Source organism: Canis aureus, chromosome 13, assembly GCF_053574225.1.
Source record: "Canis aureus isolate CA01 chromosome 13, VMU_Caureus_v.1.0, whole genome shotgun sequence".
In the NCBI taxonomy this organism is placed as follows: Eukaryota; Metazoa; Chordata; class Mammalia; order Carnivora; family Canidae; genus Canis; species Canis aureus.
In genome coordinates this window covers 24,435,145-24,712,213 of record NC_135623.1, presented here as the reverse complement: position 1 = coordinate 24,712,213, position 277,069 = coordinate 24,435,145, and the positions used below count along the sequence as shown (strand labels likewise).

The 277,069-nt window shown below is 48.6% G+C and overlaps 11 protein-coding genes, 6 long non-coding RNA genes, 11 other non-coding genes and 1 pseudogene across 59 annotated transcripts in view; 17 read left to right on the top strand and 12 right to left on the bottom strand.

Moving 5' to 3' along the window:
- NDRG2 (NDRG family member 2) overlaps window positions 1-7,100 on the top strand; it is a 9,241-nt gene extending 2,141 nt beyond the window's left edge. For 3 of the 4 annotated variants that reach the window (XM_077845468.1, XM_077845469.1, XM_077845471.1), the window contains exons 3-17: window positions 551-631; window positions 980-1,021; window positions 1,418-1,523; window positions 1,747-1,867; window positions 2,044-2,106; window positions 3,241-3,301; window positions 3,511-3,597; window positions 3,790-3,846; window positions 4,008-4,111; window positions 4,531-4,575; window positions 4,875-4,926; window positions 5,193-5,240; window positions 5,677-5,712; window positions 5,868-5,919; window positions 6,086-7,100. In XM_077845468.1, the coding sequence (XP_077701594.1) occupies window positions 557-631; window positions 980-1,021; window positions 1,418-1,523; window positions 1,747-1,867; window positions 2,044-2,106; window positions 3,241-3,301; window positions 3,511-3,597; window positions 3,790-3,846; window positions 4,008-4,111; window positions 4,531-4,575; window positions 4,875-4,926; window positions 5,193-5,240; window positions 5,677-5,712; window positions 5,868-5,919; window positions 6,086-6,252 (1,116 nt within the window). In that variant the 5' untranslated portion in view covers window positions 551-556 and the 3' untranslated portion in view covers window positions 6,253-7,100. The remainder of the gene's footprint in view (window positions 1-550; window positions 632-979; window positions 1,022-1,417; window positions 1,524-1,746; window positions 1,868-2,043; window positions 2,107-3,240; window positions 3,302-3,510; window positions 3,598-3,789; window positions 3,847-4,007; window positions 4,112-4,530; window positions 4,576-4,874; window positions 4,927-5,192; window positions 5,241-5,676; window positions 5,713-5,867; window positions 5,920-6,085) is intronic. The other variant, XM_077845472.1, reaches the window with a different exon arrangement.
- Window positions 7,101-10,868: 3,768 nt separating this feature from the next.
- Window positions 10,869-14,542, bottom strand: SLC39A2 (solute carrier family 39 member 2). Of its 2 annotated transcripts, none has more exons than XM_077845473.1 (4): window positions 12,848-14,447; window positions 12,541-12,671; window positions 12,273-12,323; window positions 10,869-11,777 (listed from the first exon to the last, which is right to left on the bottom strand). In XM_077845473.1, exons 1-4 carry the CDS (start codon window positions 12,960-12,962, stop codon window positions 11,145-11,147), a joined length of 930 nt encoding a protein of 309 aa, XP_077701599.1. In that variant the 5' UTR covers window positions 12,963-14,447; the 3' UTR covers window positions 10,869-11,144. The 2 variants fall into 2 exon arrangements, with proteins under 2 accessions (XP_077701599.1, XP_077701600.1); XM_077845474.1 differs by having other exon boundaries at window positions 11,640-11,777; window positions 12,273-12,318; window positions 12,848-14,542.
- Window positions 14,543-14,579: 37 nt separating this feature from the next.
- METTL17 (methyltransferase like 17) lies at window positions 14,580-20,442 on the bottom strand. Of its 2 annotated transcripts, none has more exons than XM_077845466.1 (14): window positions 20,342-20,442; window positions 20,082-20,235; window positions 19,852-19,986; window positions 18,718-18,799; window positions 18,393-18,474; window positions 17,962-18,035; window positions 17,410-17,504; window positions 16,987-17,057; window positions 16,684-16,791; window positions 16,346-16,414; window positions 15,656-15,706; window positions 15,324-15,416; window positions 14,904-15,091; window positions 14,580-14,829 (listed from the first exon to the last, which is right to left on the bottom strand). In XM_077845466.1, the coding sequence occupies exons 1-14, from the start codon at window positions 20,429-20,431 to the stop codon at window positions 14,706-14,708; spliced, it is 1,416 nt and encodes a 471-aa protein (XP_077701592.1). In that variant the 5' UTR covers window positions 20,432-20,442; the 3' UTR covers window positions 14,580-14,705. The 2 variants fall into 2 exon arrangements, with proteins under 2 accessions (XP_077701592.1, XP_077701593.1); XM_077845467.1 differs by having other exon boundaries at window positions 14,908-15,091.
- A 181-nt stretch (window positions 20,443-20,623) lies between these two features.
- Window positions 20,624-33,010, top strand: LOC144282174 (uncharacterized). 5 transcript variants are annotated; one of them, XR_013350507.1, is made up of 6 exons: window positions 20,649-20,696; window positions 21,518-22,107; window positions 25,358-25,635; window positions 28,680-28,799; window positions 29,374-29,561; window positions 32,274-33,010. It is a non-coding gene; the product is annotated as an uncharacterized LOC144282174 (long non-coding RNA). The 5 variants fall into 5 exon arrangements; XR_013350509.1 differs by lacking the exon at window positions 20,649-20,696 and adding an exon at window positions 30,994-31,141 and having other exon boundaries at window positions 21,277-22,107; XR_013350506.1 differs by lacking the exon at window positions 21,518-22,107 and having other exon boundaries at window positions 20,624-20,696.
- A 14,507-nt stretch (window positions 33,011-47,517) lies between these two features.
- RNASE1 (ribonuclease A family member 1, pancreatic) lies at window positions 47,518-92,364 on the top strand. 10 transcript variants are annotated; one of them, XR_013350503.1, is made up of 3 exons: window positions 47,522-47,867; window positions 90,574-90,986; window positions 91,043-92,364. XR_013350503.1 is itself a non-coding variant. In XM_077845456.1 (3 exons), the coding sequence occupies exons 1-3, from the start codon at window positions 47,795-47,797 to the stop codon at window positions 75,789-75,791; spliced, it is 669 nt and encodes a 222-aa protein (XP_077701582.1). In that variant the 5' UTR covers window positions 47,728-47,794; the 3' UTR covers window positions 75,792-76,008. The 10 variants fall into 10 exon arrangements, 5 of the variants coding, with proteins under 5 accessions (XP_077701582.1, XP_077701583.1, XP_077701586.1 ...); XM_077845456.1 differs by lacking the exons at window positions 90,574-90,986; window positions 91,043-92,364 and adding exons at window positions 74,007-74,122; window positions 75,312-76,008 and having other exon boundaries at window positions 47,728-47,867; XR_013350501.1 differs by lacking the exons at window positions 47,522-47,867; window positions 90,574-90,986; window positions 91,043-92,364 and adding exons at window positions 54,485-54,542; window positions 54,643-54,823; window positions 54,953-55,431.
- Window positions 87,492-88,380, bottom strand: RNASE6 (ribonuclease A family member 6). The gene has a single exon (XM_077845462.1). It carries the CDS (start codon window positions 88,363-88,365, stop codon window positions 87,793-87,795), a length of 573 nt encoding a protein of 190 aa, XP_077701588.1. The 5' UTR covers window positions 88,366-88,380; the 3' UTR covers window positions 87,492-87,792.
- Window positions 92,365-92,882: 518 nt separating the features above from the next.
- On the top strand, window positions 92,883-96,200 carry EDDM3B (epididymal protein 3B). 3 transcript variants are annotated; one of them, XM_077845465.1, is made up of 2 exons: window positions 92,883-93,047; window positions 95,249-96,200. In XM_077845465.1, the coding sequence occupies exon 2, from the start codon at window positions 95,274-95,276 to the stop codon at window positions 95,709-95,711; it is 438 nt and encodes a 145-aa protein (XP_077701591.1). In that variant the 5' UTR covers window positions 92,883-93,047; window positions 95,249-95,273; the 3' UTR covers window positions 95,712-96,200. The 3 variants fall into 3 exon arrangements, with proteins under 3 accessions (XP_077701591.1, XP_077701589.1, XP_077701590.1); XM_077845463.1 differs by having other exon boundaries at window positions 95,075-96,200; XM_077845464.1 differs by having other exon boundaries at window positions 92,890-93,047; window positions 95,256-96,200.
- A 7,928-nt stretch (window positions 96,201-104,128) lies between these two features.
- Window positions 104,129-105,011, bottom strand: LOC144282168 (ribonuclease K6-like; annotated as a pseudogene).
- A 6,808-nt stretch (window positions 105,012-111,819) lies between these two features.
- Window positions 111,820-132,775, bottom strand: LOC144282167 (ribonuclease 4). Of its 7 annotated transcripts, XM_077845450.1 has the most exons (4): window positions 128,448-128,582; window positions 122,448-122,901; window positions 116,800-117,057; window positions 111,820-113,041 (listed from the first exon to the last, which is right to left on the bottom strand). In XM_077845450.1, exons 2-4 carry the CDS (start codon window positions 122,584-122,586, stop codon window positions 112,581-112,583), a joined length of 858 nt encoding a protein of 285 aa, XP_077701576.1. In that variant the 5' UTR covers window positions 122,587-122,901; window positions 128,448-128,582; the 3' UTR covers window positions 111,820-112,580. The 7 variants fall into 7 exon arrangements, with proteins under 7 accessions (XP_077701576.1, XP_077701577.1, XP_077701578.1 ...); XM_077845451.1 differs by lacking the exon at window positions 116,800-117,057; XM_077845452.1 differs by lacking the exons at window positions 116,800-117,057; window positions 122,448-122,901 and adding an exon at window positions 128,079-128,178 and having other exon boundaries at window positions 128,448-128,579.
- Window positions 128,883-128,954, bottom strand: TRNAP-UGG (transfer RNA proline (anticodon UGG)). Its single transcript has one exon. It is a non-coding gene; the product is annotated as a tRNA-Pro (tRNA).
- On the bottom strand, window positions 130,993-131,065 carry TRNAT-UGU (transfer RNA threonine (anticodon UGU)). The gene has a single exon. It is a non-coding gene; the product is annotated as a tRNA-Thr (tRNA).
- On the top strand, window positions 132,585-140,075 carry LOC144282169 (uncharacterized). Its single transcript, XR_013350499.1, has 2 exons — window positions 132,585-135,639; window positions 138,576-140,075. It is a non-coding gene; the product is annotated as an uncharacterized LOC144282169 (long non-coding RNA).
- A 1,457-nt stretch (window positions 140,076-141,532) lies between these two features.
- Window positions 141,533-141,614, top strand: TRNAL-UAG (transfer RNA leucine (anticodon UAG)). The gene has a single exon. It is a non-coding gene; the product is annotated as a tRNA-Leu (tRNA).
- Window positions 141,615-144,439: 2,825 nt separating this feature from the next.
- LOC144281584 (uncharacterized) lies at window positions 144,440-149,653 on the top strand. Its single transcript, XR_013350029.1, has 3 exons — window positions 144,440-144,521; window positions 144,741-144,896; window positions 149,417-149,653. It is a non-coding gene; the product is annotated as an uncharacterized LOC144281584 (long non-coding RNA).
- On the top strand, window positions 146,493-146,574 carry TRNAL-AAG (transfer RNA leucine (anticodon AAG)). Its single transcript has one exon. It is a non-coding gene; the product is annotated as a tRNA-Leu (tRNA).
- An 18,591-nt stretch (window positions 149,654-168,244) lies between the features above and the next one.
- LOC144281583 (uncharacterized) lies at window positions 168,245-175,085 on the top strand. The gene is made up of 4 exons (XR_013350028.1): window positions 168,245-168,391; window positions 171,038-171,105; window positions 173,138-173,420; window positions 174,311-175,085. It is a non-coding gene; the product is annotated as an uncharacterized LOC144281583 (long non-coding RNA).
- Window positions 175,086-175,970: 885 nt separating this feature from the next.
- Window positions 175,971-177,515, top strand: OR6S1 (olfactory receptor family 6 subfamily S member 1). Its single transcript, XM_077844392.1, has one exon. It carries the CDS (start codon window positions 176,032-176,034, stop codon window positions 177,025-177,027), a length of 996 nt encoding a protein of 331 aa, XP_077700518.1. The 5' UTR covers window positions 175,971-176,031; the 3' UTR covers window positions 177,028-177,515.
- Window positions 177,516-183,435: 5,920 nt separating this feature from the next.
- Window positions 183,436-183,507, bottom strand: TRNAP-UGG (transfer RNA proline (anticodon UGG)). Its single transcript has one exon. It is a non-coding gene; the product is annotated as a tRNA-Pro (tRNA).
- A 1,112-nt stretch (window positions 183,508-184,619) lies between these two features.
- On the top strand, window positions 184,620-184,692 carry TRNAT-UGU (transfer RNA threonine (anticodon UGU)). Its single transcript has one exon. It is a non-coding gene; the product is annotated as a tRNA-Thr (tRNA).
- Window positions 184,693-185,132: 440 nt separating this feature from the next.
- Window positions 185,133-185,223, top strand: TRNAY-GUA (transfer RNA tyrosine (anticodon GUA)). The gene is given in 2 exon segments: window positions 185,133-185,169; window positions 185,188-185,223. It is a non-coding gene; the product is annotated as a tRNA-Tyr (tRNA).
- A 2,857-nt stretch (window positions 185,224-188,080) lies between these two features.
- Window positions 188,081-188,162, bottom strand: TRNAL-UAG (transfer RNA leucine (anticodon UAG)). The gene has a single exon. It is a non-coding gene; the product is annotated as a tRNA-Leu (tRNA).
- A 6,007-nt stretch (window positions 188,163-194,169) lies between these two features.
- TRNAT-UGU (transfer RNA threonine (anticodon UGU)) lies at window positions 194,170-194,242 on the top strand. Its single transcript has one exon. It is a non-coding gene; the product is annotated as a tRNA-Thr (tRNA).
- A 2,389-nt stretch (window positions 194,243-196,631) lies between these two features.
- TRNAL-AAG (transfer RNA leucine (anticodon AAG)) lies at window positions 196,632-196,713 on the bottom strand. Its single transcript has one exon. It is a non-coding gene; the product is annotated as a tRNA-Leu (tRNA).
- A 696-nt stretch (window positions 196,714-197,409) lies between these two features.
- TRNAP-AGG (transfer RNA proline (anticodon AGG)) lies at window positions 197,410-197,481 on the top strand. Its single transcript has one exon. It is a non-coding gene; the product is annotated as a tRNA-Pro (tRNA).
- A 7,363-nt stretch (window positions 197,482-204,844) lies between these two features.
- On the bottom strand, window positions 204,845-265,101 carry LOC144282166 (uncharacterized). Of its 4 annotated transcripts, none has more exons than XR_013350497.1 (5): window positions 264,657-265,101; window positions 241,395-241,447; window positions 240,928-241,017; window positions 205,589-207,557; window positions 204,845-205,225 (listed from the first exon to the last, which is right to left on the bottom strand). It is a non-coding gene; the product is annotated as an uncharacterized LOC144282166 (long non-coding RNA). The 4 variants fall into 4 exon arrangements; XR_013350496.1 differs by lacking the exon at window positions 264,657-265,101 and adding an exon at window positions 264,496-264,649; XR_013350495.1 differs by lacking the exon at window positions 264,657-265,101 and adding an exon at window positions 242,825-243,079.
- On the top strand, window positions 207,418-209,879 carry RNASE12 (ribonuclease A family member 12 (inactive)). The gene is made up of 2 exons (XM_077845447.1): window positions 207,418-207,575; window positions 209,108-209,879. Exons 1-2 carry the CDS (start codon window positions 207,542-207,544, stop codon window positions 209,581-209,583), a joined length of 510 nt encoding a protein of 169 aa, XP_077701573.1. The 5' UTR covers window positions 207,418-207,541; the 3' UTR covers window positions 209,584-209,879.
- On the top strand, window positions 234,485-237,359 carry RNASE9 (ribonuclease A family member 9 (inactive)). The gene is made up of 2 exons (XM_077845446.1): window positions 234,485-234,655; window positions 236,380-237,359. Exon 2 carries the CDS (start codon window positions 236,395-236,397, stop codon window positions 236,989-236,991), a length of 597 nt encoding a protein of 198 aa, XP_077701572.1. The 5' UTR covers window positions 234,485-234,655; window positions 236,380-236,394; the 3' UTR covers window positions 236,992-237,359.
- LOC144282161 (uncharacterized) lies at window positions 248,696-251,962 on the top strand. Its single transcript, XR_013350494.1, has 3 exons — window positions 248,696-248,942; window positions 249,765-249,846; window positions 250,311-251,962. It is a non-coding gene; the product is annotated as an uncharacterized LOC144282161 (long non-coding RNA).
- Window positions 265,102-267,767: 2,666 nt separating the features above from the next.
- On the bottom strand, window positions 267,768-276,640 carry RNASE10 (ribonuclease A family member 10 (inactive)). Of its 3 annotated transcripts, none has more exons than XM_077845445.1 (3): window positions 276,492-276,632; window positions 271,275-271,378; window positions 267,768-270,018 (listed from the first exon to the last, which is right to left on the bottom strand). In XM_077845445.1, exon 3 carries the CDS (start codon window positions 270,011-270,013, stop codon window positions 269,369-269,371), a length of 645 nt encoding a protein of 214 aa, XP_077701571.1. In that variant the 5' UTR covers window positions 270,014-270,018; window positions 271,275-271,378; window positions 276,492-276,632; the 3' UTR covers window positions 267,768-269,368. The 3 variants fall into 3 exon arrangements, with proteins under 3 accessions (XP_077701571.1, XP_077701569.1, XP_077701570.1); XM_077845443.1 differs by lacking the exon at window positions 276,492-276,632 and adding an exon at window positions 272,512-272,653; XM_077845444.1 differs by lacking the exon at window positions 271,275-271,378 and having other exon boundaries at window positions 276,492-276,640.
- Between the last annotated feature and the right edge of the window lie 429 nt (window positions 276,641-277,069).

The following is a 277,069-nucleotide window of genomic DNA, read 5'->3' as shown; positions in this document are numbered from 1 at the left end:
GGTCACTTGGGCACGGGTGCCCCTTGCCCTTTTCTTGTCTCCCCCCCCCCCTTTGTCAGGGTTCTCGGATCCTTTTTAGCCCCTTTCCCTTGGAGCTGCTGACCTTGAGGCTTAGTTGAAGGTCACAGTTAGTTATGAACTCTCACTAGTCCATCCCTCAGTGTCGTTGGAGTACCCGGTCACTAGCCGTTAGTTGCATCCTTACCTCGCTGGGGGCAGGGGTGGCCCCTAAATATAGCCTGGGAAACCAGCTGCTCCTGCCCTACCCCAGGGTTTCCTTCCAGGGCAGAGGTGGGTCCAGAGGTGTGGGTATTGAGGGGCAGCGATGCGGATGGCCTTTCTGAAAAGACACGGTGTCCTGAGTCCTCGGCCACCAGCGCTCCATCCCAGCAGCCTGGGCCTGGATGTGGGGCTGGGCGCCGGGGAGGCCCTGGCAGGTCGCGGCCCAGTCTTCGGCTCTGGGGCCCCTTGGCCCCTGCACCGGCCTGGGCTGAGAGAGGAAGCAGGCGTAGGCCACCTCCCCGACCCTGGTGTTTCGTCATCCTGCCAGGCCACCATGGCGGAGCTGCAGGAGGTGCAGATCACAGAGGAGAAGCCGCTGTTGCCAGGGCAGACGCCCGAGACGGCCAAGGTTATGAGACCCCCTGACCGACTCCCAGGCCCGAGTTCCAGACCTGCAGGCATCCCCTCGCCTCCTGCCGCCCCAAATCCATAATCTCATTCTAATCCGCACCCATGTTTTCTCCACCTGGACCCACGTCTCTCTCCCCGCCGCCGCCACGGGAGTCCAGGCCTGTGCCCCGTCACTGCACTAACCTTCATCCTCTTCATGTCTCTTTGTCATCTCTTTCTGTCTCTTGTCTTGGTCTTTTTGCCCACCTGTCATTGTCTGTGTCTGTCTCTCCATCTGTGACTACACGGCTGTGTGTCTCTGTGCATATCTGTTCTTGTGTGTGTGTGTGTGTGTGTGTCTCTCCAGGAGGCTGAGTTAGCTGCCCGAATCCTCCTGGACCGGGGACAGGTAACAGCTTGGGGGGGTCCCTGCTGTCCCAGGGCGGGAGGAGGGGTTCTCTTCTCCCCCAGTAAGGAGAGGGCCCCTACTCTCTGCTTTCTTCCCTTGCATTCCAGTCTCTTCCCGTCCCCATTTCTCCCTTTGCTTCCTTTCTCCTCCTCAGGGTTCCTTGGTGCTCTCTCCTCCTTCATGATTCTTTTCCACCCTCAGAATCATCTTCTGTTATTTTATTTACCCAAACCAAATTCCTGTCGGTCCTATTTCTAATTCTTTGCTCTGGACTCCTCTCTTTGCCCCCCCCCCACCTCAACTCCCCGACTCTGTGGGCCTTTTGTGGGTGTCCTACTCCTGCCTCTTTTTCTTCTCAGCCTAACTGCCTCCTGATGACAACCTGTTTTTCTGCAGACTCACTCTGTGGAGACACCGTATGGCTCTGTCACTTTTACTGTCTATGGGACCCCCAAGCCCAAACGCCCAGCAATACTCACCTACCATGATGTAGGACTCAACTGTAAGTACCTGCGCTTCTCCTCCCGCTCCTCCTCTGGAAGAGGCTGGTGGGAAGGGTCAAGACCCAAGGCAAGGGCTCGGTCAGTACGGGCAGGAAGGGAGCCATGTGGCGCATCCAGCAGGCATTCAGTCCTGGTCGGACTATGGCCAAGAGGGCGGGCTCTGACGCGGGGATGCTGTCCCCTGGCTGATTCTACTGTTGGGGCGGCGGGGATTCTCTTTAGATAAGTCTTGCTTCCAGCCGCTCTTTCAGTTCGGGGACATGCAGGAAATCATTCAGAACTTCGTGCGGGTTCATGTGGATGCCCCTGGAATGGAAGAGGGGGCTCCCGTGTTCCCTTTGGGGTGAGAATCAGCTCCTTCTCTCCTCACCGGGCTTCAGGGCACAGGACAGGGGCGGGGAAAGAGGACCAGGGGAGGAGGGAAGGGAGGACGGCGGAGACTCTGGGAGAGGGCGACCCCTGAAGGCTGGGGTGGCCGGGGCGGCCTGGCGTTTCCCTTCACGTTCTTCTCTTCCGCAGGTATCAGTACCCGTCTCTGGACCAGCTCGCGGACATGATCCCTTGCATTCTGCAGTACCTGAAGTGAGAGGCTGGGGAACCCCCAACGCGGAGCTCTCTGGCTGGCACAGGCGGCCCTCGGGACTGCTGTGTGGCCTGGGGTTTCTGGGCAAGCTGTGGTCTCTGGCCCAGCTAGATCCCCTTTCTGTGTCTCCACCTGACTGTTAAGAAGAAGTGGGGGGTTGGAAGTGGACTTGAATCCCCAGAGTGGTCCTGACAGATAGAGACAGGAAGACGGATAGAGACAGGAGAACAGATAGAGACAGGAGGACGGGCGTCCTGATCTGGAAGGTAGAGGAAGAGGAGGCGCAGTCCCAGGGAGCCAGATAGACTCGCCTCTGCCCTCCGGCGCCCTCCTGCAGGCGCACACCTGGGGCACACCTGGGGCCGCCCGGGGCGGGAGGGGCAGCAGGGGAGCCTGGGGGCCGTGCACTCAGTGCTGACACCTGGGGCCTGGCCCTGGCTCAGCTTTTCCTGGGCACCCGGGCCCTGCGCAGCCCCACGTTGTTGGCCATTTCCCCATTCTTCCTATTGTTTGCCGACGTGGTGTCTTTTTTTTTCCCCCATCCTGCTTCAAGCTCCTTTCTTCCCGGTTCTTCACAAGGAACCAGGAACTAAAACAGAACAAGTTGAACTAGCTCCGGAGAATTGAAAATGGACACAGAGCTCTGTAGGAAAACACTGTCTGGTTGCCGGATGGGTGTTTCTTTTTAAGATACCAGCTCCCCGGGGCGCATGGGTGGCTCAGGAGGCTAAGCGTCTGCTGCCTTCAGCTCAGGTCGGGGTCCCGGGGTCCTGGGATCAGAGCGCCCAGTCTCGGGCAGAGCAGGAGCCTGCTTTTCCCTCCCTCTCTCTGCACCCGCCCCCCCCGCCCCCATGCTCTGTCTCTGTCTTTCTCTCTTTCAAATAAATAAATACAATCTTAAAAAAAAAAAAAGATACTAGCTCCCCAAGAAAGGGCTGAAGTCGGGTTCAGGGTCCTGCACTGGCTGCCAGTATCAGCTGTTAGCTCCTTGGTGCCCCTCTTTTTTAGCAGCCCTCAAGGGGAGGGTGCGGTCCATGCTTTGTGCATGTGACCTTGGGAGGGAGGGTGAGGGGTTTGCAGGGCCAAAGGTTTTGGACACCAGGGCCTGTTGGCTATACATTTCTCTTTCCCAGTTTCTCCACAATAATTGGAGTTGGTGTTGGAGCTGGAGCCTACATCCTGTCACGATATGCTGTAAGAAATTTTAAAAAACCCAGACGGGGGAAGGCAGGTTTAAGGCCCATGGCCGACTGATTAGGAGACTCCTGTGTGCCCATGTGTGTACGGGGAGGACTTGGGTACAAGGGTGTGGGCCCCACGGGAGCGTAAGCGGCCAGAGCTCAGCGGGAAGGGGGTATGGCCCCGCCCTGCCTCTGATCGTCCTACTTTCTGCTCCTCCTCAGCTGACCCACCCGGATACAGTCGAGGGGCTTGTCCTCATCAACATTGATCCCAATGCCAAGGGTTGGATGGACTGGGCAGCCCACAAGGTTTGGAGGGACCTGCGTGTTGAGGTCGAGGGTGGGGGCCCCGTTGTGTGGGTCCAGTTAGGCTCCACCAGCATGCTGGTTGGCCTGTGAACTTGAGGGAGCGGGAGTGGAGCAGGAAAGATGTGTCCCTGTTAAGTCTGGCTCCCTCCTCTTCCTCGTGCCCTGAGCTTGTCCACCTGCCCTTCCTCATAGCTAACAGGTCTCACCTCTTCCATTCCGGAGATGATCCTCGGACATCTTTTCAGCCAGGTGGGTGCTTGTGGAAGAGGGAGCCGGTAAGAGGGGAACCGGCAGGGGCTTGAAGGCCTGGGGTGACTTCCTTAGAGGGGACGGGGTCCGGGGCAGGAAGAAGGCTCACCGTTTTTCTCTGGTAACTTGATTTGTCTGCTTCTTCCTTTTCTTTCCTTCAGGAGGAGCTGTCTGGAAACTCGGAGCTGATACAGAAGTACAGAAACATCATCACACATGCGCCCAACCTGGAGAACATTGAACTGTACTGGAACAGCTACAACAAGTGAGTGGGGGGCGCTCGTGTGGGACAGAGGCGATGCAGGCCCAGGGCCCGAGAGGGAGGCCGGGCCCCGTGGTGCCCCCAGGGCAGGATTTCGGGTCCCCTAGGGCAGCTGCAGGCCAGGTCCTCCCTTCCTGCTGTTTACTTCCCTTGGACTTTTGGATTCCCAGAAGTGAGGTCACCTCTGGTCCTGCTGCCCTCCTTGCCCCCTTCACTGCCCTCTGGCCAGGCACCTGGGGCACAAGCGACTGCAGGGCTTTTCGGCCTGCCAGCCATCTTCCCCTGTGGCTCCCACTTTTAACTGTTAGTATTCAACTGTGATTTGGGGAGGAAGACGGCTTCCTCAGGGAGGGGTTGGCTTCCATCCACATGGATAGCGCTGCCTGCCTGATGTTCCTGCTCTCCTTTGAACCCCTCCCTAGTCGCCGAGACCTGAACCTGGAGCGTGGTGGTGCCGTCACCCTCAGGTAAGACGTGAGGAGGGAGAGCTTTGCCCCTTTCCCCAGATCTTCCCCAGGTGCTCACGTTCCTTAGAAGACGGGGAATCTCTTAACAGGGGATTGTCTTGTCATCTCCCACCCCACCCTGTGGAGCAGATCCCACGCCCTCTAGGTCTGTCCTCCCCCTTTGGGTCGTCTGGGAAGGGTCAGTGGGGTGCAGAAGACTCTTCCCTCTTTGGGGCCAGACGTTTTCCAGCTGCTCTCCTGGGAGGTGGGTGAGGGAACGGCAGGGGCTCACCCCCTTATCCCTGACACTATGATTCTAGGTGCCCTGTGATGCTGGTGGTGGGAGACCAAGCACCCCATGAAGATGCAGTGGTCAGTAGAGAACTTTGAGGGGGGAGGTGAGGGAGGGCTGGAGTCCTTGGGTGGGGTCAGTGGGGTAGCTTGCCTCTTGGGAGGATTTGGTGTGGAATTGGGAGAACAGCTGTGGGACCTACGAGGTTGATTCTTGGTAAGAATGAAATGGGTACGGGGCTGCTAGGAAGGGAACCAGTATCTGGGTCCCTGGGTCCCCACGTCCTTTGGATGGGAGAGGCCACGGGGCATATGACCTCATTCATTCAGCCTCCTGCTTGCTCCAGGTGGAGTGTAACTCAAAGCTGGACCCCACCCAGACCTCTTTTCTCAAGGTCAGTAACCCTGCCCCAGGCCCTGCCTGACTCCTGACCCCCTGTCCGGAGCCATGGGTCCTCTCCACATTCAGCTTCTAGGCCCTCAAGTGGGGTAGATAAAGAAAATAAGCTCTCAAGATGCCTGGGTGGTCAGTGGTTTCAGGGGTTGAGCGTCTGCCTGCGGCTCAGGTCGTGGTCCCGGGGTCCTGGGGGCTCCCCGTGAGGAGCCCGCTTCTCCCTCGGCCTGTGTCTCTGCCTCTCTCTCTGTGTCTCTCATGAACAAATAAATAAAATCTTGAAAGAAAGAAAGAGAGAAAGAGCGAGCTCGCTCGCAGGGCCTGCAGGGAGGCTGGGAAGCTGGGGAGAGAACCCTTCCACCTCTTGGCCTGGCTCCTTTTGTCTCGGTCTGTGGCTCTTCCTCTTAACCGTGGTCCCCCCTCCCGCCCCCGCACAGATGGCCGACTCTGGAGGTCAGCCCCAGCTGACGCAGGTGAGCGCCCCTGCCCTCCGGGACGCGGCTGCGGCTGGCCCCGAGCCCTGTACACACGCCGCTGCCGCGCGCCCCTTGCCCAGCCCGCCCCGGCCCCGGCCCGGCCCCGGCTGGGCTCTGACCCCCCCGCCGCCCCCCCTCGTCCCCCTTCGCAGCCAGGCAAGCTGACCGAGGCCTTCAAGTACTTCCTGCAAGGCATGGGCTACAGTGAGTACCGGGGGCCCGGGGCTGTCGTGGAGGGCGTGGGCACCGAGGGCTAGTTCTGGGACTTAGCCTGGCTGTGAAACCATCGCCCCGCCATGCGTGACCCGGTTCCATCCCAGTGCCAGGCTCTCCTTCCCACCTCCCGTCTGCTCTGCTTCTGCCTCCACAGTGGCCTCGTCCTGCATGACTCGCCTGTCGCGATCGCGCACGGCCTCGCTGACCAGTGCGGCGTCCATTGATGGCAACCGGTCCCGCTCCCGCACCCTGTCGCAGGGCAGCGAGTCTGGGACTCTCCCTTCAGGGCCGCCGGGGCATACCATGGAGGTCTCCTGCTGAATGGCCTCGGTTGCCCTGCTCACCGGACCCAGCCCTCACCTCCGCCTGCACTAACCTGGGAGGTCCTAGGGCGCTGGGCCAGAGTAAGGGAGGACGGGTGGATCATGTGGGGAGATGACCTTGATCTTTGATTGCTACCCTAACCTTGACCTCTAACCTGTGATTCCCCTCAGCTCCTGAGAGATGCCCTAATATCTAGATATTAGGACAGATGTCCTAATATCTCTTAGGGACCCAGACCCCTAAATTATCCCTCTCCTTCATTCTGGTGTTAAGGTGGAGAGGGCACGTGTCCCCTCTCCCTAATCTAGGTCTCCATAGATAAGGGATAAGAGGTTGTGGTAGTCGTCCCATGGTGCCCCCACCAGACTCTCCCTGCTTACCCCACTGCAAGGGGAGGGGACTTGGGGCTGGGACTCCATTCACCAAAGCTGATATGGCTTCTCATTAACCCTTCAGATCTCTGAAGAGTATGGGCCTAAATGAATGTGTGTCAGAGAAGGCTTGCTGGTGGGTTAGTGGTCCTCAGGGTGGGGTAGAGACATCCAGTGTGTGAAACGGAAGTCGGAATGGTGGGCTGTGAACAAGTCTGAGGGAAGGATCAGAGCTGGGGCAATAGGAAGGGGCCTGGGGCCATTGGCTGCACTAACTTTGGTAGCTGTGTAGACAGTGTGTGTCTACAGTGGGAGGGGGAGGGAGCTCAGCTGGGACAGGGCTGCTTGGGGCTTGGCGTAGGGGTGGGAAGGGCTGCCTTGGGGCTCTGCCCACACTGTGTCGTGTGCGGAGGGTGCCCTCCTGTGTCCCACAACTTCTGCTGTAACAATAAACTGTAGAGGAACTGACCACCATTCCTTGCCTGAGTATGCCTGCATCACGCCCTTTCCCCAACTCCCCCCGCCCCCCGCCCTACTCCTGTGCTCGTCTCAGATGTGTCACGGGTACTTCACAGAATGCGACTGCAGAGTCGCTGGCCCCAATTCCAACAGGATGGTATCGTCCTAGATGGTGATAGTATCCCCAAGTCCTGGGGACAGGGGAGCCACGTGGGTGTTACAAGACTCCCTTATTAGTCACGGATCCTCTAGAAATGCCACAGGGTTTCAGAGATGTCACCAATATCACGGTCTTAAGAAGGAAGTATAGAATGCTGGCTGAGTGTCCAAGGACGTCTGTGATCACCTTCCTGCAGGATCCTCCTTAGCCGGTACCTCTATTCCATTTTGGATGGTTCAGTACAACGAGGAGACCAGGCCCCACTCGGTTACTGGAGAGGTTAGGTTGCTCATAGTTGGTCCCAATCTGAAGACTCCCTCGGGAGGATAACAGCCCGACAGAGGATTTCCTCTCAGGAGACCTCTTCCCCCATGAATCTGAGAATTCGGGGCATTAATTAGACTATGTTTGTGGTTCTCTGAGAAGCTTTTCAACGAGTGTGCACAATACTCATCAAGAGGACTTCGGATATTCCGTGGCTGTCGCAGGCCAACTCTCCGGCTCTCGGGAGCACAAGAAGTAAGAACCAAGAAGGCACCCTGTGGTCACCGATAAGAGTACTGTGGGGGGAATATTACAGGGTCATTTGCTGGATTGCTTTATGGAGTCTCCACAGACAATTACACGCATTGCTCAATGGAACTGAGCCGAGGACTGACGCAGTGTGTGGTCCGAGGCCCACACGGTGAGCGGAGGGAGGAAGGGATGTGTCCTGGACTCACTCATAGGACCCAGCGTTTTTTCAAGGAGCTGGGCCAGGATGAGAAGGGGCAGGGGTATCCGGTGACACGGGGAGTTCTCGCGCTGGTGCTGGCAAGGGCGACGGGCGGCCACTTGCAGGGCGGCAGGTGCTTAGGGGCCACTCGAGAGCACAGAACTACCATAGCTGGAGTCACTGGGCCTAGTGGCTCCAAGGCAAACAAAACGCGGGGAAAAGGCAACGAACTCAGCGGCCTCAGCCTTGACTGACAGGAGGCTGGCTCAGTCCACATAGCGAGCCGCCTTCCCCCTAGGGGGTGTGAGTTCGAGCCCCGTGCTGGGCGTGGAGCCCACTTAGAACAAAACCCGAGAGGGGTGCTGTGGTGCGCGATGGAGGGGACAACACCGTGGGCGAGGCCGCCTTCCGAGGAGGGGGACCTGATGCTCAGGTGTATACGTGCCAGGGCGTGTGGGGCTGAGGTGGTGGCCGTGTGGGTCCTGCAGCTGTGTGGCCGCGAGCACCCTGCGTCCTGCAGCTGTGGGCCACGAGTACCCTGCGTCCTGCGGCTGTGTGGGCCACGAGCACCTTCTCCTGCAGCTGTGTGGCCGTGAGCACACCCCGAGTGGGGGGAGAGCTGCCCTCTGTGGGGACAGGGAGGGGCCGCCGCCCTCAGCTGATCTCCTGGTTCCGCTGGCCCCCACCTTCCGGGCCAGCCCACGGTGGGGGGTGTGGGCGGCCACGGACTAGCTGGAGTAACTAAACCAAACCAGGCCCAGACTTGCGTCCCTCATTCATTCAAAAGGTGTGGCGGGAGCCTAAAGGGTGAATAGTTGGTTGACGCTTGAGAAAGGGCTTGAGCAATGGTTTTCAGAGCTCGCTTCTACATGATCGCCCACATAACACAATAGATACAATTTATTCTGGCCTGGCCATAAACTTAAATAGGGGTCTGTGCTGTCCTTGCTGGTCTGTTAACCATATACAATGTTCCTTCGAGGTATATACACCTGGAGCAACAAGCTTATCTATTAACCAAGACCCTAAATCTTCTGCGCCTTGGGTGTGTCTTGCATGCTGGTAGGGGGAAAGCTTGGAGGGATTCACAAATATGCTAAGAATGGACACTTCCTTATCTTTGTTTTGCTTATGCTATATAATGCTGTAGAACCTTGAATAAAGCTGGCACTGCTTGGACGTCATCCACTGTGTCCCTCCTGTCCCCATCTCTTTACTTTTATTTTCCTCATCCCCTTAGGACCCTGATCGTGTTGCCGCAGAGCACATAACGCAGCGGGGGGTGGGGTGCAGGGCCCTCCTGTGCTTGGCATGGCTCTTCCTCGCCTTCCCCGCCGCCCACGTCTCTCCCTAGTGACTCGGGCCCCGCTGCCTCAGTCTCCCCATTCCAGCCCCTGCTTGGCTCCCCGGCCCCGCGGCCTCTGCAGAGCTTGGGAAAACGCTGGATCCTGCCATTTGGGTGTAGGAGCCGCTCTGTAGCTTCTGGGCCATGACCCGGTTGGGCCTGAAGAAGGCTCCATGGGGCCCTCGGGTCCCAGGGAAGGGAGGGGAGTGGTGGACGGAAGGGGAGAGCACCGGGGCTGAAGGTGCCACGAGGGCCACAGGCCGGAGGAGGCCGCAAGGGGGCCGCAGCCACACGTCCTGGCACCTGCGGCCGCGGCGGCCCAGAAGCACCGGCAGGGCCCCGGCGCCCAGTGTGCTCTTCCTCAGGTCTCGGGCCTGTAGCCCCGCAAAGCCCTGTGCCCCGCCGCTGCTGTCTGTGCAGCTGGCCCCTCCCAGTCACCCCTCCACCCCCCAGGTCCAGGCAGGGCCCCCGCAGGTGAAGGCCGCAGGGCATCTGGGTGTATCCCTCCAGGCCTCCGGTGCCCCAGGAGGCTGAGCCACCTGCTGCGCATCGGCAGAGGTTTCTGTCCTCTGGCTTCAGGCTGGGCAAGGCCGACAGGGGCGGGAGGTGGCTGATGGAGGACAGCGGGGTGGCCTCCCCCCAACCCCGCCTCCTCTTGTGGAGCCCCTTGTCCCTGCCCCTGAGGCCGCAGCTCCTATCCAGGCCCTGTCCCTGCCCCTGAGGCCACAGTTCCCGTCCAGCACCCCACCCCACTGGTCCAGCCCCCTGCAGGCTGCAGCTCCAGTCCATGCCCTGTCCAGCCCCCACCCCCTCCGAGGCCGCAGCCCCGTCCAGACCCTGTCCTTGCCCCTGAGGCTGCAGTTCCCATCCAGCCCCCCGCCCCCCATCACCCCAGGCTGCAGCTCCCGTCCAGGCCCTGTCCACACACAGAGAGACAGATGGCCGAGCGGGGAGGGGCCGGGGGCCGAGGGCCAGGTAGAGAGGACGCGAGGAAAGCCGTTTGGTGGCAAAGCCCAGTAATCACCCTGGGAATCTATGTGGCGCCTTTCTCCCTCTGCAAACGCAGTGCTTCTTAATCCCTGAGCACAAGGCGGGGGGTGGGGGGGTGGTGGGGGCAGAGGCCCAAAGAAGAGCCACGGCCTCCCCGCGGCCACGCAGGCTCGGGGTGCACAGCGGGAACCAGGTGGAGGGAGGCTTTCCTTCGCCTGCTCTCTGGTCTGCTGGACACGCTGCAGTTGGCTGATAGCAGGTACTGGATGGTGGGTGTGGGGAGCGTAGGGAAAAATCTAGAGCCCATGGTTTGGTTTTACATCCCTTCTCTCTAAATGCTAAGAACTCTGGCTCAGTTTCTCAACACCTGTGGGTCAGGCAGGAACAGGCTGTTGGAATTTCGGCAATGCTCCCAGGTGTGGAGGGCATGGCCCTCAGCCCCCAGGATGGCTAGGGGCCCGGATTCCACAGGAGAGGATGACACCCAACATTCAGCCTCTCTACTCCCCACCCCGCCGCTGTGTGCAGCTCCTGGGCCCCCCGGAGGAATGAAGGGTAGTATGGCTCAAGGGGAAGGGTAAACCGGACATTTTATTATACACGGTCGCATAAGCGGGCAAGAGTTGCATCTGGAGCGATGCTCCTTGCATCAACTCTCCAATTTATAGGCACCCAGCCCTGACGTCCTTTTCCCGGGCCTGGAGGAGAAGTGGGTGCTCATGTAGGAAAAGGCCGTGGTCCGGTTCAGGAGGACGAGGCCTGGTGCGCCTCATAGTCTCAGTGGAGGAGGCCAAAGCCATTTGAAACACGGTGGCCATCCTGGTAGGTCCACCCGACGCCAGGAGTCTCTCAGGCCCACAAGGCGATGAAGGCCATGAAGGCGAACCCGGCAGCTACGCAGCCCCACTTGAGCAGAGGGGCCTCGGGGCTGGCCAGTTCCCGGGGCAGAACTTCGAGGAAGGTGACGTACAGAAAGGTGCCGGCAGCCACGCCTTCTAACACAGCCTGGGCCAAGCCTCGCCCCCCCTGAGGGTCCCCTTCAGTGGCAGCCAGCCCCAGGACGAGGCCCACGGGGGACATGAGAGCCAGCGACAGTATGGACAACGCGGCCCAGCGGGCTCCAGCGCCTCTGCGCACCAGCCGCAGGCCCACGCCAAACACCACGAGCCCCTTGTGAGCCAGGACGGCCAGACAGAGCTGCACCGTGGCCGCTACCGTCGGCTGCAGCCCCACGGCCAGGCCCTCGAACACCGAGTGAAAGGACAGTGAGAGCAAGAGGACAAGGGACCCAAGGGGCCCCTTCGAGGGAGAGGGTGGCGGTCCGTGGCTGTGCAGTCCCGGGACGTGAGTGCCACCCCACTCCTCCTCCTGCACCGTGGTTCCTCCAGCGGCCCCAGGACAGCACTGCAACGCCAGCGACTCCAAGAGGAAGACCAAGAAGAAGCCCAGGGAGATGAGGAGCTCTCCGTAGGGGTACCCCATCTGGGAACGCAAAGAGGGGCTGTGAGGCGGGAGGGGAAGAGCCCCAAGTATGCGGGGCGGCCACGGGGTGGGAGGCGAGGGACGACCGATCCATAGAAACTGGCCGCCTGCTTGCCCTGCTGGCTCTCACTCTGGCCTTAGCCCCTCTGCTTCAGATGCTTCCAGATGGATGCAGCATATTGGGCGGAAAGAAGGCCAGGGGAAGGAAGCCAAGAGCAGGGATGGGCAGCGACAAGAATCCCGGAGGGACCAAGGGACATGAGGTGTCGGGGTTAGAAATCTGGGGAGTGAGAGGCGTGGCAAAGGGGCCAGAGAAAGGCCGACGGTAAAGCAGAGCTCTTCCTGGGGTCCCACACATCCAAGGGGTGTGCAGGCTTCCCCTTCCCTCTGGGATGTCGGCTGAGGAGCAGAGGGGACGCCCGGTTTCCCGACACCGTCCTCCCAGGAGCCTCTGGGCCTGCTCCCCTCCAGCGCGGGGCCCACGGAGGTACTTGCCTGAGCGGAGTCGGAATCCTCAGAGGCGTTGCCCACCCTTTCCGTCCTGTTCTAGGGAGAGAAAGGCGGGGATCAGGTGCGGGCAGGGCAGCTCGGCTGCCTCCTGCCCCTTCAGCTGCTTGGCTCCCCTCCACGTCCCCTGCGACTGGCCTTCACGCCCCCGGAGCGGGCCTCTCGCTGGCTCCCACCCTCATCCTCTGCCGTCCCCACCACTCGTCTCCGCCACTCGTTTTGCTTATTGCTCCGGCCTCACCGCCCCGCCGCTCACCTGCATCATGAGCCCCTGGATCTCAGACTCGATTCCCTCCAGGGCTTCGGCGGTCATGTGCATGAGCCCCGCTCCCAGGAAGACCCCCGCGGAGGCGCAGCCCAGGAGGCTGAGGGCCCGGCGGTGACGGCCTAGGGAAAGGAGGAGTCACAATCCGGTGGCCGTGAGACGGCGCAGGTGCACAGGAGCCGGAGGCAACACCCCGGGTCCCCGGCTCGGGGACGGTGAGGGCCTCGGAGCAAGGGCTCGGGATGGGCAAGGGCTGCGGCCATGCCGCCGCTTCGGGGCTGGAGGCGGCCGGCGGTACCTGTAGCTGCATCAGTGTGGAACCACTTGAAGCAGATGGGAATAAGGCCGCAGCCCAGGGTGAGGAGCAGCAAGGCCAACAGGCAGCCAATTTTCGCTCCTAGCAGTGGCTCCATCCTGGGGGGGCAGGAGCAGCAGATGCCTCAGAGCGGCAGGTGGCAGTTGCGGGGTTTGGGGCGGGAGAGTGGAAGCAGGTGGTCAGTGCTGGTGTCTGCTCTCCCGAGTCCAGGAGGCTGCTGGGATCCTCCTCTGTTGCGCTGCCTCTGCTTGCACAGCCTGCATAGCTGCCTGGGGCCCTGCCCCAGATTCCCGCCCTCCCCCTACAGGGAGGCCCCTCCCCCGGCTTCCAGAAGGGAAACCAGAAACTCCGGACTCCCTGCCAGGCACAGCCCGAGCTGTGTCTTCTCTTCGGGGCCATGACTAATCCCAAGGCCATGGACACTCTTACTTCACGCCTGGGACTGCTCCAACGCCAGGTGGGAGTCTAGGGTGGGTCCTTCCCAGACCCCTGGGTGCGCCTCATTCAGGGCGTCAGATCTCAAGCCTCCGTGCCCCTTCCACCCCGCCCATGTCCGCAGGTCTCATGGGTCGTTGTGCTGATATCCGAACCCTACCTTTTCAGAGGGGATTTGAGGCCACCTTCAGGTAAGGAGGTGGGGCTGAAAGGTGCGGCCCGCCATGCTGTGCGGACTCTACGGAGGGGACTCCCCTCTCCTGTAACCTCAGAAACACAGCTCCAGGCATGGCAATTTCCAGGTGTGTGGGGGGAGTGGAATCTCCAGCATTACAGTATTAATGCTGTTCCAGCTTTTGACCGGGCCGGTTTTCAGATATACGTAGAGCTTCCCCGGCTCATGATGGGACGACATCCCGATGGACCCACTCTAAGCTGCAGTGCATTCAACGCACCGAAGCAGCCGATCCCAGCCGAGAGCAGCCTCCAGCGTGCTCATGACACCCGGATGCCAAGCCCGCAGTTGGGCAAGATCATCTAACCCAAGTCTATTCTGTAATAAAGTGCTGAAGTCCACGCACTTTGCCACACGCCGTACGGGACGTGAGAAGCAGAGTGGCTGTGTACCAGCCCTCCTGGCACTGCCGCCTGGGAGCCGTAGCTGCGCAGCATCACCAGAGACCACCGTACCCGACTGCCAAGCCGACAAAAGACTGGGTTCTACTGGATGCGCCTCACTTTCATCTCAAGGTTGAAAAGTTTGAAAATCAAGCCATGATAGGTCGGGACCGTGTCCTGGGGGAGAGAGGCTGAGATTTTAGGGCGAAGAAAACTGCTCTAGCCCTGAAACAGTGAGGCTGAGTGAAAAACTGAGAGACGACCCAAGCAAACCGAAGGGTCCTGCCTGGATCTATGGGGGTAGAGATGGAAAACTCAGGCTCCGTGGCGATCAGCTCTTGAGGAAACTGGGCTGGGGAGCTGACGAACCCTGAGAAAGATAGAAGGAAAAGGGAAGAAACCACAGGCTGGGCAGCCTGGCTCCCCTTCTTAGTGGCCCCCTAACAACCTGATGCCCACTGGGCCGGTGCCCGGAGACTGGGGGCAGCTTTCCCTACCAGCCCCACCACTTCCCCGGGAGTCCTGGTCTCTGGTAGAGGCAGCGGCACTCTTACTGGAGAAGGTGGGCTTGGGGTCCGTGTGGGAGCGTGGGCACTGAACACCTGTCATAGGATAGGCCGTGACGACTGGGCCCTGGACCTTTTAAGAATCATGAGATCCATTTCTACGCTTTGAAAACTTTATTATTATTAAAACCTCTAAAGCGAGAACACACAGGGCTACCAGCGCTCCCACCCTGGATGCCAGGTAGCTTCAGCCTTGGCAGGCCTAAGGAAGAAAACACTTGTTACGCATCCTTGTCGACCCTCAGGGGGTCTTCAGCAGGGGACGGGGGCAGCTCCGACTCTGACGGTGTGATCACGGGTAGAAGATCTCCCCAGGAGCTGACGCGAGCACAGCGATACAAATCCCTATAGGAAAGAGAGGTCAGTGTGGGCTGCAGGGTCCTGCCAGCTGTCCCCAACTTTGGTTACAGCCTTGGTACCTGCCATGCTGGCGGGCTGTGATCACAGCGTGCTGCATGTGCCCATCTGGACAGCACAGGTGACAGTGCACGTGGCGTGGCCGTTTAAGGACAGGCTGAGTGAGACGCGGCCATCGAGGAGCTTCCTCTGGACGCCCCCGGGCAAGAATTACCATCGAGAACTTCTCCTCTTTTTGCTTCTTCTTGTTCTGAGATAAAAATATAGAGACGATTTGAAGGGAAAAGAGATGGGAAATAAAATCATGACCCCCCCCTCCCCGAGTCGCTGCAGCCCTTTTCATACTCTGTAAGCCATGCACACCCAGGCCCCCAAACCTCCAGGCTCTTCGCTGACTTCCCCAGCTCTGCCTGCCTCGTACTCTTTATCATCTGCCCCCTCGGACTATTTTCTCTCTGCTGTAGGGTTCTCCGGATACATACCCAGCTGAAGGGGATGCAGTGGTAAGCCTGAGAAAAGCTACAGGCCAGAGGTTTAGAGGCTGCCAACTGGGGACAAGGAAGTTCATGTGGACACTGTGAACACGGAAAAGAACCAGAGAATCATACAACTGAAAACTCAGAGTGGCAGAGTTAAGCAGGGTGAGGGAGATGGGGGCACAGGAACCAGGGGCAGGGAGAGCGGGGAACAACCAAGACCGAGACTGGACGGGGACACAAGACAGCAGAGACTGGCTCAGCTTCACCCTCTCACTCTTCCTGGCCACAGCGGAGTTCAGGTCTTTGCGTGACGGAACGGCAGAGACAACACTCACCGGGGCAAAGACAAAGCCAGGTCGAGGGTCCAGAGGTGACTTCTCCTTCCCCTGAAATAAAAAAAATCAGGCTGGGTCTGAGGGGTGTATTCTTGTAACTCCGCGTCTGTACTCAGTAAACGGAGGCCTCCTTTAACGTTCAATTCTGATAATGACTAACTAGGCTCCTTGAGTTAAGCTGGCTGCTTCTCTAATACTCCAAACAAAGGACTTTTTCTTTGCAGGAGGAGTAAAGCAGGGACTTGGCACGTAACGTGGTGCTCTCCCTTGTCAGCAACCTCTACTTGCAGAAAGGTCCCATTGCAGGACAATTCAATTCACGATCATCCACTGGCTCACACCATCCCCAGAAGATAAGGTTCTTGGCTTAGCAATGCCCTGAGTCAGGGGTCCGTGCACTTTTTCTTTTTTTAAAGGCCCAGGGAGTAGACAAAATCAGTTTCTGTGCTGACTTGTCAACTCCACTCTTCGCAGGCCACATGGCACATACGAAGATGGGTGAGAGGCCAGATGTGCCCGCAGGCCCTGGTTGGCTAGTTACCCCCCTGCACCGTAAGGAGTGCGCGTGCTAACACCCTGAGCGTTACCCCACCACTGCAGGACTCTGAGCAGTGAGGCTCTTCGACTCGCAAGGGAGTAGGGCTAACTGGCGAGATGGTGGCGCAGGAGTGAAAGGAGAAAGAATCCTACCTTGAGGACCAGGTCCCTGGCATCCATGAGAAGGCAGTGGCCAGCTTTTGTTCCATTCTCTACCAATATCTGCTCACCAAAAAGGAGAATAAGCATAAGCCCTGAATTACACGAGGACACAAATGCTAGCAGCTCCGTGGGAACTTCGCCGAGGGAGTCGAGGGCCCTAAAGGAAAGGGCCATCCCCACAGCAGGTGGGGCTGCAGAGCCTAAAAGGGGGACGAACACACCTACGCTTGAGAACAACGGTCAAGTTCCAACGGAGACAAGAGAGAAGGAAACGCGTGAGATCCGTGAGGCTGCTTTACAACTTGAAGGGCAGAGGAATTTCAACTCACCAGAAAGTGACCTGTCTTGCGCCACAGGGTTTGGATGGTCTCAGTGCGGTCAGCCTTGCTGGGCAGTTCACTTAGGGAGAAGGCCGACACCACCACATCGAACTGGACCTGAGAACCCAGACGCGGCGCATGATGGACCTGACACTCCCCCGGCCTGGCCCTTCCGGGAGCGTCACAAACTTCCCTCCCCTCGTATTTGTTCTCTTCTATCTTCTAACACTCCAGGCTGGGTTGCAAAACTGAAATCACAGTTTTCCATCTGCCAAATTCCACATTTAAGATTCTCTGAAGGTCGTCACTTGCCTTGGGTGACACAGGGAGAAACTGCCTGAAGAAGACACCTGGAACGTGAGGCTCCCCGGACGCTGAGCCACCTGTGGAGTGAAGCAGAGGCGTGGCAGCGGTGAGTGCGTAGGTATAAAATGATGTCTCGGCAAGAAACACGCCCCCAAGGATGAAGGACGCCACTAGGGAAGGGCGAGATGCAAAAGGGTAAGCAAACTTGCAAAGGGCTGGGGAGACTGGGTCAGCTGTCCTTTCAATCCTACCCGACCCATCCACGGCCCAGCAAAGGCCTCCACCACCCTCTGCTCAGCTGTGAGCTCGCAGGAAATCAGACTCCTCTTCAGCTTTTAGCCCCCCTCCACTCCCCGGTAAAACACCCTTTCCAGTTTCTGCTCAACTCCTCCAACTTCACAAGAGCCCTTCCTTATCCTTTGTCCTCACCTCTCAGTAGCTTTTCTGCCAAATCCAACATAGCAGCTGAGCTGTCCACACACATATACTCACGGAGGCTCTGGCCCCAAGCACTGTGAGCGGCCCTGAGGTGGCAAAATGTGAATCACCATTTCTCGTGACAGTGTCAGCCCTAAGAGAGCCCTCTGCCCCCAACCCCACCCCTGGGAAACAGAGTGTTAGTTTAAAGCAGTTTTCTTATTTCATTTAGGACTCCTTAAAAAAAAAGGGGCAGACTCAAAAAACGATCTGTAGGCAAAAAAAAACAAACAAAAAACCAAACAAACAAAAAAACCATCTGGTGATATGCCCTGGACTAAATTCCATTTCTTTTTTATCTTCCTAAACATGGGTCTTTTGCTCATCAGAAGTTCCTTTAAGTTCTGGCCCTAATCCACATACCCTCTTACGTCTTACCCGATCCGAGGGACTAAACATTCTAGTTCCCTACTCTCTCCTATTCTCCCCGTCTGGTCTCCCAGTGTCTTGGGGTGTCGTACAAGGCTCTCTAGAGCTAGAAATGACAGACTGAAAGAGACTTACCAAGTGACAGAGCCGGTACCCGAGCCAAAGTCCATTAGGGTTTGGGGCTGGAACTCGGGAACTCGAGTCCGGATCTGCAGAAACACACAATACCCCACAGCAGAGTCAGCGGATGCCTCTCTAGGGCCCCTCTGCATCAGGGGAGCACGGCAGGCCAGATGAGATGTGAATGTTCGTGGAGAGTCAATGGAAACACTTAATACAATGGGAACCTCCTGAAACAGTGATTTTTAGACCTTTCTTGGGTCACAAAATCCTTTCAGAGGATAAACAGAGCTGCTTTAAAAAATAAATAAAAAAAAAAATAATAAAAATAAATAAATAAATAAATAAATAAAAGTGCATGCGTTGTCCCTAGAATCATACCCCAGGAGACCACTTTATGCATAAAGGAAGCGATGGTTAAGGGTTGGAAGCTGAGGGGCTTTCACCTCATGGAACGCCCTGGAGACCGCTGCAAAGCCGCCATCCAGTCTTGCCGCCATATATACCAGGCTCAGTCTCTCATTGTAGCTGCCAGAAAAACCAGAGAGTCACAGCCACCAGGGAATAACGCCCATCCCACAGGCATGAAATCTCTAGAGAGGGGAGAACTCTTACTCCCGGGGCTGAGTACTCTCACTCCTTGGAAGGGAGGGGTCCTGAGCTACACACCGGGCAGGCCTCCCAGACGTGGACTGTGTCTCTGTGCTACCCCAGTCTCCAGCTAAAGACAAGATTTCTTTCCCCTTCTGTAGCCTTTCTAGTCCACCTTACGTCAGTTCTTGCCAATGGTAGGTAGTTCTGCGCAGGGTTTGCAGCACGGCTTGGCGAAGCCTCTCCTCTGCCGGGGGGACGTCTAGGGTGAGAACAAGAATCCACGGTGGGGACCGGGGACGCACAGGGCTCAGATCCAACAGCTGAAGATCGGCCTGCCCACGTCCTCTGCAGCTCCCATCCTGGGCAAAACCTCAAAGCTCACGAGAAGCCCAACCTAGGGGGGAAAAAAATCTCAGGTAGGAGTCACCGCGAGCACCATCACCGCCACGGCGAATCAGACGGTAGCCTGCGTCTAACGGCAGCTCGTTCATCAATACCAACCCCACCCCACAGGTTTTGTGCTCTTTTATTTTTTATAGATTTTATTTATTTATTCATGACAGAGAGAGAGAGGCAGAGACACAGGCAGAGGGAGATGCAGGCTCCATGCAGGGAGCCTGACGCTGGACTCGATCCCAGAACTCCAGGATCACGCCCTGGACCAAAGACAGGTGCTAAACTGCTGGGCCACCCAGGGATCCCCGACTTTGCGCTATTTTAAAGGGAAGTGTTGGGGATCCCCGGGTGGCCCAGCAGTTTAGCACCTGTCTTTGGTCCAGGGCGTGATCCTGGAGTCCCGGGATCGAGTCCTGCATCCAGCTCCCTGCGTGGAGCCTGCTTCTCCCTCTGCCTATGTCTCTCATGAATAAATAAATAAAATCTTTAAAAAAATAAAGGGAAGCATCTCGAAGATTGAAGAGCATCGCGTAAGCACGGTATTCTGTGGATTTTCTCCGGGCTGTGGCGTCTCCGACGTTCCGAGAGGGAAGAAAGCGGGGCCTGGAAGTCTTGGGGCTCAGGATGGCGTGGGTCTGCGGGCCGTGTCCCCCCAGCGCCTACGCTGCACCGGGTGAGGGGAGAGCGGGGAGCACGGGATGCATAAAGGCAGGTGTGTGAGATGGAGAAGCTTCACGGTCGTGAGAGCGGCTCGCTGAGCCCTGCCTGGCCTCCGGGCCCGCTAGGGAGCCGCGTTCCCGAAACACAAACGTAGGCCGTCCCGACCCGGGGCGCCCGGGAGAGGCAAGGGCAGCGGAGGACCCCGTTCGGCGGGACGCGGGCCCTCCGAGCGGCCGACTCTCCTGCAGGCCCCACCTGCGTCCTCCAGCAGCCGCTCCTCCAGGCGCCGCGCGCGCCTCTGCAGCTCCTCCGGCTCGACGGGCACACGGCGGCTCCACAGGTAGTTGCGCAGCGCCGGCACCTGCGCCTCCACGCCGGGCAGCGAGCTCTCTGCGGGTCGGGGATGCAGCGCCGTCAGCCGCGTGCCGCCGGCCCCCGCCCCCCGCTCCGCCTCGGGGCTCGCTCCGCCCCGCCCCGCCACTCACCGAGCAGCAGGGCCCGCGCCGCGGCGGCCAGCACGGGCGGCACCCGCACGCACGGCAGCTGCAGGACGCCGGGGTGCCGGCGGTGCGGCCTCCGCCCCAGGAAGCCGGAGCTGTTGTCCACCTGCGACGCGCCCGGCGCGACCCCCGCGAGCGCCTGCGGGCGGGACGGAGACGCTGACCGCGGCCGGGAGCGCCCACCCGCGGCAGCGCCGCCGTTCCTGAGCCCCGGGGTCCCTCCGGCGCGGGGAGCGGGCACTCACTCGGGACCCGGGGGCTCCGGGGGCTCCTCCGCGCCCGCGGCGACACCGGCTCAGCGTCAGCAGCGGCCGCAGTCCCCGCGCGGTCGCCATGGTGCCGGAGGCGAGCCGGAAGCGGAAATGACGAGACCTGTGACCGCGGAGCAGCGTCAGCCAATGAGAAGAGCGAGTGCTTCTGGTGGCCAATAAACGATCGGTATCACCTCGGAGGGGGTCTGCGCTCGGGTGGGGGCGGGGCCTGGCGGACAGAGGGCGGGACCGGAGGCGGGGCCAGGATAGAGGGCGGGGCCGGGCGAGCAGAGGGCGGGTCCGGAGGCGGGTCCGGGGGCGGGGTCCGGCCCCGCTGCCCCGAGAGCAGGTGGGAGCGGGGCTGGCGGGCAGGGGGCGGGGCCGGAAGCGGGGCCAGGGTAGAAGGCGGGGCCGGGCGGGCAGAGGGCGGGGCCGTAGGCGGGGCCAGGATGGAGGGCGGGGCCGAGGTAGGAGGCGGGGCCGGGCCGGCAGTGGGCGGGTCCGGAGGCGGGGCCAGGATAGAGGGAGGCGCCGGGGTCGGAGTCCGGCCCCGCTGCCCCGAGAGCAGCTGGAAGCGGGGTGGGCGCGGGGCTGGCGGGCAGAGGGCGGGGCCGGAGGCGGGACCAGGGTAGAAGGTGGGGCCGGGCCGGCAGTGGGCGGGGCCAGGTTAGAAGGCGGGGCCGGGCCGGCAGTGGGCGGGGCCGGAGGCGGGGCCAGGGTAGAAGGTGGGGCCGGGCCGGCAGTGGGCGGGGCCAGGTTAGAAGGCGGGGCCGGGCCGGCAGTGGGCGGGGCCGGAGGCGGGGCCAGGATAGAGGGCGGGTCCGGGGGCGGGGTCGGGCGCCCCGCTGCCCCGAGAGCAGCTGGAACCCGGGTGGGCGCGGGGCCCTGAGGCTCGCGTCCCGAAGTCCGGGGGTCGGATGGGCGGGCGGGGACCAGCCCCTTCCTGGGCGCCCCGGAGCCGCGCCGGACACAGGGAAACACTGCACCTGTGTTCCTAGCCTTTCTCTCTGGAAGACTCCGAAGTCTTGGGGTCCCCCTCCTGTGTGCGAACGGCGAATGCAGCTAGGGAAAGATAAGAAAAAGCAAATGGAGGCCCCCCCCAGGATAACAAAATGATAGTCCATAGATTTTTTTCTTTTTTTTTTCTTTTCCCCATGTTATTCCACATAGTACGCTGTGCGCTTGGACGAGTAGGTAACGCGCAGAAGGTTAGGTGCCCGATGCTGCGGGAAGCCCATCCACGCGGCGAGGCGTCCGGGAGACGGAGAAAGGGAGTAAATGGTTGGAGGTCACGCCCAGGATCGCAGAGCTTGTTAGATGACAATTAGATTTAAACCTGGGCAGGTTAGGGATGCCTGGGTGGCTCAGTCATTTGACGGACAGACTCGATTTCAGCTCAGGTCACCATCTCAGGGGCTGGGAGATTGCGCTTCCGACTCAGCGCCTGAGTTGGCTTGAGATTCTCTCCCTCCCCCCTCCATGCTAAATAAATAAATAAATAAATATCTTTAAAAAAAATGAACCTGGGCAATCCAAGTCTGAGCTTTACCTTTATTATTATTATTATTTTAAAGTTTTAATTTATTTATTCATGAGAGACACAGAGAGAGGCAGAGACACAGGCAGAGGGAGAAGCAGGCTCCCTGCGGGGAACCTGATGCGGGACTCGATTCTGGGATCTTGGTATCAGGACCTGGGCCAAAGGCAGATGCTCAACCACTGAGCCACCCAGGCACCGCTGGATCTTTACCTTTAACCAGGTGCTCTACTGGAGATTGTTGGCATTTGAATGCAAATGAGCAAGTTAACTAGGAACCATAGGCCCAATGTCAATTATGATCACCATAGCAGGAGATCTAAGGAGTATTTTCATAGCTGCCTAGAGCCTAGAGCCAAGATCTGCTTCTCCACATGGGTTCAAGGGACAATTCCTTTAAACCTCATACAGGCCTCTGTTCCTGAAGAGAAACGTAGAAGAAGGAGGTTAGTGGGGCAAATTATAGGTACCGTCACTGCAGTTGATCTCAGGGCTGCTACTGGCCCCCATCCATTCTCTCCTTTAATATCCATTCTAATTTCCCCTCACCCCCCCTCTATCATGTTCTCATTCTCAGGTCTTAGTGGCTGACCTGGTATTACGACCCAAACATTCATTCCTGAGGGGTCCAAACCCTTGATAGTCCTATCTCTCTCCGGCTGAGATTGGTAAACATCCATACTCGCAGTTACGATGGAGCTTGGGAATTCTAGGAAGCACCCAAATAGATCACTTGGGTTCTACATGCATTCCTGTCTATCCCCACTGTGTAAAAGCAGCCCTATCTCCTTCCTCCTGCTAAGCAGGACTATTTCACCCTGACAGTCTGGTAACTCCTCTTTTTTTTTTTTAAGATTTTATTTTTAAATGATCTCTACATCCAACATGGCGCTCAAACTCGCAGCCCTGAGATCTCATGCTCTACTGGCTGAGCCAACCAGGCACTCCTGGCTATGCCGCTTCTTATCTGCTGGTCCCTGGACCCAAGAAATCCAAAGTGTCCTGGCAGCAGCTGTTGTATGTAGTTGAATGAGAACTTCAATGTGTCCCTTGGCGGGAGTGCATCCACTTTGGGTACCTGGACCTTTGGCCCTGCAGAGCTCAGAGTTACAGACATGAACGTGCAAAATTTCCCAGTGGGTCAGTGGGCGTGTTGTTAAGTGGAGCCACTCCTGCTTCTGCTTTCTGGTTGCTGAAACCGTGAATTCCTCCTGTTGAGGCCACAGTATAACCTGGAGGTCTCTGGTTTAATAAATACACGATATCCTGAAGAGGGGTACCCATCCTTTCAGAATGTTGCCTCTGAGCTGTTACTATAGCTGTGCCTTTAGGAAGCCAGTCTCCCCTCTCTTCCTTCCCTCCTTTCTCTCCCCTCCCCTCTTGCCTTCCCCTCTCTCTCCCCCTCCACCTCTTTCTTGGAGCTGGAGTGGGCCATGTCTTTTCTTTTGGTCTGAAGTAAACACCAGTCAACTCTTCTCCTTAGTCCTCTACTTTCTTGCAGAGGTGAAGTGATATTACTGAAGTATCTTCAGCAGAAATTAGTGGAGCTGTTCTGAACTGCAAGTAAATAGATTGTCATAGTTTAGCTAATTCTTGGTTATAGACCTCTGTGACTTTGGTTTTACTTATTGAGCTAGAAGAGCCATCTGGTGATCATCTTCACTGCCTTTTCATCTCTGATGTTTACCTTTTATCTTTCCCATATTTGATAAATGATTTGTCCTCACTTGACCACTGATGCAAGGTACACAGGAGGTTCCAAGCCATGGTCTTGGTGCCAAATGTGCAACGTTCCTGGTTATGACGGGCTCTTACTGAGATAGAAAGATTTTCTCTTCTTCGTTCAAACAAACCCCCAGGAGCTAGTTGGGGAACTATCTAGTCCTCATTTGTAAGGCACATGGATACTGACGTTACTGGTTATTACTTGTGATAAATAGACGACATCCTCTTTCAACCCTTTCTTCATAGATTAAAGCTCAATATTTGACATATGCTCTATAATTATTATTGCAAGCAAGGTATGTGGGGAAAGGATTTTTAAAATGCAGGCACATGTCTACTTATTCCCTACTATACATATGGCATTTAGCATACATAGTGCTTGCCACATCAAAGGCACTCAGAAATGTCAAATAAGTATTAAAGATCTAAAAATGTCCCTCTGTTGTCTTCACAAAGAGTGTATATATATCAAATATCCTTTGTTTCTTGGTGGCCATTGGGTAGTTTTTATTTTTTCAATGGAATTCCATGGGCTACATTATTTGTATTCCTCTCGTGTGGTCCTCTTTTCCTATTTAGGAACTTCTAAATGCCTTTCCTTTTGTTGTGTTTTAGACATTTTTCAGAAGGCAAAGGTTTTGTGTTATTTCTGCTTATGATGGTACTCTATGTTCTCTATTTCTATAATTAGTTTCCCACCTTTTGCCAAAGAATGTTTCTTCTGTCTTTGAAGATTGATTCTGTGTCTTGTATTTAATGTTCATTTTTGGAATCTCAGTATATTTTAGATCGATTCTCTGGGAGCCAAGTGAGATGCATTACCCTTTTTTCCCCCATGCAATTAAGGGGAAAATATCATTGTTAGCCAAATTACCAAACTCATTCAAATGTCAGATGTTTAGGTTCCCGACATTTGACTAAGCTTTGTAAACTATACTTGATACAATGTAGAAATGGTGATATAATATAAAGATATCAATAAATTCCAAAATAGGAATTTCAGGTTAGTAGGTCCTGTTAATAAGTTTGGGGACCAAGGTACATATTCAGCAGGTAGACATTGTGTATTTCCACCAGCTGGACTGTTGCTGGAATGCAATTAACATGACCCTGGTCTCAGGATGATGGTTGTCCAAGAGAGGATGAGGCCAGGAAAATTCTTAGAGTGACAGAGACTCATTAGATTGGCCAAGTTGAGTGAGAATAAAATTGTTGAATTTCCTCACTACTTACAGCCCATTGACAAGTCCTTGAAACAGGCAGAGTGACATTCCTCTAGGGACTCAGCTGCCCCACTGTTAATACTTTGCTCAGGGCAAAAGGCAATCTTAGCTCAACCCTCAGGATCCTGTAGGTCTACTTTAACATATAGATATTCCTTTGGAAGCTTCCTTTATCTCTACCCGCCCACCCCCAAGATACATGTTGGCGATCATCCCCTAAGTATAGGACCCCCCAATATACATCTGACAGGTCTCATGACTCAGGTTTTACTAGACAGTAATAAATGATCTTTTCCCAACAATAGCTGGCTCCCTCAGGGTCCTAGAAACCTTGCTTCCAAAATTCCTTAGAGACTTACACCATCCCTAACCCCTCCAAACTTGAAAGTATACAGTGGGCCCCTCCTCATGACCCCAGTGCAACTCCTCAAGTGCCCTGACCCTGCCTTAACAAGGGAGAGGGGGGGCTTGCTGAACTGTACCTTTTTTTTTTTTCTCATCTTGGACATGTATTTTATTGTATAGAAATTTCCTGCCGAATTTGTCAAGAGATGCCTATGAGAATCTAAATTGGAGAACAGGGACAGGCAGGCCTGTCAGCTCTTCCTGCAAAACCACACAACACTGGGACAACAATTAGCCGAGCCTTAGGGTACAAGGTGATGGACCACCCAAGGTACCAAAGATGTCTCAAAAATTCTTGGCCGTCGCCTTTGAACCCTACTGTCTTTCCTATACCATATGGTGCCCAATATGGGGCTTTGAGTCTTTTCACCTGGACTCTGAACCTCAATGCAGACTTGGTGAGTACTTTCTCTCCTCTTCCTTTACTCTCATTTCAGGGACTTTTCAAGGAATGTAGTCTTTGTTTGTTTGTTTTTTAAAGATTTTATTTATTTGACAGAAAGAGAGCACAAGCAGGGGGAGTGGCAGGGAGAGGGAGGGGGAAAAGTTTCCTTGTGGAGCAGGAAGCCCAAAGCAGGACTCCGTTCCAGGACCCTGGTATCATGACCCAAGCCGAAGGCAGATGTTTAACCAACTGAGCCACCCAGGAGCCCCAAGGAGTACAGTCTTATTAGGACACTTTCCTGTCGATTGCTCAGGTTGTAATCCTCTAGCCCGTGGCTACTCTACAGGGAGGAGGAAGCCTGTTTTTTGGCTGGAAGTTAGTGCCTAGCTGGATTGGTAATAAGACCCAGAAATTCGATGCCCTCTCTTTATTCCTGTCCGTATACAAAGTTGTCTGGGGCACGGGATAGCCACCAAAGTCACCAGGACAGCTGCCAATCTTAAGACTCTGTGTGATGTTTCCTCCTCATTGGCCTAATGTGATTCCCCTTAGCATCCTGGCCTAGCTGCTTCTGACTGCAGGACTTCCACTGGGAGCGGGCCAAAATCAGTACCCAATGGAATTAAAACCTAACGGGGGACTGTTTCCTAGGGAAGTTGGCTGTAAGGACTACGTGTGTTGGAATGTTGCTTAGATCATGATGGATTTTTATCTTTACTATTTTTTGTCAATGTCTTCTACTAACTACTTAAGCTACAGAATTGGGTAATTTCCCCTTGTAAAACTCTTCTAGTGTTCTCCATGGGCTAAAAACAGGGTGCTTCAAGGCACCCAACTGTAGCCTAGGATGCGAAGAGGAGGGGGTGTGTGACACTAACATCCCTCCCACAGGGGCCTTTATCATCAGCTGTAGTCATAGGAATTTTTGTTTGAGGGACGCCTCCAGTTGCTTTGACACCAGGAACCTCTGACATATCCTACAGGTGGGATGCTACCCCAGGAGTGGCGGGGGGTGGGGGTGAGGGTGGGGGGAGATTTTCTAGGTAACGGACCTTCTCGACTTCTCTTTTCTTCAGTTCATAAGGGCTCTCCCTTGGGGGTGCCTTTTACCACACTGGAAACCATTCAGACTGCAAGACTTAGGAAAGGACTGATCTCCTGTCACATTGTGTGGCCTCAGGAGGATCTGTCAGACCTCTTCTGCAGAAAACAGGGAAGAATGTGTTTGCCTGAATGTGTCTGGCTAGTAAAGCTCCCCCTGACATATTGGATGATAATTATCTAGATAGGCTTCCTCCAGATAAACCCAAGAAGAGCACCCCCTGGATCTAACACCACCCACTCCAGATTTCCCCACTAGGGTATCTGGTAAAAAGTGACAACAGGATGGGGATCCCTGGGTGGCTCAGTGGTTGAGCATCTTCCTTTGGTCCAGGGTGTGATCCTGGAGTCCCAGGATCTAGTCCCATGTCGGGCTCCCTGCAGGGAGCCTGCTTCTCCCTCTGCCTGTGTCTCTGCCTCTCTCTCTGTGTCTCTCATGAATAATAAATAAATAAAACCTTAAAAAAATTGACAATAGGGAGGATCCAGGTGGGACATATTTGGTATTTAAACTAAGTTAAGTTTGGCGGTTTAATTAAGATAGACATCTTTAAAGTTATCAGCATTAAATATGAAACTTTTATTCTATCTAGGTTTGGTAAAGGTCAAGTAAGCTTGTGTTATCTCTGTTGCAATTTGTCAGCAAAAAATGACTTAAAATGATGGTGAATCTGCTCTGTCTCAAAGTTTTCATGGGTAATTGTTAAGATAGCTTTCAAAGTCTTTGGTAACATGAAACTTTAAAGTTTTGCTTGGATGATAAATGGGGTTAAAGTCATTGGACATCTAGGTCTTTTCCAAATAGCAGAAAGTGCTAACACATTGATTACTGGACATAGGTTTTTGTTTTTGACTTCTTGAGACATTAAGGATATTTGTGTCTGTTGGCAAACAAACATGCTTTGTGCTTAACTGATTCATAAATTTGCCATCTAAAGAGTTCTGGTGTAACAGTTCACAACTGGTTACTACTTAGTCTTCACTGGAGACTAAAGTTTCTAAGTGCAAAATTCTGCTAAATGTAATTAAGATTGATGGAAATAAGGGAAGCAACTCTGTATGCAGAAAGGTAGGAGGTATGTAAGAAAGATAATGGGAATGGAAATACATTTTTGTTGAAGGTGAGAGAAGGTGATTTTGTCCTAAATGAGACCGGTTGTTTGGAGAGAAATGGCTGCGGACAAAATCTGAATGCATAGGAAAGTTGTAGAAAATGGGAAAACTTTGGAAAGGAGTTTTATATTTGGTCAGGATGGACTAAGACTGAAATGAATGAATTTTAAAAAGATTGAAAGTCTGCTTTCCTTCTGTTAAAAGAGAGTTTTCTTGAATTGTTGGTCTGCTCTTGATTAAAAAATGTAAACAGTTGTTTTTTCTTTGCTTGCCCAGAAAAATGAGTTTCTAGGTTTTACCTTTATCAGGTCTTTGATGATCCCTAATCCTATTTAGTCATGTCAACCTTTTCTAAGGTTTTAACAAACTTCCTCAAGATTAAATCATAAATGAAGTTTTGTTGACAAATTAGGCTTGTTTATTTGGTACGTTGCATTCTGGTATAAGGTCATTGCACCACCAGATATTCTGATTATTGAAGTGTTATGTGTCACAGAAGTAGCTGAATTTCCTTGTCAATTGCATCATAATGAACTTTTAAATTGGATCATTACCAGTGTCCTCCATTTCTGAGTTCTTGTCATTTATAATGGTTCCTATTCCCTTGCAAAATGAGTTTCATCTTCAAGGAGATTCGTAAAAAGGACTTAGGACAAATACAGGTGCTTGATATATTTAAATTCCTAAAACCGAAATGGGTAAGAATTTCCAGAACTAATTAAGAGACTACATTCAAACTGAACAAGAATTATTCACATGGAAATAAATGAATTTAAAAAAATGACTGTAGTTTTGTGACTCTTGTTTGAAACATCGATGATTCTCTAATGTTTGCTCTTCCAGATTAAGGAAACTTTCTCTTAAGATACCTATGACTTACAAAAATGTGGTAAATTATCCATTTGTGAACAAATTAAAGCATCTCTCTACCTGAACCCTCCGAAATTTAAAAGGTCTCAGTAAGTATTCTTTCTTCCATGGCAATCATAGTCATTTGCCTTCGTTCAATTAAGAATCTGTCTTGCAACAGGACACCATTGGAAATATTGGCTATTTTACCAAGGTTTTGACTGGAACGTCATATTTGAGAGAGACATACATAGACTCAGATATGACAAAACAGCTTTAAGGAACTAAGGTTGACTTTATGAAACCTGGAGCCATAAATCCCATTGGAAATGTTGGCTTGACACCTTGCTTACAGAGTTCCTAGCAGCCTTACCAAGTGAGCAAAGAATGTCACTTTCTAGCAGGTACAGGAACTTCAGGATATATATTGGGGACCTCATGAAGAGGAATCCACCCAAACTTAGAGGTCTTGTAGGCAACATCTGATGGCAAATATTTGGCTTGGCTTCTGGCCTTGAGGCTAAGAGTTCAGCTTAGAGATTCCTTATAAAAATTCCGGCAAAGCAGATTTTAAAAGAATCTATATGGTCAATTGCTATTCTTGCTGAGCTTATGTAAATAATTAGGCCTATTTGTTAAAATCAGACTTTTTTTTTTTTTTTTTTATGATAGTCACAGAGAGAGAGAGAGAGAGAGAGGCAGAGGGAGAAGCAGGCTCCATGCACCAGGAGCCCGACGTGGGATTCGATCCCGGGTCTCCAGGATCGCGCCCTGGGCCAAAGGCAGGCGCCAAACCGCTGCGCCACCCAGGGATCCCAAAATCAGACTTGTTTTACAAACAAATTAGCCTCGATTTGGCTATCTCTGGGAATAAAGGTAAGTTTAGAGAGAAAAATTATGTTTCAATAACACACCTTTGCAGATGTTAAATCCTAGTTCTGATTGTCTTTGAATGTCGTTTGCCTAAGCTAGACAGCTTTAGGAAAATTTTGGAGAAATTGCCACAGTAGCTCATGTATAGACAATCTTCATGCTTGTTAGTCTGTGTAGATAATAGCAAGACCCCATGGGCATATGATTATTTGAATAGCTGAAAAATGGAATAGATGCCACAACAATTGTATAACTTTAGCTTCGATCAATTCCGTAAGGCTGGGATGACAAAATTGCTCCTTAAAAGCCAGGCCATAACCTCGCTTCATGGGGTTAACTATGGGTTTGTGGAGATAATGGATGACCACACTTTATGATTAGATTGGATGATGCACTTGGGGATGCTCTTTTCTCCTGAAACAAGTCTTCTCCCACTTGTCAATGATTGTTAAGACTGGACCTCAAAGAGGGCTTCTTGATGGTTTTACCCCTTAGGCATATTTATCCTAGAAGCCACCTCTGTTGATGTATAATTGCAAACAAATGTTTTAGCCAAGCATGCAACAGCTCTCCTGGTAACAGGAGCCTCAAAGCTCACTCTGGAACAGTAATGACTGTAACGACTTCACATCAGGTCCAGAGTATCTTAGCGATCAAAGGCCAGCAATGGATGAGGGAAAGCCAGCTTATTTAATACCAGTCTATACTTATGGATATACCTCAAATAATACTTAAAACCTGTCGGATTTTAAACCCAGCTATCCTTATGCCTGGACCTGACCATTGTACCTTTATAGAGCACAACTATTCAGAGGTTATTGATTTTGTTTATTCTAGTCAACCAGATTTAGAAGATCCCCCCTTTTTAAAAGATGTTATTTATTCATTCATGAGAGACACAGAGAGGGAGGCAGAGACACAGGCAGAGGGAGAAGCAGGCTCCATGCAGGGAGCCCGATGTGGCTCGATCCCAAGACCCCGGGGGTCACGCCCTGAGCCGAAGACAGTTGCTCAACCACTGAGTCACCCAGGCATCCCAAATAAAATCTTTAAAAAAAAAAAAAAAAAAACAAGATCAAAGCCCTAAATGACACTCAAAATTGCATTTTTCTAGTGAATACTTAAGGAACACAAATGTGTAAAGCAGTTTCACAAAATAGAGTGGGATTAGATGTTTTAACTGCTGCACAAGGTGGAAGTTGTGTTACCATAAAAAACAGAAATCAGGGTATACATTCCAGATTACTAACAAAATCTTTCTGGGTTTCTGACATGAATACTCAAATCAGTCAAATCTCTTTCCTTTAATGATTGGTTAAACTCCTGGACTGAAAATTTTTGTCAACTATCAAAGGACTCTTATTTGAGCTTTTTCTTTGTATTATTCTAATCATGTTTTGCTGTTTTCTTCCATGGCTCTCCACCTGGTGCCGAGGCTCCTTCACTGCTGTAACTTCGAGCCCACAGATAATCCTTCCCGCTCGGGAAGATCCACGCATGTGGTCTCCCTTGGCGGCTACTGCCTTTGCCTTTCCTAACTCCTATATCTCTAGGAGACCCGATGGACCAGTGTCGACCCATAGGTAGGGACATCTCTACACCCCTATTCGGCAGGAAGAAGCTACAGAAAATGAGACTTTCTAATCTCAACAACCTTAAAGATTTAAGGGTCACACTTGTTCAGGGGAGGGGCACCTGGGTGGCTCAGTCAGGTATAAATCTGCCTTTGGCTCAGGTCATGATCCCAGGGTCATCGGGCTCCCTGCTTAGTGGGGGCCTGTTTCTTCATGCCACTCTCCCTGCTTGTGCTCTCTCTCTATCTCAAATGAATAAATAAAATCTTAAAAAAAAAAAAAAAGCAACAAATTTTCAGGAGGGATTGATGTGGGAAACAAAAGCAGAAGAAAAGTTATTAAATTTCTGTACTACTTACAGTCCATTGACAAGTCCTTGAAACAGGCAGAGTGACATTCCTCTAGGGACTCAGCTGCCTCTCTGTTGACACTTTGCTCAGGGCAAAAGGCAATCTTAGCTCAACCCCCAGGATCCTGTAAGTCTACTTTAACATAAATATTCCTTTGGAAGCTTCCTTTATCTCTATCCACCACCCCCCCTCCACTCCAAGATACATGCTGGCAATCATCCCCCAAGCACATGACCCCCCAAAATGCATCTGACGGGTCTCATGACTCAGGTTTTACTAGACAGTAATAAATGACCTTTTCCCGACAATAGCTGGCCCCCTCAGGGTCCTGGAAACCTTGCTTCCAAAATTTCCTTAGAGATTTACACCATCCCTAACCCCTCCCAATTTGAAAGTATATAATGGGCCCCTCCTCATGACCCCAGTGCAACTCTACCTGCCCACAGGTCCTGTCCCTGTGCTTTAATAAAATCACCTTTTTGCAGCAGAGATGTCTCAAGAATCCTTTCTTGGCCATCAGCTTCGAACCCTAATGTTTTTCCTACATCGCCCTATTTATGAGATTTCTTAAGAACAATATAATATCATAATTTGACATGGTGAGGTGAAAACCCTCTATTAAAACAAGCTCACTGCAATGGGGGATGAATCTTTAAAAAAATTTGTTTAAGTAAACAAATCATACAATGTACAATATATGCCCAGTATTCATTGACTGACATCCTTCTGATTCATTTCTATGTATCTTAGAGCTATAAGCGCTCTTCTTTTTCTTTTTTCTTTTTTTACAGATTTTGCTCATTCATTTGACAGAGATTGAGAACACAAGCAGAGTGCGAGGGAGAAGCAGGCTCCGTGCTTGGCAGGGAGCCAGATGTGGGGCTCTATCCCAGAACCTTGGGATCATGACCCAAACTGAAGACAGATCCTCAACCAACTGAGCCACTCCGGCACCCCAGCAGTCTCTTCTTGTTACTCACTTTCCATTGTTGAAGAAAAAAAAATTCACCTGAGAATGAGAAGATCTAATTAAGATAGGGAAACTGCAAGGCCCCATTAAAAAAAAAAAAAAAAAGCTGTTTTTTTTTTCTCCCTTTCCTGTTTCTATTCTTGCAAGGACCTACACCCCTATCTTACACATGCCTAAGTGTATATCCTCCTTGTCGGGAACAAGTAGTTAATAATTTCTTTGGAGGCTTCCAGCACAGTGGAGAGCATCTGGGGAGCAACAGGCGAGAATAACCGGGCGAAGCCACATGTGTGTATTCCAGACCACTGGCCCTGGACATCTCCATCCTAAGACCCCTTGGCTCCAGGGAATAAGTGATTTATGATGCACTCCTGGTTCCTGTCCTTGTTCTGACCAGTTCCTGGCTGCTGGAGAGGACACATGCACCAGACCACAATTATCAATAAAGAGCCCAGACCCCAAGCAAAGATGAGACTTTCTCTCCTTTCCTTTCTCCGTATCCCAGATCCTCTTTCTGTGTCTGTATTCTCTCTATGTCTTCAATAAACTCTGCTCTCAGTTCTCTGCTCTTGTTTGATTTCTATCCAATGCCAAGCCAAGGACCCTCTGGGCTGGTCCTGTGGGACCCCTTCTGGGTCCTCAAACCTGGCCAACCTGCATCATAACTGGCCTTATTACTCAGTGCATGAATCAGAAACCATCCCATCTAGCAAATAGAGGGGAGCTCAGGAATCATAGGAAATGGAAGGTTTTCATGGGAAAGAGGGTGGAACAAGAAGTTATTAGCAAAAGAAAAAGAAAAAAAAAAAAAGGTTGTTTCAGATCAGGAAGTCCTCTGTGGATCAGGGGGTTTCATCAGGCCGATTACTGCACTAGTGCTGAAATTTCAGATTGACTGTTAAGAGGTCCTATTCCTGGGGTAAATTCAAATTAATTAAGTCTTTCTTTGCTGTTGTGGGGGGCAAATGATGACATTTTGGCCTTTTGTTCCTTTTCCTTCTCCTCCTCCTTCTCTTTTATTTTATTTAACACCATCAACTGGGAACTACAACCTGGGCTGGCCAGATGCCTTCTAGAGAACGGAGTTTCCACCAGTGGCTCCTTGTCATTAACGTAAAGGAAACCTGGGTGATGGGATGTGTACGGCTTAGAGCAGAGCCTCCTCAACAGGAGAAATAGAACACAGAGTTTTCCCTTCTGACCAAACCTGTAACAACATCTCTGTACCAGAAGACACCACTTCCTGAGTCAAGCTGGGCTGTCATCTGTGAAATCTGGCAGAAAGTGAAAAATAATGACAATTTTTATAAAATTCTGGAACAGAATGTTATTTATTTTTCTATTTTATTTATAAATTTTATTTATCCATTTTGTTTTATGCTCACTTTGAGAAAAGTTTTAGAAGAATGAAACTGCATGTAGATGAAGTCAAGCCAGCACATCATAAATTTCAGGTTTTTATCCGTAAAATATCTACCTCCATCTAGGCTGGCCCAGATCTCCTTCTATATGTTGAGGGGATCCCTGGATGGCTCAGTGATTTAGCGCCTGCCTTTGGCTCAGGGCGTGATCCTACAGTCCCAGGATCGAGTCCCACGTTGGGCTCCCTGCATGGAGCCTGCTTCTCCCACTGCCTGTGTCTCTGCCTCTCTGTCTCTGTGTGTGTGTGTGTCTCTCTCATGAATAAATAAAATCTTTAAGAAAAATTAAAAAATTAAAAATATATGTTGATTAAAGAGAGTCTTGGGTTAGAAGAGCATGCATTGGGGTGCCTGGGTGGCCCAGGAGTTAAGCATTCCACTCTTGGTTTCTGCTCAGTTCTTCTTTTTTTTCTTTTTTCTTTTTTTTTTTTCTGCTCAGTTCTGATGTCAGGGTTGTGAGCTCGAGTCTGGCTCTGTGCTCAGAGGAGTCTGTTTGGGTTTTTCTCTCTTCCCTCTGCCCCTCCCTTGCACTCTCTCATTGGAATAAATAAATCTTTAAGAAAAAGAGCGTGCATTTCTGTTTTGCCAGCAGTGAGGTATGTTGTTAATGCTGTTAAAGAAGCCCCAAATGGAGTCATTTGTCCCCCACAACAGCAAAGAAAGATTTAATTAGTTTCAATCTATTCCACGAATTTGACCTTTTAATAGTCTGAAATTTTCTGATCTGGGCTCCTGCAGTAAGTAATATACATGATAAAAACCCTGCAGCTCCCACTCCCCACCCCAAGATGTCCTGGCCTGATACAATCCTTTCTTTCCTTTTGCTAATAACTTTTTGTCCTACCCTCTTTTCCTATGAAAACCTTCCATGTTTTTATTATTTTTTTAAAAGATTTTATTTATTTATTCATGAGAGACACACACAGAGAGGCAGAGACCCAGGCAGTGTGTCTCCCTGCGGGGAGTCCAATGAGAGACTCATCCCAGGATCTCGGGATCACAACCTGAGCCGAAGGCAGACAGTCAACCGCTGAGCCACCCAGGTGCCCTGAAAACCTCCCATTTTGTTTGATTCCTAGAAGCTCCCTTTTACTTGCTAGATGGGATGCTTTCTGATTCATGCATTGATTAATAAAGCCAATTAGATATTCAGAGTTACTTCATTGACTGCTTCAAGAATAGCAGTCTAAATTGGAACAGGACAAGAGCTTCAAGGAGAACAGGTCCCCACCCTGGTAATCACAGGCCCTATAACAGCTGGAAGGGAAAGGCCACCATTGCTGAGGAAAAATTTCAGACATGATTATCAGCTGTCAGGCTGTTGTCCTGAGTGGAGAGAATAACTGAAACACTCAACAATAAGAGAAAGGATAAGTAAATGATGGAAATCTAGGATGGAAAACTATGCTGCCAGTATAAAATACACCCCGGGAGAAAGCTTATGGGAACGGGAAGACATTCTCTTTATTTTGTTATGGCAGGGGAGTGGGGAAGGAGGAGCAGAATCTAAAATACTATGTATCCCATCACACATTGTATTTTAAATATAATAAAAAAATGCTGGTTGGAAATTTGTGAATATAAAGAGTGTTTATCTTTGGTTGGTGAGATTACAGCTGACTTGTCTTCATTTTTTTGGTTTTCTTTAAGATTTGTGATTTTTTCCAGATTTCCTAACATTTCTGTATTGAATATGTGTTACTTCTCTAATAAGAAAAAAAATAAAGATGTATTTATAATATTGGCTTTTTAATTCAGACGTTCTGAGGTACTTTCCAGCCTCATCAAACCCTCTTCTTGCTGCGGGGGGGACCACAGGCTCACCTAGACTTTTGGACTCCTCCTCCAGGTGGGTGAAACTGATAGAGGAATGTTTGGAATCCAAGGGTTACTCAGAGAGTTCTTAACTGATTTTTTGAGGTCAATCCACTTCTTTCTCCCCAAGAACACTTCAAGAAAAATGCTTCATCCTCTGGATAACTGCAATTTTCTCTCTGTTGTTTTGCAGAAGGTTGAATGCTAGTACACACCATCCAGGGAACCTATACTTTGTTACGAGAATATTTTTCTCCAAGATGAATCACCATTGATTGACTTCTCCCTTGACCTCTTGCTGTTTTTTTCTTATGAAGGCAAAGTTGGTGTCAGGAAGAACATATGAACTTAGGATGAGGACAGATAGGATATCATCAAAAGCCTTGATTTTTACAAATTGAATATATTTGACACAGAATATTGTGTAAATTTAAGATATACAACGTGCTAAGTTGACATATTTATATATCGTACTATGATTGCTTTTGCAGCTATATTTAGTATCTTTACCTCATTACATAATTATCCATTCCTTTTAGTCTTCGGGATAATTACACTTTAGTCTCCTGGTAAGTTTGGTAATTATGGTACGGTATTCATTACACTGCGCATCAGAGCTCTATGATTTATTTACTACTCATTGCAAGTCTGTACCTTAAACAACATCAGTCTTATCCCCTCACCGTTACCCCCTGGCAACCACCATTCTAATCTCTGGTTTTTAGAAGTTTGTTTTAGATTCCATTTATAAGTGATACCATGATAAACTCGTCTTTTTCTGTCTGAGCTATCTCAGCGTAATGTGCATGAAGTCCATTGGTGTTGTTATAAATGTCAGGATATCTTCGTTTCTCATGGATGAATAATCCATTGTGTGGATTATTATTATTTTTTTTAATCCACTAACCGGTATATGGGCGTTTAGGCTACCTTAAGGGCTTTACGATGAGGAAAAGGCAACGAACTCAGCGGCCTCAGCTTTGACTGACAGGAGGCTGGCTCAGTCCACAGAGCGAGCCGCCTTCCCCCTAGGGGGTGTGAGTTCGAGCCCCGTGCTGGGCGTGGAGCCCACTTAGAACAAAACCCGAGAGGGGTGCTGTGGTGCGCGATGGAGGGGAGGGCGGGTGCCCACACAGACGACACCGTGGGCGAGGCCGCCTTCCGAGGAGGGGGACTCAATGCTCAGGTGTACATGTGCCAGGGCATGTGGGTCCTGCAGCTGTGTGGGCCGTGAGCACCTTCTCCTGCAGCTGTGTGGCCGCGAGCACCCACCGTCCTGAGGCTGTGTGGGACCGAGCACCCTCCGTCCTACAGCTGTGTGGGCTGAGAGCACCTTCTCCTGCAGCTGTGTGGCCGCGAGTCCCCCCCCCCCCCCCAGAGGGAGAGCTGCCCTCTGCGGGGGACAGGGAGGGGCCGCCGCCCTCAGCTGACCTCCTGGCTCCGCTGGCCCCCACCTTCCGGCCAACCCGCGGCAGGGGGTGGGGGTGAGGGGTGGGGGCGCAGGGCCCTCCCGTGCTTGGCATGGCTCTTCCTCGCCTCCTTCCCCACCGCCCACATCCCTCCCTAGTGACTCGGGCCCCGCTGCCTCAGTCTCCCCCATCCCAGCCCCCGGCTCGCCTCCCCGGCCCCGCGGCCTCTGCAGAGCTTGGGAAAACGCTGGATTGTGCCATTTGGGTGTAGGAGCCGCTCTGTAGCTTCTGGGCCATGACCCGGTTGGGCCTGAAGAAGGCTCCACGGGGCCCTCGGGTCCCAGGGAAGGGAGGGGAGTGGTGGACGGAAGGGGAGAGCACCGGGGCTGAAGGTGCCACGAGGGCCGCAGGCCGGAGGAGGCCGCAAGGGGGCCGCAGCCACACGTCCTGGCACCTGCGGCCGCGGCGGCCCAGAAGCACCGGCAGGGCCCCGGCGCCCAGTGTGCTCCTCCTCAGGTCTCGGGCCTGTAGCCCCGCAAAGCCCTGTGCCCCGCCGCTGCTGTCTGTGCAGCTGGCCCCTCCCAGTCACCCCTCCACCCCCCAGGTCCAGGCAGGGGCCCCGCAGGTGAAGGCCGCGGGTGGAGGGCATGCTGCGTGTCTTCGGTGTGAAGGAAGGCAGGCAGACGCATTGGCCTTCTAAAGACACAGATGAAAATTCAGGCGTTGCCTTTATTTCAGCAAAATCACTGTGTTGTTACAGTCTAGCTGTTCTAATTTTTACACAATGTATGTTTTTCTTATGAATGTCAAATTAGCTGATCTTTCTCAGATCATTGTAAGTTATTAGTTTTTAAAAATTAATTTCCATTTGATAATATTTTGCTCTGTTAAAAGGTTGTGGTAGTGTTTATTATCAATACTGTTTTTTTTTTTTAAGATTTTATTTATTTATTCATGACAGACACACAGAGAGAGGCAGAGGGAGAAGCAGGCAGGGAGCCCCATGTGGGACTTGATCCCAGGACCCCAGGATCATGCCCTGAGCCAAAGGCTGATGCTCATCCGCTGAGCCCCCCAGGTGTCCCATCAATACTGTTCTTTTTTTTTTTTTTTTTTTTTTTTTTTACCATCAATACTGTTCTTAATGCAATATTTGGGGGAGCCTGGGTCGCTCAATGGGTTAAGTACTCAACTTGATTTCACCTCAGATGGTGACCTCAGGGTTGTGGGATTGAGCTCTGCAGTGAGCCCCACATTGCTCTCGAGCCCTAACCTGGGTTCCTCACTTAGCAGGGAGTCTGCTTGAGATTCTCTCTCCTTTTGCCCCTCCCCCTGCTTCTGGGCATGTGCTTTCTGTCTCTCTCAAATAAATAAATAAAATATTTAAAAGAAAATAAAGCAATATTTAGATTTGAAAATGAGTTGTGAGTTTTACATATCATGTTGTAACATTGAAATGGGGTTGCATGTGTTACATTAAGATTATCACAGTGTTACAGATATTTTTGTCTTATTACATAAAGTTCTGTGACTTCTTTTGTGATTTTTACCACTTCTTCAAGCAATATCTAGATATATAGAGTCTTGTAAAGAATTAGTATGAAGGTTCACACTACATAGGTACTAATTTAAGGGTAAATAAAGTAAATATTGCAAAACATGCCTCAGCTGTCATCGTGCTAATTCGTGAGTACCCTCAGAACTGTGTATTAGAATGTGAAAGAAAAGAAGGAAAGAGATGCTTGGCACCATGATACATTACCTGGGTAATAAAACATAAAAATGCACTGCAGTCATGCTTGCTGTATGGACTCAACCAGCCAAGCACCCCTCACAACGGTGCCTCCTGTCAGTCAAGGCTGATGCTGGTTGGAGTTATTTACCTTTTCCTTAAAATATCAGGGCTTTAAGGTATAGAAGTAGCCTAAATACCCATATATGGGTGAGTGGATTAAAAAATAATAACAATCCACACAGAGTTATAAAAACCAGAGGCTAGAATGGTGGTTGCTAGGGGGTAGGGGTGAGGGGATAAGACTGATGTTGTTTAAGGTACAGACTTGCAATGAGTAGAAAATAAATCATAGAGCTCTAATGTACAGTGTAATGAATACTGTACTATAATTACCAAACGTACCAGAAGACTAAAATGTAATTATCCCGAAGACTGAAAGGAATGGATAATTATGTAATGTGGTAAAGGTACTAAATATAGCTGAAAAAGCAATCATAATACAATATATAAATATGTCCAGTTAGCACATTGTATATCTTAAATTTATACAACATGAATGATAATACACACCATCTGGGGAGCCTGGGTAATAAAACAAAAACAAAAAAAAAGGCACAATCTATACACAGTCTTGTCACTCAGACATAGTTCCCTTTTAAGGATGTTGGGCAAGAGGTGTGGAGAAGTATTTCCCTTGGATCAGAGCCATGTCAGTTATGAAAGCAGAGGTTTAGGAATATTGGTCGCCCTGGACGTCAAGTCACAGAGGCACCTGTGTTCCTTAATACATTTATTATTTTGTATGTTTGTGTCAGTTACCTGTCAGCCTTTTTCAAATGTGAGGCCCTGGGAAGGGCCTTGGTCTAAGGCTAGTTTCTATTGTGTCTTCAACACTGAGGCAAAGTCAAGTACACAGTAATAGGTGATTCCTAATAATATCTGATCAAATATTTTTTGAGTGAAAGTGATGCAGGCCTAATAGAGATGTGTTGGTGGCTTTCTGGATGCCCTATAGTTAGTGAATTTTAAGCAAAGAAGAGTTTCTTTAGAGTACAGATAAGAGGGAGAAAGGCTCCAGGGCAGGAAAAGTTTAGAATTGTTGGCCAAAAAGAGATTAGTTTAGAAATGTTCTCCAGGCAAAGTACAAATACAGATAAACTCTTGAATTGGCTTTGTATGGACATTAGGAGAGTAGTTTCTATTTGAGCCATGAGGGCTGGGCCCAGAGTTCAGACTGAAAGAATGCTGCTGCTTCAGAGAGGAAGGCATAAATGGCTCTGGCCTAAAATGGGGACTGGCAATGCGCAGCTTTGAAACAACCTGGGGCAGGCTTCAAAGCCTCCATAGTAAGTGCGATCGTGCCAAGCCAAATTGTGGGTGTGAGACAGGATCTATAAATCTTCTCTAATGCTATCTAGGGAAATATTGACTGTGAAAAAAGTCATTGTTACCGTGGAAAAATAATATTTGCTCTTCACATAACTGTCAATCAGAAGAAACAGGAGGAGGTCCAAACCAGGGAGGCATAGGGATAGAATAGAATCTCAGGCTACACTTCTTGAAGAAAACGACTTTGTCACTCAAGGGTGTATCAGAACAACTCAGCCAACTGACCGCCAAGCTGGCTAAGAAGGTCTCGGTGTGGACCTGTCCTTGAGCTACGCTGAGTCAACACCATTTGCCGCCAACCTCTGCTTTCCCTCTCGGTCTAGAGGGTTAGGGGGAGAAGTTTTAGAGAACGGGCTCAGCAAGGTTTAAAGTATAAAAAGGAAGGGCCATTTTCACAGACTTGCACTTTTCCAGAAATTTTAGGGACCTGCTGACAGCTGTCAGACTATATTTCTCACGTATAGCTCTTCTTAAGAAAAGAGTCTGTGATGCGGCGAATCTTAACTGCTTTGGGCCTTGTAGCAAACTGAGGTTGTAAGCTGCCTTCTGGGGCCCAGTCCTAGGGATCTACCTAGCTTAGGAAAAGTCCTTCATTTAACTGCAAGTTTGGGCCTGTGGCTTCTTGCTTTAGGGGGAGAAAGAAATTTGGCTACAGCCTTGGCAAACTCTCGGAAAAGGGTAACTGGGATATAAAGGGACAATTCACAGTAGAGGATTATGGTTAGTGAAATGCGCCTTGGGGAAGGTATCTACCCTCACTAGTGAAGAAAGACATATCAAAACATTGGGACACAATTTCTCCTAATAAAATGGCAGGTTGCAGTGAAACCTATATTCTATGCCTAGCAGATGGCATTGTGAATAGGTACAAATGTCTTGGAGGGCAATTTGGAGTATGTTAAGAGCTGAAAGGATGTCCTTTGATCCATTGATCCCAATTTTGTTTTACTGTAAACACTTACAGGGTCTCTTCCATATGACAGATAACGTTTCAGGCAGAGACATTGGAGATCGATGTTGTAGATCGTTCCCTTCAGGAACTAACATTCTGCAGGGGGATGGGGGGGGGGGAGCACAGCTATCATCCCTTCTTTCCAGCTGGCTTTGAAGGGCTCCTTCTGAGGAGGGTCGAGTAGAAGAAGGTGTGACCAAGTGTTTCTGAGATGTGGAGAAAAGGCAGTGTAGAAAAAGTGGAGGGAATTTGCAACAGATTTCTTCACTAGGAAAGGGGGAAGATGCTGTGTCTCAGGCAGGGTCTGATCCCACTTCCTATCCTTCATAGAAAACAGGGTTCTGAGGTGGACTCTCCTGCTTCTGCTGCTACATCAGACTATTTTCTGGGGCCTGGCTCCTCCTCCTCTTCTTCTTTCTCTCCTCCTCCTCCTCTTCTTTTCCTCCTCCTTCTCTTCCTCCTCCTTCTCTTCCTCCTCCTCCTCCTCCTCTTCTTCTTCTCCTCCTCCTCTTCTTCTCCTCCTCCTCCCCTTCTCCTCCTCCTCCTCCTCCTCCTCCTCCTCCTCCTCCTCCTCCTTCTTCTTCTTCTTCTTCTTCTTCTTCTTCTTCTTCTTCTTCTTCTTCTTCTTCTTCTTTCTTATTAAAAAGTAATTCACTCATTCATTTGTTTTTATTAAATGATTTTATTTATTTATTTGAGAGAGAGAGCTGGACGCACATGCACACAACTTGGGGAAGGAGCAGAGAGACAGGGCGAGGGAGAAGCAGACTCCTGGCTGAGCAGGAGCCCAACGCAGGGCTCAATCAAGAGTCACAGGCTCCACTGCCTGAGCCAGCCAGGTGCCCCCAGGCCCAGCACTTCTACGGTGGCATCAGGGCTACAGAAGGTCCGGGACACCCCGTGCGGCCAGTGTCGAGGGCGCGGTGAAGGGGCAGCGCAGGGGAACCGTCTCCAGGCCCTGCAAGTCCATCAGTACCTTCGCTCACAGGAGCTTCTGCGGCGCCGTAGCCGGAATCCCGTAATGGGCAGCTGTCGCCTCAGCCGCCGAAAATACCGGCTCACCAAGTGCGTGGGCTCCAGGCCTGGACCCTAGCGTCCCCGCACGTCTAGGATCCGGTGCACGCGCATCCTCGCACCCGGGGGCTTGTGTGCGGAGCTAGGCGGCTCCTGTGGACGCGGTCGGGGATGTCGGCTCCGCCTTCCGTGCTGCCCTCTTCCTTCCTGAAGCCGCACCCTTGCTGACCGTGGCCCGCCTCTCTCTGGGCTCCTCAGGAGCGGGGGTGGGGGTGGGGGTGGGTGGGGGGATGGAGACAGTGGGGCGACCTGGGTGGACAACCAGGGAAGGGCCGCTGTCTCCTCCGGGGTAACTGCCCTCTGCCCGGGGTGCGACATCCTAGGCTGGCACCTGCTGCTTTCCCAAGTTTCCTTAGTCCCCCCTTCACCCGGGGAATCTTCGCTGGGTGCGCAGTGCGTGGGTGGGGGGCTGAGGAGGAACAGGGGGAAGCACCTTTTTCCGAAGCCTTGATGCCCCCTAAGGTGATGCTCTCTGACTCTTGGGGCCAATTTGTTCTCGAGCTGCTCTAAGGGAGCCCCGCAGCCCGCAGCCTCTCCCTTAGGGCGCCCGCAGCCTCTCGCGCCTCTACCCGCACCGGCCCGCAGGGGGCGCCCCGCTCCCCGCGCCCCGCATCCCGCGCCCCGCATCCCGCGCCCCGCATCCCGCTCCCCGCGCCCCGCATCCCGCGCCCCGCATCCCGCTCCCCGCGCCCCGCATCCTGCTCCCGCTCCCCGCTCCCCGCCCCGCGCCGCCCCTTCTCGGTTTTGCTTAGCAAAGCCTGAGACCAGCTTTGTCTTCTAAAGGCTCTTTGAGCCCCGCGGAGCGATGGAGAAACAGACACGCAGGACTTAAAGACCTCAAAGTAGGCGGCGCTCTAACCCGGGAGCCCCCAGAGCTCTTGGCTTTTCTGTCCAAGGCCCAGGTTTCTTTTCTAAAAGCAGCAAGTATTCAGGTTCTTGTGTCTATCACAGTCCGTCCATCCGTCCGTCCGTAGTATATAAGCGGGTACACGCGCACCAGCTCCTCCATGTGTATCGTGTGTGTGTGTGTGTGTGTGTGTGTGTGTGTGTCCACTCCATCTTATCCCCCGCATAGCAGCGTCCTATGCACAGTGTTCTGCACCTTGTTTTTCTGGTCACTAACAACATATTTCAGCACAGGATGTACCTCACAGTAGTAAATGGCGGTATGACCTTCTAGTCTGGTCTAGGGCTATTTCATCATTTCTTTACATCAATTTGTTATTGGGGTGAACACTTTGTTCTAATCTTTTACTACTACAGACCGGCTGGAATACGTATCCCGGGACAAAATAACAACAAGCGCTGTGTGTTTAGCTATTGACAAACTCACTTTTATGCACTGTCAGTGTTCCTGGGACCTGGTCTAGTTTTTTGCACAGTGTGGGTCAGAGGAAGCTGTGAGTTGGCAATATCAATCACGTGTGTGTCACTGGCCCCATGAAATCCTGGGAAAGTATTATTTTTTAGAATATAACAACATGACTAGAGAAATGTTTTGCTTGAAATGAGAGCCTGGTGACATCTTTGCCCATTGAAGTCACCATTATCATTTCAGAGTCCTGGTATTTTTAATACTGAAGGCAGTGAAAGGAATCCCTGTTTTTATGTGTTAGATAAACTTGGATGCAAGCAAAGGCAACTAATTTAGTTTCTAAATATAGAAGATTTTAGACCAAATTGCAAGCTCTCATTTCCAAGCGACTTCTCTGGGGTAAGCACTTATTTAAATTGACTGACTCATTTCATCCTCAAAACAGCTTGCAAGATAGGTACTACTATCTTCAATTTAAGATTTTATTTATTTATTTATTTATTTATTTATTTATTTATTTATTTATTTGAGAGAGAGAGAGAGAGAGCACATGCAAGAGTCAGTAGAGGCTGGGGGAGGAGCAGAGGGAGAGAGAGAACCTCAAGCAGACTCCCCGCTGAGCTCAGAGCCCAATGTGCACCTCCATCTCACAACCCTGAGATCATGACCCTGAGATCACCACCTGAGCTGAAACCAAGAGTTGGCTGCCCGAACGACTGCAGCACCCAGGTACCCCTATTATCCTCATTTAAAGATGAGGTTGCAGAGGCCCACATAGTTAATAGTAGTGACAGAAGGAAGAGTTTCCCTCAAAAGCCAGAGTTTTCCCATATATTCTGGGTTGCCCCATAGAGGGAACTGGGATGCACATTATCTTTAGGGTAAATCTTTTCTTTCCTTTCGCCTCTATTTCTTCATCTCTAAAATAGGAACAATCATCCAGGATAACTTATCTGTATTACCTGGTGTATTTTCTAAGTAATGATGTTGTTTTCATAATAAATTACGTGTTCTAGAATGTGAGAGATGGAAGGGGTCTCCACTCTGGTGGTTCTCATCTCACTCTTTGTATCCCCAAGGACTCCTGTCATTATCCCTGTCTGTGAAATACATGTTTTTAGAACATTCTAAGTAAACTGGTATGTTTATTTTGGGCCATTGTTATTGACCACATACATACAAATATAGTTGTCAAGCAGCACTTCTCATTACCTGATTTAAATGGAATTATCTTGGGGCCCCTGGATGGCCCAGTTGGTTAAGCATGTACCTTCAATTCAGGTCATGACCCCAGGGTTCTGGGATTGAGCCCTACATGGGGTCTCTCATCAAGCCTTGCATTGGAGTGGAGAGCCTGCTCAGTGGAGAGTGGAGAGCTTCTGCTCAGTGGAGAGCCTGCTTCTGTCTCTCCCTCTGCCCCTTTCCCCCAGCCCTCTGCTCACACACACACACACACACACACACACACACACTTTCTCTCTCTCTATCTCAATTAAATAAATACAATCTTTTAAAAAATGGTATTATCTCTACAACAACCCTCTGCATTCAAATGCTTCCTTATCTCATCCTATTCATTTGTGATGTGAGTAAATGGGTTTTCATTAAAGTTTTGGATTATTACTAGTATACTAGTTTTATCAAGTGTAGCATACTTAGAGGGGAAGGAGTTGTCTACACTGGCACCTGAATTCAGACCTTCCCTACAGCTGCTTCTCTGCCCCACCACTCTTTGAGGCTAAGGATGCAAACATGGTTATCCATTACCAGGCTATTAGCCATGGCAATGGGAGGAGGAGATTAATTGTAGCTGAGCTGTCAACCCAAACATATAGGTTTGGTCACTCAATTAATGACTTTTCCTAGAGATGCAGAAGGCCAGCTATTGCATTAAGGAGTGAAAGAAGGTAGGGTTCCGGGAGGAATTTTTTTTTTTTTAGTCTGTACTAAGATGCCTAAGAAGACTTTATTTTATGTAATTTAAAGATTTCTTTATTTTAGAGAGAGATAGTGTGCATGCACACAAGCGAGGGGAGGGGAGAGGAAGAGAATCTCCAGGCCAACTCGGCTGAGCCAGAAGCCTGCTGTGGGCCCCATCCCACCACCCATGAGATCATGACCTGAGCCAAAACCAAGTCCCACGCTTAACCGCCTGAGCCACCCAGGCCCTCCATGAAGACTTTAAACGTATGTGGTGATCACTAATATATAATCCTTGTGTTCCCCTGATTCATAAAGAATCTCATATTTGGTGATTTTTTCTTCTATTGTATTTGGGAAATCGCAGAATTTGAAGGCATTGGAAGTATTTTTGTTGCCCCGCTCTCCTCTCAACAAAGATGAAAACCAACTGTCTTTATAAAGCCCCTCGTTACTGGAGATCTCGTAGGGAGGGAGAGGCTCTGGGGGTTGAAAGATCATGAGGAGAAGAGCTCCGCTGTCCACCATTCTAGTGAGGAGACTAATCTAGCATTCAGCATTTCTTCTGCTTCTGCATAAGGCCTGTTTTGACTAGCATATCAGAAGGTCCAGAATGGCTGCCAAAAAGACCTTGTAAATCTGCTCCATTTGGGATGGAGGCTGCAGTGATAACAGAACCCCTAATGCCACCTGAATGGGGAGGTCCTGGTGAGATACGAATGGTTGGGGCTGTGGTAGGATATTCTTTTCCTCTGTTGTAGGTTATTCTAGAATAGCCCCCAATATATCACACTACATATATGACCTTGTGTAATCCTCTCTGACACTAACTCTAGGCTGCTTTGACTAATGGAAAGTGGGTTTGGGTGTTGTGACTTGTGTTCACTCTCTTGGAGCTCCGAGCACCACATAAAGAAATTCAGCTATCTTTCTAGAGAACTATTTGGGAAGAAGGATCCTGGCAGGTGAGTGAACACCAGGAGAGAAAGGCCCAGTGTCCATCATCCCATCTAGGGGACTCAGTATGTGAGTGAAGTCATCTTAAATGATAACCGCAAGATCCAGTCCAGCTGACACCAGGGCTGTTCAGGGTTGAGCTAACCTGAGTTCAGCCAATTTACATAATAATGAAAATTAATTTTAAAAATTGCTGCTTTAAGTCACTCAGATCATTTGCTATGCAGCAAATACATGCAGCATATATTTATAAATATGTAAGAAATGTATAGTAAATCTCTATATGTATATAGGATATTTGTGTGTGTGTGTGTGTATGCCTGATGCAAAATAAGTGTTTAGAAGTGTTAGTGGTTTCTTTCTTTATTTCTATGCTTTCTTAGATAGCCACAGAGCAGGTAAAGGGAGAAGGACGCTGAGGGGACCTAAGCTATGTATCACAACAATTCACCACCCAGGACATCTTCCTAAAGTTAAAGATATTTTGCCCTCTTGCTTTCTATTGGGCTAGAGGTAGCTGAGAGCAAGAAGAGAAAAGCTTCCTGCTTTAGAGATATCTGAGAAATGAAACCACTAAATTAATACTTGCTGAGGGATTGACCTCTTCAGGCTATTAGCAAGTCCACTAACCTGATGGTCTCAGAGGTTCTTACTCCTGAAATCACCCCTCGCTCTTCTGTGCTAATCTTTCATCTTGCTCAAATGCAAAAGTTGTTTTGACTATTATATATATATATATATATATATACACACACACAATATAATATTATATATTTAAATTTTTACATGTGGAGACTTATGTTTATAATGCACCATGCAAATACAATGATTTTATTTCATTTAATCATAATGTGAACCAAATTTACACACATTCACAGGCTGTTTTGAAGGTGAAGAAAAGAGGTGAGGATCTCCCAAGAGTCTACAGTCAGCTAATTGAAGAAGATCTGGACTAAATCCCACACTTCTTGCCCTCAGCCTTCTACTCACATAGCTGAGACCGTGTCATGGCCCCAGATGCCTCTGTCCAAATCATGGGCATGCACTGTGCTCTGTGAAAGGGGTGCTGGTGCATACTTTGTCCAAGGAAGTCCCCAGATCTCACTTGCTGTCATCAGGGCCAACCATCCAAAGGCCTATGCAGAGGCTTTGCCCAACAGGAGACGAGCTCAGGATAGGAGCTCAGGATAGGAGACGAGCACGGAGGCTTGGGTTTCACGTAGGCTGGGAGAGATTACAACCAGGGGAGTGGCCCTTCAGTGTGACCTGTCTGGCTTCTTAGTCATTGTTGGCTCTCCTGCAGCAGTGGGAGCCAGCCTGACCTATCCTCTTATTCCCGGTGTTTCCCACTGTACATGGTTGTGGTAGGCGCTCAAAGTTTCCTGAGGCAAGGACATCTATCTGATCGACACCTGTCTGTGAGGCTCGGTGAGTACTCCCTTCCCTCCGCTTGGGCCACTAGGAGGACAGATGCTGTTGAAATTTTCCTTTTTTGTTCTTGGTCTCGTGTCTCTTACTGATTTATTTCTTTCTATTTTATTGTTTTCTTTTTCTCCCTCTCTCCCTGCCCACCTCCACTTTCTTTTTTACAATACAAGATATCTTAAATGTAAATTTTATGATTAATTTTGTAAAGAAGACTGGCAAATCAGACAAAACTGATCACATTTTTTCCCTTCTGACTCCCTGGGGCTTATTTGTCTCTTGGATGGCAGATACCAGGGGAGGAGGCCTCAGCCTCTTAGCCTAAGGCAGGGACAGGCACAAGTCCATCTGCATCCTGATGCCTCTCAGTCCCAACTAGGAAGAAATCCCGTGGATTGGTACATGGTCTTTCAGTGCAATGGCTTTCCTTGTTTTGTGATATGGCTGATGAACTCATGCTTAAGGGCAACGTTGTCGTGCTGCTAGTGAAACTAGTTCAATCACAGAGCACCCTGCTGCAGGACAGAGGTTTGCCCAATGGATCTGGCTCCTTCGGCAAAAACCTTTGTTGGGCACGCTGGTTCCAGAGGGATCATAGTTTCTTGCTGTTGTTGACAACTTATTTTTAATTTTTATTCTTCTTTAAGTAATCTTCATGCCCAACATGGGGCTCAAACCCACAACCCTGAGATCAAGAGTCACATGCTCTACTGACTGAGCCAGTCAGATACCCTAGGGTCATAGATTTTTAAAACTCTGGCTGGGGTCGGCCCAGCCAGGGCTCTCTACGGATATAGGACAAAGGAGCACCAGAGCACCAGTCCACATGGCATCACAGAACAGTGCTAGTCTCTGCGTGGGATGGCATGAACAGAACCCTGACATCTTCAGAATATGAGTCATGTTCATGTAGAAGCTTCTTTAGAGGTGCAGCATGGATTTTAGTTCATGATAAGCCTTAGAAGAAAAGCCAAACATTGGGCTCCAACTGGGAGTCTCTCATATCTCTCTTAATGGACTGGGACTTTGACATGAGGGCCACAATGGCATAGCAGGGAGAAGATGTAGACATCTTCTTGCTCAGTTTGTGACTGAAGAAAATCTTAAAATTATCTTGTTGCAACCATCTGGGTCAGGGTATCCCATTGTCCAACAACTAACTTAGTAGTTTCCAGTCTAGACTCAGGAAAGGAGTCCCAAGAAGGAAACTTATATTTGTCATTAACTCATTAACTTCTCCACATGTTCTAGAAATACTGTTTCTAATTCTAATATATTATCTTACAATAGGGACCCATTCAGGAGACAACTTTCTGGAAGGATATGTCAGTATTTTTGAGAATCACTGGGAATGGCCCCTCCCATCCTGGAAGTTGTCTAGAAAATAAAGAAGAGAGGGGTGCCTGAGTGGCTCCACCGGTTAAGCATCTGACTTTTGATCTCAGCTCAGGTCTTGATGTCAGGGTCATGAGTTCAAGCCCTGAGTTGGGCTCCGTGCTGGGTGTGGAGCCTACTTAAAAAAAAAAATGAAGAAGAAATATGAGAAGAAAAGGATGGAGAAAGAGAGAGAAAAGAAGGAAGAGAAAAAGGTGTATAGTAGGAAAAGGTATCTGTAAAATGGAAATTATTTTTCATTTCTGAATTAGTGGAGTTCTTTACTAACTGCATTAGATGTGCCAAACTCTGTGTTAGGGCCTAAAATCAGGAAAGGAGGAGAATGTATTATGGGAGGTGCTATCCTATTTTTCTTGTACAATTCTTGTTCCAAATTTACACTTTGAACTTGTGAAGATGCCTTTACCCTAGCTCTAAAGGTACTATGGGCATCAGCCATCAATCAAACCTCCTGAGATTCTACAGGCCGGGTCAGTTCCCTGACTCCCCTTCTTTTTAATCCTACTCCAGCCTACCAAAGGAGGCTACCAGCCTAACATAGAAAAAATACATTACACAGAGGCCTAACATCGAAAAAATAGAATAAGGAGGGACCATTTGCAAAGAGGAACCCATATTCCTTTTTGTTTTTAGTCATATCCCCTTTTTTTCTTCAAACAGACATTCTCCATCTCATCACCTCCCACTGCTGGAAACTTGAGTCTTTGAATTTCTTACTGTTCAAAAATTTGCAGATTGTTAAAGTATTTCGTTAAGTTCTTTCTGTTTTTTTTTCCCCTCTGCTTCACTTGCACTGGATTGACTTTCTCTCATTTTTAGTCTTACCTGATTGCTGCCTCTACTCTATGTCAGCTAACAACCTGAAAAAACACAGAGGTCATCCTGTGAGATCTCAAAAAGAATGAGTGTTGTGTAAGGGACACTAAGTTTCTAGAATCTTGTGTTAGTTCACATGTATGCTGTTTTCCACACACCTGTTATTTATATTCCCAGTGGTTGTTATTTCACTATGTAAAATGGGAATTTTATCTTTATTTATAAACCAGCTGTTTGTGGACTGAGCATTCTATTTCTGAAACTGTGACTCATAGGGTATATTAAGATCCCCAAGTAGCTTATGGGAAATTAGAGAAACCAGATGCATGGTAGAAGTAATAACATTTGTATGAACGTGGTTTTGTGGGAGTTTAAGGGATGGAGGAAGTTATTTTCCCTATTGTATCCAGGAATGCTTCCAGGAGGAAGCTCCATCTGAGCAAGGCAATGAGGATGAGCAGGGGTTTGCTGGGCAATAGGGAAAAATGGGCAACCTTGATAAATGGATTGATACGGAAAAAGGCACAAAGGGGAGGAAGGTCTAACTGCTAAGATATACATGTTAAATCACTGATCCAGCTCCTAAGTGAGAAAAATTGGAATTAGAATCTTGAACTAGTATAATATCATCTTCCAACAGAACTAACCCATATCATTTTTTTTACTATCTTTCTATATTCTTATTATCTGAAAATGCAATCATGTTATTGACGTCCTTAAATATTAAATATGGACATAAACTTTGACCTGGACAGGACTGAATGCAGAGCTAGTCATCTGCTTTGTCATCTTGTTTTGTCAAATTCCTCAATTCCTTTGATTATTAAGCGAGTTTATTCACGTACGTGGTATGTGAAGCATTTTGATAGGTGATAAGGATGTAAAAGTGAATTAGGAACAGTGTAATGCTGTCATGCTTGTAGTCTCTGTAATGCTAGTAGTAATGGTTCTAGTCTCAACCGGTAAAGAGCTGAACTTGAGTGTTTGAGAGGCAAAGCCCACACACTGCAGTCAGAGGGGGTATAGCCAGCTCAAGAGCCTCTCTGATTTGCTTATTCAGTAGGTTTTGTTGTTGCTTGTTTTTTTTTATTTTTTAATAGGAGTTTTGAAGTTAGTGGTAACTTATCCAAATGGGAATTTTCACATAGAAAATTTGCATTCTGGCTTCCTTAAAAGTAGCCAAATGTACGGTCACCACTACCTCAATGTAACTATCAGCTAGGGAGTCTTGCTAAAACTGAGACTGAATCAGCTTCTAACATACTACTCTCCTGGTGGAATCAGAGTAAATGAAATAAATTGTTGCAAGAATTACTTCTTTATTAACTCTATGAAAAATATGAGGAACATCTCTAGTGAGCGATTCGAAACACTTCCATAATGATGAAAATATGGAGCCTGCTTGGTTTTGAGCAGAATTGGATAAATCTGACCAAATCTTTGACCTTGGGCTTCCATTTTTTCCATAATGTCTTTGGGTCTTTCCTTCTTCTGTGAAAACGTTTTCCAGGTAACGTTTGAGTTTAAAGCTTGAGATAAAACTCTGTAAATATGAAATCTGAATGACGAGTAGGAAGTGAGATGATTGATGTAAAGTGGGGCACAAAAATATTTAAAGCATGAACTGTCGTGTGTTTATTTTAATGCAAATGAATAATCAATACGCTAAATCTCCAGTTTCACATGTTTCATTGCTTAGAACTAAACTGCGTGAAAAAGTGTGTTGATAAAAATAGGAAATGTTAATTAATAATACAGATGGGATGGGAGCCATGGTGCCAGTTTCCTGACGTCTGGGAGACTCTAAGATAAACAGGCTTACCTGGTCTATGCCGTAATTGTCTGGCTTCTCAATTTGAACCTGTTTGCCAACAATGCTGTTTTTCAAGAATAGTCATTACCAATGATATATTTAGTAGTTGGGTCTTTCCCTTTGATGCCTTTTCTGAGAAATTGTTGGTCCCTTAACTGTTAAGATATGTTCATCCCCCAAAGCCAGGGTATTTTCCTGCATGGAGCATCATGCCCTCCTCTCTCCTACTTGCCTCATATCCTTCCGTCAAGAGGGACAAGCTGCATTGTCTGCTAAAGTGCGTGAGCTTTTTAAGAAGGGCTTGACTCACAGCCCTACTATTCACCTACTACGTCATGACCTCAGACAAGGTGTGTCTTTTCTGCCCGGAAAACAGTAAAATTCTTTCCAGATACACAGACTTAGGTCAGACTTAAGTCTGACGGTGGGTTACTCTAGATCCTAAGCACAGGTAAAAACACCAGGACGTGCAGAGAGTGTAACCTACTCAACAGCATCATCGGGGGGCTTAACCCCAATTGCCCGGTGTGAAACAGGTACGCCGAAGAGGCCGCGTCTCCTGGTTCATTTCCAATACTCCACAAAGCATACAAATTGTGAGTGATGCTGAGATATTTTAGGCTGCACTGAACCCATCCATCAAAGCTTCCTTTTAGGTTTAATGAGTTTTAGGCCCTTGTTTTCCTATTAGACCAGAGGTTGAACCCTACTGGAGTTAGGCAAGGAGGGAAACTACCCCACGGATGTTTGTTGACTCCAGGGCGTTAGCCAACCACCACTCTTCACACCTGGACAGGCTCAGGGGCGTAAGATCACCCTGTAGTCTCCTGTGCTGAACCTTTCTCTTGCTCAATTGAAAAACAGCTCTGAGGGATACGGATTTGCATGTTGCCTTCCATGTAATAGTTACATGATTTCTTGATCATCTTAAAGCAACAATAACAAAGCAACAATAATAAATAGACATGTTGCATTAGTCAGGTTTCTCCAGAGAAACAGAGCCAAGAGGATACACATAAGAGATTCATTATAAGGAACTGGTTCACGCAATGATGAAGGCTGGCAGGTTCTAAGACCTCACAGGTGATTCGGCGGCCTGGAGATGCAGGAGAGTTGGTGGTGTAGTTCCAGTCTGAAGGCAGGCAGGCTTGAGACCCCGGGACAGCTGATGCTCCAGGGTAAGTTAGGAGGCAGAAAGCAGCCCATGTCCAGTTGAAGCCCATCAAGGAGGAGAATTCTGTTTCATTTGGGGGAAGGGTCTACCTTTTTATTCTATTCAGACCTTCAAGTGATTGGATGAGGCTCACCCACATTAGGGAGAGCACTCTGCTGTACTCAAACTTTAAGAAAAAAAAAAAAAAAACAAAGAGGGTGGGTGTTTGGCTGGCTCAGTCAGGAGAGCATGTGGCTCTTGATCTTGGGGTTGTGAGTTCGAGCCCCACATTGGGTGTAAAGGTTACTTAAATAAATAAACTTTAAAAAATGTATTAATCTTACCCCAAACCATCCTCACAGAAATATCCAGAATAATGTTTGATCAAATATCCAGGCACCCTGTGGCCTAATCAAGCTGACACATAAAATTAACTATCACATAAGTATACATACAAACATATGTGTATATATAATAAATTTTGTTTCAGGTAGCCAGGCTATTTCTTCTGGATTTAGGTATAATCTTTTAAGAAAATCAGATTTACATTAGTAGAAAAATTCAGAAACACGAGTTGCATTTTCCATAGACACTCTTCACACACACATACCTACTCATTTCTTTTATCAGGGATTCAGAGAACTACAGAGAGTCTGAGCTGGAAGGAATTTGTCAGGTCTTTCTCTCTAAGTCTTTCATTTAGGAGCTGAGGACCAGAATGGGGGTGTCGTTTGTCTAGCTGACACAGGACATTTGTCTAGCTGACAGAACTGGGAATTAAATACATGGCTCCTTGATATGAGGATTCCACTGAGGCTGTGTGGCAATTAGACAAACGCGGTGGGTCTACGTGCAACCTGTAGAGGTCTCCAGGTAGAGGGATGGAGGGAAGGAAGGAGGCAGGAGCTGGGACTGGGTGTGCAAGAGGAAGGAGGATATGACTTGGTGAACTCCTCAGGGGAGTAGAGTGAGGAGAGAAGAGAATGGGAGAGACTGGGAAGGGCTGAGGGCCTGGGGTCTGGGGAAGGAGGGACTGAAACCAGGGGGATTGAGACACAGGTGCCCTACTCTCTGCCTCTTCATTTCCTCTTCGGGGACAGAAAACATGACTCAGATGTGGGTCCTCTTCCTACTCTCTTCTGGACCAGACTGTCTTCTTCTAGGCCAAGAACGGTGTGATCAACCCCCCAGACTCCTCAGCTCTACCACTGGGGATACGAATGAGAAGCCCTCCCCTCTATGGCAGGGTGGGTTCTCCACGCTCAGCAGCACTTGGCACAGGTGACCACTCCTCCTCCTTGGTGAGGCTTCTTATGACAGAAGCCAGGATGAAAAGCACCCTGAGATCAGTCCTGGCGCCCCCAAGGCAGACAGTCAAGCCGCAGGCTGGTTTCTCGAACGCCACTGTGGCTCTTCTGTGACCTCACAGAGCATTTGTTTTCAGCCCCTTCCAGAAGTTCCTTCTCTTCTTCCCGGTACTTGGATTTGGGGGAGCCCCAGGGTCAGTATGTCCTTTCTCCATCTACACACACTGATCTTACCCAGTCTCAAGGCTTTAAATGCCATAGAGATTTCAACAGTTCCCAAATTCATACCTTTAGGCCAGCTCTCTCCTCTGGACTTCAGACTCATATTTCCAAGTGTCTGCTGGACATCTCTGTCAATTCAGTTTAATAGACCTGTCACGTCAAACTTACTATGTCCCAGACGGGAAGACTGACCTTCTCTTCTCTTCCTCTCCTACAACTGCTTCTCCAGTAACATTCCCCTCCTTGGTCAACGGTAATGTCATCCTTTCCATTTTGAGGCCAGCAGTTCCGGGGCTGTTCTTGATTCCTTTCTTTTTTTTTTTTTGTCCCCCTTCCAGCCTGTCAGTAAAGTCAGTTGTTTTCACCTTCAAAACTCATGCAGCGTCTAGCATCCAGCCGTCTCTAACCTCCTCCACTGTTACCACTTAGTCCGAGAGACCATGTCTTCCCACCAGGATCATGATAAAAGTCTGGAACCTGGACTCCCTGCTTCTACCCTAAACTTCATCACAGCAGCCCGAGCAATCCTTTCCCACTAGAACTCAGGTCATGCGCATGACCTCGGCTCGCCAGCAGGTGGCTCCCGGAGCTGCCTCGGCGGCGCGCTCGGAAACGGCGGAGCAGTGCTGGGCTTCAGAGGACGCGCGCTCGCTGTGGGCCCCGAGGTCCCCCCCACCCCGCGGAGGAGGCCTCGCGCCGTCAGGTCAACTGGGCCGCTGCCCTGGTGGCTTGACCTCCCGCCTTTGTTCGGCCTTTGCATTGCCGGGTCCTTCCCACCGCTATGGAGAGGCGGCCCTTTAAGTCTGTATGACTGCATTACCTGTGCAAATGGAAATGTAAATTAAACATCAAAAAAGCAAATCTAGTAAAAAGGATGTTTTCCTTTGGTCCTTGTTTGTTAGATTCTAATTTTCTTATCCAGACACAGTTCAGGGTTTGTTTTTTTTGTTTTTTGTTTTTTTTTTTTTATCCTTTCAGTCTTTACACAGTCACATATGTTACACACCTTTTAAAGCTTGTTAACATATATATGTGCACGTGTTTCTCTCCTCTTTTTCCCTTACAAATACATTTCACAGGCAGTTTATTGCACCATTACTTATTTCCCACTAAGAATGTATCTTGGCATACTGGCATCCTTCATGCAGTAGCAAAAGCCTACTTCCTTCTATTTGTATGGTTTTCTGGGTTTTTTGTTTGGTTTGGTTTGGTTTGGTTTGGTTTTCTGTTTAAGGATGTATCATTATATTTTAACCAGTCCCATATTCAGAAAATTCTGTTTGTTTCCAAACTTTTACTTGTATAAACAAGCTAGAACCCTGGAACAAAACAGTAACATCAAGTCCCACATACTTATCCGTAGTGCACGTGCTGTCTTCCTTGGAGGTAAGTTCTGAAGTTCCTGCATGGGAGAGGGGACAGGGTGCTGTGGGTTGACAACAGAAAACCCTTCCAGATGCACTTGCTGCTACTGGACCTAATGAAGCCTAGGAAAAGTGAACATTTTTGGCACAACATATTATTATTATTAGTAGTAGTAGTAGTAGTAGTAGTAGTAGTAATGGGTGTCGGAGAAGTCAGTATCAATTGGATTAAACTCTGGTCTTTTAATACTGGGGAGAGTTACAGTAATAGTCATTTTAATATATAGTGGACAAGGGATACATGGGTGGCTCAGTCAGTTAGGCATCTGCCTTCGGCTCAGGTCATGATCCCAGGGTGCTGTGACCGAGCCCTGTGTCAGGCTCCCTGCTCAGTGGGGAGTCTGCTTCTCCCTCCCTTCTGCCCCTCTCCTGTGCTCATGCTCTGTCATCTGTCATATATATAAATAAAATCTTTTAAAAAATTAAAAAAATATATATGGTGGACGAACAGAGATGCTAGCTAGGATGGCCAACTAACTTATTTTTACATTCATTATGAGCGTATTCTGGAGCAAATTGTAAAGTTCCCATTTGTAAAAGAATTTACCTAAATTACCTCATTTAACCCTCACAATAGACTATAAGGCAGGGTTGAGTGTCCCCAACTCCGAGGCTGTCTGAGGCCCCGACAGGAATGTGATAGCAGGTAGAAGCCCAGGGACAAGCGTCTACCCCAAAGCTTGAGTGTCCTTGGCTGCGGCCTGTGCTGGGGGAGGCCGCCTGTGCGGGAGGGTTAACTAACCTAAGTTCCATCCATCAGGCGCCTCGGGTTCTCATCCACTCTCACACACCAGCCTTGCCAGGGTCTTGTTTCTAAGTAGTAATGTTTCCTTAATAGTCTATTTACAGAATGTGAGAGATAGGGGCGCCTGGGTGGCTCAGTGGTTGAGTGTCTGCCTTGTGCTCGGGTCAGGATCCGGGGCCCTGGGATCGAGCCCACGTTGGCCTCCTGCTCAGCGGGGAGTCTGCTTCTCCCTCTCCCTTTACCCCTCCCCCTTCCTCTCTCTCTCTCTCTCATAAATAAAATAAAATCTTTTTTAAAAAAAGGGCTTTCTCTAAATCTTTAAGGGGCCATCGTGGTAAGTCCCGTTGGTGCTAAGGGTTTTTTGTTGACTGCCATTTTCAGGTCTCCATCCTTGAACAGATTGTGAAATTTATTGAATACTTTTTCTGCATCTAATGAAACGGTCATATAGTAACTCCCAATCAGTCAGTGGTGTGGAATGGTATAAAATTTCTGGATGTAAGCAACTCCAGTTTCCTTTTCAACGAATGAAACCTTGATCTGGGCCAGAAGCGGCAATTTACAGGCAATTGCTCATAAAATTTCAACCGGGCAACTGGCATTAGGATCATGTGAGGACAGTAAAATTAGTTAATACATACCAGGGACAATTTCATTTGATAGCACCAATAAAGTAATCAATAAGATAGAATAATCAGAAGCAGCTCAACTGATTAGCACCAAATTAAGAGGTTTTTTTTTTTGTTTTTGTTTTTTTTTTTGCTTCTCTTTATCTAAATCATGTAATTACCTCTTCCTTCTTTTTCATAAAAACCCATAGCTCTCCCCCCACATGAAGTGGCACTTTTCTGATTATTCTGGAATCTGTGCTCCCCGAATTGTAACTCTGAGACCCCAAATAAAAGTCTTTGTTCCTTTTAAGTTTCACTTTCTTTTCCTGGTTAACAATGGAGTGAATTACATTAATTGATTTTAGAGTACTAAACGAACGTTGGCTTAAATCCTTTTTAGTTATGCTAAATTATTTTTTTTATATATAACTGAGTTGACTTTGCTAATATTTAAGGATATTATTTTGCATTTGCGTTCATGAGTGAAATTGGTATGTATTATTATTATTTTTTGTATCATCTTGTCTGATTTTGGTATCCAAGTTATAAGTTAGCCTTCAGAAATGACTTGAGGAGTATTCCTTCTTTTTCTATTTCCTATAATTGGAATTGTGTATTATTTTATTATTTACAGAACTCATCTGTAGTGGTGTCTGGCCCTAACATTTTCTTTGTGACTATTTTCAATTTCTGTTACAATTTTTTTTAATGGTTATGGAGATAATGAGTTTTCTATTTCTTCTTGAGATAGCTTTAGCAGGGTGCATTTTGATCTAGGAGTTTATCCATTTCATCTAAAGTATTTAGATGTATTAGCACAACCAGGTGTTGTATGGAACTGTTGAATCACCACATTGTACCTTTGAAACTAATGTTACAGTGTATGTTAACTAACTGGAATTTAAATTAAAACTTAAAAAAATAAATATATCAGCATGAAGCTATTCATAATCTGTTTAATATTTGGAACAACATCTGATTTCTTTTTTTTTAAGATTTGATTTATTTATTAGAGAGAGAGAGAGAGAGAGACAGGCAGAGGGAGAAGCAGGCTCCATGCAGAGAGCCGGACATGGAACTCCATCCCGGGACCCCAGGATCATGCCCTGGGCTAAAGGTGGTGCTAAATCGCTAAGCCACCAGGGCTGCCCCAACATCTGATTTCTGTTCTGACATTTTATTTGTACCTTTTTGTTGATAAAACTTACAGATGTCTCTCTCTTATTAGGCTTATTAAGCAAAGACTTTTTTTAGATATGCAGAAACTAAATGAGTTCATTGCCTGAAGGAAGTCCTTCAGACAGGAAAAAAAAAGACAACAAGTAGAAATAGGAATGAATTGTGTAGACAAGGAATGAAGGACATTGGAAATTGTAACTACATGACAATATGAGTTATAATCCTAAAATACTGGATTTTGTTCTCCATGAGGGAGTATGCTTATTTTCTAAACCAAAAGCTCTGATAATGTCATTTTATTTAGCCTTCCAATAAATGTCAAATGCAGTAAACTTGTCTTCAAATTAAAAAGAAAAAATCTTGGGCAGCCTGGGTGGCTCAGTGGTTTAGTGCTGCCTTCAGCCTAGGGTGTGATCCTGGAGACCTGGGACCGAGTCCTACATCAGGCTCCATGCAGGGAGCCTCTTTGTTTGTTGAGATTACAGCTGACTAGATTTGGGGGGGTTGTTTTGTTTTGTTTCAAATATTTTATTTACATATTTGAGAGAGAGAGAGCGCATGAACATATGAGGTGGGTAGGGGCAGAGGTGAAGCAGACTTTACCTCTGCCCCTTCACGAGGACTCTGAGCTGAAGCCTGCCACTTAACTGACTGAGCACCCAGGTATTCCTGTTTTGTTTTTTTAAGATTTGTGATTTTTCCAAATTTCCTAACATTTCTATGTTGCATATGTGTCACTTCTCTAATTAGAATTTTTAAAAAAATATTATTTAGGATATTGGCTCCTTAAATCAGATGTTCTGAGATCCTTTACAGCCTCACCAAATCCTCTTCTTGCTGTAATGAGAATCACACATTTGCCTAAAATTTTAGACTCCTCCTCCAGGTGGGTGATAATGATAGAGCAATGTTTGGAATCCCTGGGTTGCTCAGAGAATTCTTGGCTGATTTTTGTGGGGCTAGTTCACTTCTTTCTCCCCAAGGAGACTTCAAGGAAAATGCTTCACCCTCTAGATAACTATATTTTTAAAAAATTATTTATTTGTTTCTTTTAGAGGGAGAGAGAGAGAGAGAAAGAGAGAGAGTAAGCAAGTGAGTGCCAGGAGGGGCAGAGGGAGAGGGAGAGAGAAACTTAAGCAGACTCCTTGCTGGATGTGGAACCCAATGTGCAGCTTGTTCTCAAGACCCTGAGATCTAGACCTAAGCCCAAACCAAGATTTGATCATTTAACCAACTACACCACCCAGGCGCCCTAATTGCAATTTTTAAAAAATTGTAAAAATTGTCTTTGGGATTTTGATAAAAATTGCATTGGAACTGTAGATTGATTTGAGTAGTATGAACATCTTAACAATATTAATTCTTCCAATCCATGAACGTAGGATGTCTTTCCATTTATTTGTGTCTGCTTTAATTTCTATCATCAGTGTTTTATAGTTTTCAAGATATACGTCTTCTACCTCTTTGATTAGGTTTATTCCTAAGCATTTTATTCTTTTTAGTGCTGTTGTAGTGGGATTGTTTTCTTAACTTCCTTTTCAGATGGTTTGCTGTTGGTGTATAGAAATGCAACTGATTTTGTATCCTGTAATTTTAATGAATGTTTATTAGTTGTATCAGTTGTGTGTGTGTGTGTATGTGTGTGTGTGTGGCCTTTAGGATTTTCTGCATAAAAGGTCATGTCATCTGCAGAGATAATTTTATTTTTATTTTTCATATATCTGATAAGAGGTTAATTTCTTTCTTTTTTTTAGAGGTTAATTTCTAAATATATTAGGAACTATATAACTCAATAGCAAAAAGAATAATTAATCCAATTTTAAAATGGGCAAAAACTTGAATAGACATCTCTTCAAAGAAGACATACAGATGGCCAACAAGTATATGAAAATATGCTTAACATTATTAACCATCAGGAAATGCAAACAAAACCACTTCATACTTGTTAAAAGATATTGAGATAAAACTTTCACACTTGTTAGAATGGCTCTTATCAAAAAGATAAGAGATAACCAGTGGTGGGTATGGAGAAAAGACAACTCTTCTGCACTAGCGATAGGAGTGCACATTGCTACAGCCACTGTGAAAAACACTACTGAGGTTCTTCTTCAAAAATAAAAAATGCAATGCCTGGGTGGCTCAGTGGTTGGGCATCTGCTTTGGCTCAGGGCATGATCCCGGTTTGGGGATCGAGGCCCATGTCAGGCTCCCTGTGGGGGGCCTGCTTCTTCCTCTGCCTGTGTCTCTGCCTCTTTCTCTCTGTGTCTCTCATGAATAAATAAATAAAATCTTTAAAAAACAAACAAACAAAATTTAAAAAAATGGAATTGCCATTTGATTCAGCAATTCCACTTCTAGATATATATCCAAAAGAATTCAAGTCAAGATCCTGGACAGACAGAGTCTGAAGTGGAGGACAGTCTTGTGCAACTGAACCCTTAATCTGTGAGATATGTACTAACTCTAGGTAGTTACTGTGAGAATTAAATTAAACTACAGGACACCCCGTTGGTGCCTGCAGCGAACTGGAAAATTGCTTGCTGTGGAAAACCACAGCAAAACCACATATAGTGCCAGAAGTTTTGTGAATTAAAAAATAGACCCATAATAGGAAAAAAAAAAAAAAAGATCCTGAACAGAGATCTGCACCCTCATGCTCGTTGCAGCATTACTCACAATAGCCAAGATATGGAAACAACCCAAATGTCCATCAACAGATGAATGAATAAAGAAAAATTGGTATATACATGTAATAGACTATTTTTCAACCTTGAAAAGGAAATCCTACCATTTGCAACACTGTGGATGGAACTTTAAAACATTATAAGTGAAATAGGTCAGTCACAGAAGGATGAACTCTGCATGATTCCTCATAAAAGAGGTATCTAAAATAGATGTATAGACACAGGAGAGTTGTAGATAGGGGGAGGGCGACATGGAAAGTTGTTCAATGTATATCTAGTTAGTTATACAAGCTAAGTAAGTTTGCTGTACAATGTAGTGCCTGTAGCAAACAACAAGGTATTTGGGTATTTAAAATTTTGTTAGGAGGCTAGATCTCAGGTTAAGTTTTACCACAAAACAACAACAACAAAGAGACACAAAGAAACTTTTGGAAGTGATGGTAACATGAGTGTGTAGATGTGTTCAAACTTATTATATGCATTAATTATGTGCAGGTTTTTATTTTTTTTTTAATTTTTATTTATTTATGATAGTCACACAGAGAGAGAGAGAGAGGCAGAGACATAGGCAGAGGGAGAAGCAGGCTCCATGCACCGGGAGCCCGACGTGGGATTCGATCCCGGGTCTCCAGGATCGCGCCCTGGGCCAAAGGCAGGCACTAAACCACTGTGCCACCCAGGGATCCCTATGTGCAGGTTTTTAAATGTCAATTATACCTCAATAGAGCAGGAAAAAAAATAAATTGTACTTTCCCTTCTGCCCAAAGTTCTGATTGTGGAATGTGTTATAATGAACAGGAATAAATCTTTTGGACTGAGAGGGTTAGACTGGGAGAGCATAGCATTTAGATCAAGAGACCTTCATTTTAGACAAGAGAAGAGATGGACTGAACATAAAATGGACAGACCCAGGGAATTTCTAGAGAACTTACTCTTTGCAGACAATTTCTAAGAGTGTGGAAACCACTTCCTCTTTATTCTTCGGATTTTTTTTATATCTCCTGGGCTTGGAAGGTGGGTCAGGCTTCTCAAAACATAATAAAATTAAGTTTGACTTCAAATATGTCCAGTTTCAAAGACTGCAGACATTCCTTAGCCAAGGGAACACGAAGAGTCTGGAATGAGGAAACTACAAGAGAAGAAAGAAAAAGTAAGATCTCAGCAAAATATCCTGCTTTGCATATATCTTACTGAATTTTTAATTTTCTTACTGAAAAATTTCTGAGCACTGTCTCTGAGCTCTTAGAACTCAGGACTCAGAATAGGAGGAACAGGAAATGATCGGACCTTAAGCCTACAATATCCAATTTACCTCAAGTCGCAGTGTGAGATCCAGTTGCAGGAACCTGTGGCAGTTTCTGCAAAGGTAGAGGTGTCCATGCATTGTGCCCCTCAGCTGTTCTCTCCTGGCCTAACTTAAAGAGACCTTTTGAGGTGTGTGTGTGTGTGTGTGTGTGTGTGTGTGCGCGTGGGTGTGTGTCTTACAGGAGAGGTGAGCCAGGGAAGGGAGGTGATTTGCTTGATGTTTCAGCATCCTTTCCTTAGTCTCAAAAAAGTGGGGATCAGGAAGTTTCTACTGAGTGGCAACATTCCTGAGAGCCACTGTATTGCCCGAAATTAGAAGTTACTGCGCTACAGGTCTTAACAGTTGGGAAGATAATTCAGTGAAAACATGGAATCATTTTGAAAGTGAACACCCTTAGAATGCATCTCTTTGCTCTCACTACTTGTGCACTGTCATGAATTCAGATGCTCCTGGATTTCTCTGACATAGAAGTCTAGAGACTCTAACATAAATCAGGATCTCCTACATGAACATTCTCAAATAGTCTAAAAGTTTATTAAGTAAAAGTACAAAAATGTGTGAAGGTCCACTAATAATACCCAAGCCAGGTTATGCCCAGCTGATTGTCTCTAGGGTGTTCCGGGTCAGCACATAGTGTTAAGAACAGGGACACACGTGTGCTATAGTAAAATGTGAGTGAGCCATGTAATGGAATAGGCCAGGGGATATGAGACATCTGAAAGGAAGAAAAGGAGACAAAAGGAGACAACAAGAGGAAAGAAGGAGGAAGGAAGGATATAAGGAGACAAGAAGGAAGACTCCATGAAAAGATACAGCTCCCAGTGTGACAGGCACTCTTCCTTCCCTAATGCCTGCGGTCTGGTCTTGCCTTGCATGGAGCCCCTTTCCACTGAGTCCACAGGACTGGAGGCTCCCTGGGACTGGGGTGTGTCTTTGAATCCCTATGACCTGGTACATGACCTGGTTCATGCTGTTTGATTGATGAGTGGGGGACATGTTTACATCTGACCCAAGTTTGCCAAACATCAGTAAGTATATAAATCAGAATATTCTACTGATTGTATGTGGTACTACTCTCTGCTCTATATCTCAGTGATCATTTGTCTGGGTTTCCTGCTTTGAACTCTAGTTGTTCTTTAGGACCAGTGCCATGGTGAGAATCCTAGAGCTTCAAATCTCTTACTAGTGCTCTCCTGTTGAAGGCTGGCTCCGGTTTGTCCAGAGCCTCCCTGCTGCTGGCAGGAGCCTCCCTTCAACGGGCGATTCACTGCAAACACCATGGTTCCCACCTGACCAAGAGTGCCAGGCAGTGCTTGAAACCTCCAGCGGTGTCTCTCCTCCCACAGGGCTGGTTCTTCTAGAATTCTGACATCAGCCTGAATCAACTAAACATTTGGCCTTGGACTCTGGTCATTCTCCTTGGGAGCCAGCTCTTTAGACAGTTCAGTATATCATGATAAGAAGCAGCTTCTTTTACTCGGTAGCCGGTCTTAGGGGTTTCTGTGTGACCAAGAGCCCAAAGTGGAGGACATGATTAAGGGGAAGTTGGAAAATGCATGTGTGAGTATCTTAGGTATCCTAATGAATCCTCTGAAAAGTAGTGGTGTGGAGGGGAACTTGATCCTACTGCTCACGAACGCAGCGCTGCCCTGGTTAAGAAGGCTTTACGGAAGGCTCTCGAAACCACCAGTCGGACCATCCGTCGAGCCATGGGGTGGGGGTGGGGGTTAAAATGGAGCCACAGCGCCGTGTGGTTTGCCTTTCTTTCCTTCTCCTACAAAGTGAGTTTCAAAGGTCTTTAATGCCCTCTTATCTTAGAAGATTAGTATTGTGGGAACAGAAGATTCCACAGGTGCTCCACTGGGGTGGGGAGAGGAGAGATAAAGACCAAGTAATTTTACTAATGCAGATTAGTCAATGATCTTAATCCTCTTAGATCTTAGAGGAGGGGTATTGCAGGAGCTTTAGTAGCACTGGATGCTCTCTTGAGAAAGAGGAGTTCCTATGTGTTACGGAAAAGTTTACAAAAATCTGTTTATTGTCATTGGTTCTAAGATATTTGCAATGCATGCTAGAACATGAAAAGCTCTGTTATAAATTCAATTTAACTTTATTTTGTTCTTTGTCTCCAGCCATTTAGGCCCTGGAACCCCATTTCCCTGTAATTCCTGATAAACTGGAAAATGCTCTTGATTTATTTCATGATCCCCATTGGATCCTAGGATTCTTTATCTTCCCCCGTTTGCTCTTCAGTTTCAGTGTAATCTTGGTGTCACACTAGCCAGTGAACTGGGACAATAGGAAGAGCACACAGTTCTGAATGGAATTTATGATGCCAGTCAGTTACTACAGCCTTGTCAGATAGAAGCTGTCAATTGCTGATGGAAAGGTCATGTCATTGACCTTGATGGCACAAGACCTACAAGAGTAACATGAAGAAATTCCTCTACTCCTCCTCCAAGATAACCATGAAATCATATTCCCACTCTCCTCTATTCTTCTGAGAGGTGGGTTGTTGACATGAGAACAGTCTGAACGGGGAGGGGTTTGTGAATGAGGCTGCAGAATGAAGTTACCCCATGGGAAATTTTGTGAAACCTTTCTCCCTCGATGTACATCCATTCTCTGATGCCAGTGAGCCTTCCAAGTCCAGAAAGCCTCTTCTTAAGGTTCCATAGCTTTATGGGTCTCTATTTGCAGGGAGGACGAAGGGAGGGCTTTCTCTGAATAACAGAGCTTGATTCCTAAGAATTGCAAAACAAATAAGATTTTTAGAATGTTGATCAGTTACTTAGAACCTAACAATTTGAAACATAATTCTAATTTAGTAAAATCTTTAATATATTTATTGTTAGAGATGTAGAAGAATTATGTCCTTGAAAAATTCTTTCAGGTTTAATCAGATCAAGTTTGAGACCTGTGAACTCTGCCCTTGTCTCATCTTTTCTCTCTCACATTAACCCCCACAGAGCTCAATGTGCATGGAAAATCCATTTGGCATTTTGGGAACTATCTGTACTAACAAAGGAAAAACAAAGACCTAAATGAAACTTATCAAATACCAAGGTAGTAACAATGCCATATGGCATAGCCCATGCATTCTGAGGTCACTGCAATTGGGCCACTTGGTGGAAAAGGCAACTTGTTAGGCACTGACCCCGGGGTCCCTCTTTTCATTAAAAGAAAGGGAACCCCCAACAGATATTCATTCCTATTTGCGTGGTGTATAATCCTCATTTTTCCTATTGGAGTTTCTGTGTCTTCCTTTCCTTTCGAACAAATAAAAGATAAGGATATTCCCTCTAGGAAATGGATGCTGACCTAACTTCTGTTAGGATAAGGATTGAATCAGTACATTAAAGCATGCATGTGTGGTGGTGATAGTGGGTGGGGGGAGATCATGAAAATATAAGGAAAAGAGAGAAAGACTTCTAAGGCCACCATCCTTAAAGCGGCCCATGAGGAATTGAAAAAACAAACAAACAAACAAACAAACAGACAAAACAGCAACAACAAAAAGACCCTCTGTTACTTATTTATTTGAGAGAGAGTGAGTGGGAGCAGGGAACAAGGGACTAGCAGAGGGAGAAGGAGAGAGAAGCTCAAGGAGGTTCCATGCTGAGCCTGGAGCCTGACATGGGGCTTGATCCCATGACCCTGAGATCATGACCTGAGCTGAAATCAAGAGTCGATGGCTTCACCGACTGAGCCACTCACTGCCCCAGGAAAGCCTAGATTTCTCAAAGGGGAGACCATGTTGACTGTAGACTCTCATTTGAGTGAAATTTGGATCAATTCACTACAAGGAGTTTATGAGATCCAACCTGAGTACCAGCAGTCAAATCCCAGGTCAACCACTCTCTCCACTGTGACTCAGAGCGAGGTGGCATGCCTGTGGGGTTCTGAGGTTCCCTTCAGAGGACAGAAGGATGTAATGAGCCTTGGTACTAGACAGAGAGGAAATGAGTGATGCTTTCCCTTGAGGAGTCATGCTAAGCGTTCTGCCATTGGCAGCAGTAAGTAGGAGCAGTAGGCATTGGAATGATGGTAGTGGTGGCAACAATAAACTATGCTAAGTAATGACAGATTTTGTACAGATGTTAACTTACTGTAAATACTGAGAATAGATAAAAAGTAATTGCATTCAAAACACTAACACAGAGATTTAGAACCCTCATTAGAGAGTGACAGAGAAGGCTGTGAGATGCCCCCACTGGATTACGGAAGATACACAGGGGCTCTCTCTCCATTGGTTCTCTCTCTATATGGTTTTCTTTCTGCCAAAAAAGTGTAATACTTGGACTGGTGTTTGAAAGAATCAGCGTTCCCCATGAGTGATCATGAAAGGCTACTGATGGAATAAAGATCTTCTCTTTGATCGTCCCCTCCTTTCTCAGCGGCCTCCTGAGAGTGGCCTTCTCCTTTATCAGCCTCATTTATCGTGGTCTGATCAGTCTGGCCACACAGAGAGCAACAGCCTATCCTCTTTGGGTGCATGGTCGCCATGTGAAGCTGCTAGACAGCTTGTTCTCAGGATGAGGTCATTGAACTCTACTCACCATGTGGTCTGTCCACACATTCTAGATTAAGATGAAGGCTGCCTTCTCATTTCTCTGCTGATGACAAATCCTGAAACTGCACCTGCCCCACTCTAGGTCATCCTGTGTATAGCAATGGCTTTAATCTCCTGGGTCATCCCTATGCACTTGAGCTGTAGGGTTGGTGTGGGATATGGGTTGCGGCTGTCACACAGAGGGCCTGAAAGTACAGACTTGGAGGTTACGCAGAAGCCTCTCCTGCATCACATACGCTCTCTCATCTGTGTGCTTTCTCCCAGTACAGGTTCCTAGAGTCAGGTGTCACATTTAGTTGCCACATCTCTTTAGCCATTTTTAATCTGTAACATTTCCACAGTCTTTGTCTTTTAGATCCTTGAAACTTATGAAGAAATCAGCATCTCTTTTTAATTTTTACTTCTAAATATAATTTTTTAGAACAGTTTTAGAGTCACAGAAAAAATGAGCAGAAAGTACAGAGTTCTCATATGCCCTCTGGCCCCCATGCTTCACATGCACAGCCTCCCTCACTACCAACATCCTATACTAGAGTGGCACATTTGTTATGACTGACGGACCACATCGACACCTCATAATCAACCAAGGTCCATAGAATACATTAAGGTTCACTCTTGGTGCTGTATATATGTACATGACTACTTTTCCCCCCCTTTTGTTAGCCTATCTTTTGTCAGTTTAATTTGTAGGTCCCCAGGCACTGAACCCAAGAGAGTAGAGGAAAAAGTTTCCTCCTCACCTCTGTTTCCTCCACCCATTCTGTAATCACATGTCCAGGGTGAGCCCTGGCTCTTCACATCATCAACCCTTGTGCTCATTTGTTCACTCTTGTAATACATCTAACGTAGTTTGAGAATTGCTCTGCCCACACCACTGTAATGAACAAGACTACCCAAAAAAGTTTAGGATGTGTTTGCAGTTTTATACCTAAACCATAAACTCAGAGATAATAAAAGTTGTTTAGTAAGTGTGCGGTACAGCGATGCATAACCAACACGATGTCGTTAGCCTTCGGTTGTACTGCTGTTGCCTTGGGGCTCAAATTCAAGCCTGTGCTTTTTTTCACTACATTATGTTCCACAAAGTCAGATGTGAAGTTAAGTGGGCATAGAATCAGGAGCAGAAAGTGGTTTTGAGACTGAGATGGTAACATGCAGATAAGCAGGCATATATATCTGGCCACCCCAGAGGGAGGTCTCTTTTCTTTCCTTTAGACTAGTCAACGGACATGATGAACTGATTACAAAGGGCATGCCTGGAAGGGGCTGGAAGGTCAGTGAAAGTTCAGGACAAATCCCAGACCTCCCTGCCTTACTCCCCACACCAGTCTAACTTCAAATACTTTGTTCTGGAAGAGAGTATTTTCTGAAACTTGAAGAATCACCAAGAGCTCAGAAATGTTAAACAAATACTACATTGTTCACTGAGAACTTAAGTCAATAATGATTTCATTATTCAGCTGTAACTCCAGTCATCTGAGCTGGCTGACCAAGCTCCAGCTCTGTGAAGTTATCTGCAATGGTGCTTTTTTCTGCGGCCTGGGTATACCTGGGAGATTTGAAGCTGTCTCGAGGCAGCTTCCCCCAGGAGCCTTGCAGGAATCCAGGGCTCTTGAGAGGGAGTGCAGGAGATGGGGCAAGATGGGGGACTGCAGATAAGATAGCCCCGGCTGTGGATCGGCTCCCTTCACCTTTCTGGACACCTTCTGCCTACCAAACAGAAGGTAGTAGCCAAAGGCAACCTCTAGGTGCAAGATGAGCTGCGCTGTTTAGACATCTCTTTCTCCAGCCTTCTTTCACTCCCCTTGCTTCCTATTTACAAACTTATCTGTCGTATTTTTTCCCCTGGGAGACTCAGGCACAGCCAGGGCTCCCACTATCACCCCTGTGGAATTGTGCTCAGTCTGTACATGGAATCCCAGGGCTCTCACAGGGGCACCGCTTTGACCATCTCCGTGCCTACTGCAAGTCACCCCAAAGTAAATCTCAGCGCGTCTACAGTGATGCCCAAGCCCAGATCTGCCTGCATTTTCCTGACACACCCATTCTATTTGCACTGCTGCCCAAGTCTATAAAGATAAAATGTAGGGTGCCTGGGTGGCTCAGTCGGTTACGTGTCTGACTTCAGCTCAGGTCATGAGGAGACCTCAGGGTCCTGGGATCAAGCCCCATGTTGCACTCCTGCTCAGCGGGAGCCTGCTTCTCCCTCTCCCTCTGCCTGCTGCTCCTCCTGCTTGTGCTCCTTTTGTCTCTGTGTCAAATAAATAAATAAAATCTTAAAAAAAATAAAGATAGGATTTAGAGACTTGTTGGTCTATCCCTCCTCCCAATCAAAAATTTCAATCACTGTCACCTCTACTAATTCGGAATGAAAACTGAACTTTTAATTTTGTCTCTTGAAGAAACAATATCAGTACTGGTAATAATAATAATAATAATAATAATAGTAATAAAATTCTATTAGGGCTTACTATATGCCTTGAATAGGGTGACCATATAATTTACCCTCTGAATTGGGACACTTTTGAGAGTGAAAAGGGACATTATTACTTATTATGCCAAGAGAACAGGCATGAATAGGGATGGTCTTGGGCAACCAGGGGCATATGGTTTCGGAGCCATGAACCAGTTTCTTGCTATTACGTCACATGACAGAGGGGTAAGGGGAGCTCTCTATGGTGTCTCTTATAAGGGCACTCGTCCCATTCACGTGTGCTCCACCCTCATGACCCAGTCACTCCCCAAAGGTCCCCCCTCCAAATATCATCACATTGAGAGTCAGGTTTTAATATATGAATTGGGTGGCGGTAGGGAAACAAACATTCAGTGTATAGCATCTTAGAGTAGGTACTTTAATTATTCCTCATTTACAGACAAGGAAACAAATTACGGAAGTTGACATATTACTGATTTTTAAATTAGTAATGCAGGACTTTTGTGTATTAATCTGCACTCACCCGGAAAAATGCCAGTCAATGTTGCAGGAATGATTTAAAGGGTAAACTGATTCCACACCCCTGTCCAAATACACTCCAATACGTATGCATTGAGATTCTCTTTTATTATTGCTTTGCCAAGTCATCCAGCCTGTGTGTTTTATAGATGATGAAATCGAGGTCCAGAGAGGTGAAATGATTCTCCTGAACATAGCAACCAGTCATGAAGCTGCAACTCATACGTACAGTCTCTCCACTCTACTGGCTCTATTCAAATACTCAAGAGCAGTTTATGGAAATGAATATTATATCATATGTGCATAAAGAAGCGACAGTTGTGATGTATGTCAAGTACTTGAGAAAACTCTTGAGAGATTGATATCATATTTTAATCTGTATAATGAAGATAAATACGGCAACCATGACTTAATGTGTATCATATTTTATGTATATGAAATGAGGCGTCTCAGTAATGGGTCGCAGACTCCTTCTATACTAGATAACTGTCCCCATGACCTAGAAGACAACAGAGATGATGCAGACTTTCTAAAAATGATTTTATTTATTTATTCATGAGACACACACACAGAGAGAGAGGCAGGCTCCATGCAGGGAGCCCAATGCAGGACTCGATCCAGGGACCCCGGGGTCACGCCCTGAGCCGAAGGCAGACCCTCAACCGCTGAGCCACCCGGGGGCCCCCAGAATCCTGTTTTAAAACAGAGGTTTGAGGCAAACAAGGCCCACTCAGAGGAGAAAATTCCATTGTTGGAAAGGACGTTCTTCTGCTGCTCATATTCTTAGTCAACTTTGCTGCTTCTCAGCGGCATCCTCTTCCCTGTCCGGTACCCACCTCTCCCTTCCCGCCGTCCTTGCGGGCAAGACAGTCTCCTGTATGTACCTTTACCCACCTCTGCCCCATTCCTGGGCTACGCTCTATCTCTGCGCTGTATTTTCAGTGTCTTCTCCTGTACTGGGTCTTTCCTCAAGATGTGCACACCCTCATGTCATGTCATGTCACCCTCACGTCATCTTCTCCCCAGCCACCTCCATCTCACGAGTGCACAAACCTGCTCCTTCTCTTCATGGTCAGCCTCCTTGTTAACTCCATTTCCTTGTCTCTTCCTCTTCAACTTACTGAAACTACTCCAGCAAACACTCCATTGCTCTCTCAATGATAAAATCTCATCATCTAATAAAGTATTTCCTTCTCAAACATCTTTAAAGATTGTAAGGTATGTATATGGCATATGTATATATATATATGATATGTTATGTATATATGAACATACACATAGTGTGTGTGTGTATGTTCTCTGTACACATACACATACAGAGAAAGAAAGGAAGAGTGTTAGATGTTCCCCCCTGCCAATATTGTCTTTTAATGGGCCCATTTAGCCCATTTACAGAGTATAATTATTCATTTGTATCTACTATCTTATTTTGCCTTTTCTATTTGTCTCATTTGTCTGGCATTTCTATTTCCTCTCTTTTCTTCCCTTCTTTCTAGATTAGTTGTGTGTTTGTCATTCTATGGCAGCCATTAAAGCTGTTCACAGATAATTCTCTTGTTCCAGGCAACTAGAAGGATCCTATTTCTCTGTCCCTTGTACTTAAGCGTGACCATGAGGCTTTCTCTGGTCAGGGAAGTGGGAGTAGAAGTGGCATGTGTCCCTTCCAGCAGAAGGGTTAAGAGCTGTCCTGTGGGGTGCTATATCGTCTTTTAAAAAGTTTTTAAAATATTTTATTTATTTATTTATTTATTTATTTATTTATTTATTTATTTATTTATTTATAGTTAGTGGGTAGAAGAGAGAGGGAGAAGGAGAGAGAGAATTCCAAGCAGGCTCCACGCTCAGCACGGAGCCCAACACGGGGCTCGATCTCACGACCCGAGATCATGACTTGAGCTGATATCAAGAGCCACTCAGGCCCCTCAGAAATTCTCTTATCTGAATAAAGGCGAGCCTTCTGAGAGTGAAGCTGCCCTGGGTCCCCACTGGGGAGTTTTACAGCCTGGAAGAAGACCCACAACTCACACCTGCAAAAGCAAACATTCGCACAAACTATCTTACTCACCATTTGTTCCCCTAAAACTCATTTATCTCTCCTAAGAAAACACAGACAAGACCACATTTATTTCCTATAGAGTCCTTTCCCTCCCTTCTTTCTCCTATTAAGTTAATATATAAACCTTTATCCGTAGCTATTCAAGGAGCCACTTCTTCTGTGCTCCTACATAGGCACATGCACGGACATGGTCTATTTTCCTGTTAAACCTGTCTTTTGTCAGTGAATTTGCTGGGTCTCTGATGTGAACCTAAGTCGTCAAGAAAAGTTTTCCTTCCAACTGCACTCCAGATGATGTGAGTGCTATGAAAGGACTGAGAGACAAAGCCTGGGTGGACTGTAGGATGTTGGACAAACCACGGGAACGTGGGACTAGAAGCTCACACCATACCACAGCTTCCTTAGCCCCTCTTCTACTTTCAAAACCATACAGGTTAGCAAATAATGCTGACTTTACTCAGGATTTCTTGGATATAACATGGCAACATAACAAAAACACTTCCCTTTAAACAATTCTCTTCTTTCCACTAAGGTCCCTCTCTTCTCTCCTCTTCCCCTTTCTTCCTCTCCTCAGGGCTTCAAAACTGCCTACTTTTCTCAGTTCAGGGTTTTAGCAAAACAAAAGCCCTTTACTTAACCTCTAATAAAAAGGGAGTCGGAGATGGGTCAGTGTGAACGAGACACTCTTCATGGAGGATCTCAACACCACCCGATGTGAGCAATCACTTATCGGGCTAAGGACCCTCCAAGCCCTCTGCACATCTTACTTTATTTCGTCCTCGTAATAAATCTAAGACATGCATATCATCATCCTCATTTCAGGGATGAGGTAGCTGAGGAACAGGGAGACAAATTCAATTCTGTAACTTGCCCAGCTCTTAAGATGCAAAATCAGAATTTGGACTGAGACGATCTAAATCCAGAGCACGGCGGGTATTTTGATTATCCTGACTCCAGAGTAATTGCAATTGTCACCCAGCAAAAACAAGTCTTTCTAGGAGGTGTGAAATTGCATAAAATTTCTGGTCATGACTGACTCCATCTTGAAGCTCCATTTTCCCTTCTAATGAACTTTTGAACTGGGCCAGGCCCGGTGATTGTTTTACAAGCAGTTTCTTATAAAGTCAACGGGACACCTGGCATCTGGATCATAAAACTGTCAGTGTGGGCTTTCGGGTGACCGAGTAATTAATCAACGCATATCACGAAGAGTGAGGTTTGATAACACCAACCGGTTAGTCGATCACAGTGTAAATAAGCACGGCTCAATCTGCTAGTGCCAATCACGGTGTTTTCTCCTTCTCCTCTCTTATTCAGGTCAGGTGTTGGCCCCCCCTCGCCCTCTTCCTCCTGGGACCCCTGCTCTTCCTGTGAGGCAGGGCGCTTCTCTGAGTACTCTGGAATCTGTGCTCCAGAAAATGCAATTCTGAGATCCCCCAATAAGGACTTTTGTTCTTTTTCAATTTTGCCTCCTTTTCTCGGTCTACAGAGGGAATTCTGCTGCTAAGAAATATGACGTTCTCTATTTTTCCTCCAAAAGGGATTTTTTTTGGGGGACACCTGGGTGGCTCAGCGGCTGAGCGTCTGCCTTTGGCTCAGAGCGTATACTGGAGTCCTGGGATCAAGTCCCACGTCGGGCTCCCTACATGGAGCCTGCTTCTTCCTCTGCCTGTGTCTCTGCCTCTCTCTCTCTCTCTCTTTCTGTGTTTCTCATAAATAAATAAATAAAATCTTAAAAAAAAAACAAAAGGGATTTTTTTTTCTTAAGTAGTTTCCACACCCACCATGGGGCTCAGACTTGAGACCCTGAGATTGAGAGTCCCACGCTCTACCGACTGAGCCAGCTAGACATCCGTTGGGGGTTTGGTTTGGCTTTCATCTCTCTCCTCAACTCTGACCTTACAGGAGTGGTTGCTGTGGTCGAGAACTGCCGCACGTTCACCTGCCACCCCAGGAGTGCTCAAGTGGCCAGCACCGGGCGAGCCACAGGTCTTCTCCTCCCCGCCAGGGCACAGCCCCAGGTCTACGCAGGCTTCCAGGTGGGGGTAGCTAAACGCCTCACTCCCTTCTCCCCGGAAGAGGTGCTGTTGGAATGCTAGCCATGCCAGGGCTCCTGGGGAGAAAGAGGACCTCCTTTCTCCCCCGCTGCTCTGGTGGTCACATGTTTATGAGTCCTTTGCTAACCACCAAGCACTATTTGGTGAAAATCGCCCCCTGAGATTACAAGGGCTTTGCTGGGGTTCAGGCATCAGTACCCTAGTGGCTTTCTCCACTGCTCCTTGGAACCAGCAAACAGATGAGGTTCATATAAAGTTCCTGTGGCCAAGCCTCACCCTTCCCAGCAGTCCTGAAAAGAGTGGTGTGGATGGTTCCCTACAACGTCCCCTCCTCACAATGTCCTTGTTTCCCTCTACACTGAAACCAGGACGCTCCTCCCACCCATCTTTTCTTGGAAGCCAAGCCCCTTTGTAATCTGTATAAGATTCCCTCTCCAGGGATCAAGGGATTGCAGAGACTGGCCTTCTGCTCTCTCCTAGAGACCACGCTAGAGACCCAGGTCAGTGGCCAAAGACGTGGTCTCAGGGGCTCTTTCTGCTTCTGCGTTGGATTGGAGGGACCAGGGTTGGGGAGGATAGAGCCTGAGAGAGCCTGGGGTAGGCAAATATAGGGTTGAGCACGCAGGCGGCAGGGAACCAAGGGCACTGGGGGAGCCAAGCATCTGTCTTGGGGCTACAGTGGCATCCCTTTGTGATGCCCGTGTCAGGCACGGGGCTGTTTCCCTTGTGGCGAAGGACAACAGGCCTCTGTCAGTCATGATCCTGGACACGTGATTGCATTTCAGGGATGCAATGTAGCTCATGGTTTATTCAAAAGGATTTTCTAATGAGCTACTTGAGCACTGGGTATAAGTGTATTTATCTTTCAAACATATTTTAAATTTAAAAATCTCTAGTATTCAGACACAGGATTGTGGGATTTTAGTTCACTCTGGAGGTCACCCCCAGAGGGGAGGACCGCCTCTCCTTAGCTAGCGGGAGTTCAACGCCCTGGAGAGTGGTGCGCGTGGCTGTGTCCTTGCCGGGAGAATTGCACAGGAGGAGGTGTCTCTCCAGCTGCCCCAGGGGGAGGCTGAGAGTGGGGCAGCCACAGGCGGGAGCTGGGGTTCTCCCCCTGAGGCGGCGCTTGTCCTTCTCTCCCCTTCCCAGCTAGGCTCTTCCAGAAGGCGAGCCCGCCATGGCTCAGGAGAAGTTCTTGGTGCTGTTGCCACTAGTGGTCCTGGCGCTGCTGGGGCTGGCCTGCGTGCAGCCTTCTCTGGCCAGGGAGTCGAAGGCCATGAAGTTCCAACGGCAGCACATGGACTCGCACCCCGCCGCCATCAGCGCCAGCTACTGCAACCTGATGATGAAGCGCCGCAACATGACGGATGGGTGGTGCAAGCCCGTGAACACCTTCGTGCACGAGCCTCTGGCAGACGTCCAGGCCGTCTGCTCCCAGAAGGATGTGCTCTGCAAGAACGGGCAGTCCAACTGTCACCAGAGCCGCTCCCAGATGAACATCACCGACTGCCGCCTGAAGAACGGCTCCAAGTTCCCCAAGTGCGTGTACACGACCACGCAGAAGGAGCAGTACATCGTTGTGGCCTGTGAGGGGAACCCCCACGTGCCGGTGCACTTTGATGCGTGTCTGTAGCTCTCGGCCTGAGGCCAGAGAAGCGGGCGCCCTGTCGCAGGTGGCACCTGCTACCCCTCCCCTGCCTTCCTGCTCTGGGGAATCCCTGCAGCCGGGGCTCCTCCGGCTTGCTCCCAAACCCGGGCTGCCCTGCCCAGGGCTGCTCTGCTCGGTCGGGGGGCGGGGGCCCCATGTTAGCCACCTCACCGCTTCTTTCAATAAAGCACAGCTGTGCTCACCTGGGTTTCCCACGCTGTCACCCTCCCGGTACTGCCTGTGTGATCGCTCCTGCAGGAGCTGCAAACCTGGCTGTAGCTTTGGGAGGCATCATCAGCTCATCCGAAGCCTTCTCTTCTGACGCTTGGCTTTGGTCACCCGAGATCATCCCTTGTAAACCGCCAGGCTGCTAAGCGAAGGCTACTGGGGATAAAAGGGGGCTATAGCCTGGGAGTGGGTGCTGGGTGAGCGGCCCGGCAGCCGAATGCAGAGACAAGAACCTCTGCCCGGAAGGAGGGTAGCCTCAGGAAGACCCTGCGCTGCCCCTGGGTGCGGGGAGGGATGTGGGAAACCAAGATCCTAAATTGTCATTTTCCTTTTTTGGGGTGAGCTATTACTAATCAGAAGAATGGCCATGTCTTAGCTGGAAAGTCAAAACCTTCAATTTAGGAGCCAAAGGGGACTGTAGAGATAATTCCGTTGAAGGAGAAAAAGTAGATTTTGGCTTTTGTATCAACTCCATTCGAAAGGGTCCGTCTAAAAAAGAAAAAAAAAAAAAAAAAGAAAGGGTCCGCCTAGAATGCTGTAGGAAAAATTCTTTTTTTTTCTTTTCTTTTTTCTTTCTTTTTCTTTTTTTTTTTAAATAAAGATTTTATTTATTTGTTTATTCCTGAGAGACACAGAGAGAGAGGCAGAGACCCAGGCAGAGGGAGAAGTAGGCTCCCTGTGGGGAGCCCGAGGCGGGACTCAATCCCGGGACCCCGGGGTCGCACCCCAGGGTGAACACTTAACCCCTGAACCCCCCCCCCAGGTGCCCCTAATAAGCAATGTGCATCTCCGGAAGGCACCTTGGACAGACAGACACGTGTGCCCTTTGCCATCGTGGGCCTAATGTAATGCTCACTGTTATAGAGCAACAGCCTGAGTCTCAGAAAGGCTAAGTGACTTGCTCAGGGCCCTGCTGCTTAGGGGCACAGCCGGGACTAGACCCCGGGGCTCCCGGCTTCCAGCCGTTGTTCTGCTACCAGAGTGGAGACAGGGAGAAAATTCTGCAGTCTCCCTTCTCCTGGGGGCTACAGCAGGGGTGCCAGAGGTCTGCCTCTTGATTTCAGCTCAGGTCTCGATCTCAGGATCTCACGGTCATGAGTTCAAGCCCTATGTTAGGATCCACGGAGCCCACTTAAAAATGACAGCGGGGGCACCTGGGTAGCTTCGTGGCTGAGCATCCACCTTCGGCTCAGACCGTGATGCCGGGGGCCCGGGACTGAGTCCCGCATCAGGCTCCCCTGGGGTCTCTGCCTCTCTGTGCCTCTCTGTGCGTCTCTTGTGAATAAATAAATAGAATCTTCAAACAACAGCAATAAAAATTCAAAAACAAACAAAACAGCCCTGCGCGCTGTGGACGGAGCTGTGGCTCCCCCCCCCCCCCCCCCCCCCCCCCCCGCTAGCAGAGGCTCCCTCTCAGGCTTTCAGGACACTTGCTCGGCTTGGGGCCTGCTTCTGCGCAGCCATTGGAAAGGCTAGAGACTCAGCTTGTGTCACCACTTAACCACTTCGTTTGACCCCTTGTTCACGCTTGCATGTGGCTCATGGAACCAGAGAGAGGCCCTATTTCCATTCATCTGACCAGTCTTTATGAACAACATCTATAAGTGTTGGAAGGGATGCTGTTTCCCCTAAGTAAGGCAACCCTTTTGCTTCTGTGGGAAGGAGAAGGGCTGGGGGTGAGAGGGACCAGACACCCCTGCATTTCTGTGGGGGGATCTCACTCTTACTGGCAGTGAGGATGGAGAAGGAAATGTAGGGTTTCTAGATAGATTCCTTGAGCCAGAATTTGTCTTAGGTTCATCTCAGCCTTGTTCCCCATCCCAGCGCTCCTCACTCCCCTCTTGCTGGTGCTTTCCTGGCGTTCTTAAGGACACCCATTTGGGGTTTCGCTGCTTCTGTATCCACACATCCGCCAGCTCTGGCTTCCAATCTCCCCCACGCCGGGGCTGGGGCCGGGGCCTGCTGGGGCGTCCATCTGGGAACACAGCGCTAGGTGAAGACTGGTCCACACTGGCCCAGCCAGGCAGCCCGGGCGAGGGGGGCAGGCTCTGACTGCGAGGACCCTGGGCAAGGAAAGCCAGAGTCCTGCCTGGAGAGGCTCAGGCGCCATCAAGGAGAGAAACATCTCAAATAACGTGGGGAGGCAATGGAGCTCCGTTCAGTGGGGAGACTCGCCATCCCACCAACCAAGGAGTACTAACCCCTTCCAGGAGGCCGATCTGGCCGACTGATTTCAAACTTAAGGTGCTGACGCAGTGAGGGGAGTAGCTGCTTGCAGGCACAAAAGGCCGTAGTCAGTGATTCTTTCAAGGATAGTGCCCATTTCCAGAAAATTCTTCAGACCAAACAAGCTTCAGGAACTCGGGGTTCCCGTGCCCAGGCAAGCACATCTCCGGGTCCGGCTTCTCCTCACTCCCACAGCTTCAAGCGTTCCCTCGAGTGACAGCGTCTCCGGCGGCTCCTCTCCTTCCTCCCCGGCTGGAACCCTCCCTTCATTCCTGCGGCCAACGCCCGGCCCGCGCTGCGCCCGTCAAACTGGACCAGCCCTCCAGGCCCAGAGGAGCCCCCGACGGCGCAGACCTGCGAATCACCAGGCTCTGTCTTTCCAACGCTGCTCACCCACAGGTGCACCCGGAGCTCCTGGCTGACCAGAGGGTGCTCCCAGCACCTGACTCAGCCCTCACCGGGGACGGCGGCCCTTGCAGGGCTCCCGATCCATGATGGAGGGTCCCGCTGAGGGCGCCGGTGACAACGCGCCTCCCCAAGGCCAGACGTGGCGTGTCTGGAAGCATCTCCAAACTCTGCCGAGTGTCACTAGGGGACAAGGTGCACAATCCCTCTGCAAATCATTCAGCAAATTCGCGTGTCCTTTGGGCTGCTTCCTGGATGCGATACATACGTGGATGGCAAGATGCCCTCTTGGCCTCTTCCCTCCAAGTTCATCTCCCTTCTCACTCTCTTACTGTCTTAATTAACAATAAAGAAGGAGTTGTTCCTCTGAAGGAACAGGGTACCACTGGGCGTGTTCGCCCAATGGGTTTGGTGACAATACTTTAAAGCTCATGACTGCTGTCGTTCTCTACTTTCTTCTAGCTACAAGTCTGGGCAGGGCCTATACCCAGGACCAGTTTCCTTCCTTTTCCACCCTCCATGAGAGTACAGCCGGGTGGGTGATTGGGCCAGGGCACCTCATTTAGCCCCAGCCCCACTATCAGCTCCCTGTGCCCTGAGGCAGGTCTATAGCTCTCTCGGGACTACAGTTTTCTAATCTATAAAACCAAAGGGATGGGTTTGTTCAAAGTCCCCTTATGCTGATGACTTTCTAGACGAGCATCCATTCTCTTTCTAGCAGAGCTGGCATGTGTGTGAGTAGGCATCTCCAGAATGGTCGCCTCATTGAGATCTGGTTTAGTTCAGAGCTCTTCTCTCAACACGAAGCCACCTTAGAGGCCTAGTTGACTTCGGCACCTCCTAGTGCAGATTTCTCTCTCAGGCAGCTTTAGACAACCTCCGAGTGTCCACGCTGGCAGCTAGCCTCTGCCAGGGCTTGTTAGGTGTCCTGGGCCTTGACAACCCTTGGATATTTCAGTCTGGCTCTGGTGCCACAGAGGGGAGAGACTAATGCAGAGGCAAGATTAGGGCAGGAGACAAGAACAGGACCTGGAATTTTCTGAGTATCTTCGAAACATGCCTAATAGAGCCTGAGGGGTGCTTAGCTGGCTCAGTTCATAGAGCATGAGACTCTTGATCTCGGGAATTCTAAGTTCAAGTCCCATATTGGGTGTAGAGATTACTTAAAAATAAAGCCTTTATAAAAAAGAGAGGTTGAGAGCTGGGCCCTGCTTTAGGCCAGCCTGTTTGGCAGCTTCTCTTCCCTACCTCCCTCAAGCTCTCCCTTCCTTTCCATAAACACTGCTGAACAATTATTTAGGAGGAAGGCTGTCCGATAATGGGGGCTTGGGCTGTTGTAACATAGAGACAAAATCTGTAGGTGGACATGACTAGTCACACATGAGGTCATGTTTATAGACCTGTGAAATTAAGGAGCTTCAGGGCAAGGAGGGCCATTTGTGATCTGGCTCTAAGCCCTTCACCTTCAAGGTAGAGAAATTGAGGCACAAAACCAAGAACAGAATGAAGAAAACCAAGTCTTCATTCCTCGAGTGTGTGTTTTTATGCTTTGCCTGCAAATTTTTGTTCTTTTTTTTTTTTAATTTTTAAAAATGATCAGACAGGAAAATTTATCTTTTCCATATACGAGTCTCTGAATTTTAACACAGGTGTAGAATTGTTACTGGATGATTTCTCACTGCCTTTAACTCAGGAAATGCACAGGGAGCCCTGGCCCTACAGAGGTCAACTGTTCCATCCCAGGAACCTCAAGGGGTGGCTGGACAAATTTTCAGCATAGCTCTCGGCTGGATCTGCCAACACTGTTGCCAAACAAACTCAGATAAACTCATCACAAGAGACGCTAATAACTCAAGAGATGAGTTTGGGAAAAAGAAAGGGGGAAATTTATTTCCAGGGCCAGCAGCTGGGGGAGGTGGCCAGCTCAGGCCTTAACAACCAATCTCTTTGCCTGCAAGATGGACACCTAGAGTTTTATAGGAGGAGATTCAGGGCAGGGAATGGTACCTGCAAGAGAGCAGGCAAGGATCATGGGTGGGATGGGCATGTGTTCAGCCCATGATCTTCGGGAAGGAACGGGATATGTGGGATGGTTTTCTAGTCATTCTGTTGATTTCAGGGCTTTTCTGGTCTGGAGGTTGGAATGTTCCTGGTCATTATCAATGCCTCAAGAAAGTGCAATAAGAAATAACCGTTGGGTTCTATAGTTGAGCAAGAGACTCACTGACAGAACTGTACAAGCATTATCCCAACCAGGACACAGAACAGTTCTATCATCCCCATTTCCCCTTGTGCTAATAATCTTATATAGTCATACACTTTCCCCCACTCCCTCCACACCTAAGAACAACTGGCCTATTCTCTGTCACTATTGTTATGTCTTTTCAAAAGATTATACGAATAGAATTACACAGTATGTAACTTACCAAGACTGCCTTCTTTTTTTTTTGTATATATTTTTATTGGAGTTCGATTTGCCAACATATAACACCCAGTGCTCATCCCATCCAGTGCCCCCCTCAGTGCCCGTCACCCAGTCACCCCCACCCCCCGCCCACCTCCCCTTCCACTACCCCTTGTTCGTTTCCCAGAGTTAAGAGTCCCTCATGCTTAGTCTCCTTCACTGATATTTCCCACTCAGTTCCCCTTCTTTCCCCTTTAATCCCTTTCACTATTTCTTATATTCCCCATATGAGTGAGACCATATAATGTTTGTCCTTCTCCGATTGACTGACTTCACTCAGCATAATACCCTCCAGTTGCATCCATGTGGAAGCAAATGGTGGGTGTTTGTCTTTTCTCATGGCTGAATAATCTTCCATTGTATATAGAGACCGCATCTTCTTTATCCATTCACCAAGACTGCCTTCTTTTACTCACATAATGCCTTTGAAATTCATCCAAGTTGTTGTGTGGATTATTCCTTTTTATTGCTCAGTAGTGTTCAAGTGCATGGATGTTTCATAGCTTTTTTGTCCATTCTCCCACTGGAGGACATTTGAGTTGATTCCATTTAGGGTGATTATGAAGACAGCTGCTTGAAACATCTGTGTACATATTTTTGTGTGAATTGGTAGAAGAATAGACACAGGGATCAATAGGACAACCTCAGTAACCCAGAAACAGACCCAGACAAATATAATCAAATATTTTTTTTTAAGTTTTTATTTATTTATTTGTCAGAGAGAGAGAGCCCAAGCAGGGGGAGTGGCAGAGGGAGGGAGAAGCAGGCTCCCTGCTGAGCAACGAGCCCAATGTGGGGCTTGATCCCAGGACCTTGGGATCATGACCTGAGCATAAGGCAGATACTTAACTGACTGAGCCACCCAGGTGTCCCTGATCAAATGTTTTTTGACAATGGTGCAAAGTGATTCTAGACAGAAAAGATATTTTTTTCCAACAAATGGTGACTGAACGTTCAAAAAAACCCATGCAACTCCCTTCCCCAAATTTCTAAATCTTAAATCTTTCTTCCCTTGCCCACTCTTTTTAAATTTTATTTAAATTCAGTTTAGTTAACATAGAGCGTATTATTATTTCTTGTAGAATTTAGTGATTCTTCAGTTGCATATAACACCTTCTGCTCATTAAATCAAGCGCCCTCCTTAATACCCGTCACTCAGTTATCCCATCTCCCCACCCCCTCCCTCTATCAACCCTCAGTTTGTTTCCTATGTTAAGAGTTTCTAATGGTTTGCCTCCCTCCCTGTTTTCCTCTTATTTTATTTTTCCTTCCCTTCCCCTATGTTCATCTGTTTTGTTCCTTAAATTCCACATATGGGTGAAATCTTATGGTATTTGCCTTTTCTGACTGACTTATTTCACTTAGCATAATACCCTCTAGTTCCGTTCACGATGTTGCAAATGGCAAGATTTCATTCTTTTTGATCCCCTGACAGAGGCAACTCTGCACCAGTGGAGATATCACAGAGGCAACTCGGCACCAGTGGAGATACCTATGATATGCTTCTTAGTACTGGACCCACCAGCTGGATTTGCTCTCAACCAGAGTAAGTGGGAACTTTGAGGTTGTAACAGGGCAGGCAGTGAAAGCAAAGGAAGTGAGAAGAAGGAAAGTAGGGGTGGGGCATGCCTGGGTGGCTTAGTCGGTTAAGCATCCAACTCTTGATTTCAGCTCAGGTCATGATCTCAGGGTCCTGGGATCCAGGCCTGCTCCAGGATCCATGCTCAGCGTGAAGCATACTTGGGAATCTCTCTCCTCGTCTGTCCCTCCCCCTGCTCGCAGGTGTTCTTTCTCTATCTCAAATAAATAAATAAATCTTTAAAAAAAGTAAGGTAGTAAGGAATTATGGATATGGCGTCAAGGTAGTAGGTCTAGAGAGACTTAGAGGTCAAAAGTGATGAGAAAATAAGATAAAAAAAGGATGACATAATTGGATACATAGTTCCCTTGGTTCTGTTGACTTCCTATTCTGGAAAGTTCACTGATTAAATCACTCAGGAGTAGGAGGAAAATTTATTTTTTCTCACAGGAAATATACACTTTTCCAAACTTCTGCTTTCCTCTCTTGGGCTTTTAGGAATGGTATGTCCACTCTATGGCAAGCCTCGATATTTTGCTTAGGTTCAATAGTGTGATGTCCAAAACTTGTAGTTTTTAGAGCATCCATGCACTCCTGAAATTTCTTTAGTCACCCTAGATAATGGGAGATGTAAAACCATCATTTCTTTCCTCTTACTCTCTAGTTTGATTCAAGTCATTGCAAATAGCAAAGATTTCATTTTTAATGGCTGAGTAGTATTCCACTGTGTGTGTGTGTGTGTGTGTGGCTCTTGTGGACATTGTTGCTATAAATATTAGGGTGCGAGTGCCCCCTTTGGATCACCATGTTTGTATCTTTGGGTTAAATGCCTAGTAGTACAATTGCTGAGTCATAGGGTAGCTCTATTTTTAACTTTTTGGGGAATCTCCATACTGTTTTCTAGAGTGGCTGCCCCAGCTTGCATTCCCACTAGCAGTGTAAGAGGGTTCCCCTTTCTCCCCATCCTCACCAAAATGTGTTGTTTCCTGTCATGTGAGGTGGTATATCGTTGTGGTTTTGATTTGTATTTCCCTGATATGGGGTGATGTTGAGTATTTTTTCATGTAACTATCGGTCATTTCTATGTCTTCTTTGGAGAAATGTCTGTTCATGTCTCTTGCCCATTTCTTGACTAAATAACTTGTTCTTTGGGTATTAAATTTGATGAGTTCTTTATAGATCTTGGTACTAGCCCTTTATCTGATATGTCATTTGCAAATATCTTTTTGCATTCTGTCCTTTGTCTCTTAGATTTGTCGACTGTGTACTCTGCTGTGCAAAACTTTTTTATCTTGATGAAGTCCCAGAGTTCATTTTTGCCTTTGTTTCCCTTGCCTTTGAAGACTGCTCTAGCAAGACCTTGCTGCGGGGGAGGTCAAAGAGGTTGCTGCCTGTGTTCTCCTGTAGGAATTTGTATGTATCTTTCATCCGTTTTGAGTTCAAAATTCAAAATTAAGTAATAGGAAATCAAAATATCCAATTGTTCAATACTGATGGTAATTACACACTTACTTTTTTTAAGGTTTTTATTTTTTATTTTTCATGAAAAATACATAGAGGCAGAAACACAGGCAGAGGGAGAAGCAGGCTCCCTGTGGGGAGCTTGATGCAGGACTTGATCCCAGGACCTTGGGATCACACCCTGAGTCAAAGGCAGATGCTCAACCATTGAGCCACCCAGGTGTCCCAATGGATCACTGTTTCATCTGAGAGACTCATGTGCCTGGCAAAGCAAAGTTTGTTTACCAATCCTTTTCTCTTCTCACCTTCTTCTGAATTGTCTCCCCCTTTTAAAGCCCTAGACCCCTAGCCTTTCCTTAGCTCAGGATGGTCCATAAGCCTCAGTTGGCTAGCTGCTACTTAGTCTCATATTTTTGTAGGGCTCCTGTATTTATGGCATATTAAAAGAGTTTTTGTTCTATTAACTGCCTTTTTATGATGCGGGGACTGACTCTTAGCCAAGAACCTAGAAAGGTGGGGATCCCTGGATGGCTCAGCAGTTTAGTGTCCGCCTTCGGCCCAGGGCATGATCCTGGAGTCCCGGATTGAGTCCCACATCAGCTCCAGCATGGAGCCTGCTTCTCCCTCTGCCTGTGTCTCTGCCTCTCTCTCCCTCCCTCTCTCTCTCTGTCTCTCTCTGTCTCTATGAATTAATAAATGCAATCTTAAAAAAAAAAGAAAAAAAAAAAAGAACCTAGAATGGTACACGTAAAAATTACTTTTCCTCTCCTGTGCCTAGGACCTAAATGCTTAACCCCAATCAAATTCTTTTTTTAAAAAAATGATGTTATTTATTTATTTGAGAGAGAACGAGAGCAGGAGAGAGGGGAAGAAGGAAGAACAGACTCCCCATGATCAGGGAGCCAGAAGGGGTTCGATCCCAGGATCCTGAGATCATGACCTGAGCTTAAAACAGATGCTTAACTGACTGAGCCACCCAGGTGCCCCTAGCCTAATTTTCATCCCAGTCCTTCAATATCTAAATTCACTACCTGGTCCCAACACCATAACTTCTGTAATATTTCAGTATTTGGCCAAAGCAAGAATGTTCTTAGATCCCAATGCTTTTTCTTTTCTTCATCTATACTTTCTCTTTATGTAATCCAATAGGCCATGGGAGAAATGACTCTAAGGCTACAATGGATTGCTATCCCTATTACTATTTATTTATATTTAAAACATTAGTTGATCCCATATGGAAGCCAATACTAAAGATGTAAGATGTGTCATTGTCAGCGTTAGAGCCTGTGTGTGAAAGTACCACGGAGGTGCCTGTGGTACCTTCCCGTAAACATAGGCCATGGGTTCAAGGGAAATATGTCAAAGCCCTGGGCAGAGTGGGAGGGATGGAGAACTGTCTTCTCCAAAGTCCCAGGGACACAGGCTGAGACAAGTGGCAGAGGCCCTGGGTCCCTGAGTAACAAAGGTGAACTGAGGCCCAAATGGTTCTCCTGAGGATGTTGGCAAAGGCAACCTAGGTGGCTCCAAGCTGGCAATTATGGGAAAGGGACCCCAAACACACATATTCACAGTCCTTAGAATGCAGGAGAAAATGATTTTATTGCTGTGAACAGGTGCAAGGACGCTTGGCCGAAGGTGCAAGAGGAAAACCATGGGGCCTGGGCCGTTCTTGGCCGTCTGCCCTATTGCCTTCCTGTAGTCAGCCAGCCACCTGTTTTACTTTTAGATAAAATTATATTTTAACCCTTCACACTTTACTGGTGTTGTTTCCTCTCCCTGGATGCTCTTCCCACCTTGTCTCCTGGTTCCTGACTCACCTGCTCAGCTGCGTTCAGCTCTCCTCTCCTCTGAGCTTGTCCCTCTGCAGGCACAGCTGTACTGTGTCAGCCTGGATTGTCCAGCTCCCACCAGCACCTCCTGCATTCCACTATAATCATGAAATTATATTACCGTGTACTGAAGTGTACTTGAAGGGTGAATCCAGTTAGACAACCTCAGATCGGCAGCCCCCGGGGGTTCAGTCAGTTAAGCAACCAAGCAATTCTTTCTGTGGGCTCAGGCGCCGACTCAGGTTGTAAGATCCAGTCCTGAAGTGGGGCTCTGCACTCAGTGGGGAGTCAACTTGGGCTTCCCTCTCCCTCTCCCTCTGCCCTCCTGCTCCTTCTCTCTCTTTCTCTATCTCAAGTAAAAATAACCCCTCCCCATTATAGAACATATAACAATATATAAAAATTCCTTTTAGTAAAATGTTAAAAGATGGTGTTTAAAATCATTTAGGAAGAAAATGGATTTAAGCACAATCAGTATAATAGCTTGGTGTTGCTGCTTGGGTTTTCCCACATCTACTTTCCCCCATGTGGATAGTTGCACATTCATTTCCTTTCAGGAACTGTCTTTCTCTTTCTTGTGTGCAATATCCGTGGGGTTATCCAAGTTTCAAATCCTCTTCCCCGGGCCAAGTGACGCTCATGAGATTCAGGCTAACCAGCCTCTTTCCTGTAGGAGACCAGAAGGGAGCACCCTAAAAGATGGCTCTCTGACACAAAGATTATTTTGAGAAACTGAAGACAAAAGAGCAGCTCTGAAGGAGAGTATAAATTCCCATTTACAAAGAAGGGTGATTTATCATAATAGAGAAGAGTTATTTTCCTTTCTGTAAGGTAGTTCTTATATTATGTATCTTTTTATTAGAACTTTCTTTTTTTTTCTTAGAACTTTTATGGGAACATTATATTTATTGAAGACATTATTTATTTATTTAAAAAGGTTTTATTTATTTATTCACGAGAGACACAAAGAGAGAGAGAGAGGCAGAGGGAGAAGCAGGCTCCATGCTGGGAGCCAGACGTGGGACTCGATCCCGGGACTCCAGGATCGCGCCCTGGGCCAAAGGCAGGTGCTAAACTGCTAAGCCCCCTCCCCGTCCGCCCCAGGGATCCCCTATTTATTTATATTTAAAACATTAGTTGATCCCATATGGAAGCCAATACTAAGGATGTAAGATGTGTCATTGTCAGCGTTAGAGGCTGTGTGTGAAAGTACCACAGAGGTGCCTGTGGTACCTTCCCGTAAACATAGGCCATGGGTTCAAAGGAAATATGTCAAAGCCCTGGGCAGAGTGGGAGGGATGGAGAACTGTCTTCTCCAAAGTCCCAGGGACACAGGCTGAGACAAGTGGCAGAGGCCCTGGGTCCCTGAGTAACGAAGGTGAACTGAGGCCCAAATGGTTCTCCTGAGGATGTTGGCAAAGGCAACCTAGGTGGCTCCAAGCTGGCAATCACGGGAAAGGGACCCCGAACACACATACTCACAGTCCTTAGAATGCAGGAGAAAGTGATTTTATTGCTGTGAACAGGTGCAAGGAAGCTTGGCCGAAGGTGCAAGAGGAAAACCATGGGGCCTGGGCCGTTCTTGGCACTCTGCCCTATTGCCTTCCTTCCAATCACACAGAGCTCCCAATCTGAAAAGCATCCAAAGTCTGCTGTCCCTTACTCTTGTCTCACATCTTGGCCCTTTACTTATTTCTTCTATGGGAACCATGGGAATCAACAAAGGAAAGAGAAAGCAGAGACATCATGAGAGAGCCTGGCCCAGGGGGAGGGACCGCAATGGCCACCTTGGTCTTAACCGAAGTGTGTAGGACCCAGCGGGACGGTTTCGTCTAAGTGGACGGGAAGCAGAAGATTGGGAGGGTAGCCTGGCTGCGAGTTGTTACAGGCAACAATGTAGAACTGGTTCTGGTACGTAGTACGGTAGGTGCACTGGGGCCGGCGCCCCGTGAGAAGGCAGTAGGTCATGTTCACCCTCCCTGCGCTCTTGTGGCAGTTTCCCAGGCCATTCTTACAGGTCCTGTTGGGCTGTTGACAGGTAGCAACCACGTTTTGGAAGGACTCTTGCAGAAAGGTGTTTTGCCCCTTACATGTGTTAGGGCGATAATTGATCTGAGGCATTTCAGTGTTGCATCTCACCGGACCCGCTCTGACGTGCTCGGTGATAAACCACTGAACGGCAGTGACGCCTGGAGGCCGAGCAGCAGCTGGAGGCACTGGTCCCCATGATCCCAGCAGCAGCAGCAGCAGCAGCAGCGGCCACGGCCCTGGGAGATGCAGCATCATCCCTCTGGGCAGGAGGAGGGAGGAAAATGAGGGAATCACAGTGGTCAGAGCAATAGGAACAAAATGATCCTTCCCAGCCATTAGGTGCTTATTGTGCCTTTAAGGTTTCCTTGCTCCTTTCTTGATCTTCATTTTATTTCATTCTTTTTTATGCTTTTATTCTTGGTTTCAGAGCGAGCGAGACAGCGGGTCAGAGAGCACCCAAGGGATGGGGGCCGAGGGGGGCTGAGAGGCGCACTCGCCTCCGAGCAGGACCCCACAGCGGGGCTCTGACGGGCTCGGGCTTAGCCCCCCCCCCACCCCCCGCAGAGGCAGGCGCTCTCCCGGGGCTCCCCGGAGCTCACCGGGGGTCACCGGCTGGTGGTTGTCACCTCACCTGCCCGGCACCTTGAGTATCCAAGTCCCGGAGGGCCTGAGTCCCACCAGGAGGAACAGGAGGTAGGAGTACTGCACCCCCTGCAGACCCCGGTCCCCTCCCTGTCCTGTCCCCCCGAGGGACTGACCCTGGGCCCGGCCTCCCTCCCGAGGCCCTGTCCTCCCACCGGCCGCCCTGGGCCCCGGGTCCCCTCCCGCCTGGGCCGCGGCCGCCCTCCTACCAGGTGTCCTGCGAGGCTCCGGATGTCACCCAGGCCACGCGCAGCCCGACTCTGAGGTCGAGCCTGCTCCCCACCCCGGGAACCCGTGCACTTCCTGGGCGGGCCGGGCCTTCCTTCCCCTTCTGCAGCTGCAGGGCCGCGGCCTTGACCTCGGTTTCCAGCACCAGACCCGCCGCGGGACCTTGATGCTATGGTGGCCACGGCCCTGGACCTGGGGTGCGGTGGGCGCCCCCGACACGGGTTACCCCCCTGCTCGGTATCCTGGGCCACAGCCCCGGCTGCCCAGCCTCAGGAGCTCATGACCAAGTGACAGGGACCATCACACAAACAGGCACATCGCAGGGTCAGGGCTGAGCTGGGCCGCAGAGAGGAGTGCTGGGCGCAGGGACAGAGGACAAAAACTGAGTGTGTGCTCAGCCGGCTCTCAAGTCTCCTCCTCTACAGCCACCCGGGTTAGGGCAGGTGCCCACATCCACACGTCCACAGTCGCCAGGACCCCAAGCCCCCTGCCTAGGAGCACCCCATCAGACCCCCCCGGGCCGGGCGGGACCCCCCAGTCCGGGCCTCCCATCAGAATTGCCTGGGAATCTGTCAAGGATGCCAGGAAACAGAGTCTGTAGGGAGCAGGCTGGGGCCTGCACAGGTGTGCTCAGCTCCGCGGGGGGCTGATCCCCATTCCCAGTGAAGAGCCCGCGTCCCCACCCTGGGTTACCCCCAACGCTCAGGTCCTGGAGGTTTAGCCACTTGGCACTTTGTGCTCCTTCAGGTGGTGAATTCCTGTCTGGCTGCCCCAGGACAGCTCGGGACAGGGAGCGCAAGACCCCAAGGGAGCGGCCCCCTCCCGTCCAGGTCTCTTCCATGATCTCAGGTCTCACAAGTGCAGGGGAGGGAAGGCCTCTGCCTCTTCCCTCCAGGCCGTCCCTGCGCCTCCATAGAGAAGCAAAGCCCAGACCAAGGAGAGGAAAGCGGGCACATTCCCTTCTGGTCAGTGTGAGGGGACACGGGAGCCTCCTGGGGAAAAGGACCCAGGAAGAGGTTAGGGCTGAGTGTCCCCTGCTGGGCTGGGGAAGTGGGGGGGGGGGCGAGGAACCCTGGGCCGCATCCAGGGGGGAGCTCAGTGTGCTCGACAGGGGGCAACACAGGAAGACCTGTGCTCAGAGGTGTCCCCGGCTTTGCAGAGAGGGAGACTGCTCTCCTCTGGTTTGGGACACCCTGGCCGGGACGGGTTAGGACCTGCCCCCGGGGAGGTGAGCAAGCCCTCCCTGCAGCCGGCACTTCTCCGCGTTCTTCAGCCGCAGAGGTTCAGCACGCCAAGCTGCCGGATCCCCTCCACGTCGCTGGGCCTGCTGCCTGCAACAGCAACTGAGCCCAGGGCTGGTCCCCGAGATCCCACAGGGTCAGCGTCTCTAAGCAGGCCACAGTCCCTAGGTCCCTTCTCGGCACATTCAGGCCTCCGGGACGCTGCGTCCTCGGGTGGCTGTGGCCTCTGTGTGTCCCGCATCTGACACGAGAGTGACCCGAGCAGTGAGTCGGGGCCTGAGGCTCGGGGCACCCCCGCGTCTCGGGGTGCCGGTCACTTGGATGGCGTGTGAGGAGCTGCAGCCCGGGCTCCTGGGGCCGTGGAGGCTGGTGCCCGGGTTGTCCCGCGGGGGCTCGTGCTGGGTCCTACAGCCTCCTTCTTCTTTCCCCACAGGCGGAAGGCACTCTCCCCTGTTCTCAGGCCTGAATCCACCGCTTTGCACACCTGCTGAGGGGAAAAGTGTGCAAGACCCACAATGCATGAGAGCGACCACACGTGGTCCCCCATGGAGCGCCAAGACCTCCTGCCAGACGCACCAGGGGGAGCAGACGGAACAGAGGGGACCCCTCGGCGGGTCCGTCATGTTCCAAACGCCACGGTCCACAGCAGGCGATGCTAGGGATTTCCTGGTCACCACCAGGCACGTGACCTTGGTCCACAGAGAGCACACGTGGGCATAAATCAAGATCACGTTGGAACTGTTGTGACATTTACTGATGTAATCATTATTAATTAATGAGCCACCCAGAGGAAAACCAGAGGGAAGAGGAGGAGGGGGGGTTGGGACGCTGTATGGAGCCCCGAGGGTGAGACCCTGGCCCTTTATGGACATTCTGGCCATCTGGTCACCTGAGCCCCGAAGGTGAGACCCTGGCCCTTTATGGACATTCTGGCCGTCTGGTCACCTGAGCTCTTCAGGGCCCTGTCCTGCGGCCAGGCTGGAGTTCGGGAGCGGGGTGGTGGCCCGGGCCGGGAGCTCAGGCTGGGCACACTGGGCTGCGCAGCACGTGGCCGCCCGGGGCTCTTCCTCCCTGGTAACCGGGGTCCCGGCGACGAGGTCGGCTTGCCGCTCCCCGATGGCTCAGCGGGTCCCCGGGTCCCCGATGACGCTGAGTTGCCTGCGGGCCTCCACGTGGGCCACACAGGGGGCGCGGGGACCTGCCCCTTGACACTCTGCTCGGCCAGGCCACGGCTCAGGGCCCCCGCACCTGGGCAACACTCCTGAAGCTCTCACCTCTCAGCCTTATTTGACTTTCTTCTTTCTCGAGGACACTGCACTGAACATGGGGCTCGACCTCTTGACCCCGTGATGAGAGGTCACAGGCCGGACCGCCAGCCACCCGGCCTCCCCCTTCTGGGGGCTCTCAGAAGTCTGCTGGGGTGGCTGCACCTGGCGGGTGCCACCAGAGCCTGGCCGAGGCCCCGATGACCCCTGCCCCCACGCTGCCCCCTCCAGGCTCCCCAGCCCCGCCTCTCCTCTCTGCCAGGGAGCTCTGGGCAGCTTGTGGACCCGGACCCCAGGGGCGTCCCAAGGCCAGGCCCGTGCCAGGAGGCTCAGCCCCGGGTGGGATGTCGCAGCTCCCGGAGGACACAGCTCCCGCACGAGTCACAGTGTGTCACCCCTCCGCGCGGCGGCAACAGAATTTGAGTGTCGGGTCAGATGACGTTGAACCTTTAAGGACCGAAGGACAATGTGCGCAGACAGCAAGATGCGGGGCAGGAAGGACCCTTGGGCCTCGGGCGGCCTTCCCTGCTGTCCTAGGTGGGCAGGAAGGGGGCGCAGGAGGCCGTCCAGGCCTGACTCAATCGGCTGATTTGAGACAAAGAGTAGTTTTTCTTTCGAGGCGTCTTTTCCATTTGTAAATTCATTTTTCAAAATGCCGCCAACAGTGCCAGGAGAAGCAGGGAACGCGATGTTGCCCACATGGAGGCCTACGGGGGACGGCCCAGCGGGAGGGGACGGAGGAGGCCGCGGGCCTCCTGGGAAAGGGGAAGCTAAGTTCACCAGGATGGGGATCTTCTGGAATTCTTTGTCCCTCTTGGCAGGTCCTAGGAAGTCCTTCCCTTGTGCTCTCACGGGCTCATTTCATTTCCTAAGGTGAGGAATTACCAAAAAGTCAACAATGTAGATAAATACAAGCCAATATAGAGTACTCAAAACAAATCATATCGTTTTTCATCTGCCTGGCGTATTTCAATAAATAAAATATAAAACTATCGGTGTTCCCTCCATTCTCCTTGCCATTCTCACTCCTCTTAGCTCTTCTCAGATGACATCATAACCACGGAGTGTGTGCAGCCCCGTTTTTACTTTTGTATTTTATCCATAACATATTCCTAAGTGGCATCAACCTCTCAATTGTGCTTCTCTTCAATTTGTTTTGGCTGTTTTACGGGCTTTTGGCTCTTGCCCCTCGGGATGAAGATTCTACGTTTCATAACTCAAGAGGTTTTTTTTTTCTAGCTTCCCCGAAGTTCCCGTAGAACATAGCCTAGTCATGCAAGGAATTTTCTCCACAAGTTTCTAAGGAAGCCAGTCTAGGAGACCGATCTGGGCTTGTCTCCTGGGAACTCCAGATTACCCTCCTCCAGGGTTACCCCTGCCCAGGGCCTTATCACTCTTTTGTGCCCAGAAGTGAGTCTTTGATATTGGACACCTGTGCTCCAGGCTATGCTCAGAGTGAACCCAAGTGCCCTGGATGAGAAGACACGGAGCAGGCTCACAGGGAAGGCTGGCCCCCACCCCCGCCACACTCCTCATCAGTCCCAGTGCCCCACCTCTCACGACTGCCCCTTTCTTCACTGCTGCACACTTCCTGGCTCTCTACTCTTCAGATCCACGGATTGATTTCCTCGCCCAGTGACACGTAAGTGTTGGATCTGAACAGGGGGAGTCAGAGTTGGGGTTGGTGCCGAGGAGGCTTGAGAGGAAAGGGCCGGGGACACTGGACGGGGCCTCACTGAACCTGCAGGCGGTAGAGTTCAGACTGGAAAGTGACCCAATTTCTAAGATGCAAAGACCTGAAGTCAACTCAGGATTAATCCCACCGGTGGGATCTGTCCCCTCACCCCCTTCTCCCCTACGCCCGCTGCCTCCCCAATCTTCCCAAGGACGATACATTGAGGCAACTTGAATCCTGGTCTTCTATCCTGGTGAGGTCCTGTAGACAAGGTAGAGCGAGCCACCCATGTGAATGTGCCGACTTGATGTCTATGCCTCATACAGCCCTTGACACGCTGGAAGAGGACAAAAATTTCCTTCTCTTTCAAGGTTCTTCCAGCCAGTTTCAGAATTGCGTTGACAGGGACGTCTGGATGGCTCAGGTGGCTCAGCACCTGCTTTAAGCTCAGGTCGTGATCCAGGGTCCTGGTTGGAAGCATGCATGGGGCTCTTTCCTCAGTGAGGACTCTGCTTCTCCCTCGCCCTCTGCCCCTCCCCTGACACATGGTCTCTCTCTCTCTCTCTTTCGCTCAAATAAAGAAATGAAATATTTTTAAAAATTAAATTAATCAAAGAATTAAGTTGACACAAGACAGATTTAACAGGAGAAAAAACCCAAGCTTTATTATATGCTCATAAAGCCCCAATAGTGGCAGTGTGATCCCAAAGAGATGACAGAGGCAGACAGTTTTTAGACATTTTAAACAATGAGAAGTTACATTTGCTAGGAATTAACAGGACAGTGAAAACAAATGTCTGAGAGTTTTAATCAGTAAGGACTCCAAAGCGGAATCTGACCTGACCTAGTAGGTTAGTAAAAAGGAAGAAAGTTTGTTTACAGAGCCTTCCTGGCTTTAGAATCCCTGTGGCTGGTGGGTGCCTGGCTGGCTCAGTTAGTGCAGCATGCCCCTCTTGATCTCAGGGTTGTGAGTTCAAGCCCCACTTTGGGCAAAAAGCTTACTTAAAAATTAATGTAAGAAAATTAGTAGTATTCCTCTCTCTGGTGATAAGAACGTCTTTTTATTTCTTAGGTCAGGAAGGGTCCCTTTCATATGAGAGGTCATTTTCTACTTTTACGGGGACAGAAGAGGGTCTGAGGGTCCTCGCACTGGCTGTTTTCCAAGTAGCTTCAGGTCCAATAATCAAATGCACTGTGACACCTTGTGGGGGAGCCGGCCCTGGGTCCCTGCAGCAGTCTCAGAAGTGCTCTCACGTACTCGTCTCGTTAGACTCTCACAGGTCTGCGAGGCAGCTATTACGAGGCCCATCGGAGGACCCGGCGCTCAGAGAGCTGAGATCCCGATTAGAGATGCCCTAGGACCCGCTGTACTCCTCATGGTCAATGAGGACAGAGAGCGGGCTCATAGGGGAGACCTTCCCACACAAGCCTATGCCCTCATTGTGACCAGGGGAGTTCCCGTGAGGGCAATTTCAGGCTTGGCACTTAATTGATTAGAACAAGATTTCAAATTTCCTATACGATCCGATTCTTAACGACCAATCCAGATGATTTACAATCATGACCCTGAGGGAAATGGCCTCTGAGAAGGATGTGCACAGTCAGAAGTGACAGCGGGCTTCACACAAGCTTTGGGGAAGTTGATAAGGAGTCAGAATTCGATAAGCACCGTCTTGCAAAATCAGTGTAACTGTAGCCTTGGGATTTCAGTGACCCGAAGCCTTCTTGCTCGGGAAATATCACCCAAGTGTCCACCCGTCTTCCGCATTCCCTTAAGCGGTGACAATGCTTTCCCCTTCACAGCTCTGAAGCTTGGAAATACCAATTTCCCTTAGAGCCATGCTCCTAGAGGGTTGATCTGGACTATAGAGCAGAGTTCACGAGAGAGTGACTGGCTCCTCGGTTTGGGGGGAAGAGCAGGCCGATGGGAGAGGTGTGAACTTCTCGCAATAACCTCCACCAAGTGTTGACCGTCTTGTGTTTGTCTCACTCAGGCTCTAGCGTATTTTCAGCTTTTGTACAGTTTCTCACGCAATGAGATTTATGGTCTCAAGCCTGGGAAGAAAAAGGTGACACTGGGCCCCACGTTGGCAGCAAAGCGATTCTCAGGTGCGAGCCAGCTCTCAGGGCAGGGTGGAGATCATGCTCTCTTGTCTCCTCCCCGTGAGCGTGCAGGTGGCTCTGGCGGCGGAGATGGCATCCTGTCTACCGATGCTCGGCCCTCTCGTGGCCCTGCTGTTTGCGCTCTGCGGGCTGCTGGTCCACGGCCAGAACCTGTCCTGGAGGGCGTTCATGGAGCAGCACTACCTGAGCACAAGCTGGAAGTTCAGCGACTACAAATGCAACAATCTCATGAGGGAAAGGGAAGCTCCAGAGGACAGGAAAGATCACATCTTCATCTATACCTTGTGGCACAAAATCGAGCATATTTGCCTCAGGAAGTGGAGAGATCCTTACAGAAACGTATATATATGGGCCGAGCATCCCTTCCTAATACTCCAGTGCTACCACAAGAAGAACAGAAAGGGCTACAGAGAGCACAGCAGCTACAGCTACGTGGAATTCCACTGTGGCGGGAACGGGTATGTTGATGGCATAGAGGACATCCGGGTGGTACACATCAAAAAATAGGAAAAGAGCGAGTCCTCCCACACCCCCAGGGTGGAGGAGCGTGACCAGTGCTTCCCAAGTGGTGGCCCCTGCCTGCCTATGTCAACAGCTCTCGCGCCCCGTTCCCTTACGTTGATGTGCCAATGTCTTCCAACTACTGAGTTGCGCACCACGTGGCGTCTTCCGGTAGGAGCTGCCTGCATGGTTTCTCTGCCTCCAATACCCTCTGCCCTCCTTTACCTGGTCTGCTCTTACCTTTTGTTAAGATTAAGCTCCCAGGGCAGCCCCTGTGGCACAGTGGTTTGGCGCTGCCTGCAGCCTGGGTGTGATCCTGGAGACCTGGGGTTGAGTCCCCCGTCAGGCTCCCTGCATGGAGCCTGCTTCCTCCTCTGCCTGTGTCTCTGCCTCTGTGTGTGTGTGTGTCTCTATGAATAAATAAATAAAATCTTAAAAAAAAAAAACTTACACATTAAAAAAAAAAAAAAGATTAAGCTCACCTGGCTTCTCTCCTTACTGAACCGAGGAGTTTCCTGAGAGTGACTCTCCTCACTCCACCCAAACAGAAAGGTCTTCCCTTCCCTCCATGAATTCGATCATTCCAAGGTGTAGGACATTTATCTACGTTAGGTGTGTGTGATTAGTGTCGGTGTTACAGGCTGCGTGATATCGATTATACTTGCACATGATTTGCACAGAATGTGTTATGGTTATGGACTCAGTCGTTAAATGTGTTTCTAAGAAAATGCAGGGATTTTAGGCAGGTTAAGGCTTTATGTTTCTTGGGAATTATAAATTACGTAGGTGATTATAGCAGGAATGAGCTTATCTGATAATAATCATTTTCACTAGGAAGAGACGTAGAGTGGGATAAAGGACTTTAGAACATAAACTTCCTGAGGGTCGCCGGCGGGCAGGTGGGGGGCAAGATGGGGTAACTGGATGATGGACATTAAGGAGGCCCACAATGCAATGAGCACAGGCTCTTATAGGAGACTGATGATTCACCGACCTCTACATCTGAGACTAGTAACACTTTATACGTTGTTTAATTGCATTTAAATTAAGAAAATAAAAACTGTAAGCTTCTTCAAGGACGGATCTTATAATTTACATTTCGTGGGTAAAAAAACAGGAAATAAATCGCAGAAGGAAATGTTGAGGACACAAGTAAGTAACTGCTGAGAATTCTGTTTGCTAAATGGGCAAGAGAGATGCGGAGAAAGATAAATCTTCACTTCAGATAATTACGCCTCAAGCAGGTACGGGGAGGAGAAATACTAAACATTAGAGTCCCTTGTATCTTCAGCCTCCTGCATGATTGAATGACTCCCGTGTTGAAACAGGTAGAGAAAAGACCCAGGTAACAGCATTTCCAGCGAGGTGGCCGTGTTCCTCGTCCTGAATGTCTGGCCTCAATGAGTAGCCAAGGAATCCAGGTTGGCCATCACGTTCCACGAGCAGCTCTTCAGCTTTGCGATTTTGAACTGCACCTGGGCTTGAGCAGAGACTGGGAGGTGATGACTTATACTAGCCAGATTCACAAGAGATCAGTGTCAATCCAGTTGTTCCCTATCGATGCTCAGTTTATGGATGAGGAATACTGACTGTTTGTCTCAGCTGAGAAAAGCTGCTTCCAGATGCAGTGGCATGGGGCACCTGGGTGGCTCAGTCGGTGACGTGCCTGACTCTAAATTTCAGCTCGCGTCATAATGTCACGGTCATGAGATCCAGCCCCACAGCCAGCTCTCTGCTGAGCCTGGAACCTGTTTGGGATTCTTTCTCTCCCTCTCCCTCTTCCCACTACCCCTCCCCTTGCTCACACAGGCTCTTGCTCTCGCACTCTCGCTCTTCAACATGAAAAGAAAGACAAACCAGGTGAAAACAAAATATAATGGCCTATTTTGTAGCATATTCTGGTTTCCTAGAGTTATATTTCAAAGTGGTCTATTCCGGCCTCTCACAGTAAGTTTTCACAAATACCTTATTTTAAAATTAGGTAAAATTTTTTTTAAAATAAATAAAAAGTAAAATAACCAGCATGCTAGACTACAACAATGAAGGGAGAAAAACTCCATAGTCCCTACTAACTTTGTGGTCACACTGTCTAGTGTGATCCCATCTACACAAAAATACAAATATGAAATATAGGAAAGGTATATAATACATAACAATATATTGGCAGTGGTGAACTTTACGTAGAGTGGATTTTAAATGACATATAATTTGAAAGTTCCAAATGTTCTTTTTTCTTCTTTTTTCTCTTTTTGACTATATGCATCATGTAATTTTAAAACAGATATTATCATCTGTTCCCCATCAGACTCTTATCATCAAAGTGCACACAAGGGGTAGACAGAAAAGGGCAAAGTCCATGATTAGTCTCCCACGGGGCTGAAGAGGTGCATAAAACAGAACCAAGCAGAGACCAGGACAGAGTGTGAAGGGACGCTCATAGTGTCCCTGATATGAGTATCGTGCTCCTCATGCTTTCCAAAGGGTCCAGGAGCCAGGTGTCCGGGCTCCTCATCAAAACTCAAACTTAAAAGCAAAAGTACAATAAAGCAATTTCAGGACCCGGTTGTCTTGACTCAGTGTCCCATGACTGGGGCGGCAGCCCATCTCCCAGGTCGGACGGAGCTTGGGGAGCTGCACAGAGGGAAGGCTTGTATGGGCGGGGCTGTGGGGCAAGGACATTTCAGCCACAGGAAAGAAGGGTTGTTGGAGGCAAGGCCACTTTCTTTAGGGGAAGGTCAGGGGCTCATGGTGCCAATGAGCTCCCCTTCCTCGGGGACTGGAAAGAGCCCGTGTGGCAGATGACTCCTTGGTGCTGACAGCCGCGTCCCCACCGCTGGTTGACCCTGCATTTCTGGGGTTGGAGAAAGCACAGTGGGGTGAGGTGTTAAACCCCAGCGCGCGGGCTCTCCTGGCAAATAGGACTCTATCTCGCACTTGTGCTTCTCTTTTTCACTTTCCTAAATGTCCATCGCAGACCCAAGAGACACATGCTCTTATTTCCCTCGCGTGGTCTTATTCCAGGGAAGCTGTGTGGGTCCAGGGCTAGACGGCAAGTTGCTCACTGGAGGAATTCGAACCCAAGAGAAGCAGGAGAGAAAGTCACTGTGTAGATGTGTGTCAGGGAAGCCAACCTGCCTTGAGGACCTGCAGTAAGAGCAGGAGAGGGGGACAGCATTGCTGTAGGGTGGGGTTTTTTTAAGACCTGTTTATTTTAATTTTATTTATTTATTCAATTAAAGATTTTATTTATTTATTCATGAAAGACACAGAGAGAGAGGCAGAGACACAGGCAGAGGGAGAGGCAGGCTGCCAATGGGGAGCTTGATGTGAGACTTGACCCGGGAATGCTGGGATCACGCCCTGAGCCCCAGGCAGAAGCTCAAGCACCGAGCCATCCAGGAATCCCTTATTTTTATTTTAGAGACAGAGAGAGAGAGAGAGAAGGCACAGGAGGGCAGAGGGAGAGGGAGAGGGACGTCCACGCTGACTCTGCACTGAGCGCAGAGCCCCACTCAGGACTCGATCTCGCAACCCTGAGTCGGGGCCTGAGCCCACAGAAAGAATTGCTTGGTTGCCTACCTGACTGAGCCCCCGGGGGCTCCCGATTGACGTTGTCTAACTGGATTCACCCTTCAAGGTCACTGCCATACACGGTGATATAATCCATGATTACCCGGGATGCGGGGGTGCTGGTGGGAGCAGGACAATCCAGGCTGACACGGTACAGCTGCGCCTGCAGAGGGACAAGCTCAGAGGAGAGGAGAGCTGAGCGCAGCTGAGCAGGTGAGTCAGGAACCAGGACACAGGTGGGAAGAGCATCCAGGGGGAGGAAACAACACTGGCAAAGTGCGAAGGGGAAAATATGATTTTCTACTCTAAACATAAAAGTAAACCGGGTGGCTGCCACAAAGCTGCAAAGACTAAACCCATGTCATTCAATGACATAAATGAACCCCATTTGTCTGGCTCTTTAATTAATAATGAGGAAATCAGTAAATGCCACAAGCAGTTCCAACGTGATCTTGATTTATGCCCACGTGTGCTCTCTGTGGACCAAGGTCACGTGCCTGGCGGTGACCAGGAAACCTCTGAAGCATTGCCTGCTGTGGACCGTGGCGTCTGGAACATGCCGGACCCGCCGAGGGGTTCCCTCTGTCCTGTCTGCTCCCCCCGGCACGTCTGGCAGGAGTTCCCGGCACTCCATGGGGGGGCCACATGTGGTCGCTCTTGTGCATTGCGGGTCTTGCACACTTTTCCCCTCAGCAGGTGTGCAAAGCGGTGGATTCAGGCCTGAGAACAGGGGAGGGTGCCTTCCGCCTGTGGGGAAAGAAGGAGGTCGTGGGACCCAGCACGAGCCCCCACGGGACAACCCGGGCACCAGCCTCCACGGCCCCAGGAGCCCGGGCTGCAGCTCCTCACACGCCATCCAAGTGACCGGCACCCCGGGACGTGGGGGTGCCCCGAGCCTCAGGCCCCGACTCACTGCTCGGATCACTCTCGTGTCAGATGCGGGACACACAGAGGCCACAGCCACCCGAGGACGCAGCGTCCCGGAGGCCTGAATGTGCCGAGAAGGGACCTAGGGACTGTGGCCTGCTTAGAGACGCTGACCCTGTGGGATCTCGGGGACCAGCCCTGGGCTCAGTTGCTGTTGCAGGCAGCAGGCCCAGCGACGTGGAGGGGATCCGGCAGCTTGGCGTGCTGAACCTCTGCGGCTGAAGAACGCGGAGAAGTGCCGGCTGCAGGGAGGGCTTGCTCACCTCCCCGGGGGCAGGTCCTAACCCGTCCCGGCCAGGGTGTCCCAAACCAGAGGAGAGCAGTCTCCCTCTCTGCAAAGCCGGGGACACCTCTGAGCACAGGTCTTCCTGTGTTGCCCCCTGTCGAGCACACTGAGCTCCCCCCTGGATGCGGCCCAGGGTTCCTCGCCCCCCCCCCCACTTCCCCAGCCCAGCAGGGGACACTCAGCCCTAACCTCTTCCTGGGTCCTTTTCCCCAGGAGGCTCCCGTGTCCCCTCACACTGACCAGAAGGGAATGTGCCCGCTTTCCTCTCCTTGGTCTGGGCTTTGCTTCTCTATGGAGGCGCAGGGACGGCCTGGAGGGAAGAGGCAGAGGCCTTCCCTCCCCTGCACTTGTGAGACCTGAGATCATGGAAGAGACCTGGACGGGAGGGGGCCGCTCCCTTGGGGTCTTGCGCTCCCTGTCCCGAGCTGTCCTGGGGCAGCCAGACAGGAATTCACCACCTGAAGGAGCACAAAGTGCCAAGTGGCTAAACCCCAGTCCTGAGGACGTGGGTGCTGGGGGACACCCAGGGTGGGGACGCGGGCTCTTCACTGGGAATGGGGATCAGCCCCCCGCGGAGCTGAGCACACCTGTGCAGGCCCCAGCCTGCTCCCTACAGACTCTGTTTCCTGGCATCCTTGACAGATTCCCAGGCAATTCTGATGGGAGGCCCGGACTGGGGGGTCCCACCGGGCCCAGGGGGGGTCTGATGGGGTGCTCCTCTGCAGGGGGCTTGGGGTCCTGGCGACTGTGGACGTGCGGAGGGGGCACCTGCCCTAACACGTGTGGCTATAGAGGAGGAGACTTGAGAGCTGGCCGAGCACACACTCAGTTTTTGTCCTCTGTCCCTGCGCCCAGTGCTCCTCTCTGCGGCCCAGCTCAGTCCTGACCCTGCGATGTGCCTGTTTGTGTGATGGTCCCTGTCACTTGGTCATGAGCTCCTGAGGCTGGGCAGCTGGAGACCAGACGGCCCCTTCCAGTCACGCCGCGAGCTGGAGAAAGCATTCTGGAAAGCCCAGACCCACCCGCAGACATCCTTTGGTTGGTCATCACGCTTTCGTAAAATTCCCCTAGTGGGATTGAGTTGGGGCAACTCCTGCGTCTCCCCTTTACCGGGTCACACTGCTGCACACTCACTGCCCTCTGACGGCAGACTCGGGGGTTCTAGACAGGGAATTTGGGACAGTGGCTGGGTCCTACAGTTTAACTCAACTCTGAGGCTCCCTCCCTGGATGTGGGGTCAGCTCCCCCGGCTGACGGGTCAGCCCTGCAAGACTCCCCCATTCAGATGCCAATCCCAGTCCAGCTTGTCACCTGTACTCTGGGCACCTGTGCCTGGCTATCGATCTGACCTTCCCACCAGCCCCTTGTGTGTTGGGTCGACTTGCAGGAGCCGCTCCCAGAACTCAAGGGAACACTGAGGATTTAGCAGTTTAAGAGAGGATATGATGGGGACAGAGATCAAGAGGCGGAGAAAGAGATCCGTGGGGTAAGGTCCGAGGGCCCCTCGTGCAGGAGCTGCTGTGTCCAGGCACTTGGGGCACATGCCCTCCCCGGGGGGCTGATGCGGGACAGTCTTAGGGCTCCAGGTTGGCGGCCAGGAGAGATTTCTTGAGAAGTCTTTGGTGCAAAAAAGCTGGTTTTAGTAGCACCCGGGCACAGGCCCCGTGGGCAGGCGGAGCCACACTGAGGCCTGATGGGAGACCCACCAGATACTTTCAAGGTGGAAGGGGGGCTGGGGAGAGAGGAATTCTCTAAGGAATTTTGGAATCTTGTTTTCCAGAACCTTGAAGGGCCAAGCTAGTTTTAGAAAGGGGTCATTGGGGCAGCCCGGGTGGCTTAGCGGTTGGGTGCCTGCCTTCCACTCAGGGCAGGATCCTGGGGTCTGGGGATCGAGTCCCACGTCGGGCTCCCTGCGTGGAGCCTGCTTCTCCCTCTGCCTGGGTCTCTGCCTCTCTCTGTGTGTTTCTCATGCATAAATAAATAAAATCTTAAAATTAAAAAAAAAAAAAAAGAAGAGGTCATTGGTTACTATTTGGTAAAACCTGAGTCATGAGACGGTGCAGATGGATTCTCCAGGGCCATGTGCTGGGGGTCACACAGCACATCATGTATCTGGGGGCTGGAGATAGAGTCTCCAATGGAATTTTCATATGTTCTAGAAGCTTCACCAGATCCTGGAGGTCAGGCCAAGCGTGCCCTTTGCCCTCAGCAAGGTATTAATATTGAGTCAGCTGAGGCCCGGGAGGAAGGTCACTCTGCTGTGTCAAGGACCCGGCCGCGGGCTGCAGCAAGTGAGGAAGTTTCCTTTTCTATTGCCTTCGTGGCCCACATCGTCGATGTGGCTGCCCCCTGCAAGGCCCCTGAGCCCACCGTCGGGGCTTCTGTAGGGTCTCCTCACGTGCGTAGGCTCAGCCGATGCCTCCACTGAGCCCCTGTGCCCCGCTGGAGGCTGAGGCTGAGGCCGAGGTGGCCGAGGTGGCCGAGCTTTCACTCCGGGCTGCACGTCCCTGGTGCCCCAGCCCAGGCAGGGGCCACCCGGCCCCCCCACCCCCCCACCGAGCTGCTGCCTTTCCACCCAAGATGCTCCTGGGCTCTCACCACTTAGGGATCGCCCGGGCCTGCGGGCGGCTGCCAGGGCTCCGAGGCCGAGAGCAGTAGGTGTTTGCTGTTGTCTCATGGGGATGATGTTATTTATTTATTTGAGAGAGAGAGAGCAGGAGAGAGGGGCATAAGGAAGAGCAGACGCCCCACGATCAGGGAGCCAGGAGGGGTTCGATCCCAGGACCCTGAGATCATGACCTGAGCTTAAGGCAGACGCTTCACTGACTGAGCCACCCAGGTGCCCCCAGCCTAATTTTCCACCCCAGTCCTTCAATATCTAAACTCACTCCCTGGTCCCAAAACACCGTAACCTCTGTAATATTTCAGTATTTGGGCGAGGCCAGAATGTTCTTAGATCCCAATGCTTTCTCTTGTCTTCATCTATGCTTTCTCTTCATGCAATCCAATAGATCATGGGAGAAATGATCTAGGGCTACAGTGCATTGTTAACCCTATTCCTATTTATTTATATTTATATATTTTTAAAATTTTATTTATTTGTTCTTGATAGACATAGAGACAGAGAGAAGCAGAGATAAAGGCAAAGGGAGAACGAGGCTCCATGCCAGGAGCCCAACACGGCACTCTATCCCAGGACTCCAGGATCGCGCCCTGGGCCAAAGGCAGGTGTTACACTGCTGACCCCCCAGGGATCCCCTATTTATTTATATTTAAAACATTAGTTGATCACATATGGAAGCCAATACTAAGGATGTAAGTTGTGTCATTGTCAGCGTTAGAGCCTGTGTGTGAAAGTACCACGGAGGTGCCTGTGGTACCTTCCCGTAAACATAGGCCATGGGTTCAAGGGAAATATGTCAAAGCCCTGGGCAGAGTGGGAGGGATGGAGAACTGTCTTCTCCAAAGTCCCAGGGACACAGGCTGAGACAAGTGGCAGAGGCCCTGGGTCCCTGAGTAACGAAGGTGAACTGAGGCCCAAATGGTTCTCCTGAGGATGTTGGCAAAGGCAACCTAGGTGGCTCCAAGCTGGCAATCACGGGAAAGGGACCCCGAACACACATACTCACAGTCCTTAGAATGCAGGAGAAAATGATTTTATTGCTGTGAACAGGTGCAAGGAAGCTTGGCCGAAGGTGCAAGAGGAAAACCATGGGGCCTGGGCCGTTCTTGGCCCTCTGCCCTATTGTCTTGCTTCCAATCACACAGAGCTCCCAATCTGAAAAGCATCCAAAGTCTGCTGTCCCTTACTCTCGTCTCACATCTTGGCCCTTTACTTATTTCTTCTATGGGAACCATGGGAATCAACAAAGGAAAGAGAAAGCAGAGACATCATGAGAGAGCCTGGCCCAGGGGGAGGGACCGCAATGGCCACCTTGGTCTTAACCGAAGTGTGTAGGACCCAGCGGGACGGTGTCGTCTAAGTGGACGGGAAGCAGAAGATTGGGAGAGTAGCCTGGCTGCGAGTTGTTACAGGCAACAATGTAGAACTGGTTCTGGTACGTAGTACGGTAGGTGCACTGGGGCCGGCGCCCAGTGAGAAGGCAGTAGGTCATGTTCACCCTCCCTGCGCTCTTGTGGCAGTTTTCCCCACTGGTGGTACAGTTCATGTTGGGCTGTTGACAGGTAGCGAGCACGTTTTCGAGGACTCAACCAGAAAGGTGTTTTTCCCCTTGTATCTGGGAAGCAGATTATTGATCCGAGGCATTTCAGTTCTGCATTGCACCTGATTCGCTCTTAAGTGCTGGGTGTTAAACCACTGAACGGCGGTGAAGCCTGGAGGCCGAGCAGCAGCTGGAGGCACCGGCCCCCATGATCCCAGCAGCAGCAGGAGCAGAGGCCACGGCCCCGGGGGGACACAGCATCATCCCTCTGGGCAGGAGGAGGAAGGAAAATGAGGGAATCACAGTGGTCAGAGCAATAGGAACAAAATGATCCTTCCCAGCCATTAGGTGCTTATTGTGCCTTTAAGGTTTCCTTGCTCCTTTCTTGATCTTCATTTTATTTCATTCTTTTTTATACCTTTATTCTTGGTTTCAGAGCGAGCAAGACAGCGGGTCAGAGAGCACCCAAGGGATGGGGGCCGAGGGGGGCTGAGAGGCGCACTCGCCTCCGAGCGGGACCCCACAGCGGGGCTCTGACGGGCTCGGGCTCGGGCTCAGCCCCACCCCCCCGCAGAGGCAGGCGCTCTCCCGGGGCTCCCCGGGGGTCACGGGGGGTCACCGGCTGGTGGTCGTCACCTCACCTGCCTGCTGCCTTGAGTGTCTGGGTCCCGGAGGTCCTGAGCCCCGCGCGAGGAGGAACAGGAGGTAGGAGTACTGCGCCCCCTGCAGACCCTGGTCCCCTCCCTGTCCTGTCCCCAAGGGACTGACCCTGGCCTGGCCTCCCTCCCGAGGCCCTGTCCTCCCACCGGCCGCCCTGGGTCCCGGGTCCCCTCCCGCCTGGGCCGCGGCCGCCCTCCTACCAGGTGTCCTGCAAGGCTCCGGCTGTTGCCTAGGCCACGCGCAGCCCCAGACTCTAAGGTCGAGCCTGCTCCCCACCCTGGGGCGGCCTAAGTACCCCGGGGACCTGCACACTTCCTGGGCGGGCCGGGCCTTCCTTCCCCTTCTGCTGCTGCAGGGCCGCGGCCTTGACCTCAGGCTCCAGCACCAGACCCGCCGTGGGACCTTGATGCCACGGTGGCCACGGCCCTGGACCTGGGGTGCGGTGGGGGCCCCCAGCACGGGTTGCCCCCCTGCTCGGGGTCCTGGGCCACGGCCCGGGCTGCCCAGCCTCAGGAGCTCATGACCGAGCGCCAGGGACCCAGGTACATCACAGAGTCATGGCTGAGCTGGGCCGCAGGGAGGAGCGCTGGGCACAGGGCCAGAGCTCCCTGGCCGGGTGATCGCACTCCCGGGTGTCCCTGCAAGGACATGACCCAGAGCTGTGACGGGACACTGCTCTCCAACTTCGTGGCAGCAGGGCCGGGACAACCGAGCAGGGAGTGCCGATGCCTGTGGACTTGGGCACAGAGAGAGAAGGTGCCATCTCCAGACTCCGGGGACTAGGCCGCAGCCTCACGCCAGCACCACCTGCAAAGGCTCGGGTGGAACCAGAGGGGATTGTGTGAAGGGAACAGAAGTCAGCGGGAGGAGGACTATTTTCATATGGTTTCACTCAGATGTGGAAGCCATTTAAAATCCACGTATAGTGTTTTATAATCTAGATTTTCATTTACTAATATCCTCTAAGGATTTCTCAAACCATAGAAATCTTTGAGCGCATCATACAGGGGAGCCTGGTGACGTCACGAATGGTCGTCCCCACTTTACTTAGCCAGGCCCTGAGAGGGTTACGTTTTCCCAACTGTAGCGGTTATGAACCGTGCTTTAATGACTATTCTTCTGTATTTCCTTAAAAAAAGCCTCCCCAATGCATCAAGTCCCCACGGCCACCTCACGCCGGTGGACTGCACACCCCCCAATTATCTCGAGGCACCCACACCCCCCATCATGGTTCAAGGAAGCCCTCAGCCTCCTCTCTTGTGCTCACCTCCTTCCCCAAACATACCGAAGCTGCTCCCAGTCTCAACAGGGCAAAGCCACTTTGGGAATCATGCCCTGCCTGCCTGTTGGGCCGCCCGTCGGATAAAAACGCTCTCTTTGATTAAAAACCAGTGTCTCCTCGAGCAGCCCGGGTGGCTCAGAGGTTTAACGCTGCCTTCAGCCCAGGGCGTGATCCTGGAGACCCGGGATCAGGTCCCACATCGGGCTCCCTGCATGGAGCCTGCTTCTCCCTCTGCCTGTGTCTTTGCCTCTCTCTCTCTCTCTCTCTCTCTCTCATGGGTGAATAAATGAAATCTTTTTTAAAAAAATATGGTAGGTTGAGGATTCCAAACGCAATGATATTTCACCATGTGGTTAAACTTGGCTTCTTACACAGCAAACAGAGCAGGACATAAGACAAACCACACAACAAAGCAGATAACAGAAGGGTGTAGTAAGTTAACGAACCAAACTTGGGAAGTGAGTCTATGGCCAGACGGTTGAGATAAGGCCTCGGTCAGGCCCAGGTCAGCTCTGGGCACTTAACCGCTTCTGATTATCTCAGTTCTGTTTGGAGATCAACAGGGCAGAGCCTTTGGGGACAGTTGCTTTTTTAAGTGGTAAGACATAGAGGGGTCAGGTCTGAAGAGTCTGACAGTTTGCTGCCCAAATCCTCCCCTTTCTAAAGGGATTGAATCGGCCTTGAGCTTCTGTAGACCCCTCTGGTTCTGCTTGTCACCAATTCTGGGCTTTCAGGTGATGATGGTCCTGGGAATTTCTCCTGGCTGAAGTACTTTTAACTACCGTGTCATGGCTTGACACAGGCCCCTCCCTGACACAGGCTTCTGCTTGACATGAGAGACTCCATTTTGCCTTCTACAGGTTGTCTCAGATTACACACCATCAATCCAACTACTTTCTAGTGTTTTGGGGTGAAGAAGAAGAATAAAAAGACAGGAATTCTGGGCACCTGGGTTTGAAGGACTTGAAAGATGGCTTTAAGAAAAATTAAGATGGCCTTATATATATATACAGACCTTCCTAACAAGTTCATGTGATCCACGGAAGACCTAAATCAGGTAATGATTCTGTGAAAGTAGAGGGAGGAGACGAGGAGAACTATGGGGGCTCCCGTGTGGAGGGGCAAGCTCAGAAAGAGATCCACGGTTTTGCAAGGCATCACATCTTACTATACTTTGGGACTTGAGTGGGTAATTTTGAGAATTATAGGAAGCAATGCATGTGAAAATATGTTTTTAAACAATAAAGTGTTATGTCGATATAAATTGCCAGTAATATCATCATAAGCTTGTTCTACCCCAGTCATTTCAGTTTGAACTAGTTAATCCAGTGTTTCTGGAATAAGTGTGATAGTCTACTTTTGATGTGGAAGACAAATTGCTGCGAACCCCCAGCCATACATCCATACCTTCAACTGTGAGCTAAGCAAAAAGCTCTACGGCTTCTCTGAAATAAAGCCAGTTAATTAGGAAGCACCTTAAACTGAACTATAGAAACATATCCCTTTATACCTGCAGAGATCAAGCAAGTACAAAGCAGCACAGAAAAGTGAGTTAACCATTGTTCCTGGAGCCGTTTGTTTGGTCTGCTTCCTAGAGTTCTGTCTCCTCACTTCTCTAACAGAAGCTGCTCGGGTTGTGGCTCCTAATTTGAGTTCCTAAAGAGATATTATCTTTTAAATAAAAATTTAAAGTCATTTGTTGATTATATTCTTTATTTAAACATTTTCCGTGACTTTAACTTCTTCCTATTAATTCCTTAGGATTTCCCTTTGTTAACCACTATTCAGTGTTTTGGTACAATCATTTCTCAAACCGTAACAGTGATAAATGTCCTCAGGCAGATGATGATAACATATTAGGGTGTCTTACCCTGGACTCCATGAGCTTCCAAGGATTCCATGGATGGAATTTATAGGGTCCATGAACTGGCATGGGGTGTTAACCTCAAAAAATAAAACTAGCAGTTATTTTACCAGCAAAAATGAGCTTATTCGGGAATAGCAGAGAATTGTAATCAGGGATAAGCAGGCTACTATGGCAAAACTATAGGCGAGTCCCTGAACAAAGGAGGGGAACTTTTTCTTTTCTAGAGGAAAGGAAGAAGTACGGAAAGCTGTTATAAACAGAAAGTCCGCTGGCGTTCCCTGGGAGTTGGAAGGATAGTAGCTTTTCTGTTGGCTGGGTTGTGACCGGCTCAATAGGCTGGGCTGTTGCGGAGCCGGGTGGAGAAGCCCACCTTCCTGCTGGGATAGTAGAGCAGCAGGACTTGCCAAGTAGTCTTTTCCTGTTGGATCTGCAGTTGGTATGAGTGGTAGGGCATCAAAGTGCCCCCTGCTGGCCTCCACAGCCCTTCTAAACTAGGTTTCCTTTTATTAATTTTCACAGGGAAATAATGTTAACATCTGTATTTTCACTAACTTGCAACTGAAATGTAACAATTCCTTCATTTTGGGGGGCACCTGGCAGGCTCAGTCGGAAGAGTATGTGACTCTTGATCTTGGGGTCATGAGTTCAAGCCCCACATGGGGTGTAGAGGTGACTTAAATAAATAAAACAAAAAAAATGTCTTTCTGTTGATGGTCTTTTTGGTTGTTTCCATATCTTGCTACTGCGAACAATGAACATAGGGGTGCGGGTATCTCTTTGATATCTTGATTTCAGTTCCTTCGTATAAACCCTCAGAAGTGGGATGGCTGGATTATAGGTGGTTCCATTTTTTTTAAGACTTATTTATTTTGAGATGGGGGGAGAGGAGCAGAGAGAGAGCATACATGTACACGTGCAACACAGAGAGAGAGAGAAAAAGAATCCAAAGCAGACTCCCTGCTGAGCATGGAGCCTGACATAGAGCTCGATCTCCTGACCCTGAGATCATGACCTGAGCCAAAATCAAAGTCAGACTCAACCAACTGAGCCACCTAGGCACCCCAGTAGTTCTATTTTTAATTTTTGGAGGAATCTCCATATGGTTTTCCATAATGGCTGCCCTAATTTACATCCCCATCAGTAGTGTACCAGGGTTCTCTTTTCTGCATATCCTCATGTTTAACGTTGGTCTCAGCTATTGGATAGTGATGTCATCAACTAGGGATGCCTGAAGGCATGTGCATTGCCCCCCACAGACATTTTCCCAACCAGAACTGATTCTGTCGCTGGACTGGCCCTTGTGGCTCATATTATGATTGCAAGATATACCTCAGCAACAACCATCAGGGAACTTTGAAAAAACAAGACTTATTATTCATATATTCTGGAAGGTACATGGCACACCCAAAGCCACATAAGTTCTTGTGTAGAGAAAGAGGGCACAGACTTGGGGCTCTGCCTTTATTAGGGCCTAGGGTGGGATGCCTAAGATTTTGAGGTTTCATGTTTTATTGGTGAATTTAAAACATAAAAGCAAGAATGAAAGCATGGGAAAGGAAAAGCAGGGTCACACAAACGGTCAGGTATCTATCTAGATCACCCAAGGCTGAAAGGGGAACTTCGTGGGCGGGATGGCATGGCTCCTTATCTAGTTGTACAGCTGGCAATATATTTATTTGAGATGGATGTTTTTGAAACAGATGGCTTGGCAATCAAAAGCTTCTTGTCAGGCACTTTACACTCACACCTGTCGTTTTGTTTTTTTATCTTAAATGAGAGTCATCCTATAATAGATGCGTGGTGATATCTCATTGCAGTTTTGACTTGCATTTCCCCGGTGGCTAGTGATGGTGAATGGCATAAACATACAATGGAATGTTATTCAGCCTTAAAAAGGAAGGAAATCCTGTGATTTTTGACATCATAGATGGACCTGGTGGACATTATGTTGAGCGAAATAAACCAGACACAGAAAGACAAATATTGCCTGATCTCACCATATGTGGAATCTACAGTAGTCAGAATCATAGAAGCAGAGTTCAGTGGTGGTTACTAGGGGCTTGGGAGGTAAGGGAATCGGGGAGGTGTTGGCCAAATTTCAGCTGTGCCACTGAATAAATTCTGAGATCCGAGGTGTAGCATAGTGACTGTAGGTATGTTGAAACTCAAAATAGAGTTGCTATGCTAAGCCCCACATCACCAAATTGAGACTTCATGACAGTTTTGGCTCGTTCAGCACTAGTTAGATCATCTGCCGATAGATCCCTGCCATCCCCTGAAGGAAAGTGATCTTGCAACAACTGATCTGCTTTTTTGCCAAGTATAACATCCTTGTTCCTGCTTCCTCCTGCCTATAAACATCTTTCATTTTGTACAGCGCCCTGCAGGTCCTTTCTCTCTGCTAGATTGGATGCCGCTTGATCCATGGATCACTGAATAAAGCCAATAAGACCTTAAAAATTTACTGGGCTTAAGGGGTCCCTGGCTAGTTCAGGTCCTCTTGATCTCTGGTTTGTAGGTTCGAGCCCCACGTTGGGTGTAGAGATTACTAAAAATAAATAAATAAACTTAAAAAAAAGAAAGTCAGGGCAGCCCTGGTGGCACAGCGGTTTAGCGCCGCCTGCAGCCCAGAGTGTGATCCTGGAGACCCGGGATCCTGGAGTCCCACGTCGGGCTCCCTGCATGGAGCCTGCTTCTCCCTCTGCCTGGGTCTCTGCCTTTCTCTCTCTCTCTCTGTGTCTCTATGCATAAATAAATTTTTAAAAACTTTAAAATAAATAAATAAAAAACGAAAGTCATTTGAAAAAATGTACTCAGTTTCATTTTTTTTTTAAACAGGTGGCAATACAGTACTATAAGCTCGAAATTTACCGACAGGATAAGTCCTGTTTCTTAGCACACACAGAAAATGCTGCCTATGTACGGTGATAGATTTGTTAATCAGCCCGATTGTAGGGTTTATTTCAGGAAGTATATGTACACCAAATCACTATTTTAAAAAGATTTCTTTCTGTATCTGCTATAACTCAAATGATTCCAGTTTAGTCCTTACACACACACACACACACACACACACACACACACACTTACTTTCCTAGCATCTTCCCACATCTCCATTCCCCAATTTGTTTAAAATAGTCAAAGGGAGAAGGAAAGGGTGTGAGAATTGGGAGGGATCGTTCCCCTCCACACACAGACACAGTGGTTTCTGTGTCATGGTCATGGATCTGGTGGGCATTAGTTTTTGACCAGAGTATATGAGGATACTAAGGTGTGTGCATGCTTATGAACGTAAGAATTAAAAGAGGGTAGGGGGAAAATTATCGCCCCCACAAGAACCACAGCACAGGCTTCTCAGATAACGTACTCTAAGTCCTTTATTACAAGGAAAACATGAAAGATGTTTCAATCAGGAGGAATGAGTGAGTCTTAAATGATCTAGCACATTCTTAATATTCTGACTTGCAAGAGTGATTTAAAAGATGGGAAAGAAAGAAAGGAAAACTCTTGTATCATTTCTCGGTCTTGTCAGACCCCAGCACAACAAGGAGCCCGATTATGCAGATAGAGCTCTCATTTTGCCAGCCTGCATTTCCAAATTTCTAATGCTTCTCCCAACAGCTGACTTTTGGGAATAACAAAAAGCAATTGCTTTCAAAATGCTCCCTGTGGTGAAGTGGAAAAAGCCCTGGATTAGTAGCCAGTTCAACTGGATTTCTGTCTCAGCTTTTCCACGGATTTCATGGTCTTCCGCAAATCCCTGAACTTTGGGCTCCTACATACAACAGCATCAACAGCATCCCCCAAGTGCGGGGCCATTAAAAGGAGATGATTTAGATGAAAGCACTTTGAAATGCTGTTTAAATCCATATAATGACTGAATTCCAGAGGACAGGCTCTGAGAGCTAGACTGATTAGTATTATAAAAGAAATCAAAAAAGTTGAGTACAGAAAAGCCCAGAGTCATTACAAGTTTACGTCTGCATTTCTCTTTGATACAATTGTACTTAACTGAATGGATTATAAAGAGAAAAAAGTAAAAAGCAGAGGAGACAGAGCTTGGGGCAGCTCCCGTGCACTCCTCGCTGCTATTCAAGACGTAGGCTAAAGGCCAAGGTGTCTATCTGTCAAAGTGCACAGGGAGCTCCGGGTCCCCCTCGCAGGCAATGACCACGTGCCGAGTGCTCGCCGACGCCCGATACCTGCAGTTGGGGGCCCGGGAGCTGCCCGTCTCCCTGCAGTCCGTGACCTTCACTACACCCTCATGGCAGTTCATCTTGCCATTCTTACACTGGATGTTGGTGGTGCTACAGATACTACGAATGTTCCAGATGTCTTCATGGACGAAGGTGTTGAAGCGCTTGCACTGGCGCGTGGTCATCTTCCGCCTTTGCATCATGACGTTGCAGTAGGTGTCGTTGCCACCCTTCCCCTCAGGGTCCACGTGCTGCCGCAGGAATCGCTGATACATGCGGTCCTGGCCGTCGGCGGGCTGCACCAGCCCCAGCCCCAGCAGGGTTAGCAGCAAGAGCAAGAGCAGAGCGCGGGTCCTCGGCGGGGCCATCACTAGCTCGGAGATGCCTACACGGACACCCAAGAGGCGGGAGAAAGCAAGGTGAAACCCGGGAACAGGGGAGGGGTGCTGAGAGCGGCCGACTGGCCTCGCCCCGACTCGGTCCCCTCTCTGCTTACAGGACTTTGTGTTGACCCCTCTTGATGGTGGGAACAAACATTTGTTTTACAGAGTCAAGCACGCAAACAAACAGAAGCCTCCGGAGCAGCAGCAACGAAAGCACCACACTAGAGACTTCAGAGCTCTGACTAACTGAAGAAAGGACCCCAGGCCCCCGGCTCTAAAATCTGTACTCTCACCACCATCCTGACTCGCCCATCCCGCTTCCTAAATATTCAAGATATGAACCACGTCTATGCTCAGAGTTGCTTCTCTCTAGCAACAGAATTCTTTTATTTAAAGATTTTACATTCGTGACAGACACAGAGAGAGGCGGAGGGAGATGCAGGCTCCCTGCAAGGAGCCCAATGTGGGACTCGATCCCAGGATCCTTCCCAGAACCAAAGGCAGACCCTCAACCACGGAGCCCCCCAGGCGGCCCCTAGCAGCGGGACTGGATCAGGGCTGGTGCTGCCTCGGGCTGTCGGACTGGGACTGGCAGGAAGTGTGACCTTGACCCACAGGGCCCTGGCTGGGACCAGGCCTGTCACAGGGCGGGAGAAATCGTCGCCCATCCAACAGGGAGAGAGCAACCCAGAGTGGCCGGGGCAGCTCCCGGAGGCAGGCAGGCCCAGGCCTGCCGCGCCGCCGAGCCTCCACCGAGCTCCCCGGACAGCTGCGGCCGTGCCACCGTCCCTCTGGGGTGCCGCCTCCTGGAGCCCAACTGAGGCACCGCCTGCACCCGCACTTTGGTGAGGGCCACGGCCAGGATGAGGCAGAACCGTCTGCTTGCCCATGGACCCTGCTCCATGCCCCCTCCTGTGTCCACAGCCGCCCTCCAGCGGAGCCCAGAAAGCTGGAAGCTCTAGGCCCCTTGTGGGGCGTCACTGATGGGTGCAATGGCGTCAGGAAAAGGGGAAGCCAAGGGGCAGCGAGCCAAGGCGCTCTGCTCCTCAGCCAGCACTCGAGGGCACAGCTGGCACCCTGGTAATGGCTTCACTGCAGCGCTGTGCTTTGGGTCGTCTTCCCCAGGTCCAAGCCTGGCCTCTCCTCTTGCACAGAGCAGTCGACTTTCTCCCCTCCTGCTCCTTTATGACCGAGCTTGGAGTTCAGCAAGATAACTGGCTACAGAGAAGACTTCACTCACGCAAGAGCAAACCCACGGCGTCGGCCACACCAACCAAATTTAACAAGACACAGCAAAATATTTGCAAGCAGAAGTCCAGTGCAAACATTAATGGGTACAGCCAGGCATAGCAGAAAACCGAATGACCCCAAATCATTGCAACACATTCTTTGTGGTCAGAGCTTGCCCCAAAGGATTTGCTGCTGCACCAGGTTGACTCTCAATAAGAACTAGGTTTTTTTAAAGATTCTATTTATTTATTCATGAGACGCATACACACACACACACACAGAGAGAGAGAGAGAGGCAGAGACACAGGCAGAGGGAGAAGCAGGCTCCATGCAGGGAGCCCGACGTGGGACTTGATCCTGGGACCCCAGGGTCATGCCCTGAGCTGAAGGCAGACGCTAAACCACTGAGCCACCTGGGCTAATTCTGATACTGTGACCCCAAACACCTAGCTTTGCCACATTAACTGTATGACCTTGGGGATATTACTTAACCTCCCAGAATATTTTCTCAAAAATAAAACAAGCATCATCATAATCCCTGCCTCTTACAGATGTTATAAAGAATAAGTGATGAAAAAAAAAAAGAATAAGTGATGAAATCCATGTAAAGTGCTTATCACAATGCCTAGCCCATGATAAGTGTTTAGTAAATGTTGGCAGTGATCTTTTCACAATTTCCATTCTTCTTGGTTTCCTCTGCTTCCTTCAATCTGATAAAAAATAATGAATGACTGCAGCAAATTGTATATATTTTGGATCCTCTCCCTTTTATTTTTTAGAGTATTTCTATTCCCAAGGAACTACAAGGCTCTTCTTAAGCTGAAATATCTCACCTACTAGAATTTTCTGCTGTGTCTCTAAGAGAAATGTGTCCTCTCCACATTGCATGGAATTTTCTTCCTTGAATGCCACCATGCCTCGAAGGACTTGACACTTTTGAGGCTTTTCTTCACTTTTCCTTGCAAAGTCCATAAAGTACAGCCGGCCAGCATTTTAATTCCTCAAGTGATTCACGCGAGGGAAAATGACCTGCTTGTGACTCGGTATTTCATACTAAACAGCTTTTGACCGTGAGAGAACTAGAAACCCGAGCAAAGAGTCCTAGGACTGGCTCCACAGCTGCTAGCAGAACGGGAAGCACCGCATCCCCCTGCTTTGCCGTCTCCCAGGAAACAGTCATTTGCCCCAACATAGAGCAGAGTGTGCCATGGTAACGCTCTAAGCAGATTTTTGGAGAAGACACCAGTTTTCACAAATATGGTGTGACTGGCCCATGCCTTTGACCTTCTCTATCAAGAGCTTGAGGGGGGCACTGATCTGTATGGAAGTCACTTTGCCCCATATCAGGGAGACAGTACTGGTTAGAGAACCTGAGAAAGGATCCAAAATATTCTACCAAAACCTGGAATTTTCTTACTCCTGAAAGAGTTTTTTGATATTTTATATTTTTTATTTTATTTTATTTATTTTTATTTTATAATAAGGCAAAATTTTAAATAAATTTTTAAAATAAGGCAAATTTTTGGTTTGGAAAACTTCTCCCTAACTACAGTGTCTTCAGTTTTGAAATAGATAAAGTAGACAGATTCATGGGATGAGTGTACACCGGTAACCTACTTCTCCATCACTTGTTCCCAAAATCTGAATCTTTTCAGTGAGGCTGGGCTCCCCCAGGTGGCACCGAGACATTGATCTATAACCCGAGTATCGAGCAACTAGGTTTGGGGCCCATTTCAGGGCAGTAGGGGAGGCCACTGTTGGCAATACTGTGACAACAAGAGTTATATATTCACAAGATAGCGAAACTGTAACTTTTGACTGTAATTCATTAACTGCTTTCCAAATAAAATACTGAGGCACCAGTTGATAGAAATTAGGTTAGCAGGAAGTTAATCATTTAACCTGTGGATCGATTAGTATATTTTACAGAGTATCATTAACCTAAGTGTATGTTTACTTAAAGACCAAAGCTAGATAAAGAAGAAGGGATAATCTTCTACGGCTTCCCTAGGCCTCATAGTTGCCAGATAGTCGATAATGGAAGAGGTTAAGGAGAAAAGTAATGTAATAATGAATAAATAAATACATAATAAAATAGCCATGAGGATATCTAGGAATGTTCCCTTCAAAGCAACATGCGGAAAGTGCCTCCTCCTTAAGGCGAGGGGGAGCTACGCTTTGGTATCCTTGCAGGGGCACGTGTGCACTTGTGTGAAAGGAGAAAGTGGGGTGCACGTGCTGGTGTGTAGTCCTGGACTGTTCTCCTCAAGGTCTGACACTTGTAAACGTAACACTGGCTTATTATTTGCCCCTTCTGAAAATTCCTAGTTGCCAGAAGCCCTTGATTTTCCCAGTCCTCTCTGTAAGGTGCACTTCACCGCCTTACCTTTACGGAAAGCTAACTTCCCCTCCCTGCCGACTGATAAGGGACAGGGCACTTCCACCCTCCCAGGTCCTCGCAAGGAGTTGCTGAGTAAAGGAAACGGGGTAACAATGGGCCAATAATCAGCGAGAAGACTTTGGTTCTTACCGATTTCAGAGACATTTTTGTTTCTTAAACATCTTGTAAGATGGAAAACGGGCGAAGCAGGTTGCTCCTGCTCTGGGCCCGGCCGCGCATGTTGCGGCCCCACGCCGGGGCCTGGAGGGAGCCGGGGGAGGAGAGCAGAACCGCTGGGGCCTCTGGCTGCGCTGCAGAAGGGACTCGGACGACGACGTGCCGGAGTCCGGGTCGCTCTGTGCCCGCCGGGGGCCGGGGGGACCCGCCTACGTGCCTGCAAGTGGTGACCTGGAAGGGAGACTTGCTCAGTCTTAAAGCTTGTCCGTAAGGGTCCCATTCTTATTTCCGCACGCGGCCTGACGCCGGCCCTGTTGCCGTGAATAAAGGTGTTGGTGTCCTTGCGGGGTGTCCCGGCAGGTGCAGCCGGCCTCAACTCGCCCGCTGCTCTCACGCTACCTGTCATCCCGGCCCGCGGCTTGGCACCATGGTGCCCGGGCAGGACGTGTCAGTACCTGGAGTCCTCCTGGGCCCGGCTCCCCGGGGTCACAGCCGCCCCAGCAGCAAGAAGACCAGCAGGGGCCCAGGCCCATCACCACCTACCGACACAGGCTCCTGCCAAGGGCAAAGGTGGCGCCGTGGGGCCCAGAACAGCCGGCGAGTCAGGCTAAGAGGCCGTGGACTTTCCTCTCCACGACAATCAGGTATCTTCGGTCCCTAGTCACATCTTTTCTTATACCTTCCTCATTAATCTCAAACTTTTTGTCAATCCATTCCTTTGGAAGGTCTATTTAACAGTTTCCTGAATGGGGGCACCTGGGCGGCTCAGTGGATGAGCATCTGCCTCTGGCTCAGGCTGTGATCCTGGGGTCCTGGGAGGCCGAGGGCGTGACCCCGGGGTCCCGGGATCGAGTACCGCACTGGGCTCCCCACGGGGAGCCTGCATCTCCCTCTGCCTGGGTCTCTGCCTCTCTCTCTGGGTCTCTCATGAATAAACATATAAAATCTTTAAAGAAGAAATAAAAATTAAAGTTTCCTGAACAAAACCTCCTGCCCCAATCATTCTTTCCTATCCTTTAGGATTGCTCCGTATTTTTTTTTTTATTATTTCGGTTAAGTGTGTCTGCCTTCAGTTCAGGTCTTGGTCTCAGGGTCCCGGGATGGAGCCCCACATCGGGCTCCCCACTCAGCCCAGAGTCTGCTTCTCCCTCCGCCTCACTCCCCTGCTTTGTTCTCTCTTGACTAAATGAATAAAATCTTCCTTAAAAGGATGAGGGGACTTTTAGGGAACCCTGGGCCCAGGGAAGGACCAATCAGAGGACCCCTGCTGGCTATGAGGAGAGCAGTTGAGAGCAGTTTTATCCTCAGGTGAACGGAGGCACACCTCATTCCCCCAAGAAGCAGGTTGTTTTATAGCCAAGGGTGGAATTATGAGGAACTATTTAGAAAGAACAGGGAGGAACACGGAGGAACCCATGTAATGCTTGGAGGTGGGTCTGTGTCAACTCCCTTGGAGGACTGGAAGACGAAGAAAAGCTTATTCTAGGCGCTGCTTCATTGGGAACTCTTTGGATTATTCTCAAAGAATATTTCCTAATTTTCCCCCGTGTGTGGACATAGACTTTACACCACAGGCAAGTGATGTTACCATGGAGTAAAACCAAAAACAAACCCCAAAACAACACCTTTGATTTTTTTTTTTAAGTCAGCTGTATGCCGCACATGGGACTCTAACCCACAACCCTGAGATCAAGAACCACCTGCTCTACTCTCTGAGCCCTCCTGGCTCCCCTCCTTAGGCCTTTTCATCACGTCAAAGGCTTTACAAGTTGCTGCGATGCTTTCTCAACTCTTTCTCCAAAGAAGAAGAAAGAGGAATGCCACTATTATCGCTCAGAGCTGTGATCTCAAACTCTAGATCCCACACAACCTGGGGGTGGTGTGTGACATACACAGACACGCCCACAGAGGAAACACGGTACTTCTTCCTGGAGCATGACTTTAACTCAGTGATAGATAATTTGAAAACAGAATTAAATAAGTATCGATCATAACAAAACCGAGAACAGATTTTTTGATGAGCTTTTAAGATTTCATCTCTTATGAAATTTGAAGATTTGAGACTTGAAAGTTTGGCGTTTGCAGCAGGTAGTTTCTGATTAGACCTTTTAGTTCTTTGGACAAAAATTTAAAGACTATCCAGGGCCTTTAAAAACCACCATAGTCCACGCTCACTTTGGCAGCATGTATGCTAAAACTGGAAACGATTTAAAAAATCACCATAATCCTACACATTATATCAAATACATGTGACTACACCCACATCCAACAAAGACAATGGATTTCACTGTAAATCCGAAACTGATTTTATGGGGCACGTGGGTGGCTCAGTCAATTAAGCGTGGGACTCTTGATTTTGGCTTAGGTCATGATTGAGCCCCCATGTCTCCTCGGCTCCATGTCTGCTTAAGATTCTCTCTCTTCCTCTCCCTCTGGCCCTGCCCATCACTCCCTCTCAGAAAAGAACTGATTTTTTTTTTTTTATAGTTTTGCTTTGCAAGTTGTTTGAGGGTAATTCATTTAATTTATGACTGGCTAGGGTTCCTTTGGCATCACACATACTGAGAAATTCTTGCAAGGGGAGAAAAATCTGACCTTCAAACGATTCTTAAGTGTAATATAATTCCTATGGATGCTACATTCAAAAATAAATGATATTTTCATAGACACGAGAGGATTAATTTTTATTTTATGCTCTCTTCTGTATAAGTCATGCACATTATTTTCCTATCAAAAATTTTCGTAGCCCTCACAGAGGCCATAGGCCCTAGCACTAAGCCTGTAGTGTTGCCAAACAGCCCGGGAGTATGACCCTGAATCTAGAAAAACAAGGAAATCTGTGGTTTTGCCGGTTACATGTGACCGAGTAAGCAAAGTGAGCTCTCTTTCTCATCAACATTTGGCATTGATCCACCTTGCCTGTGTTTCATAATAACTACAAACAAATTTGGTACGGTGCAGAAGAAGGCCAGGCAGACACTAAGACACCTTTTGACCCTCCACGATACTGGTACAAATAGCAGCTGGAAAGGTTTCCATTAAGCACTTATAGTATCATTTGTAATAAAATCAGTGAAATTGCTTTCTTGGGAGTTTAGCAAAAAAAAAAGTGTCACATAACTGCAGAGGGGAGAGCCACCTCTAAAGGAATGACGAGTATTCCTTCGTGGCTGCCAAGCTCTTCAGGTCTATATTGTGCTTTTCGGCCTCCTGGGTGTGTTTACTCCTTGTAGTTTTTCTGGAAGACCTCATCAACGTTTCATTGTAATCAACTAAGTTTCTCGCGCAACAATGGACAAATATTGCCTTCTAGTGTCAAAGATAATTGTAGGATCACAGGATCTCAAGTGAGAAGGGGCCTCACATGTGGCACGGTCAACACCTCTGCCAGAGGTCAGAATGCCAAAGTCAAAAAAAAAAAAAAAAATCAGCGAGTAGAACCAGGGCTGATAGTACCCAAAAGAGTCATCAGGTGGCAGTGGTGGATAGGAATGTTCCCAACATTGGCCCCGTGGAAGAGAGGGGGTCTTCCTGGGAGCACAGGTGTACACAGGCGGTGGGGATACTGCTGCTCAGAGGCCTGCTTAGGGTCTCTGTCCAAACACCCTGTGCTTTAGATATTAAGTTCAAGGACACTTTACTAGATCTAAGCGGCAGAGCAAAAGTCACAAAGCTGATCTGTCCACAAGGATCTCGTCAAATAAAGATTTACCTGTTGTCAGGTTTCATGGGTGCCATTTCCAAGCCATTATCTGTGTGATCTTGGGCAAACAAGGACCTGTTTACTTGTCGGTGTTCCCTAACCGTGTGTGATCTGTAGGAGGGCAGAACCTGTATTGATCACCCGGAGTCACAGTGCCTGCCTCATGGTAGACCTCAATAGTTATGTTTTTAATGATTGACTTCATTTTCCTCTCCAGGCCTAAAGTTGTCCATCTATAAAAAGAGAGAGTCGCTAACTGTAAAGGCCTGACCACAGTTCGCATTAAAGCATAAAAAGCATAAAAGAGCTTTTCTTTTCCTCTCCTTTTCTTCCCCAAGAATGGAATTGCAGAGGGACGCCTGGGTGGCTCAGCGGTTGAGTGTCCGCCTTTGGCCCAGGGCGTGATCCTGGAGTCCTGGGATTGAGTCCCACATCGGGCTCCCTGCATGGAGCCTGCTTCTCCCTCTGCCTGTGTCTCTGCCTCTCTCTCTAGGTCTCTCATGAATAAATAAATAAGATCTTAAAGAAAAAAAAAAAAAAAGAATGGAATTGCAGAGACAGGTTTGTGCATAAATTTAGTTGCTGACAGAGGCACCAGCCAGAAGAAATACCCAATAGATCGACTGAGATGCATCATCTCCTTAAGGCTCAGCAGGTAAGCCAAGCCCACAGGCCATCTCTAGTTAAGGCACTGGACTGACACAACATAGGCACTTCACGTCCTAAGAAAGCATGTGCTTGTGGGGATTTGAAGGCCCTCCTGGCTCAGTCTTAGAGGTTAAGGAATAGCTTTGTTTACAGGACTTGCACATTCATTCTGCAACAACTCAGCCAAGGTTTGCCCAGGCTGCTTGGAATCTTAAACCCTAAGGCATCTAGAAACCAAATTCCAGCAAGTATACACCAGGGCCACCAGTATCAACAGCTGTTCTCCCACTCATAACTTCTTCACTTATAAATTCCATACTAAATTTCCCAAAAAGAGAGGTAAAATGGAATCGGGAGAAGACAAGTAAGAGATTATATGGGGCGCAGAAGTGAACCTGCCTAGGCCAAGTGTGTAGAGCCTCCCAGATGCTGGTCAAACTCATTCACGTGTACCCTTCGACCCCTGAGCCTGTAACTGTCAGATTTTTGTCAGTGGAATTTGTCCCATAATTTGTTTTTTAGACTAACTTCACCTTCTGTCTCAAACCAATCTCTTGGTCTTCACAAAAATTAATATACTCTTTCTCTCCCCATAGGCAATGTTTTGTATTCAAGGGATCCATCGAACTTTATGCACCAGAGAGTTAACGTGACAGTTTACAATTATAACTATGGCTCCGGCTTCCATAAATACAGCCTCACACTTCTGTGTGTCCTAGGGCGAGTTCTCCAAGGTGGAAGCGAAACTCCCAAAGCGTATACCTCTATCTCCTTCCCTTTTTCCTTCTCTTCAACCTGCCAGTATACCTTTTTTTTTTTTTTTTTTTTAATCTTGGCATATGTTGTTTCATTGTGCTTTCAAAGAGCATCCGAAACTTTCTTAGGCAAGAAATTTGCAGGAAAGTTTACAAGAAAACAGAGCTAAAGTACACTCTCTGGGTCTTGTAAGCCTTAAATAATGTTGGGGGTGGGGGTGGGGTTCCAGATGCCCTTCAGCAGATGCTTTTCCTAGATCTTTGGGCACTTTATCACAATTTAGGGACACCCCACCCCAATCACACCACTAGCTCCCAGTCTTACTAATTTCCCTTTATCCACATTTAGGCCGTCCCAGAAGATATGTTTGCATTTTAAACTTTAGAGTCTAATTCATTTCCTTCTTCATTCATGAACTTGGGCGAAGAGTTTTTAAAAGGGAAAAAATGGTTTCATTAAAATGGATGGATGTCTAGAAATAGTATACATATAAACAAATAGAAAAATGGATTACCCGGGAGGAAGAGTCTTACAAAAAGTCTGGAAGTTTCCCTCCAACTGAAGATGGGTTCCAGCTGTTTGTTCCTTGGCGATGGGTTCAAGCTGTGTGAAGCTGGAGGTACCTCTCGGTTCTGATTATATAGTGATCGCATGAACGGGGAGGGAAGACTAGATCTAAAGATCCCTCATGCTGGCAGAGACATTAAAACCAAGGGCACTGCTCTTGGACAAGGGAGGAGAGTCATTCACCTCTTCCCTGGGCATGACTGAGTCGAACATTAACCCACATGAATCAGAGATTTGTTCTGTGAGGCTTAAGTTCGATAAACCTGGCCTTTTGTCCCTCATTTGCCTTTTTCTGATGTCTGTGTTTCTCACTCTTGCCCGTGACACGACATGCTGTGGTCTGGATCCATAGGGTGTTTCTGATCGTATGGGCCATCTCCAAGAGCCATCTCGGAGGAAGCCTGCGGAGTAAGACACGGCGTCTCAGTGGGACGCTGTCCCATGGCCTTTTGTTCTACCCACATATTTGGTGTCATGAAAAGATGCTAAGTAGGCTCTTTCAAAGATTTCACAGAAAGAGGACAGCATTCCTAGAGAAGGTTATGGGAGAGCTGTTAGTACCCTACCCTCAACCTCAACCTTCCAGCCACCAACCCTCAGAAGTTTCCTTTCCCTATTTCCGGGGCTTCTCCTTTCATCCTTACCTGTTCACAAGAGATTAACCCCAGCACTCAACCTTCTGTCCCTTGTAAAACTGACCATCTCCACCATCAGTGCAACAGCCATATTGCCTCTACTCACAATGTGGGTTTGTCACTTGAGTAGAAAGAAGTCAATGGGGTCAAAGGTTACTGAGATCACTTTCTAAAGATTCTGTAGTTTCAAGTATCAGGCAGCAGCAGGATGCCAACTGTGTCACAGACCCCCAGCAACCACCTCAGCTGGTGCTGAATCTCCAACAGTGCTGTTTTTAAAAAATCCTCAACCTGCTGTTGTCACCCATCTACAGTTTTCAGTCTGCCTATCTTTGAGAAGGTGTCAATAAAGATAGGCTTCCTGCCAGTAAAATAACTGTCCTTGAAATCATCACCGTAATTATGATCATAATAATTAGTCTTTGCCTTTCGTTTTTGTTGTTGTTTTTGCCTTTCGTTTTATGACTCTCTCACATATATGATTATATTTCAGTCACCAGGACTATGTGAGGTAGATGTTATGTGAGTCAGGTTTTCTTATGAAAGAAACTCCCAGATCAAACAGCAGAGGAATGGGGCAGTCAGACTGCAAACCCCTCATCCTCAGGGAGAGGACCTGCTCATCCTTCCAGGCTCGGCATGACCAACACCTCCTCTGAGTCCTGACAGGCCCTCCTCGATCCCACCGCATCCCAGGAGAAGTGCTTCCTTTGGGAATTCTCTGTACGTGGCGCACACCGTGCTGAAGCAAGCATGGAGCAGCTGCACGGGCTCTAGACTTTGGCTGTGTCGCAGTGTGTGTATAAAGCTGGGGAGTCAGCCAGAGTGAAGCCTGTTTGTGTAAGAGTCTGGGATGCCCTGGGAAAGGGTTCACCTAACAGAAGGACATGATGAGAGGAGGGAGGAAGATGCTAGGGCCATGTTGGGCAAGGATGACAGCAGGGTTGGCAAGCGCCTGGCCTCCTGGGGCCTAAAGCGAAGACAATAAAAACTTTCATAAAAATCAAGGTTGTTTCATTAAATTTCTCTAAGATTCAGAAACCACACAGCCAGTCAGTGTAAAGAAATGCATGCCATGGTTGACTGGAGGTAGTATGGGGTGGGGCAGGACGGAAAGTCCCTTCCCCACTGAGGGGATCCTGTTGGGACAGATTTGAGGCAAGTCTGGAGAGGAGCTAGAGCAACAGGTCAGACCATTTGTTCTATCGAAAAGGAAGCGGATGCTGCATGTTGGCATTTTTTTTTCTTTTTTAAGATTTTATTTATTTATTTATTTGGGATAGAGCATGGACGAAGGGGAGTAGGGAGTTGGCTAGAGGGAGAAGCAGGCTCCCCGCTTAGCAGGGAGCCCGATGGATGCGGAGGCCCCATCCCAGGACCCTGAGATCATGACCTGAGCCGAAGGCAGACAATGACAGAGCCACCCAGGCGCCCAGTGTGTTGGCATCTTTAGACATTTCCAGCAGCATGGGCCGCTCTGTAGGGCCGGGATGGACCTCACCCAGGAGGTGGAGCAAGACAGAAGTCAAAGGCAGCCCCATCGTCTGGGTTAAAGGGGCCAGCCTGCAGACACGTGTACACCCCTCCCCCCCGCCCCGGGAACTTGGGGAAAGCTCGGAGCAGACTGTGCGCTGCCCTGGAGTTCCTACAAGGCGCGTGGAGCTGGCCTACTGTAGGTGGGCACACAAGCCATGGGTCGGCGCGCTCCGACGACTAATTCACCTTCTTGTCTCTCCATTAGGTGGAACCCTTAGAAGAATAATTGTGCAAGTCATCTTCGCATTCTTAGTGTCTAGGAGAGCGAGTGGCTCCTGGGCCCCAAGGCCTTGGGATCCCTCGGGGCTTCTAGAAATGTACCAACTGATCTCACGGTGGCAATCCCAGCCACACAGACTCTCCTGCCTTCTCTCAAGATGTAGAGACCCAACTGGGTTGGGCAGCAGTTATCAAACAAGGCGAAGCCTGATTCCCGTGCGGGGCAGGAAGGCTTCCAGGGCTGGGGAGAGCTCTGCTTCCGGCCTTACTGCTAAATCCTGACCTCGATTTCTTAGGTATTGGTCCCCCTCCCAGTGCAAAAACCCCTCGGGGGGGTTAAGCCCTCGGTGGCTCCCAGCCGCTCACGCCCTTGCTTTAGAGCCTGCCTGAAGAACAGTTTCGGTACCTGGGACAGTGAGGGTTGGAGGCCGAGACGAACAGGCCTGGGTGCACCGAGCACCGCCTTTCAGCTGCGGCAGCCACGGTCCTGCCTGGGCTTCGCTTCCCCGACCTCCCGCCCGCGTCCCGCATCCCCACCCAGGCTCTGAGTCTGGCCCCAGCACGTGGCCACAGTCTGCCTCCCCCTCGGTGCCCGCTGCTCGGGGTCACTGAAGCCTCTGGAAGGGAAGGCAGAGGTGCCTCTGCCCACACAACGTTCTATCAAAGAACAAAGTTCAAAGTCCTTCAGGCACAGAAAGAACCAACGAGGCAGGGCTCCCTGAGGGGCCTCCACCCCCCAACAGAGCACCGCAGCTGACCTGCCCTTGGTGGGCAAACCGCTTGAGTGGTACCTCCTGAAAATTAATGGGGGGGTGGGGGGCAGCCCGGGTGGTTCAGAGGTTTAGGGCCGCCTTCGGCCCAGGGTGTGATCCTGGAGACCTGGGATCGAGTCCTGCATCGGGCTCCCTGTAGTGGAGCCTGTTTCTCCCTCTGCGTGTGTCTCTCTGTCTCTCATGAATGAATAAATAAATAAAGTCTTAAAAGAAAAAACCCAATCATAAAATTTTTAATTTTTTTTATTTTTAAGATTTTATTTATTTATTCATGGGGGACCCAGAGAGAGAGGCAGAGACACAGGCAGAGGGAGAAGCAGGAGCCCTGCAGGGAGCCCAACCCAGGACTCGATCCCGGGACCCCAGGATCACGCCCTGGGCTGAAGGCAGATGCTCAACTGCTGAGCCACCCAGGCGTCCCCCATCATAATTTTTTTTTAAATGTTCTGACACCTTGAACTTGAAAGTAATTCTCCTTTCCCTGAAATTTGTCCTGTGTTTCTTCTTCACACTAGTAGTTTCCTTGCACATAGACACAGGAAGGCCAGGGTTCTCCTTCTAAGGACCCAGGTGCTGGTGTCCTATACCCTTTATACAGAGTATATACGTTTAATTCTGTTTTTTTTTTAAATCTGTTCTTAAGACTAATTATAAAATTAGGTGATTGAGAGAAGTGACTAATCTCTAAATTTGGTCAAACTCCAACGTTCTTTTAGGTTTATAAGCAAGAAGCTTATTTACTAACAGAAACAATGGTTAAAAAAGGGTGAAGTTCCAAAGAAAAGAAGGCTCTCGTCTCCAGGAATGGAGGACGCTATGACTGAGGGTTTCGGGGCCAAAGTCTTGTTGACATGCCTGTGTACCTTCAAACAAAGACAAAACTGACACATTTACTTTCGACAAACTCTGGGCCTTGTGCCCATTCTCCTTCCCAGATATCACAAGGTATTCTTCTGAGAATAACTGTTAACACAGATCACTCTTTGCTCAAATATGGATTAAATGAAAACTCCTAATGAGGGGTTTCACTGGCCTGCTTTGGCCCATTTTCTTAGCCATCTACTTTAATTTCTGAATCACACGAGCAAATGCTTCCAAACATAACTTGACAAATCTCTTACCTTTGCCTACTTATAACCTGACATCGGCTCTTTCAACAAGAGCCAGAGCCACTCTTCTCTTCCTAGAATGGTTTTCCCCATCCTTTCTCCCAAACTATAGCTCTTGTCCACGTTACTAGAGCGTTACCTTCTTTTATATAAGTGCCATCTTACTAACACCCTACCACCCCCCTGAAGTCATAGAATAAGAAACAGGGAGGGGCACCCAGGGGGCTCAGTGATTGAGCTGTCTGCCTTTGGCCCAGGGCATGACCCCAGGGTCCTGGGATCGAGTCCTACCTGGGGCTCCCTGCAGGGAGCCTGCTTCTCCCTCTGCCTATGTCTCTGCCTCTCTCATGAATAAATAAATAAAACCTTAAAAAAGGAAAAAGGGAGACCTGAAGGACTATCTATCAAGCCCTCATTTTACAGATGAGGAAACTGAGGAACAGAGAAAGAAAACTTGCACTGCCCAGGGAACATCTGGTGTTCCAGGGACTAGAAGCTTCTCAATGTACCACACAGCTTTCATAATCCACGCTAGCAATTTCTAGAAAATGAAAGATCATTTAACAGGTGCCACTGAAGTTGCTATTTAAGGGAAACCTATCGAGTATTTCCATGAATTCAACAAATATTTTACTCTCCCCTTATCTGTAAAAAGAGTTGCTTAAAATAAAAGGTATGTAAGAAACCTCTCCGTCTGCAGCAACTGGTTAGTTCACATGTAGTTACCTAGTCCTTTGAACCTCTGAGACTGCTTCTGGGAAGTTGGCCAGTGCTGTTCAGATCATTGTGTCACTTGGGCTTCTAGTGATTTCATTTATGACTTGCTCATAGGGTTCTTAATGACACAGAGGGAGGGTCTTGCCCCATTTGAGATTTCCCTGGTCTCCAGGATGATGCTGAAACTGTCTGTAGGGCCCTTCCTAAATAAAGATGCTCTGTTTTGCCTTAGTGCTACCAGGTGTCACCATAGGACGTGTGGTCTCAGTGCAAGAAGGCCAAGGATCCCAATATTCTCCCAAGAAAACTTAAGAGGCTTTGCATGTCTCCCAGAATTTCGGGACACAGGCTGAGGGGGGGGGGCTAAGGGTGAGGGGAGAGAAGTGAGGAACCAGAAAACAAAAATGCAAGCCCCAAATGTCAGTTATGCTGGCAAAGGCCGTACAAGGCCTGCTCGTGAATCTGGCGATCATCCTGGGCACCAAGTGAAGAATCCAGGCCTTCCATGGCCTCCGTGGCCTTGGCCAGGGAAGGAGGTGTCAGGGCTGGGGTGCAGCCTCCGCAACTCAAAGGAGAGCGAGGCCTTTACCTGCGTTCCCGTTCCTCTGGGCTCCAACCCTGTTCCGAAGACGCCTGCCCGAGGGGCTCCACATCGCTTCTGCTAAGAGGCTCCTCGGCCTAAACTGGGCCTAAACGCTGGGGGTAGAACCACTGACGAGGAGGAGGGAGGGAGGAGGGGGAGGGAGGAGGGGGAGGGAGAAGAGGAGGGGGAGGGGGACGATGGGGAGAAGGGTGAAGGGGAGGAGGGGGAGAGGAAGGGGAGGAAGAGAGGAGAAGAGGGGAAGAAGGGGGAGAGAAGGGGGAGAGGAGGAGGAGGGGGAGAAGAGGGGGAGGAGAGGGGAGAAGGGAGAGGGGAGGAGAGGGAAAGGAGGAGGGGGAGAGCAGCATGTAGACCCACCTGGGCTCGGGGCGCAAGGCTGCAGAGACGCGCAGGACGGGGGAAACTTTTCCCCAGCGGCGTATCCCCCTCGCGTGATGCTAGGAGCTGCCAGAGACGCAAAGACTTCCCCTGAAATCTTGCTTTGGGCGCTGGGTGGCGTCGCGGGCGTGCGTGTACACGAAGGGCCGGGGTGCGGCGGGGCGTGGAGGGCGGCGCCCTGTTCCTCCCCGGGAGCCCTCCCGCCCGGACCTGCCTCCGGGGTGGGCGCCGCGGGCCGGGCGGGGCGGGCGGCAGACCGAGGCGCAGGCGGGGCGGCCGGGGGGACGAGGCCGAGGGGCACGGCCTGGGAGCGCGGGGCCCGGGAGCGGGCGGCAGGACACTCGGGAGCGAGAAAGTTTGCCGCGAACCGCACTTGTGCGTTGTTTCTGAGGGAGGATGAAAAAGCAAAACCTGGGGCTCGTCCGGGATTTGAACCCGGGACCTCTCGCACCCAAAGCGAGAATCATACCCCTAGACCAACGAGCCGGGACAGGCAGGCTGCCCGCGTTTCCTCTGAACAGCGCTCGCGCGCCCTCGGCCGCCCGCCGCCCGGCCCGCCGTGCCGTGGACCCGCCGCGCCCCGCGCGCATCTCCCGGACGGCCCGCTCTCCCGAAGCCCGGCTCGGCCCGAGGCCCGCACCCCTCCCGAGGCCGCGCGGGGCGCGCAGGGGCAGCTTTCCCGACTGCAGGCCGCGAGGGTGAGCCGCGGAGCCCCGGCCGCTGCAGGCGCCCGCTCGAGACCGGCGGGGGCGCGGGGGCCGCGGGGGGCCCGGAGGGGGCGGGGCCTAGTGGGGGGAACCTGGCCGGGGGCTGGGGGCCCGGCGGGGGCGGGGCCTGGCCGGGGGCGGGGCCTGGGGCTGAGGGCCCGGCGGGGGCGGGGCCTGGCCGGGGGCTGGGGGCCCGCGCGGGGTGGGGGGGGGCGGGGGCTGGAGTTCCAGGACCGGAGCTGAGCTGGCCCGTGAGGCTGGCGAGTCCCGAGCCCCACGCAGGACTCGCGGGCAGCGTGTCAGGTGAGGTCGCGCGAGCCCACGTCCTAGGGGAACATCCTGGGGGCTGGGAGGGGCTGGGCGTCCGATCCCGCGAGCGGGGTCCGTGGGAGCTGCACCAGCCCACGCGCGGTCGGACCGCCCAGGCCCTGGCGGGGACTCGCGTGTCCCTGTCCCCACGTGCGTCCTGGGTCTGGAATTCTCTCTCTCTCCCAGTCTCAGCCCAACTCACGTCAACTCCTGTTTCTCTTTCCTGCTGTGGCTCAAAATCCTTTTTGTGGAACTACAGAAATGCATGAAAAGACCAATAAAGTAAAGCTGCCGTGTCGGGGCCTCCGCGGCCTGGACGCGCGGCAGAGGGTGGCGGCGGGCGCTGGGGACGGGGTTCGTTGGGGCCGCAGGGCGCAGACGGGGCACCGCGTGGACACGTGCTGCTCCTTGGGGGCCAGCGGCCCCGCCCCGCTCCGCCCCGCCCCGCCCCGCGGACTTCGGCCGCTCGCGCGCCCGCGGATCAGCTGGAGGCCGAAAGGACCAGCTGCGGGGCACCTCCGCGTCCGCCCGGCCCGCGGTTTGCGTGCGGCTTCGGGAGGCTCAGACTTTCTGCAGCGGGAGTGAGGTCTGGGGAAATGGACTCCGGGCACAGAGCGGAGGCAACGGGCGTGCAGAGCCCAAGGCCGCGGCTCCTCCTTCCAGCGGGAGTCGAACCGGCGGCACGAGGGTGCCCCCCGGGGTCGAACCGGCGGCCCGCGGTTCGTAGCCGACCGCACCACGGTGCCCCGCTCTCCCGGCTGAGCTGCCGAGGGGGCGCGGGGATGCAGGGCGCGCGCGGGGTGCCCGAGAAACGCCCCTGCCCGGGCGGCCTCCCTGGGCGCGCAGCCCCGCAGCTCCCGGACAGCCGTCTTCGCGGAGGGGCCGCCGTCGGGCCCCCAGGCCGCGTGCAGCTCGGGGCCGTCCGGGGGTGCGGAGCGGCGGGTCCCGGGCTGCCTCCGCCTCGGGCGCGTCTGCAGCGGCGAGCGCCTCCCGACGCGCGTTCACGCGGCCGCAGCCCCGGGGCGGAGGATGCGGAGTAGGGTGCAGGGGAGCCCTGGCGCTTCCGGACAAAGCGCTTTCAGAGCCGAAGCCACAGCTCCTCCGAGTCCGTAACCAGCGTAGCGACCGCGGTCCCGGCTCCGTCTCCCGCGGGGATGGAGAGGGCGCCGCCCTCCCTCTCCCCCGCCCTCCCTGCCCCGCGGGCCCCCCTACCCGCCGGGAGGGGCGCCTGTGCGGGCTCCGGGGGCACCCCCACCGCGCTCACTTAGGGCCCTGGCGTGGGGTCTGCACCGCCGGTCCGGGGCCCGCAGCGGGAAGGCCGCCCGCCGCCCCGGGGCGCAGAGCCGCGCCTGCGCAGAGCCGCGCCGGGGGAAGCGGAGCCGCGGGGCGAGCCGCCTCCGGGCTGCGGGGCGGCGCGCGGGGCACGTTTGCCCCCACGTTCCGGGGGCGCTCCAGCTGCTGGAGGGAGGGGGCCCAGGAGGGAGCCAAAACAATAAGAAACCCGGGGAAGGCCCCAGCGAGATTTGAACTCGCGACCCCTGGTTTACAAGACCAGTGCTCTAACCCCTGAGCTATAGGGCCTCGCGGGCGCTGGTGCCGCTTCTTTCTCGGAAAAGGCAAGTCGGGGAGGTGGGCCTCGGCGGGGCGCCTGGAGTCGGGGGGGCGAGAGCCGAGCCGAGGGTGGAGGGCCGCCCGGACAGGCAGCGCCTGCGAGACGGGGCCGGGGGGGGGGAGGGGGTCGGCGCCCCCGCCTGCCCGGGCCCCAGGGGACCCTGGCGCGGAGGACGCGGCCCCGCAGGGCGCCCAGCTGACACGGGGGCTCCCGCGGGCTCCCCACGCCGCGCAGCCGCCGACCTGCGGGAGCCGCTCGGGGCCTCTCGAGCCTCTGCCCAGCGAGCCCGGGTCAGGTCGGCTCCGCCCAGGTGTGCGGGAGGCAGCGGGCACGGAGCACCAAGAGCGAGGCCTCAGATGGCGTCTTTAACCCGGGGGCCCTATGGGAGCTCGGCGCAAGAACGTCGGTCCTTAGGAAACACAACAGTGGGATTGAGCTGCGCCGGCGTGAGGGCGGAGGCGCCGAGCCTCGCCGGGAGCGGGCGGGGCACAGGCGGTCCTGCAGGTAGCGGTCCTGCCGCTGGGGGGACTCTAACACCCGGGCCTGGGAGCTTAGTGACCTCGAGGGCGGGGGGGGGGGGGGGGGGGGCAAATGTCCGAGCCAAGTCCGGAAGGGAAACTGAGGCATTTAAGGAAACCGCAGCTGGGCCAGATGTCCGCCCTCCTGGAACCAAGGGGAGGTAAAACGTCAGGGCAGCAGGACACTGAGATTTCTGGGCCCAAGTTACAGCCTCCGGAAAACTGAGAATGGAAACTCAGCAGGCGTGGATGCGCCGAGGGGCTTGAAGGGAAGTGAAAGGGGAGCGGAAGGAGCACCGGGGACCGGCCGCGGCGCCCACGCTGGGACACAGGACTGCGGGAGGTGGCAGTTATGGAACTGGGAGGGAGGGGGGAGGGATGGGGAGGAGGGAGGGATGGGAAAGGGGGGAGAGAGGGAGGAGAGGAAGGGGAGGAGGAGGGAGGGGGAGGGAAGGGAGGGGGACGGAGGGGAGGAGGACGGAGGGAAGGGAGAAGGAAGGGAAGAGGGAGGGAGGGGGGAAAGAGGGAGGAGGGGGAGGGAGGGGAGGAAGGATGAGAAAAGGAGGGGGAGGGAGGGGGAGAGAGGGGGAGGGAAGGGGGGATGAGAAAAGGAGGGGGAGGGAGGGGGAGGAGGGAGGGGGAGGAAGGAGGGAGGAAGAGGGAAGGGGGACAAAGGGAGGAGGGGGAGGGAGGGGGAATGGGGAAGGGAGGGGGGAATGGGAAAAGGAGGGGGGAGGGAGGAGGAGGGGAGGGGGAATGGGTAAAGAAGGAGGGAGGGAAGGAGGGAGGAAGGGGGAAGGGAAGAGAGGGAGGAGGGGAGGGAGGGGGAGGGAAGGGGGAGGAGAAGGAGGGAGGAAGGGAAGGGAGGGAGGGGGAAGGAGAGAGGGGGAGGGGCAGCGGGGGAGGGAGGGAGGGGCAAGGGGGGAGAGAGGGCGGGGGAGGGAGGGGAAGAGTGGGAGGAAGGGGGAGGGAAGGGGGAAGAGGGGACACAGAGGGAAGGCAGATTATGCTGAAGCTAGATATGAATAAAGAGTAAGTGAGAGGGATAAAGAGTCAGGGAAGACTCTCAAACATTATACCTGGAAAAAGCAAGATGGGACCTGCAGGGGAAAAAGCAGGCGGAGGGAGGGGTGGGTACCTGGAAAGAGCAGCGGGTGGAGTGCAAGGATCCAGGCAGGCTGGATTTGAAGTGAGCTTGGGGCTGTTTGTGAGAATTGTTCAGTAGCAGAACGGTCGTGGTCTGGAAGTCTGTACCTTGGTAGGTCACGCTTAGATCAAATTACATGAATTATCCGTTGAGTTAGAGCCTCCAAGAGTTACAGGCTCATAAAGGAATACAAGAGGGAAACTGAGGCCTGAACATGCGCTGAATAGCTCTGATGGAGGCATTGGTCCTATAGAGTGGATGTCCAGGGTTTGTTTGGGTTTTTTTTTTTTTTTTTTTTTTTTTATCCTTACATTTGGCAATTTCACATATAACAAGTAAGTCTGTCCCAGAAAATTTGCTTCGCAGCTGGCAGCTGGCAGCGGACATGTGACCTAGGTTCCGGCAATCAGATTCATCCAGGGAAGATTTCAATTTAGCTGTACAAAACAGGAGTCAAGGATACATGTAGAAATCCCATGTTTTTCCAATGGCAAGATATGGGATTTCTTGTCTGTAGATTGTTATCTTTCTTCAGGTCCGGAAAATTCCCGGTCAGCTTTTCGTATGTTGTTTTGCTCTGTTTTTCTTTCTCCATTTATGAAACTGGAGTTAAACTTTCACACCTTGTCCTTCATTTACTTTACCTTCCCTTCCATATTTTCTTTTTGTCTCTCCATGCTGCGTTCTGAATAACATATTCTTAATCCACTAGTGCTCTCCACCGCTGTTTAATCAGCTGTTAAATCCACCCAGAGTCAATGTAATTTTGAGTAAACTGTAATTTTCAGTTCCAGAAGTTCTATCTGATTCTTTTTCAAAAACATGAAGCCAACATTTTTTCAGTTTTATTGAGATATAACTGACATACATCACTATAGAAGTTTAAGGTCTATAGCATAATGGTTTGACTTCCGTGTATTGTGAAATGACCACTGTCATAGCTAACTAAAGCATCCACTGTCACATGTAATAAAAAGAGAAAGGAAAAAAAGAAAAACATTTTTCCTTGTGATGAGAACTCTTAGGATTTAGCCTTCGAACAATTTTCATGTATATTATACAGCAGTGTTAACCGTCATCATCATGCTGTCCATGACATGTTCTTAAGTTCTTATTTATCTTGTAATTAGTAGTTTGTACCTTTCCCCAACCCCTGCCTCTGATACCTGCAAATCTGATCTGTTTTTCTATGATTTGGGCGTTTTTTTCTTTTTGGTTTTGGTTTTTAGATTCCACATATAAGTGAGATCATACAGTGTTTGTCCTTCTCTGTCTGACTTGTTTCACGTAGCATAATGCCCTCAGGTTCCATCCATGTTGTCCCACATGGCAAGATTTCCTTATTTTTGTGGCTAAATAATATTCTGTTACATACACACACACACACACACACACACACACCACAACTTCTGGATCCACTCATGAGTGGACACTTAGGTTGTTTTCATATCTTGGCTATTGTAAATAATGAGGCCATGGATATGTGGGTGTAGGTATCTTTTTAAGTTAGTGTTTTTGTTTCCTTTGATATATTCCCAGAAGTGGAATTGCTGGATCATATGGTAGTTCTGTTTTTTTAACTTTTTGAGGATCCTCCACTCTGTGTGCTATAGTGGCTGTACTAGTTTATAATACTAAGAGTTAAGTCAAATTTTTGAATTTCCTATTCCTTGCAGATGTTTACCAGCTTGTCTTCCATATCTTTAAATACAGTAATTATATTCATTTGAATAGGTATAACTGATAATCCCAAAATTATTCTGTCTACTCTTCTAGCTGATTCTTCTTACTCATGTCACTTTGTTTCCTTGTGTGATTGATCGTCTTTGAATGTGCACTGCTCAATATCCTGGCAAAATTATATGCAGTGAATTTTTGAGGCCAAGATGAAGGTGACTTCCTAAAAAAAAAAAAAAAATATATATATATATATATATATATAGCTTTAGTTTCTCTCAGGCATCTGGAGCACTATCAACCCAAAAGGATCCTTAACAAACTTAATGGCCAGACATTTCCTGAGCCTTCAAGATGATGTTAAACCCAAGCTACAAATCAGGGAGAATGGAAACTTGTGGTTACAGCCTCTCAGGAAAAGTTGAAAGCTCATTCTTTCTAGTTTTCCTTGCTAAGCTCAGCTGATTTCTGCTGAGCTCCAGAACAACTATTGGAAGTGGGAGGATAGAGGTAGATTTATTTCCTCATCATCTTTATCTATGGGAATGGCTCTTTAATATTAATACCAAATTAATATTAGACTTAATATTTTGGGAGACTGTCCTACTAGATTTAACATTTTGGGTAGGTGCTGGGTCCTGACATCTTTCTCTTATGTCGCCCATCAGAAAAGGCTGCCAAAACTATAGCCCAATTTTGAAGTAATTAGCAAGTGTCTTCAGAGCTACAAAGGTCAGTGCTTCCCTTACCAGATTCTATCAGATTCCATCTTTTGCTTGGATTCTGGCCTAGTAGTGGCTTACTGCCATTGTAGTACTTTGATGCTTTTAAGGAGATTTGGTAGGATCTTATCCAACATTTTTATCATTTTTCTTCAAGGAGTTTGGTCCAAATCAATTAGCCCACAATTACTAGAAAGAAAGTTGGAGTTGTAGGAGCTGTAACGTCAATCATGTTCCATTGCACGAAAGTGGAGAAAGCATTGCCCTAGAAAGAGCATGCCAACACACAAGGAGAGGTGACAGCGAGAAAGGGAGTCTGAACACCTAAGTCCCTAGCTACGGCTCACTCCAGAGGCCTCAGTGTGTTTTACTCTTGGATCCTATGACGTTTTCTTGGATTACCACAGAAATCCTCTTGTTTTATTTTAGCAACAATTGTTTTCAACGGAAAGACTCTCAACTATGCTGAAGTACTCTCGGTATGTGCCGCTCTACCTTACAGCTTTTATCTTCTAGTATTTAGATTAACATTTATCAAATGACAGCGGTATATTGCCAACAGATCTTTTTCCAGTCAACTTGATCCACTTTTAACCCCCCAAAGAGAACTCACACCTTTTCCAGTTGTGATCGTTTGCTTATTATTTCTTCACCTAGGATGATCTCCCTTTTCACCATACCTGTCAAACACTATCTATCGTGGAAAGACCATCACAATGTTCTTCTCATTCACAATGCCTTTGCTGCTTACCAAGTAGATTTCACCGCTACTCTCCTCCAAAATTCATGATACTTATTTCTATCATTGCCATCCTTCCTCTTGACTTCCACTCTCAAGGTACCGAACAGAACAGATATAATGGAGGTGACCTGTGGCACCTAGAAGTAAGTATCCAGGGGGATCCCTGGGTGGCTCAGCGGTTTGGCACCTGCCTTTGGCCCAGGGTGAGATCCTGGAGTCCCGGGATCGAGTCCCGGGATCGAGCCCCACATCGGGCTCCCGGCATGGAGCCTGCTTCTCCCTCCTCCTGTGTCTCTGCCTCTCTCTCTCGCTCTCTCTCTATCATAAATAAATAAATCTTAAAAAAAAAAAAAAGAAGTAAGCATCCAAACTGACGCTACCCCTTCAATATATATTCAATTGTCTATGAAAACGTCAAACTGTTCTGTTCTCCTTTCCATATCCCTCCATTTTACATGAAAGATTGTGAAAAGATAATGCACATTTTAATTTTATTTTTTAAACTTCTAGAATTGCTTCTGAATTGTGGTTTTCTATCTATTCAAATGCCTACCTTTTTAATTTTTATTTATTTATTTATTTTGCCCACCTTTTAAAAAAAAATATGGGGCTTGAACTTGCAGCCTTGAGATCAAGAGTCACATGTCCCACCAACCTAGCCAACCTAGTACCCTATCTATATCCATCTTTTTTAAAATGCTACAAAAGGCACAAAGAACAAATGAGAAGGCAAAGAAAAAAAGGAAGGAAATTCTAGTGCACTTAGCTATAGACTACCTAGTTTATTTTGTTTCAAAAATCCTATGCATTAGTGTAGTGTCCTCAGCTTATTTCTTAGCTCCCGGAGGGGAAGGTTATATGATTCATACTTCTGAGTCTCCAAATATATAACAAAGTGATAAGGACATATCAGGATATTAATAAGTACTCAAGACGGAGAGCAAACAAATACAGACGTATGTGTAGAGGGGGGAAAAGGGAGATTACAATCCACAGAAGTCTGGAATGCCATGGAACCTTTTAATTTTCTCTTCCTGGAATTCTTGGTAAAAGAAGCACTAAACATCTCCAACAGCTCTCCAGCTCTCATCCAGTTTAGGTGTAAATTCCAGGAAACCAGTCTGAATTCAACTGGTGCCAATTCTCATAGGTATATGGTCACTAAATGGTATACCAGATACCAGCCCACAGAGTGTCCTTACAGAAAAGGAAAGAAGTTACTGGAACGTAAACATATGGTTACCTATTGAGCATGAGACTCTCTAAGGCAATGTTCTCCACCAAACCCCAGGGAGAATCAGTTTGACATGGCACGTGCATTCAGCCCTGCTGGGGCAGGTTTCCGGAAAATGTCAGACCTCCTTTCTTGAGCCAGTGCAGGGTTTCAGATGCCCAAGGAAACAGACTTTCCGCTGAGAGAAGCCTCATTCAGTCTTGCTAAGGGTGGCCAGTGCCGCCCACCTTTGGGCTTTTTTGCAGACCTGAGCAGCACTGGATGTGACCGGAGCTGCCTCTGGGTGCTTTCAGGTCTTGGCAAGTAGTAGACTAAGGGGATGCTAAGGGGAGATTTCTTGGATTCAGCTTCTACAGAGTCTGATTTTGTAAGGCCTGGGCAGAATGACCTTCAGTCCCAAACCGGTTGAGCTTAATTAGGGGATTTGAGCAAGAGATTTCATGTTTTCAACAGAGGGCAAGGAAACCAAAACTGGGTAATAAAAGGATCCGAGTAATAAAAGTGTAGCAAAGAACATCACAAGACTTCCCAGAAACAGCCCGGGATGGGTGGCAAGCATGTCCTTTAAAGGATGTGCCCGGTCAGGCCTTTGGTTTTTTTTTGTTTGGTTGGTTGGTTTTTTTTTGTTTTTGTTTTTGTTTTTTAAGATTTTATGTATTTATTCATAGAGACACAGCTAGAGAGAGAGAGAGAGGCAGAGACCCAGGCAGAGGGAGAAGCAGGCTCCATGCAGGGAGCCCCACATGGGACTGGATTCCGGGTCTCCAGGATCAGGCCCTGGGCTGAAGGCGGCGCTAAACCGCTAAGCCATCGGGTCAGGCCTTTGGCTCATGATATGATTCACATCACATATGATTCTCACTTTGGGCAACCAGAGGGCCAGGATTCAACTCCTTAAGATCCAACCTTGTGACACTTACTAAAAGCAATAGTGACTCCCCAAGACCTCATTTCTGCATTTCATTAGTGCTCCCCAACCCCCATTTTGGATCCCACATCTTTGTAGTACTGCTCTGTCCCATCTATTAGGAGATTCAAACCTTGCAGTATCCTAGACACAAAGTAAGGAAACGGGGCATATATCCTTAGCTCGGCCAGAAGAAGAGGACAGCAGTGTTTATGGCATAGCTTATCCTTGAGCCACTGGGTCCATCACCAGGCTGGGGAAGGGTTTCAGCCGACTTTCTGCGAAAGGTGACTGCTTGTGTCCTAAAGGAAATCTTTTAAGAATTGAAAAGTCAAGCCCTACCCTACAAACATGGGCCTAGTGCCCAGGAATTATTGCTAAATTATTTTGCTTTCCATAGCCCCATTAAATGTCACCTAAAGATCACTTTGGTCTCCTGCTACCTCTGTTCAGACCTTCCACTATTGTCCTCTTGACTTTGATTTCTTCCTGCTTACACAGCTCACGGCTGTCCACCTTTTTTTTCTATCAGGATCATTTTGTAAGCTCTGCTCTCAGGCATATGCTGAGGTGAACCACCAGGAATGCAGAAGACCCATGGGCCCGTGGGCTGGCTAGCTCCTTAGAGGGAGAGGGTTTAATGAAACTGAAGATCTTAGATACGCAAAAGAGAAAACTTGAGGGGCATCATCACCATGCTCGAATACTTGATGTGCTGCCACGAGGAAAGAGGAAACAGAAGTATTCTTTGTGATAAAAGAGAACCAACTCTTCAAGTTACAGGAAATTGTTATTTATAGATGTTATATATGCACACACCTAAATAAAGAAGTGAAAGACTTATACTAATGAAGGAAACTAAGTAAGACACAGATAAATAGACATTCGATGTCCATGGATCAGAAGAATTCAAATTGTTAAAATATCCAAACTACCCAAGGTGATCTACGGACTCAAGGCAATCCCTATCAAAATCCCAATGTCATTCTTTACACAGATAGAAACAATCCTAAAATTCACATGAAACCACAAGAGTCCCTAATGTAAACCATAATTAGGGGTGAGAATGATGTGTCAGTGTTGGTTCATAACAAATACTGGTGTGGGATGTTAATAGAGGAGGAAGCTGTGCATGTCTAGGGGCAGGAGGTATACGGGAACTCTTTGTACCTTCTACTCAATTTTGCTATGAACCTGAAACTGCCCTAACAAATAATTTTACTTGAAAACCCCCACATTAGAGGCACCTGGGTGGCTCAGGGGTTGAGTGTCTACCTTCAGCTCAGGTTCGATCCTGGAGACCCGGGATCCAGTCCCACATCAGGCTCCCCGCAGGGAACCTGCTTCTCCCTCCACCTGTGTCTCTGCTTCTCTGTGTCTTTCATGAATAAATAAATAAGATATTTTTTAAAAATCCCACAATATTCCTGAACTTCTATGTATCTAATAACACAGCTTGTTATAAGATGTAAGGATAAAAAGATATGTTTTAGAAGATAAAAAAAAAACAAAATAGAAGAAGTATTGTAAGAAGAGATACATAAGAGGCAAAAGTTGGCAGAACTAAGAGAAGAAATAGAAAAATACACCATCATTTTTTCATTGGATATTTCTTTTTTCTTTTTTTTCCACAATCATCATTGGATATTTTAACAATCTTCTCTCAGTAGTGTTCAACAAGTAGACAAAAAAATAAGTAAGGACATAAAAGATTTAATCAACATAGTAAGTAACCAATACCTGGTTGTGAGGTAAGTGAATAGATTCCTAAAGAAATTTTGCATAAATTTTACTGTGCGTCTTTGGGTAGATCAGTTGACAGAGTGGGGGACAGTAGGATGTACATCCTGGTAGACATCCTTGGGTCTCTTACGAAGGATCAAAGGAGAGTACAGGTACCGCACACTACTGCCAAGGGTGTGGGCTCCACTGTGTCTAAGCCCATACAGCAGTCATGATAAAAAAAAAAAAAAAAAGAACAACAACAACAACAAAAAACACAAAACACTTGGACTTAGAAAATCAAGTGAAATAGATAGTAAATATAAACCGTATTTATAAGTTGGTTGTTTTCCCTGAATACTGAGCACACTTGCACGATCTCTACCCCCATAGTCGTACAGAGATTTATGTTAAGTCTTTGAATTGGGAGACAAAATATTCTACTTTTGAAAGTCGAACAAGAAAGAAGCCACACAGTGGTGGATGGGATGCCCTATTCTTGGGCTGGTATCTTGCAGGTGCATTATTCTGGGACCTCAGGCTTCCCAGGCTTCGAGTCTCCGAACAGATGGGAAAGATCCTTAGCAGCGAGGTTCCTGGGGGGCCTCGGGTGATTATTTGGGGCACATACAGAGCTTTCCGAATGATCCAGGAGAGGGCAAGGCGGCAGGCATACCTCCTGGTTTCTCCTGCATTTTTGCCGGTCATTCTGTCGTGTCTGGCAGGACGGATAAACACGGCCAGAGACCTCGGAAGACAGCACCAGCGGAATCCATTCTGTGTGGCTCATTTGAGACTTCCAGGGTCCCCAGAGGTGGGCATCCTTAGGTTGAAGTGCTATGGGCGTCCCAAGGGGAGTAAAGTGGCCACTACATTCTCCAGTATGGGGTGAAGGTCCTTAACATCAGGCTTCGCTATTTTGGCAGGCTTTGCTCCCTCACTTATTATTAAGGTTTCCCAAATATTCCCGCGGCTACCACGCTGAGCACACCGCTTCCCTGGGCGCGGCTCTCAAGAGGGGCACGGCGCGGGCGGGGGAGGGGGGGGCTGGAGCTCCGGGGGAGGGGGAAGGGGGAGGGGCGGACTCCGGGGGCGGGGGCGGGGAGGGGGGGCGGACTCCGGGGGAGGGGGCGGGGCTGGAGCTCCGGGGGAGGAGCGGACTCCCGGGGAGGAGAGCGGGGGCTGGAGCTCCGCGGGAGGGGGAGGGGGGCGGACTCCGGGGAGGGGGAGGGGGAGGAGGCAGAGGGGGCTCGGCGCGGGCGGGTGGGGGGGGCTGGAGCTGGGGGGGAGGGGGAGGGGGCGGGGGGCTGGAGCTCCGGGGGAGTGGGGCGGGGGCGGGAGCTCTGGGGGAGGGGGGAGGGGCGGAATCCGGGAGAGGGGGAGGGGGCGGGGCTGGAGCTCCGGGGGAGGGGGAGGGGGCGGAGGGGGCTCCGCGCGGGCGGGGGGTAGGGGGACCGGGGGGTGGGCTCCGTCCCAGGCTTGCTGAAGACCCCACGACTTCTTCACCCCGCGCCATCCGGGTCCGAAGCGGCCCCTGCCTCCGCGCAGTAAACCGTTTTTAAGCGCGTCTTGGGCGCCGGGGGAAACTGAGGCGACCCCTGACCCCGCGCTCGTCCCTCCAGATCCCGAGGGCCCCGCCTCCGCAGCGGGTGGTCTGCCGGGACAGTTGCCTGCGGCCTGCGGGCGGGCGAGGGGAGGGGTTCAGGGCGGGACCCCCCCGGGGGCGGGGGCGGGTATGTACTCGTGTAGGCGGACCCACGCCGCGTCGGTAGCGTGGCCGAGCGGTCTAAGGCGCTGGATTTAGGCTCCAGTCCCTCCGGGGGCGTGGGTTCGAATCCCACCGCTGCCAGGGTTTTGTTTCTGATCCTAAGTGGTCACAGCCTTCGTCTCTAGGGAGGGACTCGACCAAATCTCAAAACCCGGCATCTGAGTTTTCCGAACACTCGTCTAGACTGACGGGATGCGCCTTCTGAACCAGTGACTCAGTTTCCCTCCGGCTCCGCCATCCCTGCTCTGCTCCCAAGGGAAGGCGAGCAGCCCGGGGCAATCCGGAGAGAAGAGCGGGTCTTGGACGCTTGACGTGACCTGGAAGAGGGAAAGGGCAAGGTGAGGCCCTGGAGGGGCCCCTCGAAGTGAGACTTGGGCGCGGTTCTTGGCGGTCCCACTCAGAGCCACAGGACCGACCTCGGACAGATGCACGCTGAGCTCCAGGTGTCCCTGCAGTCCCTGGCTCTGCCTCGCGGCCCCTAGGGGGTTGCCCATACGGTGTACCTGCACTTTCTCCTGGGCTGGGCACTCTTGGGGTACCCTCGCCCCTCTGTCGTCAGTCCGTCCTCCGGGGCGGCCAAGACGTGTCCAGCAGGAGACTGAGGGAGGTAGCTGCTCAGCAGCTCAGGGACGGGCCTCCAGCAGCAGGCTGCCCAGCGAAGGACAGCACCCAACTCCCACCCACCGGGCGCCCAGAGTCTCTGGATGGGCTGGAGGTCAGGATCCCAGGATCAACTCCCTAAGGAGGGCTCGCGCCTTCTGGCTTTAAGGCAATGTTCCCAGAGGGTGCGCTGGGCGTAACTGGGAGACATGGACACCAAATCCCTATGCATATTCCATACAGATATGAACCCAGGCACCCGGGCTCCTCAAGGCTTCGGGAAGGAGTTACAGGCTCATGTCAGTGGCTGGTGTTGGGCCCTAACTGGCCTGGGCCCTAAATGTGGCTTCTTACTCTAGTCAACCTCAACAACAACCTCAACAGTTTTGAACTGGATACTTCTTAACTGTGGGAGTCCAGGGCCCTGCATATTTGGGATGTTTTTAGCATCACTGGCCTTTACCCACTGGGTACCAGTAATACTGTACCAGTTATGACAATTGAAAATATCTCCAGACATTCTCAATGTTCCCTAGTAGGCAAAAATCATCCTTAAGTTCTCAGGGTACAACTAATATGTCCCACTGTGTGGTGTGTCTCCTCAACAGTGCCTTTTGAAGGTCAAAGTTTTCAAATTTTGATGAAGTACAACTAATCACGTTTTTCTTTTATGGATCATGCTTTTGGTGTTGCATCTTAAAAAAAAAATCTTTCCCTGATACAAGGTGACAAAGATTTCATTCTAAATATTTTGTAGTTTTGGTTTGTGATCCATTTTGAGTTAATTTTTTTATGTGGCGTGAAGTAAGGATCAAAATTATTTTTTGACTTTTTTTGTTGAAAAGACTACATTTCTAAAGTACATTTATCATGAGCACTCAGTAACGTATAGAATTGTTGAATACTATATTGTACACCTGAAACTAATATAATGCTGTATGTTAACTATACTGGAATTAAAATTAAAAACTTAATAAAAATAAATTTAAAACGGCTACCTTTCTCTACTCAATTGCCTTTAAAACTTTGTCAACCATCAATTGGTAATATATGTGTGGTTCTATCTCTGTATTCCTGTTCTATAGGTCTGTTTTTTTATATATTTAATGCCAATACTGCAGTCCTTTTTTTTGATACTACAGTCTTGATTATAGTAGCTTTTATACATCTTGATGTCAGGCAGAGTGAGTTTGCTCTAACTTTATTATTCTTTTAAAAGTTGTTTTGAGCATGCTATGTCTGAATTTTCATGTGAATTTTGGAATCAGCTGGTTTGTTTCTAAAAACAAAACAAAGCCAGAGGTGCCTGGCTGGCTCCGTTGGAAGGCATGTGACTCTTGACATTGAGATTGTGAGTTCAAGCCCCACATTGGCTGTAGAGATCACTAAAAATAAATAAGCTTTAAAATAAAAAACACATCTTAAAAAAAGAAATAAAAACCTAGCCTTGTTATTTTGAATAAGATTATATTGAATTTATAAATCAATTTTGGGATAATTTATATCTTAAGACTATTGAGTCTTCTCATTCACAAATGTGAAATGATTTTACTTATATTCTGGTTTTCTTTCATCTATCTCAGCATTTGTGTGTGTATAAAAAATCTTGGACATATTTTTCCCTAAGTATTTCATATTTAATGATTCTGTTGTAAATTGAATTACTTTTTAAACTTTTAATTTCTGATGGTTCGTTGCTAGGTACAATTATACATATGTAGATATAGTATAAACGGTAATATATGCAATTAATTTTAATATTTATCTGTGTCCAACAACTTTGCTAGATTCACTTATTATAGCTTTCAGTAGATTCTGTAGGAGTTTTACATAGCCTTTCATGTATTGACTGGGCAAGAATCCCCAGTACAATGTTGAACAAAACTGATGAAAGCAGATGTTCATGTTTGCTCCTAATCTTGCAGGGAAAACAGTCTTGTATTATTAAGTGTGAAGTTTCTCGTAGCTTCCCTTTACCAAGCTGTGGAAGTTTCCTTCTTTTCCTAAGTTGCTGAGAGTTTGTGTCAGGAATGAATGTGGACTTTGTCAAATGCTTTGCATTTTTCAGTAAGATCGTATGATTTTTCTTTTTAGTCTTTTAAAATAATAAATCACATTGATTTTGAATATTAAACCAACTTTGCTTTTCTGGGATAAATCCCCCTGGATTCAGATACATTGTCATTTTTTATATCGTGGATTCAACTCCCTAAAGTTGTTCAGCTGGGGTGGGGGGCTGGATTTCACGGTTTAGACCCTGCCTGGTGCACTAACTCCCGAGTTACAGCTTCTTATTGGGTTCTTGTAGGAGAGACCTTCATTTTGTTGATCCACAATCAACAAAACTGGTAGGAGGAAGAAGGAACAGATACTTACCCCTCGGCTCAGGTTAACTGTGACTCACCCTCCCCAGGGCCTCACACTCGAAGAGGAAGCCCCCGGCTTTGCCACCCCTCCACCCCAGACGCGCATAGATCTTCCAGAGTGCACCTGCGGGTCTGAGTTGGGCGGAAGGCCCGGCTACAACGCTCCTCGCCCCCTCCCCACCGCCTCGGATTCATCCTTCCCGATACCCTCTATGACCTCTAGTCTCTCCTAACCCGGCAGGTTATTGCCGGTGCAGATGGCTTTGAGAGTGGCTGCAGACTCCCCCCAGGACTGCCTGGGACCGCCTTCCCGATTCCCGGGCCGAGGCTTTAGGAAGAGCGCTGTGGTGTTGCGAGAGGCTTCTCTGTCCCAGCTCTTCTATAAACTGCCTAAAAGGTCATGGAAAAACCAACACTTTAAAATATATTGATAGCCTCCGGGGAGTAAGTGAACCGTTTAAGATCCGTGCAATCTTGACCTGGAAAGCCCATTTTCAGCTGTCTTTTAGGGATGCATTTGCTCTTAAAACTAAGACGGTCAATCCCGAGCTCGCCCCAGGTGTGCGGGAGGCGGGGAGGGAGCAGGGAGCCCTAGTTCACCTTGAGGCGCAGAGAAACACGAGGCTGAAAGGCAAACGGAGGAACCTACAGGGATGAGGGAAGAGCCCTTCCTGTTCGCGGCTCCTCGCTGCGATCTGGTCCCTTCCAATCACGGGTGGTGGTTGTGGTCTGCTGATGGCCACCAAGCAGCACTTGGTGACTGCCACCGAGGCCTCGAAGCATGGGCCCGGGGACAACAGGCTGGATGTGACCCGCAGGACAGTGAGATGTCCTCGCAAGGACTGGAACAGCCTGTGGGAATAGCGTCGGTGCTGCTCCTCTAGGCGGGCTGCACTTGGGGAGCTACAGAAGCCCGAGCTTAGACACCCCGGGCAGGCGGACAAGCTGCTCACCTCAAGAGCAGCCCCGTTTGCACCGCTGGCCGCTCTGGGGGAACAAGGGCTCCTCTGTGGCCCGCCATGCGCCAGCCAGAGCTCGGACCGAACCAGGGGGCCTCTTGAGACACGGTGCCCGCTGTCAAATGAGGGAGGCTCGTAAATGGGGGCAGAGTGTCCCGCAGTTGTCCGACCTGCCCGGGGAGGCAGCTGCAGGGACCGGAGCCAGTGGGCACCGCGGGACCGTCTCCTGTCACTTCCAGCTGACACGTCTTCCTGCAGACGAGGAGCACAGGTGTTGTGGGCCCTGGAGGAAGGCCTTGGGGTTCGCTGGCCAGGCCGAGTCTGTCGCCAGGAGCTGGGCCCCGTCCCCTGGGCCGGCTGGGGGAGGCAGGGTCGGGGTCCGGGCCACCTGGGAGACGCCCAAAGTCCAGCGCTGTCCCGCTCCCTCTGACAGCACCAGGAAGCCACCTCCAGTGATTCGGGTGCGGTGGGAAACCACAGAAGAGCTTCGCCTCCTTTGAGAAATACTGCACAGAGCCAGGCGTGCGAGCTGCCCGCTGCCTCGGCTGGCAAAAGGACTGCAGAGTGCCCTGGCGTCCTTGGGCGGTGGGTCAGTGGGTCAGAGCCTGCCCTAGGGGACAAGCACCTGCAGGTGTCCTCAAGCTCCATCCGACATGTCAGGGTACCTCCAACCTGGGGAGTCGTGGCCTTTGCCGGCTTGAACCTTCCTGTAGCTTCCTAAGCAATGTGTGGCGAGACCAAGGGAAGGCCAGCAGGGATAAAACAGAGCCGACCCTCACAGAGGCCCAGTCCCGTTCCGAACCTCAGTCTCTTGGGGAAACACTCCCCTTTAAGGCCTGGGCCTGGGTGCCAGATGAGCAATTCAGAGCCTACGGAGAACACCTGCTTTGGCCATGGGCCCTGCTGTCCTCCGAGTGCTTCCTGCACTTGCTTTTAGGGTCAGGACTTAAGAACAGGAGTCTGTGCGGCAGACCTGGGACGCGAAGGAAAGAAGTCACCATCAGAGCAAATAAGCAGAAGCAGCTGAGGCATGTGGTAGCGTGGCCGAGCGGTCTAAGGCGCTGGATTAAGGCTCCAGTCTCTTCGGGGGCGTGGGTTCGAATCCCACCGCTGCCAAGTGGGAGTTTTGCCAGCTCAGAAACTGAGGTCAAAAGATGATGAAAATTACTCCGGTGCTTGGATAGGGCAGCACTAGACTGAGTCTGGGGTGGGGGAGTACACGCTTTCAGATCAGACGCTCAAGTGCAGGGAGCACCTGTTTTCTGGCCGGTAGACGGTTCACCAGGAGGTTAGGGGTTGGGAAGAAACAAATTTTAAAGACTTGCCAGTGGCATGTGTGTTCCCAGAAGAATCTGTCACATGCAGATTGATAGGAGGATTGATGGAAGGGCCAGGAAGTGCTTTTTCCTTGGTTTTACTCCCCCCCCCCCCCATAAATGGAACAGCACAGAAGCTTTGCAGCCAGTCTGAGCGAACTTCAAGACACAACTCCTTTGGCAAGAGCACAGGGCTCAGACTCTTGGGTCTGTACCTTTGCAGTGAATATTAGAGTTTCGAGGGGGCTCCTTGGTCCTCCGGCCCCCATTGGCCCCATAGCTCTAGCCGCCCCGCTCCCCTTTCTGCCTCCACAATCCCAAGCCCCATTTCTGCTCTGGATGCAGCATCTCTCCTTTCTCCCAGGTCCTCTGTACCTGGAAGGAGAAGGGAGGAGAGGCCCTGAATGAGACTGTCAGCAAGGAGGCAGTACTTATGGCAGGAGGGCGGTGTTTCAATTCTTGGAGGCTGCAGTCAGGGAGCCTTGACAACCAATCTGGACATGAGCTCACTGCTCCTACGTGGGTGCTCTCAAAGAGCCCGAGAAAGTGTCAGTTCTGAATCTGAACTCCTATTAGACATTTTCACCTCCTGACCTATAAGAACTTCTGGACCTGTGCGTGTGGTCTGGGGGCTCCGGAGAGCGGGTGGGTGGAATTTGGTGTCTACTGCAACCCTAGTTCCATCGAAGAGCTGCCTGTCCTAAGAGTGTCTCTTCAGAGACCTTGTGAAGGAGAGAGCGCCTTTGGGCCGAGGGGAGTCTTCGTTTCAAGGTGGCGTCCCAAGAAGCAGAAGTGCCGTGTCCTTAAAAGAGTGATGAAGAGAAATCTCGTTTCCCCGCGGACTTGTGGATCTAGGGCTTTGAGTACGGCGCTCCCTCTTCTGCTTAAGCATTCTCACTTCACAAAAACCACAAGTCCCGTCTGAAGAGGGCGTTCAGGGCCTGCGCTGCCCCAGCTTATCTGGAGGGCAGGGAACTGGCGAGGCCGAGCCCGGGATTAAATTCCCTGCGGGGATCTCAGGCGCATCTGCATGACAACATTACTGTTTCCCCAAGCCCTTATGATCCCCTCATCAAATAAAAATAACGTGTCCTGGCCGCAACAACGGGGCACACACAAGGCGCGCCCCCACTCAACGCTACTTGGAGCCTCCACGCGGCTCTTTCTAGGTCTCTTGGCATCAGGCTAACAAGTGGGGTAAAGAGCTGAAATTTGGGTGCAGGGTGGTGAGTGGAAGGGGACATTTCTCTTCCCCCCTCTTCCTCCCCTCCAACGCTCCCAGGGGGTGACGTAGATCAAGGTATGTGTGTCTTCCACAAATTAGTGGGCACCTACTTTTTGCCGGGGATTGTGCTTGGCTCTAGGAGGCAGGTTGGTCTTCAGGGATTTCACTTTCTACAGTGCCAAGAACCGTTTTCTCAAAAAAAGGTGAGGCTCAACTCAACCACTCTCCATCTAGACTAGAAAATGTGAAAATAAGCAAAGAGGGTAAGTGTGAAGTAACGTGCGGAGAGGTCCGCGCCACAGGGTTTGGGCTACAGTCTCTTGGATTTGAGAGTCTGAATTCCACCACCGCCGACGCTTTGATGTTTTTTAAATAAAAAACCAGCTGCTTAAATTTCTCTCACATGCTAAAAAGTTGGTACAAAAAATGTGATCAACAGCAGGCGCCTCACTGGTGGGGCCTCAGAACCCTGCTGTGTACGCGGCGCTGACCCCCCACTGAGAAGACACATAAATATGCCTTTTCTATAGTCGACAGAGAAAAGAGTGTCGCTGCTCCATGAAATAATTGCAATAGTGTGGTCTCTAAAAACCATTCTGATTAAGAAGAACTAGGGCTTCTTAGAAGACTGGCTGATTTCATACTTGGGGCAGGAAACATACACAAAGAGCTGGCAAAAAAGCAAGAATTTGAGCAAACTACTGGACCAAATCAGAAGTTCTCAGGAGCCATCAAGTTTCCACTGGCCAATGACGGAACAAACTGATGACCAAAAAGAAATCTTACTGCAATATATTGAATATAAAAACATACAATGATCTCTTAAGTACAGAAAGAAAAAAACGACTCATTGATCACCAGTGGGGATAACTCAGAAGAAAATAATTTAATCTGGCAATTAATGGATAAGAATTTGGCAATTAATGGATAAGAATCAAGCATTATCCCTGCCTACTGTATGTAAAATCTGCTTAAGATAACCAAGTAGCCCTAGTTGGTGAATAAAAGTTCTACGAAGAGGAAAGTCAACCAGTAATTATGGACGAAATATAACATTGGAAATCATGATGTAGCTGTGATGATGCTCACATTGAACCATAAGTTGATGAAGGAATTTACCATGGAGGGATCAGCCTCTCCTTGTGTGAACCCGCTAACACCAACATTCAAAATTGAAAGATTATGTGCTCTTGAGGTGACATTCAGCGCATGAAGGACATAGGCTTGTTTCTGAAGTACTTTTGTGAAAATTCTAACCTGAGCTTAATCAAGCATTAACAGTTAAGTTTATATTTTCAAGAAATAAAAGAGCAGTATAAATTACAACAAAAGAACACATTAGACTAAAAAAGAAGATACAACATTGTCCAAAGCACGTCATTTAATTTCTTTAAATTAATTTCCTTTATCTCACTAGCAAGGAGAAGAGAGAGGAGAAAGACATGGAGAGAGAGATTGATCTGAAACAGAGGAGACTTGGAGAAAAAGCAATCAAATATACGTGTAAAGGGTCAGCCTGGGTGGCTCAGCGGTTCAGCGCCTGCCTTCAGCCCAGGGCGTGATCCTGGAGACCCGAGATTGAGTCCCACGTCGGGCTCCCTGCATGGAGCCTGCTTCTCTCTCCGCCTCTCTCTCTTCCTCCTCTCTGTGTATTCTAATGAATAAATAAATAAAATCTTTAAAAAAATATACGTGTAAAGTTTGTTTCACTCTTGATTAGATTAAAACTTGTTTAAATGCCATTTTGAGAAAATCAGAGAAATTTCATTATGCAATATGAATTAAATGTTACCCAAAAATGAATGTTAATTTTGTTAGGTATAAGTTTGTAGTTATGTAATAAAGGTTCATATGATTAGAGAATTATGATGAAATATAAATAGTGATGACACATAACATCTGGATTTGCTTTATCATACTTCAGTTAAGAGACAATAGCAGAAGGGACCCTGTCTGGCTCAGTTGGTAGAGCATGCTGCTCTTGATCTCAGGATCATGGTTCAAGCCCAACATCTGGTATGGAGCCTACTTTTAAAAAGAAAATAGAAAAAAAAAATTTTTAAATAAAAAATAAAATAAATAAAAATAAAATAGAAAACAAAGGGATAAAGAAATTAGTAAAACCCTGAAGATTGTTGAATTTGGATAATGATTATGATTATTGTGTCACCATTCACTTTATATGAAAATTGATAAAATGAAGATAAAAATGAAATGTCCTTAGACTTTTGAAAATGTCACATTTTTATACTTAGTATTTACAAAAACCTGATGTGAAACATGAACTTCTACTTAGGTAGGTTAAAAACCTTCTCATTCTCTAGAACCAACTAAGACTTATTATTTTATTTTAGTGTCCTGATATGTATCCAGGATGTGTAGGTATGATTTCTTTTATATTCATCTTGTTTATCCATGATTGGACTATTTCATTCTGTGGATTAATTCCCATTAGTTCAGATTACTGTTATTTTAACTACGTTTACCAAAGTCGTCTTTGTACGCCCTACCAAAACTCCTGTGAGATTACAGTTAGATGTTCAGGATTGACCACTCGTTATTTTAACATTTACATTTTATATTCTGTATCTTGGTATTCTTAATGTTTTGGGGGAATAGCTCTCTTAGAGACTGGTAAATCAGTATATAGAGATATAAATAAATGCACACACACCAAACGAATTTATTGATTTTTTTCAACTAATACTCTTTATATTTGGGGGAGTCTTATGTCAAATTAAGCGCAGAGTGCACATAGCTCCCATGTAATCCAGCTGTCCTGGTCCACTGTGTGCTCCCGTAAGGACAACGTGCACTGGTGCCTGTTCTGTTGCAACCCAGGAGACCGTTTTGACGGTTTATCAATAATCAAAGCCCAGAGACACATTCTCACTATGTCAGAATGCCTGTGCACAAAACAAAAGCTTGCTCCCCAAAACGTAAGTAGGCGAGGGCTGCGGGGAAGCCGAGGACCAGAGCCCGGAACCAGCCCGCGCCCCGCCCGCGCCCCGCCCGCGCCCCACCCCGTCCTGCAGGTGCAGCCGGCGACCTGCCCGGAGCGACCCCGCGCCCTGGGGACCCTCCGCGCGGGGGTGGGAAGGGGGGGGTCGGGGTGGCGAGCTCCAGCAGGCGAGTCTGCAGTATCCGTGAAACCCGTGGGGGGGCAGAGGAGTCCCCGGGACCCCACCGGCGACCCTGACCCTCGGTGCCTCGGGAGGCCCCGGGACCCGGAGCGGCTTCGAGAAGCAGCCGCCGGTGCCAGGGGGACCGCGGGGGGCGCAGGGGAGCCCAGTCCGGCGCCCCCACCCACCCGCCGCGGCCCGACTGTGGGGGTGGCTGTGGGCGTGGCCGCCCGCCCCGCCCCCCGGACTCCGCCCCGCCCCCCGGAGTCCGTTCTTCCCCCCACCCCCGGTTCTCACCCCGCCGAACCCCGAGCCCAGGGACGAGGCAAAGAGGGAGAAGCTGACTCCTGGCTAAGCACAGAGCCCAGTGCAGGGCTGGATCCCAAGGTCCCGGGATCATGACCTGAGCCAAAGGCAGATGCTTAACTAACTGAGCCACCCAGGCGCTGCCCCCCCAAACCAAGATCTCTTGAAATTGTCTTCTCTTTCTCAAACTTCAGCATTTCTTTACCACGTGGGGAGCATTTCTCAGTGAGTGCTGCCTTGAGCGGGGTCTCAGACGCCTGGATCAATGTACTCATCTAATGCAGGCCATCCCCAATAGTTCTAAAGAGGTTCTAAATAAAAAGGTTCACCCTTCGGCAGCCCTGGTGGCTCAGCGGTTTAGGGTGTGATCCTGGAGTCCCGGAATCAAGACCTACGTTGGGTTCCCCGCATGGAGCCTGCTTCTCCCTCTGCCTCTCTCTCTCTTCTCTGTGTATTCTCATGAATAAATAAATAAAATAATTTTTAAAAAGGTTTACCCATCGATAATGGGATTAATTAGAAGCCATAGCTTTTGTTACTCTCTTCCCTCTCTTGACTCCAGCTAATGCTAATAGCAGTCAGGAAGGATGTAGCCTGGGGTGCCTGGCTGGCTCAGTTGGTAAAATGCCCTGAAGTGTCAGACTCTTGATCTCATGGTCATGAGTTCAAGCCCCACCTTGGGCAAGGAGCCTACTTAAAAAAAAAAAAAAAAATCAGATATCTGATAAAGTCAGAGTCGGCTCCACCTTGTGGGTAAACAGCTGTGGGGTTTGTCAAGGAACTGGATGTCATAGTCCTCAGCATGCTGGGGATACGTGAGGTCCTGACTCTTGACCCCGTATTCTCCAGGCACAGCTCCTCAGGCCCCCTCCTTGGGGATATAGCCTATTCTCTTTACCCTTTGAAGTAAACATGTTTTCCTCTGTTTCCCAAAGTTAATCATTCCTACAGCTAATCTGCTAGATCTCTTAACAAAAGCTGAATGAGACCAAGCCTCGGAGCCCAAGTCGGAGTGCTCCCAGTCCCCTTGTCCCCCAGTTAAACTTCAGTGAGACTCCGAGTCTTTCTTCATATCATCGCCTCTGACTAACCAGGTTCCGTGGCTCCACCTAAAACCACTCATCACTTTCCAATAAATAAAACTTTCTAAAACAGGGGAGGATGAGGTTTTGGGGGCTGGTCGCTGTGACTCGAGACCATGAGGCACCCCCCCACCCCCACTCGTTCTTCCAAGGGACAGTGTCTGAAATGAAAGCCTTGAAAGCCTGGAAAACGAGCGGCTTCTTCCCAAGCAGGGCTTGTTTTCCCGAGGCCCTCCCCAAACCTGCAGCTTCACGGCCCCCATTATGTCGCGTAATAGAGCAGGACTCGGAGTCCCAGGAAGGGCAAGTGAGTTTGGGCCTGTGTCCTGGAGCCTGGCCCAGCCCTGCCCTGGCCCTGCCCCAGAAGATCAGAGCTATGGCCCTTGCTGTATGGCCTTTCCTGCCTCTCACCCCAATGTCCTACTGGCAATACCGGAGGCCCCAGAGGGCCACATCCCCAGTAACTGCCTGCTTCAGTTCCCCTGCCTCGCGGCCCTGCGCCCCACCTCTGTGACTCCGTGGGCCTGGTCCCTGGTTTATGACCACAGGATGACAAGGAGGTTCTCACTCCGCTTGATGCCTCTGCCTCCTTTTATCAAATTCCTTCCCATTCTCTCCGACTCCTTCCAGGATCATCCTTTACCTGAATCCTCTCCCAGCCGCCCGGGTCTTGGTTTGGCCCTCCTGCCCATGGGCCCTGTGGTGCTCCTGGTTACCTTTGCCCTTCCACCTGGCGGGTGACACCGAGACACTTTAGCAGCCTCTTGCGGAGTGGGCTCCTGGAAACCTGGGGGATGCTGTGCTCTTCCCTGTGTCATCGACACCTTGCAGGGTGCCCTGCACAGGACACCTCTGCAGCTGACAATAGGAAATCCTTAACTGGCCTCGGGCATTTCAACGTCAGCTTAAGCAAGATGGGAGTCCAGCAAGAGGCCTGCTGCATTGGAAAAAAGAAAAAAGCCCGCAACTTCTTCTAAGATGACAACCAGAGAGGACACAGATCCCATGTAAAGAGCCCGGGGTTTTCCGTGATGAGAAGCAAATGAGGAAGTGCTGGGAGTTACGCGGTGATGTATTGGAATTAACTCCACTGCTGAGGAAGTCTGATCTGAAAGTTGAAAAAGTATATGAAAAAATCTGCTTGAGGGACACTGGGTGGCTCAGCGGGTTAAGCATCTGCCTTCACCTCAGGTCATGATATCAGGGTCCTGGGACGGAGCCTGGCGTCGGGGGCCCTGCTCAGTGGGCATCTGCTTCTCCCTCTGCCCCTTCCCCTGCTCATGCTCTCTCTCTTGCTCACTCTCACTCTCTCTCTCAAATAAATAAATGAATAAACTCTTAGAAAAAAAAAGAAAAGAAAATATCTGCTTGATGACATTGGAGTAGTAACAAGGATGAGAAGGGTTACAGCCAAAATATGGGAGATGTAAAAATCCAGACTGATAATAACTAGAAAATCCCCACATATAAGGAAATCATTCATATTATGAAGCTGGTGTAAATTGTATATCAAAAGCAGAGGAGGACATAAGAGAATTACTATAAGCCAATTTCATTCATGGACATGGAAAATTCTATGAAATTCTATAAATTTCTATGAATTCTATGAAAATTCTACGAAATTCACATCAAAAATTCTAAACAAAAAATTAGCAAGCTAAATACTGCTATATATAAAAATTATAACATATCTGACAGAACTAAGCTATTGGATGAAAGTAGGATTGATCTCACATTAGAAAAATCTATTTCACCACACTAACAGATCAAGGAAGAAAAGTAATGACTATTTTAATAGATACAGAAAATTCATTTGATAAAATTCAATATCTGTCATGATAAAAATGATAACTTGGAATAAAAAGATAATTTCCTTAGTTTGATAAAGGGTATCTACAAAAAAAAAGTCTCTTTGTGTCTTGTATCTAACAGCTTATTTAATGGTGAAATGGTGTTAGATTTCCGTCTGAGTTGAAACAAGATTTGAATGCCCGCTAATCAATCTCCTATTCAACATCATACTGAAGGTTTTCATTAGAAGACATGAAAATGAAGGAATGATTGTGCAAAAAGAAAATTTAGAGAAATCTACAAAGTAGCAATACTGTTGACACCGTTTGTAGGATTTAAGATCCACCAACTGAAAATGAATGAACGCCTAGGTGTTTCTCCCTCTTGGCAGGTGGGGTGGCTTTTGATGACAATAGTTAGTCTCAAGCACCTTGTCTTCTCCCCTCTCATCTCTCTGGTGAGATTGTAAGGTGTGAGAGCTCACGCACACCTTCCCCCACCCCACAGCTTGCTTTAAGCTGATCCGGGTGTCCAGTGCTGGCCGGAGATGTGTGAGCACAAGTGATACAAGTGTCCCCTGTGCCAACTCTGTGCTCTCCTCCTCATCCCTGCTGACTGTGCAGGCCTCACATTGAGGAGCCTGGATCTCCAAGGCACTTGTGGGCTACATGAGTGAGAAAGAAATCTTCACTGTAGAAGGAAAAACAAAAACAAAAACAAAAAAAGAAAAAGAAAAAGAAAAAGAAAGAAAGAAACCTATTATTGGAGAATGAAAGAAAAGCTACATACATGGAAAGACAGTCTACGTATATGGACTGGAAAACTCAACACTATAAAACTCAATAGTATAAAAATGTCAAATCTCTCAAAGTGTCCTATGATCTTAAAATCCAATAAAAATCCCACAGTTGGTAGTGCAAGGTGACACTTCTAAAGTATGGTTATGCTAGGGCCAGAACTAATTCTTCTCCAAGAGTCTACAAATAGAGAAGCGTGCTGTGTCGGCTAATAGTCAGAATTACTATGCAGACATAACGGAGTCAGCATGGCAGTGACACAGGATAGGCAAATAGCCCCATGGAACAGTACAATTTAGAAATAGATGAATGGGGGCACCTGGGTGGCTCCATTGATTAAGCGTCTGCCTTCAGCTCAGGTGGTGATCCTGGGGTCCTGGGATGGAGCCCGTGTCAGGCTCCCTGCTCAGTGGGGAGTCTGCTCCCCTCTTGCTTGTACTCTCTCACCCTCTCTCAAATGAATAATAAAAAAAAATCTTGGAAATAGATGGATGGTTGGGGCACCTGGCTGACTCTGTTGGTTAAGTGTCAGGCTCGTGATTGTGGCTCAGGTCATGATCTCAGGGTCCTGAAATTGAGCCCCGTGTCCAGCCCTTTGTTGGGCCCCACCCTGGGCATGGAGTCTGCTTGAGATCCTCCTCTCCCTTTCCCTCTGTCCCTCCCAAACTTGCCTCACTTTCTCTCTCTAAAAAATTTTTAAAAATTAAAAAACAGATGAATGGTTGACTACTGATTTATGACAAAGCTTACACTAGGGCAGTGGGGGAGAGAACTGTTTTCAGTAAGTGGTGATGGAACATTTAGCTAACACAATGCAGGAAGTGAACCTTGATTTAAAGCACATACCACATATAAAATGATGAATGATAAACCTAACTGCAAAAAGTAAAACAATAAAATTTATTTTAAAAAACATAAGAGAATATCTTTCTAAAAAATCTTACTTCAATTCAATTTTCAACATATAACACCCAGTGCTCATCCATCCAGTGCCTCCCTCAGTACCCATACCCCCTTCCACTACCAGAGTTAGGAGTCTCTCATGGTTTGTCTCCCTCTCTGATTTTTCCCACTCAGTTCCCCTCCTTTCCCTATAATCCCTTTCACTATTTCTTACAGTCCCCGTATGAGTGAGACCATATGATGATTGTCCTCTGATTGACTTATTTCTATTTCTATGAGTGGGACATTTTTAACCAGAACCTCGGAGTGGTATGGACAGATACCTATCTGTCTCTATGTGTATCTCTCTATATTTAATTTCCCAGGGGATTTTAAAGCTGAGGTTGGACTCCACTGACTTCAAGCTTTTCAAAATTTCCAATATGCAACGTGTGTTTCAGCAAGCGTATGTGTATGTGGGGGGAGCACCTTCCCAGATAGTTCCACAAACTCAGATTTCTCCACTCAGTCTTCTTCTAATAGAAAATGGCTTACTTAGTGTTTACATTTCCATTAAGAAAAAGTGATCCTGGGACACCTGGGTGGCTCAGGAGGTTGAGCGTCTGCCTTCGGCCCAGGGCATGATCCTGGGGTCCTGGGATCGAGTCCCACGTCGGGCTCCCCACATGGAGCCTGCTTCTCCCTCTGCCTGTATCTCTGCCTCTCTCTCTCTCTGTTTCTAATGAATAAATAAGTAAAATCTTCAAAAGAAGAAGGAGAAGAAATGAGTCGGACAGTCAATTGGCGTGCCATCTCCAAATCTCTGGCATCCTTCAGTTTGATTCCAGCCCCAAGGAGGTCAATTTTGCCTACAGTGGTTCTCAACCAGGGGCAATTTTGTGGCCTTCCTACCCCATTCCAGAGATGTTTGGAAATGTCTGGAGACATTTTTGGTTGTGACAACGTGGGGGGGTGCGGTAAGGGATGAGACAGAGGAGGAGGTGTTGCTACTGGTAATTGGTGGATAGAGGCCAGGGATGCTGCTGAACAATCCACAGTCTGGAGCACGGCTCCCTAAATTAAAGAATCATGGAGCTCAAATTGGTAAGAGTGCTGTGTCCTGAAAGAGGACTCCCCTCTGGTGAGGGTCAAGCCGAAAGACAGAACCAAGCCAAAAATGAGAAAAGGAAGGGTTTTGCTTGCAACAAGTAAAAGAACAATAAGAATATTTCCCAAAGCAACATCTCCTGGACAATGAGATTGGGAAGCTTTAAGCTAAAGGTAGATACATATTCATGAAGGGGCTTGTGCGATGGGGGAGCACAACATGGAATTGGGGAAAAAGTCATCTCAAGGTGACTGGATCCAGGCCAAAAACTCTAGGGCTGGCACGGGCAGGATCATCAATTCTCAGGCTCCAGCTGGTCTGGTGTTTGAGTGCACAAAGGGTTTTAGGTCCTGCAAAGATAACTCAAGGATATTCTTCAGGTCAATATTAATTTTTTCTACCTGGGCAAATAATGTTTCATTATTTTTTGTTGTTGTTTGGTTGTTTGGGATTTTTTGTGGTTTTTTTTGTGTGTGTGTTTTCTTTTTTTTTTTTTTTTTTGCAAATAACTTTTTTTCTTTTTTTAAATAATAAATTCATTTTTTATTGGTGTTCAATTTGCCAACATACAGAATAACACCCAGTGCTCATCCCGTCAAGTGTCCCCCAAAGTGCCCGTCACCCACTCACCCCCATCCCCCACCCTCTTCCCCTTCCACCACCCCTAGTTCGTTTCCCAGAGTTAGGAGTCTTTATGTTCTGTCTCCCTTTCTGATATTTCCCACACATTTCTTCTCCCTTCCCTTATATTCCCTCTCACTATTATTTATATTCCCCAAATGAATGAGAACATATAATGTTTGTCCTTCTCCAACTGACTTACCTCACTCAGCATAATACCCTCCAGTTCCATCCACATGGAAGCAAATGGTGGATATTTGTCGTTTCTAATGGCTGAGGAATATTCCATTGTATACATAAACCACATCTTCTTTATCCATTCATCTTTCGATGGACACCAAGGCTCCTTCCACAGTTTGGCTACTGTGGACATTGCTGCTAGAAACATCGGGGTGCAGGTGTCCCAGCGTTTCATTGCATTTGTATCTTTGGGGTAAATCCCCAACAGTGCAATTGCTGGGTCGTAGGGCAGGTCTATTTTTAACTCTTTGAGGAACCTCCACACAGTTTTCCAGAGTGGCTGCACCAGTTCACAGTCCCACCAACAGTGTAAGAGGGTTCCCTTTTCTCCGCATCCTCTCCAACATTTGTGGTTTCCTGCCTTGTTAATTTTCCCCCATTCTCACTGGTGTGAGGTGGGATCTTATTGTGGTTTTGATTTGTATTTCCCTGATGGCAAGTGATGCAGAGCATTTTCTCATGTGCATGTTGGCCATGTCTATGTCTTCCTCTGTTCATGTCTTTTGCCCATTTCATGATTGGATTGTTTGTTTCTTTGGTGTTGAGTTTAAGAAGTTCTTTATAGATCTTGGAAACTAGCCCTTTATCTGATACGTAATTTGCAAATATCCTCTCCCATTCTGTAGGTTGTCTTTGAGTTTTGTTGACTGTATCCTTTGCTGTGCAAAAGCTTCTTATCTTGATGAAGTCCCAATAGTTCATTTTTGCTTTTGTTTCTTTTGCCTTCGTGGATGTATCTTGCAAGAAGTTACTGTGGCTGAGTTCAAAAAGGGTGTTGCCTGTGTTCTCTTCTAGGATTTTGATGGAATCTTGTCTCACACTTAGATCTTTCATCCATTTTGAATTTATCTTTGTGTATGGTGCAAGAGAGTGGTCTAGTTTCCTTCTTCTGCGTGTGGATGTCCAATTTTCCCAGCACCATTTATTGAAGAGACTGTCTTTCTTCCAATGGATAGTCTTTCCTCCTTTATCGAATATTAGTTGACCATAAATTCAGGGTCCACTTCTGGGTTCTCTATTCTGTTCCATTGATCTATGTGTCTGTTTTTGTGCCAGTACCACACTGTCTTGATGACCACAGCTTTGTAGTACAACCTGAAATCTGGCATTGTGATGCCCCCAGATATGGTTTTCTTTTTTAAAATTCCCCTGGCTATTCGGGGTCTTTTCTGATTCCACACAAATCTTAAAATAATTTGTTCTAACTCTATGAAGAAAGTCCATGGTATTTTGATAGGGATTGCATTAAATGTGTAAATTGCCCTGGGTAACATTGACATTTTCACAATATTAATTCTTTTTTTTTTTTAAATATGTGTTTATTTATTTATTTATGATAGTCACACAGAGAGAGAAAGAGAGGCAGAGACACAGGCAGAGGGAGAAGCAGGCTCCATGCACCGGGAGCCCGATGTGGGATTCGATCCCGGGTCTCCAGGATCGTGCCCTGAGCCAAAGGCAGGTGCTAACCGCTGCGCCACCCAGGGATCCCCCACAATATTAATTCTTCCAATCCATGAGCATGGAATATTTTTCCAACTCTTTGTGTCTTCCTCAATTTCTTTCAGAAGTGTTCTATGGTTTTTAGGGTATTGGTCCTTCACCTCTTTGGTTAGGGTTATTCCTAGGTATCTTATGCTTTTGGGTGCAATTGTAAATGGGACTGACTCCTTAATTTCTCTTTCTTCAGTCTCATTGTTAGTGTATAGAAATGCCATTGATTTCTGGGCATTGATTTTGTATCCTGCCACACTGCCAAATGCTGTATGAGTTCTAGCAATCTTGGGGTGGAGGCTTTCGGGTTTTCTATGTAGAGTATCATGTCATCAGCGAAGAGGGAGAGTTTGACTTCTTCTTTGCCAATTTGAATGCCTTTAATGTCTTTTTTTGTCTGATTGCTGAAGCTGGGACTTCCAGTACCATGTTGAATAGGAGTGGTGAGAGTGGACATCCCTGTCTTGTTCCTGATCTTAGGGGAAAGGCTCCCAGTGCTTCCCCATTGAGAATGATATTTGCTGTGGGCTTTTCGTAGATGGCTTTTAAGATGTCAAGGAAAGTTCCCTCTATCCCTACACTCTGAAGAGTTTTGATCAGGAATGGATGCTGTATTATGTCAAATGCTTTCTCTGCATCTAATGAGAGGATCATATGGTTCTTGGTTTTTCTCTTGCTGATATGATGAATCACATTGATTGTTTTACGAGTGTTGAACCAGCCTTGTGTCCCGGGGATAAATCCTACTTGGTCATGGTGAATAATTTTCTTAATGTACTGTTGGATCCTATTGGCTAGTATCTTGTTGAGAATTTTTGCATCCATGTTCATCAGGGATATTGGTCTGTAATTCTCCTTTTTGGTGGGGTCTTTGTCTGGTTTTGGAATTAAGGTGATGCTGGCCTCATAGAACGAATTTGGAAGTATTCCATCTCTTTCTATCTTTCCAAACAGCGTTAGCAGAATAGGTATGATTTCTTCTTTAAACGTTTGATAGAATTCCCCTGGGAAGACATCTGGCCCTGGACTCTTGTGTCTTGGGAGGTTTTTGATGACTGCTTCAATTTCCTCCCTGGTTATTGGCCTGTTCAGGTTTTCTATTTCTTCCTGTTCCAGTTTTGGTAGTTTGTGGCTTTCCAGGAATGTGTCCATTTCTTCTAGATTGCCTAATTTATTGGCGTATAGCTGTTCATAATATGTTTTTAAAATCGTTTGTATTTCCTTGGTGTTGGTAGTGATCTCTCCTTTCTCATTCATGATTTTATTAATTTGAGTCTTCTCTCTCTTCTTTTTAATAAGGTTGGCTAATGGTTTATCTATCTTATTAATTCTTTCAAAGAACCAACTCCTGGTTCTGTTGATCTGTTCCACAGTTCTTCTGGTCTCGATTTCGTTGAGTTCTGCTCGAATTTTAATTAACTCTCTTCTTCTGCTGGGCGTAGGGTCCATCTGCTGTTTTTTCTCTAGCTCCTTTATGTGTAAGGTTAGCTTTTGTATTTGAGTTCTTTCCAGTTTTTGAATGGATGCTTGTATTGCGATGTATTTCCCCCTCAGGACTGCTTTTGCTGCATCCCAAAGATTTTGAACGGTTGTATCTTCATTCTCATTAGTTTCCATGAATCTTTTTAATTCTTCCTGAATTTCCTGGTTGACCCTTTCATCTTTTAGCAGGATGGTCCTTAACCTCCACGTGTTTGAGGTCCTTCCAAACTTCTTGTTGTGATTTAGTTCTAATTTCAAGGCATTATGGTCTGAGAATATGCAGGGGATGTTCCCAATCTTTTGGTATCGGTTCAGACCCGATTTGTGACCCAGTATGTGGTCTATTCTGGAGAAAGTTCCATGTGCACTTGAGAAGTATGTGTATTCAGTTGAGTTTGGATGTAAAGTTCTGTAGATATCTGTGAAATCCATCTGGTCCAGGGTATCATTTAAAGCTCTCGTTTCTTTGGAGATGTTGTGCTTAGAAGACCTATCGAGTATAGAAAGAGCTACATTGAAGTCACCAAGTATAAGTGTATTATTATCTAACTATTTCTTCACTTTGGTATTAATTGATTTAATTATTTGGGAGCTCCCACATTCGGGGCATATATATTGAGGATTGTTAAGTCCTCTTGTTGGATAGATCCTTTAAGTATGAGATAGTGTCCCTCTTCATCTCTCACTACAGTCTTCGGGGTAAATTTTAGTTTATCTGATATGAGGATGGCTACCCCTGCTTTCTTTTGAGGACCATTTGAATGGTAAATGGTTCTCCAGCCTTTTATTTTCAGGTTGTAGGTGTCCTTCTGTCTAAAATGAGACTCTTGTAGACAGCAAATAGATGGGTCCTGCTTTTTTATCCAGTCTGAAACCCTGCGCCTTTTGATGGGGTCATTAAGTCCGTTCACGTTCAGAGTTACTATTGACAGATATGAGTTTAGTGTCATCATGATATCTATTCAGTCCTTGTTTTTTGTGGATTGTTCCACTGAACTTCTTCTTAAAGGGGAATTTTAAGAGTCCCCCTTAAAATTTCTTGCAGAGCTGGTTTGGAGGTCACATATTCTTTCAGTTCCTGCCTGTCTTGGAAGCTCTTTATCTCTCCTTCCATTTTGAATGAGAGCCTTGCTGGATAAAGTATTCTTGGTTGCATGTTCTTCTCATTTATGACCCTGAATATATCCTGCCAGCCCTTTCTGGCCTGCCAGGTCTCTGTGGAGAGGTCTGCTGTTACCCTAATACTCCTCCCCATAAAAGTCAGGGATTTCTTGTCTCTTGCTGCTTTAAGGATCTTCTCTTTATCTTTGGAATTTGCAAGCTTAACTATTAGATGTCGAGGTGTTGAACGGTTTTTATTGATTTTAGGGGCGGGGGTCTCTCTATTTCCTGGATCTGAATGCCTGTTTCCCTTCCCAGATTAGGAAAGTTTTCAGCTCGGTTTTGTTCAAATACATATTCTAGCCCTCTGTCCCTTTCGGCGCCCTTGGGAACCCCAATTAAACGTAGGTTTTTCTTCCTCAGGCTGTCGTTTATTTCCCTTAATCTGTCTTCATGGTCTTTTAATTGTCTGTCTCTTTTTTCCTCAGTTTCCCTCTTTGCCATCAACTTGTCTTCTATGTCACTCACTTGTTCTTCCACCTCCTTAACCCTTGTCGTTAGGACTTCTAGTTTGGATTGCATCTCATTCCATTGATTTTTAATTTCTGCCTGATTGGATCTAAATTCTGCAGTCATGAAGTCTCTTGAGTCCTTTATGCTTTTTTCTAGAGCCACCAGTAGCTGTATAATAGTGCTTCTGAATTGGCTTTCTGACATTGAGTTGTAATCCAGATTTTGTAACTCTGTGGGAGAGAGGACTGTTTCTGATTCTTTCTTTTGAGGTGAGGTTTTCCTTCTAGTCATTTTGCTCAGTGCAGAGTGGCCAAAAACAAGTTGTATTGGGAAAAGGAGAAAGAGAGAGAGAAGGAAAGAAAAGATAAAAAGAAGGAAGAAAAAAAGGAAAAAAGAAAAGAAAAAGAGAAAGAAAAAGAAAGAAAGGTGAAAAAAAGGTGGGGGAAGCAATCAGAAATCAAAAAGAAAAAAAAAAAAACGGGGGAGTATCTTCTTATTCTGTATACTTTAAGTCCCTTGACTTCCCCTGGAACTTGTCCCTCTAGCTGGTCTTCTGGGGGAGGGGCCTGTTGTGCTGATTTTCAGGTGTTAGCACTTTGGGGAGCTGCTCAGGCCTCTGCCTGGTGCAGGGCTCAGTGGGGGTTGTTTACCCCGTGAGGCCCCAGGAGGAACAACCCCAGTGGCCGGGCCAGCTCTGGAGCCCTGGATTCAGCTCCCGCAGTAACTCCAGAGCTCTCCGTCTGCAGGGCCTGGAGGCTCCGGGCGGGGCCGCTGATCTGCTCAGCTCGGGGCAGGAGCGTCCTTGCTGTCCTGGGCCCTCCCGGCCTCTGCCTGTCCGGGGGAGGCCGGATCCTGGGCTGTGTCCCGGCGCCCTGTGCTCCCGGTCTGCGCTGTTGGATTTGCGCTCCCGCCCCGCAGCCCCCTCCGCGGAGCCTCTTCCTCCGCCCAAGCCCCTCCGAGCTGCTCCAGGTCCCGCTGTGTGCGCTGCAGCCCTTTAGGGAGCTGGGCGCACTCTCCCCGGGGCACAGGTGTCTGTTAGTGTCCCAGGGATCCTGAGGGCATCCCCGCCCTCCTGGGGTCCTGCTCTAACTTCCTGTCCTGGGGACACTCGCCCCGGCCTCACCCTGGCCCCTCGCGGGGCCCCTCCCCCTTGGATGCCTTTTGTTTCTTTATTCCTTTTTCCCCGTCTTCCTACCTTGATAGAAGCACGAACTCTTCTCACTGTAGCGTTCCAGCTGGTCTCTCTTTAAATCTCAGGCCGAATTCGTAGATTTTCAGGATGATTTGAAGGTTATCTAGGTAATTTGGTGGGGACAGGTGATTTGGGGGCCCTACTCTTCAGCCATCTTGCCCCTCCTCAGATTTTTTTTAATTGAATCTGTAGATTACAGTAATTCAATGGTATTCATTTAGTAATACAATTTTAAGATTACCTTCAGCCCTTGAATTATATAGGTCCACCTGTATTCAGATTGTTTTTTTAAATACAGTACAGTAGTATAAGTGTATTTTTTCTTCCCTATGACTTTTTAAACATTTTAAGATTTTATTTTTAAGTAATCTCTATACTCAACTTGGGGATCTAACTCACAACTGTGAGATCAATAGTCATGTGCTCTACTGACTGAGCGAGCCAGGCACCCTCCTGCCCATGACTTTCTTAATAACATTTTCTTTTGCTTACTTTATTGTAAGAATACAGTATACTATATATATAACATACAAAATATGTGTTGATTGGCTAGGTTATTGCTAAGGCTTCAGGTTAACAGTAGGCTATTAGTAGTTAGCTTTAAATGGAGTCAGAAGTTTTACTCAGTTTTTGATTGTGTGCCCCTAACCCCAACACTGTTCAAGAATCAACCGTATTAAGCCTTTTAATCCAGGAACATGGGATGTCTATCCTTTTAATTAGGCATTCTTTAATTTCTGTCAGCAATGTTTTGTAGTTTTTATTTTTTTATTATTATTATTTTTTAATTTATGATAGGCAGACAGTGAGAGAGAGAGGCAGAGACACAGGCAGAGGGAGAAGCAGGCTCCATGCACCGGGAGCCCGACGTGGGATTCGATCCCGGGTCTCCAGGATGGCGCCCTGGGCCAAAGGCAGGCGCTAAACCGCTGCGCCACCCAGGGATCCCGTGTGTTTTGTAGTTTTTAATATACAAGTCCTACATTTCCTTGTTTGTTTGTTTGTTTGTTTGTTTTTGCTTGTTTCTAACTACTTTATTCTTTCTGATGCTATTGTAAGTGGTGGAATTGTTTACTTAATTTAATTGATTTATTTTTAGTGTATGAAATGCAAATGATTTTGTTGACCTTGATTCCTACAACATTGCTGAATTCATTTATTAGCTCTAATTTTTTTTTGATGCGGATTCTTTAGGATTTTCTTTTTTTTTTTTTTTTAGGATTTTCTTTATAAAAATTATATAATCTCCTAGTAGAGTTTTAACTTCTTCCTTTCCAATTTGGAATATTCCAATATTATGCTGTTTTGTTTTGTTTTGTTTCATCTCATCCTGTCTCATTTCATTTCATAGCATTCCATTCTATTTTATTTTCCTAAATGCCCTGACTAGAATTTCCAGTACAATGTTGAATAGAAGTGTGGAAAATGGTCATCCTTGTCTTACTCCTGATTTAAGAGGGAAAGTTTCCAGTCTTACACTATTAAGATAGATATCTAATTAGTGTTTTTTTAATAGATGACTTTTGTCATATTGAAGGCATTCCCTTCTATTCCTAGTGTGTTTTATGCTTTTATCATAAGGGGAGGTTATATTAGTCCAATGCTTTTTCTTTATTAATTGAGATATTGTGTTTCCCCATTCTATTAATATGGTATATCTTACTGATTTTCATATGTTGAGCCATCTTATATTCCTTAGATACATTGTGGTTGGTCTTGGTGTATAATCCTTTTACTGTGCTGCTGGATTTGGTTTGCCAGTATTTTGTTGAGAATTTTTGCATTTATTTATTTATTACTTAATTTATTTTTAGAAAATCAGAGAAGGGCAAAGGGAGAGGGAGAGAGAGAATCTTAAGCAGGCTCCAGACCCAGTGCAGAACCGAAGCAGGACTTAATCTCATGACCCTGAGATCATGATCTGAGCCGAAAATCAAGAGTCAGATGTTTAACCCACTGAGCCACCCAGGTACCCCTGGATTTTTGCATTTATATTCTTTGGAATATTGGTTGCTACTTTCTTTTCTTGTGATATCTTTGTCTGGATTTAATATGAAAAATGATACTGACCTTTTAAAATGAATTAGGAAGTGTTCCCTCCTCCTCCATCTTTTTAGAAAAGTTTGAGAAGGATAGGTGTAGTTCTTCAAATGTGTGGTAAAGTTAACCAATGAAACTGTTTGGTCCTGGATCTTTTTTGTTAGGTTTTGATTATTGGTTCCATCTTTTTCTTTGCTATAGATCTGTTCAGGTTTTCTAGTTTTTTTTTTAAAGATTTTATTTATTCATGAGAGACACACACAGAGGCAGAGACACAGAGAGGGAGAAGCAGGCTCCCTGCAGAGAGCCTGATGCGGGACTTGTTCCAAGGACCTCGGGATCACAACTTGAGCCAAAGGCAGATGCTCAACCACTGGGCCTCCCAGGTACCCCCAGATTTTCTATTTCTTTCTGGGAAAGTTTTTTTTTTTTTAATTTTTATTTATTTATGATAGTCACAGAGAGAGAGAGAGAGAGAGAGAGACGCAGAGGGAGAAGCAGGCTCCATGCACCGGGAGCCCGATGTGGGATTCGATCCCAGATCTCCAGGATTGCGCCCTGGGCCAAAGGCAGGCGCCAAACCGCTGCGCCACCCAGGGATCCCTCTTTCTGGGAAAGTTTTGAGTAAGTTTTGATAGGTCATGTGTCTCTAGAAATTTGTCCATTTTAGGCTATCTAATCTAGATTATCTAGGTTAGTTTGTTGGCGTAGGATTGTTCATTTTATTCTCTTATAATCTTTTAATTTCTATAAGATTGGTAGCACTGTGTCCACCTTAATTTCTGATTTTAGTAGTTTGAGTTTTCTTTCTTTTTTCTTTGCCAGGAAGCTAAAGATTTGCCAACTTTGTTCATCTTTTCAAAAACCAACTTTTGATTTTGTTGATTCTATTATTTTTCCATTCTTGTTTTTATTGTCTCCACTTGTCTCCACACTAATCTTTATTATTTCCCTCTATCTGCTTACTTTGTGTTTAGTTTGCTCTATTTTTTCTTAAACCTTTTCTTCTTGAACTTTTTTCTTCTACCTAAAGGTTGAAGGTTATGTTATTAATTTAAGATCTTTTTTAAAAGATTTATTTATTTATTTATCAGAGACACACACAGAGAGAGAGAGAGAGAGAGAGAGAAGCAGAGGGAGAAGCAGACTCCATGCAGGGAGCCCAATGTGGGACTCGATCCCAGGTCTCCAGGATCAGGCCCTGGGCTGAAGGCAGTGTTAAACTGCTAAGCCACCAAGGCTGCCCTGATTTAAGATCTTTTTAAGTGATACTTGGGTGGCTCAGTGGTTGAGCATCTGCCTTCAGCTCAGGGCGTGACCCTGGGGTCCTGGGATTGAGTCCCACATCAGGGTCCTCCATAGGGAACCTGCTTCTCTCTCTGCCTGTGTCTCTGCCTCTCTCTGTGTCTTTCATGAATAAATAAAATCTTTTTTAAAAAGATCTTTTTTCATGTAGGCATTTACAATTCTAAATTTCCTTCTGCGCATTGTTTTTGCTGCATCCCATGAGTTTTGGTATGTTGTGATGTTGTTTTCATTTATCTCAAAGTATTTCCTAATTTCCCTTGTGGTAGCTAATTTGGCCAAGTGGTTGCTTAAGAGTGTGTTGTTTAATTTACACATATTTGTGAATTTCTCATATTTCCTTCTGTTACTAATTTGTAGTTTTACTCATTGTAGTAAAAAACAAAGACACTCTATATGATTTAAAGACTTTGATTTATGGTGATGAGTTTTATAGACCAACGTATGGTCTATTTTAGGGAATGTTCCATGTGTACTTGTTGGGCAGAGTTTTCTATATATGTCTGCTAAGTCCAGTTGGTTTACAAGGCCGACATCTATTTCCTTGTTTATCTTTAACCTGGCGATTTATCCATTTTTGAGAGTGGGGTGTTGAAATCCTTGACTATTATTGTAGAACTGCTCAAATATTTTTTCCATTTAAAAAATTAGTTGTTGGTTTTCTTATTAATGAGTTTTAAGAGCTCTTAAAGTAGAGTCTAGATACATGTCCTTTATTAGTATATGATTTCAATATATTTTCCTCAGCCCATGGCTTATTTATTCATTATATTAGAAGCTCCTTTTAAGAAAGAAAACTTCAAATTTTGATATAGTTCAGTTTATCATTTTTTCTTTTATGGGCTAAGCATTGATCATTTCTAAGAAATCTGAATAAATCAAAGTCACAGATTCTTCTACTCTATTTTTAGAAGTTTAAAATTTTTGAGTTTTACATTTAAGTCTGTGATCCATTTTGCTTAACTTTTGTATATGGTTTAAGGTGTAGACCAAAGTCCATTTACACACATATATATATGGATAAATATTTCTGCAACATTTGTTGAAAAGACTATACTTTTTGCACTGAATCCTTTTCTCTTATTGAAAATCAAGTGGCCCTGTATATGTGAGTCTACTTCTGCACCCTCTATTCTTTTTTTTAAGACTTATTTATTTATTCCAGAGAGAGAGAGTGAGCACACTTGCAAGTAGGAGGAAGAACAGAAGAAAAGAAAGAGGGAGAGGGAGAGAATCTCAAGCTGACTCCTGGCTGAGCACTGAGCATTACAATCCCAAGATCAAGAATTGGATGCTTAACTGACTGACCCACCTAGGTGCCCCTGTGCCCTGTATTCTTATTTAATAGATATTTATCTACCTTTATGTCACTTAACATTTCTCTCATATTTTATCCTAGTTCTATATTCTAGAAAATGGTCTTCAGCCAAATCCCTTTTATAATTGATATATGTCTACATTATGTGAATTTGGATAATTTCATTATTAGTGAAAGAAACCTTTGCTTCTTTTTTTAAAAAAATTTAATTTATTTATCCATGAGAGACACAGAGAGAGAGGCAGAGACACACACAGGCAGAGGGAGAGGCTCCCCTCAGGGAGCCCTAATGTAGGACTGGATCCCAGGACTCCGGGATCATGATCTGAGCCAAAACCAGATGCTCAACCACTGAGCCACCCAAGAAACCCTTGCTTCTTAGAATCTAATTTTTATAACAACTTGTTCTTGAGTTATGAAAATTTAAATTACAATATTAATACAAATTTGAAAAATTAAAGATTATTTTCTTTTCTGTTTTTAAGTACCTGTTTCCTCTAAGGTCACTTGTCCTGTTTTATCCTTCTCTTTCCATTGTGGCTATATTCAAAGCCAGGTGATATTTGGGTATCATTTAAAATGTATTGATTAAGGACTATAGATATCTCCCGTTTGTATTTAGATTTACATTGTATTTCTCTGTTCTTTTAAATTCAATTATCTGACTTTTTTTCTCCTAGAAATTTCTTTTATGTAAAGATTTGGTAATGGCCCTCTGCCTTGTTTTTCTGTGTTGTCATGTAGTTATCCTTTTAAAAAATGAAAAGGCAAGAAAAGGAGGAAGAGAAAATATAAGTTTTATTTCATTTTAAAGAATTTGTCATAGTGAAAAAGGTTTCTGTAGTCAGTGTGCTATTCTAATCCAATCTCCCCATTCTGAACTGTGTGATTCTGTGTGAATGTGTGTGTGTTTCTGCATTATTTTTGGATCAGAAAACAGGGTGTTGCTGAGAGAGGAGAGACTTGAATTCCTCTTGGAATTGGTAGTTCATTATAGTTTTACATTTTCTGGCTCTGAGTAGCCCATAAGGTATTTAAGATTCCCCAGTGGCTAGTTGGCTAATTCTACGGAATTAGAGTTGCTATCTTTAAGATGAAGTATTTCTGACATTCATTAATTTTTAACTAATTTCTTTAAAAAATAGAATTTTCTTAAAATAGGGACTTAATTGTCATATTTCTGAGCCTTTTTTATTATGAAAATTTTCTTTTTTTTTTATTTATTTATTTATGATAGTCACAGAGAGAGAGAGAGAGAGAGAGGCAGAGACATAGGCAGAAGGAGAAGCAGGCTCCATGCACCGGGAGCCCGACGTGGGATTCGATCCCGGGTCTCCAGGATCGCGCCCTGGGCCAAAGGCAGGCGCCAAACCGCTGCGCCACCCAGGGATCCCGAAAAATTTCAAACATACTAAAAATAGAATAATATAATGAACCACAGTGTAATTCATGCACATTGTAAACCAGTGCACAGTTCCATGAATTACCAACTCATGGCCAAGATAATTATATCTATACTCCCAATAGCTTTAATTTTTTACAAAGATTTTATTTGTTTATTCATGAGAGACACACAGACAGAGGCAGAGACATAGGCAGAAGGAGAAGCAGGCCCCTCTCGGGGAGCCCGATGCAGGACTCTATCCTGAAACCTGGGATCATGCCCTGAGCGGAAGGCAGATGCTCAACCACTGAGCCACCCAGGTGTCCCCCAATCACTTTATTTTGAAGCAAATCCCAGATATATCATTTTGTTATAACTTATTATTTTTGACACGTAACATTATATGAGTTTCAGTCAAATCAATAATGATTTGATATTAGTATGTATTTCCAAAAGATCACTACAATAAGTCTAGTTAACATGTCACCACACATATTACAAAAATTTTTTCTTGTGATGCAGACTTTCAAGAACTATTCTTTTTTTAAAAAAGATTTTATTTATTTATTTGAGAGAGAGAGAGCATGAGCAGGGGAAGGGGCAGAGGGAGAGGAACAAGCAAACTCCATGCTGAGCAAGGAGCCCAATATTAGGCTTCATGCCAGGACATTGGGATCATAACCTGAGCCAAAGGTAGATGCGTAACTGACTGAGCACCCAGGCACCCTCAAGATCTATTCTTTTAGAAACTTTCAAATATGCAATACAGTGTTATTAACTATAGACACCTTGCTAACATCATATACCCATGTCTTAATTATTTTATAACTGGAAGTTTGTTATAACTTATTTTTATTTATAAAAGATAATTAAATTTTTTGATACAATTTCTACTATAGTAGGACTTCTACTGATGAGGAAAACTAATCAAGAGATATCAAACAATGATTAAAGCAGAAATATAGGGGATCCCTGGGTGGTGCAGCGGTTTGACGCCTGCCTTTGGCCCAGGGCGGGATCCTGGAGACCCAGGATCGAATCCCACGTCGGGCTCCCGGTGCATGGAGCCTGCTTCTCCCTCTGCCTGTGTCTCTGCCTCTCTCTCTCTCTCTCTGTGACTATCATAAATAAATAAAAAAAAATTAAAAAAAAATAAAGCAGAAATATAATTCAGGAATGTTGCAATACATTCATTTAACACGTTTGTCGAGCTAATAGTCTCCTTAGTTTAAGCATTTTCTTTCCGCCTTCTATGTACAGACAAGGAAAGTTCTCCAGGGTATCTTAAAACAAGAAACAAGGTGCAGAACAGCATAAGAAAGTCACAGGTAAATAAGCATTAAGATATTTGCTTATAAAAAAAAAAAAGATATTTGCTTATATACACAAACACACTGAAAGGATGCACAATAAAATAATGAAAGTAATAAGGGAAGAGATGTAAGGTGGATGGGGAGGGGCACACCAAGGACTTTTTAATCTATGCATTTTTATATTTTTTGAGTCATACGAGCATGTTTTATTCTTTAAAAATTTTCTTCTCAAATGCTGTATTTCATGCAAAAACTAAGATATTCTTATGATCAAGTCAGTTCGAAAGTATTGTTTTAAGACTCTATTTATTTATTTATTTGACAGAGAGATAGTATACAAGTAGGAGGAGCAGCAGAGGGAGAGGGAGACGCAGGCTCTCTGCTCAGCAGGGACCCCAGCTCGGGGCTCCATCCCAAGACCCCAGCCAGGATCACAACCTGAGCTGAAGGCAGACACTCAACCAACTGAGCCATCCAATTTGAAAGTATTGCAAGCTGAATACCAACACTGTTGTCAGCTGGATCAATAGCTATGTAACGCTTAAAAATTACCTGACTTTGATCTCGTTTCTTTCTGCTGTACTTTTAATTGTTACAAGTCAATCGGAATTTATTTGTTTATTTATTTGAGAGAGAGAGAGAAGCGAGGAGAGGCAGTGGGAGGGAGAGAATCAATGCCCAGTGAGGAGCCTGACACGAGCCTTGATTTCACAGCCCTGAGATCATGACCTGAGCAGGAATCAAGAGTGGGACACTTAACTGACTAGCTACCCGCGTGCCCCTAAACAGAATTTTAAAACACATATAGTTTAAGTGTGCTTTACTAGCTCTCAGACTTCATGGGTCTCTCTTTTTGCTGAGACCTCTCCCTCTTATAGATAACAAACAAGAGCTTCAGTTTCTAGTTTGGTTTTGTTTGGCTTAGCTCAGCCAATTCTTCTAGTGTCTGCTCCTACTCTGCCCTCAAAATGCAAAGTGATGACACTCCTTATGCCTCATCCGTGCTTCCATTCAGGTATTTTGTTTTCTCTAAAAAGGAGTAGGTACAGAAGGATGGACTTAGCCATACTAAGTCCCAGGGAGATCTATGTACTCTTCCTCCCATCGTTTAACTGGTATTCACCTCACAAAAGCAGCTGCTTCTCAAGTTGGGGGTTCAGAGGAGTTTAGTTTATATACCATTTATTAAGCACCTAATGTGTGCCAGGCACTATGCTTGGTGCTGGAAATACAGATATCAAAATACAATTCTTGCCTTAGAAGTTCAGAGCCTGGAGCGGACATGGATGGGAAAGCAGAGGTATAATACAACGGGTTAAGTATTGAGATTGAAGTCAGCCGAAGGTGCCCCAGTTCAGGTTGGAGTGTGGGCAGAGTGGTGGGATTGAGGGGGGTTGGTAGGGGAAGATTCTCAGAAAACGTGATATGCACTAGAGTATGAATAGGAGTTAGGGGCATAGAGTAGACACAGATGAAAAAATGTGAACAATGGTCCAGAATTCTAAGCAATATTTGGGTTTGTGGTACAGTGTATGCTACAACTGGAGGATAAAGTCCAAGCTGGAAGAAGCAGAAGCTAGAGGTGACTCAGGGAGCCTTTCCCTATCTTATCATACCTTGGGGGCTCCTATCACTTGCCAACCCAGAAGCCAGGTTAGGGATTCCCAGTTATCATTTTAGGTCCACAGGGAGAAGACACAATGCTTGTGTTACCTGGGGAATAAACATTTCCCTTGAGTGCCATGCCGAAGAGTGTTGGATGATGACTATGGCCCTCCGCGGTTGGTCAAACTCCATCCTTTTTCTCATTCCTACTGTATTGCCCCAGGACTTTTGGGGCTGCTGGGCTTGGGGTGGGGGGTTAGCAGATGGAGGCAAAAACATTCCCAGGCATCCTTGTTGAATGAAGGGTCAGCCTCTTTCAGATTTATCAGAGATGGAGTCTGGGAAATTTCCATTGAATTGCAAATCTCCCTTGAGTCTTTCAGGAATTATTTTCTCTTTCTCTCTCATGATTTTACCTCAGTGTTGTGTCTCTCTTCTCTAGCAGGCACTGCCGCCAGCCAGGCTCCTGATGTCTAGATTAATCAATCCGCATTTGGGGGAATCTCCATTGGAAACTGAAGTTATGCATGAAGGATCCTACCCAACGATGGAGGGATTGGTTAGAAACCAATAACTTCTTCAGCCTCTTCCTTCTCTGCACTTGGGCTAATGCTTGGATTTAGGGAGGAAAACTGACAGTTTGTAGGTACACTCATCAGCAAAGCCGTGAAGACCTGGCTTTAAATGGAACATTTCTCAGCTATTAGAGGTGAAAGCAACTATAGGTAAGTGCAGTAAGTCCTTTCATAGATAAATGGTTTAACCTCTCCATATTCACCCTTTGCACTCCAACCCCATGTTATTCTCAGGCCATTGTCCTTCGCTTGGAGTGTCCCTAGTCAAGCCTAAGGCCGTGATCACATTGCACAAGACGCTCTTTCTACAGGAAGGGAAAGGTGGGCGCGATGGCTGAGCTTCACGCGGCCCTAAGAGGAGCAGTGGGATGCAGTCACCTCAGGATCAGAAAGCCCCTTTGTTCACAAGGTAGAGGAACAATTCTACCCATGAGAAAAGCACAAGAGAAGAAGCAGATTACCCAATTGCTGCCTGCTTTCCCAAGTGCTTTGCCACCCTTAGGAACTCCAGGCTCTTGTTAGCCTCACACTACAGGGCATGAAAAGGACCAGGGTGGAGCAGACCGTTGAGTCATAAAAAGGGAAAGAGAATTCTTAGAAGGTGATCCCCACCCTCGTGGAACAACAAGGACGTTCAAGGGTAGGTAGGAGGGATTCCTTCCATATTTGAGGTTGGGATTCATCTTCTCACTTAAGATATAGTTAGGCTCAGTTCAGTGTAAATACTTTCACAGAGAGCCAGAAGAGCCCCCTTCGAGGTGACTAGTTCTATCTCACTCCACTCCACACCTTGTATTTCATGCTTCAGCCCAAATGTACTGTGTTACATGCTACTCTTTTCCATCACAAAACCTCTTTTCTCTCCTATGGAATCCATACCCATTTTTTTTAGCATCTATTTTAGGCCTCACCCTTCTCCAGAATGCCCCTCATCTCTCTAAATCTCAGTTTGGCTCTTTTCCCACAGCCTCCTTAGGCCCTATTCTTACCTGTGACATTCCATCTGTGACCCATATTACCTTCTCTGTCCTTCTCATTAGACAGTGAGCTACATGAGGTAGTGACAACGTCTCCTCTATTTCTGAATCGCCGAGTATACCTGGCGCCCAATACATAACCAATACAGAAGAATTGGATGATTTTATTGACAGTAAGGTAATTTCTATAGGAGCTGGAGGGAGACGAGCTTCTGAATGGAATCCCTAGGGAGAAAGACCACGGAATTGCTTTATCCTAGACAAAGGTCCAAAAATGTCTCCTACAGACATTGTAAGTAAAGAGGTTACTGTTTGCTGGGAACAAAGACTGTCAGAGTGTGCGAGAGAACACAAGGCTGAGAACTGGAGCCTAGTTCTCATGCTCTAATCTCATGCTTTGCATGGCTAAAGGTGATCGTATTCTAGTAACTGAGGCATTTTTAAAACCAGGTTTCAGACTATCATTGATTTGATTCTTATAACTGGTGGTGATCTTCAAAACTGGAAGGATTTGAATCAAATGGGAAGGACTTCATTTCTGATTTCATGAGTCATTACCTGGAATTCCTAATTCTGTCTTTGGCAAGTCACCTAATGGAACCCAAGTTTGTGAAAGGGCTTTGGATCGATGTTATGGACTGAAAGAGCATAAGAGACTCATCCTAGGCGCGCCTGCGTGACTCAGTGGGTTAAAGATCTGACTCTTGATTCCGGCTCAGATCATGATCACAGGTCATGATCTCAGGGTCCTGAGATAGATCCCCAAGTCTGGCTCTGCGCTCAGCAGGGAGTCTGCTTCTCTCCCTCACCTTCTGCCCCTCCCCCTGCCCAGAAGTGTGCACACTCTCTGTCTCTATATAAATAAATCTTAAAAAAAAAAAAGAAAAGAAACTCATCCTAATATTCCCCTGATTACTTAGATTAAAGTTGACACTAAATAAATAAATGTGGATCCCTGACTGAGTGATTCAGTGTAGTTTAGCCCTGTTCTACCTTTTGAATATGCCATAACTTGCTTTAGATAGGCAAGCATTTTATGACAAGCTGAGTTCAGTTAGTCTCTTAGGTTGCTGGGGGAAATTCTCCATGAAAAAGGTAATTTTATAAAATAGATGTACTAATGACCTAGATTCCTATGACTCAATCCACAGCTGAGCAGGTGAAGGACAAATGAGCTGGATGCATTGATCATCTTCCAAGGAAATGGCAAGCCAAGTCTAGAGTCTGGTGCCCAAACTTACAGGGCTTTCTCTCCACAGCATTTGTCACCTAAGTGCTAGAAACTCTTGAATGCTTTACACTCTTATTTCACTTGCTTCTCATGGCATTTCACAACTGAGGAGCACAGGAGTGGTTCTTAAATAATTTTCCCAAGGCTACTTGGCTAGAAAATAGAGATGCTGGAATTCAAAGCTATGCAGTCTGGCTCAAGTCCTGATCCTGGTGGAATGGGAATCATATTCTTCACGAAATTATTTTTTTGATCTTTTTGTCCAGCTCAGATGGTCAATGATATCATTATTATAAATGTGAGTCATTGCCATTTAAGATCTGAGGATGGAGGCTCCTGGCCTTTCCATACCTAAGTGTTAGATACCCTTGCTGGAAAATCTTCTGCAGCTTTAGAAGTAATTAGGTGTAGGCCTCAGGTTCTTCAGATCTCTACCGACTGGAGAAGCGGGGATACGTGTGCCGTATCACAATAAAATAAGTTTCAGCATTGTTCTGGAGAAGATGCATCCCCCCCAGCACATGTTGGTGCTGTCGCGCAGGTGAGAAAGAGAATGGCTCCTGGCGAGAACCAGAGCAGCGGTGTGACCGAGTTCATCTTGGCAGGCTTCCCAAATCTCAACAACACAAAAGCAGAAGTGTTCTCTGTCTTCCTTCTTGTCTACCTGCTGACTCTAACAGGCAACGTGCTGATTGTTGGGGTGGTGGGAGCGGATGCTCGCCTGCAGACCCCCATGTACTTCTTCCTGGGCAACCTGTCCTGCCTCGAGATCTTGCTCACTTCCGTCATCATTCCCAAGATGCTGAGCAATTTCCTTTCCAGGCAACACACCATCTCCTTTGCTGCATGCATTACTCAATTCTATTTCTACTTCTTTCTTGGGGCCTCTGAGTTCCTGCTGTTGGCCGTCATGTCTGTGGATCGCTACCTGGCCATCTGTCACCCTCTGCACTACCCCTTGCTCATGAATGGTGCTGTGTGCTCTCGGGTGGCCTTGGCCTGCTGGATGGGGGGACTTGTCCCTGTGCTTGGCCCCACGGTGGCTGTGGCCTTACTTCCCTTCTGTGAACAGCACACTGTGGTGCAGCATTTCTTCTGTGACAGTGGCCCTCTGCTCCGCCTGGCATGCACCAACACCAAGAAGCTGGAGGAAACAGACTTCGTGCTGGCCTCTCTGGTCATCATATCCTCGCTGATGATTACTGCTGTGTCCTATGGCCACATAGCTCTGGCTGTCCTGCGCATTCCCTCTGTTTCCGGCCGTCAGAAGGCCTTCTCTACCTGTACCTCTCACTTGATGGTGGTGACCCTCTTCTATGGAAGTGCCATTTTTCTCTATGTGCGACCATCACAGAGTGGCTCTGTGAATACCAACTGGGCAGTGACAGTGGTAACAACGTTTGTGACACCGCTGCTGAATCCATTCATCTATGCCTTACGCAATGAGCGAGTCAAGGAAGCTTTGAAGGATATGTTCAGGAAGATGGGAGTAGGCTTTTGGGGGAATCTTCTACTCACTAAGAATTTCAGTAAGAAGACAGTGAAGTGAAAGTGAAGGGAGTGTAATAACCAGTTGTGAGTCCAAGTCTTCTCTGTTGTCGCTCTCTTTCCTATGGTTGTCATGGACATCACCAAATGACCAAATTCTGGAACCATGAAAGAACCCCAAAGTCATCAAGCCTGCCCTTCTTTTTCAAGCAAAATTCCTTGATTCTATCTTATAAATAAATCCATTTATTATTGATATACATAATCAATTACATCATAAAACCCTCCAACCTGTGAGATCTTAACCTAAGGGTCCATGGTTACCAGGGAATCTAAGGATGGGCTTCAGAAAATCTGTTGCTGGGGATCCCTGGGTGGCTCAGCGATTTAGCACCTGCCTTTGGCCCAGGATGTGGTACTGGAGTCCCAGGATCGAGTCCCAGGATCGAGTCCCAGGATCGAGTCCCAGGATCGACTCCCAGGATTGAGTCCCATGTCGGGCTCCCCGTATGGAGCCTGCTTCTTCCTCTGTCTGTGTCTCTGCCTCTCTCTGTGTCTCTCATGAATAAATAAATAAAATCTTTAAAAAAAAAATCTGTTGCCTAACTAGAATTTAAATAAATTAGAAGAAAAAAAAAAGAAAATTTATAAGCCCCACTAGTATGCAAATTTTATGTGTTTGACTTAAATGCATTTGTCTGGGAAGAGGATCCACAGTTTTAATCCAATTCTTAGAGAGATCTATTTGTGACCTTTGCCAAAAGTTAAAAACAGATTAAAGTTCTCATTAGAGTCTTTCAGTTGTTTATGGAAATCAATAATCTTAAGAAAATTGTCCTTATAATCTTAAAAATAAATAAAAATAAAAGAGATAGATTGTGTATTTTTGCATACACTTCACAAAACATTGTATGCAAACATTGCATTTACTGTCAGGTGGAAATGAGGTAAAGCAAATTGAGTAAGTGACTTACTCACGTCTCCACAGTAACCCCAGGTGTCTTTGCAAAAGCAGACCCAAGAGAAAGTTCATGAATAGTAGCATTTAATGTGATTTTCTAATTTGCACTGTATTACAAAGATGAACTAAAGACATCAGTCATTTTTCACTGGGTTGTGTCCCTTTCATTTGCCCACTTTTTACATTCTCATATCTGTTGTGTTCAATTTCATTTTGTTTTTAGTAAAATTGGACTGGGACTAGAACCTTTAATATCAAAGAATTCTGAATGCCAACTCTTGTTGTACCTACCAGGAACCAGACTTTGTGGTACATTTTATGTTCCTCACCAGATATTTGAAAGGAAGTGAGGATTTCTTTTATATACACAAATATGGACAGCACATCAACCTCAACATAGGGTTGCAAAATTGGCAAGCCGAGCGATTAGCATGCAAAGAGACAGCCATAAAGCTTCAGTGGGCACTGGAAATAGTAATGCTTTCATCTAATTCTATTAATAATACACACAAACACACACTAAATATTTCAATCCCCAAAGTATTTCTGAATGGAAACTAAAGGAATGAAAGGAATGACCAGCGGTTTGAAAGGGAAAAAGAAGTCTTTTGGAGTGATCTAGATGTGCTGCCCCGAGAGCAGATGAACTATGATTGCCTTACAAACTCCCTACTTTCACAGAACCTAAAAATCTGAAGCCAATCCCAGATGCTGGCCTAGGAGAGGAATTCCTATAACAATTTATAATAACCCCTAAGTTTTAACAATAAAGCACATTAAACCATCTATTCCATAAGGAATTTTTTCTTCATCTTAATGTCAGAAGCACTTCACACAACCGATCTTCGACTCTTACTTAAAATAGTTTTGTTCTTTGGTTCCTCTGGGACTGCACTTGCCTGGTTTTCTCTCCACATTTCCAGCTACTTTATTTTGTTTTGCTGGTGCACCCTCTTCAATAAAGCTGTTAAATATTAGCTAATTGTAAAGCTATTCCTAGAACTCACAAATTAAGAGGAAGCTGAAAATAAGAATGTATTTCTAACACTTATAACAGAGCCCGGTCCACAGACTGTGCCCATGAATTATTTGTTGAATGAATTACAGACTCATGAGCAGACGATAGCCACTGCCCTGAGACAGATGCTAAACTCAAGCAGCCAGCAGCTGGAGTGTTAGTCCTCATTCCCACGATAGGCCTACTCTAGGGACTATGTGAAACTGAACCTCTCACATACAGCTTGAGCGCTTATTTGCAGTGAAACAGTGAAAAACAATTTCCCTTGCAGCAATCAACGAATTTGTCTGCTTCTAGGAAAGAGTCATCTTTGAGAATTCTAAACTGAAGCTCTGCCATCATACTAAAAATTTGTGCCATCTGGGGTTACCAGAGAGGAGGTGGTGGGTATAGGTGAAATAGGTGATGGGGATTAAGGAGGGCACCTTGATGAGCACCGGGTGATGTACAGAATTGTTGAATCGCCATATTGTACACATGAAACTGATATAATACAACTATATTAAGATTAAAAAAGAAACAATAAAAAACAAATATTATGAAAAAACATTAAAACTTTTATGTCACCTGGGAAACTGCAAGGTAATACATTAATATAAGCATTATTCTTTTTTTTTTTTTTTTTTTTTTTTTAATTTTTTTTATTTATTTATGATAGTCACACAGAGAGAGAGAGAGGCAGAGACACAGGCAGAGGGAGAAGCAGGCTCCATGCACCGGGAGCCCGATGTGGGATTCGATCCCGGGTCTCCAGGATCGCGCCCTGGGCCAAAGGCAGGCGCCAAACCGCTGCGCCACCCAGGGATCCCAAGCATTATTCTCTTAATATTCTCAGGGCAGAATGAATATAACTTCTCTCAAGAGAGTCACAAGAAATAGTACAAGACTCCCTTAGATAAAGCTATCTTGAACACAAGTGCACAATTCCAAAATAAAAGCACATCCAGGGAATTTCATAAAAATTTAAGATTTTTGTGCTTCAAAGACCATGGAAAAGATGTTGTCACAGATTGGCAGGAGGTATTTGCAAATTATATATCTGAAAAAAGACTTCTATCTAGAATATATAAAGACATCTATTATCAAAAACACAAAGAACAATTAAAAATGGGCAAAGGGTCTGAAGAGGCATACAAAATTACACAAAGTCAGTAAACACATGAGACTCGACATCATTAGTCATCAGAGAAATCAAATGAAACCACATACTCGCTAAGATGGCTATAACAGGAATGACATTAATAAGTATTGATGAAAACGTGAAGAAATGGAACACTTATACACCCCTGGTGTATAAGCCAGAAGACAAGCTGGGGGTTCCTCAAAAGCTTAAACACAGTATTACACATAACTCATCAATTCAACTTCTAGTTATAGATCCAAGAGAAACGAAACCATTTGTGTCCACACAAAAACTTGTATACATATTCATGCAGCATTAGAAGGCCAAAAAGTAGAAACAACTCAAGTGCCATCAACTGATGAATGGACAAATATCCATACAACAGAATATTACTTGACAAAAAGGAATGAAGTGCTGATGAATGCTACAACATGGATGAACCTTAAAAACATAATACTAAGTGAAAAAAGCCAGTCACAAAAGATGATGTATAGTATGATCCCACATACACGAAATATCCAGAATAGGAAAATCTATATACAGAGAAAGTAGATTGATTAGTAATTGCCCAGGGCTGCAGGAGAGGAATGGGAGGAAATGAGGAGTGACTTTTATTGGGGTACAAGAACTATTTTTGGAGTGATAAAAATGCTGTAAAATTGATTGTGGTGGTGGTTCAACTGCAAATATTCTTAAAAAAAAAAAAAAAATTTTACCTGGGAGCATCTGGGTGGCTCAGTGGTTGAGCATCTGCCTTTGGCCCAGGTGGTGATCCTCGGGGTCCTGGGATCAAGTCTTGCTTTGGGCTCTCTGCAGGGAGAGAGGGAGCCTGCAGGGAGCCTGCTTCTCCCTCTGTCTATGTTTCTGCCTCTCTGTGTGTGTCTTTCATGAATAAATAAATAAAATCTTCAAAAAAACCCACCACTTGCCTGTACATTGTAAGTGGGTGAATTGTATCAATAATTCCTATACTGCATGTTAGTCTTCATCCACTTATACTGGTTCCACTATGAATCCTAAATGATATACTTTCTCTGGCAACTGGCACCATTTTCTCTGTTTCCCCATTATTTTGAAAAAGTGCCTTGAAGACAGAGACTGGGTCCTACCTGAGTTTGTCTTCTTGCTGATAAGAAGAGTACTTGGTAATTCAGAACACAGCAAAATCTCATCACATTGTTTTTTGAAGGGACAAGTGACATAAAGGCTGAATAAATATCAAATAGCCATGTTCACTGGTGATTTGCAGGGGACTCTTTTGCAGGATTCAAGGCAGGGGGTGTCATGTTGATAACAGAGTAGAGTACTAGAGGCCCACATCAGCTCACACAATCAACATTACTTAAAAAGCTGTTATACTACAAAAAAAAATAAGCAACCAGGACTCTTTTTTAAAAAAATATTTCATTTATTTATGAGAGACACAGGCAGAGGGAGAAGCAAGCTTCTCCGGGTCTCCAGGCCCACGCCCTGAGCCAAAGGCAGATGCCCAACCACTAAGCCACCCAGGTGTCTCACGACTAGGACTGTTAAGGGTCAACAGATAGACAATAAAAAGCCGGCTTAGACCCTTAAGAACTTCAGATAATATAACTATTATTTGGGTTCTGAAACCTACATCTGTCTCCCACCCAAGATCATCTTAAATCTCTTTCTGCTTTTCAGAACCGACTTCCCTTCTTTCACCTCCCTCCTCAGGCTGCGAGCTAGTCTCCTCTAATCTGCGCCTCCAGGCCTTTGTTCAGGTTCCTCCTGTCTTGCTTGGAAGCCCAGCCGGGATTCCTGTCCTCGCCGTGGTAATAGGAGGAGCAATGGTGCCCCCTTCACCTGCTCTAAAAACCCCTAAGAGTCCCTGACAACCCTAGGAACCTTTGCCCAGGGTTGAGAGCAGGGAAAGAAAGGACCCACTAAACAATCGTGAACTACTCCCAAGCCCCTGCAAGGAACTCTTAGTCCTCATGCTCACACTTTCCCTCCTTCTTCAACCCACCCAGCTCCCCGTCTGTCTCCCCCACCTTTCTGCTGTAAATGCTGGTAAAGCGGTGCACAGCCGCAGGGGGAGCCAAGTGGCTGTGGGAGTGAGGGCCTGCCGGGGCTTCCTCCAGGTCCCCCCCTCACCGGATGCCATTCTCAGCTTTTTACCCGGGTCATCACCAGGGCCTGTCCTTAAATGCTTTGCATTTGCTCTTCCCTGTGCATTCTCATCCAAACCAATGTTAACCAACGCCTTGTGGCTTTGTTTTATTTTTATTTATTTATTTATTTTTTTAAACTGCAGTCGACGCACAATGTGCCATTAGTTTCAGGTGTACAACTGGCGGTTCAGGAACTCCACACCTTATGTTCACCGCACGTGTAGCTACCACCTGCCACCAAATTTACAATTACTAGGTTTTCAATTCTTAAAATTCCTTTCTTCCATTTCAATCTTTCTGCTTAACCCCAGGACTTTGCACCCAGCTTCCTACGGTGCACCTCCCAGTGCAGGCTAGGTCCCCCGCGTTTCTGAGGACATCGAACTGCAAGTCAGGGCCGACTGCACTCTCTTTCCCCAACCTCCCACCACGGATCACAAGACTCTTTATTCTTGCCTGGCCTCATGCCCCTCCAAGAAGGGGACCTCGGGGCGGACAAATATGCCCGAGTGTGTCGGAAATCCAGTCCAGGGCTCCCCTGGGCCAGCGGCTTTGGAAGGGGAGCGAGCGCCAAGGCCGGCGGTTGGTCCCAGCGGCTCCAGGTTTGGACCCCTCTCCAGAGCGCAGTGGCCGGGCCGCAGGTTTGGGGCGCCCCCTCTGCAGCTCGCGGGGCTCCAGGTGAGCGAGCCCAGAGCCTGGAGGGTCCGCTGCATCCTCGCTGAAGGGCCAAGACGACTCTCCCCGCGTTGTACCGGGTCTGGGGAAAGCTGCACTGAAGGCCCTTCGGCTGGGACGGGTGTCTGTGCCCTTTGAGTCCCAGGGTCCCCAGGCCGCCACCTGCGACTGCAGGGCGGGGGGTGGGGGAGTGTCCGGGAGCAAAGCCTGGGGCTCTGGCGCGGGCTGGAGCTGGCCCCAGCGGAGGACAAGGGCCCGGCCCTGCGACCCTGGCGCGCCTCCGGGCGTCGCTGTGGCCCGTGGGACGCGCCCTGGCGAGGGGGGCACTCGTCCCCCCCATCCTCCCCGCGAAGGGCCTGCTAAGAACAGCCCGAGCGGCCGAAGCAAGCTGGTCCTGACCGAGGAGCCTGCGGGAGCCGAAGGGGGCGGCCCGGCCTCACCACGCCCCCCGCTCGCGGCCGCGTCCTCCTTGTCCTTGGGTCGCTCAAGGGCTTGGGCGGTGCCGCCGTCCTTTGGCTCCAAGGGGGGAGGGGAGAAAAAAACCGAAACCGCAGCTGGGGCTCGTCCGGGATTTGAACCCGGGACCTCTCGCACCCAAAGCGAGAATCATACCACTAGACCAACGAGCCAGCCCTGCAGGTGGGTGTCCCTCGCCCGTGATGCTCAGATGCTCAGCCTTCCAGGAGCCGCGGCCGCTCCGGGGCGAGCCCAGCCGTCGCCTGCAGACCCCGCGGCCTCCTGCGCGCGCCGGCGTCGGAAGCACACGGAGTCCGGCCCCGCGGCGGGCGGGGGGGCGCTCACGGGCTCAGCGCGCGGCAGCGCACGCCCCACGGAGGCCACGGCCGGTCACGGCCCGTCTCAGCCCCGGTCACGCCCCGGTCACGCCCCGGTCACGCCCCGTCTTGCCTCGGCTCGTCCCGGTCACGCCCCGGTCACGCCCCGTCTCGCCCGGTCACGGCCAGTCACGCCCCGATCACGGTCGGTCGGCCCCGGTCTCGCCCTGTCTCGCCCTGTCTCGCCCCGGTCACGCCCCTTCTCGCCCCCTCTCGCCCCGTCTCGTCCCCCCCGCCCCCGTCCCGCCCCGTCCCTCCCCCTCTCGCCCCGTCTCGCCCCCGTCTCAGCCCCGGTCACGCCCCGTCCCGCCCCGCCCCGCCCCGCCCCGCCCCCTCTCGCCCCGTCTCGCCCTGTCACAGCCGGGCCCGCGCTCCGCGGTCTCCCTCCTCCCCTGGGCCGCGAGCTCTGGGCGCGGGCGTCGGGCGCCCCGAGGGCGCGGTCGGGCTCGGGAGGCGGAGGCCTGGGTGCGGCCCGGCGGGGCCGACAGCCGTGGGGCTGCGCTGTGCTCCCGCCGCGCCCGCCGGACACCCCGGACCCGAGGCGACCCCGCCGCCGTCCAGGAGGCGCAGGCGGGCGGGGAGGTGGCCGCGCGTGCCTCCCGTGCCCCCCGTGCCCCCCGTGCCCTCCGTGCCCCCCCGGGCCCCCCGTGCCCCCCCATGCCCTCCGTGCCCCCCCGGGACCCCCGGGACCCCCGTGCCCTCCGGGCCCCGTGAAGCCCCCGGCCGCTCCCCGCGGTCGCCGGGCTCCCCCCGTGCGGGCCGTGCGGGTGGACGCGCCCCTGCCGGAAGGTGCTTCCTTCCCAACCACCTCCCGCCCCTTCGTGGTCTAAGGCTCCTCTAGATGCTGAAGCCGCGGGGCCGCAGGCTTTAAAACAAGGGATTGAACGGCAAAAATCCGCTCGTGGGTCGGCTCTATAGCTCAGGGGTTAGAGCACTGGTCTTGTAAACCAGGGGTCGCGAGTTCAAATCTCGCTGGAGCCTGAGGTGGGATGCTTGTTTTCCTGCCACGTTAGTCTCTGTTTTTGCACACCTGGCGTTTGCAGAGGAGGGCAGCTGAGGCCCACTGATCGCCTTGCCCCCGGCGGCGTGGGGTCCCTGAACCTGCCAGCTGCGGCCAGCCGGCCCCGGGGTTCTGCTGCGCCCCTGGAGCGGGTTTTGGGGTGAATCTAGGCCGAGTGGGGCAGAAGCCAGGCCCATGCGGCCCGATCCGGCTTCCGCTCCGCCTGCATGCTCACTTTCTCCGACTCCCAGCCCGCGTCCCGGCCCCGGCTGCTCCTGGGATTCGCTTTGTTATCGACCAGACTGTCTGGGGACTCGGGGAGCTTCCGTCCTGGTCCGAGCCCCGAACACGAGGAGGCCGGACCCTCCCTGGCTGTTACCGCGTCCACAAAGGCCTGTCCCCGGGGACGCTGGCGTCGCGCCCTTCGATAGCTCAGCTGGTAGAGCGGAGGACTGTAGAGGCAGGCGGCTGCTGTCATCCTTAGGTCGCTGGTTCGATTCCGGCTCGAAGGAGCTGCCTTGCGTTTTGTCCCAGTCCCGATGGTTTTCTCCTCCCCACTAACTAGTCCCCTACCCGACTTCCAGAAATCTTTCTTCTCCCACCCGGATGACCTGGATTCTATTTTCAGGCAACCAGAGAGCAGCTTTCCCCCCACCAAGAAACTAAATTTCACTTACCTTCTTTGTGATAACGCGGTAGACGTGGTTCAGTTTACTCAGAAATGTGACCTAATGGGCTTTCCTATTAGATTTGAATCTGTTACCTCCTCCTCTTTGGGTCCAGTTTACGTGGATTAAACATTGCCGTAACATCCCTCAACCCCTCAACACGAGATACCTGCACTTTTTCATAAGCCCGAATACCGTATATTAGAAAAATCAGGGCTTAAGGAGAAATACGTTCGAAAAGCTGACCTTGGCAAGGATAAATACACAACAGAGGATGAGCAATGCGAAAAGGCTAAATATGCACATGGAGCTGCTCCTTCATTAATAAGAGAGAAATACTAATTTAAACAAGAGTATATTGCTTCATCACCAAATTAGAAAACGTTGATTAATATTTAATACTGACCAGGATGTCGTGAGAAGGACATTCTTGTTGAATGTCACTATTTTCTGGAGGGCCCTGGGCATTATAAATTGGAAACCTTAAAAAGAAGATAGTCTTGGATCAAGTATGCTATTCTACTGCTATAAATTTATCATTTACACATGAAAAAAGGAAATATGGCAAAATGTAGTTATTTTTGGATGTTTGTATTCATATTTTTATGTATTTTTTCCAAATATATCATGTGTATACATTAATAAAAAAGGGTTTTAACCTTACAAAATGAAGTCTAAACGTATTCTGTGAAAAGTATGTCCACACAAAAACCACAATAAACTGTGTACGTTGATGCAAATGGAATATTTATTCAGCATTAAGATGAAATGAGACATCAAGCAATGAAATGATATGGAGAGACTTTTAATGTGTGTTACGAAGTGAAGAAAGCCCGCCTGAAAAGGCTACATGCTGTACGATTCCAACTCTATGATATTCTGGAAAACGCAAAATGATGGAGACAGTAAAATGATCAGTGGTTGCGAGTGGTTAAAGGGAGGGAGAGATGCACTGGCAAAACTCAATTTGTAGAGCAGTGAGACTATTGTGTATGGCTCTAGAGTGTAGTGGTGGATATCGAAGTCATTATACAGTTGTGCATTATACCGTGCACATAACTTATACGTGTTATACATAAAGTGCATAATACAAAGAGTAAGCCCTAATGTTAGTTATGGACTTGAGTTGACAATGATGTACAAACGTATCTCACTAGCACAGGATGTTGATGACAAGGAGGCTTGTGGTGGGAAAGACGCACATAGATAGGAATCTGTGTTTCCTTATCCAGTTTTGCTGGAAACCTGGAACTGCTAGTCTTGGGTCAGGCTGCTGTAACAAAAATACCATTGTGGCGTAAGCCAATAATGTGTTGCTCACGGCTCTGGAGACTGGGAAGTGGAAGGTCCAGGTGCCAACAGCTTTGGTGTTGGACAAGCCCTTCTTACTGGCTTGTAGACAGCTGCCTTGTCTCTGTATCCAGTGCACATGGCTAAGAGAGAAATCTCTCAATTTCTGAAAAAAAAAAAAACAAAAAACATGGTCCCTTTTGTGCCATAGGTGCCAGAGATATTTCTTGGTGAGAGGTGGGTGAAAAGGAAAGGAATGCCAAAGAGAAGTCATCAAAGTGAAATGAACCTGGCCTGGGAGAAGGTAGAAGAGGATTTTGAATGAGGAGGGGGCGAGTCATAAAAAGGAAGACACAAAGGGAGGCATGAAAAACGCCCAAGAGTTTTAGGTTCTTGCAGAGTCCTGGTTCCCTCCTCCATTTATTTCATTCACTCCTCATGACACTGTTGGGAATCCTCTACCTTCAGGGGAGCTGCCTGCTGGAGTGCAGGTGTGCGAATGTAGGTAAGAGGGGCCCTAAGTGGCTGAAAAGTGCAATGGAACAGGCCCTCTCAGAGGAACCGCCAAGAGTCCTGGAGTGTATGGTCTGCTCTCTCCCACACTCAATCAGGCCCTGCGTGGGAATTATAGTTGAGTGGGGTAGACACTGAGAAGGCCTCCGCGAGGAGTAGATCCACTTGAAAGGAGCGGGTCAGTGGCTAAGCCAACACCATTCACAGCACAGCCCCCTGGGCCCCGCGCAAGGAGTCAGCCAAGAATCAGCCTGGAAGAGTTTTGGAATCGCAAACCCACCTGCAAGGTGAAATTCAGAATAACTGTGTACCTGCCCTGCCACCCGGGGTGCAATGATGCCTGAGTGAAAGTGGGAAGCCTGGGAAGAGTGGGCTTTCACATTCATTCATCATATTCTGTTAGAAAAGTAATGTAATTAAAACCCCAATCGGGTGTGTGCAGGTTATTTCTCGAAGTATAGAGCTGCGACTCCCATAACCAGTGCCAGCAGCGGGCTGATGGGGGTGGGGGGCGGGCGGGCGGGCAGGGAATTTCCGGGAGGTCTTTCTGAGCAGCTGATGCCCATGCGTCGCCGTAAGAATGAATCCGTGTGAGTGTGGATTTTAGAAGAGGGAGACCGAAAACCTTCTCGATTGAGGGGACCCAAAAGCAGGGCCAAGCCTAGCCGAGAAGAAGGTGCGCCGCCAGTACTAAGCCCGGGAGGGAGGATCAGGAGAGGGAGGATCTCCGGAAGGAAACAGCGCTGATTTGATTTGCAAATAGAGAAATCCGTGTCCCGTAGGAACTTTGTGATGGGGAAGAGGAATTTTGCATAGCTTTTGGTACTTAGTCTTTTACCAGCTCCCCTTTTAACAAAGAACAGTGTTGGGGATTTCTAGCAAGATTAAAACGCTCTCCTGGCAGTGATGGGATTCGAACCCACGCCTCCGAAGAGACTGGAGCCTAAATCCAGCGCCTTAGACCGCTCGGCCACACTACCACAGCCTCGGGGGCTTTTTTCCATCTCTGAGTTACTTACCCATCGCAGCGTGCAGGCTCCAAATTCGGAATTTTTTCTTCTTCCGTGGTTAGAAGGGCTCCCCGCGCCGTCCTCGTGCACCCCCGCGGACCCGCTCCCCCCGCCGTCCTCGTGCACCCCTGCGGACGTGTGCAAACGCAGGGAGGCAGGGTCCGCCGTAGTCGCGCACCTAGAGAGGGACCACAGTATAGTCGCCGGGTACCAGTGTGCGTGTCCCAGGAAGGCTGTGCCTTTTCTTTGACTTGGGCGATAGGACGCAGGGGTCATCCGCCCGGCAGCTTAGTGCAGGTGGAGGACCGGTGAGGAGCCCGGAGCTGAGCGCTCGGGCGGCGGGGAGCGAGGCCGCAGCTCGGACCCCGCGGGAGCAATATCGTGAGCCCGGTACCTCGGGGGGCGCCCCCCCTCCCGCTGCTCCAGGACCTCGGGGGGCGCCCCCCCTGCGAGCCCCGGGACCTCGTGGGCGTCCCCCCCCCGCGGCCCCCGCCCACGCCCACGCCGCCCGCCTCTCCTCCTGGCCTGAGGCGGCTCCGAGGCGGTTCCCCAAGGCCTGGGGGCCTGCGGTTGGGTCCCGTGAGCTTCTGTCCTCGCCGCCGGGGGGGGGGGGGGGGGGGGCGACAACGAACAGATGCGAAGTTCTAGAAGAGCTGCTTGGAAATGGGGCGCAGAGAGCATCACGTGTACGTAGAGGGTCGTGGGGAAGTGGAGCCAGAAAGTTGGGCCCCGGAGGAAAGGGCCTGGATGGACCCAGGTCACAGGTGGGCTCTTGGGCGCCAGGACCGCTACCTGCTGGGCCACGGCCTCTCCAGCCTCCCACCTCACCCCTCCTTGCAGACAAGGTATTAAGTACCTCCTTTTTGCCTTCTGCTTTCCTCTCTCTAGTTCTAGAGCTCCCTGGGCACAGACAGGTGTCCACCCTCGGCTCCAGGCAAGTCCCTTTCCCTCCAGAAGCTCCCGGAATCAGGAGCCAGGCACAGGCTTGGAGGCTGTCTGCAGGGAAGGCCACTGGGCACTGTCCAGTCTCACCGGAGGGTCAAAGGTGTGGCTTCTGCGCCCTACACCCTGGAGGCAGAGGGATTCAAACCCCTGTAGCTTTGGGGTGAAGGGTAGGACTTCCAAGAAATGTCACTTTGTGTTTCAGAATCCTCAGAGAAAAGCAAGTGTGAGCAGCCTGCCTTCAGCAGCACACCAAAGTTTTTGCCGCTTTGGAAAGACTAGGTTTTGTGTAACCACCTCAGTATGATAAGGAAGCATCAGTCACAAAGGGAGAAAACAGTCAGGGGCTTTTTATTACTTCAAAGAAGTGGGGAGGAAATGGAAAGGGGAAAGGTCAGCGGAGGGGCCTGGCTGGCTTAGTGGGTGGAGCATGTGGCCCTTGATCACAGGGTGGTGGGTTCAAGCCCCAGATTGGGTGTGGAGCCTACTTAAAATTTAAAAAATAAACAAAATATTGGTTGAACTATTATGCCTCCTACTGAGCCAGACAAGGAACCTGGGCCCATTAATAGGTCTTGGGAAGGCCTCATTGACACTTTTGATGAGCTCCCAGATGTGATTATACAGGCACGCCTGTGTCTGTGTTAGGGCACATACACATTTGAATAAACCACGATTTCTGTAACTATGTTTTAACTTAAGACAACAACAACAACAGAGATTCTCATAAGATGGAAGTGACCTGAGCCCTTCTTCATCAGGCCCTAAAAAGAAGCAGTCGACTGGAAAGAACCTGATTGTTACAGCAGAGCTCCCTTTGATGCTGAGATGCCGCATGTTCCGCATCCAAACTGACCGATGCGAAAGCACGTTCTTATCAGGAGAGAAAGTACCACACTCTCCCTTACCTGGCTGAAGTGTCTGGCCCCTTTCTGCACATGCTGTAAAAATCTTGTTGAAAATTAAACACTAATAAATAATAGGTTCCTTTTGATGAATGTAGCAGATAGTCCTTTCAGCATTTATTGAGTCCCTACTTTATATTTAGCTCCTACGTGGTCTACATGCTAATTACATCATCCGTCACAGTAGTGCTGAGTACAGCGACGTGCTTTTACTTGCAAGTTTTCTAAAGTAAACGTTCAAAGGAAAGGAGAGGAGGGTAATCACTTTCCTCATTTTCAACAGGAGAATCAAGCCTCTTATTTTTAATTTATATTTTTCCCTTACAATGTTCATCATCTCAGGAAACCAACCCACTATTAAGTCAGACTTACCAGAAGTCCGGCCACTATCTCTAATAACAGTCCAGGGGGCCGAGCAGGAATCCTGTAACAATCAGTCCCAAGTGGCCAAGACTTGATTAGTAACTGATGGCTTTCCTAACATTTGTTCCCGGAGCAACCAAAGAAAACCAACCATGGCCCCTAACCAATCACATAGGACACCTGCTTACAGATGGGCTGTCTGCAGCTTCCCCGTGCCAAGAGTCCTCACTCAGCACTCCCCGAAGCCGCCTTCTTGTTTTCCCCTATAAAGCTTTTCCACTTTTCTGTCTGCCTCGGAGTTTCTGCCCAAACTCAAGTGATGATGACTGACTTCCTTGTGACAGCAAGCTCTGAATAAACAGCCTTTGCTTGCTGTCGTTTAGTTGGTCTTCATTTATTTCCACACTAGAGTTAAAATTTTGCCAAATCAAAAAAGTTAAGGGAAGATGGAAGAAATACAGATAAATAAGGAAAAAAGTAATGAAACACAATCCTAAGACGCCTAGCAGGAGTCAAGTGATTCTAGAGAACTTCTAATTGGCCAGAGCACCAAGAACATGCCTTTTTCATGTTGTCCTCTGGAATGGGCTAGAGGAATGGGTTCTGAGACCCTCGAGTCAGGCCAAGTGAGCCGAGGGCACCGCGTGGCTGGAAACACGAGAGCCCTTGATGTAAGGTCCCGAGACAAGCTCCAGGGGGAGGGGATAGGCCGTGTGCAGACCGAGCCTGCTGGGCAGATGTCTATTTATCCTGGGAGAAGGGTGACCGCATGTCCCTGACGCCGGTCATGGGTGTGGACCTGGCTTCTCCTCTTGGAATGCTCCTTTGAGCCTTTTAAATTCCTTTCAGGTGTGTGGCTAGCAGGGTACAGTCACGGGGCGGGGGGGGGGGGGGGACGTCCGTGCACGCAGGGAAGAGAGCTTGCTGAGCCATGACGGGGTGAGGGTGAGGGCACGGAGGCCAGGAAAATGTCAGAGGAGCCAGGAATGCCCCAGAGAGTGAGAGAGGAGAAACCGCCTAAGCAGGGAGGGGCGGGGAGGGGAGGGGACAGAGAGGGGACGGGCAAGCCGCTGGGGAGCCGATTTTGACCCCTTAGCCATGTCGCCTACGGCCAGTGTCTCTGGGTAAAATGACATTAAAGGTGGTAGTAATGATGATGGTATCGAGCCCTTATTCCCAAAACAAGGACACCGTCTCTCTGTAAGGTTCCGTAGCCGGCCCAGGGCTTTCTAGCCACTTGGCTACATCCCCACGTCTACACACACCAGCACAACACACCACCCGGGACTCAGCATTTGTTCTGACTTGGTTTTCCTGCCCCAGAGAGAAAGTCAAGCACCCTGGCGTTTCCTCAAGGATTATGGCACCTGTCGCTAGGTGCAGAAGGATGCCCATGCCGTGGCCTCCGAGGTTTCCACTGCTAAAACGCCCCCCATAGGTCAATGGGGTACGGCGACCGAGCCTGGATTCCCCAGAGCAGAACTGCTGGCGATGGGTCCCCACGGCGAAGGTCCCAGTGGGGCCTCGAAGCCCCAAGGACCAGGAGCAAGCTCTTGCCCTCGCAGGCTGCACCGACTCAGGCCTCCCACAGAGCAGGCCCAGTGCCCGCAGGTGTTCACCTCTGTGTATCTTGGGGCTTGTCCACATTCTAACTGAGGCCACGCGGCGAGGACTCATGGGACAGGAGGACCCGGAGCTGCCTGCAGCCTGACCTGGCGTCAGATGGGGTTTCCACCTGGACCAGCACTACATGGCCCTTGGCCCTCCAGGCAGGCTCTAGTTGCTGTTTGCAGAGTTTTCTGTACAGACAGTTCCTTCTGGAAGCTTCCCCACATAGTCATTCCCCAACACAGAGGAGTCAGTTCAAAGCCTTGCAGTTCCCTTGCACACGGGGGGTGGGGGGGTGGGGGTGGGGGGAGATATTATCTGACAGAGAAAGACTGAGGTTTGAGCACCAAAATAGCATTGGGAGAAGCAGCTGTTGCCAACCCACAGAAGATGCTATCACCCCCTCTGCCCTGAACAGGTGCAAATGTCATCCCATATGAGGACATTGGGAGGCTTCTCCCTGACTCATCCCTGAACCAAGAATATCTGCCTGATTTTGCCGATCTAGAGATTTCTCTTCCTTAAAAATGCATAAGGTCAGTGGCATCATGTTTGACCTCAGCACAGCTGACAGGAGAACTGCAGGCGGTGTCTTCCTGTGGGATATGGGCTCTCAAATGTGGGGCGATGATCTAGGGGAAGCCAGTGGGGCCTGAAGTGAGAGAACTCGCCTGAAGCAGAACAAAGGCGGTGGAAGCTCATTGAATACGCCTCAGGGGAGCCGCGTGCAGGAGAGCAAAGGAGGAGCTGCGTTCAAGGCCCAAGGTCAATGGATGGGCCAGGGAACGGATGGAATGTTCCATTTCTGTGACTGTGCCTGGCTGTGGGTAGCCCATGGTCAGTAGGGCCCATGGATACTCCGACGTGGGTCACCCGATGGGCCTGTGTGGGTACCGCGGGTCCTTGGGTCTTGGTCAAGTCTCCATTGCTCAAGCCTATCGCCTGAGGGTGGCCTTGACACTGGAGACCTGGGGCCCTGGTGCCTCTACGCAGCCAAACCCGAAGGAGTCATGGAAGGTTCCTGGGCTTGTCATGAGAAACAATTGAAGGACAGACAGACATACGGCACAGCGGGTGAGCAGGGCCAGCAGGGAAGTTTATTAAGGCACAAGATACACTCCTGGGATATGGGGGCGAGAGCAGGCGAGCGAGCACTGTGTCCAGGGGGTTGGGTTTCTCTCTTTTACCTGCAGCTGTTAACTAGGGGGTGGAAGTTCATTAGTTGGGGCGAGCAGCAGGTTTCCCACTTTTTCTTCCTGAGTCAGGGGTTTCCTGTCTTGGCCTCGCCGTCCTGGGCGCACGTCTGGTCTGGTCCCGCTTCTTGGGGAGCGCGGCGGGCACAGGCCTCTGGCCTTCCTGGAGGCTGGCATGGGGCCCTGCTTGCTGACCTCCCAGCTGTTGTGTTGGGCCCCGCCCTCCGACACAATGGGTCATAGGCCACAGAAGCCTTGCACATTTCTAGGCCTCGGACAAAGCAAAACATCAACAAACAGTGCTGGAGCAGGTGTGTGGGCAGAAAGCCTGAAGCTTACAGAACAGATTTGCTTCGCTCTTTGGGGGGTTGCATGAATCGGGGCCTTTTTCCTCATCCGTGATGATGATATTTGCAGTAAGAAATAAGTATAAGATCTGAATTTTCAGTTCCTGCTCAGTAGCTTATATAAAGAAGATTTTCAAAGAATGAAAATCCTTTTTAAGAAGTTATATTATTTTCATGCCCAACCTGCACGTGAATCTGCGCATGTGTTTAAGGCAGGGTCACACTCTTCCTCCCCAATACCCGTTCCCCCCACTGCCTTGTCTCCCTAAATCCTCGGGCGGGGGGGGGGGAAGCAGTAGCTCCAAAGGACACACTTGGGGTGCGGGGCTCCGGATCCAGCAAGGACAGCCCCGCCCTGGACTCCTGTTCACCCTGCGCAGAACCCGGCGGGAGGAGCCTCAGGGCCGGGCCCTCCTCCATCGGTCCTTTCTGGGCCCAGACGCGCGTGTTTCCGGGCGAGAGACCACAAGGCGGCCTGGTGGCGGCTCTTCTCAAAACGGAGTCTTCCCGAAGAATCCACGGGACCGAGGAGGGCCCCGAGCTGGAGGCCGGGCCTCGGGTCGGGCCGGGCTCCCCGCCGCGGCTACAAGGGGCGAAGACGAGCAGGGATGCGGGAGGTGGCTCCATAGCTCAGGGGTTAGAGCACTGGTCTTGTAAACCAGGGGTCGCGAGTTCAAATCTCGCTGGGGCCTGTGGTCCTTTTTTCCTGCGAGTCGCCTGGGGCCACTGGCCGGCAGGACCGCGGGGTTCCGGGCCGCGCCCCCGGGGCTCCACCGCCCTCCCCCAGCCCCCCCACCCCCCCACGGGGACGCCCGGAGGCCGGGGCGAGGCCGGGGCGAGCCGGGCCGCAAGGCGGCTCGTTGGTCTGGGGGTGTGATTCTCGCTTAGGGTGCGAGAGGTCCCGGGTTTAAATCCCGGAAGAGCCCCGTTTGGCGGCTCCAGCCCGCGCACGCCCTCTCCGTCTCTGCGGGGCGCGCGCGGGGTGGGTAAGGGATGTGCAGGGGACGGGGCCTGCCCTGGGCGCGGGCGCGGCGCGGGTCAGCGTTCCAGCGAGGTTGACCTGTGGCTGACCTGAGGCCACATCACAGTGGCTTTACTTTCTCCCTTGCCCTCCCTCCTCCCCCTCCCTCCTCTTTCCCTCCTCCTCCTCCCCCCTCCTCCCCCCTTCCTCTTCCCTGCTCGGTCCTCATTCTACTCGACCCCACTGGCCTTCTGTCTCTCAAACACAAGGCCCTGTTTCCTGTTCTAGACCTTTCCCTTGCTATTTCCTCTTCTTGGGATATTATTTCCTCAGATATTCCTATAACTTCTTCTTCAATTCCTTCTGTGCTCAAACGTCACCTCTTGAGACAACGTGCTTGATCACCTTTTCCAGAACAGCCCTCCACCGTCACTATTCCCTACGTTATTTTTTCTTCGCAGCACTTAATCATTTGACAGGATTACGTACATTCGTTTTTTTCCTTCTCTTTGCCCCTATTAGGATATGAAGCCCAGAAGGCCAAAGGTTTCATTATGCTTGCGTCTGTGCCCTAAGCACTCACCACCGTGTATGGGATGTGGTGGGTGATCAATGCGTGAACGAATGAATGAATGAGTGAATGCGTGAATGAATGAATGAGTGAATGAAGGCATTCCCGGACACACCTGCCGGCCTCCGGAAGCCACGACCCCATAACGTGGCGTTCGGGCCTCTGGGTGCACCCTGCGAGCCGGGCTGCGGGCTTCCAGGGACACAGGCCTCCTCGAGCCTCCAAGCCCCGGGGTGAGCCTCCCCGCACCTGCGGACGCCACTTACCAGGATCGGTACCGGTGATAAAGAGACTTTTTAATTTTTTAGCCAGACTCCCACGAAGGCTTCTTTGCTCTCTGAGGTTTCCTGTACAGTGTGCGTCCTTGCTCGTCCAGCCTGCGGTGGAATTTCAACCCCGATGGGCGAAAACAAGGCTAGGCCTGTGCTCTGAAATGTGTTGGGTAGGTGCTTACGTCACGGGAACACGCAGGCCGTGGAGCGCCGGGCTGTGCGCCGAGCACCTCGCGCGTCGCTGAACCTGCCCCGAGGCTCCCGGGAGTAGGGGAGGAGGTCGAGGCACGCAAGACGAGCCACCGGCCTGGGCCGCACCGTGGCGGGAAGCGGAGCCCCGGGGCCCTGGGCCGGAGCTGTCCCTGCAGGTGTCCCCCAGTTGTCCCCGCAGCCGTCCCGCAGCCGCTCTCGCAGGTGTCCCCGCAGCCGTCCCCGCAAGTGTCCCCACAGCCGTCCTGCAGCCGTCCCCGCAGCCGTCCCCGCAGGTGCCCCCGCAGGTGCCCCCGCAGCCGTCCTCGCAGGTGCCCCCGCAGGTGTCCCCGCAGCCGCCCCCGTAGCCGCCCCCGCAGCCGTCCCGCAGCCGTCCCCGCAGGTGTCCCCACAGCCGTCCCCGCAGCTGTCCCCGCAGGTGTCCCCACAGCCGTCCCGGAGCTGTCCCCGCAGCCGTCCCCGCAGGTGCCCCCGCAGGTGTCCCCGCAGCCGCCCCCGTAGCCGCCCCCGCAGCCGTCCCGCAGCCGCTCCCGCAGGTGTCCCCGCAGGTGTCCCCACAGCCGTCCCGCAGCCGTCCCGCAGGTGTCCCCGCAGCCGTCCCCGTAGCCATCCCCACAGCCGCCCCACGCACAGCAGCGCACGGCCTTCCGCGGAGGGCACCGTCTTACAGGGCCTCCAGGCCGCTCTGCGGTCGTGCGGCCGGCGGGCTTCCTGGCGGAGGCGTTCCTCCATTCTCGACCGCCCGGCGGTGTCACTAACAGGCAGAGCGGGCCACACCCGCTCTCCGGTCGAGTGGAGGGCGGCGACGCGCGGGTTGCGGGCGGAGGGTGTGCGGGGCCGGCGCCTGACCCCGGGGACCAGGGCCCCGCGGCGTCGTTAGGAACCCGCGGCGAGATCACCGCCTTTCCAGGAACAACGGAGTGCGGAGGGCGGATACCCGGGGAACCCGCAGAGCAGCGCGGGCCCCGCTGCACAGCAACTAAAGAAAGCGGCGGAGTTCGCGCCCCGACGTGGCCGCGCCGCAGCGATCATCGCCGTCCGTCACGGGTGGGTCAGAAAAAAGTGGATGGCAGCGGTGGGATTCGAACCCACGCCCCCGGAGAGACTGGAGCCTTAATCCAGCGCCTTAGACCGCTCGGCCACGCTACCTGCCGGGGCCCGCCGGCGGAGGCGCACTCCCTAGCCTTGCCTTCCCTGCCCGGCTCCGCCCCGGCCCCGCCCCGGCCCCGCCCCGGCCCCGCCCCCGGTGCCCAGGCCCCGCCCCCCGCCCGGTCAGTCGGTCCGCGGCTCTCCCGGTTCTTCCCTGGCCGCCCCCTCGCTGGTTTCCCGCGCCTGCTTCTTCGGGGCCGCAGGGCTTGAGGCCGGCGGAGGGAGCCCCGCGCTCCCGGAGCCACAGACTGGGACGCCCGCCCCGCCGGGCAGCGCCGGGACCCGTAGCTCCGCGGGGGCGGGGGGGAGGAGGGGACCGCGGGGGGGCGCGGGGGGCGCGTTCCCTGAGCCGAAGGCTGGGCCCGGTCCGCCGCGCGCGGAGCCCCCGGAGCCCCCCGCCCTCCCGTCCCCCTGCGCGCCCCTACGCTGGGGCCTCCCCGCACCGCCGCGGCATCCCTGGCTCCCCCTGCAGCGGAAGCGTGCGGGGATCGTCCCCTTCGGGCCCGCGGGTTCCTAAAAAAGACTCGTAGCCTAAGGAGCGCCGCCTTCGGGAATCTGCGCGCGGGCGCCGCGGTGCAGGCCCCCCCGCCAGGCCGCACCCCACGCCCGCGGCGGGGAGACGGGTCTCGCCGGATGCCGCGGGCGCCTCCAGAACTGCCTTTACTAAATGGGAGAAATGAGCGGCTGGGCGTGCGAGGCTCGTTGGTCTAGGGGTATGATTCTCGCTTAGGGTGCGAGAGGTCCCGGGTTCAAATCCCGGACGAGCCCTGTTTTTCTGTCGGGAGCCTGTGCACCTAGCGTTGCAGGACCACTGCCCCACCTGTGCACCTAGCGATGCAGGCCCCTGTGCACTTAGCGTTGCAGGACCAGCGCCTCGGGGAGCACCTGTGCACCTAGCGATGCAGGACCAGCGCCCCGGGGAGCCCCTGTGTCCCTAGCATTGCAGGACCAGCAGCCCGGGTGTGTACGTTACTCTTCAGACGCATGCACTTGGCGTGAGTGACTCGGACTCGGACCAGATGCCATCACGTGTAATTCACACAGCGGTTCTTCTAGGAAGCCACTGTTTGTAAGATCGACCATGAGTTCTCTTCTGCCGCTTCTCGTGATCACCCAAAGTCGTGCATTCCGGATGGGGCGCGGGGTATTTTCTATCAATCGTCTTGCGTAACCCTGGATTTCCGTCCACTGCCATCACGGGGGCCCTCCCTTGGGTGCTGGGACCCCCGAGGGTGGCAAACACAGGGAGGTGTCTCAGCACGCAAGTCAGGGCCCCCTCCGTCCTTGCAGCCGGGCCTTCCGGGGACCGTGTGCATGTGGGGCTGCCACCCCCCAGGGATACACTGAAACGGGGCGCCCAGGCCTGCGCATGTCAGGCTCACCTGCCGAGCTTTGTCCCCATTCGCTGGAGTGCGATCCTACCCCACACCAATTTAGTGGGACTCTGGGAGGAGAGGCCTTTGGCCTTTGTTTATCGGTTATTTATTAAAAGCTCCCAGCTCTAATGGGTGTCGGGAGCTACAGATGCTACCCATGGCTCTCCGGGTCATGGCGGGAGACTGTGCCCTGTACCCCAGTCACCCCGGGCATCCTGTATCCCATCTGCCCCCCTTACAATCTCCCTCCATCCGGAGCTTCATCTTCCCTGGATACTGGATATGGTCTGTTCTGGGTGCAAACCGGAGCCAAACGTAGCCTCTCTGTGAACCTCCCCACGGCCCAGGCTCCGGAAACAAGCCCTGCTAAGAGTGGGGAGCTCCGGAAGAAAAGGGGTGGCCCAGTGGATCAGCTTGGTTTCGGGGGGCCAGGTGAAAATGTGCGTGCCTCTCAGTCCTCACGGAAAGGACTAGACCCCACAGGATGCGCCCACACACTCCCTACCTGCTGGGCACTCGGTGCTCACAGCCACTGGAGGTGCCCGACTCACCTGATGAAGGAGACCTGGGACCTCCCGGGCTGTTCCACGTGTCTCTCAGCTCTGGGGCTGAGATCGAACTTCTGGCACCTCGAACTTCTGGCACCTCGTCGAGATTTGCGAGAAGTCCTAAATAATCCTGGGACCCCCAGTAGCCCTCCACACCGCTCTCAGCCCTTCACCAGGTGACGCTGGCCGGACGCTGAGAATCTCTTCAGTGCCCACGGCCTTCTCACCACCTGCGGCAGCCCCGCCGGAACCTGTGCTGCTGCGGCAGCCCTGACGGGGTCTCCGGTCGGCCTCGTGCCCCTCCGGGCCCTGGCGGGGTCTCTGGCTGGCCCTCCTGCCCCTCTGGACCCCTGGCAGGGTCTCGGTCGGCCTCGTGCCCCTCCGGGCCCTGGCAGGGTCTCCAGTTGGTCCTTGTGCCCCTCCGGGCCTTGGCGGGGTCTCCAGTTGGTCCTTGTGCCCCTCCGGGCCCTGGCGGGGTCTCCAGTTGGTCCTCGTGCCCCTCCAGGCTGTGCCCACAGAGCGGAGCAGTCTTGTAACCTAGGCCGGAGCTGCTCACTTCTCAGCTTACAAGCCCCTGTGTCTCCATGTCACTCAGTGTAGCGTCACAGCTCCTTGTTGTGGCTTTAAAAATCTCCAGGGGTTTTGCTGCTTCCTGGCCTCCCCCGGCTCCCGACCTCTCCGGCACCCACTCCTTCCGCTGGCTGCGTTCCCACGACGTTAGCCGCGAGTACGCCTCTCGGGTTCCCACCCCAGGGCCTTGGCACATGCCTTTCATTCTGTCTTGCATCTTCTCTCCCTGTTGCCCGCATGGTTCAGCACTTCACTGCTTTTAAGCCCCCTGCCTAGATGCTGCCGCCTGCTGGAGGGGCTCGTCTGACCCCCACATGGAATAGCTCCCACCCTCCTTGTTCTCTGTCCCCCTTCCTCTGAGTTTCCTTTTTGCACAAACCACGCCTGACTTTGGCTCCTGCCACTGTGGCTTGGCTTTTCTTTCTTTCTTTCTTTCTTTCTTTCTTTCTTTCTTTCTTTCTTTCTTTCTTTCTTTCTTTCTTTCTTTCTTTCTTTCTTTCTTTCTTTTTTTTTTAAGATTTTATTTATTTATTCAAGACAGAGAGAGAGAGAAGCCGAGGGAGAAGCAGGCTCCATGCAGGGAGCCCGATGCGGGACTCGATCCCGGGTCTCCAGGATCACACCCCGGGCCGAAGGTGGCGCTTAATAAACCACTGGGCCACCAGGGCTGCCCAGCTGTGGCTTTTCTTAATGCCCCCTCGCCGGCCACCAGGATGGAAGCTCCCTGGGGACAGGATGTGGCACTGCTGCCGTGTCAGGGCCGCCGCAGTGCTTAGCACCCAGTGGACCCTTGGTAGGTATGTGGTTGGTGCACGGTAGGAGTCACGGGGACCAGAGTCCCAGAGGCCGCCAAGGAGCCCCGGGCCTGTCGCAGGGGTACTGGGCCTGTTGCACAGGAGGCGGGCTCCTGGGCGTGGGGCACGTGCCACCTGGGGAGAGGCTGAGCGGGGCGGCGCGCCTGGGAGACGGCACTGCGGCAGCCGTCCTGTGGGGCCGCAGCAAGGCACGGCCGTGTCTCCAGGGAGCCCAGAGAGGCTCTTCCAGCTGGACGGACAGCAGGCGCCAGCAGGCTGTCGGAGGTGGGACGGCGCCCCTGGCCCCCGGCCCCTTGCACACCTGGCCGCCGGCTGCTGGAAGGCAGGGCTGCTCCGGAGACCCTGACCCACGTGGTGTCTGGGGTCGCGCTGTAAGGTCACATGGAGCAGGGCCCTAAAATGACTCATTTGATAAGATGAAGCACGAAAGTCCACGGTAGGGACGCCAGAGAGGAGGAGGAAGGCTAAGGTTAGGAGGGAGTAGCTCCTGTGCTGGTGTCGCGCTGAGGCGTCGCCCTTGGGAGCTGCCGCGGCTCTGCCCTCGGGCTCTTATGGGACACACGGGGACAGGAGCTCATTCTGGGTCCCCCCGGGTCTCCTGCGGACCCTGCCGTGCGCGTGGTAAGACGGTGGAGCTTGCAGGGAGGCAGCTGTGCTGTTGTTCACGGAGGGGCGCTCAGGCAGTTAAGCTGGACGGTTTATCTATTTTTAAAGATTTGATTTATTCCTGAGAGACACAGAGGCAGAGACGCAGGCAGAGGGGGACGTAGGCTCCCCGCAGGGAGCCCGACAGGGACTGGATCCCAGGACCGGGGTCACGGCCTGGGCCCAAGGCGGATGCCCCACGGCCGAACCCCCGCCCCGCCTAAGGAGGCCGGTGAGGCCCACGGAGGCCCGCTCAGACTCAGGGCCATGGAGCCGGCCAAGCCGGAGCCGTCAAGGCGGGAACCTGGCCTTCGGGGCTCCCAGGTGCTGCGGGCCGGAGCTGGCTTGTTCACTTATTGGTTTGTTTTCTCAGATGGATGTGACCCCTTAGGGCCTCAGTGATTGTGTGGGGTCGGGGCGGTCATTCGTCGTCTTTCAGGAATCTTATCGGTTTTTCGGGGGGACCGGCACTGGCCCCAGCGGGGAGCAGAGCCCGGGAGCCCGGGATGGATCCCAGCGCCCTGGCCCCTGGCCGAGTGCGGGGAAGGCTGGGCTAAGGTCCTTCCTCCCGAGGTTCAAAGGAAGCTTCGGGGGCCTGGGCCGAGCCCGGGTCAGAGCACTCTCAGAAGGGGAAGTCCGAAGGGACGGTGGCCCCCGGGTAGAAAGCCGCACTCAGGCAGCCTCCCAGCCGTGGCCTGGTGGCAGAACTTCCAGGGACTCACGGGAAGTCACGAAACAAAACCAGAAAGGCCTGCTTTGCTGCAAGGGAGAGCGGGATCGGCCCCGCTCACAACCTGGGGGTTTTCACGCAAGGCGCAGACTGATAGGCCCCAATCCGAACGCCGGAGGCAGGCGCGGCTTGTCCTCGGACACACGCAAGCTTGAGTCTGAGGTCCCAGCCGCAGAAAGCCGCGGTGAGGTAGCGGGAGGGCGGTGGGCAGCCGGCCCAAGGCTTCCAAGGGTGTCCCCTGAATGCTGCAGGTAACAGCTTGTCTGGGGAAATGCTCGGCAGTTGCCAAAGGTAGCCAACAAACCCCCAAAGTAGGAGAAGTAGGAGTGCCTCGTGCACCCACCCCTCGGGTAGTAGTAAGTGTTCTTGATTTGGGGAGGCATGTGATCCTTCGGCCAGGATACCGCCTTCCGACCCCATTTCACAGGGCTGCTCCACACCCACCGCGGTCCGGAATCAGCTCCACCTTCCCCACCTCTGGGCCTGGTGGCCGGGAGGCAGCTCCCCGCATCCCCATTGCCCACCCTGACTCCAGCCTGGGCGGCAGGGGCCACACCTCCACTCCCTCCATGCCTGGGGGGATAGAGTGGTAGCCAGGACACCGTCCTCGTTAGACTCTAGCCATCGGAGTCATGTAGCAAAGCTCAGAAACAGTTCGTGACCGCAGAAAGGGACCTTACGGACTTGGATTCTTCCTTCATTCTTTTCTCCCACCTCCATTTTAGGAACGATGGGACTCGGACTCAGAAGTGACACACAAGACCCGACACCTTTTACTTTTCCATCTGTTGAGCAACAGCAGACAAGACGGCAAGCTGCAGAATAAATGCATTTCTTTGGGGTCGTAGGGGTTGCAGTCTGGGGGCACAGGGAGGACCCGACGCGTGCTCTGCCGACACAGAGGGGGTCAGGGTGTTTAAAGAGGAGAGAACTCGCAGGAGCTGTTCTGCATGAAATGCGGCTGGTGCCGTCGCCAGGATGATGCTGAGCTGCCAGAAGCACCCGGAGGGTCACAGGCAGTGCTTGCCAAGGAGTTTTTCTGGCCTTCCGGATCCTTCCAGGATGCGGTTTGCACAGGCCCGAAGTTCAGGTTCCGCGTGGGTGGGGCGAGCCTCAGGCTTACTGAGAACAGAGCCTGAGGTGGGGCTCGACCTCAGACCCCCCGGGACCCCCAGGACCCCGGGATCATGACCTGAGCTGAAGGCAGACGCTTAACCAGACTGAGCCCCCCAGCTGCCCCAGGAAGATCAGTTTGGGGCAAGGTATTTTTTAAAATCCTCCTCAGAGAGCTTCTAAAACCTTTTGGGAAGGGAACTAAAATTCTAGCAGCAGGGAGGGCTGCAGTTTGGATTTTTTTTTTTTTTTTTTTTAAAGAAAGGGAGAGGGGGAGAGGGAGAGGGAACATCAGCGAGGAGCCCCAGGCAGGGCTCAATGTTATGACCCTGAGATCATGACCCGAAGGGAAACCAACCCTTGGACGCCTAACCGCTGAGCCACCTAGGTGCCCCAGGTTATTTTCATATGAACGTTAAAGGAAGAACAATCCCCCAAATCTAATGACCTGGGATTAAGTTACACTCCCTTCACGTATTGTCTCCCAGTCCCACCCAGAGCCATCTAGGGGCCTGGTCTCCCGCGTCGTTTCCCAGACAGATGCTTCGTGGAACCCTGTCCCCTTGGATGTTAAGAGTGGGACCCCTCAAATGAAGCTCCAGGCTCAAATCCGTTTGTAAAATTCTGAATTCGATGAAATTGGTCAAGCTTCTCAGAATCTCATGCTTTGTGAATCTCGTGACTCTCCAGGGGGAAGAATATAGTAAATAACGTTTCTGAAACTTTTGATCCCGACGCTTTTTTCTTGAAGCATATGCTCAGCAGCCTTTTCCAGAACAGTTTCCCCGAAGGCAAGTAGGAGAAGCGAGTGTGAGTGGTCTCCTGTGTTTGTTTTCCCCCTCTTCCTTAGTCATAAGAAACCAGAATTTTGGGGCACATGGGTGGCTCAGTTGGTTAAGTGACTGCCTTCAGCTTGGGTCTTGGTTTTGGGGTTTAGGGGTCATGGGATTGAGCCCCACATCGGGCTCTGCAGGGAGTCTGCTTCTCTGTCTCCTGTCTCTCACTCTCTCTCAAATAAATACATAAAATCTAAGAAGGAGAAGGAGAAAAGAAGAAGAAGAAGAAGAAGAAGAAGAAGAAGAAGAAGAAGAAGAACAAGAACAAGAACAAGAACAAGAACAAGAACAAGAAAGAAGAAGAACAAGAACAAGAACAAGAAACCAGCATTTTAGCCAGGCACATGCTCACTCAGAATAAGCCCAGCATTTACCCCCGTCCCTTGCAATTGACTGTGCCTGTGCAACCAGGTGATTGCCAAGGAGACGTGAGGGGAGATAGCACATGAAACTCTGGGGTGCGCCCTTAGAGGGCAGTGCCATGCCCCTTATGTGCCTTCCTTCTCCTTGGTGGCTGGAAGGCAGACATGATGGCTTGAGCTACAGCAGCCACGGGAGGGGAGTGAGGTCCAGCACCTGGGGCACCTCCGCAGGACAGCCCTCCTGCTGGTCCGCACCCCGGGGCGCCGTGGGTGCTGCAGGCCCCGGAGCCAGGCAGGCACCCTGCGGCCTCGTCCCCGAAGTCCCGGGGGACCACCCGCGCCGGCCACAGGAGTGGGACGGGGGCCAAGGAAAGGACGGGGACTCGGCGCCCTCAGAGGGCAGGTGCGCTGGACGGTATCCTGTGGCGCCCTGCTCCAGGGCTGGCCGGGCGGCTGTGGGGGCGCCTTTAGGACACCGTGCCTCCCAGCAACCCCCGCCTCTCCCTCCTTTTCCTTCTCCCCCTGTGCAGTCATCCTCTCCTGGCTCCCCCTCCTCCCCCTCCTCCCCCTCCTCCTGGTCCTCTCCCTCCGCCTCCTCCCCTCCCCTTCTTCCTCTTCTCCTCCTCTTCCCCGTCCTTCAACTCCTATCTTTTCCCTTTTCCCTCCTCCTCCTCCTCTCCCTCCTCCTCTCCTTCTTCCTCTCCTTTGTCCTCTCCCTCCTCCTCCCCATCCTTCAACTCCTCCCCTTCCTCTTTTCCCTCCGCCTCCTCCTCCTCCTGCCTCCCTCCCTCCATCTTTCCATCCTTTCCCTTTTCAGGCACATGGGACAGACTTGGACCGAGTCCCTTTGCAGCCCATGCTAGGCCTCTCTTTTGTTTCATTCAATTTTATTACTCCCCCTTTATTCCTTCTGCTGCTTCTATTTCTCTCGCTCTCACAGCATCTCTTGATCCATGTTCTTCCCTCCCGTTCAGCTATTGGGCCCCCTTGGAAAATACGCTGTCTTACCTTGGAGCATGGATGTTTTAAATTTAAGTATTTAAAGGGAGAATCTTCCTTCAGACTCTTACCGCTCATCACACAGCACCATGTTTTCTTCGAGTTCTAGTCGTTTTGCTCTCTGTAAGTCTAGTGCATTATGAGACCACTTAACATGATTTTATCTCACGTGTCTGATGCTGCCTTTTTTTTTTTTTTAAGATTTTATTTATTTATTCATGAGAGATACACAGAGAGAGAGCGAGGCAGAGACACAGGCAGAGGGAGAAGCAGGCTCCATGCAGGGAGCCCGACGTGGGACTCAATCTCGGGTGTCCAGGATCACGCCCTGGGCTGAAGGCAGTAGCTAAACAGCTGAGCCACCTGGGCTGCCCCCCCCCCCGCCCCCGACGCTGCCTTCTTCATCCACTCCCTTCACGGGGACACCGAGGTGGCCTCCAACCCTGCTCTGCCGCTGGTCGTGGCTCCATGGACACCCCTACGTGCGCTCCCCTCAGAAGAACTGTCAGGGTCTGGACCTGGGACGGGATGGCAAGGACTCAGGGACCACCCCTCAGTAATTTCACCAAATGCTTCCAGATTGTCTTCCAGTGTCCCCATACCAACCTTCATGCCCACTATCATCTTTGCCAGCACTTGATGTAAGATTGTCTCTCTCTTTTTTTAAGATTTTTCTATTTTTCTTTATTTATTAGAGCATGAGCAAGGAGGAGATGGAGAAGCCGAGGCCGGCTGCGCTGGGAGCCCGATGTGGGGCTCCACCCCAGGACCCTGGGCCATGACCAGAGCCGAAGGCAGCCCTTGACCAAGGGAGTCACCCAGGCATCCTAGATGTTCTAATTTGTTATAACCTGATAGTCATAAACTGATCTCTTGATTACCTTAATTTCCATTTATTTGATTACTAATGAAGTTGAGCGTCGTTCACCACTCATTTTGGCTTTCTCTTCTCAGATTGACTTTTCATTGTTTTTGACAGATTTCTCTCCCGTGAAGTGTCCTGTCTGTCTCCTGCTGACGCAAGCGAGGCCCTTACATCTAGAAGGCAACTCCTGGTTAGTTTTAGGCATCACAGGTGTTTCCTCCCGGGCTGCTGGTGTGAACCCAGGCTCAGCTCAATTTCTGCAGAGTGACACTCTGAAAAGCAGGGACAAGGCTACCTGCCTCAGTTGAGGATGAATTTTGTAACAAACGTTGCCTCCGGTTTTATAACCGTAATATACCATTTGTAGTTCAGCTACTTGGAAGTCCCAGCGGGATATGTTACAATATGTGTATTTATTTCTCTTTATCCAGTGGAAATGTTTCTGCAGATAATGTGCAAATCAAAATTTGTTCACTAGAAACAATTAATTATGTATTTATGGGCAGCTCGGGTGACTCAGCAGTTTGGCGCCTGCCTTTGGCCCAGAGTGCGATCCTGGAGTTCCAGGATGGAGTCCCGCGTCGGGCTCCCTGCATAGAGCCTGCTTCTCCCTCTGCCTGTGTCTCTGCCTCTCTCTCTCTCTCTCTCTCTCTGTTTCTCATAAATAAATAAATCTTTTTAAAAAAACTATGCATTTACATCTTGGGGGTGCCAGGCAACACATATCCCAAACGAAATGGTTTCAATTCTGAAAGGATGCCCATTATGTGAATTTGGGGAAAGTAAATAATAACCTCCTGGGTATCCATTTCCATGCTCTGGAATTACGCTTTTGTTGTTATTGTATAGAAAGAGACCCATTCTTTGAAGCCTTTTCCAGTATTTTCCACCCCAAAATCATTTTCTTCTTACCAGTTAGAAAGACACCGATGTGTACAGAGGAGACTACGTAGCTGTCTCTCCCAAAAGAGAAATCATTTCAGGGCAAGAAGTAATAAAATCAAGTCAATTTTCCCCATTTCTATATCAAATGACCAGGAGATGGTGGCAACAAAACGTCTTCTGTTTCTCAATGCTTTATGCCACCGTCTTTCACCAAACCCTCGTCCCCTGCACCCCATGTCGGTGTCCCAAGAGTTCCCAAGTTTTGCTCCATATTAGAACCACCGGGGGAGCTTTCACTAATCTCAAACTCAGGTTACACCTGACAGCAGTTAGAGCAAAATGTCTCAAGGTGGCGTCGAGAAATGCCCAGGGCATTCCAATGCCCAGCAGGGCTTGGGCACCTTTGCCATACTCTGCCAGCAGCCCAGGGCTTTATCAAAACTAATGGTAGGGGCGCCTGGGTGACTCAATTAAGCCTCGGCCTTCCTTCTGCTGAGGTCATGACGCCACGGCTCTGGGATCGAGCCCCGGATGGGGCCCCCTGCCCAGCTCCTCCTCCCCCACCACCCCCCCTCCTGCTCCTGCTCGAGTCGACATCGACATCGGGGACTGTTTCTGTCCGGTCCTGGGCCTCGTGGGAATGCCGCTTGCTAGAACTTGGCCTTCGACTGTAGAGTGTCGAGAGGGGGAAATTGTTGTGACTCATCATCCCCCCTCCATCCGAAGCGTTCTGCAGCTCACCTGCTCTTTAATGAGGGGGTAAGGGCTACTTCCCAGGCTTGTAGAAAGGCCTGCACACCCGGAGAAGAGAGGGGGCTGCGTGGGACACATACCAGGGCTCCATAAACGCTGGGGAAGTCCGCGCTGGTTTACGGAGGACGCGACTGTCCCTCTGAAGGGAACTTGCTGTCCTTCCCCGGCGGCGCCCAAGCAGGTTCCCACAGGCTCCTCCCTTTCTGCTCTTTTTACTTGGGCCCACCCCGCACTCACCTGGCTCCCTGCCCATTATTGTCAAGGAACAGCGAGACACAAAGGACAGTCTCAGGTCCACGGTCCACAGTCCACGATCCACGATTGCAAGGATATGTTGCCTGTGAGAGCTGCAGCGAAAACAAAAGGTGAGAGTTGCTGGCCGCGTAGGAGAGGTTGGGAGGAACTGGGAAAAACAGATCGGTAGATAGGGCCGAAAACCTGTGGAATTGGATGGAATCAGCATTGAGACAATTATGGGAAAGGGAGTCATCCAGCAATAGGGGGAACAACAATCAGGCCTGGTAGTTTTGAGCATCCTGCTACATCTGCGCCCCATGATAAGCGCTCTGGTGGTTCGGGAGCAATAGGGGCGCTTGGGGAGCCTGCAGAAGCAGAGTAAGCCCAACACAAGGGATGGTCGGAGAACAGTTCGACACTAAACTCCGAGAGCCGAGATGGCCTGAGAGGGCTTTCTTTTTTCTTTTCTTTTCTTTTCTTTTCTTTTCTTTTCTTTTCTTTTCTTTTCTTTTCTTTTCTTTTCTTTTCTTTTCTTTTCTTTTCTTTTCTTTTCTTTTCTTTCTTTCTTTCTTTCTTTCTTTCTTTCTTTCTTTCTTTCTTTCTTTCTTTTTTTGCAACTATTTGCTTTATTTCCAGAGAATCTCTAGGAATCAAAACTCACCCAAAATGTATTTCTTGTGCTACTTAATTATTAGCCTAACACTAAAACACATTTAGATATTATCAAAATTTAAAAATGCGTTTGAGAAAAGAAGTAAGGAGGTATAAACAGAAAATCAGTCGACAAGTGGAATTTACTAGAGGACAATGTTGCTGGTGCACCCGCTGGTGGCAGTGTGGCTATCCTCAATGCCACAGCCATGAATGGCATTTTGCAAGTATTGTGGCTGTCTACACAAGCATTCACTTAAGTTAACAGAGTTTTGCCATTTCCTTTGTAGCAATCTTTCCTGATCTGTTTACTCTGTCTGCATTTACTGTACGAGAATTGGCTCAACTTACTTTATTATGTAGGCTTCTTTTTACTTGGTGATATTTGCTGAAGAAATACGGGGCTGACATTAGTTTTAATAGAAATGCTATACAGCCTGGGCTTCACGTACCAATATAGTCAAGGTTTTTGTGGCCTGCTCCATATTGATGTTCACCAATGCCAATCTATTTCTTTTTATTCTTGTAATTTCATATTTTTTTATTTTAAGGTAAGTAAGAAATCCTTTTGGATTCTAGCATGTAATATTCAGCATTTAAATAAACAAAACTCTAGGGATCCCTGGGTGGCTCAGTGGTTTGGCGCCTGCCTTTGGCCCAGGGTGCGATCCTGGAATCCCGGGATTGAGTCCCATGTCGGGCTCCCTGCATGGAGCCTGCTTCTCTCTCTCTCTCTCTCTCTCTCTCTCTCTATGTCTATCATGAATAAATAAATAAAATCTTTAATAAATAAACAAAACTCTGTTTTGCCATAGAAAACCACATTACTATCACTTTCGGGCTTTCTTGAAGAGCCGCACCTCTAGCTGGAGTTTGCAGGGTCCCACGAGAGTTTAATTAGCAGAGAGAAGGAAGTCAACTATCCCAAGGGTTGGGGAGCACAGTCAGGGGCTGCGGCTGGAGGAATCTGATTGCCCTCTGCTAGGTCCTGTCGCTTCTCACTCTACAGGAATTAGGGCAGAAGATGTGAAGGGACTCTTACCCCTGATGATCCTAATGGTGATCATTTTCCTGCTGCTTCTGTTCTGGGAGAATGAGCTGCATGAGGAAAGAGAGGTGCCAACCCTGGAGCACTTGCACGTGGACTACCCTCAGAGCGACATTCCTGTAAGGTACTGCAACCGGATGGTCTTACAAAGAGTCATCAGGGGACCTGACAACACCTGCAAGAAGGAACACGTTTTCATCCACGAGAGGCCTCGAGAGATCAACAGGGTGTGCACCTCTCCCAAGAAGAGGGTTTGTCAGAACCATTCTTCCATCTTATGTTTCCAGAGTGTGACAAAGTTCAAAATGACAGCTTGTCAGCTCATCGAAGGCACCAGATATCCCGCCTGCAGGTACCACATTTCCCCCATAATGGGGTTCGCTGTTGTCACTTGTGATCACATGGGGCCAGTGACTCTGCAGAGGTATGTTGAGTAAGTGGAGACCAGTGCCTGAGACCGTCTCTTCCCTCTCTCAGGGATGCTAGCCCTCACCGAGGTGCACCTGAACCATGGGCCTGGGTAGTGCCTTGAGTAAACTGCGTAGCCACTGGGGAGGAATCCATTTATCCTCCCAGTATTGCTGAGCTGGAATCTTTTTATTCTGCTTTAATCTAAAAACAAAAACAAAAACAAAAACAAAAACAAAAACAAAACAAAAACAAAAAAACAAAAAAACTGAATTAAATCATAAACTGAAAAATAAATAAATAAATAAATAAATCATAAACTCTGCATGTGTTTTAATTTCTTGTCCCTTTTCTTGCAGTCATTTGTCAAGAGCCAAAAGTGAATCCGAGGCGGAGCTGGGATTAGGGTAAAGTGAGGGAGGCACTCACTTCATGTTCAAAATTTAAGGGGCACCCAAAATCCCAGTAATCTAGATAAACGGAGTTTTAAAAATCAAATTTAATGCAGAAATGTCTGAAGAATAAAATACCCAGGTTTTAAATAAAGACCTAGTCTGACAGGATTGGATCTAAGGTGACATGAGTTAGTGAGTTTTGCCGGTATAGGGTCAGATCCTATTATACAGCGTTTTGATATTTCATGATCAGAGATTATTTTGCATTAAATTAAGATTCTTAAGTGTTGCATTGAGATATTAGGACTCTTGATTACTGGGCTCTTGGGCACCCTCCCTTAAGTCTTGGGCCTGGACTGAGCGTCTGCTTTGGTCACACCGCACTCCCGGGCTTGCTCCTGGGTGGAGAGGCACTTGGAGTAGTTTAGGGTCTCCTCTGAAGGGTACCTATAGTTCCAGCTGCACCTGTTCCCACTCAGCAGCTGCCTCTGAGCCTTGAAAGAAAGGGAAAGGGAGATGGCAAGGACTGCCTGCCTGGTCAGAAACCACGTCCCTCGGAGCCGGTGAGAGGAGTGACCAAGGGTTTCCCAGGAAGAGATTGAGACTCTCAGAGCTCGGTGTCCCTCTCGGGCATCCCAGAGGGAATAGACACCTTGCCATCCAGGGTCCTAACTCCTGTCCCCTTGGCGGCCTTACAGCCGGTTCTTCAGCTGGCCCACATCCAGCCGTGGGCAGGGCATCCTCGGGGCTGGGGCGAGCGCTTGGAGCGAAGGGAGGAGGCCTCCTTACTGGGGGGGGGGGGGGGGAACCTCGTGAAGTCCTGTTCTTTCCCGAGCAGTGGTCCTCACACCCAGCAAGCCAGGCGCTCGCCCCAGCCCGTCTTTGAGGTCTCCAGGCCTGTTACTCCACAATTCCAGTTCTCCTGGTGGGAGGCCAGGGTCAGTACAGAGAGTAGTGAGGAAGAAGGGCAGCTAAGCGCCAGATTATGGGGTCACTGACTCTGAGGTATGACATTGCCGTCCCGGGAGAACCAAAAACATGGTGAGCTGCAGCGGGCACCGGCAGCGCACGAGCCTTAGAGGCCCTTTCTGTTCTCATCTTTTCAGCTGAGAGACTCCGACTATTGCATTATTTATCTGGATTTAGCGGAAGGTCAGATGGAAAAGGGGGGGGCACCTATGCTGGTTGTTAGCTCCATCATTTGCAAGCATCGAGCTCCAACTGCGTGAATTCAGAGAGGCAGGATGTTGACCACTGTGAGCAGCCTGCGCACGGGCAAGCTTGCTCCTTACCCACCTCTCTAGGGGCGGGGGGGGGGGGGGGGGGGGGGTGGGGTCCCGCTGTCTTTCTGGAAGTTTGGAGGTCACCAAGGAAGCGGAGCCCTCAGATGCTGAGCAGGATCAATTGGTCCCCAGCAGATGACTTGCTGGGGCCCGAAGCAGCATCGTTTCTTGGGCAAAATTTTAAAGTGGCAGAAATGTGTCTTTGAAGTCCCCATTTCTGTGTTCAGAATTCTGATTCCTTGTCCTTCCCCTCTCCCTGGGCGGTATTGGCTCTTTTTTCCTTCCAGCTGCTTTTTCATCCCTTCCTCCCTTAACCTCCCTCCTTCTAAGGAGAAACAAAAATCTTGCAGATAAATGCATTCCCACTAAGCTGTAAGTAACTGAGACTCTCAATGGAATCTATTCTCAGAATGTTTTCAGTCAATGGGATCAAAACCCAACTCAAATGAATTGCAATGTATTAAGCATTTGTAGTCTGAGAGGGTATTTTTTTTTTTAGATGGGCACCTTAGCAGCCCAAACCAAGCCCAGGTAGCTGTGAATTCTGTGCACCTGAAAAAGATATTTCAGAAAAATAGTTTCAGTGTGGAAACTGCATTCTTCTTCCTTTTCATTTTTCTCCTCATTGTCTTTCTGTTTTCCTATTATCACCTCACTACTGATGTTGACAGTAGAGAACATTTAGGAAAAAATCCAAATCCTCTTTCCCTTGTCCCTTCAACCAGCAGCATGTCTATGCTCTAGACACACACATGAACACATCCACTTAATTCCTAATCGTCAATCAATAATCAATCAACCCAATTTTTTAAAAGATTTTATTTATTCATTTATGAGAGACTCAGAGAGAGAGTCAGAGACATAGACAGAAGGAGAAGCAGGCTCCTCACAGGGAACCTGACATGCGACTCGATCCCCAGACCCAGGATTGTGGCCTGAGCGGAAGGCAGATGCTCAACCGCTGAGCCACCCAGGCGTCCCTCAATCAACCCAATTATCAAGGCTTATATATTCTTAGTACTCAGTCTTTCCTCTAATTTCACACACAGAACATTTTAAAATTAAATATAATAAAAATATAAGTCCACATGTCTTCTTGTCAAGTGGTGTAAGAAGCAAATGATTATATAGAATTATTGAACCAACATGTTGTACATCTAAAACTAACACTGCATGTCAATGATACTATAATAATAATAAAATAAGAAATGAAGGATAAGAAGATTGGGGAAGTGAACAATGGATCTGGTGGGCTTAAGTAGTGAAAAATGTGTTAAAGAAAGAATATGATCTGAATTGGACTTTGAAGAGGTGGAAAAGGGTAGACCGTCATGAAAGGGCCAAAAATGGAGAGCCAGAGTAGGGTATATTCAGAGAAGGGTGGGTCACGCTGATTTGACTAGAGCAGGTTTGTGTACCAAAATAATGAGAGACAGCCTTGAGAGGCAGGTTGAGATTAGATCAAGAAGGGCCTTGACTAAGTGGTCCCAGGGGACTGGATAACCTCCAGCTGGCCATAGAAATATCTCAAGGTTTTTGAAATAATGTCATTGCAAGTGATGTTTTTAGAAAAGTAGTGTAGGGGATCCCCGGATGGCTTAGTGGTTTAGCGCCTGCCTTGGGCCCAGGAAGTGATCCTGGGGTCCCGGGATCAAGTCCCATGTCAGGCTCCCTGCGTGGAGCCTGCTTCTCCCTCTGCCTGTGTCTCTGCCCCTCTCTCTCTCTATGTCTATCATGAATAAATAAATAAAATATTAAAAAAAAAAAGAAAAGTAGTGTATCTAAGGATTGGAGGGACAAGGAGCAACAGTTAGGAGGTAAGAGTGAAAATGCAGGAGATATAATGGAATGAGGCCCTTAGAGGAGAGAGACAAAGAAATTCTTTCTAGAGCAAAAGAATTATCACCCTCTACAACCGATCTTTCTAAGATTTTCATTGAGTTTCCCAGCATTGATCTCAAGTAAAGGATCCTCCACACTAGTCAAGCCATGTTGTGTTGTGTCCAGTGTCTGATTCTGCACAGAATGAAAAGGAGCTGAAACTAAGTTCCAGGCTCAAGGAATTTGCAGCCCTAAAAAGGAGGAAAAAAGAACTCTATATATCAATGAACTTGAAAAAAAAAAAAAAAAGGAACATATAAAATGCTCTGCAATGTCATCTATGCTGTAGGTTTTTTTTTTTGTTTTAAGACTTATTTACGGTAGACATAGAGAGAGAGGGGAGCAGAGACAGGAGGAGAGAGAGGCAGCTCTATGCTGGGAGCCTGACACAGGACTCGATCCCGGGACTCCAGGATCACTCCCTGGGCCAAAGGCAGGCGCTAAACCGCTGAGCCACCCAGGGATCCCCTATGCTGTAGGTTTTCAAAAAAGCTAAAAACAAATCAGTGGGTTAAAGTCTACAATGGAAGATTCCACAAAAGAGGAAACAGTGCTGCTGCCCACGTCACAGGGCTTCTGACGGCCGGACCCACACTTTATGAGGTCCTCTGAGCACCCGTGCTTGTCGTCCCCTCCTCTGTCTCGTGCCACTCTCCCTCCCTCCTTCCCTCTCTGACACCAGCAACAGAGACTCCAGGAAACAGAACAGCTTCGGGTCTCGCCCTGCTGACAGGCTGGGTTCTCTGTGTGCGGCCCCACGTGCCCAAGGAGCTGGTAACGAGAAACTCCATGACAGGGGGGCGGGGGGTGAGAATGGGGGAGATCACAGGTTTGAAATGGCTGCCACGTGCCAGGCACTATGTGAGGCTGTGGGAGACCCGGTAGTAGTAAGGCCGTGTTGGGCGAGAGTACCATGACCACGGTGTAGACCGCAGGCCCTCCCAGTGGGACAGGAGACGAGGGGGAAGGGAGAGGTAACTACTTGGTTTGGGGCACTTTAAACACATTCCCTTATATAATTCTCACCTTTCTTTCTTTCTTTCTTTCTTTCTTTCTTTCTTTCTTTCTTTCTTTCTTTCTTTCTTTCTTTCTTTCTTTCTTTCTTTCTTTCTTTCTTTCTTTCTTTCTTTCTTTCTTTCTTTCAGATTTTATTTATTTATTCCAGAGAGATGCAGAGAGAGAGGCAGAGACCCAGGCAGAGGGAGCAGCAGGCTCCATGCAGGGAGCCTGACATGGGACTCGATCCCAGGACCCCGGGTCACACCCCGAGCTGAAGGCAGACGCTCCACCGCTGAGCCCCCCGGGGGTCCCTCTTTTTTTTTTTTTCTCACATGGGAGAAACTGAGGTCAAAGGAACAGAGTAAACTGTGCAGGGGTGGATTAGCAGCGGGGGGCTCCAAGCAGGGCACTAGGATTCCCACCAAAGCGCCCGAGCTCACGTGGAGGGACAGCCCTGGGACCGGTGCCGTAAAGAAAGGACAAGACGTCCTTATGTCCATCTTCCCCTTCTCGAGCTTCCTCCTGGAGCCGAGGCTCCCCGGGACCTGGGCTGGACACCCGGGCCCTGCTGCCCCTCGGCCTGGCTCGGTGTTGCAGGGGTCGCGAGTGCCTCCCCAACATAGTCAAGGAAGGACTCTCAGGGGCAGAGGGGCGACGTGACTTGGCAAGTGGTGTCCGGGGCGCAGACTCGTGGGTCACTAACGAACGTGACTCTTATGTAGACGTACCAGCCTCGGGGGGACCGACGATGTCCCGTCTTCCCCATCACGGGTTCTCGGGAGGTGACACGGTGGCTGCCCGGGGGCACGGCCCAGGTAGCGGTGGCGGCCCTCGCAAGGACACGGTGGCCGCAGACGAGCTCCGGGAGCCGGTGGTCACACGAGCTGAGCTGGGACTTAGCGACTCGAGGCCCCACGGCTCCGGCTGCGGGCGGGGGTTGGCACAGCCGCACCTGGAGCCCCCGCGGCCAGCTCAGCCTCTGCAGGTGACCCTCCGTGCCTACGCCGCGGCGCCCGGTGCAGGACCTGGCCGCGCACACAGGCGGGTCCCTGGCAGGCTGGGCAGTGAGCCGCCTTAGTAGTGACCCCCCGGCGCCCATGTCCCCCAGCGCCCATGCCCCCCGGTGCCCCCGGTGCCCCCCGATGCCCCTAGAACCCCAGTGCAGGACCTGGCCACGCACACAGGCGGGTCCCCAACAGGCCAGGCAGCGAGTGGCCCGTGTCCTGACTCCGGGCCTGGAGCCCGAGCCCCGAGTCCCGCTGAGGAAGGCCCGTCGCCAGCCCGCCCGCCCTCCACACCTGCCCTCGCAGCCCTACACTGACCTCTCGGTCGCCTGTACGAACCGGAGGAACGAAAGAATCCGGAATTGTGGAGAATTACATGAAAGTGTAGACCTGCTCCTCCAGCACAGGTCCCCCCGCTTCTCTGAGCCAAACCAGGTGCCATCATCACTCAGCTGTAGACGCAAGAAGCGGCATCCACCCCCCGGGGACAAAATCAAGGAGAAAAGGCCCCAAACCGGTGTTGGTACTTGACGCTCAGTGGCTCTGGCTGTGACACTAGAGAACTGCAGGGTGAGTGCCGGGATGTTACTGTCGCTGCTTCTTTTCAAATAAGTGTGAGCACTGTGCACACGACCGGGGCTGCCACCCAAGTGACCGGGAGCGACCTCCACTCCTCATCCTCAGCGCCACAGGCGTCACAAGCGTCACAGGTATCACAGGCACAGCAGGCGCCAGAGCAAGGCTGTCATCACCGCACTGGCTGGGCCCGGCGTGGACACCCCGGGTGGCCTCCAAGCAGCAGGAGACGTGGCGAGCCTGTGCCAAGTGCGCAGGGGGCTCTTGAAGCTCGTCTAGGAGGTGCCTGGACCTTTCTGCTCCCAGCGGTTCACTTCTGCGCTTTGGGGCCCAGCTCCCTGCACGAGGTCCGCGCGACTGTCCTGCCAGGCGCGCCTCACTCCCTGTCCCCTCTCCGTGCCCCTCCCGAGACCACGCTTATTTAAGGTTCTGATTTCAAATACAGGCACGTGAACAGGTCACATCGCTGTAGCGCTTTTCTTACTGTGCATCACTCCTCCTTATATATCAATTTGCCTAATGTTTCTCACATTTTTTATTTTTTAAAGGTTTTATTTATTTATTCATGAGAGACACACAGAGAGAGGGGCAGAGAGCCAGGCGGAGGGAGAAGCAGGCTCCCTGCTCGACACGGGACGCGATCACGGGACCCCAGGATGACGCCCTGGGCCAAAGGCAAGTGCTAAACCACTGAGCCACCCGGGGATCCCCTATTTTTCACATTTTGTGCGGAATCCTCATATTAGAACCGCAGAGCTCTGACAATGAACCGACACGCGGCACTGGGGCAGATCCTCTGGGTCTTCGGGCTGCGTTTCCGTCGGCGCCGTGGCCTGGCCCAGGCAGGGGTGTAGCAAGCACTCGATTTTCCCTCGGCAGCCAGGGGGGGGTGACGGAGGGAAATGCCTGGGCTCACCGTTTTCTTCCCCATAGGGAGAGAGCCCAGGGCCCCGGAGGGGAGGTACTGGCCGTGGGTTCCACTCCAGGGGTGGCTCCAGGTAGCGAGGCTGCTGCCACCGCCCACTCCCCAAACTCGGGTCAGGCCCTCTCGCTAGCAGAGCAGTCCAGTCCCAGGCTCTCCTCTTGATCCAGACTTAGTTCAGATTTTAGTGACGTCCTTCCTACAGTGGAGTCCGACTCCAGAGCCCAGTTCTTGTCGTCGCTCCGTTGCCAGGCTGGTCCTGATACACTAGGAAGTCTTCCCTTTCTCATTGCATCACCCCAGTCAGCGCAATCACACAAGACCGCCTGGCTATGAAGAGCCCACGTGTCTCCTGCGCTTGCTAGAAAGACACCTGAGAGCAAACATGTGTCATCTCCCTGTGGTGGCAGAGATATTACAGGGGATGACAGGAGGGGACAAAGGAGACAGACACAATCATGAGGCCCATGGGAGAGAGAGTTGGATAGAGTTGGATAGAGCATGCAGTAGAGACAGGCTTGAGCAAAGCATAGTAAGAGGATTATTTAGCACAAGGAGCAGTGTCCTTCTTGATTCTAACCATTCCCTCGGCTTTTCCAACATAAAATGCACTAAATTCCCTTTAACCCACAATTCTAAAGCAAAACAGGTTCCTGGCTCCAAGGGCCCAGGGAGGTGCTGAAATAAGGATAGCCTCCGTGACATCACAGGTAAGTTCTCACATCTTTCCTGACCCATTGTGCCCCCCAGCCTGAGTCGTGCCACATCCCTAGGAGTCAATTTCCTTATCTATGCAATGCACACGCTGGAGTACACCTGGCTTCTTAGACTCAGGTATGCAGCACAGCCATTGTGATGGTACTTTCGGGTTGCCCACCCCAAACCACGCTCCTCGGTCTCAAGTCAGAGAGGTCCAGTGAGGCCTGGGGCTTCCCTGAGAGGCCTCTTTTCCCAGGCTCTCTGAGCTGAAGGGACGTGTCCCACTTCACAATATCCAGGTCTTGTGACAGTGGACTGGCCTCCTCCGTCATTTTTTTTCTTCCCAACAGCTAGATCCCAAAATGGACATGAGTGTGACTCAACTGTAGTCACTCACAGTGTTCTACGAACGGGCTAAGCAGCAAAAGGAAAGGAAAGCATGTGCCTGAACACTTGCGTGAAGAAGATGTATCTTGACCATCTGGACTGCTTAATTTGGGACTATTAGATGACAGAGAAATAAATATGCATATTTTGGGGGACACCTGGGTGGCTCAGCAGTTGGGTGTCCACCTTCAGCTCATGGCGTGATCCTGGGAATCCGGGATCAAGTCCCACGTCGGGATCCCCGCAGGGAGCCTGCTTCTCCCTCTGCCTGTGTCTCTGCCTCTCTCTCTCTGTGTGTGTCTCTCATGGATAAATAAATAAAATCTTTTAAAATAAATAAATAAATACATACATAAATAAATTTTTAAATGCGCTGTATTTTGAGATTGTATTCTGTTAGCCAAGCCTTACCCTAAAAATCTACTAGCTTTAGGAACTATTATTATTATTATTTTTTTTTTTAGGAACTATTATTAAATACAAATCCCCGGGCTCTAGTCCGGGAGCCGTGAGTTCTGTAGATCAGAGACAGGACTACGGCACGTGGGATTTTTACCAGCGTTAGGCTTGCCGATGTGGTTCGAGGTTTGAACACCCCTAGATTAGATGACCTGTCTAGGTACAGAGCATCCTACATCTAGTTCCAGTGAGAGACGGAAAGTTGCTCCCTCCACACGCCGAGCTTCCGAGGACAGCAGGCGGGCAACACAGGCCAGTCTCACCGAAAGGCACCTGTCTCATACACGCTGTCCCAGGACTGGCCACACAGCCTGTTACCCTGAAGCCCCCTGGCCGCGGGACACACCTGCGAGTAAATACAGCTGCACCACTAGGGGGGACTCATGTTTCCAAAAGCACAAAGTAGCCGACGTGCTACTAGTGCCACAGGTACGAAAGCCACCCTTTCCCTCCAGCGACAGGAGAGCCGGCAGGCTGCAGCCAAGGCAGCTGTTTTAAATGTCTAGACCTTTATGTTTATTGATATATTAGACTTTTCCAAGGTCACATATGATCATTACCACAGGGATGAATAACAGGTGATAACAAAATTAATAGTAACAACCGAGCTCTCATACTGTGCCAGGCACCGGTCCAAAATGTACACATTGTGGTTTTATTCTCAGAACAATGTCCATGAGATAGATTATTATTATCCCACTTCAGCGAAGAGGAAACTAAAGTACAAAGACTATAGGTAAGGTACAAAGTCACGCACGTAGTAGGTGGTCCCCCAGGAACAGACAAGGAAGTCTGATTCTGTAGCCCAAACTTTTGGCCATTCATCTTTATTTATTTATTATTATTATTATTATTATTTTTGCAGCTTCATGGTTGGTTTTGGCCAAACTTTTTATTTAGTATTCTGTAGTTGCTTAACACACACTTAAATGGTCTTATTGGAGGAGGGGATAGGGGAGGTTCTTGTAGATTCCCAAGGAAATGTCAGAAAGGCAAAATATGGCCAGCTTTATCCATTTGCTTTTTTGGATTTACTGGGTGACTAGCACTTTCCTTATATAAGCATCTGATCTCAGGTTTTTCATTACTGAGAACATTGAGATTTCAGTTTGAAGACACTCTGAAATCCTAAGAGTAGCATATCCCAACCACCCTCTAATAGCTAGCTTGTTTGTATAGGCAGAAGGATTCACCTCTCCATTTCAGAAGGCTAGATGTTTGCGGAAGGTCTTAGAATTGCTTTGCCTCATTTACTGGGAAAAATCAGATATAGGAAGTGGCCTTTAGGGACACTTTTAACTTGAAAAATTACAACACTAGTACACAAGTCAAGTCTTAACACATTTAACATTTGCCTATTGAAAGCAATGTCATAAAGTCAAATAAGATTAAACAGGTTTTACTTTTTTCCCTCACAAGAACATAAAAATTATGGAAGGGGAACTTAACAGGAAATTTTAAAAAGGTAACACCTTTTAGTAGTCCTTGGGTAGTTATGACAGAAAAAGTTCCACTTTTTTGTTTGTTTTCTTCATCTTTATTTTCTAAGAGAAAGCAAACTCGCCCATAACTTTACAGAAAAAATAATGATGGAATGCTCCTGAATGAAAACCTCACCTCACAAGATTGTTCTGAGAATTAAATGGCAGCTATCATTACTATTTTCATTACCATTAGACCAGGGCACTGTGTTACACAAAATTAGAGAAAAACGTTTGCAGTATATATGGCTGACAAAGGGCTGGTGTCTTTAATATATAAAGAGAGCTGTCTATTTAATAAGATACAGATGAATACACCTACAGAAAAATAAGTCAGGGACACAGACAGAAAATTAACAAAAGAAGAATTAACAGTCAATAAACATTTGGAGATTTTTCCCCTCTTTCTACTAAAGATAATATGAGGGCAGCCCGGGTGGCTCAGCGGTTTATTGCCACCTTTGGCCCAGGGCGTGACCCTGGGGTCCGGGGATCGAGTCCCACGTCGGGCTCCCAGCATGGAGCCTGCTTCTCCCTCTGCCTGTGTCTCTGCCTCTCGCTCTCTCTGTGTCTCTCATAAATAAATAAATAAATAAATAAATAAATAAATAAATAAATAAATAAATAAAATCTAAAAAAATATACATATATAATATGAATAAAAACAGTGTGATATCATTTTCTACCTGTCCAACCAGCAGAAGTAAGATTTAAAATGGTCATATAGTGGTGGTAAAGGTACAGGAAGGGGGGACATTCTCGTGTATTCCTCCCGGGAGAACAAATTACTACATTTGCTGTCTCTCTGGAAAACAGGTTGGACTAAGCCTCATCCTAGTTTTCAGGTTCTCTGCACATTTGATTTCTTCACTTCACTGATGACACTCCTCCCTCCTCTATAGGTAAGGGACTCAACTCAATTGACTAATTCTGGCCCTTATGACTTTGAGTTTGGGATCTCACTGGGGGCCTGAGTAGGCCCCTAGGGCTTGTCCTGCAAATGGTCAAAGAACAGGCCCTAGGCTGGCGGAGCCCGAGGCATGAAAGCTGCAGGCTGTGCCGCTCAGTTTGCTCCCTTCGCTCGCCCCAGCTCAGGCTGTTCTAAGAACCCCATGTTCTTTTTTATGGAAACATGAGCTGAGCTCTCAGACCACTCCATTAAACCCCCCTCCTGGCCACAGGAGGCAGGACCCCCCTGGAGGAAGAATCTGGCAGGAGTAGGGACACAGGAGCAGGGACGGAAGGATGGGCTCTTGAGAGATGCCCACACTTATTTCTTATTTCTCCACTTCTGACACCTTTCTACTCATATCCCTTTCTCATCCAACATCCGTGTGCTCTTCTTTTGCGCAGATCGCACCCTCAACACGAACTCCCTTTTGCCCAGACTGCACCCTCAATACCATCGTCTCCCTTTTGCACCCATGGTGGCTTCTGCTTTCTATTTTCTTTTCAGGCTTTGCATCACTTGACTTTGTGCGTCTTGCATTCAAACACAATGATCAGGCGTCATGACAAGCTGTACAGGTTTCTGGAGTCAGGCCACCTCACTTAGAGGCCACTATTCAATCTGTCATGGTTTCAGCACCTGTTAGCCCACGGCTCCTGGAACACGGAGCTCTGACTTTCACCCAGGTGGAAAAGGACAAGAACAATCATAAAAAAAAAAAAAAAAAAAGATCCCTGGGTGGCGCAGCGGTTTGGCGCATGCCTTTGGCCCAGGGCACAATCCTGGAGACCCGGGATCGGATCCCACATCGGGCTCCCGGTGCATGGAGCCTGCTTCTCCCTCTGCCTGTGTCTCTGCCTCATTCTCTCTCTGTGACTATCATAAAAAAAAAAAGAAAGAAAGAAAGAAAAGAAAAGAAAAGGACAAGAACAGCATGAGTTGCTGGACTCCCCCTGGGTACACGTCAAGCCCCTTTGATGGGTGCCTCTGCTGGTCTGCCAGCAGCTCTCTGCTCTGCTAAATTCTCCCTTGTCTTCCTTTAGAAAGCCCTGGAATTGCTCTGCTGTCTTTATGAAAATCATACTCATTGTAACTGTTTAAATGAATTACTTCGTTTTGTGCTTAATTACCAGACAGTACGATTATGGCGATGAACGTGGCTCAGTGAGGAGCAAATTATATTACAGCTCAAAAATATGTTCTGGGATGCCCGGGTGGCCCAAGCGCTTGAGCACCTGCCTTCAGCCCAGGGCGTGATCCTGGAGTCTGGGGATCGAGTCCTGCATCAGGCTCCCTGCATGGAGCCTGCTTGTTGTCTACCTCTCTGTGTCTCTCACGAGTGAATAAATAAAATCATATATTTTTTTTTAATGATTTTTTTTAGTTTCATTTCTCATGTCAGGCAGTCATCTATCATAAATTATAAAACTTGAAAGGTGGGGTGCCTGGATGGCTCTGTTGGTTAAGCATCCTCTTGATTCTAGCTCAGGTCATGATCTCAGGGTCATGAGATCCAGCCCTGAGTCGGGCTCTGTGCTCAGTGTGGAGTCTGCTTGGGATACTCTCTCTTCCTCTCTCCCTGCCCACCCCCCACTCCCACTTGCATGCACTAAATAAATAAATCAATAAATCAATCTAAATAACAATAATAATAATTGAAAGACATGTTTGTGTAAGTCCAGACTGGTTGAATGGGCCCTTAGACCTGGTGGAGAGAACTGTAATGAGATTACGGGGACGTGGCCTATTAAGGGGGCAATTAGAGCAGTTAATAAGTAGATATTTATAGATATTTATAGATATTTACAAGCAGTTGAGAAACTTCCATATGTAAGGCATTTGCCAGCTACAGTGAGGAAAAAGCATAAATAAATGTACCCTCACTCCACAGAGGATTGGATACAGGACAATAGAATAATATCCTAAGAGAAAGAGGGGCATATGTGTCTCTTTTGCCTGGAGGGATTAGTGTAGGTACCTATGAAAACTAAAATCTTGACGTTGATGAATGATCCATTCAAACAGCTAAGATTCGAAGAGAAGAAGAAAAAGGTACTAGGAACGGGAACAAACACGTAAGTAGGAGTAGGTGGAAAGATTGCTGTAGACAGATGAGTACTGGATCCTTTGAGTGTTAGAATAAATAATAGGTTTGCAGCTTTCCCTAGAGGCTTGTAACGCTTGAATAATGGCTCCCAAAGATGTCCAGGTCCTAATCCCTGGAACTGGCGACTGTTACTTTGTATGGCAAAAGAGACTCTGCAGATGTGATTAAGTTAGTGATCTTGAGAGGTGGATTATCCAGGTTGGCCCTGGGTGCAACCCTAAGTGCCTCTGTAAGAGGAGGTACGTGGCCAGTTGACTGCAGTAGAAGAAAGCCACGTGCCTGGAGCAGGGTCCTCGCAGAGCCCTGGCCTTAGCCTCAGCGGGTCTAAATCGTCTAACACAGAGCCCACCTTGTAACAAGGGGTCGGATAGCTCATGAGATTTTCGAATACTGTCCTAAAAGTGTAAACTGAAAGCTTGGAACGGGTGCAGAATAGCTGTAAGTAGGGATCCCGGGGTGGCTCAGTGGTTGCACACCTGCCTTCGGCCCAGGGCGTGGTCCTGGAGTCCTGGGATGGAGTCCCACGTCGGGCTCCCTGCATGGAGACTATTTCTCCCAATGCCTGTGTCTCTGCCTCTCTCTCTCTTTCTCTCTCTATGTCTATCATAAATAAATAAATAAATAAATAAATAAATAAATAAATAAATAAATAAATCTTAAAAAAAAAAAAGAATAGCTGTGGGTGTCCCCGACATTTGCCCTCATCACCCGTGGCCGCCCAGCATCATGGAGCATGGGATCGCATGTCCCTAGCCAGCCCCCGGGAAACGTCCAAATCAAAGTTCGAAGAACAGTTTTTGCTGAATGTGTACCGCTGTCACATCGTCATACAGTAAAAAAAAATCATTAAAAAGTCAAACCATCGTTAAGTACAAACACAAAATAGAGGAGCGGTTGCAGGAGAACGGGGAGTGATGGCAGATGCACATGAGGGATCTTTTAGAGGCCATGGAAATCCAGTCCTAAAATTGGATTGGGTGACAATTGTACAACTCTACATTTACTAAATGTCACGGAATTGTGCATTTTAAATGAGTGAATTTTATGTTATGTAAACTATACTTCAACAAAACTGCTACGGAAAAACCCAAGGAATTTATCTTTGACACATTTTCCTGATTTCCTTTATCCATCCTAACAGCAGGTCCTATGATTTTTATGTCCTTAAATAACTTTCAAGTGTATCATTTATCTCCTTTCTGTTCTGCCCAATTTTCTTTTTTTTTTCTGCCCAATTTTTTTTTTTTTTTTTTTTTTTTTTTTTTAATTTTTTTTTTTTAATTTTTATTTATTTATGATAGTCACAGAGAGAGAGAGAGAGGCAGAGACACAGGCAGAGGGAGAAGCAGGCTCCATGCACCGGGAGCCCGACATGGGATTCGATCCCGGGTCTCCAGGATCGTGCCCCGGGCCAAAGGCAGGCGCCAAACCGCTGCGCCACCCAGGGATCCCTTTTTCTGCCCAATTTTCATTTAAGATTTTCCCAATCACTTCCTGACTTCTTCCGACACACTCTCAAGCCTGCCCAGCCATTCTCCATTGTGTGAACACAATTTTCTGATCAAAATATGAATCTGTAAAAAATATATATATATATGAATCTGTTCACGTCTACTCAAGGTGAGATTCTTTTCAGATGATATCTGGTCATTTACAAACACTATTTTCTGTTGGCCAACGGCTTCTTTTTTATCAGTAGGAAGTGATTTTCTTTACATATTACAGATATCACCACCTTTCCTGCTATGTGCATGGTAGGATCATTTATTAAGATACTAATTTGGTTGCTTTTTTTTTTTGTCCTTCTCTAAGAGACAAAAAAAAAATGTATAATGCATTTTTCTCTCTTCCATCACCAAATAAGGTGAGTTTCTGTACATATGCCATGTGAGTTGTTTACATCTTTTGTATTTCAGGCCAGGTAACAGTAGTGAGCAGTAGTGAGCAGTAGTGAAACATGTGCTGGTCTCCCAGAGATTTCAGTATTAGGCCCATTAAAGAGAGCCATAGCCAGGAGTGAAAGAAGAAAATACATTTCCCTGAAAGTGGAAATCCCCGGATGGCTCAGCGGTTGAGCGCCTTCCTTCAGCCCAGGTCGTGATCCCGGAGTCCTGTGATCGAGTCCCACATCAGGCCCCTGCGTGGAGCCTGCTTCTCCCTCTGCCCGTGTCTCTGCCTCTCTCTCTCCATGTCTCTCATGAATAAATAAATTCTTTAAAAAAAAAAAAAATAAAACAGCTTTATTGAGATAGAAGTGACATATGATAAACTGAACATATTTAAATTGCCTAATTTCCTAAGTTTTGACATACGTCTGTGTCCATTAAATCATATCCAACATTTACCAAGTTCCATGTCCTTTAGCTATTCCTTCCTCTCACCTGTCCCCACCTTCAATCCCCAAGAAACCATTGATCTGCCTGGTTAATCTTTTCACTATAGATTAATTTCCATTTTCTAGAGTTTTATAGAGATGGAATCATACACTATGTACTATTTTGTTTTTGTTTTTTTTTAAAGACAAACTTTTTTTTCTTTTTTTTATTATAGTCACAGAGAGAGAGAGAGAGAGAGAGAGAGAGAGAGAGGCGCTGAGACACAGGCAGAGGGAGAAGCAGGCCCCATGCACCGGGAGCCCGACGTGGGATTCGATCCCGGGTCTCCAGGATCACGCCCTGGGCCAAAGGCAGGCGCTAAACCACTGCGCCACCCAATTAAACCTTGGTTCTAATTAAGTGGTTGCATGAGGCTTTACCGTGTATGTCTATGACTTATCATAGTGTACTTTCAACTGATATTGTACTGTTTCACTTACAGTATAAAAACCTTAGTATAATATACTTATATTCCTCTCCTCTCAGATTTTATGTACTCTCAGATCCCCTATGTACTATTTTGTATTTGGCTTCTTTAACTCAATTATTTTGAGACTCATCTATGTTGTTGTGTGTAATGATAACTCATTCCTTTTTCTTGCTGAGTGGCATATCGTTACGTGGATCTACCACAATTCACTCATCTATTTACCCCATGGTAGAAATTTGGGTTGTTTCTAGTTTTTGGCGATTACAAATAAAGCTACCGTGAACATTCATGTAAAAGTCTTTGTGTGGACGTACATTTCCTTTTCTCCCGAGTAAAACCTAGTAGGGGAATGGCGGGATCACATGGGAGATGTTTATTTACCTTCCTAAAAAACTCATTTTACATTCTTGCCAGCAGTATATGAGAGACCCAGTTCATCAACATTCTCACCCACACTTTGTAAGGTCAGTCATTTTAATTTTAACCATTCTAGTAGGTGTCTGGTGGCATGTCCTTGTGGTTTTACATTGCATTTTAACGTCATTAAACATCCTGTTCATGTGTTTGTCATGTCATCCACATATATCTTCTTTTCTCAATTGTCAAAACACTTTCCAATTTTTTATAGGATTATTTGCATTTTCATTGTTACATGTTCTGGATACAAGTCCTTTATCATCTATATGCATCGCATCTAATGCAGATGTGTAGTGCAGTTTTCTCTTCAATTCTGCTCTAACAGCATCCCACAAATTTTGCTATGCTATGTGATTGTTTTCAACAGTATTCAGATCAAAATATTTTCTGATTTCCATTTTGATTTCATGTTTGCCCTATGAGTTATTTAGAATTGGTCGGTTTAGTTTCCAAATATTTTGACATTTTTGAGAGGTCTTTCTCTTACTCATTTCTAATTTCATTCCAGTGTCAGAGAATATATTTTGTTTAACTTGAATCCTTTTGAGTTTATTAAGACTTGTTTTGTGGCAGAAAATTTGGTATATCCTGGTAAGTGTTCTGCAGGCATTTGAACAAGCGTGTATTTTGCTTTTGTTGTAGAGTATCCTATAAATGTCAGTTGGGGTAAATTGTGGATTTCACTCAAGTCTTCGATAATCTTGCTGATTTCCTGCCTACTTGATCTATCAGTTATTGAGATGCAAATATCGAAAGCTCAAACTATAATCCTGGATTTGTTCACTTCCCCTTATAGTTCTGTTTGCTTTGTGTAATTTGAAGCCCTATTTTTAGGGCCATAAAAATTTAGGACTGTTATGTCCTGTTGGTTAATTGACCCCCTTTAGCTTTGGTAATATTCTTTGTTTTGAAATCTACTTGGTCTGATATTGCTCAGCACTCCAGCTTTCTTTTGATGAGCATTAGTACAGTATATGTTTCCACTTCCTTTATTGTTGACCTATTTTTATCTTCCTATAAAGTGTATTTCTTGTAGAAGATGTATATTGAAATTTGTTTTTTAATCCAGTCTATCACTAGCTTTTAATTGGTATGCTAAGATTATTTGTATTTAATGAGATTATTGATACAGGTTAGTTGTAGTCTAACTCTTGCTATTTATTTTTTGTCTCCTCTATCCTTTGCTTCCTTTTCCTGCACTTGATTTACCAATTTTTTTTAATGATTCCATTTCTATCTCCTTTGTTGGCTTTTTAGCTTTTAGCTATAGCTCTTGGTTTTAATTAAGTGGTTGCATGAGGCTTTACCGTGTATGTCTATGACTTATCATAGTGTACTTTCAACTGATATTGTACTGTTTCACTTACAGTATAAAAACCTTAGGATAATATACTTATATTCCTCTCCTCTCAGATTTTATGTTATTGTTCACCATGCATCTTATTTTGAAATAGGTTACAAATCCCATTACACATTGCTACTAGTTTAGTGTGTCTTATTTTATTTTATTTTATTTTATTTTATTTTATTTATTTGAGAGAGAGAGAGAGAGTGAGAGTGTGTGTGTGTGTGTGCACAAGCACAGGGAGGGGCAGAGAGGGCCAGAGGAGGAGGGAGAGTGAGACGGACAAGTAGACTCTGCGCCGAGCACAGAGCCTGACACGGGGCTCAATCTCACAACCCTGAGATCATGACCTGAGCTGCAATCAAGAGTCAGATGCTCAACCCATTGAGCTACCCAGGCACCTGTAGTCTGTTTTATCTTAAATAAATTTAAATAGTAAGAAAAAGAATAATATTTATTTGGCCATGAAATTACCATTTATAATTTCTTTATTTTTTGTGTAAATTCACATTTCCAAGTGGTATTAATTTTCTCTCTGCCTGTTTGCCTTTCCTTTAAATTTTCTTGTAGTGAGAGTTTGCTGGTGATACATTCTTTAAACTCTGCAATCTGAAAAAGTTTTTATTCTGCTTTAGGGTTTTATTTTATTTTTTTTAAACAGTCTTTTTTTTTTTAATTTATTTATGATAGTCACAGAGAGAGAGAGAGAGAGAGAGGCAGAGACATAGGCAGAGGGAGAAGCAGGCTCCATGCACCGAGAGCCCGATGTGGGATTCGATCCCGGGTCTCCAGGATCGCGCCCTGGGCCAAAGGCAGGTGCTAAACCGCTGCGCCACCCAGGGATCCCTGCCTTAGGTTTTAAAGATATTTTTTGCCAGATATAGAATTTCTGCATTGAAATTTTCTTACTTAGAGTACTTTAATGTTTTCCTACCCTACTCTTACTTATATTGTTTCAGATAAGAAATCTAATGTCACCCCTAACATTCCTATCTTTGTTTCTCTGGCCATAGCATATCTATTTTTCTGAGGTTGCTTCTAAGGTTTTTCTTTTCATTATGAGATTTTTTTTTTTTTTTTTTTTGCTTTCCAATTTGGTTATGATGTGCCTTGATACGGTTTTCTTTTCTTTTCTTTTCTTTTCTTTTCTTTTCTTTTCTTTTCTTCTTTCTTTCTTTCTTTCTTCTTTCTTTTTTCTTTTTTGTACTAGGAGTTTGTTGAGGTTTTTTTTGGGTTTGTGAACTTATACTCTCCATTAACTTTTGCAAGTGGCCACTATTTCTCCTAATTTTTGCTTCTCTTTTTCAGAGACTCAAATTGTCCATCTGGGGTCGCTTGAACTCATTTTACAGCCTGCTGATGTTCTTTTCACTCTGCTTTGTTTCCTTGTTCTGTTTCACTTGAATTAACTCTGGAACCTTCAGATTCACTAAGCTTTCTTCTGTAATATCTAATCTGCCATTAATCCCATCTGGTGCATTTTTTATCTCACACATTTTAGTTTTTATCTTTATAAATTTGATTTTTTTCTATTGCCCATGAATCTAATTAATTTTCTGCACATAAGTGCAGTTATAATAATAGGTTTAATGCCTTTGTTCTATGCCTGTTTGGGGTCTAATTCAATTGGATGATTAGTGTGCTCATTATGGTTTGTGTTCGCTTCCTTTCATGCTTAGTAATTTTTGATTAGATGCCAGACATTGTGAATTCCACCTTCTTGGTTTAACTCACAAAGATATTCTTGTATTCATGTAAACCTCCCTGATCTTTTTTCTGGGATACACATCAGCTATTTGGAACCACGTCAATCCGTTTGATTTGTTATGAAGATGCAGATCCGTGGTGATCTAGGGCTAATTATTCCCTGCTACTGAGGCAAGACCTTCCCTAGTGCTGTCTAATGCCCCATGAATTTTGACTTTTTCCAGCCTGGCTCATGGACCGAGGCACTATTTCCTCTGATCCTTTTAGACAAGTAGACAAGTTATTTTTCCCAGCTGCAGGTGGTTTTCTCCCCCACACGTGATAAACAGTCCTCTGCTGCATACTTGAGCTCAAGGCTCTGCTCAAGGCAGCTCTTTCCTTTCTGGTACTTTGTCCTATGAACTCACATTTCTTGGCCTCCTCATTTCCTCAGTTCCTCCTCCTCATGTCTCGTGGTCTCCAGGCTCTTCCTAAGCTTGTCATCCCCTCACTTTTGTCTGGAATCTCTCTCAAGGCAGAACCCAAGCAAACTGTATGGCTCACCTTGCTAGTTTCCTGTCTCCCAAAGTTCAGTGTGTTTTGTTGTCTGATGTTAGTGTCTTGAAAGTAGTTTTTCCAGCATTTTGTCAGTTTATTTTTTAAGACTTTATTTATTTATTTATTCGTGAGAGACACAAGAGAGAGAGGCAGAGACACAGGCAGAGGGAGAAGCAGGATCCATGCAGGGAGCCCGATGTGGGACTTGATCCTGGGTCTCCAGGATCACACCCCAGGCTGCAGGCGGTGCCAAACCGCTGCACCACCGGGGCTGCCCGCATTTTGTCCGTTTTAAAAATTGTTTCAGGTGGGAGGGTAAATCAGGTCCATGTTATTCCATCTTGACTGGAAAACTATATTAAGCCTTTTTTATATTCTCATTTTTTTCAAGGATTTCTTTATTTATCTGAGAGAGAGAGTGTGCATACCTGTGAGCACATGCAGAAAGAGGGGCAGAGGGAGAGGGAGAAGGAGAGAGAAACTCAAGCAGACTCCATGCTGAGCACAGAGACCAACACAGGGCTTGATGCCACGACCCTGATATAAGACCTGAGCTGAAAACAAGAGTTGGAAGCTTAACTGACTGTACCACCTAGGTGCCCTTCTACATTTTCATTTTAAAACCACATCTAGAAAAAAAAATAAAAATAAAAAAATAATAAAAAAATAAAAATAGGGATCCCTGAGTGATAGTTATGTGACTATCATAAATAAAAAATAAATAAATAAAAATAAAAATAAACAAAAATAAATAAATACAATTTAAAAAAATAAAACCACATCTAGGAGCAGCTGGCTGGCTCAGTCCATGGAGCCCTCCACTTTTGATCTCTGAGTTGTAGGTTTGGGCCCCACGCTGGGTGTGGAGATTGCTTGAAAATAAATCTTTAAAAAAAAATCAAAAGTATTTTTATCTAAACAGGCTCCTTAAAATTTTTGGAGCTAAATGACCTTGCCTTGCTTTTCTAGTGGGAAGGTATCTATATCATGGCAGAGTTACCCTCATGGTGAGTTGCTGATGCAAAAGCTAAGAAATGCATGGATTGAATGCAGATTTCATAGGAAATAAGAATACTTTGTTAAAGCCTAAATGAGCATTTTGTTTTTATTGCTGTACAATATTGGAAAAGAAAGAGAATTCTTCATAACAAAAGAAATTGTCATACTTCGGAGTCTTGGTGGTGGCTCTAAGGGATGTAAATGTTTTAAGAATGATGGCTTTTTTTTTTTTTTTTGAATGATGACTTTTAAGTTAAGAATTTTAAGGGGTGCCTGGTTGGCTCAGTGGGTTAAGCAGCTGCCTTCAGCTCAGGTTATGATGTCAGGGTCCTGGGATCGAGCCCTGGAATCGAACCCTGGGATGGAGCCCCGCATCTGGAGCCCCGAGGAGCCATGTTCAGCAGGGAGCCTGCTTCGGCCTCACCTTCTGCCCACTGCTCCCCCTGCTTGTGCGCACTCTCTCTCTCTCTCTCTCTGTCAAATAAATAAATGAAATCTTTTTTTAAAAAGTTAAGATTTTAAGAATGTTATCTAAAAGGTGAGGCAACAACAGCACTGTGTTCCATAGTAAGACAGTTTGTAACAACAAGAGAAACTGCGAGGATGTCGCCACTCAACACCCACATGCCAAAGCTGAACTTTCTCTTTTACCAGGACAAATTCAGATACTTCGATTTTCCTAATTATGTAAGAAAGGTGGAAGACATCTAAAATACTAACAGAGGAAAATTTTGCTGCCACCATTAAGAGCTGGGGTTTTGGTACAGATATGTTGGATTTAGAAAAGAAACTCACACTTTGCTTACACCTGAGTCTGAGAAGCAATTTTATACTGAATATGTTTTCAAAGTATTTTTTTTCCAAGTTGTTGCTTTTTAAATTTTTGCAGGGGGGGGGGGTGTCTTTTGTTATTAGGGATTATTATTATATTATCTGTTTTGGGTGAGGTTTCTGTGTACTTGTGTGTATGGGTATGTAATTCAGTCTGTGTGTCTGTAATCAAGTCTTTCAATAATTTTCTTTGTGGCTGTGCTCTTGTTTGGTTTAATAAAAACATCCTTTCTTAACTCCAAAATTGTGAAAAATATTCTACTATATATACTTGTCTTAATATCCTTAATGTTGTTTTAAAAATATTCTTTTGATAGGGGTACCTGGGGGGCTCAGCGGTTGAGCATCTGCCTTTGGCTCAGGGTGTGACCCCGGGGTCCTGGGATCGAGTCTCACATCGGGATCCTTGCATGGGGCCTGCTTCTCCCTCTGCCTGTGTCCCTGCCTCTCTCTGTGTATCTCTCATGAATAAATAAATAAAATCTTTAAAAAATAAATAAAGGGGATCCCCGGGTGGCGCAGCGGTTTGGCACCTGCCTTTGGCCCAGGGCGCGATCCTGGAGACCCGGGATCGAATCCCACGTTGGGCTCCCGGTGCATGGAGCCTACTTCTCCCTCTGCCTATGTCTCTGCCTCTCTCTCTCTCTGTATGACTATCATAAATAAATAAATAAATAAATAAATAAATAAATAAATAAATAAATGAAGTAGGCAAAAGATAGGCCTTGTATCCTCAAAATAATCTTAACAATTACAAACATTCTTATTTGCCACTATGTATCTATATAAAGAATTACTACTTTGAGAGTATTTGTAAACTCTTATCACCCTTATATCTCCATTGTGAAGGAAAATCTATTTAAAAAATGCAAAGAAAAAAGTTGTAGAGAAAACAAAAACAAAAAGAATCCTATTAAAACAAGAGAAAATTAATCAGCTTTTTAAAGCTTTTTGTTATATTTGCCAACTTTTTCATTCTAATCACAAATGTGTGATTGCCCACTGTACACACTCACCAGCATTGAGTTTGTAAGGTATGATTATCAGCAATTTGAAAGATACAATTTTCGTTTTTCCCTTTGTGACTAAAGCTATATAAGTATTTTATGATCATAATCCATTGATGCCCATTGTAAGATCTGTTCAAAATCTTGCATTTTAAAAATAATCTGCTTTTAAAAGACCATTTAATAATCTCTCTGGAATATATATTCGTCTAAGGGGCTCATGACTCCTCTCAATCTTTTACTTTTGTAAAAATAGTGGTTAAATACAGAGTCCTGACCAGGGACTCAGGACCTGCGTCATAGAAGAGGCCTGGGACCCACAGTCCCTTTCAGGCTCTTCCCCACCTATAGACCTAAGCTGCCCGAACCCTCCCAAGCAAGTTTACAAGCAGAGAGGAAAAGTAGGACCCAACCAGATGTTTGTACACCCACTTTCAAAGCAGTGTTATTCACAACAGCTAAAAGGTGAAAAGCAATGCAACTCAATTTTTTTCCAAAAACATTTGCTGAGAAGGCCTAACACTCTCCACGCTACTTGGGGATGTTTTCTATACCATCAGTTACATGTTTATGGGTATAAGGAAGTGCTTCCCCGACGTTAGTGGGCTATGACTCACCTTGTGAATTTGTTAACCGTGCAAATTTATGGGCCCATTCACAAAGATTTTGATTCATGAGGTCTGAGGAAAAACCAAGGAATCTATAATCCAGAGGGAAGCCAGGTGGTTCTGCTGTGAGGCTGCCAGGTGAAAACTTAAGAAACACCGCCTGAGCATGATTCAGTGCCATCTGTTCTGTGTTTTCTGTTTCCGTCTGTCTGTCTGTCTTGCTCATTTCCTGTTCATCTCCATTCCTCTCTTCTGCCCCCAAGCAACCAGTAATCGACTTTCTGTTCTCTCTGTGCTGGTTTTTGAACAAGCAGAGGAATGGATGTGGTTTGCTTTATTAGCTATCAAAATATTTTGTCAAATGAGAATAAGGAAAAGCATATCACTGGCACACAAATAGATAAAACTACCATCAAAAAACAATAGACAGTTCAGGAACAGAATTATTTAACATATACGGTAACTTTTATTTTTTTTAAAGGTTTTATTTATTTATTTGAAAGAGAGACAGAGATATCGAGAGAGAGCCTGAGCAGAGGGGAGAGGGAGAAGCAGGCTCCCCACTGAGCAGTGAGCCCGACTCAGGGCTCAATCCCAGGACCCTGGGATCATGACCTGAACCGAAGGCAGACACTCAACCAATGAAGCCTCCCAGGGGCCCCATAAGGTAACTTTTAAGTTAGAGGTGAGAGGGGAACCTGGATGGTACAGTTGGTTAAGCATCAACTGTTTTTTTAAAAAGTTTTGTTTAAATAAATAAATAAGAGATGAGACAGTGGATTGGATTTCATTCCCCAAATAACTGATACTGGGATTATGGACAAATCATGTGAAAACAAAACCCATCTCTTACCACACTTCAAAATAAATGAATTCCAGATGGGTAAAAGACTTAAGTCATTAAAAAAAAAAAAATCCATAGAAGTAGTAAAATAGGATAGAAGCGAAAATGTATACACTTTCAGGATGAGAAAGGATTTTGACAAGGACAAAAACTACAAGTTGAATTCATAACTATAGGATTAAGAAGTTTAGGCTAAAAAAAAAAAAGAAGAAGAAGTTTAGGCTATAAAAATCAAGGAGGGGGCAGCCTGGGTGGCTCAGCGGTTTAACGCCGCCTTCAGCCCAGGGCATGATTTTGGAGACCTGGAATCGAGTCCCACGTCTGGCTCCCTGCGTGGAGCCTGCTTCTCCCTCTGCCTGTGCCTCTGCTTCTCTCCCTCTCTCTCTCATGAATAAATAAATAAAAATATTTTTTTAAAAAATCAAGGAGGTGTCGCAGACAAGCCCAAGGTGTGTCCTGGGCAGGAGCCTGAGCTCTGCCATCCATGCACTTGCTGTCCGGTTCTCTCCAGTCCAAGATGCCTCAGTGGCTCCAAGTTTTCACTTGTGGGAGTGTGTGCTGAGCTCCCTGGACGGTCACGATGACGGGGTGCTCTCCTGAAGAGCCTCCCTGGGCCACGGGTGGCCTGATGAGCTTTTGGGCAGGCAGGGAGGGAGGGAGGACTCAGAGTAGGGCAGGGAGGGAGGGCCACCCCTCCCCTGTCCACCCGCCGGTTTTCCTTTTCAGTCTACTTCTCCTCTCCTGCTTCAGCCTTCCGTCGGGTGTGCACAACACCTGCATTTCTTGACTCCTCTGACTGCTCACATCGACACCGATCGGATCCATCCTGGAATCAGGGGCTCTCTGTCTCCATCTCCACGTAAGTCAGAGTGTCTGGGTCATGAGTAATGGGAACCCCTCAGGTGGCCTTAAGGGGGGACTTCCTGATGCCAAGGCCTTGGAGTAAGAAAACCTGCTCCTGCAACGTGCAGCTAGGCCTCGGCCGGCGGCCCTCCCCGCGGCGCCCCAAGGGCTCGGGGACGGTTCTAGACCTGGCCGTGCGCTCGCGGTTTCTGGTAGAGCTACGAGGACAGCAGAGGAGGGACACAGTAGCCCCAGGAGGGGAAACCGGACTGGTGCAGGCCCTAGAGCAGCGAAGAGACGGGCCGTCAGAAGGGCCCGTGAGCCGGGTTTGCCCAGGCTGCTGCTGGGGCCAGTGTAAGGTTTTCAGCGACTTCCCGTCACCAAGAGAGGCTAATTACAATAGAACCAAAAACAATACTAAAAAGCAACCTGTTTATCAAATGTCGTTGGGCAGATGAAGATGGTGCACGAGAGCGCTTAGCACAGGGGGGCCCATCACCGCTCCTTATGCTAGCCGTGATTATTTGTTATTGTTATTTTATTTTGGGGTGACCCCAAGACTGCATGTATTCAGCTGCTCAGACTTGTTTTCGTCCCTTTCCACTCCAAGCTCCTGCGCTCGCAGGGGAGGCCAATACCCTCAGTGTTAGGACCTCTCCAGCCAAAGCTAGAAACAACCGTTCTCTGGGGCCCAGACACCCCAAAGACTGAGCGCGGTAAAGAGGTCATGGGCAGAGGTGGCTCTGGAAGCCTGTTCCCCAGCATACCTCAGGTGCCTGCCTCTCTCTGGGAGGAAAGCCTCTTTGGAGAATTAATGCTTAGCAGCCAGCTTTGGACTAGAAATGGAAAACGATAGCTAGGCCCTGGGGCTCTCTGTGAAAGATGACACTTGGCTCGAGAGGGGCCGATTTTGCCCTGCCGTCCAGCAGCAGGGCACCGTTCCTGCCACACGGTGCTACTGCTCAGGCTCTCGCAAGGAACGCTTTAAAATAGTTCTTCGACGCAGAGTGGAGAGAGATTGGGGATGTGAAGCCTGGTCACCCCGGAAACAGGAAGCCTAGGAAGCCTACCGAAGAGAACAAGGAAGGATGGGGAACCCCACCGCAGCTCTCCGGAGAGGCAAGAGAGGCCGCCCAGGGGACGGAGCAGCCCCAGGCGAAGGGGTGGCGGTGAAAGCGCCTGAAGCAGCAGCAGGTGGTGCTCTGCTGACCGCCCCACCTGGCTCCATCCCTTCTCCCCGGGCATCTGCAGTCCAGGCAGAAAGAGAAGTCACAAGATGAGGAATCTTTGTCCTCCCGGAACAGGGAGTGTGGGTGTGGGGGTCACTTAGGCTCTTTGCAGTGCAGGTTCCCAACTCCCAAGAAGGGAAGGGAGGCATCTGTTCCAGAGGGTTAAGAGCCCAGGAGCCCCTCTCGGCCTCTCTCCCCAACGGCCACCTTGGGCTCCTGTCTCCTCCTGCCTGCCCTCCACCCCTCCTTGCTCTCTGCCTCACCTTCCTTGTTTCTTCCTCTCTCCTTTTCTCTCCCTTCTCCCTTCACCTTCTCCTCTCACGTCCACAGTCTTTCAGGCTGACCATGGGCTACTTTTCAGTCCACGTTTCAGAAATATTGAAATATATTCTGAGTTGTCAATTTGAAAATTGTCCAAAGTCTTAGAGCTCAGAACAGCAGGAGTTAATGTGGCTGAGGAACAAAAGCAGACACACTGTGGCAGTGGCACTTATCTCCTTATCTCTCCTAGTCTCCGCAAAAGGACATGTGGACTCTGCTCACCATGCAGCCCCTGGCTCTGCTGCTCCTGCTGATGATGCAGCCACTGCAATTTATAATTCTGAAGAACTTTGGTGATTTCACAGATGAAAAGCTAGAAGAGTTTGAAGATTACTTGGGGGACATATACAGCCCAGGACCTGCCAAACCTCCTACCAAAGATACTTTCCTAAGGCGTATTATTATCGATCCTGGAAGACCACTAACTGATTCAGCCTACTGTACTGAAGAAATCAAGATGAAAAACGTTCACAACAATTTCAGTTGTGTCAGAGAACATTTCTTCCTCCAAATAGCATATGAGGACGTGCAAAAGACCTGTAAAAACTTACATGTGCCTTGTAAGAATGGAGTTAAGAAATGTCACAGGAGCAAGGAAGTAATAGAAGGAGTCTATTGTAATTTAACACGAGGAGCTAAAATGACAGACTGTGAATATGACTCTTTTTATAGGCAGGGCTATGTCCTTATTACTTGTCGATGGCAAAATAATATTCAGGAAATTGTTCCTGTTTACGTAGATGATATTATGGCTCTGGATAATGATGTGAAAGCCAACATCTACCACAATGCAAAAAAGTAGCCATTCTAAAAGAATATTCTCTAAGAAGGCAAGAGTAGGAGGATATAACCTTCTCCATACTGATCCTTGCAGGTCAAAATCAAGAATGCTCATTTTGATCCCATTCATTTTAGTCATCCACCGTCTCCCTTTCTTCTCCTAACACCATGCAAAGGCAACGTGGGCTAAGTTGGTTGATGGCGCTCTGAGAAGTGGTTTCAAAAAGGTCAAGTACTTTAGCACATTTTGAGTGTGTTATGAGGATGAACGCCTGCAGTGACAGAGAGCCAGCTCCAAGAGAAACAGGAAATGGTCGTCTGGAGTGTACTCCTGTGTTGTGTTCATGTGAACCCCTAGTTGAGTAGAACTAATAAAGTGCATTGACCTAGTGAAGTCTCTCCAGTATGGCTATGTGGGGCTTTGGGGTTTGGAATTGCCTTTCTCTGTAGCATAATTTGAAATGAAACGAACCTGAAGCTCCTCAAGAAATTGTGCGATTCAACTTTCCAGTACTATATTTGTGGACATTTCACTTGTTCTGTTCTTTCCATACAACGCAATGCTCAATGAGAACCTGAAGATGTAGATTCTAGTAGGAGGCACCTCAGGATAAACACCTAAACATTCGGGATAGCAAGCTCCCTGACGTACTTTTCAATTGTCCAATGCTGTGTTTGTAGATTCCCACATTTTGGCTTTAGCTTAGACATCACTATTCACAAAATCCCAAACAATTCCTCACTTTCTGGCACAGTCACATTTATTTACAGTTCCTTTCCTCACTTGCCAGTAGATGTGGCTTCATCTGAGAATACGCCACTTCCAGAAAAGGCTGGAGAATCTGTATGATAAAGGAAATCTGTCTTTCCGGTACAGGTAATAATTTCTCTCCCTGTGTCTGTGAAGTTCCTTAATATCCTTTAACTATGATTCTCAACAACTCATGGAAAATGGGATAAGAAGTAGTGAAGGGAGATGGCAGGGATAGTGTCTATTACTTTCTCACATTGCACTGAAACCCAATCTACTCATTTATTACTCATTTATTCCCCAGTCTTTGTTCTTCTCTTCAGAATCAGAGCTCAGAGCTTACTTGATCAACCAGTTGACATAAATAAGGGCCTAGAGCCAAGTACTGCCAGACACCGTTTCGGCGACTAGGGAAAAAATACCAGAAAATCAAACTGCTCTTCACATGGAAGCTTGTGACTTTTGATTGTAATGTCTGAATGAATGAGGATCCCATCAAACTTTAGAAATCTCACGACATGCTCTAAAAGTCAACCTCCTATACACCAGCCAAAGAAGTTCTGCACGTAGGCTAGCCTGGGCACGTGCTATGGGCCATCTCACCTGGGCTGTGCTCATTCCACCTATCTTGGGACTATACAGTATACAATATATTTGTGAGAGTCGGATATAGTACAGTAAAGAAGGCATGAAATCATCATGATGTTATCTCCTTCTCTCCAGATAAATGGTCCGATCCATACACAACCTAGAACTAGAATCGTGGAACTAGAACAAGGATTATTTACATGGATTGTTTTTTTTTTTTTTAATCTAGTATTGCATTAAAAAAAAATCCAGATCCCAGCCTCTATCCGCTGGATTCCTTAAGATAGATCAAAACCATAATTTTCAGCTTTACCCATCGTAAGATTTCAAAAGATTGTCATCCAGTCTCCATTAGCATTCGCTCTTCAATAATACCAAACTAATGTGATGAATATTGTCCATAACCTTGACTCACAGCACAATTTATTCTTTTTTTTTTTCACAATTTATTCTTTATGTTAGAATCCACTGATAGGGGTGCATGGGTGGCTCAGTCGGTTGAGCATCTGCCTTGGGCTCAGGCCCTGATCCCAGGGTCCTGGGATCCAGCCTCAAGTCAGGCTTTCTGCTCAGTGGGGAGCCTGTTTCTTCCTCACCCTCTGCCTGCCACTCCCCATTTGTGCTCACTCACTCTCTGTCAAATAAATAAAATAGTAAAAAAAAAAAAGAATCCATTGATATGATACAACAGTAATTTTTTTAAATTGTGGTAAGATATATATAGCATACAATTTACTGCTTTAGCCATTTTTAAGTGCATACTGCAGCGGCAGTAAGTGCATTCACACGGTTGTCTCCAGAAATTTTTCATCTTGCAAAATGAAACACTGTATGCATTAAACAATAAGTGTCCCATTTTACTTCCTGTCTCTTATAAATTTGACTACTCTAGATCCTTCATGTAAATAGAATCACACAGTATTTGTCCTTTTGAGCCTGGCTTATTCCACTTAGCATCATGTCTTCAAGGTTCACCCGTGTTGTACCACATGTCAGAGTTTCTTTCCCTTTTAAGGCTAAATAATATTCCATTAGATGTTTATACTACATTGCTGTTTATCCATTCATCCATCGATGGACGCTTACTCTGGTCACTTCTACTTTTTGGCCTTGCAAACAATGCTGTTATGAACAAGGATGCACAAATATCTGTTTGAGTCCTTACTTTCTATTCTTTTGGGTCTATACCCAGAAGTCAAGCTGCTGAATCATAAAATGATTCTTTTTTTTTTCTTTTAACTTTCCGAGAAACCAGCACACTCTTTTCTATAGCAGTTGCACAACTTTACATTTCACCGGCCACGCACTAGGGCTTCAATTTGTCCAATCCTCACCAAAACCTGTCAGTTTCTTTTTTTATATATATAATAACAATCCTAGTGGTGTGAAGTGGTGATGCAAAATTCATTTACAATTTTAATTACTCAGTGAAGGACTGTAGGCAACAGCACTTGTAAGAGTAGGGAAGGGACGGCTGGGTGGCTCAGTCCATTGAGCATCTGTCTTCAGCTCAGGTCATGACCTCTGGGTCCTGGGATTGAGGCCTACATCAGGCTCCCTCTGTGTCTCTGCCTCCCGTTCTCTGTCTCTCATGAATAAATAAATAAAATCTTAAAAAAAAAAAAGAATAGGGAAAAAATACATACCATCTTTGTCTCTTAGCCAAAATAAACCCATTTGGTATTCTCCTTTAAAAATGTATGATGCGGGGCACCTGGGTGGCTCCATGGTTGAGCGTCTGCCTTTGGCTCAGATCATAACCCCGGGGTCCTAGGATCGAGTCCCACGTTGGGCTCCCCGCAGGGATCCTGCTTCTCCCTCTGCCTGTGTCTCTGCCTCTCTCTGTGTGTCTCTCATGAATAAATAAATAAAATATTTTTTAAAAAATCTATTACCACCTAAAGACATTAGGTGGCACATTTAGACAAATGGACAGTGAAAGTCTGTTAGTATCTCATTTGTTGACATTCTGACTCTGGCATTTTGGAGATGGGTTTAGTGACAGGGATGCAACAAGTAAGTAAAGATCTGAGACGACTGGTCCCGTAGGCTTCTGTTGTCATTACGGCACAGAGGAATGTGACACCGCAAAGACTCCTATGATACAGCACCTCGACAGATAAAAGTCCACTTCTCCTTCCCGTAAGAATCCAGGGTTGGCGGCTGTGCTCTGTGTGATCACTGAAGGACTGGGCTCTTCCTAGGGGGCCACTGTACCGCATCTGGCGCTCTAAGGTGTTGCCTTTGTGCAGGTGGCTGCAGCCAGCTCACCATGCACCTGTGGGTGCATCAGTGCCCCGAATGGAAAGTGAGGAGAGACACCAGCTGTCTCTGAAGGAAACATGGCTAGGAATTGGCTCCCACTTCTTCGACTCACATAACGCTGCCAGAACTTAGTGCCAAGGACACATTTAAGGCAAGGAATCCAGAGAGTGTAGTTTAGTACTCAAAGGAAGAATCGAAAAAAATGTGTCTTGGGAAACAATTATTAGCCTGTCAAACATCTGATCTGACCTAAAGAAATGCTTTTCCTGATGGAATTGAGCATCACTCCTTAAACATCTGTCTCCACCACCTCCAGGCCTCTACAGAAATTCAGGGAACGTACTCACTACTCACCTGCCTTCAAAGATGAGCATCTCTAGGTAGGATTGTAATGGAGGAATAATAGGGTGTTGGCTCCTCATGCAGGACCTTACTTCAGCCAACCTGGAACACAAGTACAGAATCCATGACCGACAGTGCCAGCCTAAAGGGATTGCCAAAACCTAGCTGCAAAGATTTGGTCCAGTGATTTTCAACCCTCACCCATGGACCAGAATCTTTGGTAAAACTTTAACAAAATTGCTGAAGGTTCTGGAGATTTATTGCATTCACTAGGGGTGGAGGAGACGTGGCCATCTATTATCTTAACAAGCTCCACAGGCAATGCCAAGTTTCAGCCAGAGTTCGGGATCACTGAGTCTAGTGTCACCCAGAAGCCTGATCATAGAAACAAATCAGCAAGAACATATTATACTCACGATGGGAAATTCCTTTCACTAGACACGTACGCATCAGGCTATCAGATGGCTGATAAAACTCACCAAGATCCTGCACTCAGGTCTCCTTGCCGTGGTTGCTGGAATCAGGCAGCCCACTGGAAAATGACCAAGGGATAAGAATCAGTCTCTCTGGCAGTTCTAGGTCTCATTTTAATTTGTATGATTTCATTCTAAGTTAACGTACAGCAACACATTTGCTTAATCTGGGCTGTGCTGGTAAAATTCAATGTCTGGAAAAGCAAAGCTAAAAACCAATGCTCAGTTGCAGTAGTCTTAGCAAAAGGCAATGTTAGCTGGCCTCAATTACGGACATTTTTGCCACATCTCTAACCTGAGTGCGATAATCATCATGAAGAACAATCTTAAAATTCACCTTATGCAAAAAAAAAAAAAAAAAAATTCACTTTATGCTACAACCCGGATGTGTAGACAAGAAGGCAGAACCCTTACTGTGTGGATTACCAGCGTGACATTCTCATGAGGCACCCACTCACAGGGAAGTGACCCCGCTAACCCATGCACTGGTTCAGCTCCAGCGTAAACTCATTCAACAATTGAAACAGCCTGTTAGTACATTGTTTCTCCTTGAGGTGAGGATGTCCAGAGCCTAGAATATGCCTCCCTCCCTTTTCCACTTTTCTGTGGAAAGGAACCACCTGAGGAGAAAGGGACAGGAGAGCATCGGGCTGAGCAGGTATTGGCACACCCGTGTCCACGGCGGCCTCACTCGTGCCAGGCCCGGGAGCCCCTCCGAGGACGTGCGCAGAGACAGCACGTGCAAAGTGCACAGGGAGGTTCTCCGGCGCCTGGCAAAGAGGGGGTTCTGTGCGTGCAGCAGCATGGGGAGTCTCGCCCAGTCAACCGAATTATTCAGTCTCAAAGGAACAAGAACCGCATGACCCCACGCACACGAGGTGCTGAGAATCACCAAGCCCCAGAGGCACTGCAGCCCGGGCCAGGGCCAGGGGCCCACGCGAGGAGGGCCTTGGGCGACAGGCCTGGATGGTGCCACCCCCGCAGGTGCACAGGCTGGAGGATCAGCGGCTCCTCTAGGGGCTGGAGGGGAGCCCAGGGGACGAACAGGCCACAGGCCACCTGTTCCCCCTCGGCGGGCAGCCGGCAGCCGTGGGCCTGAGTCGGCTCTGACACCCGGGTCGGCTGGGGAAGCAAACAAAATCTAAGCTTGAAAAGCTTCCAGGTAAAAAAAAAAAAAAAAAAAAAAAAAAAAAAAAGCTTCCAGGTGAAAAAATCAAAACCTAAGGACGACCAATCCCAAGCAGCCAACCAGGTTTTCCCAAACGAAGGGAGCTCAAAACAACCACCAATCAAATAATTTCCCTTCTTAGCTTCTTACATCTTCTCTGTCTCCGTGAAAGTCCTGTCCCCTAGCTCCTTTCGGGGGCGCCCCCCACTCCCCGTCGGGCACCTGCTGGGAACCGGGTTATCACCACATGGACTGGAAAAGTCCTTACCTTTCCCTTCTGGGCGCCTGGGGGGCAAGGCCCCGAGCCCTGTGCGGGGGTGGGGTGGGGGACGGACCATGGCTCCTCGGTTCCCAGCAGCTCCTGTTCTCCCAACACACCTGTCCTGGGAGCTAGGGCGGCGAGGTCAGGCTGCCAGCTAGGGAACGAGAACGGCCACCTGCAACCGCCCCAACGGCCCCTCCCCGCAGGACGCCCTGAGGTTGATGAGCATCTGTGGGGCGTGCAGGCCAGCACACACGGCCTGTTGTCCCTCAGTATCAGTGTCCTTTCTTTCTTTTTAAGATTTTATTTATTTATTCATGAGACATAGAGAGAGGCAGAGACACAGGCAGAGGGAGAAGCAGGCTCCCTGCAGGGAGCCCAATGGGGGACTCAATCCTGGGACCCCGGGGTCACGCCCTGGGCCGAGGGCAGATGCTCAACCACTGAGCCACCCAGGCATCCCAACTGCTGAGCCCCCAGGGACCCTTTGGGGAAACTTCTGAATCTCCTGGGGGCGCTGACGTCTTGCAATCCTGCAGGTCCTTCAGGTCCTTCCCACTGCTTTCTTTCTCCAGGGGTCATGTCCACGGAGGTCGCAAGCCCCCTCCCACTGATGCTGCTGCTTCCAACACTGCCTCAGGGGCACGGGAGGGAGCCCGGCTTCCCTCTCATCTTGGGCCCCAGGATCCACTATTTCACTCCCTTCCTCGTCCAGAGCAGAGCTGCGATTAGACAGAAACAGCTTTGGAATTAAATTTCAAGATAACAGAATTTTAAAAATTCAAACAGCAATAAAATACATGGAAGTTGGCATCATTATCTAAACCTCTTTGTCTTTGGCAATCTTTCCAAAGGATAGAGCCCTAGAAGGAAACGTTATGGTTTATGTGCATATTTGGTTTGTGATTTTCCCTGAGATATGCTCATTTTGTATACTTTTCTACAACTGTTATACTTCAATTTTAATATGCTTAAATTTTTCTGGGTCAGAGAAAAATTACATTTTAAAACCCAGTGTGGGGGATCCCTGGGTGGCTCAGCGGTTTGGCACCTGCCTTTGGCCCAGGGTGTGGTCCTGGAGTTCCGGGATCGAGTCCCGCGTCGGGGTCCTGGCATGGGGCCTGCTTCTCCCTCTGCCTGTGTCTCTCTCTCTCTGTGTCTATCATAAAAAATAAAAAAAATAAATCTTTAAAACCCAGTGTGCGGGGGATCCCTGGGTGGCTCAGCGGTTTAGTGCCTGCCTTCGGCCTGGGGCGTGATCCTGGAGTCCCCGGATCGAGTCCCTGGATCGAGTCCCCGGATCGAGTCCCACGTCGGGCTCTCTGCATGGAGCCGGCTTCTCCCTCTGCCTGTGTCTCTGCCTCTCTCTCTGTGTGTCTCATGAATAAATAAATATAATCTTTTAAAATAAATAAATAAAACCCAGTATGTATTGACAAGTTTTCTCCCAAAAAAACCTATGTTAATGCATAGTCTCATAAAGAGTTTAAGTCCTTCTAACATTACTGTCAAATATATCATATTCCATTCTGAAAGATAAAAAATTCTCTTTGTACGGTTATTATTAAATATCTCAATGTTTACTGACAATTTATTCTTTTGTGAATTTCCTTTTCATATAGTTTGCATTTTCTTCTACTGGGTTATTTATGTTTATTGATTTTAGGAGCACTTTACATACAATGGATATTAATTCTTCTAGTGTATGAGCAAATAGTTTTTCTATTTGGATGTTTCTTTCACAAATTTGTTTGTGATATCTTTCCTCATCCAGAGGCCTTAAAAGTTATACACTGAGTCACAACTGGTGATTTGCATATCCTTTAACACTATAAATACATTTTACTTTTTTTTCTGCTTTGCTTTTATAATGTGATTTTTAAATGTCTTAAACTTTAAAGATTTGATTTGTATGAAATCTTTTTGTAGAGTATGATACAAGATAGAAATCTAGCTCTACTGACTTTCAAAAAATAGTCCAATGTGTCTTCACTTGAGATGTTATTCAGTCCCCCTGGTAATGTGGGAAATGCAAGCTGTTATGAAAATTAGATAATTGCATACATAGTGCAACTTGGAATTCTTCCAAGTATATACCCTAGAAAAACATATATATAGGCAAAGGAAGATGCACAAGAAAGTTCATTAAAGCACCATCTATATAATTACTGCCCATTTATAAAGGAAAAATAAATAATCTGATATACTTGCAATATAGAATACAATAATAAGAAATCAACAAACAGGATCTAGATGCAGTGGTGTTGATAATGCTGATTGTTAACTACAAGCAGCAAAGAATATGCACAACACGAATCAAGGTCTATACATTTTAAGAACACAAAATAGTATATTACATGTATTTGTATAGACTGTCAATGGTATATGCAAAGCTAATAAAAGCACAAAAGCATCCACAGGGAAAATAGCCACTAATATCTCTTGAGTAGTTACTTCTGGAAAATGAGAAGAAAAGAACAGGGGAGTAACAGTAGCTGCATCTGTGTCCTTTTAGTTTTTCTTAAAAAGAATAAAAAGGGGGCACCTGGGAGGCTCAGTGGGTGAGCGTCTGCCTTCGGCCCAGGCCCAGGTCATGACCTCGGGGTCCTGGGATCGAGTCCCTCCCTGCATGGAGCCTGCTTCTCCCTCTGCCTGTGTCTCCACTTCTCTCTCTATGTCTCTCATGAATAAATAAATAAAACATAATAATAATAAAAAGATCTGAACCAAATATGTCCAGTCGTTAACACTTAAAAAAATAGTAATGGAAGTGTGTATGTTTTAGTATTATTTTTATTCTTTTCTATATGGTTGATTTATATTATCATTTTTTAATTTTTTTTTTTTTTTTTACTTATTTATGATAGTCACAGAGAGAGAGAGAGAGGCAGAGACACAGGCAGAGGGAGAAGCAGGCTCCATGCACCGGGAGCCCGACGTGGGACTCGATCCCGGGTCTCCAGGATCGCGCCCCAGGCCAAAGGCAGGCGCCAAACCGCTGTGCCACCCAGGGATCCCTATATTATCATTTTTAAAAAGAAATGAGAGACCTAATTATAGAGTTCTTAAACATGGAGATAGGAGGTGGTGGAGAGGGAAGTGTCTTCAATCTTTCTTAATGGAATTAGATGAAAAAGAACATTCTGGGCAGCCCAGGTGGCTCAGCGGTTTAGCACCTGCCTTTGGCCCAGGGCGTGATCCTGGAGTCCCAGGATCGAGTCCCACATCAGGCTCCCTGCATGGAGCCCGCTTCTCCCTCTGCCTGCGTTATGTCTCTGCTCATCTCTCTGTGTGTCTCTCATGAATGAATAAATAAAATCTTTAAAAAAAAAAAAAAAAGAACATTCTGATGAGTCTATTCATGAGATTAGCTTTGGAGTGATAATCTGAAATAATGACAGGGAAATAATTAGTGAGTCACCATTTTGTACCTTTATGCTAGTTTCTTTTCCTCACAACGGTTGAGAGCTGTGCACTTAATGCTGAAACTGAACTATTTTACAGAGATATATCATTTTGATTTGTATCCCTCAAATAATGCATAGTAATTGCTGAAGACTAAGAAAAGAGAACTATTGAAACAATTAAACAGATCCTGCCATCCAGGAAAGATTATGATTAACTTATTGGTTAAACGTCACAGATTTTATTCAGTAAAATAAATACCTGAGTATTCTAATTTTTATTTATTTTACTTATTTTATTAGTTCCACAGGTAGTGTTTAGTGATTCACCAGTTGCATAGAACACCCAGTGCTCGCAGGTCGCGTGCCCTCCGTAACGCCCATCACCCGGTCATCCCGTCCTCCGCCCGCCTCCCCTCCAGCAACCCTCAGTTTGTTTCCTAGAATTCAGCATCTCTTATGGTTTGCCTCCCTCTCAATTTTTATCTTATTTTATTTTTCCTTCTCTTCCCCTATGTTCATCTGTTTTGTCTCTTAAATATAAGTGAAATCATATGATATTTCCCTTTCTGCCTAAACTTAATTGCTGTAGCATAATACCCTCTAGCCCCAAGCATGCTGTTGCCAACGGCAAGATCTCACTGCTCTGAATTCCCCGCCACCCCCCCCTTCTGAATTTTTAAAGAAAGCTGGGGGCCCAGGCCAGAGCCAAGCACCGGTTTTATGGTAACAATCGTGAAATTCATGCACTGGTGCCCTCTGGTGGCACAGCTCATACACATGGTAGATGCCGTGGGGTTTGTTTTTGAGTCAGGAAAGCACAAAAAAAAGAAAAATTAGAGCCACCATAAACTCCGCACCTACCACTTTCCTGGAATTACACACCCATGCACTACGTACACATATATGTATATGCTTACATGTATCGTTTAATAAGACTGAATTCTCTTTATTTTATTTTTTAAAATTATTTATTTATTTATTCATGAGAGACACAGAGAGAGAGAGAGGCAGAGACACAGGCAGAGGGAGAAGCAGGCTCCATGCAGGGAGCCTGATGCAGGACTCGAACCTGGGTCTCCAGGATTCCTCCCTGGGCTGAAGGCGGCGCTAAACCGCTGAACCCTCGGACTGCCCTGAATTCTCTTTATTTTAATGAGAAATTTACTCCCCCTAGTCTCCAAAATTAGTTCTGTCTGCAAAATCCATTTTCTTCACATATTGAATGGTTTCCACATCTCTTTGAAGATTGCAGTTAAAAAAAAAAAAAAATGAAGCAAAAGCAAACCTCACGGAGCAGAGACCAGAGGGTAAAGTCCTAGTAATTAATCAGGAGGCCTCGATCAGTGTATTCTGAGTTTCCAGAGGAGCTATTGTTTTCATAAAACAAAAACAGGATGCTAGGAAAAAGCAACAACAGAAAAAGAAGAAATACTTGTAAAATAAGTATATGAATGTCAGGGGGAACAAAAGAATCAGTGTTAGAATTAAAAGATAAGGTCAAAGAAATTACCCGGCGCTGCAATTGGTGCCTCTTAGGACTTGGACGGGATTCAGGAAGTGGTGGGGAAGGGATTGTAGCTTCAGCTCTGGTATGTATTAGTTTGATGAATACAAAATGTGACTTGAGTGACAGAGTTTTTGTTGATCGAGTCCCACGTTGGGCTCCCTGCATGGAGCCTGCTTCTCCCTCTGCCTGGGTCTCTCGTGAATAAATAAATAAAATTTTTTTTAAAAGTTTTAGAAATCAGATGGTAGTGATGGTTTCACAGCATTGTAAATGAAGCTAATGCCATTGAATTGCATACTTTAAAACGATTAAAATGGAAATTTTTATGTTTACATATATTTTACTACAATTAAAAAAAAAATGCATGACCCAAGGTAAGATTCATCTTTTGCTGAGTCCCTGAATTCCACAAGATGGACTTAAGTGACCACCACTGTGAAGAATGAAAGAACTGTGGAACCAGGGCACTGGTCTTGGTGAGGTTACCTGGTTATTTTTGGATGTGATGCTGCTTGTTTAGAATAAAAAACATGCGACCCCATTAAACAGGGCATTCCAGGGAGAACAGCTCCCATTCTACAAATGGCTTACTCTTTTCTCTTTTTTCAATCTAGTCTTGGATTTTTTTAAATTTTTTATTTATTTATGATAGTCAGAGAGAGAGAGAGAGAGAGAGGCAGAGACACAGGCAGAGGGAGAAGCAGGCTCCATGCGCCAGGAGCCCGACGTGGGATTCGATCCCGGGTCTCCAGGATCGCGCCCTGGGCCAAAGGCAGGCGCCAAACGCTGCGCCACCCAGGGATCCCCTAGTCTTGGGATTTTAACTAAATCTCTTCCCATCCTAGGATTAGCATTAAAAGAGTCACTTCCAAAGGGGCTGAGGTGAGCAATCTGGGCACAACAAGCTGTAGGAGAAGCCTGGGCTGGGAGCGGCGTGTCCGGGCTGCTGCACGATCTCAGGAACCATGAACACCGACGCCGGCGCCACCCACGGAGGGTGTCGGCCAGACTAATGGGGGCAAGTAGTGGGACGTCCCTGGCACTTGCCCCAGCTCAGCACTGTGATGGAATTTCCCTCCAGGAAATCTTGCTCTAAGAGGAATTCCTGAGCCATCCCTCCCCTGGGTATCTCCCTCCACGACCCCAGACTGAACAGGCCAAGCGCAGGACTGAAGACACCACGCAGCCATCATGAACCATCCATTCAAAGGTAAAGAGTGTTTACTTTGTGGTTACAGAGTATCGGGGTGCGTATGTGGAAATCAGGTTCACGAGGGTTTGTGTCAGAAAGTGGAGAGAATCCCAGGGAAGAGGAGACACCGGGTCCTTAACAACTGGTTTAGAAATGGCCTGTTCAGTAAAGGGTCTGCAAAGGTAAGTAACGTTGAGAAGCTGTATTTTGACAAAATACAGGCAAAATACGCCTGTCAAACTATCAGAGATTAAAATAAAAGATAGGGCAGCCCAGGGTGGCTCAGCGGTTCAGCACCACTTCGGCCCAGGGCATGACCCCGGGGTCCCGGGATCGAGTCCCGGGTCAGGCTCCCTGTATGGAGCCTGCTTCTCTCTCTGCCTGTGACTCTGCCTCTCTCTCTCTCTATGTCTATGATAAATAAATAAAATCTTTAAAAATAAATAAATAGGGATCCCTGGGTGGCGCAGCGGTTTGGCGCCTGCCTTTGGCCCAGGGCGCGATCCTGGAGACCCGGGATCGAATCCCACATCGGGCTCCCTGCATGGAGCCTGCTTCTCCCTCTGCCTGTGTCTCTGCCTCTCTCTCTCTCTGTGTGACTATCATGAATAAACGAAATCTTTAAAAAATAAATAAATAAATAAAAATAAAAATAAATAAATAAATAATAAAATAACATACAGCTAGTAAAATCTTTAAAATCTGGAAAATGCTAATATATAATTTGAATGTTCAAAAAATGTAAACTTCCCTTTCCTTTGCTTATTTCCCCTTCCCTTCTCTTTGCTTCCCTCCCTTTATTTCCCCTTTCTTCCCTTCCTATGCAATTCATTCCTGAAGCCTCACGTGGGACAGAGCACGGTTGGCACCCACAGGAAGGATCAGGCTGGCGTGGAGAATAGGAAGTCAGAGCCTGAAACAGGTGACCAGGGCATCCATTTGGGGGCGAGAGGGATTTGGGATGAGGAATGAGGGGCCGATATCCAGCATGAAGAGTGGGAGCTTGAGCAGCTGGAGGAGGTGCCCGCTCAGAGGCTGCCCCGGGGTGGGGTGTGGCAACTGACGCGGGGAGCGTCCACGTAGGGGGCAGCCTGGCACAGTGTCAAGAGTCCGAGTGGGCAGTGGGAGAGGGACAGCAGAGATTGGTTATACACGTGGAGATCGATCGAATAAATAAAGATATTGCAGAAGATATTGGAGAAGAGGGTCATAAATGTGGAAATGGAGATATAAGCTGGAAAGGGAGAAAACAAATATGAGCCCTGTGGGGTTAGGGTTAGGGGTTAGGAATACCAATTGGAGGTATTGGTGGTTTTCAGTGTAAGGATATGAGTAACACACATGTACGTCTGTGGGTGCATGTGTAATTGAATCTCTTTGCTATAGTCCCAGGCTCTGTCTACTGACAGTCTTGGAGCTCTCTCACCCCAGCAACCCAAAGCACACAAAATACTATTCTCCACCCAAACAAGGTGGAGAAATGACGGGTCCAGGGCAAGGAAGATACAAGATAGACTTGGACCATCTTGTCTTTCAAAGCAAGGAGGTACCTTACGAATAACGGAGATATGACAACAGCACCCAGAAGCCAGATTTAGAGGGCTTCCACTGACTAATTCGGGACCAATTATACAACTCCTTGAATAAAAAAAGAAAAAAAGAAACCTTGAGTCTCTACTAATAGAAGTAAATAAATACATTGAAAATGTGATAAGGAATTAAATACTTGCATAGCTGCCACGTGCATCCACCGCGAAATATTTTATTACTTACTATTAGTTACAAGAGAAAAACAACGGTGACTTTAGTAGAGAAACCTGGCAAATTCTACCATAATAATGTGGACAAAGTAAACATTACTGGATCAGCCTGGAATTGAAGGGGAACTGGATGCAGTGGGAAGAATGAACCTCACTTCCATGGAGAATCCGAATCTAATCGGGACAAACCCATGCCGAGGGACCTTCCACAAAAAACACCTGGCTTATAACCTTCCAGAGTCAAAGTCACGTGCCAAAGAGAGTCTGAGGAACCATATCAGACCCAAGCAGGATAGAGACATGACAACTAAAAAAAAAAAAAAAAAAAAAGCTTGACTCTGAATTGGATTATTTTGCTAAAAAGGACATTATTGGGACACATGGTAACATTTCAATAGTCTGAGCTAAGTGGTAGCCTAATGTTAGTGTCAAGGTCCTGCTGTGGACGGTTGCCTGTGGTTACATATGCAAACATCCATGTCTGTAAACAAGATACACTAACATATGCAAATAGCAAATGGTTTAGGAAAAAACATTGTACTGAATTGTAGCCTCTGAGCTTGGAATTACTTCAAACACTTCAAAATATACTTTTAAAATATAATAAGCTGCGAATGATATTTGATTCCAATCATGCTTTTAAAGATATACATGTTTGTATGTATATTTGAGCATAAAAAGGCTAAAAGTATATGCACCAAAATATCGACTGATTAACTTTGAGTAAGTTCACTTGACTACGACTTTCTTTTGTTCTGTATTTTTCTAATTTTCTTTTTTTTTTATTTTCCTAAGTTTCTAAGATGAATTGCATTGCTTTTTTTCTTGATTCATTAAATCACTAGAAGAAAAAGTAGAAATACAGATCAACAACAACAAAAATAATCAATTAAAATTACCCTCTCGGAATACCTGGGTGGCTCAGCGGTTTAGCGCCGCCTTCAGCCCAGGGCCTGATCCTGGAGACCCCGGATCTAGTCCCACATCGGGCTCCCTGCATGGAGCCTGCTTCTCCCTCTGCCTGTGTCTCTGACTCTCTCTCTCTTTCTCTCTCTCTCTCTCTGTGTGTCTCTCAAGAATAAATAAATGAAATCTTTTAAAAATTAAATTAAATTAAATTAAATTAAAATAAAATTACCCTCTCATCACTAAAAGGTAACCACAGATGATATTTTGACATCTATCCTTCCAGGATTTTTTTCCATGCAAATATATACATATAGTTTTTTTATGTTTCTGTAAAATGGAATCTTAATAAACACATTATAATTTTTTTCACTGAATTTATCTACATTTATAACATCCATGTTAAAAGTATAGGTATTCATTATCACTTTTAGAGGTTGAATAGGATTTCACTGTGAGATTACTGTCATTTATTTAAATGATCCCTATTGTTAGACCTTTAGGATTTTCCCCTTTTTACTATTATAAACCATGCTGCTCAAAAAAAAAAAAAAAAAAAAAAAAAATATATATATATATATATATATATATATATATACCATGCTGCATCCTTGTTCATACAACTTCATGTACTTACCAAATTAAGTCCTTGGGATAAATTGTGAAAAGTAGAATCCATGGGTCAAAGAATATGAAAAAATGGGATCCCTGGGTGGCGCAGCGGTTTGGCGCCTGCCTTTGGCCCAGGGCGCGATCCTGGAGACCCAGGATCGAATCCCACATCAGGCTCCCGGTGCATGGAGCCTGCTTCTCCCTCTGCCTGTGTCTCTGCCTCTCTCTCTCTCTCTGTGACTATCATAAATAAATAAAAATTTAAAAAAAAAAAGAATATGAAAAAATAAGTTTTTAGGAGCTTTTATTGCACATTGCCAAATTGCCCCCTGGAAGCATGCGTCAGTTTACATCCTTACCCCCTGGTACCCTAACCCAGGACATCATCAGATATTATCATTTTTTTTGCTTGTAAGGAACTTATATAATCCAAATAAATAATAATCTTTAACCTTTCTGGAGACATTTTGATAAACAGATGCATTTCAAAAGCTTAGAAATGTCCTGGGAGTGATAGATTATCTTTGTTTTTTAACTAAGTCAGTAGGTCAGTTATGAGCTGTGGGGTGGGGGTCGTGTCATTGTTTGTTTGTTTGTTTGTTTTTAAGATTTTACTTATTTGAGAGAGAGAGAGGACAAACAAGGGGAGTGGCAGAGGGATAGGGAGAAGCAGATGCCCAGCTGAGCAGGGAGCCAGACCGTGGGGCCCGATCCCAGGACCCTGAGATCATGACCTGAGCTAAAGACAGACATTTAACTGACTGACCCACCCAGAGGCCCCGAGTATCATCATTCCTTAGGTCCCAGGTAAAGAAAAGAAAAGAATGATCGTGAATGAAGAAGTGAAAAACACCATAACGAGCCATTCCGGGACAGAAATCTTTTGTTTCATAACTATATTCATCACTTACTTCTGTCTAACAAAGTACCCTAAACTTAGCAGCTTAAAGCAGCAAAAATTTATTATGTCACAGTTTCTAAGGGACAGGAGTTTGAAAGCAGGTGAGCTGGGTGGTTCTGATTCAGGGTTTCTTAAGGAGTTGCCATCAAGGTTTTAGCCAGGGTCGCGGTCATTGAACGGCTTGATTGGGGCTGGAGGATCCACTTCCAAGAAAGCTCACTCACATGGCTTTTGGGAAGAGCACTCTGCCTGGCTGACGTGCCCGGGAGACCCTAACTCCTCACCACAAGGGCTATTTGAGTGTTCTCATTACCCCAGAGCAAGTGATTCAAGAGCAAGAGCAATGAGGAAGCCTTGCTTTCCTTGACCTATCTTGGAAGTGGCATGCCATCACTTTGGTCACAGGACGTCACATTTGATCGACTATAAATGAATCACTAAGTTCAGCCCATACTCAAGGACCGGGAATTAAGCTCACCTCTTGAAGGGAAGAGTATCAATGAACATGTGGGCATCAAGCCACCACAGTAACTAAAAACCATAAAGCTCTTTTCGAGGTCCCTGTGGAAGTCTCAGATGTCGATGACAGGTGGCTATCTCCAGATCAAGAAAGTTGGAAACATGGTATCATGGGTGATGCCATTGATTTCAGGGCCAGGAGGTCTAGCCCATCTTTCCCTAAGGTAGTATTGACTAGATACAAAAAGAGGATCAGGGCAGCCCGGGGGGTGGGGGGTGGGGGGCTCAGCGGTTTAGCACCGCCTTCAGCCCAGGGCGTGACCCCGGGGTCCCGGGATCCAGTCCCATGTCGGGCTCCCTGCATGGAGCCTGCTTCTCCCTCTACCCATGTCTCTGCCGCTCCATCTATGTCTTTCATGAATGAATAAATAAATAAGATCTTTAAAAAAAAAAAAACAAAAAAAGAGCATGAGGACATATTAGCCAATGTTGGAGAATGGGCCCTGTAAAAATTATATATATATATATATATATATATATATATATATATATATATATACACGCACATATTCAGTATGTGTCCCTTGAGTGCCTAAATGGGCAAGGCACTGCTGTTCTGTTGAGGGCACTCCACCCTTGCTGACAGACAAGAACCGGAGAAGTTACTTGCCCGGGATCAGCTGGTAAATGTTGGAACTAGGGTTTTAACATAGGCTGTGAAGTTCCAGATCCTCTTTGCCCAACTACCCATGATGCCACGGTGACCTTCTAGAATCCGCCCTGCCCGTCTGCCTGAAGGAATCTCCAATAAAATGAATTATTTACTCCTTCCTTAGACTATGTGTGTCCTAAAGCACCAGCCCTGTCAGGGCTTGCCCTTTGCCACAGTATTAGGTGACGTCGCCCCAAAGCAGAACCTGAGGTCTCCAGGTAGTGACTCATTGAGGGATGTTCTCAGGAGGCCCAGGTGAGGAAGTAGCAGAAGCACCATATAGGGCAGAAGAAAAAGTCCAACAAGGATGTCATTTTAGCTAAAGTCCAGCCCCAAACCCGACCCCATGGAAAGCTCTAGAGCCTAGAGGACATCGAATGAGGGCAAGAGGAAAACAAAAAATTGAAGCAAGAGGTCCAGGGATGCCTGGGTAGCTCAGTGGTTGAGCATCTGCCTTTGGTTCAGGCCCTGAGCCCAGGGTCCAGGATCGAGTCCCACGTCGGGCTCCCTGCATGGAGCCTGCTTCTCCCTCTGCCTGTGGCTCTGCCTCTCATGAAAAATAAATAAAATCTTAAAAAAAAAAAAAAAAGAAAAGCAAGAGGTCCAGGTTCCTGTTCCTCTGTACCAGTCAGTCCCCGTGGGCTGCCCTCGGGAGGCTCTGCCCTGAGGAAGCCCCTCGGCCGCCGGCCCAGGGACTCTCCCAAGAAGAGCGCAGCTGCGCACCCTGACAGCCCCTCTCGGCAGCGGGCACGCGGCACCTGCCTCCACCGACCCCTCCATACCCCCTCCTTCACCCCGAAATACATTCTTGTGCCCCAGTGTCCTAGTGCCGTCGCCTGCTGTATGCCGGGCCCCCAGGCAGCCCTGACCGCGTCGCCCCTCTTCCTGGCACACTTACCCTCGATGCGTCTCATCTGCGGATGTGCTAAAATGGCAGATAAAATCATTGGTTTTAGTTTTGTGGGGTTCTTAAATTTTTTTATTATTTATTTATTTTAAAGATTTTGTTTATTCATGAGAAACACAGAGACCCAGGCAGAGGGAGAAGCAGGCTCCACGCAGGGAACCCGACGTGGGACTCGATCCCAGGTCCCCAGGGTCACGCCCTGGGCCGAAGGCAGTCACTCAACCACTGAGCCACCAGGTGTCTCTCTTCTTGTTTTTTTCCCAGAAAACAATGTCCATCCAGTAATAGCACACCTCCGAACCCTGGCAAAAGCATCCATAGAGGAAGTGCTATTTTCTTTTTGCTTTTCTTGGTGTCGTCTTATACAGGTACTGAAAATCTCACTAATTGTTTGAAGCTAAAAGTCTTATATCCTTATAGATAGAAATGCACAGTCAGTTTACGAGGATCTGGTTCCAAATACGAGGCTCCCGTCAGGGACAGAGAGCGTCCCGGCGCCTCCTGAAGTCCCCCCGTGGCAGGTGAAGCTGCCGCGCCCAGCCTGAACCCTCGTGCTGCTAGTTGCTCCTTCTGCTCCGCCCTAACACCTCATTTCCCTCTTCTCCCCGATTCTCCCCCTAAATCCATTGTTTACTTGAATTATAGTTACTCCGAGCCATAATTCTATTAAAGAGCCAGCCCACTTGCTCCGGGAGGTGGCATCTCCGTGATCTGAGTCACTTTGGGCAGCTAACTGGAGCTCCGTCTGCCATGCAGAAGAGGACGTGGCAGCCCTGGGGGTAGGGCACAGGGTACAGAGGCAGCAACATTAAGAAATCACGTGCTAAAGCAAAGGCTTGCGGGACATAGCACCAACCCCGTCCCTTGGGCCGCGCTTCAACCCCGGGGGGACGAGTCTCTGCCAGGTGATACTTTACAGCCTCCAGGAGGAGGAGGGAGGAAGAGGTCCAGCCCCCTCTGTCTGCTCCTGCCACGCGGGAGCACTCCAGGAGCCAAGGAAGAGAATCCAGGTCCAAAGCCCAACCAGGTCAAGAGACACAAGACACGACCTTGGGTTCGGCTCTAAGCACAGCTGTCCTCAGGGTGTGTGAGGCCCTGGCCAAAATTTGTGGGGGAAGAGTAGGGACTCTGTGTAGATAAGTAATGTGATTTTCAAACGCACTATAAAATTCGTGGGCCCAAGTGAACTAGAGGGATGTATTGCTGCAGATTTAAAATTATGGGTAAAGATCCATGTTTGTTTATCGTCCAGTTGATGAGGGAGCAGAAGGTAAACTGAGGACAAAGCATAACCCGAGGAGGAGGGGCAAGATGGCAGAAGAGTAGGGTCTCCAAATCACCTGTCCCCACCAAATTACCTAGATAACCTTCAAATTATCCTGAAAATCTATGAATTCGGCCTGAGATTTAAAGAGAGAACAGCTGGAATGCTACAGTGAGAAGAGTTCGCGCTTCTATCAAAGTAGGAAGACGGGGGGGGGGGGGGGGGGGGGGGGAATAAAGAAACAAAAGGCCTCCAAGGGGGAGGGGCCCCGTGGGGAGCCGGGCTGAGGCCGGGGCGAGTGTCCCCAGGACAGGAGAGCCCCGTCCCGGAGGAACTGCGCCCCGGGGAGAGTGCGCCGAGCTCCCTAAGGGCTGCAGCGCACACAGCTGGACCCGAGAGCAGCTCGGAGGGACTCGGGCGGAGGAAGAGGCTCCGTGCAGAGGGGGCTGCGAGGCGGGAGCACGAATACAACAGCGCAGACCGGGAGCACAGGGCGCCGGGACACAGCCCAGGATCTGGCCTCCCCCCGGGACAGGCAGAGGCCTGGAGGGCCCAGGACAGCAAGGATGCTCCTGGCCCGAGATGAGCAGGTCAGTGGCCCCGCCCCGGAGCCTCCAGGCCCTGCAGGCGGAGAGCTCCGGAGTTACTGCGGGGGCTGAATCCAGGGCTCCAGAGCTGGCCCGGCCACTGGGGTTGTTCCTCCTGGAGCCTCACGGGGTAAACAACCCCCACTGAACAGGCCCCTTCCCCAGAAGACCAGCTAGAGGGACAAATTCCAGGGGAAGTCAAGGGACTTAAAGTATACAGAATCAGAAGATACTCCCCCGTGTTTCTTGTTTTTGTTTTTTTGTTTGTTTTGTTTTTTTGTCCTTTTTTTTTTTTTTTTTTTTTTGCTTTTTGATTTGTTTCCTTCCCCCACCCTTTTTTCCTTTCTTTCTTTTTCTTTCTCTTTTTCTTCTATTTTTTTCTATTTTTCTTCATTTTTCTTTTTTCTTTTTCTCCTTTCTTTCCTTCTTTCTCTCCTCTCTTTTTCTCCTTTACCCAATACAACTTGCTTTTGGCCACTCTGCACTGAGCAAACTGACTAGAAGGAAAACCTCACCTCAAAAGAAAGAATCAGAAACAGTCCTCTCTCCCAGACAGTTACAAAATCTGAATTACAATTCAATGTCAGAAAGCCAATTCAGAAGCACTATTATACAGCTACTGGTGGCTCTAGAAAAAAGCATAAAGGACTCAAGAGACTTCATGACTGCAGAATTTAGATCCAATCAGGCAGAAATTAAAAATCAATTGAAAGAGATGCAATCCAAACTAGAAGTCCTAAAGATGAGGGTTAACGAGGTGGAAGAACAAGTGAGTGACATAGAAGACAAGTTGATGGCAAAGAGGGAAACTGAGGAAAAAAGAGACAGACAATTAAAAGACCATGAAGACAGATTAAGGGAAATAAACGACAGCCTGAGGAAGAAAAACCTACGTTTAATTGGGGTTCCTGAGGGCGCCAAAAGGGACAGAGGGCCAGAATATGTATTTGAACAAATCCTAGCTGAAAACTTTCCTAATCTGGGAAGGGAAACAGGCATTCAGATCCAGGAAATATAGAGATCCCCCCCCCCCCGCTAAAATCAATAAAAACCGTTCAACACCTCAATATTTAATAGTTAAGCTCGCAAATTCCAAAGATAAAGAGAAGATCCTTAAAGCAGCAAGAGACAAGAAATCCCTGACTTTTATGGCGAGGAGTATTATGGTAACAGCAGACCTCTCCACAGAGACCTGGCAGGCCAGAAAGGGCTGGCAGGACATATTCAGGGTCCTAAATGAGAAGAACATGCAACCAAGAATACTTTATCCAGCAAGGCTCTTATTCAGAATGGAAGGAGAGATAAAGAGCTTCCAAGACAGGCAGGAACTGAAAGAATATGTGACCTCCAAACCAGCTCTGCAAGAAATTTTAAGGGGGACTCTTAAAATTCCCCTTTAAGAAGAAGTTCAGTGGAACAATCCACAAAAACAAGGACTGAATAGATATCATAGTGATACTAAACGCATATCTCTCAATAGTAACTCTGAACGTGAACGGGCTTAATGACCCCATCAAAAGGCGCAGGATTTCAGATTGGATAAAAAAGCAGGACCCCCCCCCAAAAAAAAGCAGGACCCATCTATTTGCTGTCTACAAGAGACTCATTTTATTTTTTTTTTTTTTATTTATTTTTTTTTTTAAGAGACTCATTTTAGACAGAAGGACACCGACAGCCTGAAAATAAAAGGTTGGAGAACCATTTACCATTCGAATGGTCCTCAAAAGAAAGCAGGGGTAGTCATCCTTATATCAGATACACTAAAATTTACCCCGAAGACTGTAGTGAGAGATGAAGAGGGACACTATCTCATACTTAAAGGATCTATCCAACAAGAGGACTTAACAGTTCTCAATATATATGCCCCGAATGTGGGAGCTGACAAATATATCAATCAATTAATAACCAAAGTCAAGACATACTTAGATAATAAAACACTTATACTTGGTGACTTCAATGTAGCTCTTTCTATACTCGATAGGTCTTCTAAGCACAAATGATACACTGGACCACATGGATTTCACAGATATCTACAGAACTTTACATCCAAACTCAACTGAATACACATTCTTCTCAAGTGCACATGGAACTTTCTCCAGAATAGACCATATACTGGGTCACAAATCGGGTCTGAACCGATACCAAAAGATTGGGAACATCCCCTGCATATTCTCAGATCATAATGCCTTGAAATTAGAACTAAATCACAACAAGAAATTTGGAAGGACCTCAAACACGTGGAGGTTAAGGACCATCCTGCTAAAAGATGAAAGGGTCAACCAGGAAATTAAGGAAGAATTAAAAAGATTCATGGAAACTAATGAGAATGAAGATACAACCGTTCAAAATCTTTGGGATGCAGCAAAAGCAGACCTGAGGGGGAAATACATCGCAATACAAGCATCCATTCAAAAACTGGAAAGAAAAAAAAAAAAAAAAACTGGAAAGAACTCAAATACAAAAGCTAACCTTACACATAAAGGAGCTAGAGAAAAAACAGCAAATAGACCCTGCACCCAGCAGAAGAAGAGAGTTAATAAAGATTTGAGCAGAACTCAACCAAATCAAGACCAGAAGAACTGTGGAACAGATCAACAGAACCAGGAGTTGGTTCTTTGAAAGGATTAATAAGATAGATAAACCATCAGCCAGCCTTATTGAAAGAAGAGAGAGAAGACTCAAATTAATAAAATCATGAATGAGAAAGGAGAGATCACTACCAACACCAAGGAAATACAAGATTTTAAAAACATATTATGAACAGCTATACGCCAATAAATTAGGCAATCTAGAAGAAATGGACGCATTCCTGGAAAGCCACAAACTACCAAAACTGGAACAGGAAGAAATAGAAAACCTGAACAGGCCAATAACCAGGGAGGAAATTGAAGCAGTCATCAAAAACCTCCCAAGACACAAGAGTCCAGGGCCAGATGGCTTCCCAGGGGAATTCTATCAAACATTTAAAGAAGAAACCATACCTATTCTCCTAAAGCTGTTTGGAAAGATAGAAAGAGATGGAGTACTTCCAAATTCATTCTATGTGGCCATCATCACCTTAATTCCAAAACCAGACAAAGACCCCACCAAAAAGGAGAATTACAGACCAATATCTCTGATGAACATGGATGCAAAAATTCTCAACAAGATACTAGCCACTAGCCAATAGGATCCAACAATACATTAAGAAAATTATTCACCATGACCAAGTAGGATTTATCCCTGGGACACAAGGCTGGTTCAACACTCGTAAAACAATCAATGTGATTCATCATATCAGCAAGAGAAAAACCAAGAACCATATGATCCTCTCATTAGATGCAGAGAAAGCATTTGACAAAATACAGCATCCATTCCTGATCAAAACTCTTCAGAGTGTAGGGATAGAGGGAACATTCCTCAACATCTTAAAAGCCATCTACGAAAAGCCCACAGCAAATATCATTCTCAATGGGGAAGCACTGGGAGCCTTTCCCCTAAGATCAGGAACAAGACAGGGATGTCCACTCTCACCACTGCTATTCAACATAGTACTGGAAGTCCTAGCCTCAGCAATCAGACAACAAAAAGACATTAAAGGCATTCAAATTGGCAAAGAAGAAGTCAAACTCTCCCTCTTCGCCGATGACATGATACTCTACATAGAAAACCCAAAAGCCTCCACCCCAAGATTGCTAGAACTCATACAGCAATTTGGCAGCGTGGCAGGATACAAAATCAATGCCCAGAAATCAATGGCATTTCTATACACTAACAATGAGACTGAAAAAAGATAAATTAAGGAGTCAATCCCATTTACAATTGCACCCAAAAGCATAAGATACCTAGGAATAAACCTAACCAAAGAGGTAAAGGATCTATACCCTAAAAACTATAGAACACTTCTGAAAGAAATTGAGGAAGACACAAAGAGATGGAAAAATATTCCATGCTCGTGGATTGGCAGAATTAATATTGTGAAAATGTCCATGTTACCCAGCGCAATTTACACGTTTAATGCAATCCCTATCAAAATACCATGGACTTTCTTCAGAGAGTTAGAACAAATTATTTTAAGATTTGTGTGGAATCAGAAAAGACCCCGAATAGCCAGGGGCATTTTAAAAAAGAAAACCGTAGCTGGGGGCATCACAATGCCAGATTTCAGGTTGTACTACAAAGCTGTGGTCATCAAGACAGTGTGGTACTGGGACAAAAACAGACACATAGATCAATGGAACAGAATAGAGAACCCAGAAGTGGACCCTCAACTTTATGGTCAACTAATATTCGATAAAGGAGGAAAGACTATCCATTGGAAGAAAGACAGTCTCTTCAATAAATGGTGCTGGGAAAATTGGACATCCACATGCAGAAGAATGAAACTAGACCACTCTCTTGCACCGGACACAAAGATAAACTCAAAATGGATGAAAGATCTAAATGTGAGACAAGATTCCATCAAAATCCTAGAGAAGAACACAGGCAACACCCTTTTTGAACTCAGCCACAGTAACTTCTTGCAAGATACATCCATGAAGGGATCCCTGGGTGGTGCATCGGTTTAGCACCTGCCTTTGGCCCAGGGCGCTATCCTGGAGACCCGGGATCAAATCCCAGGTCAGGCTCCCTGCATGGAGCCTGCTTTTCCCTCTGCCTGTGTCTCTGCCTCTCTCTCTCTCTCTCTCTCTCTGCGATGACTATCATAAATAAATAAATAAATAATTTTAAAAATTAAAAAAATAAAAAGATATATCCACGAAGGCAAAAGAAACAAAAGCAAAAATGAACTATTGGGACTTCATCAAGCAAAGAAGCTTTCGCACAGCAAAGGATACAGTCAACAAAACTAAAAGACAACCTACAGAATGGGAGAAGATATTTGCAAATTACGTATCAGATAAAGGGCTAGTTTCCAAGATCTATAAAGAACTTCTTAAACTCAACACCAAAGAAACAAACAATCCAATCATGAAATGGGCAAAAGACATGAACAGAAATCTCACAGAGGAAGACATAGACATGGCCAACATGATAAATGCTCTGCATCACTTGCCATCAGGGAAATACAAATCAAAACCACAGTGACATCCCACCTCACACCAGTGAGAATGGGGAAAATTAACAAGGCAGGAAACCACAAATGTTGGAGAGGATGCGGAGAAAAGGGAACCCTCTTACACTGTTGGTGGGACTGTGAACTCGTGCAGCCACTCTGGAAAACTGTGTGGAGGTTCCTCAAAGAGTTCAAAATAGACCTGCCCTACGACCCAGCAATTGCACTGTTGGGGATTTACCCCAAAGATACAGATGCAATGAAACGCTGGGACACCTGCACCCCGATGTTTCTAGCAGCAATGGCCACAATAGCCAAACTGTGGAAGGAGCCTCAGTGTCCATCGAAAGATGAATGGATAAAGAAGATGTGGTTTATGTATACAATGGAATATTCCTCAGCCATTAGAAACGACAAATACCCACCATTTGCTTCCACATGGATGGAACTGGAGGGTATAATGCTGAGTGAAGTAAGTCAATCGGAGGAGGACAAACATTATATGTTCTCATTCATTTGGGGAATATAAATAATAGTGAAAGGGGGGGATCCCTGGGTGGCACAGCGGTTTAGCGCCTGCCTTTGGCCCAGGGCGCGATCCTGGAGACCCGGGATCGAATCCCAGGTCGGGCTCCCGGTGCATGGAGCCTGCTTCTCCCTCTCCCTGTGTCTCTGCCTCTCTCTCTCTCTCTCTGTGACTATCATAAATAAATAAAAATTTTTTAAAAAATTAAAAAAAATAAATAAATGGGAAGTCTTTAAAAAAAAATAGTGAAAGGGAATATAAGGGAAGGGAGAAGAAATGTGTGGGAAATATCAGAAAGGGAGACAGAACATAAAGACTCCTAACTCTGGGAAACGAACTAGGGGTGGTGGAAGGGGAGGAGGGCGGGGTGGGGGTGGGGGTGAATGGGTGACAGGCACTGTTGGGGGCACTTGACAGGATGAGCACTGGGTGTTATTCTATATGTTGGTAAATTGAACACCAATAAAAAATAAATTTATTTAAAAAAAAAAAAAGCACAACCCGACATCTGGCAACCTCAGCCCCCACCCACTGCCCTTGGATGAGCCCTGGACGCCCCTCCAGGAAGCTTCCAGCTATATTAATGCTAATATAAGGTCTCCAGTCTCCTGAGGGTCTTCTTTAGCATATGAAAGTCCTTTTGTGTTTTGGGGTAGTTGTTTTTTATGAAGTTCCTTTTGGACACCTCCCCTTTTCCTTACCCCAACTCCCAACTATATAATCAGCCATTCCTCACAACCTCAGTGCAGCTGCTCTTTGGCCCAAGGGTCCTGTCCCTGTGCTTTAATAAAATCACCTTTTCTAGGTGCTCGTGGGTGGTGGATCAGTGGGTGAAGCGTCTGCCTCAGGGTCAAGTCAGGATCTCAGAGTTCTGGCATTGAGCCCCCAGCCCCCCTCCCACATTGAGCCCCTTGCTCAGCAGGGGATCTGTTTCTCCCTCTCCCTCTGCCTCCTCCCCCCTGCTCATGCTCTGTCTCTCTCTCAAATAAATAAATAAAATATATTTTTTAAATCACCTTTTTTTACACCAAAGGCATCTCAAGAATTCTCTCTTGGCTGTTGGCTCTGGACCTCACCCACATCCCAAAACTAAATCACACAAAAAATCTAGGATTCTTGATGTGTTTTTTGGAATGTTAGTAGGGTTTGAAGCTGACGGGCAAGGATTCTTGAGACCTCTTCAGTGCAAAAAGTGATTTTATTGAACCATGGGGACAGGCCCCGGAAGCAGAAAGAGCTGCTGCCCTGGGATTGTTAGGACTGGCCCATTACAGGCTTGGGAGTTGGAGGAAAGGAATGGAAGTTCCAAAAGGATCCTCATATTCTAAAGAAGACTCACAGGATAGGGACGCCCGGGTGGCTTAGCGGTTGAGCATCTGCCGTCAGCCCAGGGAGTGACCCCGGGGTCCTGGGATCGAGTTCTGGGATCAAGTCCCTGCAAGGAGCCTGCTTCTCCCTCTGCCTGTGTCTGCCGCTCTCTCTCTGTGTCTCTCATGCATAAATAAATAAAATCTTAAAAAAAAAAAAAAAGCAAAGCATGTAATGCAACAGCTGTTCAGCTTCCAACTCTAAATAGACACCGTAAAACAAAACAAAACTGCTCAGTATTTAAGTTTCTGCAGTACATTTTCCAGTAGAAATGCTCTGTAATCAGCTAGTAATAAATGGGAACAGGGCCTTAGAGCAGAAGTCCTATTACTCCCCCCCCCCTTCTCTTATAATTAGAAGGTGGAGGTATTAGAGGATGCAAAAGTCCAAGGAAGAAGAATTAAAAAGAAAGCTGTCTTTTGTGGACGAGAAAGGAAGACGGCGTTTTACAAATGTTCAAAAAAATCCCAAGGCGAGCCACACAATCCGTTCACTATGCTCCTACCAGAAAGAATAAAGATACCGGCTTCTTACCATACAACACCGTACTTTGGGAATCACACGCAGGCTCGGCAGAAGCTACGCAGACCTAAGAGGCGGAGCAGGCCCAGATCCAAGCTCCTGCCCTTGGAAACAGGAAGCTCGTGTGGAATTCCCACGAACTCGCCCCCCACCCCAGGCGGTGCTTGCTCTACCTCCTCCACCGCTTCCTGGGATTCTTCTCCTTTCCTCCAGCTCCCAGTTGCTCCACGCGGGACAACAATTTAGCAATTCTTTCATCTGACTCGTGAACACGTGAACAGGTCCCCCTCTGCTGCCCTCAGGCCTGACTCCTTCGCAGCAGTCTCCGCTCCTCCTGTGCTCCTCCCCGGGGGTCTGCAGGGAAAGGCAGGGCCGACCCACGGCATCAAGGGCAAAGGAAAAAATCCAGTTCTTTGGATGCAATTTTGTGATCTGCTCTATAGCCAGGCTGTGACTCCTGGACATTCTCCAAGATCCGTTCTAGCCCCAGAGGGGACGTCGTGGGGCAGCAACAGAGAGGCGGACTGTCGCCTACTCTGTCATCGCCGAACTTGACTTGTTGGCAAGAGAATCTCCGTCCCAGGGGGACCCCATCAGCTGGCCCAGCATCGTGGGAACCCCGTGGCCTGATCCCCTACTGATGTAGGAAAGATGTTAGAGTTCAGAGCCGACGGTAAGAAAGAAATCCTGAGACGCCTTCAGTACAAAGAGGTGGTTTTATTACAGCAGGGGGACAGGGCTCCTGGGCAGATGGCTCGTTAGACACTTTCCACATGGGAGGGGTTGGGGATAAGGTAAGCCTCCCAGGTATTAGGGCAACAAGGTCTCCAGGACCCGGAGGGAGCTGGTGGTTGTTGGCCTGTGCCCCTACCTGCCACATCGAGTCACTGCTTCACCGCAAGGAGGGTGGGCAAGGGGCCCCGGGGCAGGGTAAGAAGAGCAGTCCTGTTTACGTAAGGAATGGCCATCCTTCACCTTTATCAAGACCAGCCCCAGGGAGGACACCATCACCCGCCCATCAGAGGCAAGCGCAGACCTTGATCCGAAGGGCCCCAGAAGTGCCCCAGTTCGCGGGGGTAACCGCCCCGCCCTTCCGTGGTGTGCAGCATGACCCCTGGGGGCCTGCGTAGGGGGCTCGCAGGGGAAGGAAGGGACTGTGGGCAGGGAAGGAACGGGGCTCCAACTAGGCCCGGAGGGGATTTCATGCATGCAGACGCTGGGACAGAACAAAAAAGATCAGGAACCAAAGATCAGACTACTCTCCAGCCGCCTGGGGAACCAGCCCCCTGTCCCAACGGCTGGGGTCAACATGTTTTCCCAACAGTTACACCATCACCATAGAAAATAGAAAATAACCACACAAAAGAATGATCGGACCTCAAAGGAGTTCACTATAAATTCCAACCAGATCTAGGGTCACAGATGTCACAAGAAACAAAGACTCCCACGCAGAGTACGAGTGTCACGTCAAGCTCCACCCTGCTGACCTAACGGGAAAGTCGTAACAAAAGGCCAGGGGTGAGAACCCTCGTGGGCGACCTGGTCGGGAGCCCTCGGACCCCTGAGAGCCTTCTCTGTATCCTCGCTGAGCAAACTCTACCGCATTGCCCACCCCATTTGTCTGCGAGGTTCAGTCTCCAACTCGGGGAGACAAGAACGCCGGCCCCCTGCTTCGCTGCTCCTTGGCCCCGTCGAGGGCCATAGGCCAGAAGGAGCCGAGCAGGACAACGTGATGGGGCCAGAGCCTCCCACGCGTGCTCTCAACCCACAGAGTCAGTCGCAACCTCTGGTGACCTACAGCCCTAAATTCATCCCGCGTCTAGGACGTGTTTCACCCCACATTCACACGTGAGCACCGTTCTGGCACCCCACATTCATGTGATCCCACAAAAGAAACATCACGGTAGCCAGAGAGAGGGACCCACTTACCACCCCACTGTGCTGGAACCAGGCCTTGGCTTCAGGACGCTGGGGTGACTGCGCACGTGCCAGTCTCAGAACTCCCAGGGGGCGGCTGGTGGGCTCCGCATAGGGGAGCAGCGCCTGGAGCGGGAGAAATGGGTCTGCAGCCCACACGGGGCCCGGTTCAAGCCCAGGGCACGTGCCTTAGAGGGCTCTGTTGGCCCCGGTCACTACCAGACCCAAGAGGAGGACTTCCTATGTGAAAGGCCCTCCAAAGAGGAGGGGTAGGCCCAGGGCGGGGGCCCCGTTTGCTCAGTTCTAAGGACTGCACTAGCCCCACGTGTGTAGACATCGGGGCCATCCAGGGATGAACCTTGGGAAGATTAACAGGACCCCACATATTAGCCAATGTCCCCGAAATTGCGACCTGTGTTGAAGTTACATCTTGTATTCTAGTAACTGCTTCCAGAAGGATCCTGTCAAATGGTGTCGGTGTCGGTGCTCTCCCTGGGGGCGACCCGGCCACGTGACCACCAAGTGCAACGTTGGGGGATCGAGCCCCATCAAGGACAGTCAAGCCCGCCCCGGCCCCATCAGCACACCAGAGCTCCTCCACTAACAGCGGAGCTTGTGACGGCTGCATAGAACAGACTCCCCAGCTCTGCTTAGCCCAGCGCCTCCGGACCTTTGAAACACCAGTCCCCGCCGCCCCCCCCCACCCGCCCCCGCCCGGCCTGGGCTCCCCCTGATGGCCAGGTCCCGACTCAGGCAAATCAAAGGATATTTCACTGGGATGGCGTATATTGCCTTTTTAAAAAACATTTAATTAACTAATTTATTTAGGAGAGAGTGAGCAAGAGCACAGAGGGAGGGGAAGAGAGAGAGGCAAGCTCAGCACTGAGCACTGAGCAGGGAGCCCAGCTCGGGGCTCAACCCCAGCACCCCGTGACCTGAGCCAAAGGCAGACTCTCACCCGGCTGAGCCCCAGGGCAACCCATGCTGTATCTTTGCAGCTGGGACTTATATCTGTTGCATTTTTGAAGTTCCCGAGGAGATTCTAAGGAACAGCCAGGGTTGAGAAGCACTTGTACAAAGTGTCCTGAAGACAAGATTTTAGTACCTTGCAGATAATAAAGGAGTTATTTCTTTGCCCGGGTCCCTCCCTCCCAGCCCCCGTTGTTCTGTGCAGGGTCACCCAGCAGGCAGGGCAAGACAGCCGGCAACACAGGGGCCAGAAGGGAGGGAATGTCAGGGAGATCAAGGAGATTGATTTTGATTTTTAAAAAAATACATATTTTTTGTGTTCTCAAAAGGATTAGTCATTCAGGTAAAAATCCAAATTTTGTTGAACTTCCAGATTAATGTACTAGGATTTCATTGGGTTTTTATTTAATTTTTTAAAAGATTTTATTTATTTATTCATGAGAGACACAGAGAGAGGCAGAGACACAGGCAGAGGGAGAAGTAGGCCCCACGCAGGGAGCCCGACCTGGGACTCGATCCCGGGACCTGGGGTCATGTCCTGGGCTGAAAGCAGCCGTTCAGCCACTGAGCCCCCCGGGCGTCCCTAACTACACTATTTCTTGATAGAAACTGATTCAGAGGAACAGGCCGAGGGCAGCCACCTCTATTCTCTATGTAGACACCATAGTCTTCCCACCCCGTGAATGGATCCAATCCCTTCTCCACTGAAATTATTCTTTCATCAACGTTCTTCTGCAGAGCAAAGGGGGGCAGAGGTGACACAGAGAATAAGGCTCCCCTGACCCCACCCATTGTACATCCTCGAGCACCTAAAGGGAGCACGAGTCTGTTTTCTGGACATAGTTTGGAAATAGGGCTCCCTCCCCGCCCCCCATCCCTCTCATGACCTGCCCTCCTTCCAACTCCCTGTGCCGGACTTTTTAAACCATAAGACCAACATCTTCTTACCTGCCATAGTGTAAATTATCAGTGTTGGCTGAATGAACTTTTTTTTATTTCTGTGTTTATTTATTGGAGAAAGAACATGCTTTTTGGCAGAGTGGCAGAGGGAGAGGGAGAAGCGACTGCCCGCTGAGGGCAGAGCTGGGTGCAGGGACTCTGTCCCACCACCAGGAGATCTTACCCGAGACTCTGATGTTTAACCTGCTGAGTGAATTTCTAAAGGGATTTGGAGAAAGAATAGGGAGAGCCCCAAAAGCAGAGGAAAAGGAAAACAGAGGGAAGCAAAGGGCAGCAGGGAGGAAGCAAAAGAAAGAAAGTGATGGAGAAAGAATCGAGACAAAGAGGCAGGTAGTAAAAAATGGGAGGGCAGAGAAAAGGCCTGAAAGGGTTAAAAAAAAAAAAAAAAAGCACTGCTCCTGCCGGGACACACGCTCTATCTCCATCCGCACCAGCCTGCACCTTCCCAGCAGACCCCTAGGACTAATCCTCTGTTTGGGGGACTCCAGACGGGAACCCTGATCCAGGGCTTCACCAGGGCAGCACAGCTCCAGGCGCTCACCTGTATAGCTGCACCACCAGCCGCTCAGAGGTGCCCAGGAAAGCCTGGGAGACCAGGTGAGTGTTCCAGAAGCTCGCAAACTTCAGGGAAGGATCATGAACCCACAGGGGAGGCCACGTCAGCCCCTGCAGTCCACACCCAAGGGCGGAGAGACTGATGCCCCGGGTCCCCACAGACGTGAGAGCAGCTCTTCACTGCTGTCCCTGCAGGGTAGGGGCGACGGAGGGCCTGAGCCACTGCGGCCCCTGACCCCGGGCGGCCACCTCTAACCCCAGGAATTAAACACAAGTTCGGTGAAACTCTGGGCACAGAAGGACTGTGTTTTCTGGGGAGAATGATATGGAATAGGCCAGCCTCTGTCTACAGGGCCGGTCTGCAGAGCACCAAGGGGGATGCCGCATGAGAAAGCAGTGGGAGGGGGTGAAAGAAGAGTAGGGGGAGAAGAAGGAGAAGAAGGAGAAGGAGGAGGAGGAGGAGGAGGAGGAGGAGAAAAGGCTTTCATTGTCCAGACACTACCTGGACCTTCATGTCATTGCAGGATATGATAATATACTTTTCAAAAATGAAAGTGACGTAATGGCAGTGAGGAGTGACCTGGCCCGGTTTGGACAACCTACAGAAGGTCAAGTCAAAAGGACGGGAGCTTCTGTGGCATTTGCCTCCCTTGAGCTGACAGGCCACGACGGGACTGTTGCAGACGGCCTGGACGGTGTCAAGGTCCTCATGGATGAACGTGTACTGGCTTATGCACGTGCGGTTGTGACCCTTCACCTTGGGCGCCATCAGGGTGTTGCATTCCCTGGCCAGCAGGTCAGACCGAAGGTAGGCTTTGTTGCTGGGAAGGAGAGGCTCCCCTCCCACCTTGTTTCCCGCCACTTCGTCTTCACCGAGGATGGGGTCTTCGGGCCAGCCGGGGGGCAGCACGCCTTTGCTGCTAAGCACCAAGTTCTCCGTAGTCCGGCTGCCCTCTCCTTTAGTGGCCTCGGCCGTGTCCTCCGAGTCACTAGACCAAAGCTCCATCAGGGACTGATCGCTGTCCTCCAGGACGGCTGCAGCCATCCGAAGCCCCAAGCCCAGGCCCATTCCCAGACCCAGCAGGAGCAGCAGCATCATAAAGAGGATCTGCACCACAGTCAGCTTCATTTTTCCTGGAGGGGAGAAGGGAAACAGGCCTGGCTTGGACATGAAACGTGGCTTCCAGACTCCTTTAACCCTGACACCTTAGTCTTTGGAGTCTCCCCGCCCTCCCTGCCCTCAAGGCAGAGGATTTTTCTCATTCTTGTCCCATTTCTCTGGTCCCTCCCCCACGACATTTCTGTTGCTGGTTAATAACACGTGATCTTGCAGACCAGGAAGGTGCCGGGAGAAGCAGTTCTGAAATTGGTTCACATATGGGGAATCAGTGGGGAAGGTTGACATCAAGTGACTCCTAAACAGGAATTAGTTCCAAATAACCCAGGAAGATGGGTGAGAAGACAAGCAAGTGCAGTGCCATACTTTCCTTGAGAGAAATCCCTATAGAAAGCCTTGTTTTCGGTAAAGGACTAGACTTGCCATAGGAGACCGTCTCTCGATTTTTATCCCAAATTCATTTCTGCTCATTCAAGTATCTATTAGTCTCCTTGCTACGCATCCTTCCCCTCAAAAGATAAAAAGGAATATGGGGCCCTTGGGGGGCTCAGCAGTTGAGCATCTGCCTTGGGATCAGGTGATCTCGGGGTCCTGGGATCGAGTCCTGCATTGGGCTCCCTGCACAGAGCCTGCGTCTCCCTCTGCCTGTGTCTCTGCCTCTCTGTCTCTCTATGTCTATCATAAATTTAAAAAAAATAAATCTTTAAAAATAAATAAATAGGGGATCCCTGGGTGGCGCAGCGGTTTAGCGCCTGCCTTTGGCCCAGGGCGAGATCCTGGAGACCCGGGATCGAATCCCACGTCAGGCTCCCGGTGCATGGAGCCTGCTTCTCCCTCTGCCTGTGTCTCTGCCTCTCTCTCTCTCTCTCTCTCTCTCTCTCTGTGACTATCATAAATAAATAAATAAATAAATAAATAAATAAATAAATAAATAAATAAATACAAGAATATCTTCATTCTTAAAAAAAAGAACCCTGAAATACTAAGAAACAACAGGGGCGTGCTGTATGCAGCCTCACCTCACACGGTTCAAAATACAGATTCTATGTATGTATATACATGTGTTTACAGAGAAAGAAAATGTTTTTTTTTTTAATGCAGAGGAAAGTTTCTTTCATTATGTATCTGGATAGAGGGCATTCAGAAATTCTTTGTACTATTGTTGTAACTTTCCTATAAAGTTGAAAATATTTCAATTTTTCAAAAAATTTCTCTAAGGAAAAAGAACTTCCCCCAATTGTTCCTTGGGGCACCCAACACTACTGGGACTTACCTCCTCCACACCTAAGTAGCTTCAAAGACGTCTGTGTCCTCCTGTTCCCCAAGCTCTTCCCTCCCAGGGTTTCCTTCTTTCTCAAAAGTGCCCTGGATGCTGGTCTGTAGAAAAATGGTTAGCTCCTGCTGCCCCGTGCGCGCTTAAACCCAGACTTAATTCCTAAGCCCATCCTCCCTCCAGTCCTCCCACCAGCACTGAATAACCATTCACTCAGTTCTCTCTTCTCCCACAAACACTTTGAAGTAAAGCTATTTGGACATTGAGACAGACCTGTCCAGGGCAGGAAATGTGTCCAGCCTGGGAACCTGCAGACAGTTTTATAAGTGTCCCATCCTGACTGACACCACTGTCCCGAGCTTTTTTTTTTTTTTTTTTTTAAGATTTTATGTATTTATTCATAGAGACACACACAGAGAGAAAGGCAGAGACACAGGCAGAGGAAGAAGCAGGCTCCATGCAGGGAGCCCGACGTGGGACTCAATTCCAGGACTCCAGGATCACACCCTGGGCCAAAGGCGGCGCTAAACCACTCTGCCCGCGGGGCTGCCCTGCTTTTTACATTTTAGAATCGGATCGTGACTTAATTGGAACGTTGGAGTATCTGAGTCAATCATAGATATGCACATACTTAACCTACGAAGCCTAGCCCTGCCCTCCACTCCCTTCTCCCTCTTTCCAACCCAACCAATGACCACATTCTCATCAGAACACCCAGATTTTTGGGTGGCCCAGCGGTTTAGCGCCGCCATCAGCCCAGGGCATGATCCTGGAGCCCCATGATCGAGCCCCATGATTGAGGCCCGTGATTGGGCCCCACGTCGGGCTCCCTGCATGGAGCCTGCTTCTCCCTCTGCCTGGGTCTCTGCCTCTCTCTGCATCTCTCATGAATAAGTAAATAAAATCTTTAAAAAAAAAAAAAAGAACACCCAGATTTTTGCAAACCTGATAACTGAGCTCTAGGTAAGTCCACATCCAAAGCAGCACCATCACTTTTAATCCCTGTGGTCCGGGGGAGTCAAACCAGGAGGTCCCACCGGTGATTGCCTTCCCTTCTTTAGGAGGATGTTTGCTTAGTCATTCGGGCGGGCCGAGCTGCCTGAGCTGCCGATGGAGGTCAGGAGCTCCTCTGTGACGGCAGAGTCCATGCGGCTGACCGCTGCAGTGCCCTGGCGGACGGTCTACAGTAACTGTAATAAGGACAGCTAACCAACCTGGAGCACTTACTGTCTTTTACCTTCTATTTGCTGGTCCCATCCCTCTTTGGGGTCCCTTCTGCTGAGGTCTCGGGACAGCAGGAGGAAGACGTAAAGGCTCCTCTGCTGAACCCACTAGCTGTTGAGAGTCAGCAGGGGCAGCGTATTCAACCATACTCATAGTCTTCTTCTCAGTAAGTGGGTGTTTGGGGCACTACCAGGGACTGTTTGAAATTTATACTTGATTGAAGGGAGAAAAGACCTACGTCTGTGGTCTAAGTATGACCTTTAGACGGGCAGGGTTTGGGTTTCATTTTTCCCCTTTTCTAGGCCACAGTTTTCTCATCTTCTAAAGGTTTTTTTGTTTGTTTGTTTGTTTGTTTGTTTGTTTGTTTGTTTGTTTGTTTTAGGGGCTCCTGGTGGCTCATTCAGCTAAGCATCTGCCTTTGCCTCAGGTCACGATCCCAGGGGTCCTGGGATGGAGCTCTGCATCAGGCTATCTGTTCAGGTGAGAGTCGGCTTCTTCTCCCTCTGCCTGCTTGTGCGCTCTCTCTCTCTCTCTCTGTCAAATGCATAAGTAAAATCTTTAAAAAATGTCATAAATCGCCACCCCTCAATGTGGGGCTCAAACTCACAACCCTGAGATCAAGTCGGTCACACGCTCTACCAACTGAGCCAGCCCGTGCCCAGGTTTTCTAAATTTGAGTAATAGTATCTCTATCCACAGGGATGTTGTGAATATTATACAAGACACTGCATGTAAAAGGATGAGTATATTAGCTATTGTTTTTCTTGTTATCACCAGCAACAACCAATACATGCTCATTACCTGGTCAATACATTTTCCCATCGGAAATAATACCTACTGGGGCATGCGGGGGGCTCACTCGGGTTAAGCATCTGCCTTCAGCTCAGGTCATGATCTCGGGGTCCTGGGATCCAGCCCACATCAGGCCTCTCGCTCAGCGGGGAGCCTGCTGCTCCCTCTCCCTCTGCTCATGCTCTCTCTGTCTCTCTCTCTCTCCCAAATAAATAAATAAAATCTTTAAAAAATAAACAAATAAAAATAAATAAATAAATAAAATCTTTTTTAGAAAAAGAAATTTAAGGGGGAATCCCTGGGTGGTTCAGCAGTTTAGCACCTGCCTTCGGCCCAGGGCGTGACCCTGAGTCCTGGGATCGAGGCCCGCATAGGGCTCCCTGCATGGAGCCTGCTTCTCCCTCTGCCTGGGTCTCTGCCTCTCTCTGTGTGTCTCTCATGAATAAATAAATAAAATCTTTTTTAAAAAAAAGAAAAATTAAAAAGAAACTTAGAAAAAGAAAAAGAAAAAGAAATGATACAAACTAGGGCTGCAGCTACCAACATTGCTCACTGCTTCTCCCAGAAGTCAAACAACATCTAGAATCTCAGAGAAGGAATTAAGGCCCATATAGACCAACGCTTCATCTTACAAATAAAGAAAGTGCCCGGAAGAGGTTAGCGTCTCAGGTGCCAGAGATCAGTAGTGGCAGTTCTGCCGTTGGATCTCCCGGCTTCTAATGAAGCAGAACTTAGGAGAGATCAATGACTGGACAAAGGCAACAAAGGGCCGTGATGGTCAAGGGAGGAGAAGCGAATGGGATGAGTTGCTCCCCCAGCTTACGCCCTGGGAAGTTTCTAGACCAGGAGGCACAGAGAGGAGGACCCCCTGAGCTGAGGAAATAGAATGGAGGGTCCAAGGTTGGGTCAGCTCAGGTGCAGAACCCAGGGGGACAGCACTGCAGGGACCTGCAGTGGGGGCATCGCCATGCATCCAGCAGAATGCCCACAACGTCTGGGGTCATGTGCTCTACCCACCGAGCCAACCAGTGGCCCCCAAAAGGAACCCTTCATGGTAATGAAGCAGCTCTGTACCCTGACTGCAGTGGCGGTTGCACAAGTCCGCACGTATAAGACGGCACAGACCTGCACACGGGCCTATGCCAACGCCGCGCATACAGCATGCCAGCACGAGGTACTGGGCTACAGGAGGCCCGGGAGGGTCCCCGAGTCCTCCATGTGTTCTTAGCAGTGGCCTGTGACCAGTGATTTTTGCAAAATAAAAACTAGTTGTAAGTCTCAGGGCTCATGACAGACGTTGTACACAGCAGTGCGGATGCACGCACAGGACCCCCCTCTAGAAGGAGGCTCGCGTCTGGGGGCATCGGCGTCTGGGCAGGTAAACAAGGTGGGAGACTGAACGAGCACAGGGCTCAGGACAAGGGGGTTTCTACTTTGTTGTGTTTGCTTTTCAGAAAAGAAAACAACAGCTTGTTTATCGATAATAAGAACTAAGCAGAGGGCGCGGGGGCCTCAGTGGGTTAAGCGTGTGCCTTGGGCTCCGGTCAGGACCCCGGGCCCGGTCCCGGCTTCTCCCTCTCCCTGTCCCTGACCTGCTCCCCTACTGTGCGCGCTCTCTCTCTCTCTCTCTGTCAAATAAATAAACCATCTTTTAAAAATAATAAAGGCTAAGTGGAGAAGAAAACCAATGATGAAGGAGTGAAGGATGGGAATTGTGGGAGCAATGACGTCTGAGGGCTCGGACTCTGAAGACGAGCCCCTGGAACACACGTTGGGCCCGTGCAAGTCACCCCTCGGGGCAGGAAAGGGACGGCCGCCCCCCAGGACAAGAGGCAGGGGAACGAGAGAAGGGAGGAGGGACGGCCCGGAACACGGAACTGGATGCTCAGGCTCCTCGCATCCCACGGTCCCCACGGTCCCCAGGGTCCCCAGGGTCCCCAGGGCCTGTTGGGGCCGTGCCCCCAGCCCAGGTCATTGGAGGCTCCAGGACCCCGAGGGCCACCCTAGGGTCACCCCGGGCTGTCAGTTCGTCTGAGGTGTTGTGCCCAAGATTGCGAATCTGAGAAACCACCAAGAAGCCGACACCAATGCAAACACACGTGGGTTTATTTACAAGCTCCAGCTTGGGTCCAAGTGCACCCAACACAGCAGAGCAGGGACTTGGACCCTGAGCTAAGAGGCGCAGCAGCTTTATAGGGGCCGTGGCCAATGGGATTGTAACACACATAGAAAGTTGTCCAGTCATGTTGGTCCGCATGCAGGTGGCCAATTGAATCACGATTCACCCTATAGTGACCATTTGAGCTGGCCTATCACTCTGGTAGGAACTGGCGCGCAGTTTTGGCAGGCACGAGGCGGGGTTACATTGTTCTGAGCCGAATCCGGTAAGGGTGTCCCCAGCGGCTTGACTAGGGTGGGCAGCGCCTTAAGCAATAAGCAGGTCATGTGGGGGTCATACAGGAGGTGGCGGGTGCAGCACAATATGGAGTTAGTCCTGCTCTGCGTGTCCAGGGGTAGGGGATTTTTGTTAAATTTCCTGGGTCCCACAGAGGCAGTATGGGCCGGGCCGTGGGGGTGGCCACCCTTCCCCGCGTGGCCGCGACGTGGGGCCTGTGTCCCCGCAACAGCCCCGGGGTTCAGTTCTGCCCGAGGCTGGCCCTGCCGGGTCGGGAGCGGCAAGCGGCACCGCCAAGCTGACCCTGCAAGGAGGCGGCTCGGAGTCCCCCTGGTCCCGGGAGGCTTGAAGTGCCCGGGGGCCCCACAGACGGGGCCGCGCTAGAACCTGCTCTCTCCTGGACAAGGGCCCATGGCCTTGAGGGCTCCCGGCTCCACCTGCTGCTCCCCCGGCCCAGCGGCCCAGCCCCGGAGCTGCCCCAGCGGCGGCCTTTCCACGGCGCTGGAGGACTCGGGTCACCCCCGAGCCCATGACACCTTTAGGACCATCCATCCAAGATGCAGTCCCAGTGACTACTGAGAACCTTCACCAGTAACAGTCATAAATAAATCCACGGGCTCCTCAGGGGCTGGGGGGGCCGAGGGCTGCCTTCGGGCCAGGGCGTGACCCCAGGGTCCCAGGATCAAGTCCTGCCTGGGGGCCTGCTTCTCCCTCTGCCTGGGTCTCTGCCCCTCTCGGTGTGTGTCTCGTGAATACATAAAATCTTTTTAAAAATGAGTAAAATGGGTTCACGTAAACCCACTCACCATCCATAGAACTCGACCCCTCAGACCTCGGCCAGGTCCTTACTGCCAGTCTTGCCCTCTCACTGCTGCAGTCCCCCCGCCTTGGGCTTGTCTTGTGCAGGCCCTGCTCCCAGCTGGTAGGCGACCCTCTGGGCACTCATGGCGCTGTCCTGTTCTTTCTGACTCAATGATTTTGGCACTTTCCGTGATGTCGGAGGAGTTTTGCTAATGACATATGATCAGTTCACAGACCACAACCACCCCCGCCCTGGTACAACAGGAACTCCCAGAACCAACAAAGTCTACAGAATGAGCTCCCCCAAATCACGTCTAACATCCCACTCCTCTGCTAGGAAAGATGCCCACTCACGAACATTCTGCATTGCCTTTTCTTTTTCTTTTCTTTTTTTTTAAGATTTTATTTACTTATTTATGAGACTCAGAGAGAGAGGCAGAGACACAGGCAGAGGGAGAAGCAGGCTCCTTGCAGGGACTCGATTCCAGGACCCCGGGGTCACACCCTGAGCCGAAGGCACGTGCTAAACCGCGGAGCCACCCAGGCTGCCCTGGGTTGCCTTTTCTATGAAAATGACGTTAAT

Coding starts and splice junctions, on each gene's coding strand:
- SLC39A2 (XM_077845473.1), bottom strand. CDS start 12,962: ATGGAGCCACTGCTAGGAGCGAAAATTGGCTGCCTGTTGGCCTTGCTG. Junction 12,324..12,540: donor TCCAGGGGCTCATGATGCAG/GTGAGCGGCGGG, acceptor TTCTCTCCCTAG/AACAGGACGGAAAGGGTGGG. Junction 11,778..12,272: donor AGGATTCCGACTCCGCTCAG/GCAAGTACCTCC, acceptor TTGCGTTCCCAG/ATGGGGTACCCCTACGGAGA.
- METTL17 (XM_077845466.1), bottom strand. CDS start 20,431: ATGGCGACCGCGCGGGGACTGCGGCCGCTGCTGACGCTGAGCCGGTGT. Junction 17,505..17,961: donor GGTACCGGCTCTGTCACTTG/GTAAGTCTCTTT, acceptor TTGCCACCTCAG/GGCCGCTCACAGTGCTTGGG. Junction 16,792..16,986: donor TTCTCCCTGTGTCACCCAAG/GCAAGTGACGAC, acceptor CTGGGTTCTCAG/GTCCAGTTCGATGTGGTGGT.
- RNASE1 (XM_077845456.1), top strand. CDS start 47,795: ATGGTTGTGGTAGGCGCTCAAAGTTTCCTGAGGCAAGGACATCTATCT. Junction 47,868..74,006: donor ACACCTGTCTGTGAGGCTCG/GTGAGTACTCCC, acceptor CTGACCTTACAG/GAGTGGTTGCTGTGGTCGAG. Junction 74,123..75,311: donor CCGCCAGGGCACAGCCCCAG/GTCTACGCAGGC, acceptor CTTCCCAGCTAG/GCTCTTCCAGAAGGCGAGCC.
- RNASE6 (XM_077845462.1), bottom strand. CDS start 88,365: ATGGCTGGGAAGGATCATTTTGTTCCTATTGCTCTGACCACTGTGATT.
- EDDM3B (XM_077845463.1), top strand. CDS start 95,223: ATGCTCTCTTGTCTCCTCCCCGTGAGCGTGCAGGTGGCTCTGGCGGCG.
- LOC144282167 (XM_077845450.1), bottom strand. CDS start 122,586: ATGCGATCACTATATAATCAGAACCGAGAGGTACCTCCAGCTTCACAC. Junction 117,058..122,447: donor TGTAAGACTCTTCCTCCCGG/GTAATCCATTTT, acceptor TCTCCCTTCCAG/GTCACCACTTGCAGGCACGT. Junction 113,042..116,799: donor CAAAAATGTCTCTGAAATCG/GTAAGAACCAAA, acceptor GTGTCCGTGTAG/GCATCTCCGAGCTAGTGATG.
- OR6S1 (XM_077844392.1), top strand. CDS start 176,032: ATGGCTCCTGGCGAGAACCAGAGCAGCGGTGTGACCGAGTTCATCTTG.
- RNASE12 (XM_077845447.1), top strand. CDS start 207,542: ATGTTGCCTGTGAGAGCTGCAGCGAAAACAAAAG. Junction 207,576..209,107: donor AGCTGCAGCGAAAACAAAAG/GTGAGAGTTGCT, acceptor CTCACTCTACAG/GAATTAGGGCAGAAGATGTG.
- RNASE9 (XM_077845446.1), top strand. CDS start 236,395: ATGTGGACTCTGCTCACCATGCAGCCCCTGGCTCTGCTGCTCCTGCTG.
- RNASE10 (XM_077845443.1), bottom strand. CDS start 272,651: ATGAGTATGGTTGAATACGCTGCCCCTGCTGACTCTCAACAGCTAGTG. Junction 271,379..272,511: donor ATGGGACCAGCAAATAGAAG/GTAAAAGACAGT, acceptor ATTTTTCTACAG/ACCAGCATCCAGGGCACTTT. Junction 270,019..271,274: donor GCTACTTAGGTGTGGAGGAG/GTAAGTCCCAGT, acceptor TCTCCCCTCCAG/GAAAAATGAAGCTGACTGTG.